The sequence below is a fragment of the Scyliorhinus torazame genome, chromosome 14 (genome assembly GCF_047496885.1).
Source record: "Scyliorhinus torazame isolate Kashiwa2021f chromosome 14, sScyTor2.1, whole genome shotgun sequence".
NCBI lineage: Eukaryota > Metazoa > Chordata > Chondrichthyes > Carcharhiniformes > Scyliorhinidae > Scyliorhinus > Scyliorhinus torazame.
Genome location: NC_092720.1, coordinates 49,512,927 through 49,801,284, shown reverse-complemented (window position 1 = coordinate 49,801,284; position 288,358 = coordinate 49,512,927). Strand labels below are relative to the sequence as shown.

Genomic DNA, 288,358 nt, shown 5'->3' with positions numbered 1-288,358 from the left:
TGTCCAAAATTGCCCTTAGTGTTGGGTGGGGTTAATGGGTTATGGGTATAGGGTGGAGGTGTGGACCTTGGGTAGGGTGCTCTTTCCAAGAGCCGGTGCAGACTCGATGGGCCGAATGGCCTACTTCTGCACTGTACATTCTATGATTCTCTGATTCTATGACTGATGCCTGCTTTTCTCTCTCTGCAGTTGATCCTGTTGTTGGGAAAGTTGTATTGACTGATATCTGGTTTTCTCTGTGTAGTTAATACTGTTGTTGGGGAAGTTGTATTGACTGATGTCTGGTTTTCTCTGTGTAGATGATACTGTTGTTGGGGAAGTTGTATTGACTGATGTCTGCTTTTCTCTCTGTGTAGTCGATACTGTTGTTGGGGAAGTTGTATTGACTGATGTCTGGTTTTCTCTCTGTGTAGTTGATACTGTTGTTCGGGAAGTTGTATTGACTGATGTCTGGTTTTCTCTCTGTGTAGTTGATACTGTTGTTGTTGGGGAAGTTGTATTGACTGATATCTGGTTTTCTCTGTGTAGTTAATACTGTTGTTGGGGAAGTTGTATTGACTGATGTCTGGTTTTCTCTGTGTAGTTGATACTGTTGTTGGGGTATACTGTTGTTGGGGAAGTTGTATTGACTGATGTCTGGTTTTCTCTCTGTGTAGTTGATACTGTTGTTGGGAAAGTTGTATTGACTGATATCTGGTTTTCTCTGTGTAGTTAATACTGTTGTTGGGGAAGTTGTATTGACTGATGTCTGGTTTTCTCTGTGTAGTTGATACTGTTGTTGGGGAAGTTGTATTGACTGATGTCTGGTTTTCTCTCTGTGTAGTTGATACTGTTGTTGGGAAAGTTGTATTGACTGATATCTGGTTTTCTCTGTGTATTTGATACTGTTGTTGGGGAAGTTGTATTGACTGATGTCTGCTTTTCTCTCTGTGTAGTTGATGCTGTTGTTGGGGAAGTTGGATGAACTGATGTCTGGTTTTCTCTGTGTAGTTGATACTGTTGGTCGGAAAGTTGTATTGACTGATGTCTGGCTTTCTCTGTCTGGTTGATACTGTTGTTGGGGAAGTTGTAGTGACTGATGTCTGGTTTTCTCTGTGTACTTGATACTGTTGGTGGGAAAGTTGTATTGACTGATGTCTGGCTTTCTCTCTGTGTAGTTGATACTGTTGGTGGGAAAGTTGTATTGACTTATGTCTGGTTTTCTCTGTCTGGTTGATACTCTTGTTGGGGAAGTTGTAGTGACTGATGTCTGGTTTTCTCTCTGTGTAGTTGATACTGTGGTTGGGATAGTTGTATTCACTGATGTCTGGTTTTCTCTCTGTGCAGTTGATACTGTTGTTGGGAAAGTTGTATTGACTGATGCCTGGTTTTCTCTCTGTGTCGTTGATACTGTGGTTGGGAAAGTTGTATTGACTGATGTCTGGTTTTCTCTCTGTGTAGTTGATACTGTTGTTGGGGAAGTTGTATTGACTGATGCCTGGTTTTCTCTCTGTGTAGTTCATACTGTGGTTGGGATAGTTGTATTCACTGATGTCTGATTTTCTCTCTGTATAGTTGATACTGAACGGGCAGCACGGTAGCATTGTGGATAGCACAATTGCTTCACAGCTCCAGGGTCCCAGGTTCGATTCCGGCTTGGGTCACTGTCTGTGCGGAGTCTGCACAGCCTCACCGTGTGTGCGTCGGTTTCCTGCGGGTGCTCCGGTTTCCTCCCACAGTCCAAAGATGTGCAGGTTAGGTGGGTTGGCCATGCTAAATTGCCCATCGTGTCCAAAATTGCCCTTAGTGTTGGGTGGGGTTACTGGGTTACGGGGATAGGGTGGAGGTGTGGACCTTGGGTAGGGTGCTCTTTCCAAGAGCCGGTGCAGACTCGATGGGCCGAATGGCCTCCTTCTGCACTGTACATTCTATGATTCTCTGATTCTATGACTGATGCCTGCTTTTCTCTCTGTGTAGTTGATCCTGTTGTTGGGAAAGTTGTATTGACTGATGTCTGGCTTTCTCTCTGTGTAGTTGATACTGTTGCTGGGAAGGTTGTATTGACTGATGCCTGCTGTTCTCTCTGTGTAGTTGATACTGTTGTTGTTGGGAAAGTTGTATTGACTGATGTCTGGCTTTTCTCTCTGTGTAGTTGATACTGTTGTTGGGAAAGTTGTATTGACTGATGTCTGGTTTTCTCTCTGTGTAGTTGATACTGTTGTTCGGGAAGTTGTATTGACTGATGTCTGGTTTTCTCTCTGTGTAGTTGATACTGTTGTTGGGAAAGTTGTACTGACTGATGTCTGGTTTTCTCTCTGTGTAGTTGATACTGTTGTTGGGAAAGTTGTATTGACTGATGTCTGGTTTTCTCTCTGTGTAGTTGATAATGTTGTTGGGAAAGTTGTATTGACTGATGACTGGTTTTCTCTCTGTGTAGTTGATACTAATGTTGGGAAAGTTGTATTGACTGATGGCTGGTTTTCTCTGTGTAGTTGATACTGTTGTTGGGGAAAGTTGTAGTGACTGATGTCTGGTTTTCTCTCTGTGTAGTTGATACTGTTGTTGGGGAAAGTTGTATTGACTGATGTCTGGTTTTCTCTCTGTGTAGTTGATACTGTTGTTGGGGAAAGTTGTAGTGACTGATGTCTGGCTTTTCTCTCTGTGTAGTTGATACTGTTGTTGGGGAAAGTTGTAGTGACTGATGTCTGGCTTTTCTCTCTGTGTAGTTGATACTGTTGTTGGGAAAGTTGTATTGACTGATGGCTGGTTTTCTCTGTGTAGTTGATACTGTTGTTGGGGAAAGTTGTATTGACTGATGTCTGGTTTTCTCTCTGTGTAGTTGATATTGTTGTTGGGGAAAGTTGTAGTGACTGATGTCTGGCTTTTCTCTCTGTGTGGTTCATACTGTGGTTGGGATAGTTGTATTCACTGATGTCTGATTTTCTCTCTGTGTAGTTGATACTGTTGTTGGGGAAGTTGTATTCACTGATGTCTGGTTTTCTCTCTGTGTAGCTGATCCTGTGTTGGGAAAGTTGTATTCACTGATGTCTGGTTTTCTCTCTGTGTCGTTGATCCTGTGGTTGGGAATGTTGCATTGATTGATGTCTGGTTTTCTCTCTGTGTAGTTGATACTGTTGTTGGGAAAGTTGTATTGGCTGATGTCTGGTTTTCTCTCTGTGTCGTTGATACTGAACGGGCAGCACGGTAGCATTGTGGATAGCACAATTGCTTCACAGCTCCAGGGTCCCAGGTTCGATTCCGGCTTGGGTCACTGTCTGTGCGGAGTCTGCACAGCCTCCCCGTGTGTGCGTCGGTTTCCTCCGGGTGCTGCGGTTTCCTCCCACAGTCCAAAGATGTGCAGGTTAGGTGGATTGGCCATGCTAAATTGCCCATAGTGTCCAAAATTGCCCTTAGTGTTGGGTGGGGTTAATGGGTTATGGGTATAGGGTGGAGGTGTGGACCTTGGGTAGGGTGCTCTTTCCAAGAGCCGGTGCAGACTCGATGGGCCGAATGGCCTACTTCTGCACTGTACATTCTATGATTCTCTGATTCTATGACTGATGCCTGCTTTTCTCTCTCTGCAGTTGATCCTGTTGTTGGGAAAGTTGTAGTGACTGATGTCTGGCTTTTCTCTCTGTGTAGTTCATACTGTGGTTGGGATAGTTGTATTCACTGATGTCTGATTTTCTCTCTGTGTAGTTGATACTGTTGTTGGGGAAGTTGTATTCACTGATGTCTGGTTTTCTCTCTGTGTAGCTGATCCTGTGTTGGGAAAGTTGTATTGACTGATGTCTGGTTTTCTCTCTGTGTCGTTGATACTGTGGTTGGGAATGTTGCATTGATTGATGTCTGGTTTTCTCTCTGTGTAGTTGATACTGTTGTTGGGAAAGTTGTATTGGCTGATGTCTGGTTTTCTCTCTGTGTCGTTGATACTGAACGGGCAGCACGGTAGCATTGTGGATAGCACAATTGCTTCACAGCTCCAGGGTCCCAGGTTCGATTCCGGCTTGGGTCACTGTCTGTGCGGAGTCTGCACAGCCTCCCCGTGTGTGCGTCGGTTTCCTCCGGGTGCTCCGGTTTCCTCCCACAGTCCAAAGATGTGCAGGTTAGGTGGATTGGCCATGCTAAATTGCCCATAGTGTCCAAAATTGCCCTTAGTGTTGGGTGGGGTTAATGGGTTATGGGTATAGGGTGGAGGTGTGGACCTTGGGTAGGGTGCTCTTTCCAAGAGCCGGTGCAGACTCGATGGGCCGAATGGCCTACTTCTGCACTGTACATTCTATGATTCTCTGATTCTATGACTGATGCCTGCTTTTCTCTCTCTGCAGTTGATCCTGTTGTTGGGAAAGTTGTATTGACTGATATCTGGTTTTCTCTGTGTAGTTAATACTGTTGTTGGGGAAGTTGTATTGACTGATGTCTGGTTTTCTCTGTGTAGATGATACTGTTGTTGGGGAAGTTGTATTGACTGATGTCTGCTTTTCTCTCTGTGTAGTCGATACTGTTGTTGGGGAAGTTGTATTGACTGATGTCTGGTTTTCTCTCTGTGTAGTTGATACTGTTGTTCGGGAAGTTGTATTGACTGATGTCTGGTTTTCTCTCTGTGTAGTTGATACTGTTGTTGTTGGGGAAGTTGTATTGACTGATATCTGGTTTTCTCTGTGTAGTTAATACTGTTGTTGGGGAAGTTGTATTGACTGATGTCTGGTTTTCTCTGTGTAGTTGATACTGTTGTTGGGGTATACTGTTGTTGGGGAAGTTGTATTGACTGATGTCTGGTTTTCTCTCTGTGTAGTTGATACTGTTGTTGGGAAAGTTGTATTGACTGATATCTGGTTTTCTCTGTGTAGTTAATACTGTTGTTGGGGAAGTTGTATTGACTGATGTCTGGTTTTCTCTGTGTAGTTGATACTGTTGTTGGGGAAGTTGTATTGACTGATGTCTGGTTTTCTCTCTGTGTAGTTGATACTGTTGTTGGGAAAGTTGTATTGACTGATATCTGGTTTTCTCTGTGTATTTGATACTGTTGTTGGGGAAGTTGTATTGACTGATGTCTGCTTTTCTCTCTGTGTAGTTGATGCTGTTGTTGGGGAAGTTGGATGAACTGATGTCTGGTTTTCTCTGTGTAGTTGATACTGTTGGTCGGAAAGTTGTATTGACTGATGTCTGGCTTTCTCTGTCTGGTTGATACTGTTGTTGGGGAAGTTGTAGTGACTGATGTCTGGTTTTCTCTGTGTACTTGATACTGTTGGTGGGAAAGTTGTATTGACTGATGTCTGGCTTTCTCTCTGTGTAGTTGATACTGTTGGTGGGAAAGTTGTATTGACTTATGTCTGGTTTTCTCTGTCTGGTTGATACTCTTGTTGGGGAAGTTGTAGTGACTGATGTCTGGTTTTCTCTCTGTGTAGTTGATACTGTGGTTGGGATAGTTGTATTCACTGATGTCTGGTTTTCTCTCTGTGCAGTTGATACTGTTGTTGGGAAAGTTGTATTGACTGATGCCTGGTTTTCTCTCTGTGTCGTTGATACTGTGGTTGGGAAAGTTGTATTGACTGATGTCTGGTTTTCTCTCTGTGTAGTTGATACTGTTGTTGGGGAAGTTGTATTGACTGATGCCTGGTTTTCTCTCTGTGTAGTTCATACTGTGGTTGGGATAGTTGTATTCACTGATGTCTGATTTTCTCTCTGTGTAGTTGATACTGAACGGGCAGCACGGTAGCATTGTGGATAGCACAATTGCTTCACAGCTCCAGGGTCCCAGGTTCGATTCCGGCTTGGGTCACTGTCTGTGCGGAGTCTGCACAGCCTCACCGTGTGTGCGTCGGTTTCCTGCGGGTGCTCCGGTTTCCTCCCACAGTCCAAAGATGTGCAGGTTAGGTGGGTTGGCCATGCTAAATTGCCCATCGTGTCCAAAATTGCCCTTAGTGTTGGGTGGGGTTACTGGGTTACGGGGATAGGGTGGAGGTGTGGACCTTGGGTAGGGTGCTCTTTCCAAGAGCCGGTGCAGACTCGATGGGCCGAATGGCCTCCTTCTGCACTGTACATTCTATGATTCTCTGATTCTATGACTGATGCCTGCTTTTCTCTCTGTGTAGTTGATCCTGTTGTTGGGAAAGTTGTATTGACTGATGTCTGGCTTTCTCTCTGTGTAGTTGATACTGTTGCTGGGAAGGTTGTATTGACTGATGCCTGCTGTTCTCTCTGTGTAGTTGATACTGTTGTTGTTGGGAAAGTTGTATTGACTGATGTCTGGCTTTTCTCTCTGTGTAGTTGATACTGTTGTTGGGAAAGTTGTATTGACTGATGTCTGGTTTTCTCTCTGTGTAGTTGATACTGTTGTTCGGGAAGTTGTATTGACTGATGTCTGGTTTTCTCTCTGTGTAGTTGATACTGTTGTTGGGAAAGTTGTACTGACTGATGTCTGGTTTTCTCTCTGTGTAGTTGATACTGTTGTTGGGAAAGTTGTATTGACTGATGTCTGGTTTTCTCTCTGTGTAGTTGATAATGTTGTTGGGAAAGTTGTATTGACTGATGACTGGTTTTCTCTCTGTGTAGTTGATACTAATGTTGGGAAAGTTGTATTGACTGATGGCTGGTTTTCTCTGTGTAGTTGATACTGTTGTTGGGGAAAGTTGTAGTGACTGATGTCTGGTTTTCTCTCTGTGTAGTTGATACTGTTGTTGGGGAAAGTTGTATTGACTGATGTCTGGTTTTCTCTCTGTGTAGTTGATACTGTTGTTGGGGAAAGTTGTAGTGACTGATGTCTGGCTTTTCTCTCTGTGTAGTTGATACTGTTGTTGGGGAAAGTTGTAGTGACTGATGTCTGGCTTTTCTCTCTGTGTAGTTGATACTGTTGTTGGGAAAGTTGTATTGACTGATGGCTGGTTTTCTCTGTGTAGTTGATACTGTTGTTGGGGAAAGTTGTATTGACTGATGTCTGGTTTTCTCTCTGTGTAGTTGATACTGTTGTTGGGGAAAGTTGTAGTGACTGATGTCTGGCTTTTCTCTCTGTGTAGTTCATACTGTGGTTGGGATAGTTGTATTCACTGATGTCTGATTTTCTCTCTGTGTAGTTGATACTGTTGTTGGGGAAGTTGTATTCACTGATGTCTGGTTTTCTCTCTGTGTAGCTGATCCTGTGTTGGGAAAGTTGTATTGACTGATGTCTGGTTTTCTCTCTGTGTCGTTGATACTGTGGTTGGGAATGTTGCATTGATTGATGTCTGGTTTTCTCTCTGTGTAGTTGATACTGTTGTTGGGAAAGTTGTATTGGCTGATGTCTGGTTTTCTCTCTGTGTCGTTGATACTGAACGGGCAGCACGGTAGCATTGTGGATAGCACAATTGCTTCACAGCTCCAGGGTCCCAGGTTCGATTCCGGCTTGGGTCACTGTCTGTGCGGAGTCTGCACAGCCTCCCCGTGTGTGCGTCGGTTTCCTCCGGGTGCTGCGGTTTCCTCCCACAGTCCAAAGATGTGCAGGTTAGGTGGATTGGCCATGCTAAATTGCCCATAGTGTCCAAAATTGCCCTTAGTGTTGGGTGGGGTTAATGGGTTATGGGTATAGGGTGGAGGTGTGGACCTTGGGTAGGGTGCTCTTTCCAAGAGCCGGTGCAGACTCGATGGGCCGAATGGCCTACTTCTGCACTGTACATTCTATGATTCTCTGATTCTATGACTGATGCCTGCTTTTCTCTCTCTGCAGTTGATCCTGTTGTTGGGAAAGTTGTAGTGACTGATGTCTGGCTTTTCTCTCTGTGTAGTTCATACTGTGGTTGGGATAGTTGTATTCACTGATGTCTGGTTTTCTCTCTGTGTAGTTGATACTGTTGTTGGGAAAGTTGTATTGGCTGATGTCTGGTTTTCTCTCTGTGTCGTTGATACTGAACGGGCAGCACGGTAGCATTGTGGATAGCACAATTGCTTCACAGCTCCAGGGTCCCAGGTTCGATTCCGGCTTGGGTCACTGTCTGTGCGGAGTCTGCACAGCCTCCCCGTGTGTGCGTCGGTTTCCTCCGGGTGCTCCGGTTTCCTCCCACAGTCCAAAGATGTGCAGGTTAGGTGGATTGGCCATGCTAAATTGCCCATAGTGTCCAAAATTGCCCTTAGTGTTGGGTGGGGTTAATGGGTTATGGGTATAGGGTGGAGGTGTGGACCTTGGGTAGGGTGCTCTTTCCAAGAGCCGGTGCAGACTCGATGGGCCGAATGGCCTACTTCTGCACTGTACATTCTATGATTCTCTGATTCTATGACTGATGCCTGCTTTTCTCTCTCTGCAGTTGATCCTGTTGTTGGGAAAGTTGTATTGACTGATATCTGGTTTTCTCTGTGTAGTTAATACTGTTGTTGGGGAAGTTGTATTGACTGATGTCTGGTTTTCTCTGTGTAGATGATACTGTTGTTGGGGAAGTTGTATTGACTGATGTCTGCTTTTCTCTCTGTGTAGTCGATACTGTTGTTGGGGAAGTTGTATTGACTGATGTCTGGTTTTCTCTCTGTGTAGTTGATACTGTTGTTCGGGAAGTTGTATTGACTGATGTCTGGTTTTCTCTCTGTGTAGTTGATACTGTTGTTGGGAAAGTTGTACTGACTGATGTCTGGTTTTCTCTCTGTGTAGTTGATACTGTTGTTGGGAAAGTTGTATTGACTGATGTCTGGTTTTCTCTCTGTGTAGTTGATACTGTTGTTGGGAAAGTTGTATTGACTGATGACTGGTTTTCTCTCTGTGTAGTTGATACTAATGTTGGGAAAGTTGTATTGACTGATGGCTGGTTTACTCTGTGTAGTTGATACTGTTGTTGGGGAAAGTTGTAGTGACTGATGTCTGGCTTTTCTCTCTGTGTAGTTGATACTGTTGTTGGGGAAAGTTGTAGTGACTGATGTCTGGCTTTTCTCTCTGTGTAGTTGATACTGTTGTTGGGAAAGTTGTATTGACTGATGGCTGGTTTTCTCTGTGTAGTTGATACTGTTGTTGGGGAAAGTTGTATTGACTGATGTCTGGTTTTCTCTCTGTGTAGTTGATACTGTTGTTGGGGAAAGTTGTAGTGACTGATGTCTGGCTTTTCTCTCTGTGTAGTTCATACTGTGGTTGGGATAGTTGTATTCACTGATGTCTGATTTTCTCTCTGTGTAGTTGATACTGTTGTTGGGGAAGTTGTATTCACTGATGTCTGGTTTTCTCTCTGTGTAGCTGATCCTGTGTTGGGAAAGTTGTATTGACTGATGTCTGGTTTTCTCTCTGTGTCGTTGATACTGTGGTTGGGAATGTTGTATTGATTGATGTCTGGTTTTCTCTCTGTGTAGTTGATACTGTTGTTGGGAAAGTTGTATTGGCTGATGTCTGGTTTTCTCTCTGTGTCGTTGATACTGAACGGGCAGCACGGTAGCATTGTGGATAGCACAATTGCTTCACAGCTCCAGGGTCCCAGGTTCGATTCCGGCTTGGGTCACTGTCTGTGCGGAGTCTGCACAGCCTCCCCGTGTGTGCGTCGGTTTCCTCCGGGTGCTCCGGTTTCATCCCACAGTCCAAAGATGTGCAGGTTAGGTGGATTGGCCATGCTAAATTGCCCATAGTGTCCAAAATTGCCCTTAGTGTTGGGTGGGGTTAATGGGTTATGGGTATAGGGTGGAGGTGTGGACCTTGGGTAGGGTGCTCTTTCCAAGAGCCGGTGCAGACTCGATGGGCCGAATGGCCTACTTCTGCACTGTACATTCTATGATTCTCTGATTCTATGACTGATGCCTGCTTTTCTCTCTCTGCAGTTGATCCTGTTGTTGGGAAAGTTGTATTGACTGATATCTGGTTTTCTCTGTGTAGTTAATACTGTTGTTGGGGAAGTTGTATTGACTGATGTCTGGTTTTCTCTGTGTAGATGATACTGTTGTTGGGGAAGTTGTATTGACTGATGTCTGCTTTTCTCTCTGTGTAGTCGATACTGTTGTTGGGGAAGTTGTATTGACTGATGTCTGGTTTTCTCTCTGTGTAGTTGATACTGTTGTTCGGGAAGTTGTATTGACTGATGTCTGGTTTTCTCTCTGTGTAGTTGATACTGTTGTTGGGAAAGTTGTACTGACTGATGTCTGGTTTTCTCTCTGTGTAGTTGATACTGTTGTTGGGAAAGTTGTATTGACTGATGTCTGGTTTTCTCTCTGTGTAGTTGATACTGTTGTTGGGAAAGTTGTATTGACTGATGACTGGTTTTCTCTCTGTGTAGTTGATACTAATGTTGGGAAAGTTGTATTGACTGATGGCTGGTTTACTCTGTGTAGTTGATACTGTTGTTGGGGAAAGTTGTAGTGACTGATGTCTGGTTTTCTCTCTGTGTAGTTGATACTGTTGTTGGGGAAAGTTGTATTGACTGATGTCTGGTTTTCTCTCTGTGTAGTTGATACTGTTGTTGGGGAAAGTTGTAGTGACTGATGTCTGGCTTTTCTCTCTGTGTAGTTGATACTGTTGTTGGGGAAAGTTGTAGTGACTGATGTCTGGCTTTTCTCTCTGTGTAGTTGATACTGTTGTTGGGAAAGTTGTATTGACTGATGGCTAGTTTTCTCTGTGTAGTTGATACTGTTGTTGGGGAAAGTTGTATTGACTGATGTCTGGTTTTCTCTCTGTGTAGTTGATACTGTTGTTGGGGAAAGTTGTAGTGACTGATGTCTGGCTTTTCTCTCTGTGTAGTTCATACTGTGGTTGGGATAGTTGTATTCACTGATGTCTGATTTTCTCTCTGTGTAGTTGATACTGTTGTTGGGGAAGTTGTATTCACTGATGTCTGGTTTTCTCTCTGTGTAGCTGATCCTGTGTTGGGAAAGTTGTATTGACTGATGTCTGGTTTTCTCTCTGTGTCGTTGATACTGTGGTTGGGAATGTTGTATTGATTGATGTCTGGTTTTCTCTCTGTGTAGTTGATACTGTTGTTGGGAAAGTTGTATTGGCTGATGTCTGGTTTTCTCTCTGTGTCGTTGATACTGAACGGGCAGCACGGTAGCATTGTGGATAGCACAATTGCTTCACAGCTCCAGGGTCCCAGGTTCGATTCCGGCTTGGGTCACTGTCTGTGCGGAGTCTGCACAGCCTCCCCGTGTGTGCGTCGGTTTCCTCCGGGTGCTGCGGTTTCCTCCCACAGTCCAAAGATGTGCAGGTTAGGTGGATTGGCCATGCTAAATTGCCCATAGTGTCCAAAATTGCCCTTAGTGTTGGGTGGGGTTAATGGGTTATGGGTATAGGGTGAAGGTGTGGACCTTGGGTAGGGTGCTCTTTCCAAGAGCCGGTGCAGACTCGATGGGCCGAATGGCCTACTTCTGCACTGTACATTCTATGATTCTCTGATTCTATGACTGATGCCTGCTTTTCTCTCTCTGCAGTTGATCCTGTTGTTGGGAAAGTTGTATTGACTGATATCTGGTTTTCTCTGTGTAGTTAATACTGTTGTTGGGGAAGTTGTATTGACTGATGTCTGGTTTTCTCTGTGTAGATGATACTGTTGTTGGGGAAGTTGTATTGACTGATGTCTGCTTTTCTCTCTGTGTAGTCGATACTGTTGTTGGGGAAGTTGTATTGACTGATGTCTCGTTTTCTCTCTGTGTAGTTGATACTGTTGTTGGGGAAGTTGTATTGACTGATATCTGCTTTTCTCTCTGTGTAGATGATACTGTTGTTGGGGAAGTTGTATTGACTGATGTCTGCTTTTCTCTCTGTGTAGTCGATACTGTTGTTGGGGAAGTTGTATTGACTGATGTCTGGTTTTCTCAGTGTAGATGATACTGTTGTTGGGGAAGTTGTATTGACTGATGTCTACTTTTCTCTCTGTGTAGATGATACTGTTGTTGGGGAAGTTGTATTGACTGATGTCTGCTTTTCTCCCTGTGTAGTCGATACTGTTGTTGGGGAAGTTGTATTGACTGATGCCTGGTTTTCTCTGTGTAGATGATACTGTTGTTGGGGAAGTTGTATTGACTGATGTCTGGTTTTCTCTCTGAGTAGTTGATACTGTTGGTGGGAAAGTTGTATTGACTGATGTCTGGCTTTCTCTCTGTGTAGATGATACTGTTGTTGGGGAAGTTGTATTGACTGATGTCTGGTTTTCTCTCTGTGTAGTTGATACTGTTGTTGGGAAAGTTGTATTGACTGATGTCTGGTTTTCTCTCTGTGTAGTTGATACTGTTGTTGGGAAAGTTGTATTGACTGATGACTGGTTTTCTCTCTGTGTAGTTGATACTAATGTTGGGAAAGTTGTATTGACTGATGGCTGGTTTACTCTGTGTAGTTGATACTGTTGTTGGGGAAAGTTGTAGTGACTGATGTCTGGCTTTTCTCTCTGTGTAGTTGATACTGTTGTTGGGAAAGTTGTATTGACTGATGGCTGGTTTTCTCTGTGTAGTTGATACTGTTGTTGGGGAAAGTTGTATTGACTGATGTCTGGTTTTCTCTCTGTGTAGTTGATACTGTTGTTGGGGAAAGTTGTAGTGACTGATGTCTGGCTTTTCTCTCTGTGTAGTTCATACTGTGGTTGGGATAGTTGTATTCACTGATGTCTGATTTTCTCTCTGTGTAGTTGATACTGTTGTTGGGGAAGTTGTATTCACTGATGTCTGGTTTTCTCTCTGTGTAGCTGATCCTGTGTTGGGAAAGTTGTATTGACTGATGTCTGGTTTTCTCTCTGTGTCGTTGATACTGTGGTTGGGAATGTTGTATTGATTGATGTCTGGTTTTCTCTCTGTGTAGTTGATACTGTTGTTGGGAAAGTTGTATTGGCTGATGTCTGGTTTTCTCTCTGTGTCGTTGATACTGAACGGGCAGCACGGTAGCATTGTGGATAGCACAATTGCTTCACAGCTCCAGGGTCCCAGGTTCGATTCCGGCTTGGGTCACTGTCTGTGCGGAGTCTGCACAGCCTCCCCGTGTGTGCGTCGGTTTCCTCCGGGTGCTGCGGTTTCCTCCCACAGTCCAAAGATGTGCAGGTTAGGTGGATTGGCCATGCTAAATTGCCCATAGTGTCCAAAATTGCCCTTAGTGTTGGGTGGGGTTAATGGGTTATGGGTATAGGGTGGAGGTGTGGACCTTGGGTAGGGTGCTCTTTCCAAGAGCCGGTGCAGACTCGATGGGCCGAATGGCCTACTTCTGCACTGTACATTCTATGATTCTCTGATTCTATGACTGATGCCTGCTTTTCTCTCTCTGCAGTTGATCCTGTTGTTGGGAAAGTTGTATTGACTGATATCTGGTTTTCTCTGTGTAGTTAATACTGTTGTTGGGGAAGTTGTATTGACTGATGTCTGGTTTTCTCTGTGTAGATGATACTGTTGTTGGGGAAGTTGTATTGACTGATGTCTGCTTTTCTCTCTGTGTAGTCGATACTGTTGTTGGGGAAGTTGTATTGACTGATGTCTGGTTTTCTCTCTGTGTAGTTGATACTGTTGTTCGGGAAGTTGTATTGACTGATGTCTGGTTTTCTCTCTGTGTAGTTGATACTGTTGTTGGGAAAGTTGTACTGACTGATGTCTGGTTTTCTCTCTGTGTAGTTGATACTGTTGTTGGGAAAGTTGTATTGACTGATGTCTGGTTTTCTCTCTGTGTAGTTGATACTGTTGTTGGGAAAGTTGTATTGACTGATGACTGGTTTTCTCTCTGTGTAGTTGATACTAATGTTGGGAAAGTTGTATTGACTGATGGCTGGTTTACTCTGTGTAGTTGATACTGTTGTTGGGGAAAGTTGTAGTGACTGATGTCTGGTTTTCTCTCTGTGTAGTTGATACTGTTGTTGGGGAAAGTTGTATTGACTGATGTCTGGTTTTCTCTCTGTGTAGTTGATACTGTTGTTGGGGAAAGTTGTAGTGACTGATGTCTGGCTTTTCTCTCTGTGTAGTTGATACTGTTGTTGGGGAAAGTTGTAGTGACTGATGTCTGGCTTTTCTCTCTGTGTAGTTGATACTGTTGTTGGGAAAGTTGTATTGACTGATGGCTGGTTTTCTCTGTGTAGTTGATACTGTTGTTGGGGAAAGTTGTATTGACTGATGTCTGGTTTTCTCTCTGTGTAGTTGATACTGTTGTTGGGGAAAGTTGTAGTGACTGATGTCTGGCTTTTCTCTCTGTGTAGTTCATACTGTGGTTGGGATAGTTGTATTCACTGATGTCTGATTTTCTCTCTGTGTAGTTGATACTGTTGTTGGGGAAGTTGTATTCACTGATGTCTGGTTTTCTCTCTGTGTAGCTGATCCTGTGTTGGGAAAGTTGTATTGACTGATGTCTGGTTTTCTCTCTGTGTCGTTGATACTGTGGTTGGGAATGTTGTATTGATTGATGTCTGGTTTTCTCTCTGTGTAGTTGATACTGTTGTTGGGAAAGTTGTATTGGCTGATGTCTGGTTTTCTCTCTGTGTCGTTGATACTGAACGGGCAGCACGGTAGCATTGTGGATAGCACAATTGCTTCACAGCTCCAGGGTCCCAGGTTCGATTCCGGCTTGGGTCACTGTCTGTGCGGAGTCTGCACAGCCTCCCCGTGTGTGCGTCGGTTTCCTCCGGGTGCTGCGGTTTCCTCCCACAGTCCAAAGATGTGCAGGTTAGGTGGATTGGCCATGCTAAATTGCCCATAGTGTCCAAAATTGCCCTTAGTGTTGGGTGGGGTTAATGGGTTATGGGTATAGGGTGGAGGTGTGGACCTTGGGTAGGGTGCTCTTTCCAAGAGCCGGTGCAGACTCGATGGGCCGAATGGCCTACTTCTGCACTGTACATTCTATGATTCTCTGATTCTATGACTGATGCCTGCTTTTCTCTCTCTGCAGTTGATCCTGTTGTTGGGAAAGTTGTATTGACTGATATCTGGTTTTCTCTGTGTAGTTAATACTGTTGTTGGGGAAGTTGTATTGACTGATGTCTGGTTTTCTCTGTGTAGATGATACTGTTGTTGGGGAAGTTGTATTGACTGATGTCTGCTTTTCTCTCTGTGTAGTCGATACTGTTGTTGGGGAAGTTGTATTGACTGATGTCTGGTTTTCTCTCTGTGTAGTTGATACTGTTGTTCGGGAAGTTGTATTGACTGATGTCTGGTTTTCTCTCTGTGTAGTTGATACTGTTGTTGGGAAAGTTGTACTGACTGATGTCTGGTTTTCTCTCTGTGTAGTTGATACTGTTGTTGGGAAAGTTGTATTGACTGATGTCTGGTTTTCTCTCTGTGTAGTTGATACTGTTGTTGGGAAAGTTGTATTGACTGATGACTGGTTTTCTCTCTGTGTAGTTGATACTAATGTTGGGAAAGTTGTATTGACTGATGGCTGGTTTACTCTGTGTAGTTGATACTGTTGTTGGGGAAAGTTGTAGTGACTGATGTCTGGTTTTCTCTCTGTGTAGTTGATACTGTTGTTGGGGAAAGTTGTATTGACTGATGTCTGGTTTTCTCTCTGTGTAGTTGATACTGTTGTTGGGGAAAGTTGTAGTGACTGATGTCTGGCTTTTCTCTCTGTGTAGTTGATACTGTTGTTGGGGAAAGTTGTAGTGACTGATGTCTGGCTTTTCTCTCTGTGTAGTTGATACTGTTGTTGGGAAAGTTGTATTGACTGATGGCTGGTTTTCTCTGTGTAGTTGATACTGTTGTTGGGGAAAGTTGTATTGACTGATGTCTGGTTTTCTCTCTGTGTAGTTGATACTGTTGTTGGGGAAAGTTGTAGTGACTGATGTCTGGCTTTTCTCTCTGTGTAGTTCATACTGTGGTTGGGATAGTTGTATTCACTGATGTCTGATTTTCTCTCTGTGTAGTTGATACTGTTGTTGGGGAAGTTGTATTCACTGATGTCTGGTTTTCTCTCTGTGTAGCTGATCCTGTGTTGGGAAAGTTGTATTGACTGATGTCTGGTTTTCTCTCTGTGTCGTTGATACTGTGGTTGGGAATGTTGTATTGATTGATGTCTGGTTTTCTCTCTGTGTAGTTGATACTGTTGTTGGGAAAGTTGTATTGGCTGATGTCTGGTTTTCTCTCTGTGTCGTTGATACTGAACGGGCAGCACGGTAGCATTGTGGATAGCACAATTGCTTCACAGCTCCAGGGTCCCAGGTTCGATTCCGGCTTGGGTCACTGTCTGTGCGGAGTCTGCACAGCCTCCCCGTGTGTGCGTCGGTTTCCTCCGGGTGCTGCGGTTTCCTCCCACAGTCCAAAGATGTGCAGGTTAGGTGGATTGGCCATGCTAAATTGCCCATAGTGTCCAAAATTGCCCTTAGTGTTGGGTGGGGTTAATGGGTTATGGGTATAGGGTGGAGGTGTGGACCTTGGGTAGGGTGCTCTTTCCAAGAGCCGGTGCAGACTCGATGGGCCGAATGGCCTACTTCTGCACTGTACATTCTATGATTCTCTGATTCTATGACTGATGCCTGCTTTTCTCTCTCTGCAGTTGATCCTGTTGTTGGGAAAGTTGTATTGACTGATATCTGGTTTTCTCTGTGTAGTTAATACTGTTGTTGGGGAAGTTGTATTGACTGATGTCTGGTTTTCTCTGTGTAGATGATACTGTTGTTGGGGAAGTTGTATTGACTGATGTCTGCTTTTCTCTCTGTGTAGTCGATACTGTTGTTGGGGAAGTTGTATTGACTGATGTCTGGTTTTCTCTCTGTGTAGTTGATACTGTTGTTGGGGAAGTTGTATTGACTGATGTCTGCTTTTCTCTCTGTGTAGATGATACTGTTGTTGGGGAAGTTGTATTGACTGATGTCTGCTTTTCTCTCTGTGTAGTTGATACTGTTGTTGGGGAAGTTGTATTGACTGATGTCTGCTTTTCTCTCTGTGTAGTCGATACTGTTGTTGGGGAAGTTGTATTGACTGATGTCTGGTTTTCTCTGTGTAGATGATACTGTTGTTGGGGAAGTTGTATTGACTGATGTCTACTTTTCTCTCTGTGTAGATGATACTGTTGTTGGGGAAGTTGTATTGACTGATGTCTGCTTTTCTCCCTGTGTAGTCGATACTGTTGTTGGGGAAGTTGTATTGACTGATGCCTGGTTTTCTCTGTGTAGATGATACTGTTGTTGGGGAAGTTGTATTGACTGATGTCTGGTTTTCTCTCTGAGTAGTTGATACTGTTGGTGGGAAAGTTGTATTGACTGATGTCTGGCTTTCTCTCTGTGTAGATGATACTGTTGTTGGGGAAGTTGTATTGACTGATGTCTGCTTTTCTCTCTGTGTAGTTGATACTGTTGTTGGGGAAGTTGTATTGACTGATGTCTGGTTTTCTCTCTGAGTAGTTGATACTGTTGGTGGGAAAGTTGTATTGACTGATGTCTGGCTTTCTCTCTGTGTAGTTGATACTGTTGTTGGGAAAGTTGTAGTGACTGATGTCTGGTTTTCTCTGTGTAGTTGATACTGTTGGTGGGAAAGTTGTATTGACTGATGTCTGGCTTTCTCTCTGTGTAGTTGATACTGTTGGTGGGAAAGTTGTATTGACTGATGTCTGGTTTTCTCTGTCTGGTTGATACTGTTGTTGGGGAAGTTGTAGTGACTGATGTCTGGTTTTCTCTCTGTGTAGTTGATACCGTTGTTGGGGAAGTTGTATTGACTGATGTCTGGTTTTCTCTGTGTAGTTGATACTGTGGTTGGGATAGTTGTATTCACTGATGTCTGGTTTTCTCTCTGTGCAGTTGATACTGTTGTTGGGGAAGTTGTATTCACTGATGCCTGGTTTTCTCTCTGTGTAGTTGATCCTGTTGTTGGGAAAGTTGTATTGACTGATGTCTGGTTTTCTCTCTGTGTCGTTGATACTGTAGTTGGGAATGTTGTATTGACTGATGTCTGGTTTTCTCTCTGTGTAGTTGATACTGTTGTTGGGAAAGTTGTATTGACTGATATCTGGCTTTCTCTCTGTGTAGTTGATACTGTTGTTGGGAAAGTTGTATTGACTGATGTCTGGTTTTCTCTGTGTAGTTGATACTGAACGGGCAGCACGGTAGCATTGTGGATAGCACAATTGCTTCACAGCTCCAGGGTCCCAGGTTCGATTCCGGCTTGGGTCGCTGTCTGTGCGGAGTCTGCATCGCCTCCCCGTGTGTGCGTCGGTTTCCTCCGGGTGCTCCGGTTTCCTCCCACAGTCCAAAGATGTGCAGGTTAGGTGGGTTGGCCATGCTAAATTGCCCATCGTGTCCAAAATTGCCCTTAGTGTTGGGTGGGGTTACTGGATTACGGGGATAGGGTGGAGGTGTGGACCTTGGGTAGGGTGCTCTTTCCAAGAGCCGGTGCAGACTCGATGGGCCGAATGGCCTCCTTCTGCACTGTACATTCTATGATTCTCTGATTCTATGACTGATGCCTGCTTTTCTCTCTGTGTAGTTGATCCTGTTGTTGGGAAAGTTGTATTGACTGATGTCTGGCTTTCTCTCTGTGTAGTTGATACTGTTGCTGGGAAGGTTGTATTGACTGATGCCTGCTGTTCTCTCTGTGTAGTTGATACTGTTGTTGTTGGGAAAGTTGTATTGACTGATGTCTGGCTTTTCTCTCTGTGTAGTTGATACTGTTGTTGGTAAAGTTGTATTGACTGATGTCTGGTTTTCTCTCTGTGTAGTTGAGACTGTTGTTCGGGAAGTTGTATTGACTGATGTCTGGTTTTCTCTCTGTGTAGTTGATACTGTTGTTGGGAAAGTTGTATTGACTGATGTCTGGTTTTCTCTCTGTGTAGTTGATACTGTTGTTGGGAAAGTTGTATTAACTGATGTCTGGCTTTCTCTCTGTGTAGTTGATACTGTTGGTGAGAAAGTTGTATTGACTGATGTCTCGTTTTCTCTCTGTGTAGTTGATACTGTTGTTGGGAAAGTTGTATTGACTGATGGCTGGTTTTCTCTGTGTAGTCGATACTGTTGTTGGGAAAGTTGTATTGACTGATGTCTGGTTTTATCTCTGTGTAGTTGATACTGTTGTTGGGAAAGTTGTATTGACTGATGTCTGGTTTTCTCTCTGTGTAGTTGATACTGTTGTTGGGAAAGTTTTATTGACTGATGTCTGGTTTTCTCTCTGTGTAGTTGATACTGTGGTTGGGAAAGTTGTATTGACTGATGTCTGGTTTTCTCTCTGTGTAGTTGATACTGTTGTTGGGAAAGTTGTATTGACTGATGCCTGGTTTTCTCTCTGTGTAGTTGATACTGTTGTTGGGGAAAGTTGTATTGACTGATGTCTGGCTTTTCTCTCTGTGTAGTTGATACTGTGGTTGGGATAGTTGTATTCACTGATGCCTGGTTTTCTCTCTGTGTAGTTGATACTGAACGGGCAGCACGGTAGCATTGTGGATCGCACAAATGCTTCACAGCTCCAGGGTCCCAGGTTAGATTCGGGCTTGTGTCACTGTCTGTGCGGAGTCTGCACAGCCTCCCCGTGTGTTCGTCGGTTTCCTCCGGGTGCTCCGGTTTCCTCCCACAGTCCAAAGATGTGCAGGTTAGGTGGATTGGCCATGCTAAATTACCCATAGTGTCCAATATTGCCCTTAGTGTTGGGTGGGGTTACTGGGTTATGGGTATAGGGTGGAGGTGTGGACCTTGGGTAGGGTGCTCTTTCCAAGAGCCGATGCAGACTCGATGGGCCGAATGGCCTCCTTCTGCACTGTACATTCTATTATTCTATGATTCTATGACTGATGCCTGCTTTTCTCTCTGTGTAGTTGATACTGTTGTTGTTGGGGAAGTTGTATTAACTGATGTCTGGCTTTCTCTCTGTGTAGTTGATACTGTGGTTGGGAAAGTTGTATTGACTGATGTCTGGTTTTGTCTCTGTGTAGTTGATACTGTTGTTGGGAAAGTTGTATTGACTGATGTCTGGTTTTCTCTCTGTGTAGTTGATACTGTTGTTGGGGAAGTTGTATTGACTGATGTCTGGTTTTCTCTCTGTGCAGTTGATACTGTGGTTGGGAAAGTTGTATTGACTGATGTCTGGTTGTCTCTCTGTGTAGTTGATACTGTGGTTGGGAAAGTTGTATTCACTGATGTCTGGTTTTCTCTCTGTGTAGTTGATACTGTTGTTGTTGGGGAAGTTGTATTGACTGATGTCTGGAACGTTTTCATAGCACAATCTGCGGCATCTGTTCACCCTTGAAAACGAGTCTTGAAAATGACAACAGCTGACTTCCAAGTGGGTAGGGCAATTACCACAAGTAGGCATAGCACTTTGAAAATGATACTTGAGAGCTGCAATACCAAAGTGGACAAAAATCGTGTAAAGCGAGTGCCATACATTCTCCGTTCATTTTTCCTGGGTCTACAGCAGCCTAAACAGAGGTCCTTAAATGCACGGCCAGGAGGCCATTGAAAATGGGGCATGGCTTGTCAGTTTGTCACATAACTGGTAATAAATTCACAAAAGAAAGTAATTGTTTATCTTTTGATCCTGGGTCATGCTCGAAGATAACTTTAAATTATTTTACAGTGCCACGCCAATTAAAATGAATTAATAAAAGTTAATCTTTGATAATTTTACCTGAACTATGCACTAACCAAAATATTTTTCATTTACTTGATCATTAACTATGTTTGGTTCTGGGTAAAATAATTAAAGAACTATTAGGTGTTGTCAATTTACTGGATTATTTAAAATCAGTTTATATAATATTGAATTTAACTATAGATACATGAATAACGGTGAAATGTATTTTTTTTGCCAATTTGAAGAATTCCATTTTTACTGCATACAGTTTATTGACTCCATTAAAAAGTTGTAATATATTATCCAACAGATATCACTATAAAGTACTGTCTCTACTCTATCCCCACCTATCACCTATCGCTCCACACTGGAATAAATCACATATTGACCCAGCGCAATGAAGTGCCTGTGTTCACAGTCATAAATCTCTAATGTTGTTAGTGCTTTTATGCCATTAACTGCACGTATTTGTGATGCACAATCAATGACCACTAAAGCGAGGTTGTAGTCCAACTGAAGGCTTTAATAAGCTAAATGTTTCCCCCAGCAGCTCTGGTACAGAATGAAGGCTGCAGGGGCAGCACGGGCTCTTATACCCCGCCTAGCAGGGCGGAGCTACCATGCATCCTAACCAATAGAAAGCATACAGTTTCCACCAATGATGCTCTAGCCTATCAGGTACCGTAATACCTCTAATACCACATTCACTCCCTGTTAAAAAGGTGTCCGGCGGGGGTGGTGGCCTGATACTACAAACATGGCAACGTGGTAGAATTAGTTATGGAGGTACCGTAATACTTCCGTACAGTGTTTTGTAACTATTTACAATTCTGATAGCTATGTACATTTGATGATTTACATTTACAGTTTGCAGTTTACAATTTAAAATGGAGCAATCAGTTTACAGTTTACAATTTAAAATAAAGCAATCAGTCGATCGGGGGCCTGGTCGTCCTCTATGATTGTCGGAGCTTCGGCGGTGACTCCGGTGGAGGCTCGGGCGTCTGTGACTCTGGGAGTGTGGCTTCAATCTCCATGGCAGCTTCGGCACCCCTAGACGGCACAGGTGGGGAAAACGGTTGACCTGGGAAGGGAGCGCCTGTGGGGAGCGTCGGTGGGTGGGGGGGCCTAGACTGAGCTGGCGGAAGGACAAAACGTCCTGTAAGGTGTCCCGGTGGCGGGGAGGGTGGGACTGGTGACTGGGGTGTGCGTGGGGCTCTGGCGGGCGCCAGGTCTCATAGGGAGACCGTATATTGTCGGCCTTAGGGGTACGCCACATAGGAGTACTGGGGGTTAGCATGGAGCAGATGGACCCTCTCGACCAACGGGTCGTACTTGTGCGCCCGCACGTGTTTTCGGAGCAGGATGGGTCCGGATGCTGCCAGCCAGGTCGGGAGTGAGGTCTCAGAGGAGGACATCCTGGAAAAGACAAGGAGACGTTCGTGAGGTGTCTGCTTGGTGGGCGTACAAAGCAGTGACCGGATGGAGTGGAGGGCATCTGGGAGGACTTCCTGCCAGCGGGAGACTGGGAGGTCCCTGGACCGTAGGGCCAGTAGGATGGTCTTCCAGGCGGTTCCGTTCTCCCTCTCCACCTGTCCGTTACCCTGGGGGTTGTAACTGGTCGTCCTGCTCGAGGCGATGCCCTTGCTGAGCAGGAATTGACGCAGTTCGTCGCTCATAAAAGAGGACCCCCTATCACTATGTATGTAAGCGGGGAACCCGAACAGTGCAAAGATGCTATAGAGGGCCTTGATGACGGTGGTTGCTGTCATGTCGGGGCAGGGCATGGCGAATGGGAACCGGGAGTACTCGTCAATCATGTTCAGGAAGTACGTGTTGCGGTCGGTGGAGGGGAGTCCATGCTGAGGCGTTCAAAGGGACGGGAAGCCTTTATCAGGTGCGCGTTCTCTGGTCGGTAGAAGTGCGGTTTGCACTCCGCGCAGATTTGGCAGTCCCTGGTGGCTGTCCTGACCTCTTCGATGGAGTAGGGCAGGTTGCGGGTCGTGACAAAATGGAAAAAGCGAGTGACCCCCGGTTGGCAGAGGTCCTCGTGGAGGGTTCGGAGGTGGTCCACTTGTGCGGTGGCACATGTGCCGCGGGACAGGGCGTCAGGAGGCTCATTTAGCTTCCCTGGATGATACAAGATCTCGTAGTTGTAGGTGGAGAGTTTGATCCTCCACCGCAAGATCTTGTCGTTTTTTATCTTGCCCCGCTGTGCATTATCAAACATGAAAGCAACCGACCGTTGGTCAGTGAGGAGAGTGAATCTCCTGCCGGCCAGGTAATGCCTCCAATGTCGCACAGCTTCTACTATGGCCAGGGCCTCCTTTTCGACTGAGGAGTGGCGGATTTCGGAAGCATGGAGGGTACGTGAGAAGAAGGCCACCGGTCTGCCTACTTGGTTGAGGGCCGCCAGAGCTACGTCAGACGCATCGCTCTCGACCTGGAAGGGGAGTGTGGTACCCTCAATAACGACGCTTAGAGTGTGAACAGTAAAGAAGGCTTTAATAAACTAAGAACTAGGCTAGAGCCGAGACTTGTGGTAACTGCTGCACTGCCCACACGGCGGCCCTTATATACGGCTCACAGATGGGCGGAACCAGAGGCGGAGTTCCCAGGGTTCCAAGCCCGGTCTTAAAGGAGACATCACCTTACATGATGACAAGGGTACAGTGTTACAGTAACCGTTCATCACAGGGAGGGACTCATCGATGGCGTGCATCGTGGCCTTTGCAATGTCTGCTTTGATGCGATGAAGGCCTGGAGGGCCTTTATCGACAGGGGAAAAGCTGTGGATTGGATCTGGGGACGTGCCTTGTCCGCATAGTTGGGGACCCACTGGGCGTAGAAGCTGAAAAACCCTAGGCAACACTTCAGGGTCTTGGAGCAGTGAGGGAGGGGAAACTCCATAAGGGGGCGCATGTGTTCAGTGTCGGGGCCTATAACTCCATTTCGCACTACGTAGCCGAGGATGGCTAGGCGGTCGTTGCTAAACACATTTATCCTTGTTGTATGTAAGGTTAAGGATTTTTGCGGTCTGGAGGAATTTTCGGAGGTTGGTGTCGTGGTCCTGCTGGTCGTGGCCGCAGATAGTGACATTAACGAGATACGGGAATGTTGCCCGTAAACCGTACCGGTTGTGGTGAATGTATAATTGCTGATAATTCACCAGTGCACTGTGTTATGTTATTAACCCTGTCGGTTCTACCTATGGGCCATTGTGTGGCTTCACCCACAGGGGATATGTTGGGGCATATACGGGCTCCGCCCATGGCTCCACCCCCTTTACAGGAAGTATAAGAGCTGCTGACCTACGGGGCCGCCTTCAGTGTTGTACCGGTCACAGGCAGGCTCAGTTCTAAGCTGATTAAAACCAAGGTTTACTTCTCCACGTGTCTTCGAGTGAATTGATGGTCGCATCACCGGTCAACCATTCGGTCCATCTTGCGCTGGTGGCCGAGACCCCGTTGGTGACACTGAAGGGAACCCTTAAGAAGTGGTAGAGCCGCCCATCTGCCTCGAAGGCAGTGTATTTGCGGTCACTAGTGCGGATGGGGAGCTGGTGGTAGGCAGACTTGAGATCCACCGTGGAGAAGACCTTATAATGCGCGATCCTGTTTACCAGCTCGGATATGCGGGGGAGAGGGTACGCATCCAGCTGCGTAAACCTGTTGATGGTCTGACTGTAGTCGATGACCATCCTATGCTTCTCCCCGGTCTTTACCACCACTACTTGACCTCTCCAGGGGCTGTTACTGGCTTCAATGATCCCTTCCCTCAGTAGCCTTTGGACCTCTGACCTAATAAAGACCCGGTCCTGGGCACTGTACCGTTTGCTCCTGGTGACGACGGGTTTGCAATCCGGGGTGAGGTTCGCAAACAGGGAAGGCGGGTCGACCTTAAGGGTCGCGAGTCCGCAGACAGTAAGGGGGGGTATAGGGCTGCCGAATTTGAAGGTTAGACTTTGGAGGTTACACTGGAAGTCTAAACCCAGGAGTGTAGCCGCGCAGAGGTGGAGAAGGACGTAGAGACAGAAATTTTTGAACTCCCTTCCCTGGACTGTGAGGTTTGCTGCACAAAACCCCTTTATCTCCACTGAGTGTGAACCAGAGGCCAGGGAGATTTTTTGATTATTGGGGTGGACGAGGAGAGAACAGCGCCTTACCGTGTCAGGGTGTATGAAGCTCTCCGTGCTCCCAGAGTCAATTAGGCAGGACGTCTTGTGCCCGTTAATGAACACGGTCGTTGTAGCAGTTGAGAGTGTTCGAGGTCGGGACTGATCCAGGGTCACCGAGGCTAATCACAGCAGTTGAGAGTTCTTTTCGGGCAGTGCGTGGTCAGCCAAGCTGGGGTCCTGGGGGCTCATACAAGATGGCGGCTCCCATTGGTCGCACATGGCTGGGGGTGCACAAAATGGCGGAGCCCATCCCTCCAACGTAGCGTCCGTGGAACAAAATGGCGAGCCTGGGGTCCGCACGTGGCCCTGGAATAGGAAGATGGCGGCAACCGCTGGCCGCACAGGGACCGTGGAGAGGTTTGTGGTTGCGGTCCGCATTTGCTGCCAGAGACCGCGGCAACCGCACGGGCCTGACATACCCCCACGAAATGGCCCTTTCTGCCGCATCCCTTGCAGGTGGATGCGCGGGCTGGGCAGCGCTGGCGGGGGTGCTTGGCCTGCCCACAAAAGTAGCAGCGGGGCCCCCCGAGGTTGCCAGGCTGCCTTGCAGTGCAGGCCCGGGGGGGGGATGGTGGAAGCCTCGGGGTCAGCCGCGGAGGCGTTCCACGCTGCCCAGGGGGCTGCCACGCGGTCGGGAACGTAAGCGCGGGCGTTCCTGGAGGCCACGTCCAGGAAGCCTGCAAGGACCCGTATTTTTCTAACAGTCGCTGGCGGATTTGTGAGGAGAGCATAGCTGCCACAAAAGTGTCCCGGACTAAGAGTTCAGTGTGTTTGCTCGCCGAAACTTGCGGGCAGTTGCAGTTTCTCCCCAACACCAGGAGTGCACGGTAGAATTCTTCCAGCGATTCCCCAGGGGTTTGTCGCCTTGTCGCAAGCAGGTGCCGGGCGTTGACCTGGTTTACCGAGCGAATATAGTGTCCTTTTAGCAGCTCTATTGCTGCATTGAAGTCTTCCGCTTCCTCGATGAGGGTGTAAATCTCCGGGCTCACCCTTGACTGCAGGACCTGCAGTTTCTGCTCTCCCGTGGGTGTGTTTTCGGCCGTCCCGAGATACCCTTTAAAGCACGCCAGCCAGTGCTTGAAGATTGCCGCTGAGTTCGCCATGTGGGGGCTGAGTTGCAGACACTCCGGCTTGATTCGGAGCTCCATCCTTTCTTCTTAAAAAAAAAACTAGCTTATTAAATTGATGCACGATCAATGACCACTAAAGCGTGGTTGTAGTCCAACTGAAGGCTTTAATAAGCTAGATGTTTCCCCCAGCAGCTCAGGTACAGAATGAAGGCTGCTGGGGCGGCACGGGCTCTTATACTCCGCCTAACAGGGCGGAGCTACCATACATCCTAACCAATAGAAAGCATACAGTTTCCACCAATGGTACTCCAGCCTATCAGGTACCGTAATACCTATAATACCACAATTTGTATTTTCATATTTCAATTACTCTGCTGACTAAGTCTGAAAGTGAAAGAGAAAGCATTTTTTTTCAAATCTATTGGCAGTGTAAACATCTTTGACATGAAGTAAAGCTATTCAGTTTGAAGAATACAATATTAAGCTCCTCAATATATTAGGGACTTCGACCAGTTGAAAGATGAGGGGCGGGATTCTCCTTCCCACTGCACCACCGGCGGAAGGATTCTCCGTAATGTAGCCACCTAAAATGGCTGACTCCTGATTAATTTGGCCAAAACCCGATATAAAATGGCTAACTGAAAAGGCTGATGGGAAAAGCAGCCAACAGGGCACAAACGGACAGCTGCAGACAGAATAGCGTATTCGGCTCTGGGGAAGTCGGCCCAGATCGATACCTGCGACCATTAGCAGCACATCAACCCAGACATCTGCAGTTTAATCGGCTATCCCCGGCAACAATTGCAACATATTAGCAATTGAATGCCGGGCCAGACCTCTCGGCGCCAGCAGTGGCCGAGACAAAGACAGGTGAATGACCGCCCCCCGATCAAGGAATCGCCCCATTATTGGAGCATATCGAACACAGTGATTGGGAACTAGTCCAATCACTTGGGACTCAGGGTCAAGGTCCGCCCTGAGAGGCGGGAAGGCCCTGGGCCGTATAAAAATAGGGGCCAAGTTCAGATTGGCCCTTCTCTCCCTTCTTCTCCTGCTCGCAACCTTCGCAAGAACCATCGACCAGCAACCGTAAGTTTGACTCCAGCGATCGCTACCTGATAGAGACTCCTAGCCATCAACCTGTATCAGACTTTGAATCCCGCAGGCCAGACCCAATTCGATAAACCATTTGTTTCCCTGACCTGGTGGGCCATTCCCAAAAGTTAAGTATTGGCCAGTAGTGGTAGGTAGTAGTCTAGAAAGTAGGATTATTGTATAAGTATTTATTGCTGTACATAATAAATGACCGTTGATTTTACTCTTACTCAGCGGTGTGCTGTCTTAGTAATCATAATGTGGAGATGCCGGCGTTGGACTGGGGTGAGCACAGTACGAAGTCTTACAACACCAGGTTAAAGTCCAACAGGTTTGTTTCGATGTCACTAGCTTTCGGAGCGCTGCTCCTTCCTCAGGTGAATGAAGCAGACAAGATCCTGAAAGGGCTACAGATCACAAACCCACTCAAGTTGACCTACAACACAGACTTCGCTGAGAGACTCTGCCGTCGCACCTCTCTCACACTCCTCAACCACCTCGTACACCAGCTCTACAGCAGACGACGCAACCTGGAAACCAAGATAGAGGCCATATTCTCAACTTGCGCTCAGGATGCAGCAGACCAGCTGCGGAACACCGCCAAACAGATGAGACAACAATACTATGCCACCTATATACATACCAAGAACAGAAAGCTTGAGAAACTTGGCATCACCACCGGCAGCAACCAAGCCACCCCCGGTGTCACAGTAGAAAACAATACAGGGAAATCTATTGTCAACTTGTCAGACTACACCCTTCAACCAGATGAAATCGAAGTCCTCAGCAGAGGGCTCAATTTCTGCACCACCACCAAAATGGACCCCATCAGTCTCGCGGCAGACACGGAGGAATTCATCACGCGAATGAGGCTCCGGGAATTCTTCCACAGATCCCAAGAGGCCAACAGCGAATCCAAGCAGACTACCAATGAACCGGAACAGCAGACCGAGAGATCTGCGGTGCGGCAACCGAAGAGGAAAGAGTCGAATTGGACCCCTCCGGAAGGCCGCTGCCTTAGACTCGACATGTATGCTCAAGCCGTCAGGAGTCGCGTCAATGCCAGATTCATCAGTCGCATTCACAAGACAGCCCCGAACGTCACCCAAGCACAACGCAATGCCATCCGCGCTCTCAAGACCAACCACAGCATCGTCATCAAACCAGCAGACAAAAAAGGGGGGGCCACTGTCGTACTGAACAGAACGGACTACTGCAAAGAAGTATACCGACAACTGAACAACCAAGAACATTACAGACAGTTACCCGCAGATCCGACCAAGGAACACATCCGCCAACTTAACAGACTGATCAAGACCTTGGATCCAGATCTTCAGAGCACCCTACGTGCTCTCATCCCACATACTCCCCGCATTGGAGATCTCTACTGCCTCCCGAAAATACATAAGGCCAACACACCAGGCCGCCCTATCGTTTCAGGCAATGGGACCCTGTGTGAGAACCTCTCTGGCTACATTGAGGGCATCTTGAAACCCATCGTACAAGGTACACCCAGCTTCTGTCGCGACACGACGGACTTCCTACAGAAACTCAGCACCCATGGACCAGTTGAACCAGGAACATTCCTCGTCACAATGGACGTCTCGGCACTCTACACCAGCATCCCCCATGACGACGGCATTGCTGCAACAGCCTCAGTACTCAACACCGACAACTGCCAATCTCCAGACGCAATTCTACAACTCATCCGCTTCATTCTGGATCACAACGTCTTCACCTTCGACAACAAGTTCTTCATCCAGACGCACGGAACAGCCATGGAGACCAAATTCGCACCCCAATACGCCAACATCTTCATGCACAAGTTTGAACAGGACCTACTCACCACACAGGACCTTCAACCGATGTTATACACCAGATACACCGATGACTTTTTTTCCTTTGGACCCACGGCGAAGAATCACTGAAACGACTACACGATGACATTAATAAGTTCCATCCAACCATCAGACTCACCATGGACTACTCTCCAAAATCAGTTGCATTCTTGGACACACTCGTCTCCATCAAGGACGGTCACCTCAGCACTTCGCTTAACCGCAAACCTACGGATAACCTCATGATGCTCCACTTATCCAGCTTCCACCCTAAACACATTAAAGAAGCCATCCCCTATGGACAAGCGCTCCGTATACACAGGATCTGCTCAGACGAGGAGGAGCGTAACAGACATCTACAGACGTTGAAAGATGCCCTCATACGAACGGGATATGGCACTCGACTCAACGATCGACAGTTTCAACGCGCCACAGCGAAAAACCGGACCGACCTCCTCAGAAGACAAACATGGGACACAACCGACAGAATACCCTTCGTCATCCAGTACTTCCCCGGAGCGGAGAAACTACGTCATCTTCTTCACAGCCTTCAACACGTCATTGATGACGATGAACATCTTGCCAAGGTCATCCCCACACCCCCACTACTTGCCTTCAAACAACCGCGCAACCTCAAACGAACCATTGTTTGCAGCAAACTACCCAGTCTTCAGAACAGTGACCACGACACCACACAACCCTGTCATGGCAATCTCTGCAAGACGTGCCAGATCATCGACATGGATACCACTATTACACGTGAGAACACCACCCACCAGGTACGCGGTACATACTCGTGCGACTCGGCCAACGTTGTCTACCTCATACGCTGCAGGAAAGGATGTCCCGAAGCGTGGTACATCGGCGAGACCATGCAGACGCTGCGACAACGAATGAACGGACATCGCGCAACAATCACCAGGCAGGAATGTTCCCTTCCAGTCGGGGAACACTTCAGCAGTCAAGGGCATTCAGCCTCTGATCTCCGGGTAAGCATTCTCCAAGGCGGCCTTCAGGACCCGCGACAACGCAGAATCGCCGAGCAGAAACTTATAGCCAAGTTCCGCACACATGAGTGCGGCCTCAACCGGGACCTGGGATTCATGTCGCATTACATTCATCCCCCACCATCTGGCCTGCAAAATCCTACCAACTGTCCTGGCTTGGTACAATTCACACCTCTTTAACCTGGGGTTACCCCATCTCTGGGTCTGTAAAGATTTAATCACCTGCTAATGCTCGCATTCCTAGCATTGTTTGGCATCTATGAATTTGTCTATATATGTGTTTCTGGAACAGACCTCTTCATTCACCTGAGGAAGGAGCAGCGCTCCGAAAGCTAGTGACATCGAAACAAACCTGTTGGACTTTAACCTGGTGTTGTAAGACTTCATACTGTTATTAATCATAACTAGAGCTTGAACCACGTGGCGGTATCAGAAAGATACCTGGCGACTCGTGAGCAAAGGTAACAGAATTAAAGCTAATAAAACTAAGGCTAATAAGAGCAACAAATTTGCGACTCCGCCGGGACCCGATATAGAAATGGAAAACCACTCCGGGAGAACCCCAGGAATTTGAATAGAATCCAATTGGAAACAAAAACAAAAAAAAAAACAAAACCACAAGTGTTCAAGCGGTTCTGGTTAATAATTCACAATTCGGAAGTGTGTGTATGCATGCGTAACTAACAGGGTTATAAGGTAAAACTGATAGATTTTGTTGCGTCAAAACTGTCGGAAGTCGGTATTTTCGGAAATTAGCGCAAGCCGTACCCGCATCTACGACACCACCTTAGCCCCCTGTTCCAAATTTGAACAAAGCAAGCAGATAAGAGAGATGGCCATGCAGGCAATGCAACGCCTCATGAATCCCGAAGAATTTGCGGTTGCAGCGATCAGCAGCATTAAAGTGGGACAGTGTCCCATTTGGGAAGTGGAAATACGGACATTTCTACAGGGCAAAGGATGGCCCGTGTGGAATGATTTCTGCAAAAATGACGACTCATGTCCCGGAAGTATAGGGCATACTTGGTGGGAGAACACGAGTGAAATCCATAAGAAGAGCTTAGCAAAAGCGCGCAAGACAATGGCAATTGTGTCCTGTCTGGCACAATTGCGAGGCACAGAGGAGGTCGTCAGGACGCTCCGGAAAGAAATAGAAGGCATACATCTTATGAGTAAAATCGATGTATGCGAGGTTGAGAAAGAGAACCTGGAACTAAAAAGGAAGTTAGCGGCCAAGGACGAAGAGGTGGCTGACGCCAAACGGGGTCACCAGTCTTGTCTGGCGCATTTGAGTAGTTTCCAGTCCCAGTATGAGAAGGCTTATCAGGACACGCAGCGTGCAGTCCTGGTAAAGAAAGAGACAGAGAAGCAGGTGGAGACGCTACAGAAGCAATGTAGTGATCTCAAGGCAGCCTTGAGAGCGCTCCACGCTGCAACCACAGAACAAAAGCAGAGCACCATAGACCATGCGAAGTGCCGAAAGCAAATTGCGGATCTGCAATCACTGCTTTCTGTCCAAAAAGGATTCCAAGAAACCTTTGGGGAAAGTTTAGAACAGGAAGACGGCCCTGATTGGGAAGAATTGCAGGAGACAGCGCAGAGATATGTTCAGGGAACATGTGCGCAGGGAAAGCCCCAAAGGAGGAAAGCACCCCCACCCTCCACACAGCAGGTAGTTCAGGCTCCCATGAACCCTGTAACAACCCACTGCACAGCCACGGCAGACGAGGCGGAATTCCTATATTCCACCCCCCTCACAGTGACCCAATTACGGGACGTGTGTGCGAAAATCACACCGTTCCTCCCCGCTTCAGGCCCACACCATTTCTTTGCCACTGTCAAACACCAGGCGACCTTGTACGGCCTGGACGAGAAAGAGCAGGTAAAGCTCATGGTCCTAAGCTTAGACCCATCGGTAGCAGCAGCCCTCCCCGACCCACAGAACGTAGGAGGAGGCACCCTTGCAGAAATGCATACCGTGACCCTGGATGCGATCAGGTATAACCGGGTTGACCCTGTAGATGGCCTAAATAAGTGCAGACAGAAGAAGTCTGAACACCCCACAGCGTTCGCAGGACGCTTGTGGATTCACTTTGAAGCCGTTTTCGGAAACGTAGACCGTGCCCATTTGTCCGCAGATAATATGGCCAAATGGACCCGCACCCTTATCTCCCACGCCACGGAAGCAGGACAGAATGCCTGTAGTAATTATGATGTGGAGATGCCGGCGTTGGACTGGGGTGAGCACAGTACGAAGTCTTACAACACCAGGTTAAAGTCCAACAGGTTTGTTTCGATGTCACGAGCTTTCGGAGCGCTGCTCCTTCCTCAGGTGAATGAAGAGGTATGTTCCAAGCATTATTTGGCATCTTTGAATTTGTTTATATATGTGTTTCTGGAACATACCTCTTCATTCACCTGAGGAAGGAGCAGCGCTCCGAAAGCTAGTGACATCGAAACAAACCTGTTGGACTTTAACCTGGTGTTGTAAGACTTCGTACTGTAGTAATTCTGACACCTCGGAGGAGGCTCATAATGAGAAGTGGGTGGTAAAAAGATTGTCCCGCGTTTGGGAACAGTCTGCTCACAATAAACCCGCCGCTAGAACCCCCGAGGAAAAACCAGCCGCCGCAGAAGTGCAGGCAGTGAGAACCACTCTTCACAACCCCGCCTGGGTAAACGAGGGAAAGAGCAGCCGCCCAGCAAAACCGCAAGAATGCTACAATTGCGGACAGTTGGGACATTTTGGCAAAGAATGCAATGCCCCTAAAAAACCACAGAGAGCCCAACAGACAGGCACTCTCATTAAGAAAAAGGCAGACCCCATACATAGCGTTAGCGCCCGGTCGGATCAGACAGACTTGACCGGAACGGACTGACGGTGTACAGGCTCCCCCAGTTGGGTCTGCAATACCCTTTGGGATAGGTCAGGACGACCCGTAGTCGCAGCGAAAATTCGGGGACAGCCGATCGAGCTTCTCTGGGACAAAGGAGGGTCTCGCACCACCTTAAATTCCTCCACCCTTGGTAAGGACACATGGCCCACTACAGCCACTATCACCCTCAGCGGCTTCACAGGCCACTCACAGCAGGGACACATCACAGCCCCTGTACCCATCCAAATCGGAACCATTAACACAAAACACCCCGTAGTCTTAGTCGACTTGCCCCAAACAGCAGAACACATTTTGGGAATCGACTTCATGAATTCCCACCACCTCTCTTTCGATCCAGTCAACCAGTGTCTCTGGAAGATGGTGAAATCCGCTAGAGCCCCCGCAACGCTCACCATTGGGGACTATATGAACAAAATTAGCGCAGTAGGCGAGTTTTGGTTCAACCACACCACACTCAGCACGGACCGACAGGTTAGGGCAGTCCTGCAAAAAAACAGGGCAGCATTCGCGACCCACAAGCACGACTGTGGACGGATGACTGGCTCCGTACAAATAACAGGACCGGACCCTAGACCCCAAAAGCAGTACGGATTCCCCCTAGAAGCAGAGGGAGAAATCCTAAAGGTTATAGAGAGCTTATTAGAGCAGGGTGTCCTAAGATCGGTAGCCTCAAATAATAATGCCCCGATTTGGCCAGTAAGGAAGCCCGATGGATCATGGCGCTTGACCATTGATTATCGGGAATTCAATAAAGTCACCCCCATAGCAGCCCCCACCGTAGCAACAAGTCCCGAGACCATGCTCAAACAGGGACTCCATGCCCAATATTTCATAGTTTTGGACGTCAGTAATGGATTCTGGTCCATTCCATTGGCAAAGGCGTACCAGTACAAATTTGCCTTCACTTTCAGAGCGCAGCAGTACACGTGGACATGCCTGCCACAAGGCTTCCACAACTCCCCCTCCATTTTCCACCGACAGCTGGCAAATGGACTAGTGAAATTTTCTCGCCCCGAATGTCTGGTACAGTATGTAGACGATCTACTACTGCAGACAGACACAAAGGAAGAGCACATTGAGCTTCTGTCCGAACTCCTGGAATTATTACATTCCATTGGATGTAAAGTAAACCCCAAAAAGACCCAGATATTGGAAGAAAAAGTGGTAGATTTGGGTACTATTATCACACACGGCAAACGCGAGATCGAGCACAAAAGAATTGACTCGATCGCTAAATTGCCCCTTCCCCAACACGTTTCTGCCCTCCGGTCGTTTTTAGGACTGGTTGGCTACTGCCGAAACCACATTGACGGTTTCGCCAGCAAGGCAGCGCCCCTCTCAGACCTCCTAAAGAAAGGAGCCCCCTGGGAGTGGCTTCCGCAGCATACGGATGCTGTGGAATCATTAAAACAGGCGCTCATAGCTGCCCCCGCACTACAAGTTCCCGACCCGCTTTCCCCTTACGCAATAGAGGTAGCGACCACAGACCGCACCCTTTCAGCCGTGCTCCTGCAGGAACGGCATGACCAGCTAAGACCCGTGGCTTATGCCTCCTGAATTTTAGATGCTGTGGAGCAGGGATTCTCAGCCTGTGAGAGGCACCTGCTCGCAGTTTTCTGGGCAGTCCAGTACTTTTCATACGTTACCGGACTGAACCCCATCACCATTTTGACCGAGCACACCCCCACCCAACTTTTACTAGACGGATGACTTAAAGATGGTACCGTCAGCCAGATACGCGCTGCTAGGTGGACCCTTCTCTTACAAGGGCGGGACATCAGTCAAACGGACCAAAACTCACACATACTTAGCGGACAATCTACAGTACCCCGGAAGCCCCCCATGAGTGTGAAATCATCTCGCCCCACCATAATACAGGCCCCTTTATAGCTAAAACAGCCCCCAGAAAACTAGCCACTCCGTCTCAGAGCCCCCCTCACCCGGACACGTGTGATCCCATTAGGATCTATGTGGATGGATCTTCCACAGTCCTGGATGGGAAACGCATAACAGGTTGTGGGATTTATGTGGAGGACGGGCCCTTGAGGAAATCGCATTAAAATTACCCGAACACTTAGGCGCGCAGGCAGCAGAGCTTGCGGCCATCGCTTACATTGTAGAGCACCCAGATTCCTTCCCCAGCCCAGCAGATATATATTCAGACAGCCTGTACGTCTGCAACAGCCTCACCGAATTTCTGCCCCTCTGGGAAACAAGAGGATTTGTTTCCACGGATGGGAAACCCCTCCCCTCAGCCCCATTACTCCGCCATATTCTGGAAAAAGCCAAGGACAGGACTTTTGGCATTATAAAAGTCCGCAGCCACCATCGCACCTCCCCCCCTGGAAATGTAAAAGCCGAGGCACTGGCCTAAGCAGGATCCAGACATGGGTACTTTTGGATGGCCCCCGAAAGCACCCCAGTGAGTGCGCCAGTGAGTGCAGTTCAGGTCATGCAGACTAGGATCGAAGATCTAGTAGAGGCCCAGAAGCAAGATAGTGCTCTCACTGAAATCGTGAAAGGGAAGTTTCCAGCCTCATACGAGAGGTACAGAAATACGATAACCACACATCACGGTGTGGTGTACAAAGACACCCTTTATGTAGTTCCTAAGCAGGATAGGAACCAATTAATCTGTTTATTCCATGATGGTCATGGACACCAGGGAATCGATCCCACCGCAGCCCACCTCAAACAGCTTTGTTGGTGGCCAAATCTCAAGGAGGATGTATCCCATTACATTGAGAATTGCCTCATCTGCGCTCAGGACAACTCAGATAGATATGCCAAAAAGGCACAACTCAGCCACACCCGACCCGTTAACGGCCCCTGGACTAACCTCCAGATCGATTTTATAGGTCTATTGCCCCCTTGCAGGAATGGCTATAAATATGTTCTGGTGGTCATAGACACTCTTACAAAGTGGGTGGAAGCATTTCCAGCCCGCACCAACACCGCGAAAACCACAGCCAAAATCCTAACCCACCACATCTTTACAAGATGGGGACTCCCCCGCAGTATTGAATCGGACCAAGGTTCTCACTTTACGGGATGGGTTATGCAGAACGTCCTCACGATATTTGGCATAACCCAAAAATTTCACATTGCGTACCACCCACAGTCAAGTGGTATAGTGGAGCGCAAGAATCGGACCCTAAAAACCACCCCCCGAAAAATGGTCCAGCAAAACAACACCACTTGGGATTCTGTCCTCCCCTTTGCGCTGATGTTTTTGCGTAACACTGTTTCCACCTCCACAGGTTACACCCCACACACCCTCATGACCGGACGCCCCATGAAAGGGACAGAGTACTTGTTAGGTTTAGACCTGACCAGCCCTGAAGGTACGGCACTCACCCACAAGAAAGCCGTTGAGCAATTAGTTGCGAATGTAAAAACGGCTCAGTTAGCAGCCGCTGTTAAACTGGGCACCAAAAGAAAACAGAGCAAGGCCTGTTTTGATAAGGCAGTACATGCAACGGAGTATGATATAGGACAACAAGTGATGTTGTCTGTGTATAACCCCAGCACATTTCTGTCTCCAAAATACTCAGGTACATACATTACGGGATAAAGTAAGCCCATCGGTATATAAAATCAAATACCCAAATGGTAAGACTGCGTGGTTTCACATAAACCAGTTAAAGGCTTGTGGAGCACAGTCAAACCACACCCACCACGTCATGCTTGACGCAGCAGCCCACACCCCGTCCACAGCCAACGTAACCAGACCAACCCCGCCACGTCCAGCCCAGACACGGACTCGCTCCCGACTCCACACCCAAAATCTACACTCTGCCCCGGAACGCCCACAGACTGCAGCAGCAGAGACAGCGACTGTGACTCTGACGATAGCCACAGCACACCTCCCTACTATCCCCATGCAACAGGACCCACATCCAGCGACTCCGATTTCAACTCCAGTGATCCCTTCATGATCACTTTCCTAAACAAACCACATCACCGACCACCGAACCACACGGACGACCCCGACTTTGGCCCCACACAACTCGACGAAACTCATTGGCACCGCGACAACTCCTACAGACTCGTCCGAAACGATGAAAGCAACCCCAACTCACACCACGCAGCCCTCTCAACATTAATTCACTCCGGTGTTTGGCACCCGGGAGAAGGGGACGACCTCGAGTCGGACCCCCAATCCGCCAACCCCTTTGCGACCCTGTTTGCAACAGAGAACTGAGGTGTCCACATGATGATTTAAAGGAGACACTTGGGAAAAGTGTTGTCCTTCCTGATGGAACCTGCAGGATGTTTTATGTTGTTCGTATGTTTTGTCTAAGTGTTGTTCGTCCGACAGGAAAATGTTTCTCACTGTCACACACCCATTCACCTGAAACTTTTGAGCTCTTTCCCACAGACACCCACCGCGGCCAGACGCTTGTTCAGCGGTACCAACTTGTCCACAGATACCTGGTCAACAGACCAGACGCTCGTTCAATGGAACTAATTTGTCCACAGATACCTGGTCAGCAGACCACATGCTCGTTCAGAGGAACTAGCTTTTCAGCTGGTACTGGTTCGAGTATCAGACACCCGTTCTGATTCGAGGGTAGAATCACAGCAGCAACCTCACCATGATGACTACATTTTTGCCCGTTCGTGTCGGTTGCTCAGGCAGCGGAGAAACAGCGTGAGACCCGCCCTGCCTGGGGACCCCCCCCATTGGTCAAACACGCTCGGGTAGGGGATATACGGCGTGGGTAGCCGTCCTACCCGGGGACTCCATCCAACTCTTACCCGTCGCGGCCCATACGCACCTCATTTTACATTTTCATTTCAAAAAGTTTTTTGTTTTTTTTTGGCGACCTTTAGGTTGCTGCCATATGCTATTTACATCCTAGAACATTGGGATAGTAAATCAGCACTGGTCCCTCACTGGGAAGGGTGCCGTGTCCTAAAATATGTTTTGAAAAAAAAAATGAGGGAGTCACACAAGGTGACCAATTATAAGGGTATAATTGGCCGCAGAAAGGACAGACACACTAACATACCGGATATTATACCAAGGTAGTTACAGATACTATGCTTGCTTCACAGAACTCCAGAAGCTCCAGGACCGGAGAAAACAGAGAACACAAAGAAAGACAAAGAAAGAGGACAGCCATGAGGACTTCGTTCATCGTGCTCAACATCTTCTTTATGGACCTTTGGTTGCGCGGGAACGCGGACCCCATTACTCCAAACCACCCTGCCGTTAATGTTCCACTGCCTCGCAGTACCCAAAGCCCAGTCACCAGCGACACTGCATCTTCCTGTGGTGACAGGTTCATAACCTGGTACTCCATGTCTTACGTGATTGAAGCATTGTTAGCGTTGGCGATACTCCGCTGTGCAGTGCAGACTATGCGCCTCCGCAAATGGAGAAGGAGAGCGTACCGCGCTTGAACCCTGGTATATCGGATCCGATCCCCTATATTCGGATATGACCAGACCCCCGACCCCCGCGACCTATAAAACAATAATTTTAAAAAAGCACTTGCGTTTTTCTGTAAATAAAAAAATGTACAAGTCCCCCATAAACAAAAAATGTATGATCCTGAGCTTGACTGCCAAGCCAGGAAAGAGTATATTGAATGTTATGATTGTTGTTGTATGTTTTAGAAAGATAGGATGGTGCAATGCTTGATGAGTATAGTATTTAGGTAAAATTAGAGGTTCCAAGTTTTTATTTTGTAGATGCATGCCCCTGCCTGACCTAGCGCCCTTAGAATTGTTTAGGTAAAATTTTTGTGCATAGCTAGGGTCAGAGTAGTGGCCATGTAGGAGGTGTCCCCCCCGGTCAGGGAACGGAAAGGACAAAATTTAGGTGATCCTTCACGCTTCGCGTTAGGATCACAAGTAGGGAATGTAACCACCTAAAATGGCTGATTCCCGATTAAGTTGGTCAAAACCCGATATAAAATGGCTAACTGAAAAGGCTGATGGGAAAGCAGCCTACAGGGCACAAACGGACAGCTGCAGACAGAATAGCGTATTCGGCTCTGGGAAGTCGACCCAGATCGATACCTGCGACCATTAGCAGCACATCAACCCAGACATCTGCAGTTTAATCGGCTATCCCCGGGAACAATTGCAACATATTAGCAATTGAATGCTGGGCCAGACCTCTCGGCGTCAGCAGTGGCCGAGACAAAGACAGGTGAACGACCACCCCCCGATCAAGGAATCGCCCCATTATTGGAGCATATCGAACACAGTGATTGGGAACAAGTCCAATCACTTGGGACTCAGGGTAAAGGTCCGCCCTGAGAGGCGGGAAGCCCCTGAGCCCGATAAAAATGGGGGCCAAGTTCAGATCGACCCTTCTCTCCCTTCTGCTCCTGCACGCAACCTTCGCAAGAACCATCGACCAGCAACCATAAGTTTGACTCCAGCGATCGCTACCCGATAAAGACTTCTAGCCATCAACCTGTATCAGCCTTTGAATCCCACAGGTCAGACCCAATTCGATAAACCATTTGTTTCCCTGACCTGGTGGGCCATTCCCAAAAGTTAAGTATTGGCCAGTAGTGGTAGGTAGTAGTCTAGAAAGTAGGATTATTGTATAAGTATTTATTGCTGTACATAATAAATGACCGTTGATTTTACTCTTACTAAGCAGTGTGCTGTCTTATTAATCATAACTAGAGCTTGAACCACGTGGCGGTATCAGAAAGATACCTGGCGACTCGTGAGCAAAGGTGACAGAATTAGAGCTAATAAAACTAAGGCTAATAAGAGCAACAGTCTCGCCGGCCAGCCAATGGGGTTTCACATTGTGGGCAGCCCCATGGCGTTGGGAAATCCCTGAGCATGCATGCGCTGCCAGCGTAATGGAGAATCCCAACAGCAGAGAATCCAGCCCCTGGTTTGTGATGCGGAGCAACGCCAACAGCGCAGGTTCAATTCACGAGCCGGCTGAGATTTCCATGAATCTCAGTGGCCTTCTCAATCTCGCCACTCACTTGAGGCGTGGTGTCCTTCAGGTTAAATCACCATCAGTCAGCTTTCAAAGGGACAGAGCAGCCTATGGTCCTCTGGGACTGTGGCAACATTTACATTTTATTTACTTCTACAATTAGAGAAATCTGTTTTTATTGCAGCCCTTCCACTTGCTGATTTCATTTTCTTCCAAATGCTCTTTTTTCTAAAACTATTTCCAAACTATTGTAGACACCTGAAAGGTCACAAGTGCCCTGTGTGAAACAAGAGGTAACCTTGAGGTTATTTTGATTTTAATGGGACACATCTTAGAAATGAACACAGAAATGTTTTATTATTAATGTCATAGTTAAATAAATAAGACAAGTTGTGCGAAAGGACATCAACTTGAAATGTTAATCCTATATTTCTCTCTCCATTCACACTGTTAACCCTATATTTCTCTCTCCATTCACACTGCTAACCCCATATTTCTCGCTCCATTCGCACCATTAACCCTATATTTCTCTCTCCATTCACTCTGCTAACCCTATATTTCTCTCTCCATTCACGCTGTTAACCCTATATTTCTCTCTCCATTCATGTTGCTCACCCTATATTTCTCTCTCCATTCACACTGTTAACCCTATATTTCTCTCTCCATTCACGCTGTTAACCCTATATTTCTCTCTCCATTCACGCTGTTAACCCTATATTTCTCTCTCCATTCACGCTGTTAACCCTATATTTCTCTCTCCATTCACGCTGTTAACCCTATATTTCTCTCTCCATTCACACTGTTAACCCTATATTTCTCTCTCCATTCACGCTGTTAACCCTATATTTCTCTCTCCATTCACGCTGTTAACCCTATATTTCTCTCTCCATTCACGCTGCTAACCCTATATTTATCTCTCCATTCATGCCGCCTGACCTGCTGATTGTACCCAGCAGTCTCTGTTAATATTACAGATTTCCAGCTGCAGGTGATTTTTTTCAAGGGTGACCAAAATTATTTTTAAAAGAGGAAAAGAACACTTAGTTCTAACATCCCCCTCTAAAACTGTCCTTAATTTTAAGAGTATATACTTTCTACATTACAACAGTGACTACACTTCTGAAGTATTTAATTGGCTGTTACATTTTTTGGAATGTCTTTAGGTCGTGAAAGATGCTATATAAATGTAGCGAGAGAATCGAAGCACTGACTACGTAGGAACTTTGCTTGGATTAACTGAGCAAACTGTAGTAATCCAGGAGAAATGAAGATGAAGGTTTGAACAGATTTATTCTAACCTCAAAAGTAAAGCCATACCCGTGGCGCACAACACAGGTGTCTCAGCCTAGAACACCCCGTTCGGGCCCGGGATAGCATTTAAAGAGCTCTGCTGGCTGGGCCTCCACCATTTACATTGGGAGCTCGTACTCCCCCCCCCCCCCCCCCCTGCCCCCCCCCCCCCCCCACTTCATTGTAAAGGAAAATTATTATAACATTGGTTGTGATATTTTCTTTAACCCTGGCCTTACAGGTGTAATTCTGACGAATAACTAGTAACTATCACTAACTTAATATCATATAATACAGTAATTTGTAAAGATTGTTACATCACTCAGATGAGTATAGGTTCATTATACAATCATAAGTTCAGTCTCTCTGGAGGCTGTCTTCTTCTTGTAGAACGTCTCAGTGGAATGTTCAAGGTTTTGGATTGCTCTGCCACATCTTCTAGCTGTGTCTGCACTGAGTGAGGATCTGGAAAGGCAATGTCCTTGAATATGTCATCACATGGTACAACATTTGCATGTTGAGTTTGAACCTTATGCTTGACATGCAGCAATGCACATCTCTTTCTCCTGAACAGTGATCCTTGTTGTGTTGGTACTAAGTAGGACTTAGTTGTTACCTGTTTCAGAATCTTTGCAACATTTCGCCAGCCTTCTTCTGGATTCTGAATTCTCATAAAGTCACCTTCTTGAAGTTCAACCAGAGGTTTGGTATGTCTATTGTAGATCTCTTGTTGCTTCTTTTTTGTTGTCCTGATTCTTTCACGTATCTTCTTATTATCAGTTTCTTGACTGATGATCTCTGGTAAAGTGGTTCTTAGTCTTCTCCCCATCAACATTTGAGCAGGTGAGAGAACCGTTGATAACGCTGTTGCTTGGTATGCTAACAACGCTAATGACCATCTTTACTTGCTTTGTGGAATAACTTCTCAATTATCGCTACTCCTTTCTCTGCTTTCCCGTTAGACTAAGGATAACATGGGCTAGATTTTACGAGAAACATGGACCATTGTCAGAGAAAACGTTAAGAGGTATCCCATGGCGTGCAAAAATCGATTTTGTTGCCTTTATCACTGATCTGGCAGTCGTATATCCCTCTGGAAAATTGGAGTAATAGTCTATGACTATCAAATAGTCATGACCCTGGAAATAGAATAGATCCATGCCCACTTTGTTCCATGGACTGGTCACGATTTCCATCTGTTGCATGGTTTCTTTGCTCTGTGCAGGCTGATGCACCTGACAAATTGGACATGCTTGTACATACTGGTCGATTTCTCTGTTTATTCCCGGCCGATACACCGATTGTCTGGCTCGCGTAGGACACTTTTCGATGCCTTGATCACCCTCGTGAATCTGCTTCAGAATCTCTAAATGCAAACTGGCAGGTACTACTATCCTGCCTCCCTTAAGCAGGACACCATCAATTGTAGCCAGATCACCTCTTCTATCTCGAAAGGGTGATTTACATGCAGCAGGCCATCCTTCTCTGAGGTATTGTTTTACCTTCTGGAGCATCAAGTCCTTTTCAGTTTCAGCTTTTATAGTCTGTAGTTTGCGGTCAGATACTGTTAGTATCTCTGAAATTAAACAAGCTTGAGGTTCCACTCTTCGGACTAACTCGGGTTCTGATGTTTCAGCATCAGTGGTTGCCCTGTTTTCTGATGTGTCAGAATCAGTTGTAGCTTTGGAGAGGTCGTTCACAACACCTAAGTCTTCTCTGGACTCTTCATCTTGGTCATCTGAAGTACTGGTTCAGTGAATCCTTTCAAATAGCTGCAATCTTTCACAAGCATCAAATCCAATCAATGACGAATACTCACCCCCTATCATCTGAAAGTCGGTGGGTATCTCAATTTTCCCATTCTTCACAACGAGACAGCGTGACCCCTTTTTTGGCTATTGTGTTACCGTTGTAATCTGTGAGCCTACAGATGAACTGCTTTATCAGAGGTTTTACAATTGCTTGCTTTAAAGATCGGTACGTGATAATATTTGCGTGTGCTCCTGTATCAATCTTAAATAGGATCAATTCTCCATTTATTTCTAATGAGACAGTCCATTCCTTTATTATCTTTGAGAGTGCTTTTACTGGTCTTTCCTTCCGATTGCAGTAAATCAGCCCTAGTGATAGGTTCTATCATGAAGGTATCCGAAAGTAAATATGGTGAGCAATCCTCTCTACCCGCTACGATGTTGGATTTTTTCTCTGCACTCTGCACACTTTGGATCCATCTGCAATCACTATAGGACTGTATAAATTTGGTTACTGGAACAGTTGCTGATAAACGACACTGTGCTTCCAAGTGGTTCAGTCTGCTACAATTGGAACAATGTTTCCCTCTTGCTGGACAATTTTATTTACTGTGGGCGTGTCCACAGCGCATGCATGTCATCACACTCATGACGTCACTTTTAAAATGGCCGGCGGCCATTGTACGCAGTTTTCTTTGCTGTGACACAGCATTAATGGCGTCAGCCACGTTTCCCGATTTCGCGCTCTTTTCCTTAGCCACGAATTCGGCATATTCGCTCGATGCCTGTTCGCTTGCCTTCCACATATTTATAGCATCTTCAATCGACAAAGCCAGTCTTCTTACCATTTTCTCACGTAACCGATCACTGTTTATTCCAAACACAACTTCATCTCGCAGCATAGACTCGGAGGCTGAGGAAAAATTGCCGGACTGCACTCGCAGCTTTACAGCTGTGATGACTCAATCTATAGACTCTCCTCTGAACTGCAGCCGTTTTTTTAACATGTAGCACTCATAGAATTTTTTCAGGATTGGTTATCTCTGTAGCACCATGCTATATTTAATTTGATCCTATTCTGCACTGAATTGAAACAAATTAATGCGGTCCAGCCAAGTTTAGTAACTGTGCTATTTGGTGTTGGTCTGATGCATTTTCAAGCGCAGAAGCAGAAATAAAAACTTCAAACTGTTGCTTAACGAAAGCACAGTTCTGGTATAGTTTACCATGTGTCTTGAAGTGGTCAAGCTTCCTGAGACCTTCCATCTTTACCGGAGACTTTTTCTGAGTTGTAGCTTCTGGATTGCTTCTTCGATGGTATTCTAACCTAATAGAATTGCTGTTTCTTTTAAGCAATAGACTCCTGGCACCATGTGGTGTTCTTGGTGTTGCTTATTTCAGGATGGTTGGTATAATGTTCACAAAGACTACAGAATAGCTTTTAACTTAAACAAAGCTATGATTTTATTTACACTACTAAACTGGGATTTGACACTTAGTCCTTGCTGATAGTTATGATAATACCACTGCCGGGGCATAATTTGTGGACTTTCATGACAGCAAAACTAGCATTGAAGCTTGACCAATTCAGCGACTGTGGAGGGGCTCGCACCAGTGCCACATGGAACACAATCGATTCCAATGGAAAAAGGTGTGGGATTCGGCGGGGCCGTGATTGACACTTGGGAGGCTGATAAGTTGCAGTTGCATATACACATTACACTCCCCACATGCACTCATTCCACCCAACAAGATGGCACTGGTTGGGCTGGAGCACGCCCATTCAGCTAATGGGTTGGCTGGGGCCGAGGGCACCCAGGGGGGTGGCTTGGGAGGACGCCTATATGACCTGTGGCCCGAAGTTCACGGTGGGCTGTTAGCGGTGTGCGCAGCTCAATGGCTGCCTTGCCAGCTGCGGCAATGATGTTCCATGCCCGACCACCCCTATCCCACAGCCCAGCCCCCACTACTCCCCTAGCCCTCGCGGAAGTCCCCTCGGCCAGCAGCACAACTGCCAGCAAACTATGGTGACGTTGGACACTTTCCGCACCCCCACTCTCTCCCTCAGCAGCCACAATGCTGGTTTCACGATTTTCAAAGGCCCAATGAGCCGTGCCATTGGGAACTCGGCCCATCGGAGGCGGAGAATCGCGGCTCCGGAGAATACCGGATCGGGCCCGCTAATGACATGTAAATGGTGTGCACTGTACGTGCATTCAGACCGCATTGGCACCGCTGTCGAGAATTGCGATTTGGTGTTAAACTGGCGCCCGCTGCGATTTTGGTGTCGGAACCTATTCTCCGCCCAATCGCATTTCGAGATTTTGGTGTCAGCCAATGGAGAATCTCTGCCTGCATGGAGCTGATGCTCTCCATGACCATTCCCAGTCCTATTGATACTTCCTGCTCCCTCCATCTATCCAGTCCATCGAGGAACCATATCATCCCTGAGTCCCCATGGAGGAGCTCAGAGGTGTACAGTCCCTGGTTGAAGGCCTCAAATCCTTGGTTGAGCTTTTTTGGTGGATAGCAGGTTAAATTCCATTTTCAGCTTTTCCCTCTCTGCAAGAAGCTCTACAGTTGGGGCCTCGGCATATTTTCTGGGTCAACCTCCAGGGTGGAGTCAATCAGTTGTTGCCCGGCCGCCCTCTCTTCCCTGTCTCTACGGGCCTTGTAGGCTATAATCTGTACCCTAATCACCACCTTCAGTGCCTCCCAGAATGTGGTAGGTGAGACTTCCCTGTTCTGGTTGTTACTCACGTACTCGCCTACGGCCCGCGATGTTTTCTGGCAGAAGACCTTGTCGGCCAAGAGGTCCGTGTCCAGCCTCCATGTGGGGTGTTGGGCACGACCTGTCTCCAACCTCACATCCATGTAATGTGGAGCATGGTTGGAGATGACTATCGCAGAGTATTCCGCTCTGGATATTTCTGGAAGCACCGATTTCCCCACAGCAAAGAAGTCGATACGGGTGTAAACCTTGTGTACTGGTGAGAAGAACGGGAATTCCAGGATGTAGGAACCGCCATGGGTCCACCGCCCGCATCTGCTCCATGAACGTTCCCAGTTCCCTAGCCATGCCTGTCTTTTTCCCCGTTTTGGGGTTTGATCGGTGGGTCAATGGATCCTGAACAAAGTTAAAGATCCCCCCGCCTCCATGATCAGTCAGTGTGTGTCGATGTTGGGATTTCCGCCATGGTCTTCGTTATAAAGTCCGTGTCATCCCAGTTGGGAGTGTACACATTTACCAGAACTATCGGAGCCCCGTCCAGGACACCGCCGACCATGACATACCGTCCCGTTGGGTCGTAATCGTCTTTGCCGCCATAAACACCGTCTGCTTGTTAATCAGGAAAGCTACCCCCTGGCACCCGTCCTGTAAAATGAATGAAACGACTGTCCCACCCAGCCCTTCCTTACCTGCAGTCGGTCCTTCTCTCTCAGGTGCGTCTCTTGGAGGAAGACTATGTTGGCTTTCAAACTCCTCAAATGGGTGAGGACACTGGATCTTTTAACTGGGCTGTTAATACCCCTGACATTCCAGGTGATAATCTTGGTGGAGGGGGTTTCTGTCCCTCCCGTTCCTGCAGGATCAACCATACTTACCTGGTGAATGCTCCCCTGCACTCCGGGGTTTCCCTTTGTTAGAGGTCCGCCCAAAATGGCCGCGGTCACTGTATTCACCATGAGGCCGGGCCCCTGCACTCCAGGGTTTCCCTTTGTCCAGGGGGCACCCAACATGGCCGCCAACTGTGTGTACACCACGTTGGTGTGCCCCTACACTCGGGGGTTTCCCTTTGTCCAAGGACCCTCCAAAGTGGCTGCTTGTGGCACCATCTTGTTCCCTCAACCTGCACCTTACCTGCTGAAGCCAATCGATAAACATCCCTTTCTTAATCTTGTATTTACCTGGTGTTCTCTCTTCCCCCTCTGTCCCGCCTGATACCCACTCAACCCCTCCCATGCCACCCCTTCCCTATCTCCCCCCTGGCAATCACCATCCCTGCCCCTGTTGTGGCGGTATCCACCTATATTAAAGGCTGATCAGAACTGATTTTATATTAAATCATATATTCACTTTACATTAAAAGTTGATCAGAGCTGATGCTATATTAAATCATGTATTTAACCTTATATTAAAAACTGATGATTGATGAGTCCATTATCAATGTAAACTATTACTTATCGCAATAATATTTTTAAAATATGTATTATCTTTGTAAGGGTCCAAATGCAGTGAACTCATTAAGTCTAGTGGCCTTGCCATTAAGGGAGGTTATTGCTTGTCTAGTGGCCTTGCCACTAAGGGATGCTACTGCTTGGCAAGAGACCTTGCCAAGAAGGGAGGCTGGTGTTTTTCTGGAGATAGCTACCAGAGGTATCAACCTCGTATCTTTAGAAACAGGTGCCTGATAGGCCTCCATTCTCCGCTTTGCCGTTGGATTGGGAGTACAGGGTACTGGAAGTCACATGGGCAAAATTGTACCGCCTGGCAAAGTTGGACCATTCCTGGCTGGCGAAGCAGGGGCCATTGTCCGGCATAACCGTGAGGGGATGCCGTGTCGAGCAACGGTTTCTTTACATGCACAAATGACGGCAGACGAGGTGATGTCGTGCAACCGTATCACCTCCGGGTAATTCAAAACGTAGTCCACGATCAGGACATAGTCTCTACCCAGTGCGTGGAACAGGTCGATGCCCACTTTGGTCCATGGTGACGTGACCAACTCATGGGGCTGCAGAGTCTCACGTGGTTGGGCCGGCTGGAAGCGCTGACAAGTGGGGCAGATGAGCACTGTGTTGGCTATGTCCTCATTAATGCCGGGCCAGTACACTGCCTCTCGGGACCATCGGTGGCACTTTTCCTTGCCAAGGTGGCTATCGTGTAGTTGTTCCAGGACAAGTTGGCGCATGCTATGTGGGATGACAATGCGGGCCAGTTTTAGCAGAATACCGTCTACTACCACCAGATCATCTCTGATATTATAGAACTGAGGGCATTGGCCCTTGAGCCACCCGTACGTTAGGTGGTGCATGACACGCTGTAGCAAGGGGTCAGCCGCCGTCTCGCGGCAAATTTGGATGAGGCGTTCATCCGTGGCAGGTAGATTGGAGGCCATGAATGCCACATGGGCGTCAACCTGGCAGATAAATCCCGCTGGGTCACATGGAGTGTTGACTGCCCTGGAGAGAGCGTCAGCAATGATGAGGTCTTTGCCTGAGGTGTATACCAGCTGGAAGTCATATCGCCGGAGCTTGAGAAGAATACGCTGGAGGCGAGGCGTCATATCGTTCAAGTCTTTCTGTATTATATTGACCAGCGGGCGATGGTCGGTCTCGACGGTGAATTGAAGAAGTCCGTAGACATAATTTGCCGTCATTTGTGCATGTAAAGAAACTTAACCACACCGGTCAGAAGGCTCAGGCACTCCTTTTCTATCTGCGCGTAGCGCTGCTCCGTGGGGGTCAACGCACGTGACGCATATGCAACGGGGGCCCATGATGAGGCCTCATCATGTTGAAGGAGCACCGCCCCAATGCCGGATTGACTGGCATCGGTCAAAATTTTGGTCTCCTTTGCTGGATCAAAGAAAGCTAAGACCGGGGCCGTGGTCAGTTTTGCTTTGAGTTCTCTCCATTCGCGCTCGTGGGCAGGGAGCCATTGGAAGTCTGTCGTCTTCCTGACCAGGTTCCTGAGAGCCGTGTATGAGAGGCGAGGTGAGGGATAAATTTCCCAAAAAAATTGACCATGCCCAGAAATCGGAGGACTGCCTTCTTGTCCTCTGATGTTTTCATAGCTGTGATGGCAGCTACCTTGTCTGCATTCGGCTGCACACTCAATTGGGAGATGTGGTCCCCGAGGAACTTGAGTTCCGTCTGACCAAAAGAGCATTTGGCCCTGTTGAGGCAGAGGCTATGCTCATGTATACGTCTGAATGTGCGCTGGAGGTGACTAACATGCTCCTGCGGAGTGGTGGACCAAATGATTATGTCATCGACATAGACGCAAACACCTTCAATGCCTTCCATCATTTGTTCCATAATCCTATGGAACACTTCTGATGCAGATATGATCCCGAACGGCATCCTGCTGTAACAATATCTGCCAAAGGGGGTATTAAATGTGCAAAGTTTCCTGCTGGATTTATCGAGCTGGATTTGCCAGAATCCTTTTGAGGCGTTGAGTTTGGTGAAGAGCTTGGCGCGAGCCATCTCACATGTGAGCTCTTCGCGCTTGGGAATTGGTAATGCTCCCTCATGATATTGCGATTCAGATCCTTGGGATCAATGCAAATTCTCAATTCGCCGGAAGGCTTTTTTACACATACCATGGAACTGACCCAGTCGGTCGGTTCCGTGACTTTGGAAATCACTCCTTGGTTCTGGAGGTCCTGCAGCTGCTGCTTGTGGCGGTCCTTAAGGGGTGCTGGGACCCTGCGAGGTGCGTGCACCACACGCGTGGCATTCGGTTTTAATAAAATCTTGTAGGTGTAAGGGAGCGTGCCCATGCCCTCGAAGAATTTGTGGTACTGGTTGATAATGGCGTCGAGCTGTGCCCTGAAGTCAGTGTCCTGAAAGGCAGACGCGTCAGCAGGAGAGAGAGAGTGAACTCTCTGGACTAGGTTCAACAGCTTGCATGCCTGCGCGCCAAGCAGGGAGGCTTTCGAGGAGCCCACGATTTCGAAGGGAAGGATGGCTTTGCGTGACTTGTGCGTCACTTCGAGCTGACAATTGTCGCTGTCTTCAATGGCATTGCCATTATAATCTAATAGCTGGCAGGCTGATGGGAGGATGGCTGGTTTGACACGAAGGCTTTCGAGGTCAGACCTCAATGAGATTGGCGGAGGCACCAGTGTCCAGGCGGAATCGTATTTAGGACCGGTTGACCGTAAGGGTGGCACACCACTCATCGTCTGGATCGATGCTGTATACCGATAGAGGCTGGATTCTTTGCTTCGGGGACACCCTGTTTTTTGTAACGATACCGATTCGAAAAGGTGCCTTCGGGTCCTCGGTGTCAATATCGGGTTGTAGGTCCGCATCGGACTCGGTGGATTGAATGGCCCGGACTTTCCTGCGAGTCTGGCAGAAGCGATATGAATTGGCAGGCCGAGCTGATCTGCATAAAGCAGGAGTGTCCAAGTTTGCCACATCTCAGGCATTGTTGGGATTTGGCAGGGCATTGCCGCTTTAAGTGGGCGGAGCCACAGTTGCCGCACGATGTAGCGTCAGTACGTTCGCTGCGCCACCGCGCATGCGCGGTGCGGCCATACGTGGTGCATGCCTGCGCAGTACGTTCATCGACGTCGCCGTCCCCTCGTTCGGTGCGCACAAGCGCGGGAGTCCGCGAAAAGCGGGCAAAATGGCCGCCCTCATCCAGGCTGAGGCCCTGGAGTTGCTTGATTGCTTGGACCTGTTCTGCCTCATGGGGACCTTGCCGCGCCGTTTTAGCCGCTTGGATGTGGGAATACCGACTAGTGGCGTGTTTGTGTAGCACGCAGGTCTCGATGGCGGTCGCTAGGGTGAGCTGCTTTACCTTGAGGAACTGCTGGTGTAGGGGGTCCGACTGAACACCGAAAACGATCTGGTCGCGTATCATGGAGTCGGAGGTGGGCCCGTAGCTACAGGACTGCGCAAGGGGCGGAGGTGGGTGACAAAGGACTGGAAAGGTTCATCCTTACCCTGCAAACGCTGTTGGAATACATAGCGCTCGAAACTTTCATTCACCTCTATGTTGCAGTGACTGTCAAACTTGAGGAAGACCGTCTTGAATTTTGATTTATCTTCATCATCAGCAAAGGTGAGAGAATTGAAAATGTGGATGGCATGTTCCCCGGCCATGGTTAGGAAGAGAGCGATCTTCTTGGTGTCCGAGGCATCTTCCTGGTCTGTGGCTTCCAGGTAGAGCTGGAAGCGTTGTTTGAATATCTTCCAATTGGCCCCCAGGTTGCCGGTGATGCGGAGCGGCGGCGGCGGGCGGACGCTGTCCATTTTGCAGGATGACTGTATGCTGGTAGGTATCACTTGCAGGTAGGTCTAAGAAGTTCTAATATTTTGCAACTCCTAGTATCATGATGTGTTGGGTGTTCTGGATCCGTGGAACACATACAGGCCACCAACACTTAAAATAGTGCAACACTATTTTATTAAGTTAGAAACTGTTGAACATACTTTCACTGTGGGTTAACACGATGTTAGATTAAACTAAAGACCTATGCCTGTCCCAACCAGTCTATGCACTCAGCACATGGTGAGGACCTGTGCTGTAAGCTGTAAGCTCTGTCCTTGTAGGAGGCTGCATCCCGAATGAGCGGGAACTCGGATGCCCCCTATATAGTGAGTGTGCTCTAACTGGTGATTGGCTGCGGTGTTGTGTGTGTTGATTGGTCTTGCTGTGTGTCCATCAGTGTGCGTGTATCTGCACCATGATATGCTGGTGTATATCATGACAACCGCCACCTGGATCTCCAGCTTTCTTGCCTCCCTCATCGGCAACAGTTCCTTGGTCAGGAACGTCTTCCATCCATCTCCAGGTGAGGGGGGGGGGGGAGGAGGTTGTTCGGTCGTTGGTCTCCCTCTCTGGGGTGGCCAGAGACCACATGGGTCCGCCGACTCATCCACCCGCTGCTCTTGGCCTTTCCCTCCGCTCCTGCCATCTCCACGGCCTCTCGATCTTTCTTTCGCGGGCATGTTGTTCTTCTCTTCCTTTCTTATTTATGGGTGAAATAAGTCCAAATTTGCAGGCTAAATTCGGCTAGAACTGCTTCTTTGGTTGTATTCTGGAGTAGAGCCACCTTATGCACGATTGCTCAGCACATCACCACCACTGGAACCACTGGATTGAAATTTAAGATGCATTTCCAAGATGGTTCTCCCTCTCGATAGATTTCTGCCTTTTTTGAATACGCCTGAAGCAATGATGGCCACGGTCATGATCTTCATGTCAGGCAATGCAACACCACAACTTCAAAACATACCAGAACTGCAACTTGGACTAAACTTGATTGACATTTTTTTCATGTTCATTGTAAACTAATCTTTGCTGAGAATTTTTTTCAGGTAATCCTAGAGTAATAGAGTGGAATAAACTGACCTTTCCTTTTTTAAATTAGAAGTCTTTGCTGCTGGGTTATTTCAAATTGAATTTCTCACCATGTGGTTAATACATACACAAATATATTGTTTATGGGTGATTTGGGGAAAGCATCCGTGACAGTTGATATAAAACTACTTGGAGGCCAAAGTCCAGTTTGCACTACAGGCACCAGACTTTGTTGAGGGGCTGCTGAGGTATCTCCTGCTGCTGCAGCACGAAGCGTCTCGCGACCAGAGAAGCGGCTGACCCGAGACTCTCTGCCCCTCTGTGCAGTAAAAGCGGGCAGCAACAGGGGGGTTGCAGCAGCCGCTGGTGTGAAGAGACAGAAGCCGAGGAAACTTGGCCTGTCTGAGGACTGAAGGTGGACTGAAAGGCCTTTCTCGGTCATCATTATTTTGGCATGCCGCTTTTACCCCTTAAACTATCGAGTCTTTTATTATTTATAATATTTGGTTAACATGGACAGGAGTTGACCGCACGCGCTTTTTAAGATGGAAATGTGGAGGCCGGGCGGGTGTGCATGTGGAATTACATAAGCGAGAGAAAGTTACACAATGTTTCAAAGTTAATTCTTGTCCAAGAGCAACATTGAGCAAAGAGACTCCTCCAGCTAGGCCGGCAGCTACCGCAGGGCACTGAGGGCGCCTGCTGCTAGTGTGCACAATGTATTTTGGAACAGAACAGAAATTAGCGGAGGGATAAATTAAAAGGGGCCTCTCCTAAAAAAGACAAATGGAGCACAGACCAAAAAGAACAACAAGGAACGGAAACTTAGCTACTGTGCAGGTAAGAAACAGGGAGGGACAACCAAAGATCAGGCAGATGTTTAGTCTGCAACATATAATGATTATATTGCCCAAACCTGATCATCAGAGATAAGAGAGTAGCGACTCAACAGCTCAACTAAAGCAATAGCAGTAGTTCTGAGTTTCGCTTCGGATAAACCAAAAAGCCTGATTTTCGAAGTGTAATTTATGACCAGCAAAACTGCAGCAGACCATGGAGTGTTTTTTGAGTCAAAAATCAAAATAGATAATTGAAAAAAAAGTGTTTGCCGAGGTTGCGCAGACTAGGGGCGAGATTCTCCGACCCCCCAGCGGGTCGGAGAATGGCCGTTGGCCGCCGTGAATTCTGCCCCCGCCGCCCGCCGAAGTCTCCGAAGGGAGAAAAGTCGGCAGGGCGTTAATGGCGCCGCAGACCTCGGAGAATGGCACGGGTGGGCGCAAGGCAATGGATTTTGGGGCTGCCGATATTCTCCCGTCCGGATGGGCTGAAGTCCTGCCGATGTGATGACGGGTCACGTCGGCGTAAATCAAACCACGTTTCAATCGGCGTCAACCTGTGCTCAAGATTCACGCCGACCAGCGTGGAGGTGGGTGACGGCCTGGGGGGTTGGCCGCTGGAGAGGCGATGGCGTGGCCGCAGTCTGAATGTGTGGGGGAGAGGTGTGTGTAGAGTTTTGTGTGTGTGTGTGCGGCGGGGGGGGGGGGGGTAGAGTGGGCTGGGCTCCGGGGGAGTGCCGGGGAGGAGGATGGGGTCCGTGCCGGGGAGGAGGATGGGGTCCGTGCCGGGGAGGAGGATGGGGTCCGTGCCGGGGAGGAGGATGGGGTCCGTGCCGGGGAGGGGGATTGGGGGGGGGGGTCCGTGCCGGGGAGGAGGATGGGGTCCGTGCCGGGGAGGAGGATGGGGTCCGTGCTGGGGAGGGGGATGGGGTCAGTGCCGGGGAGGAGGATGGGGTCCGTGCCGGGGAGGGGGATGGGTTCCATGCTGGGGAGGAGGATGGGGTCCGTGCCGGGGAGGGAGATGGGTTCCGTGCTGGGGAGGAGGATGGGGGGGGGGCGTCCGTGCCGGGGAGGGGGATGGGGGGGGGCGTCCGTGCCGGGGAGGAGGATGGGGTCCGTGCCGGGGAGGACGATGGGGTCCGTGCCGGGGAGGAGGATGGGGTCCGTGCCGGGGAGGGGGATGGAATCCGTGCCGTGGAGGGGGATGGGGGGGGGTTCCGTGCCGGGGAGGGGGATGGGATCCGTGCCGGGGAGGAGGATGGGGTCCGTGCCGGGGAGGAGGATGGGGTCCGTGCCGGGGAGGGGGATGGGATCCGTGCCGGGGAGGGGGATGGGGGGGGGTCCGTGCCGGGGAGGGGGATGGGGTCGGTGCCGGGGAGGAGGATGGGGTCCGTGCCGTGGAGGAGGATGGGGTCCGTGCCGGGGAGGAGGATGGGATCCGTGCCGGGGAGGGGGATGGGGGGGGGGTCCGTGCCGGGGAGGGGGATGGGGCCCGTGCCGGGGAGGAGGCTGGGGTCCGTGCCGGGGAGGAGGATGGGGTCCATGCAGGGGAGGGGAAGGGGTCCGTGCTGTGGAGGAGGATGGGGTCCGTGCCGGGGAGGAGGATGGGCTCCGTGCCGGGGAGGGGGATGGGGTCCGTGCCGGAGAGGGGGATGGGGGGACGGGGCCCATGCCGGGGAGGAGGATGGGGTCCGTGCCGGGGAGGGGGATGGGGTCCGTGCCAGGGAGGAGGATGGGGTCCGTGTCGGGGAGGGGAAGGGGTCCGTGCTGGGGAGGAGGATGGGGTCCGTGCCGGGGAGGGGGATGGGGTCCGTGCCGGGGAGTAGGAAGGGGTCCATGTCGGCGAGGGGAAGGGGTCCGTGCTGGGGAGGAGGATGGGGTCCGTGCCGGGGAGGGGGATGGGGGGACGGGGCCCGTGACGGGGAGGAGGAAGGGGTCCGTGCCGGGGAGGGGGATGGGGTCCGTGCCGGGGAGGAGGATGGGGTCCGTGCCGGGGAGGAGGATGGGGACCGTGCCGGGAAGGGGGATGGAATCCGTGCCGGGGATGGGGATGGGGTCCGTGTCGGGGAGGGGAATGGGGGGGGGGTCCGTGCCGGGGAGGAGGATGGGGTCCGTGCCGGGGAGGATGATGGGGTCTGTGTCAGGGAGGGGGATGGGGTCCGTGTCGGGGAGGGGGATGGGGTCCGTTCCGGGGAGGAGGATGGGGTCCGTGCCGGGGAGGGGAAGGTGTCCGTGCCGGGGAGGTGGATGGGGTTCGTGCCGGGGAGGGGATGGTGTCCGTGCCGGGGAGGGGGATGGGGGGGGGCGTCCGTGCCGGGGAGGAGGATGGGGTCCGTGCCGGGGAGGACGATGGGGTCCGTGCCGGGGAGGAGGATGGGGTCCGTGCCGGGGAGGGGGATGGAATCCGTGCCGTGGAGGGGGATGGGGGGGGGGTTCCGTGCCGGGGAGGGGGATGGGATCCGTGCCGGGGAGGAGGATGGGGTCCGTGCTGGGGAGGGGGATGGGGTCAGTGCCGGGGAGGAGGATGGGGTCCGTGCCGGGGAGGGGGATGGGTTCCATGCTGGGGAGGAGGATGGGGTCCGTGCCGGGGAGGGAGATGGGTTCCGTGCTGGGGAGGAGGATGGGGGGGGGGCGTCCGTGCCGGGGAGGGGGATGGGGGGGGGCGTCCGTGCCGGGGAGGAGGATGGGGTCCGTGCCGGGGAGGACGATGGGGTCCGTGCCGGGGAGGAGGATGGGGTCCGTGCCGGGGAGGGGGATGGAATCCGTGCCGTGGAGGGGGATGGGGGGGGGTTCCGTGCCGGGGAGGGGGATGGGATCCGTGCCGGGGAGGAGGATGGGGTCCGTGCCGGGGAGGAGGATGGGGTCCGTGCCGGGGAGGGGGATGGGATCCGTGCCGGGGAGGGGGATGGGGGGGGTCCGTGCCGGGGAGGGGGATGGGGTCGGTGCCGGGGAGGAGGATGGGGTCCGTGCCGTGGAGGAGGATGGGGTCCGTGCCGGGGAGGAGGATGGGATCCGTGCCGGGGAGGGGGATGGGGGGGGGGTCCGTGCCGGGGAGGGGGATGGGGTCCGTGCCGGGGAGGAGGCTGGGGTCCGTGACGGGGAGGAGGATGGGGTCCATGCAGGGGAGGGGAAGGGGTCCGTGCTGTGGAGGAGGATGGGGTCCGTGCCGGGGAGGAGGATGGGCTCCGTGCCGGGGAGGGGGATGGGGTCCGTGCCGGAGAGGGGGATGGGGGGACGGGGCCCATGCCGGGGAGGAGGATGGGGTCCGTGCCGGGGAGGGGGATGGGGTCCGTGCCAGGGAGGAGGATGGGGTCCGTGTCGGGGAGGGGAAGGGGTCCGTGCTGGGGAGGAGGATGGGGTCCGTGCCGGGGAGGGGGATGGGGTCCGTGCCGGGGAGTAGGAAGGGGTCCATGTCGGCGAGGGGAAGGGGTCCGTGCTGGGGAGGAGGATGGGGTCCGTGCCGGGGAGGGGGATGGGGGGACGGGGCCCGTGACGGGGAGGAGGAAGGGGTCCGTGCCGGGGAGGGGGATGGGGTCCGTGCCGGGGAGGAGGATGGGGTCCGTGCCGGGGAGGAGGATGGGGACCGTGCCGGGAAGGGGGATGGAATCCGTGCCGGGGATGGGGATGGGGTCCGTGTCGGGGAGGGGAATGGGGGGGGGTCCGTGCCGGGGAGGAGGATGGGGTCCGTGCCGGGGAGGATGATGGGGTCTGTGTCAGGGAGGGGGATGGGGTCCGTGTCGGGGAGGGGGATGGGGTCCGTTCCGGGGAGGAGGATGGGGTCCGTGCCGGGGAGGGGAAGGTGTCCGTGCCGGGGAGGTGGATGGGGTTCGTGCCGGGGAGGGGATGGTGTCCGTGCCGGGGAGGGGGATGGGGGGGGCGTCCGTGCCGGGGAGGAGGATGGGGTCCGTGCTGGGGAGGACGATGGGGTCCGTGCCGGGGAGGAGGATGGGGTCCGTGCCGGGGAGGGGGATGGAATCCGTGCCGTGGAGGGGGATGGGGGGGGGTTCCGTGCCGGGGAGGGGGATGGGATCCGTGCCGGGGAGGAGGATGGGGTCCGTGCCGGGGAGGAGGATGGGGTCCGTGCCGGGGAGGGGGATGGGATCCGTGCCGGGGAGGGGGATGGGGGGGGTCCGTGCCTGGGAGGGGGATGGGGTCGGTGCCGGGGAGGAGGATGTGGTCCGTGCCGGGGAGGAGGATGGGGTCCGTGCCGGGGAGGAGGATGGGATCCGTGCCGGGGAGGGGGATGGGGGGGGGGGGGTCCGTGCCGGGGAGGGGGATGGGGTCCGTGCCGGGGAGGAGGCTGGGGTCCGTGCCGGGGAGGAGGATGGGGTCCATGCAGGGGAGGGGAAGGGGTCCGTGCTGTGGAGGAGGATGGGGTCCGTGCCGGGGAGGAGGATGGGCTCCGTGCCGGGGAGGGGGATGGGGTCCGTGCCAGAGAGGGGGATGGGGGGACGGGGCCCATGCCGGGGAGGAGGATGGGGTCCGTGCCGGGGAGGGGGATGGGGTCCGTGCCAGGGAGGAGGATGGGGTCCGTGTCGGGGAGGGGAAGGGGTCCGTGCTGGGGAGGAGGATGGGGTCCGTGCCGGGGAGGGGGATGGGGTCCGTGCCGGGGAGTAGGAAGGGGTCCATGTCGGCGAGGGGAAGGGGTCCGTGCTGGGGAGGAGGATGGGGTCCGTGCCGGGGAGGGGGATGGGGGGACGGGGCCCGTGACGGGGAGGAGGAAGGGGTCCGTGCCGGGGAGGGGGATGGGGTCCGTGCCGGGGAGGAGGATGGGGTCCGTGCCGGGGAGGAGGATGGGGACCGTGCCGGGAAGGGGGATGGAATCCGTGCCGGGGATGGGGATGGGGTCCGTGTCGGGGAGGGGAATGGGGGGGGTCCGTGCCGGGGAGGAGGATGGGGTCCGTGCCGGGGAGGAGGATGGGGTCTGTGTCAGGGAGGGGGATGGGGTCCGTGTCGGGGAGGGGGATGGGGTCCGTTCCGGGGAGGAGGATGGGGTCCGTGCCGGGGAGGGGATGGTGTCCGTGCCGGGGAGGAGGATGGGGACCGTGCCGGGAAGGGGGATGGAATCCGTGCCGGGGATGGGGATGGGGTCCGTGTCGGGGAGGGGAATGGGGGGGGTCCGTGCCGGGGAGGAGGATGGGGTCCGTGCCGGGGAGGAGGATGGGGTCTGTGTCAGGGAGGGGGATGGGGTCCGTGTCGGGGAGGGGGATGGGGTCCGTTCCGGGGAGGTGGATGGGGTTCGTGCCGGGGAGGGGATGGTGTCCGTGCCGGGGAGGGGGATGGGGGGGGGGGGCGTCCGTGCCGTGGAGGAGGATGGGGTCCGTGCCGGGGAGGACGATGGGGTCCGTGCCGGGGAGGAGGATGGGGTCCGTGCCGGGGAGGGGGATGGAATCCGTGCAGTGGAGGGGGATGGGGGGGGGTTCCGTGCCGGGGAGGGGGATGGGATCCGTGCCGGGGAGGAGGATGGGGTCCGTGCCGGGGAGGAGGATGGGGTCCGTGCCGGGGAGGGGGATGGGATCCGTGCCGGGGAGGGGGATGGGGGGGGGGTCCGTGCCGGGGAGGGGGATGGGGTCGGTGCCGGGGAGGAGGATGGGGTCCGTGCCGGGGAGGAGGATGGGGTCCGTGCCGGGGAGGATGATGGGATCCGTGCCGGGGAGGGGGATGGGGGGGGGGGGGTCCGTGCCGGGGAGGGGGATGGGGTCCGTGCCGGGGAGGAGGCTGGGGTCCGTGCCGGGGAGGAGGATGGGGTCCATGCAGGGGAGGGGAAGGGGTCCGTGCTGGGGAGGAGGATGGGGTCCGTGCCGGGGAGGAGGATGGGCTCCGTGCCGGGGAGGGGGATGGGGTCCGTGCCGGAGAGGGGGATGGGGGGACGGGGCCCATGCCGGGGAGGAGGATGGGGTGCGTGCCGGGGAGGGGGATGGGGTCCGTGCCAGGGAGGAGGATGGGGTCCGTGTCGGGGAGGGGAAGGGGTCCGTGCTGGGGAGGAGGATGGGGTCCGTGCCGGGGAGGGGGATGGGGTCCGTGCCGGGGAGTAGGAAGGGGTCCGTGTCGGCGAGGGGAAGGGGTCCGTGCTGGGGAGGAGGATGGGGTCCGTGCCGGGGAGGGGGATGGGGGGACGGGGCCCGTGACGGGGAGGAGGAAGGGGTCCGTGCCGGGGAGGGGGATGGGGTCCGTGCCGGGGAGGAGGATGGGGTCCGTGCCGGGGAGGAGGATGGAGACCGTGCCGGGAAGGGGGATGGAATCCGTGCCGGGGATGGGGATGGGGTCCGTGTCGGGGAGGGGAATGGGGGGGGGGTCCGTGCCGGGGAGGAGGATGGGATCCGTGCCGGGGAGGAGGATGGGGTCTGTGTCACGGAGGGGGATGGGGTCCGTGTCGGGGAGGGGGATGGGGTCCGTTCCGGGGAGGGGATGGTGTCCGTGCCGGGGAGGGGGATGGGGGGGGGGCGTCCGTGCCGGGGAGGAGGATGGGTCCGTGCCAGGGAGGGGGATGGGTTCCGTACCGGGTTGGGGGATGGGGGGGGGTCCGTGCCGGGGAGGAGGATGGGGTCCGTGCCGGGGAGGAGGATGGGGTCCGTGCCGGGGAGGAGGATGGGGTCCGTGCCGGGAAGGGGGATTGAATCCGTGCCGGGGAGGGGGATGGGGTCCGTGTCAGGGAGGAGGATGGGGTCCGTGTCAGGGAGGGGAATGGGGTCCGTGCCGGGGAGGAGGATGGGGTCCATGCCGGGGAGGGGAAGGTGTCCGTGCCGGGGAGGGGGATGGGGGGGGGTCCGTGCCGTGGAGGAGAATGGGGTCCGTGCCGTGGAGGAAGATGGGATCCGTGCCGGGAAGGGGGATTGGGGGGGGGGGGGGTCCGTGCCGGGGAGGAGGATGGGGTCCGTGCCGGGGAGGGGAAGGGGTCCGTGCCGGGGAGGAGGATGGGCTCCGTGCTGGGAGGAAGATGGGGTCCGTGCCGGGGAGGAGGATGCGGTCTGTGCCGGGGAGGAGGATGCGGTCCGTGCCGGGGAGGGGGATGGAATCTGTGCCGGGGGGGGGGGATGGGGGGGGGGTCCGTGCCGTGGAGGAGGATGGGGTCCGTGCCAGGGAGGAGGATGGGCTCCGTGCTGGGGAGGAAGATGCGCTCCGTGCTGGGGAGGAAGATGGGGTCCGTGCTGGGGAGGAGGATGGGGTCCGTGCCGGGGAGGAGGATGCGGTCCATGCCGGGGAGGAGGATGCGGTCCATGCCGGGGAGGGGGGTGGGGTCCATGCCGGGGAGGGGGATGGGGTCTGTGCCGGGGAGGAGGATGGGGTCCGTGCCGGGGAGGAGGATGGGGTCCGTGCCGGGGAGGAGGATGGAATCTGTGCCGGGGGGGGGGGGGATGGGGGGGGTCCGTGCCGTGGAGGAGGATGGGGTCCGTGCCGGGGAGGAGGATGGGGTCCGTGCCGGGGAGGGGAAGGTGTCCGTGCCGGGGAGGTGGATGGGGTCCGTGCCGGGGAGGGGGATGGGGTCCGTGCCCCGGAGGTGGATGGGGTTCGTGCCGGGGAGGGGATGGTGTCCGTGCCGGGGAGGAGGATGGGTCCATGCCAGGGAGGGGGATGGGGTCCGTACCGGGTTGGGGGTTGGGGGGGGGTCCGTGCCGCGGAGGAGGATGGGGTCCGTGCCGGGGAGGAGGATGGGGTCCGTGCCGGGAAGGGGGATTGAATCCGTGCCGGGGATGGGGATGGGGTCCGTGTCGGGGAGGAGGATGGGGTCCGTCTCGGGGAGGAGGATGGGGTTCGTGCCGGGGAGGGGATGGTGTCCGTGCCGGGGAGGGGGATGGGGGGGGGGGTGTCCGTGCCGGGGAGGGGATGGTGTCCGTGCCGGGGAGGGGGATGGGGGGGGGCGTCCGTGCCGGGGAGGGGATGGTGTCCGTGCCGGGGAGGGTGATGGGGGGGGGTCCGTGCCGGGGAGGAGGATGGGGTCCGTGCCGGGGAGGAGGATGGGGTCCGTGCCGGGGAGGAGGATGGGGTCCGTGCCGGGGAGGGGAAGGTGTCCGTGCCGGGGAGGTGGATGGGGTCCGTGCCGGGGAGGGGGATGGGGTCCGTGCCCCGGAGGTGGATGGGGTTCGTGCCGGGGAGGGGATGGTGTCCGTGCCGGGGAGGAGGATGGGTCCATGCCAGGGAGGGGGATGGGGTCCGTACCGGGTTGGGGGATGGGGGGGGGTCCGTGCCGCGGAGGAGGATGGGGTCCGTGCCGGGGAGGAGGATGGGGTCCGTGCCGGGAAGGGGGATTGAATCCGTGCCGGGGATGGGGATGGGGTCCGTGTCGGGGAGGAGGATGGGGTCCGTCTCGGGGAGGAGGATGGGGTTCGTGCCGGGGAGGGGATGGTGTCCGTGCCGGGGAGGGGGATGGGGGGGGGGTGTCCGTGCCGGGGAGGGGATGGTGTCCGTGCCGGGGAGGGGGATGGGGGGGGGCGTCCGAGCCGGGGAGGGGATGGTGTCCGTGCCGGGGAGGGTGATGGGGGGGGGGTCCGTGCCGGGGAGGAGGATGGGGTCCGTGCCGGGGAGGAGGATGGGGTCCGTGCCGGGGAGGGGGATGGGGGACGGGTCCGTGCTCGGGAGGGGGATGGGGTCCGTGCCGGGGAGGAGGATGGGGTCCATGCCAGGGAGGGGGATGGGGGCCGTGCCGGGGAGGAGGATGGGGTCCGTGCCGGGGAGGGGAAGGTGTCCGTGCCGGGGAGGTGGATGGGGTCCGTGCCGGGGAGGAGGATGGGGTCCGTGCCGGGGAGGGGATGGTGTCCGTGCCGGGGAGGAGGATGGGTCCGTGCCAGGGAGGGGGATGGGGTCCGTACCGGGTTGGGGGATGGGGGGGGTCCGTGCCGGGGAGGAGGATGGGGTCCATGCCGGGGAGGAGGATGGGGTCCGTGCCGGGGAGGAGGATGGGGTCCGTGCCGGGGAGGAGGATGCGGTCCATGCCGGGGAGGAGGATGCGGTCCATGCCGGGGAGGGGGGTGGGGTCCATGCCGGGGAGGGGGATGGGGTCTGTGCCGGGGAGGAGGATGGGGTCCGTGCCGGGGAGGAGGATGGGGTCCGTGCCGGGGAGGAGGATGGAATCTGTGCCGGGGGGGGGGATGGGGGGGGTCCGTGCCGTGGAGGAGGATGGGGTCCGTGCCGGGGAGGAGGATGGGGTCCGTGCCGGGGAGGGGAAGGTGTCCGTGCCGGGGAGGTGGATGGGGTCCGTGCCGGGGAGGGGGATGGGGACCGTGCCCCGGAGGTGGATGGGGTTCGTGCCGGGGAGGGGATGGTGTCCGTGCCGGGGAGGAGGATGGGTCCATGCCAGGGAGGGGGATGGGGTCCGTACCGGGTTGGGGGATGGGGGGGGGTCCGTGCCGCGGAGGAGGATGGGGTCCGTGCCGGGGAGGAGGATGGGGTCCGTGCCGGGAAGGGCGATTGAATCCGTGCCGGGGATGGGGATGGGGTCCGTGTCGGGGAGGAGGATGGGGTCCGTGTCGGGGAGGAGGATGGGGTTTGTGCCGGGGAGGGGATGGTGTCCGTGCCGGGGAGGGGGATGGGGGGGGGGGTGTCCGTGCCGGGGAGGGGATGGTGTCCGTGCCGGGGAGGGGGATGGGGGGGGGCGTCCGTGCCGGGGAGGGGATGGTGTCCGTGCCGGGGAGGGTGATGGGGGGGGGTCCGTGCCGGGGAGGAGGATGGGGTCCGTGCCGGGGAGGAGGATGGGGTCCGTGCCGGGGAGGGGGATGGGGGAGGGGTCCGTGCTCGGGAGGGGGATGGGGTCCGTGCCGGGGAGGAGGATGGGGTCCATGCCAGGGAGGGGGATGGGGGCCGTGCCGGGGAGGAGGATGGGGTCCGTGCCGGGGAGGGGAAGGTGTCCGTGCCGGGGAGGTGGATGGGGTCCGTGCCGGGGAGGAGGATGGGGTCCGTGCCGGGGAGGGGATGGTGTCCGTGCCGGGGAGGAGGATGGGTCCGTGCCAGGGAGGGGGATGGGGTCCGTACCGGGTTGGGGGATGGGGGGGGGGTCCGTGCCGGGGAGGAGGATGCGGTCCATGCCGGGGAGGAGGATGGGGTCCGTGCCGGGAAGGGGGATGGGGTCCGTGTCGGGGAGGAGGATGGGGGCCGTGCCGGGGAGGGGGATGGGGTTCGTGCCGGGGAGGGGGATGGGGGGGGTGTCCGTGCCGGGGAGGGGATGGTGTCCGTGCCGGGGAGGGGGATGGGGGGGTCCGTGCCGGGGAGGAGGATGGGGTCTGTGCCGTGGAGGAGGATGGGATCCGTGCCGGGGGGGGGGATGGGGGGGTCCGTGCTCGGGAGGGGGATGGGGTCCGTGCCGGGGAGGAGGATGGGGTCCATGCCGGGGAGGAGGATGGGGTCCGTGCCGGGGAGGAGGATGGGCTCCGTGCTGGGGAGGAAGATGGGGTCCGTGCTGGGGAGGAGGATGGGGTCCGTGCCGGGGGGGAGTATGTGGTCCGTGCCGGGGAGGGGGATGGGGTCTGTGCCGGGGAGGAGGATGGGGTCCGTGCCGGGGAGGGGGATAGAATCTGTGCCGGGGAGGGGGATGGGGGGGGGGGGTCCGTGCCGTGGAGGAGGATGGGGCCCGTGCCGGGGAGGAGGATGGGGTCCGTGTCGGGGAGGGGGATGGGGTCCGTGCCGGGGAGGAAGATGGGGTCCGTGCCGGGGAGGGGGATGGGGTCCGTGCCGGGGAGGAGGATGGGGTTTGTGCCGGGGAGGGCGATGGGGTCCGTGCCGGGGAGGAGGATGGGGCTGGGGTCCGTGCCGGGGAGGAGGATGGGGTCCGTGCCGGGGAGGAGGATGGGGTCCGTGCCGGGGAGGGCGGTGGGGTCCATGCCGGGGAGGAGGATGGGGTCCGTGCCGGCGAGGGGGTTGGGGTCCATGCCGGGGAGGAGGATGGCGTCCGTGCCGGGGAGGGGGATGGGGAGGGTCCGTGCCGGGGAGGGGGATGGGGCCCGTGCCGGGGAGGAGGATGGGGTCCATGCCGGGGAGGAGGATGGCGTCCGTGCCGGGGAGGGGGATGGGGAGGGTCCGTGCCGGGGAGGAGGATGGGGTCCGTGCCGGGGAGGGGGATGGGTTCCGTGCCGGGTTGGGGGATGGGGGGGGGGTCCGTGCCGGGGAGGAGGATGGGGTCCGTGCCGGGGAGGAGGATGGGGTCCGTGCCGGGGAGGGGGATGGGGGAGGGGTCCGTGCTCGGGAGGGGGATGGGGTCCGTGCCGGGGAGGAGGATGGGGTCCATGCCAGGGAGGGGGATGGGGGCCGTGCCGGGGAGGAGGATGGGGTCCGTGCCGGGGAGGGGAAGGTGTCCGTGCCGGGGAGGTGGATGGGGTCCGTGCCGGGGAGGAGGATGGGGTCCGTGCCGGGGAGGGGATGGTGTCCGTGCCGGGGAGGAGGATGGGTCCGTGCCAGGGAGGGGGATGGGGTCCGTACCGGGTTGGGGGATGGGGGGGGGTCCGTGCCGGGGAGGAGGATGCGGTCCATGCCGGGGAGGAGGATGGGGTCCGTGCCGGGAAGGGGGATGGGGTCCGTGTCGGGGAGGAGGATGGGGGCCGTGCCGGGGAGGGGGATGGGGTTCGTGCCGGGGAGGGGGATGGGGGGGGTGTCCGTGCCGGGGAGGGGATGGTGTCCGTGCCGGGGAGGGGGATGGGGGGGTCCGTGCCGGGGAGGAGGATGGGGTCTGTGCCGTGGAGGAGGATGGGATCCGTGCCGGGGAGGGGGATGGGGGGGTCCGTGCTCGGGAGGGGGATGGGGTCCGTGCCGGGGAGGAGGATGGGGTCCATGCCGGGGAGGAGGATGGGGTCCGTGCCGGGGAGGAGGATGGGCTCCGTGCTGGGGAGGAAGATGGGGTCCGTGCTGGGGAGGAGGATGGGGTCCGTGCCGGGGGGGAGTATGGGGTCCGTGCCGGGGAGGGGGATGGGGTCTGTGCCGGGGAGGAGGATGGGGTCCGTGCCGGGGAGGGGGATAGAATCTGTGCCGGGGAGGGGGATGGGGGGGGGGGGGGTCCGTGCCGTGGAGGAGGATGGGGCCCGTGCCGGGGAGGAGGATGGGGTCCGTGTCGGGGAGGGGGATGGGGTCCGTGCCGGGGAGGAAGATGGGGTCCGTGCCGGGGAGGGGGATGGGGTCCGTGCCGGGGAGGAGGATGGGGTTTGTGCCGGGGAGGGCGATGGGGTCCGTGCCGGGGAGGAGGATGGGGCTGGGGTCCGTGCCGGGGAGGAGGATGGGGTCCGTGCCGGGGAGGAGGATGGGGTCCGTGCCGGGGAGGGGGGTGGGGTCCATGCCGGGGAGGAGGATGGGGTCCGTGCCGGCGAGGGGGTTGGGGTCCATGCCGGGGAGGAGGATGGCGTCCGTGCCGGGGAGGGGGATGGGGAGGGTCCGTGCCGGGGAGGGGGATGGGGCCCGTGCCGGGGAGGAGGATGGGGTCCATGCCGGGGAGGAGGATGGCGTCCGTGCCGGGGAGGGGGATGGGGAGGGTCCGTGCCGGGGAGGAGGATGGGGTCCGTGCCGGGGAGGGGGATGGGTTCCGTGCCGGGTTGGGGGATGGGGGGGTCCGTGCCGGGGAGGAGGATGGGGTCTGTGCCGGGGAGGAGGATGGGGTCCGTGCTGGGGAGGTGGATGGGGTCCGTGCCGGGGAGGGGGATGTGGGGGGTTCCGTGCCGGGGAGGAGAATTGGGTCCGTGCCGGGGAGGAGGATGGGGTCCGTGCTGGGGAGGGGGATGTGGGGGGTTCCGTGCCGGGGAGTAGGATGGGGTCCGTGCCGGGGAGGAGGATGGGGTCCGTGCCGGGGAGGAGGATGGGGTCCGTGCCGAGGAGGGACGTGGGGTGGGGGGGGCAAGTGAGTTGGTCCACCTGGCCAGGTGCCAGCCTCCAACTGTCGGACCCATGCGGTCCACGCCACCTGGCTGGGGAGAGGAGGGGGTATGGGCAATGATGACATGCCCTCGTATCCCCCCCCCCTCCCAGGCCGTCATGTTTTCCGATCAGCCAGCGATGTTGGCCGCCCTGGCGGCAGCCGCTAATGTTTATGTTGCCCTGGATGAGGAGGAGCGTGCCAGAGAGTCGGCACAGGCTGCCGCAGAGGGACAGGCAGCAGCAGTCCAGGCTGGAGGGACACTTGACCGACAGGATGAGGAGGGGGAGGAGGATGTCGCGGCCCCACGGCAACGGAGGCACCTGAGGGCGCCCCGTGTGTACCGGCCCCGGCAGTCATACCAGGACCTCACGGACCGAGAATGCAGGAGGAGACACCGGATGAGCCGGGAAACCGTGGCATACATCTGCCACCTGCTGGTGCACCTGTCACCGCGTGGCACTGGCCCTCTCCCCGTGTCCGTCAAGGTTACGGTGGTCCTGAACTTTTATGCAACAGGGTCATTCCAGGCACCGAGTGGGGACCTGTCCGGCATATCGCAGACATCGGTGCACCGGTGCATCCGGGCAGTGACAGACGCCCTATATGCCATGGCGCACCGCTACATCCGCTTCCCCGTGGACTGGGCCAGCCAAGATGCCCGGGCCGTGGGCTTCTCTGCCGTGGCCGGGTTCCCCACGGTCCAGGACGCGATTGATGGGATGCGGTCACCTGCAGATAACAGGGCCGTGTTCACCAATAGGAAGGGGACCTATTCGATGAACATATAGGTGGTCTGCGACCACCGCATGATGATCCTGCACGTCTGCGCCCGTTACCCCGGCAGTGTACACGACTCATACGTGTTGTCGCGGTCATACATCACTGGCATGTACGAGGTACGCCATCCCCGGCTGAGGGGCTGGTTGCTGGGCGACAGGGGCTACCCTGGCGATCGTGGTTGATGACGCCTATACGGAGGCCACGCAATGAGGCGGAGAACCGCTACAATGATGCCCATGTAGCGACAAGGGGAGTGATAGAGAGGTGCTTTGGCGTGCTGAAGATGCGTTTCAGGTGCCTGGACCTCTCTGGGGCGCCCTCCAGTATCGGTCAGATAGGGTCGGCTGCATCATTGTGGTGTGCTGCGTCCTGCACAACATAGCCCAGCAGAGGGGCGATGTGCCGCAGGCAGAGGAGGGCGGAGTGGAGGAGCAGCAGGAAGAGGCGCAGTCCTCCCCAGATGAGGGGGATGGGGGCAATGGTCAGGGCAGACGGGGTAGACACAGGCGGGTGGCTGTCCACCGTTACCGGCTGGGCCAGCGGGCACGGGACAGGTTGATAGCCGCCAGCTTCACTGACTAGATGGGCGTGGGAATCGGGTAGTATGGCCACAGACCGCACACCATGGCAACAGCCGACCACCCACACCCCCCCACCCATCCACCCACCCAGCACCCTCACACGCCTCCCCAACCCCACCCACCCCACCCGCATGCACACCACCCCCCCCCTTTGCCGATCCACCGGCGGCACAACGGGCCGGGCTCACACAGTTGCGGGTGGACGCGTGTCTATTGCAGGCCATGGAGGATGATGACAACCCGCCCTGCGGTGAGCTCCTGGCTCCACATCGTTGGACTATGTCTGACCCATGGCCACAGTACCACCATCCACCCGGACCATCCCTGCATGCGGCTGTGACACTGCAGCGCACGGTCCCGTCCTCTGCCCGGGGGGATGTTGATGGCGGCCCAGGGGGAAGGGGGCAGACTCACCTGGGGCTGAGGTAAGACCACCCCTCACACACACACTTGCGTTCAACGTACATGACACCCTCGCACGCTTTGGACAGAGCACAAAGGCAGCTTCTGTAGGGGTAACATTGACTTTAATAACGAAAGGAGTTCATGCACGTGCAGTAGCCCCTAAAACTCATCTGTGCCCTGCAACCGTGCCAACTTACTCAGTGTCTAATTGTTTGGCCTTACGGACCCTATGACTACGTCTACGTGGTTCGCCAGATGGTACAGCAGAACTGGAGGTGGACACCTGTGATTCCTGCCCTCTGACACGGGATCCCTTTGGCGGCCGTTTCCTGGGGCGTCCTGGCCTAGATGGGCCAGGCTGCGGCCCGGGCGACTGGGATGACGAGCTGCCAGCCTGTCCTGCCCATTGCCCACCTGATGCACCTGGGACGGAGGGGGGGGGGGGGTGTCCGAGGTGTCGCGGTGTTCCGGGACCTCCCCTACAGGGGGACCCGGGACGGACCACAGCACCTCCTCCTCCCTCGGGTGGGGGATGCGAACGGACTGGCCATCCGACGCCCCCCCCGACATCTGGCGCTGCCAGTCCTGGAGGCCCGTGCTGGTATCGACAGGGGTCTGCAGGTTTGCAGCCATGGTGCTCAGGGGATTGGCAAACCCTGTCTGTGACCGTGCGACGCCGGCTCGCTCATGGGCAATGGCGCCGATGCCCTCAGCGATGGCCTGCTGAGACTGGGCCATGGCCTGCAGAGACTGGGCTATGGACTGTTGAGACTGGGCCATGGCCTGCAGAGACTGGGCTATGGACTGTTGAGACTGGGCCATGGCCTGCAGAGACTGGGCCATGGCGTTGAGCGCCTCTGCCATCTGCCGCTGGCGCTGGCTCATGGCCTCCTGTGAGAGGGCAGCCATGTCCTGGGCCACAGACGCCGCCTGCATGGAAGGCCCCAGGCCTCGCAAACCGTTCCTCATGCCTGACACCGTCGCACCCATTGCCTCTACCGCGGACGCCACCCGTGCGGTGTCAGCCTGGGTGGCACGCATGACCGGGGACCACTCCCAGCTCCTGGACGTGGGTGGACTCCTCCACCTGCGACTGCAGCCGCCGCAAGCCGGCCGTCACCCTCTTCGCTCGTCTCCGGGTCGGTGGTTGCATCGGATCTATGTGTGGGTGTGGTAACTCCAGGAACCCGGGATCCATCTGGGCGGCAGATGTTCGCTTGGGCTGGGCCCTCTGCTGCTCCTACCTCCACCTGCTGTACCGGGACGGCTGTGTTGTGCGCACCAGTGAGTGTACCAGACGCCTCATCACTAAAGTGCCCAACCGAGGTGAGCGTCTCTGTAATGGTGGAGGGTGTTGGTGACAGCAGTGGCGTTGTGTTGTGCGCATCGTCCCACTCTGAGTCCATGGCACTTTGGGATGGGGGTTCGTCTCCGCCCATCCACTCTGTGTCACTGTCCGGTATTTCAGTTTCCTGGGTAGTGGTGCCCTGGGTAGTGGTGTCCTGGGTAGTGGTTGTTGCATAAGATAAAGATGCATGGCATTAAGGGGAAAGTTGTAGCATGGATAGAGGATTGGTTAATTAATAGAAAGCAAAGAGTGGGGATTAATGGGTGTTTCTCTGGTTGGCAATCAGTAGCTAGTAGTGTCCCTCAGGGATCAGTGTTGGGCCCACAACTGTTCACAATTTACATAGATGATTTGGAGTTGGGGACCAAGGGCAATGTGTCCAAGTTTGCAGATGACACTAAGATAAGTGGTAAAGCAAAAAGTGCAGAGGATACTGGAAGTCTGCAGAGGGATTTGGATAGGTTAAGTGAATGGGCTAGGGTCTGGCAGATGGAATACAATGTTGACAAATGTGAGGTTATCCATTTTGGTAGGAATAACAGCAAAAGGGATTATTATTTAAATGATAAAATATGAAAACATGCTGCTGTGCAGAGAGACCTGGGTGTGCTAGTGCATGAGTCGCAGAAAGTTGGTTTTCAGGTGCAACAGGTGATTAAGAAGGCAAATGGAATTTTGTCCTTCATTGCTAGAGGGATGGAGTTTAAGACTAGGGAGGTTATGCTGCAATCGTATAAGGTGTTAGTGAGGCCACACCTGGAGTATTGTGTTCAGTTTTGGTCTCCTTACTTGAGAAAGGACGTACTGGCACTGGAGGGTGTGCAGAGGAGATTCACTAGGTTAATCCCAGAGCTGAAGGGGTTGGATTACGAGGAGAGGTTGAGTAGACTGGGACTGTACTCGTTGGAATTTAGATGGATGAGGGGGGATCTTATAGAAACATATAAAATTATGAAGGGAATAGATAGGATAGATACGGGCAGGTTGTTTCCACTGGCGGGTGAAAGCAGAACTAGGGGGCATAGCCTCAAAATAAGGGGAAGTAGATTTAGGACTGAGTTTAGGAGGAACTTCTTCACCCAAAGGGTTGTGAATCTATGGAATTCCTTGCCCAGTGAAGCAGTAGATGCTCCTTCATTAACTGTTTTTAAGATAAAGATAGATAGTTTTTTGAAGAATAAAGGGATTAAGGGTTATGGTGTTCGGGCCGGAAAGTGGAGCTGAGTCCACAAAAGATCAGCCATGATCTCATTGAATGGTGGAGCAGCCTCGAGGGGCCAGATGGCCTACTCCTGCTCCTAGTTCTTATGTTATTATGTCCTGGGTAGTGGTTTCGTGGCTCGGCTGTGACGGGGGCCTGTGGCTGCCCATTCGTCGCTGGGTGGCACACGCCTGCGTCGTCGCACCCGCAAGAGACGGGGGCGTCGTCTCCCTGTTGCACCAATTCTCTCCATCTCCAGTGGTCTCCGAGGGACATCGTGCAGGCGTTGCATGCTAGAGGGTCCGGGTCTCTCCATCTCCAGTGGTCTCCAAGGGGCATCCTGCGGGCGTCGCATGCCAGAGGGTCCAGGTCTCTCCGTCCCCGTGGTCTCCGAGGGGCATCATGCGGGCGGTCTGCATCTGCGGGGATGGGGTGCCTCGATGTTTGCTCCTGCGATACACAATGAAGCATGCATGGTTAGACACGCAGGCAGTGATCAGGTGATATGGGGGAGGGGGATATGGGGGAGGGGGGATATGGGGGAGGGGGGATATGGGGGATATGGCTGAGGGGGGATATGGGGGATATGGGGAGGGGGGATATGGGGGATATGGGGGAGGGGGGATATGGGGAGGGGGGATATGGGGATCTGGGGGAGGGGGGATATGGGGGATATGTGGGAGGGGGATATGGGGGACGGGGGATATGGGGGAGGGGGCATATGGGGGATATGGGGGAGGGGGGATATGGGGGATATGGAGGAGGGGGGATAGGGGGGATATGGGGGAGGGGGGCTATGGGGGAGGGGGGATATGGGGGATATGGGGGAGGGGGGATATGTGGGATATGGGGGAGGGGGGATATGGGGGATATGGTGGAGGGGGGATATGGGGGATATGGGGGAGGGGGGATATGGGGATATGGGGGATATGGATATCGGGCAGGGGGGGAGGCTCACCCTGGCTGCTCTGACGAGGTTGTTCACCTTCTTGTGGCACTGGGTGCCTGTCCGTGGTGTCAGGGCCACAGCGGGTGACGGCCTCTGCCACCTCCCTCCACAGACGCCGGCTGTGGCGTGGGGCAACTCTGCGGCCGTGCCCGGGATACAGGGCCTCCCTCCTCTGCTCCACTGCGTCCAAGAGCGCCTCAATGCCATGAGACTGGAACCTCGGGGCTGAGCGGCGGGCGGCCATCCGGTCGGGTGTTCTGGTCGGATGGGGGGGAGCAGCGCGTCCTTCATGAGCCGTCACGCCGTGCGGCGTGTATGACACCGCACGGCGTGAACCACGTGAGCCAGCGCGGATAGCGTCACATCGCTGCTCGCCCATTCCGGGCCGGAGACTTTGCGACGTTTGGGGCGGCGTGATGCAGGTGGGATTTGCGCCGTTTTTGCCGCCGGCCGGCGGACTTTGCGCCGATAACGGAGAATTTCGCCCTAGGTTTGTAGGCCCTTAAGCGGAGAAGATTCGGGTGTACTATTTGAGGTGTTTAAGGCAATTAGAGGAATTAGATAGTGGAGCTATATTCCTCCAGTAGTGGACATTGGGATAATGGAATGATGTCAGAAAGGGCAATGGAAATCTCAAAATTCTTTCCCCAAAAAGCTGGTCAGTTGAAAAATTCAGCTCTGAGATGAATAGATTTTTATTGGGCAAGAATATTAAGGGTTATGGAACTACGGGAGGGAAATGGATTTAGGGAATAGATTAGCCATGATCTAATTGAATGGTAGAACAGGCTTGAGGGGCTGAAGAGCCAACTCCAGAGTCTATTACAGAAAAATCTGCTCCTAATATGGTGCTACACAGATTACTTTGATTCCCTGGGGACAGACATTGCTGTGACCTTCACAGACCTCCACTGAATGATTTTTTTTCTTCATTCTTTCATGGGATGTCGGTGTTGCCAGCAAAGCCAGCATTTGATACACATTCCTAAATTGTCCTTGAACTGAACATTTCAGTAACATTAGGTGTGAACCAGTTCATTGTGGGTCTGGACTCATGGGCGGAATTCTCCGATCGGCGCAAAAAACGGCGCAAATCCGACTTGCGTCATGTCGGAAAAATGGGTCGAAAGTCTCCGGCCCGAAATGGGCTAGCAGCGACGTAACGGGATCCGCGCTTGTGCACGTGGTTCACGCCGTGCAGCGTCATATGCGCCGCACGCGCACGGCATGACGGCTCATAAGGCCGCGCTGCTCCCCCCACCCGACCGGAACACCCGACCGGAACACCCGACTGGATGGCTGGCCGCCGCTCAGCCCCGAGGTTCCAGTCACGGGATGTGGAGGCGCTCCTGGATGCAGTGGAGCAGAGGAGGGACGCCCTGTATCCCGGGCACGCCCGCAGAGTTGCCCCATGCCACAGCCGGCGTCTGTGGAGGGAAGTGGCAGAGGCTGTCACCGCTGCGGCCCTGATACCACGGACAGACACCCAGTGCCACAAAAAGGTGAACGACCTCGTCAGAGCAGGCAGGGTGAGCCTCCCCATATCCCCCCTCCCCCATATCCCCCATATCCCCCCCTCCCCATATCCACCCTCCCCCATATCCCCCCTCCCCCATATCCCGCCCCTCCCCCATATCCCCCCTCTCCCATATCCCCCATATCCCCCCTCCCCCATATCCCCCCTCCCCATATCCCCCTCCCCCATATCCCCCTCCCCCATATCCCCCTCCCCATATCCCCCATATCCCCCCTCCCCCATATCCCCCCTCCCCATATCCCCCTCCCACATATCCCCCCTCCCCCATATCTCCCCTCCCCCATATCCCCCTCCCCCATATCCCCCCTCCCCCCATATCCCCCCTCCCCATATCCCCCTCCCCATATCCCCCTCCCCCATATCCCCCCTCCCCCATATCCCCCCTCCCCCATATCCCCCCTCCCCCATATCCCCCCCTCCCCATATCCCCCATATCCCCAAGTGAATCCAGCCCTAACCATAACCTCTGCAATGCACGCGCAACCGATGGCGTGCATTCATATACCTGCCTAACAGTGTTGCCTTTTACCCCTGCCACCAGCCCCACCCACCCAACCCCCCCCACAGGAGAAGCGCGCACACAACAATAGGGAGCATGTGAGGACTGGAGGAGGCCCCGCTGATGAGAGGCCACTGACCGAACACGAGGAAAGGACCCTGGAACTGGCTGGCGGACCTGAGGACCGGGAGGTTCCTGATGCAGAGGTCGGGGGCGTACTAGCAAGTGAGCCACCGACAGCCCGTTCCCATATCCCCCCTCCCCCTATATCCCCCTCCGCCATATCACCTGATCACTGTCTAGGTGTCGCAGGACCAAACGTCCCAGGCACCCATCCCCGCAGATGCAGACCGCCCGCAGGATGCCCCTCGGAGGCCACGGGAGACAGAGAGACCCGGACCCTCTAGCATGCGACGCCCGCAGGATGCCCCTCGGAGGCCGGAGGCCACGGGAGACAGAGAGACCCGGACCCTCTAGCATGCGACGCCCCGCAGGATGCCCCTCGGAGGCCACGGGAGACAGAGAGACCCGGACCCTCCAGCATGCGACGCCCGCAGGATGCCCCTCGCACACCACGGGAGACGGAGAGACCTGGAGCAACAGGGAGACAACACCCCCGTCACGTGCGGGAGCGACCACCCAGCGACGAGGGGGGCAGCCACAGGCCCCCGTCACATCCGAACCAGGACACCACTACCCAGGACACCACTATCCAGGACACCCCTACCCGGGACACCACTACCCAGGACACCACTACCCAGGTCACCACTACCCAGGACACCACTACCCGGGACAGCACTGCCCAGGACACACCTACCCAGGACAGCACTACCCAGGAAATACCTGACAGTGACTCAGAGTGGATGGGTGGAGACGAACCCCCACCCCAAAGTGCCATGGACTCAGAGTGGGACGAAGAGCACGACACAACGCCACTGCTGTCACCAACACCCTCCACCATCGCAGAAAACACTCACCTTGGTTGGGCAACTTTAGTGATGAGGCGTCTGGTACACTCACTGGTGCGCACAACACAGCCGTCCCGGTACAGCAGGAGGAGGTAGGAGCAGCAGAGGGGTCGGGCGGGTCGGAGGGCAGCCCAGCCCAAGCGAACATCTGCCGTCCAGATGGATCCCGGGTTCCTGGAGTTTCCACACCCACACATAGATCCGATGCAACCACCGACCCGGAGACGAGCGAATAGGGTGACGGCCGGCTTGCGGCGGCTGCAGTCGCAGGTGGAGGAGTCCACCCACGTCCAGGAGCTGGGAGTGGTGCCGGTCATAACGTGCCACCCAGGCCGACACCGCACGGGTGGCGTCCGCGGTGGAGGCAATGGGGTGCGACGGTGTCAGACATGGGGAACGGTTTGCGAGGCCTGGGGCTTTTCCGTGCAGGTGGCGTCTGTGGCCCAGGACATGGCTGCCTTCTCACAGGAGGCCATGAGCCAGCGCCAGCACCAGATGGCAGAGGCGCTCAACACCATAGCCCAGTCTCTGCAGGCCATGGCCCAGTCTCTGCAGGCCATGGCCCAGTCTCTGCAGGCCATCGCTGAGGGCATCGGCGCCAGTGGCTATGTGCGAGCCGGCGTCGCACTGTAACAGACAGGGTTTGCCAACCCCCTGGGCTGCATGGCTGCAAACCTGCAGACCCCTGTCGATACCAGCACGGGCCTCCAGGACTGGCAGCGCCAGATGTCGGGGGGGTGTCGGATGGCCAGTCCCGTTCGCATCCCCCACCCATGTAGAGGCCTGCGGGCCATCGGGCACCCCGAGGGAGGAGGAGGTGGTGTGGTCCGTCCCGGCTCCCCCTGTAGGGGAGGTCCCGGAACACCGCGACACCTCGCACTCCCCCCCTTCCGTCCCAGGTGCATCGGGTGGGCAACGGGCCAGGACAGGCTGGCAGCTCACCATCCCAGTCGCCCGGGCCGCAGCCTGGCCCATCGAGGCCAGGACGCCCCAGGAAACGGCCGCCAAAGGGATCCAGTGTCAGAGGGCAGGAATCACAGGAGTCCACCTCCAGTTCTGCTGTACCGTCTGGGGAACCACGTAGACGTAGTCAAAGGGCCCGTAAGGCCAAACAATTAGACACTGAGTAAGGTGGCACGGATGCAGGGCACAGATGAGTTTTAGGGGCTAGGGCACGTGCATGAACTCCTTTGGTTATTAAAGTCAATGTTACACCTACAGAAGCTGCCTTTGTGCTCTGTCCAAAGCGTGCGGGGGGTGTCATGTACGTTGAGCGCAAGTGTGTGTGTGAGGGGTGGTCTTACCTCAGCCCCAGGTGAGTCTGCCCTGTTCCCCCTGGGCCGCCATCAACATCCCCCCGGGCAGAGGACGGGACCGTGTGCTGCAGTGTCACAGCCGCATGCAGGGATGGTCCGGGTGGATGGTGGTACTGTGGCCATGGGTCAGGACATAGTCCAACGATGTGGAGCCAGGAGCTCATCGCAGGGCGGGTTGTCATCATCCTCCATGGCCTGCAATAGACACGCGTCCACCCGCAACTGTGTGAGCCCGGCCGTTGTGCCGCAGGTGGATGGGCAATGGGGGGGGGTGGTGTGCATGCGGGTGGGGTGGGTGGGGTTGGGGTGGGGGGTGAGGGTGCTGGGTGGGTGGATGGGTGTGGGGTGTGGGTGGTCGGCTGTTGCCATAGTGTGCGGTCTGTGGCCATACTACCCGATTCCCACGCCCATCTAGTCAGTGAAGCGGGCGGCTATCAGTCAGTCCCGTGCCCGCTGGGCCAGCCGGTAACGGTGGACAGCCACCCGCCTGTGTCTACCCCGTCTGCCCTGACCATTACCCCCCATCCCCCTCATCTGGGGAGGACTGCGCCTCTTGCTGCTGCTCCTCCACTCCGCCCTCCTCTGCCTGCGGCACATCGCCCCTCTGCTGGGCTATGTTGTGCAGGACGCAGCACACCACAATGATGCGGCCGACCCTATCTGACCGATACTGGAGGGCGCCCCCAGAGAGGTCCAGGCACCTGAAACGCATCTTCAACACGCCAAAGCATCTCACTATCACTCCCTTTGTCGCTACATGGGCATCATTGTAGCGGTTCTCCGCCTCATTGCGTGGCCTCCGTATAGGCGTCATCAGCCACGATCGCAATGGGTAACCCCTGTCGCCCAGCAACCAGCCCCTCAGCCAGGATGGCGTCCCTCGTATATGCTGGGGATGGATGACCGCGACAACACGTATGAGTCGTGTACACTGCCTGGGTAATGGGCGCAGGCTTGCAGGATCATCATGCGGTGGTCGCAGACCACCTGTATGTTCATCGAATAGGTCCCCTTCCTATTGGTGACACACGGCCCTGTTATCTGCAGGTGGCCGCATGGCGACGTGCATCCCATCAATCGCGCCCTGGACCATGGGGAACCCGGCCACGGCAGAGAAGCCCACTGCCCCGGCATCTTGGCTGGCCCGGTCCACAGGGAAGCGGATGTAGCGGTGCGCCATGGCATATAGGGCATCTGTCACTGCCCGGATGCACCGATGCACCGATGTCTGCCATATGCCGGACAGGTCCCCACTCGGTGCCTGGAATGACCCCGTTGCATAAAAGTTCAGGGCCACCCGTAACCTTGATGGACACGGGGAGAGGGTGTCCCCCGCCAGTGTCACGCGGTGACAGGTGTGCCAGCAGGCGGCAGATGTGTGCCACGGTTTCCCGCCTCATCCGGAGTCTCCTCCTGCATTCCCGGTCCGTGAGGTCCTGGTATGACTGACGGGGCTAGTACACATGGGGCGCCCTCGGGTGCCTCCGTTGCCGTGGGGTTGCGACGTCCTCCTCCCCCTCCTCGTCCTGTCGGTCAGGTGTCCCTCCAGCCTGGGCGGCTGCCGCCTGCCCCTCTGCGGCAGGCTGCGCCGCCTCTCTGGCACGCTCCTCCTCCACCTCATCATCCAGGGCAACATGGACATTAGCGGCTGCCGCCACGGCGGCCAACATCGCTGGATGATCGGAAAACATGACGGCCTGGTGGGGGGGGGGGGGACGACATGTCATCATTGCCCATATCCCCTCCTTCCCCCCAGCCAGGTGGCATGGACCGCATGGGTCCAACTGTTGGAGGCTGGCACCTGGCCAGGTGGACCAACTCACTTGCCCTCGCACACCCCCTCCCCGGCACGGACCCCCCATCCCCCTCCCCAGCACGGACCCCCCCAACCTCCTCCCCGGCACGGACCCCCCATTCCCCTCCCCGGCACGGACCCCCCCCATCCCCCTCCCCGGCACGGACCCCCCCCAACCTCCTCCCCAGCACGGACCCCGACCTCCTCCCCGGCACGGACCCCCATCCCCCTCCCCGGCACGGACCCCCCCAACCTCCTCCCCGGCACGGACCCCCCCCCATCCCCCTCCCCAGCACCTACCCCCCCAACCTCCTCCCCAGCACGGACCCCCCATTCCCCTCCCCGGCACGGACCCCCCCCATCCCCCTCCCCGGCACGGACCCCTCCAACCTCCTCCCCAGCACGGACCCCGACCTCCTCCCCGGCACGGACCCCCATCCCCCTCCCCGGCACGGACCCCCCCAACCTCCTCCCCGGCACGGACCCCCCCCATCCCCCTCCCCAGCACCTACCCCCCCAACCTCCTCCCCGGCACGGACCCCCCATTCCCCTCCCCGGCACGGACCCCCCCCATCCCCCTCCCCGGCACGGACCCCTCCAACCTCCTCCCCAGCACGGACCCCAACCTCCTCCCCGGCACGGACCCCCATCCCCCTCCCCGGCACGGACCCCCCCAACCTCCTCCCCGGCACGGACCCCCCATCCTCCTCCCCGGCACGGACCCCCCCTCCCGGCACTCCCCCGGAGCCCAGCACACTCTAACCACCCCCACCGCCGCACACACACACACACACAACCCGAGACACACCTCTCCCCACACATTCAGACTGCGGCCACGCCATCGCCTGCCCAGCGGCCAACCCCCCAGGCCGTCACTCACCTCCACGCTGGTCGGCGTGAACCTGGATCACAGGTTCACGCCGATGAAAAGGAGGTTTGATTTACGTCGGCGTGAACGGCCATCACGTCGACGGGACTTCGGCCCATCCGGAAGGGAGAATATCAGCAGACCGAAAATCGGCTGCCTTACGCAGACCCGTGCCATTCTCCGAAGTCAGCGGCGCCATTAACGGCCCGCCGACTTTTCTCCCTTCGGAGACTTCGGCAACTGGCGGGGGCGGGATTCACGGCGGCAAACGGCCATTCTCCGACCCGCTGGGGGTTCGGAGAATGACGCCCCATATGTCAGTCAGACTGGATAAGGATGGCAGATTCCCTTCCGGAAAGGATATTACTTACGCACACATTAATTAGGAGCAGGAGTAGACTACTCAGCCCCTCAAATTGCTCCATCATTCAATAGATCATGGCAGACCCTCATTTCAACTTACTGCCAATAACCTTACACCCCTTGTTAATCAAGAATCTAGGCTCTGCCTTAAAATATTCAAGTACTCTGCTTTTTGAGGAAGAGCGTTCCAGAGTCTCTCAACTCTTGGAGTGAAACAATCCACCTCATCTGTTTTAATTGAGCTAACCTTTAATTTTAAACAGTGACCCCTAGTTCTAGATTCTCCCACAACATGAAGCATCCTCTCCGCATCCACCCTGTCGAGGCCCCTCAGGATCTGAATGGCTTCAATCAATTTGCCTCTTACTCTTCTAAACTCTAATAGATACAAACACAAGCTGTCCAACCTTTCCCCATACCATTCCCGGTCTAAGTCTAGTAAACCTCTGAACTGTTTCTAACTCAACTTTTCTTAAATAAAGAGAGCAATATTGCACTCAATACTCCAGATGTGGTCACACTAATGGCTTGTACAAGTGAAGTATAACCTTCCTACTTTTGTAATCAAGTCCCCTTACAATAAATATTGTTTGTTAACTTTCCTAATTATTCCGGTAGCTGTACATTAGTCTTTTGTGATTCATGCACTCGGGCGGCCAGATCCCTCTGCACCACAGAGATCTGCAAGCTCTCACCATTTAGATAATAAGCAGCTTTAACTCTGTCAAAATGGACAATTTCACATTTGCCAACATTATACTCTATTCACCGTATCTTTGCCGACTTGATTAACCTATCTATGCCTCTTTGTAGCCTCCTTACATCCTCTTCACCATTTGCTTTCCGACCTATCTTTGTGTCATTGGAAAATTTAGCAATCATATAATCAATCCCTTCATCCAAGTTATTTATATAAAAGTTGAGGCCCCAGCATTGATCACCGTAGCACACCACCCATCACGTCCTGCCAACCAGGAAATGAACCATTTATGCCAACTCTCTGTTTCCTGTTAGCTAGCCAATCTTCTATCCAAGGCAATATGTTACCCCCTAAATCGTGAGCTTTTATTTTATGCAATAACCTTTGATGCAGCACCGAATCAAATGCCTTCTGTAAATCAAAGTACAGTACATCCACCAGTTCCCCTTTATTCACACCCCTGCCTATATAAATGAAGTCGAGGTGGAGATGGGTAGCACAGTAGCACAGTTGCTTCGCAGTTCCAGGGTCCCAGGTTCGATTTCTGGCTTGGGTCACTGTCTGCACGTTGTCCCCAAGTCTGCATGGGTTTCTTCCGGGTGCTCCGGTTTCCTCCCATAGCCCAAAGATGTGCCGGTTAGGTGGATTGGCCATGCTAAATTGCCCTTCATGTCCAAAAAAGGTTGGGTGGGGTTACTGGGTTGCGGGGATGGGGTGTAGGTGTGGGCTTGGGTGTGGTGCTCTTTCCAGGGGCCGGTGCAGACTCGATGGGCCGAGTGGCCTCCTTCTGCACTGTAAATTTTATGATTCTATGGTTGACTTTTTCAAATTCCTAGTTGTGAATATTACCAACAATTTCTTCTGCCCACTCATGTCGAAGTCCTCAGGAATTTAAGAAAATTTGGCATGTTCTCAATGACTCTTAGCAATTTCTATAGATGCACCATAGAAAGCATTCTATCTGGTTGCATCACAGATTGGTATGGCAACTGTTCTGCCCAAGATCGTAAGAAATTACAGAGAGTTGTGAACACAAGCCCATCTTTCATCCAATGACTCTGCTGGGAAAGCAGGCAATGTAATCAAAGACCCCCTCCTATCCTGGTTATTCTTTTTTCCGACTTCTTCCATCGGGCAGAAGATACAAAGGTTTGAGAACTCGTTCTAACAGATTCAAAAACAGCCTTTTTCCTGCTGCGACTAGATTCTTGAATGGCCCGTCAATATATTAAATTGATCTTTCTATGCAATTTTCCTTTTTTACAGTTGTAATTACTTTTTGTATGTTGTACTTATGTATATATGTATGGCGTGATCTGTCAGGTCTGTACACAGAATAATCATTTTCATTCTTAGTACATGTGACAGGTTTTATTAATAAACAATAAACATGTGACTCCTCCAAAGTACTCCAATAAATTGGTTAAACACGATTTTCCTCTCATAAAACCATGCTGACTGCATGATTGCTTTGGAATTTTCCAAGTGTCCAGCAATAACATCTTTTTTTAAATATAAATTTAGAGCACCCAATTCATTTCTTTTCCAATTAAGGGGCAATTTAGCATGGCCAATCCACCTACCCTGCTCTACTTTGGGCTATGGGGGCGAAATCCATGCAAACACGGGGAGAATGTGCAAACTCCACACGCACTGTGACCCAGAGCTGGGATCAAACCTGGGACCTTGGCATCGTGAGGCAGCAGGGCTAACCCACTGCGCCACTGTGCTGCCCTGCAATGACATCTTTAATAATAGTTTTTAACATTTTGCCTATGACAGATGTTAAGCTAACTGAAATTTAGTTTTCTGTTTCCTGTCTTGCTCTCTTTTTGAATAAAGGAGTTACATTTACCATCTTCTAATCTAACGTAACCTTCCCTGAATCTTGGGAATTTCATGATTTTGACACCTCTACCAAATCTCTTCTTGGCATTCTTCTCTCCAAAGAGAACAGCCCTAACCTCTGTAATCTATCCTCATAACTGAAGTTTCTCATCCCTGGAACCATTCTTCTCAACTTCGTTTGCCTTCTCTCGAATGCGTTCACATTCTTCCTATAGTCTGGCATGTAGAACTGTACACTATATTCCAGCGGAGGTCTAACTAGTGTCTTGTATAAGTTCAGCATAGTCTCCTTTCTCTTGTACTCTATGCCCGTATTAATAAACCCAGACTGCTATATGATTTATTAACTGCTGTCTCCACCTGTCCTGGCACCTTCAATGATCTATGTACATACACAGCCAGATCCCTCTGTTCCAGCACCCTTTTAACCATTTTACCCCTTTTTTAATATTGTCTGTCCATGTTCTTCCTACCAAAATGCACCACTTCACATTGCTCCTCATTGAACTTCATTGGCCACCTACCTGCCCACTCCAGCAACGTGTCCATATCCTTTTGAATTTCTAAACTGTCCTCTTCACAGTTTAAAATTCTTCCAAGTTTTGTCTCATCTACAAGCTTCGTAATTGTCCCCTGCACATCAAGATCTTGATCATTAATATATATCAAGAAAAACAAAGGTCCCAATACCGACCAAAGGGGAACACCACAATAAATCTTCTTCTGGCCCAAAAAATATCCATTGATCATTACTCTCTGTTTCCTATGACTCAGTTAATTTTGTATCCACTTTACTACTGTCTCTTTTATTCCATGGCTATAACACTTCTCACAAGTTTGTTATGTGGCACTGTATTGAATGCCTTCTTTTGAAAGCCCATGTATACAGCATTCCCCTCGTTGACTCTTTCTGTTACCTCCTAAAAAACTTTAGCTAGTTAAACATGATTTTTCCTTCAGAAATCCATGCCATCCATGTGACTACTAATTCTATCCCGTATAATTGTTTCCAAAAGCTTGCCCACTGTTGATGGGCCACTAACTGGCCTGTAATTTCTGTGGTTATTCTTAAAACATCTTTTGAACAAGGGCATAACATTTGCAATTCTCCAGTCCTCTGGCACCTCTCTTAAGTCTCGAGAAGACTCAAAGGTTATGGCCAGCGCCTTTGCAATTGTTATTCCCATTTCTTTCAATATCACAGAAAAATACAGTGTGGAAAAAGCCCTTTGGCCCATCGAGTCTGCAGCACCCTTGAATGCAACTCATCCAGTCCCGGTGCCTGGTCAACTTTCAGTACTGACAGCAAATTCCCTCCTAATGCATTTTGAAACATTCTAGGGGTCAGAATTTCCTTGTCTGTAATCATGTCCTGGGTAGCATCCATCTCCCTAGTAAAAACAAATGCAAAATATTAATTTAATGCCTCAGATACGCCTCAGCCTCCACGGTAGCATGGTGGTTAGCACAATTGCTTCACAGCTCCAGGGTCCCAGGTTCGATTCCCGGCTTGGGTCACTGTCTGTGCGTAATCTGCACATCCTCCCCGTGTGTGCGTGGGTTTCCTCCGGGTGCTCCGGTTTCCTCCCACAGTCCAAAGATGTGCAGGTTAGGTGGATTGGCCATGCTAAATTGCCCTTAGTGTCCAAAATTGCCCTTAGTGTTGGGTAGGGTTACTGGGTTATGGGGATAGGGTGGAGGTGTGGGCTTGGGTAGGGTGCTCTTTCAAAAGACTCGATGGGCCGAATGGCCTCCTTCTGCACTGTAAATTCTATGAATGTGTAAATTCTCTTTTACATCCCTAATAGGCCCTACTCCTCCTTTTACCTCCCTTTTACTATTTAAATATCTAGAGAACACTTTGGGTTTTCCTTTTAGTTTGGCTGCCAGTCTTTTCTCATGATCCTTCTTCACTTCTCTAATTTGCTTTTTCTTTTTTTTAAAACGCATTTTATTCAAACTTGTATCAAAGTAGGTTACAGCAAATAAACACCCCGGGAAACATTCTTCCCAACAATCAACTGTACAGTTTGTACAGATTGTTCTCCTGTTTCACCCCACCCTCCCCATCACCCTAATTTGATTTTTCACCTGCCCTCTGAACCTTCTATATTCCTCTTGGTTCTCAACTGTATTTCCTTTTTAAAAAAAATATATTTATTCAAATTTTCAGCGATTTTCAACAAAACACTCCAACCAGAAAAAAAGCATAAAGCACAAAACAAGCAAAAATTATACATGAGATTTCCAACAAAATACAGTAACCCCCATTTAACAAATAAATAAACACGCCAGTAAGGAAAATGCCCCACTCTAACCTAAACAAAATAGAAAAACCAAACGCCTCCCCCTCCCCCCCCACCCTGGGTTACTGCTGCTGTTGAGCTCCACCTAACGTTCCACGAGAAAGTCTAGGAACGGTTGCCAGCGCCTGTAGAACCCCTGCACAGACCCTCGCAAGGCAAACTTGATCCTTTCCAGCTTGATGAACCCTGCCATATCGTTAATCCAAACTTCCACGCTTCGCATCCCTCCACATTAGTAGGATCCTCCGCCGGGCTACCAGGGACGCAAAGGCCAGAACACTGGCCTCTTTCGGCTCCTGCACTCCCGGCTCGTCCGATACCCCAAATAATGCTATCCCCCAGCTCGGCTTGACCCGGGTGTTCACCTTTGGACATAGTCCTCGCAAAGCCCCTCTGATGCGCAATCAATTACTCTCAAGACAAAGTGATTCATAACTGAAGGCTTTAATCTGCGAGAACTCTTCTCCAGCAGCTTCGATACAGAAAGTAAAGGCTGCTGGGACGGCACCGTTTCTTATACTCTGCCTCTCAGGGCGGAGCTACGTACACCAGCCAATGGTAGACTCCTGGGTCCAACCAATTGTCATCCACCTCTCAGGTACTGCAATACCTGGTATTACCACATTCACCCCCTGTTAAAAAAGAGCCCGGCGGGGTGATGGTCAGTGTTAATAGTCGCCTTTCGCATGGTATGACCAGGTATGGAGGTACCGTGATGTCGAGGGAATTTACAAAGTGTTCATAGTGCAGCAACAGTCGATCGGGTGGCCTGGTCGTCCTTCTGGAGCGTCTGGGCTTCGGCGGTGATTCTGATGGGGGTCCCGGCGGTTGCGACTCCGGGAACGTGATGTCGTCCTCCCAGGAAGCTTCGTCACCCCTAGGCGGTGCTGTTGGGGCAAAAGGTGGACAGGGGGGGAAAGCGCCTGTAGGGGGCGTCGGTGTGTGTTCGGGCCTAGGCAGGAGCGGCGGGAGTACTGACCCTCCACTTAGGTGCTGTGGGGAGGGTGGGGGTGGTGGCAATGGTTCGGGTGCGTGTGGGGTTCCGGCGGGCGCCAGGTCCCGAAGGGAGACCGTGTCTTGGCGGCCGTCAGGGAACGCTACGTAGGCGTACTGGGGGTTGGCGTGCAGCAGGTGGACCCTCTCGACCAATGGGTCCGACTTGTGCACCTTCACATGTTTCCGAAGCAGGATGGGTCCTGGTGTCTCTAGCCAGGTTGGGAGCGAGGTCCCGGAGGAGGACTTCCTGGGGAAAACAAGGAGACGTTCATGGGGTGTCTGGTTTGTGGTTGTACAGAGCAGTGACCGGATGGAGTGGAGGGCCACCGGGAGGACTTTCTGCTAGCGGGAGACTGGGAGATTCCTGGACCGTAGGGCCAGCAGGACGGTCTTCCAGACCGTTCCGTTCTCCCTCTCTACCTGCCCGTTTCCCCGGGTGTTGTAACTTGTCGTCCTGCTCGAGGCGATGCCCTTGCTGAGCAGGAATTGACGCAGTTCGTCGCTCATAAAGGAGGGCCCCCTATCACTGTGAATGTATGCGGGGAAACCGAACAGTGTAAAGATATCCTGGAGGGCCTTGATGACGGTGGTTGTGGTCATGTCTGGGCAGGGAATGGCGAATGGGAACCGGGAGTACTCGTCAATCATGTTAAGAAAGTACGTGTTGCGGTCGGTGGAGGGCAGGGGGCCTTTGAAATCCATACTGAGGCGTTCAAAGGGACGGGAAGCCTTTATCAGGTGTGCCCTCTCTGGCCGGTAGAAGTGTGGTTTGCACTCCGCGCCGATTTGGCAGTCCCTGGTGACTGTCCTGACGTCCTCGATGGAGTAGGGCAGGTTGCGGGTCTTGATAAAATGAAAACAGCGAGTGACCCCTGGGTGGCAGAGGTCCTCGTGGAGGGCTTGGAGGCGGTCCACTTGTGCGGTGGCACAAGTGCCGCGGGACAGGGCATCAGGAGGCTCGTTCAGCTTCCCTGGACGGTACAAGATCTCGTAATTGTAGGTGGAGAGTTCTATCCTCCACCGCAAGATCTTGTCGTTCTTAATCTTGCCCCGCTGTGCATTATCGAACGTGAAGGCAACCGACCGTTGGTCCGTGAGGAGAGTGAATCTCCTGCCGGCCAGGTAATGCCTCCAGTGTCGCACAGCTTCTACTATGGCCTGGGCCTCCTTTTCGACCGAGGAGTGGCGAATTTCAGAAGCATGGAGAGTGCGGGAGAAGAAAGCCATGGGCCTGCCCGTTTGGTTGAGGGTGGCCGCCAGAGCTACGTCAGACGCGTCGCTCTCGACCTGGAAGGGGAGGGACTCGTCGATGGTGTGCATCGTGGCTTTTGCACTGTCTGCTTTGATGCGGCTGAAGGCCTGGCGAGCCTCCGTCGACATGGGGAAGGTTGTGGACTGGATCAGGGGTCGGGCTTTGTCTACGTAATTAGGGACCCATTGTGCATAATAACTGAAAAACCCGAGGCAGCGCTTTAGGGCCTTGGGGCAGTGACGGAGGGGGAACTCCATGAGGGGGCGCATGCGCTCAGGGTCGGGGCCTATGTCTCCACTTCGCACTACGTAGCCTAGAATGGCTAGACGGTCGGTGCTAAACACACATTTATCCTTATTGTATGTCAAATTAAGGATATTCGCAGTCTGGAGAAATTTGCGGAGGTTGGTGTTGTGGTCCTGCTGGTCATGGCTGCAGATGGTGACGTTATCCAGATACGGGAATGTTGCGCGTAAGTCGCACCGGTCAACCATTCGGTCCATCTCTCGCTGGAAGACTGTGACCCCGTTCGTGACACTGAAGGGAACTCTTAAAAAGTGATAGAGCTGCCAATCTGCTTCGAAGGCAGTGTACTTGTGGTCACCATTACGGAGGGATAGCTGGTGGTAGGCAGACTTGAGATCCACCGTGGAGAAAACCTTGTATTGCGCGATCCTGTTTACCAGGTCGGCTATACGGGGGAGAGGGTACGCATCCAGCTGCGTAAACCTGTTGATGGTCTGACTGTAGTCAGTGACCATCCTATGTTTCTCCCCGGTCTTTACCACCACTATTTGAGCTCTCCAGGGACTGTTGCTCGCTTCGATGACCCCTTCCCTCAGCAGCCTTTGGACCTCTGACCTGATGAAGGTCCGGTCCTGGGCACTGTACCGTCTGCTCCTGGTGGCGACGGGTTTGCAATCCGGGGTGAGGTTCGCAAACAGGGAAGGCGGGTCGACCTTAAGGGTCGCGAGGCCGCAGACAGTAAGGAGAGGTATAGGGCCGCCGAATTTAAAGGTCAGGCTTTGTAGGTGGCACTGCAAATCCAGCCCAAGGAGGATGGCTGCGCAGAGGTGCCGCAGGACGTACAGGCGGAAATTGTTGAATTCCCTGCCTTGGACAGTGAGGTTCGCTAGGCAGAACCCCTTTATCTCCACCGAGTGTGACCCGGAGGCCAGGGAGATCCTTTGATTTACGGGATGAGTGACAAGTGAACGGCGCCTTACCGTGTTGGGGTGAACAAAGCTTTCCGTTCTCCCAGAGTCAATCAAGCAAGACATCTCGTGGCCGTTGATGGAGATTGTCGTTGTAGCTGTTGCAAGCGTCCGGGGCCGACTCTGGTCCAGAGTCACCGAGGCCAGCTGAAGTAATTGAGGGTTCATGTCGGGCAGCGTGTAGTCGGCTGTGCTGGGGGCCTGGGGCCCCATCCAAGATGGCGTCACCCATGGGTCGCACATGGTGTCCGGGGATGAAGAAGATGGCGGCGGCGAGGGACAAAATGGCGGCGCCCACGCGTCCAGCGTGGTGTCCGGGGGGGCAAAATGGCCGCGCCCACGGGTCGCACGAGCCCTTAGGATAGGGGGGTGGCGGTGAGTGCTGGGCGGTCGAGGCCTGAAGGGGGGGTTGCCGATAGTCGCTGGAGACCGCGACCATGGCGCCGGCCTGGCAGACCCCCACATAGTGGCCCTTCTTGCCGCACCCAAGCGCGGGCCAGGATGATTCGCCTGCCCGAGAAGAAACAGCGGGGCCTGGTGGCATTAGCGGGCCGTCTAGCTGCGCAGGGTGAAGGACTGTGGGGCTGCCGCTGCGGGGTGCCACGCAGCCCAGGGAGCCATCGCGCGTTCGGGCGCAAAGGACTGCGCGTTTTTATAGGCAACGTCCATGGACCCTGCCAGGGCCCGTGCCTCAGTAAGTCCCATAGTGTCCCTTTCTAGGAGTCTTCGGTGGATGTCGTGGGATCTCATACCTGCCACGAAAGCATCCCTGATCAAAAGTTCCGTGTGCTCGCTCCCCGAAACTGGCGGGCAGCCACAGTTTCGGCCCAGCACCGGCAGCGCCCGGTAGAAATCTTCCAACGTTTCCTCGGGGCTTTGCCGCCTAGTCGCCAGCAGGTGACGAGTGTAGACCTGGTTCACAGGGCGGATATAATGTCCTTCTAGCAGCTCGATCGCGGCGGCATAATTCTCCGCCTCCTCGATAAGAGGGTAGATCCCAGGGCTGACCCGTGAGCGTAGGAAATGCATCTTTTGTCCTTCCGTGGGGGTGTCGTCAGCCGTGTCGAGGTAGCCCTTAAAGCACTTCAGCCAATGTTTAAAAATAGCAGCAGAGTTGTCCGCGTGGGGGCTGAGCTGAAGGCACTCCGCTTTGATACGGAGATCCATCCTTCCCACTGAAGTTGTAGCAGATCAAATTGATGCGCAATCAATTACTCTCAAGACAAAGTGATTCATAACTGAAGGCTTTAATCTGCTAGAACTCTTCCCCAGCAGCTTCCATACAGAAAGTGAAGGCTGCTGGGATGGCACCGGTTCTTATACTCCGCCTCTCAGGGCGGAGCTACGTACATCAGCCAATGGTAGACTTCTAGGTCTAACCAACGGTCATCCACCTCTCAGGTACCACAATATCTGGTATTACCACACCCTCCAGAACCCCTCCAGTGCCGGGCATGTCCAAAACATGTGGGCGTGATTTGCTGGGCTCCCCGAGCACCTCACACACCTGTCCTCCACCCCAAAAAACCTACTCATCCTCGCCCCTGTCATATGCACCCTATGGACAACTTTGAACTGTATTAGGTTGAGCCTGGAGCAAGAGGAGGAAGAATGAACCCTACTCAGGGCATCAGCCCACAGATCTTCATCCAGCTCCTCCTCCCACTTACCCTTTAACTCCTCCACCGAGGCCTCCTCCGCCTCCTGCAGTTCCTGATAGATCGCCGAGACCTTGCCTTCTCCAACCCATACACCCGAAATCACCCTATCCTGAATCCTTCGTGCTGGGAGCAGCGGAAATTCCCTCACAGGCCATCTCACAAACGCCCTCACTTGCATGTACCTAAAAGCATTCCCGGGAGGTAACACAAATTTCCCCTCTAGCGCCCCTAGGCTCGCAAAAGTCCCATCGATGAATAGGGCCCTCATTCTTTTAATCCCAGCCCGATGCCAGCTCAGAAACCCCCATCCATCCTACCCGGAACGAACCTGTGGTTCTCTCGTATCGGGGACCAGACCGAGGCCCCCACCTCGCCCCTATGTCGCCTCCACTGCCCCCAGATCTTCAGAGTCGCCGCCACCACTGGACTTGTGACGTACCTTGTCGGCAGAAGCGACAACGGTGCCGTCACCAGCGCCCCCAGACTCGTACCCACACAAGACGCCACTTCTAGCCTCTTCCATGCTGCCCCCTCTCCCTCCATTACCCACTTACGGATCATTGCCACATTAGCTGCCCAATATTAGCCACATAGATTCGGCAGCGCCAGCCCCCCCCCCCCCCCCCCCCCCCCCCCGTCCCTGCTACGCTCCAAAAACACCCTCTTCACCCTCGGGGTCTTATTCGCTCATACAGATCCCATAATACTCCTGCTTACCCGTTTAAAAAAAGCCTTGGGGATTAGGATGGGCAGGCACTGGAACACAAACAGGAACCTCGGGAGGACCGTCATTTTGACCGACTGCACCCTACCCGCTAATGAGAGTGGCAGCATATCCCATCTCTTGAAGTCCTCCTCCATCTGCTCCACCAACCGTGTCAAATTGAGCTTGTGCAGGGCCCCCCAGCTCCTAGCTACCTGGATCCCCAGGTATCGGAAGCTCCTCTCCGCCCTCTTCAGCGGTAGCTCGTCTATCCCCCTTCCCTGGTCCCCCGCATGCCCCACAAAGAGCTCACTCTTCTCCACGTTGAACTTATAGCCCGAGAAGTCCCCAAACTCCCTAAGGATCCGCATAACCTCCGTCAGCCCCTCCACTGGGTCTGCAACATATAACAACAGGTCATCAGCATATAACGACACCCGGTGTTCCTCCACCCCCGGACCAATCCCCTCCAGTTCTTAGACTGCCTCAGTGCCATGGCCAGCGGCTCAATTGCCAGTGCAAACAACAAAGGGGATAAGGGACACCCCTGCCCCGTCCGGCGGTACAACCTAAAGTACTCCGACCTCCGCCGGTTCGTAGCCACATTCGCCACTGGGGCCCTATATAACAGCCTGACCCATCTTATGAACCCTTCCCCGAACCCAAACCTCCCAAACACTTCCCAGAGATACTCCCACTCCACCCGGTCAAAGGCCTTCTCTGCGTCCATAGCCGCCACTACCTCCACTTCCCCCTCCACCGAGGGCATCATGATCACATTTAAGAGCCTCCACACATTTGTGTTTTACTGCCTGCCCTTCACAAACCCCGTCTGGTCCTCATGGATCACCCCGGGGACACAGTCCTCAATCCTCGTAGCCGGCACATTCGCCAACAACTTAGCGTCTACATTGAGGAGCGAAATCGGCCTACACGATCCACATTGCAATGGATCCTTATCCCGCTTCAAAATCAACGAGATCAGCGCCCAGGACATTGTCGGGGACAGGGTCCCCTCCTCCCTCGCATCATCAAAAGTTCTCTCCAGCCCGTTACGGGCCCAGCAGGTCCACATACTTTCTGTAAAATTCAACCGGGAACCGGTCCGGTCCCGGGGCCTTCCCCGCCTGCATGCTCCCCAATCCTTTAACCAGCTCCTCCAGCCCAATCGGCGCCCCCAAACCAGCCACCTGCTCCTCCTCCACTCTCGGGAACCTCAGTTGGTCCAAGAATCGCCGCATCCCCTTCCCCCTCTCCGGGGGCTCAGACCTGTACAGATCCCCATAGAAGTCCCTAAATACCTTGTTTATTCTCATCGCACTCCGCACCGTATTCCCCCCGCTATCCTTAACTCCACCAATCTCCCTCGCTGCCTCCCTCTTCCGAAGCTGATGTGCCAGCATCCAGCTCGCCTTCTCCCCATACTCATATACCGCCCCCTACATTTTCCTCCACTGCGCCTCTGCTTTTCCCATGGTCAATAGATCAAATTCAATTTGGAGGTTTCATCGCTTCCTAAGCAGCCCCTCCTCGGGGGCCTCTGCATAGCTCCTGTCCACCCTTAATATCTCCCCCATCAATCTCTCCCTCTCCCTCCTCACTCTCTTCTCCTTATGGGCTCTAATGGAAATTAGCTCTCCCCTAACCACCGCCTTCAGAGCCTCCCAGACTAACCCCACCTGCACCTCCCCATTGTCATTGGCCTCCATGTATCTTTGAATACACCCCCAGATCCGCCTGCACACCTCCTCATCTGCCAACAGTCCCACATCGAGGCGCTACAATGGGCGCTGGTCTCTCTCCTCCCCAAACTCCAGCTCCAACCAATGCGGGGCGTGATCCGAGATGGCTATAGCCGAATATTCCGCTCCCTCCGCTTTCGGGATTAGTGCTCCACCCATTATAAAGAAATCTATCTGGGAATAGGCTTTATGGACATGGGAGAAAAAAGAAAATTCCCTGGCCACCGGCCTGGCAAACCTCCATGGATCCACTCCACCCATCTGGTCCATAAACCCCCTGAGCACCTTGGCCGCAGCCGGCCTCTTACCCGTCATGGACCTGGAACAGTCCAGTGCTGGGTCCAGCACCATGTTGAAGTCCCCCCCCACCATTATCAAGCTCCCTGCCTCCAGATCCGGGATCCGACCCAACATATGTAAATCCGGCATCATCCCAATTCGGGGCATATACGTTCACAGTACCACCCGCGTCCCTTGCAACCTACCACTCACCATCACGTATCGACATCCGTTAACCGCCACAATATTCATCGCCTCAAACGACACCCGCTTCCCCACCAGTATTACAACCCCTCTATTCTTCGCATCCAGCCCCGAGTGAAAGACCTGCCCTACCCATCCTTTTCTCAGCCTGACCTGATCTGCCACCTTCAAGTGTGTCTCCTGGAGCATGACCACGTCTGCCTTCAGTCCCTTTAAGTGCGCGAACACCCGGGCCCTCTTGACCGGCCAATTCAGGTCGCTCACATTCCATGTTATCAGCCGGATCAGGGGGCTACTCGCCCCCCCCCCGCCCCTGCCGACTAGCCATTCCCTTATCTAGGCCAGCCACGTGCCCGCGCCTCCCACACCCTCCAGTCCCCCAGGCGGTGGACCCCCGCCCCGACTCCCTCTTCTACCTCCAGCTCCCCTTTGGCCAATACAGCAGCAACCCAGTTCCCCCACCGCCCCCCCAAACCATGTCACCGTCCAGCCATTTTGCTCCCCCCATTACACTCCCGTAAGTCAGCTGACTCCTGCTGACCCCGCCATTCCAACGACCCCCCCAGTGTGGGAATCGCCCCACCTCCCCCTGTCGATCAATGTGCACTCTCCTCCAGCACCACCCTTCTCCCCAGGCCCCACCCCTCCCTACCTTAGCGCGGGAAAAAGCCCATGCTTTCCATCCAAGCCGGCCCCGCCCCCTATGGCGCAGCTCCTTTTTCTGCGACCTCGCCCCAGCTCCCCAACCCCGGGCTTCCAACCCCCCCTTCATCAGCGGGGACCTGCCCCTACAGTACCGGCACCCACACTCTCACACAGCCCCCACATCATATCCACTGACCCCTTCCCATTTCCCCTCTTCCCAACCTGAAACCAGAAGAAGAACACCCCCAAAATACAGTAAACACCCCCCCACAACAAACCCTCAGTTCGAGTCCAGCTTTTCAGTCTGAATAAAGGTCCACGCCTCATCTGGCGTCTCAAAATAGTGGTGACGGTCCTGAAACGTGACCCACAATCGCGCTGGTTGCAGCATTCTAAACTTCACCCTCTTCCGATGGAGAACCACCTTGTCCCGATTAAAACCAGCCCTCTTCTTGGCCACCTCCGCACTCCAGTCCTGGTAGTCACGGATCTCTGTTTTCTCCCACCTGCTGCTCCGTTCTTTCTTCGCCCATCTCAGGACGCACACTCTGTCCATAAAGCGGTGGAACCTCACCACTACAGCCCTTGGCGGCTCGTTGGCTTTAGGACTCCTTGCCAGGACTCGATGAGCCGCATCCATCTCCAGGGGCCTCAGGAAAGCTCCCGCACCCATCAGCGTGTTGAGCATTGTAGCTACATATGCCCCAGCGTCGGACCCCTCCACTCTTTCAGGGAGACCCAGAATCCGAAGATTCTTCCTCCTCGACCTGTTCTCCAGGTCCTCAAACTTCTCCTGCCACTTCTTGTGTAGCGCCTCATGCGCCTCCACCTTCACCGCCAGGCCCAAAATCTCGTCCTCGTTCTTTGAGGCTTTCTGCCGCACCTCTCGAATCGCTGCCCCTTGGGCCTTCTGGGTCTCCATCAGTTTTTCGATCAACGCCTTCATTGGCGCCAGCATTTCTGCTCTCAGCTCCGCAAAGCAGTTTTTAAGGAACTCTTGCTGCTCCCGCGCCCACTACGCCCAAGCTGCTTGATCTCCACCCGCCGCCATCTTGCTTTTCCTCCCCCGCTCTCTTCGCTGCTCCAAAACCACTTTTCTGATCGCTCCACTCCTGGTCCACTCCATACTGTGCTGGGGGAACCTTACTAACACCTTCCCACACTGGGAACCGTCGTACAAGTGCCGCTGGGGCTCCTCAAAAGGGCCTAAAAGTCCGTTCTTGACGGGAGCTGCCGAACGTGCGACCTACCTAGGCATAGCCGCAAGTCCTCAACTGTATTTCCTACGTGACACCTGTCCTAAACACATTCTTTTCCTGATCTTAATTTTTATCTCCTTTTTCATCTCGGAAACTCTGTGTTTGTTTTACCTTTGTTTGCCTTTTAAGGGAATATACCTTGACTGTGACTGGACCATTTCTGTTTTGAAGGTAACCCATTGCTCAGCTGAACTTTTTATTCCTGTCTAATCGGCCCAGCTCTGTTCTTGCCCCATTGAAGATGGCTTCCCCTACTCAATTATTTTTACTCTGGATTATTTAGTGTCCTTTTCTATCAACATCCTAAACCTAACAATACAATGATCACTGTCTCCTAAGTGTTCCACCACTGACATTTTATCTACTTGATTCACCTCATTTCCAAGGACTAGGTCCAACAATGCATCCTCTCTTGTTGGAGTGGGCACATACTGCTGCAGAAAATTTCCTGAACATAATCTAGGACCCGCTCCACCTTTTACACTACCACCGTCCCAGTCTACATTTGAGTAATTAAAGTCCCCCATTGGAACTACTCTATAATGTTTTCATCTCTCTGTATTTTCCCTGCAGATTTGTTCTTCTACATCATTCTCACTGGTTGGCTGTCTATAGGCTACACCAAACAGTGTGATTGCACCCCTTTTCATAGAATCCCTACACTGCAGAAGGTGGCCATTCGGCCCATAAAGTCTGCCCCGGCCCTCTCTGTACCTAGGCCCACTGCCCGGCCCCATCATCGTAACCTTACCCAACCTTTTGAGACACTAAGGTGCAATTTAGCTTGGCCAATCCACCTAATCTGCACATCTTTGGACTGTGGGAGGAAACCGGAGCACCCTGAGGAAACCCACACAGACACAGGGAGAAAGTGCAAACTCCACACATTCACCCAAGGCCGGAATTGAACCCAGGTCCTGCGTGCTGTGAGGTAGCAGTGCTAACGACTGTGCCACTGTGGTATGTTCTTTGGCTCGAGCCAAATGATTCTGTCCCGAAGTATGGTACATTGGCGAAACCATGCAGCCGTTGCGACAACGGATGAACGGACATCGCACGACAATCGTCAGGCAGGAATGTTCCCTTCCAGTCGGGGAACACTTCAGCAGTCAAGGGCATTCAGTCTCTGATCTTTGGACAAGTGTTCGCCAAGGCGGCCTTCAGGACGCGCGGCAATGCAAAATCGCCGAGCAGAAACTTATAGCCAAGTTCCGCAAACATGAGTACTTCCTCAACCAGGATCTGGGATTTATGTTGCATTACATCCACCCCCCACCATCTGGCCTGGGCTTGCAAAATCCTACCAACTGTCCTGGCTTGAGACAATTCACACCTCTTTAACCTGCTCCATCTGGACCTGTAATGACTTAATTACCTGCAAAGACTCGCATTCAATGTATCGTATTGCATCTTTGACATTGTCTATATACATGTTTCTGGAATCCACCTCTTCATTCACCTGAGGAAGGAGCTGCGCTCCGAAAGCTAGTGATTCGAAACAAACCTGTTGGACTTTAACCTGATGTTGTAAGACTTCTTGCTGTGCTCATCCCAGTCCAACGCCGGCATCTCCACATCATAATCTATAGGGGTATGGACTGGGCTGGAAAGTAGGATTAGACTGGATAGTGAAGCCAGTGCAGGTGAGATGGTCTGAATTACATTCTTGTAAGCATTACATTTGATAATTCTATGATTTTATGAATTTCTTGAATTCTCGAACAGTCCTCGTGGATTGGAAAGTAAAAGAATGTTGGTCCAAGTAATTAGGAAGGCAAGTGGTATGTATGTTAGTCTTTATTGCGAAGTGGCTGGAGGATAAGACCATGCAAATATTGCTGTGATTGTGTAATGCTTTTAGTCTATACTTGGAGTACTATGTATGGTTTTAGTTTCCTCGCCTAAGGAAGGATATTCTTGCCTCAGAGGGGTACAATGAAAATTCCCTTGATTGATCCCTGAGAAGATAGCATCGTCCTATGTGGAAAGATTGAGCAGAATGGAACCATATTCCAGGTGTATATAATTTTTAGTCATTTTAAAATAGAACTTAACATTTAAAGTTACCATCAATTATTCTTATTGTAAATTGCAAACATTTCAAAAGAGTCAACACGTTTCCATGAATTCAATCACATTATTCACTGATCAAATAACATGACATATAAACTAAAAGTCTGCTTTCAAAATATATCAGATGATTCACTTTAATTTGTTTAGATTTTATATCATTTTAAAACAATATAAACATTGCAGAGTTACATTTTATTCTAAGTTAACCACACATTATTCGGTACCTTCTGTAATCAAGCTTAAGCATTGCACCATCACCTTTTCATTCAGACGGTTTGGAGAAGTTGTTGAGAAAATGTACTCTTCAAGTGCACAAAATTCTTTCATACCCTCTAGTTCTTCAGTTTTAGAAACTATTTTGAGAGATTTGCAAACCTTAATTTAAGGCCGCAAACACCTCCCAACAGGATCCCATTTGGGATAAGCAAGAGCAGGAACCCAGGCCAATTTTCACTTTCTAACCCAGGCAATGAAGAGATATTGAGATCAGAAAGGTCAGCACATACCATGAATTAAACTTCGGTCTTTCCTCAAGTACCCATACGGTGAACTTGCTGACACGATTATCAAAGAATATCAATGGATTTCATGCCTTCACACAGTAGCAATGATTATACAATTTTTAAATTTCCAATTTTTTCACATATATTTTCCACTGTAATTCCTATGAAAACGTAAATCATTATAATAGAGGACAGAAAAAGTGCATTATTGAGCCTTTTATGTTTTCAGCCCCACAATCTGGAGATCATTCTTTTTCTTCTTCAGGTCCTCTAGAGTTTTGTATCCATTTACAGAAAACCGATTCTTCTCCATCCTTCATTAGAGATGCAAAATATGGTTAGTTAATACTTGTATCTGTAAATAGAAGCCACTTCACTATGCAACAGTTATAACATCTTGGGGAAGAAATTTCATGGTGCTTCCCAATTGCCTCCCAATTTTAGTGGAATAAGGCCATTTTGTTAAGTAGATCTGGTTCATAGCCCCAGTCATAAGTGGGGAATCAAAAAGAAAATCACCTGTTCCTGGAATTCTTTCATTGGCAAGCTTTGAAATGCAAACAAAACATATTTGTTTCTCCATTTCCAATAATTAAATGCCATATTGTAAGTTAGGTGTGTTTTTACTGCAGTGATTGACTATAGGGCTCTGTCCGTCTTACAAAGGCAACTTGACCCAAACAGGTGCCGGAATGTGACGACTATGGGCTTTTCACAGTAACTTCATTGCAGATTTAATGTAAGCCTACTTGTGACAATAAAGATTATTATATACATTAAGATGCGTTTGAGTACTTTGGGGAAAAGTGCTCTTAAGCATTCAAAACTGAAGAAAATACTGCTTGGGTTCTCCAGTGTAATGATCTGAAGTGATTTAAATGCCCCAAATCTTCAGCGCATTCACCTAGAGAGAAAAAGCCCCCATTTGGCCCTAAACTGCTCTGATTGACATGACATCTGGTGTACCTTAGGAAAAATAAAGCTGTCAGGTTTTTCATTTTTGATAGATTCCATTCTTTACATTTTCCTGTCAATTCAACCTTCCCACCTCCTTCACAAAAATCTAGCCATAGTCTCATTTCTGGGAGTTTCTTCTTTCATTTCCAAAGAAAATGACTGACAAGGTTGAAACCAGGGAAGGGATTCCCTAAACTATAAACTTCCACTGCCAAAGTGGAAGTGAATGGGTGCAGGTATGGAGCTTGTAATTGAGTGAAAGGAAGCAAGCTTCCCTTCACAATGGGTGTATGTGAATAATCCTAACTTGTGGAATCCATGAAAAGCAAGTGGCCTTGTTTCCCAAATAACTTTAAATTAAAAAAAACCCTGATTGTTTCAGTCTCTCAAGGATTGATAGCTTGTGTGGAATAGAGGATCCACACAATTGAGGAAGGGGAGTGGGGGTGGCAGGCGCTGAAATTTTCAATCGGCAAGGATGGCTGAGAGTTCAAAGTGATGATTCTGTCCATCTGATCCATGTCAATAAAGTTCTCTCTTCTGTAACCCTGTGAAATGTGTTGGATTGACGCTGGGAGGCACTGGTGGACAGAAAAGTCCATTATACTATGATCTTTAGTTGTTAATTTGTTTACGTTTAATCTAATTACTACAAAATGAAGTGGAAGTTTACATTCTGTAATTTATTCGAGCATCCTATTGGATTCTACGTGACAAGAAGACCGAGGGTGCGATTTTCCATTGCCCGACGGCTGTAGCAGGTCTCCTGATCTGGTGAAGAATGGAGCGTCGGCCGAAAAACGAGATTGATGCCGGGTGCCAATCTTGTTCCAATGTTCCGGTACCCCGCCAGCGGCGGCAGCGAGCTACATGCCCTGCGCCAGTGGGAGAATGTAGTTCAGTGATTAGCATCCATCTGCATCTGATTACCGGACAGGAATCCCGATTCTCTAACCCACAATAAGCACCAATCCCATCAGCAGGTAATCTCCCCAGTAGGGTTTGGTGCAAGCTTTCCCAAGCACGAGCCTGATGTGGTGGACCCCTTGGTCAGTCAAGGCGGTCAGTGCATAACTGATGTGCGCCCCCTCAAAGCTCCTCGGAAGTCTCCCTCACAACACAACTCTGCTCAGAATCGCAGCCCGATACCGACGGAATCCGGCGAGCTCTACTCCATGCATAAATTAGCATGGTAAAGGAGAGGAACCGCACCTGTGCGCCACTCCTACCATGACGAAGACCAGTAGTAAGTCTCCACTGGCCAGTAGTAAGTCTCCAGAATGGAGAACTAGCCCAGAATATTTTTCCTCTCGTAACTTTAAATTTTAGGTCAAATTATATTTAGCACCCAACTTACATATTTGTGTGTGCTACTTGACCACATTCAAAACTAGGGGCTCTTAATTTTGCATGGAACCAACTTTAACAAGTGATTGTTGGAATTTCTAGAGGATGGAGTACACTGCTTTTTTCAGATGTTTATGCTGCATCTCCACATTTTTCATTGGTCTTACCACTAGAGACAAATGAAAGCCTGATAAAATTTCAGGGCCTAGGGTCTCAGTGTGAAAATAACTGCTCCTAATACATTGGCAGGGCACCCAGTATGAACTGGATTTTCCTCTGTGGAAGGTTTAACACAGGAAGGGCACCTCAGCTAGAATTCTGTCTTTTGATGTGACATTATTGTGATCTTATATCTTTCTCTCGAATTAGCTAAATTTCAAGATGAGGGAGGTTCTCAACATGATTTGCGTGATGCTCGCCTTTGAAGTGAGAATCCAGAACTTTTGCTGTAGCTTAAAATGGAAACCCTGGATCTCAAAAATTGAAAGATCCTCATGGAAAGAAGGATACCAAAAGGTGATACATCAAATAACCTAGCTACCAAATTTTCCAACTTGTCCACTGAAATTTTGCTGGTTGAAATAAAGCTGGATGCAAGAAATCTTAGGCGTTGAGGGAAAAAGGTCAATCAAGAAAGATGGTACAGAGTCCACTGCTTGGGGTTGAGAGCTGAACTTGGCTGAGTGCCGCCACCATTAATGCCAGTATTCATTTGCAGACACAAATTCTTTTTCTTTTTCTTTTTCCAATTAAGGGGCGATTTAGCGTGGCCAATCCACCTACACTGCACATCTTTTGGGTTGTGGGGGTGAGACCCATGCAGACATGGGGAGAATGTGCAAACTCCACATGGTCGGTGACCTGGGGCCTGGATTGATTTCGGGTCCTCAGTGCCGTGAGGCAGCACTGCAAACCACTGCACCACCGTGCCACCCTGCAGACACAAATTCAATGACCCACCACATTACCCACCACATTAATCAGAACAATAGAAGCATGTCCAATGTTCATAATGCAATTTGGTAAGCAAAGTTCATATTTTTGTCCACCTTGCCATTCCAGTATGAATACCATTGGATTCATATTGTACGTTATTTTGACTATTGGTGATTCCATATTCTCAAAAATTGCATCATTTAATCATGTCAAAGGTAAAAGAGAAGGTGTTCTTCTAAGTAGGTACTTTATGTAATAGAGTTCTTAAGCACCACTGGATTCTGTCTGCAGAAATACACCTCAACTGAAAAATATTTGGCAGCAGCAACCCTTAATTTTGTCTTTGAAATAATAACAAGGTGACACCTTACCTTATGGATTTTAGACTGGCACAATCCAAAATGAAGTCACAAAAGCTTGGAGCAGCTTTGTCTGTAAATCTGTTGTGACTTACATCAAGATGTATCAGTGTCTGGGATGTTGCAAATGCAGCTTGGAATTCTTTGGAGCAAGCATCTGTGAGACCAGTTTTTGATAGTCTAAAAGATCCAAGAATATTTAAAAAAGGAGAATTCGCAAGATTAACTTTAGATTGGGTTGTCATAGGTTTTAAGATATTGAGCCTTCAATATGACAGAAACATGTTCAAATTACTCTTGGAAAAGGAGAATTAATGGGCAGAATGATATTTAGGGGCTGAAATTGTAGTGTTTGAACAATAAAATTCTCACATGAAATTATTATGCCCATCGTTTTAACAAAAGTATGAACTCATTTATTTTAAATGGGTTAAAATGGTCTTTTATGCCAAGGAAATTTTATATGAACATATTTAATATACCCATTAATAGCATTGCATAAAGTGAAATTGACCCTTAATTGCCCAGAAAGCAGAAAGTAAATAAGCGTCATCTGTTAACACTGAATTATTTGAAAGTTACAAATCTTATCGAGGACTTAGTTTCAGAACCAACCAAGGCTGAGATGAAAATCTCCTATGTTGTAGGGTGTTATGTGAAATTAATTTGGACAGTCATAACTGACTTCCCAATGAGCATAGCTGCACAGCATAAAACTACACTCAATCCAGCACAAATTACAACTTCCTTTCAGAGATTGGTTGATGTAAACTATGATAATTGTAATGATGATACAGGATATTATTGGTCATCTTTTGTTCTTAAATTCCGGATCTCTGTGGTATACTATATGGAGTATTAGGACAATGAGCAACATTTTAACACGTGCCATATTATTTGCACTGCTGTGAAATTTAATAGTAAGAGGTACAAACATTGAATGCAGGTTATTGTATTAGGACCAGTGGGTTTATTTCCTGAATAGAAACGATCCAACATACATGAGCATCACCATGTCTGTGTGAATTATTAGGGCATTGACAGAGGGTTGATGAGGGTAATGATGTTGATGTCGTGTACATGGACTTCCAAAAGGCATTTGATACAGTGCCTCACAGTAGACTTATGATAAAGTTATAGGCCATGGAATAAAAGTGGCAATAGCAACATGGATACAAAATTTACTTGATAGGAAACAGAGAGTAATGGCTAATTGATATTTTTTGGGCTGGAAGAAGGTTTGACGTGGTTTTCCCCAGGGAAAGGTATTGGAACCCTTGCATTTCCGGATAAATATTAATGATCTAGCTCTTGATGTGCAGGGGACAATTTCAAAGTTTGCAGATTATACAAAAAGTAGAAGCTTGGAAACTGTGAGGAGGATGGTGTATAACTTCAAAAGGACTTAGACAAATTGGTGGAGTGGGCAGATGGTGGCAGATGAAGTTCAATGCGGAGAAGTGGGAGGTAATGCATGGAGAAATAATATAAATAAGGAGTACCATTCTAAAGAGTGTGCAGGTAGGACCTGGGTGTATCTGTGTACAGATCATTAAAGGTGGCGAGACAGCTTGAGAGAGCAGTTAATAAAGCATATGTGTTCTGGGCTTTATTATTAGGAGCATAGAGTACAAGAGCAAGAAGGTTATGCTGAACGTGTAAAAAAATACCATTTGAATGAGAAGGTACAGATTTAGTGATTTGCAAAAGAAACATATGCAATGTGACACAAAGGCTTTCCACACAGCGTGATTCCTGTCTGGAATGCACTGGCTAGTAGTGTGGTGGAGGCAGATTTAATTGAGGCAAGAGGGCATTAGATGATTATTTTAATAGAAATGATGTGCAGTGTACATGGAAAGGGCAGGAGAATGCACTAAGCCATGGTGCTCATTCAAAGAGCCGGTGCAGGCAACCTCAGAATTCTGTGATTCTGTTCTGATGTGTTAGAGTAATCAAACTCTGTAGTTATATACCTTAGCTTTTCTAATTTGCAATGTGAAGTCTTAAATGGAGAAAACAACGTGTTTATTCCGTTATTGCCCAATTCGTTCATGCTCACATCCAGTTCTGTCAGTGTTTGGTTAGTGCTGAACACAGAAGCAAGTGCCCCACAACAATCACTTGTTAGTTTAGTATTCGCAACCCTGTGGAAATAAAGAATTAGAAATAGAAGATTGTGAAAATAACCAATAGATATAAAAAATCTCAGGTCATTGTACTTTGTAGCTCCTGTTTAGCAAATGACTCCATCACCACTTTTCACTAATTAGTCAAAATTCCTACTGTTGATAATTCAAAATCCAGTGGTTCTTATGTACGATGGCATTTTATTAAAACTATCAACAGGAGGCCTTTGCTGTTATTTTCAACCGAAGGGTGGGGATAGTGGGAATGTGACATCTGCAGACTCCATGACTCCAACTCATTTTCTCAGCTTGGAGTTTTACTGCGCAAAGCTTTGTTTCTGCCAGCAAGGGGGGGGGAGGCTGCGAGGGACGGGCTGATGTGGCAAAGCTGCAGTGGCAACTAACCTCAACTTTTCTATTTTGGCCTTAGAGAGAGCTGATACTTCCACCGTGATGAATGGCTGGGGCCTGAAGAGGGAATTTTAACTCCAAAAGGAATTTCGGTGGGGCCTCCCACTGCTGGCCTAACATATATTTCCACCTCTCTCCTGACAGTGCCAGCATTAGACCACAGTAGTTATGGAAGGCAAAGTTATCATGAAGATTCCTGAACTGTTCAGTTACAAGAGTGGAGTGGTGTTGGATCAGGCAGCCATCTCTCTTACAATGTGGAAACCTCACCCCTCAACTTTCTTTAGCTTTGTCAAAAAAAATGTCCAATATCAGGCAGTATAAAAATAGCCTCACACCATGATGCATTTACTTACTTTAAGGATTGAATTTTACAGTCTGGCCCTTTCAGAATTTCACACAATGCTGTAATTCCCTCATTCTGTAAATTGTTAGAGCTGAGGTCTATGTCTGTCAGCGTGTGGTTGTTTGTCAGGGATGAGATAAGATTGGTGCAACATTTTTGTGTGAATGAATTTTTCGCCAACCTGTAAGATGCAAAAGAAATGTTTGTATTGAAATACATACAAGAAGGAAATAAACTAGAAGGTATTTTAACAAGTTCGAAACTCAAGTTTTAAAACTAAGGCATAGCTGGTAAAACAAAATGTGAATTGCCAGACTGCACCAATAATGATGCACACGGAGACTCAAGTGGGCCAGGAGTTTTAAGAGGGCGGGTTTTCCTTTCCACCATCTGAGGAGTCATGGAGATATGGGCTGCTGCTGCTACTGGCTACTCCAAGGAATGTTAATTGACTGTGGCAAGAACTTCCACCCCTCCCTTGGGAGGATGTCGAACCTCCGAGAGGTGCTGGCCAGTCTGACTGGCTGGCATTTCTCTACTCCCATCAGTGCCAGAGGCTGCAGTGGATAGGACTGCAATTGAAAGCAGTTTCGAGAGTCCAGAAACAGGCAAATATGGTGGAAATATTAGAGGGAGGGGGAGGAGGGTGCAGTGTTCGGGAGACAAGCCTATGCAGGGGTCAGATCATTTTGGGAGTGCCCCCCACCCACTTCCCCACCTTCCACCTGAAACCTGAGCAGGGTCACTTTTAGGGCTGGGTGGGAAACAACCCTTAAGGTTAATTAAAATTAATTGGGACAAAGATGCAGAGCCAGCCTAGGGCCTCATCTGTCCCATGCATGGTAAAACCGAGGACAAGTCGGTGCAGGCAAGAGCCCAGTGGGACTGCCATCTAAAGAATTTTGCAGAAACTGCCTGCAAACCTGCTGGCAGGATTATGTTCTATGCTGTGGCAATGGTAAAGATGCACACAGAACATCTAGTTCTTGACTGGTAAGATAGTTTATTAACAAATGAACACATGGAGATAACTGAATAAACTATAATGCAAACGTTAACGATTAGTGAATTCTCCTGGAGCTACTTCTAATGCAACTCCCCTCTGATACGACTTACTACAACTGTCGGATCTTTGGAGTCACATGGTGGATCTCTATCACCACCTGCTGGTCGGATGTCGTATAAATAATTATATACATTATGTGCGCCTGCATATCATCGCAGCAGGGAATGTAAAATTCTGCCCATAACATATCTGCATGTTTGTTTGAGCAGGAGAATGTGGATAGTTAGAAAATAAACTTACCCTAGACTTTGTAACACACAATTTTTGCTTTTCAGTGCGTCACACAATATTTCAGCTCCAGAAGCATCCTCATAAGTGCCCATTATTCCAAACTCAAAGGCAAATATAGAATTTAACCTAAATAGAACACAAATAAGTTTGAAAACAAAACACATTGCTTCAACTCATTTCTTCTGTGATTGATTTCTACTTTGTTTCAAAACATTTGTTTACTGCTGTGAAGAAAATGACTGGATTTGGATGAATTGTAAGCATTCATACACCAAACATATGTTGGTGTGATGTTTAGTTTTTCTGTTACCTTACTTGTAAATCTGTGAATAATCTTCTGTTAACAATCTTTCAAAGGGCCCAAGATGGAGTCATGACCTGATGGTAGCACAGTGGTTAGCACAGTTGCTTCACAGCTCCAGGGACCCAGGTTCGATTCCCAGCTTGGGTCATTGTCTGTGCAGAGTCTGCACATTCTCCCCATGTGCTGGGTGCTCCGGTTTCCTCCCGCAGTCCAAAGATGTGCAGGTTAGATGGGTTGGCCATGCTAAATTGCCCTTTGTGTCCAAAAAGGTTAGGTGGGGTTACTGGGTTACCGGGATAGGGTAGAGGTGTGGGCTTGGGTGGGGTGCTCTTTCCAAGGGCAGGTGCAGACTCGATGGGCCCACCGGGTCGGAGAATCGCCGGGGGCTGGCGTGAATCCCGCCCCCGCCATGTCCCGAATTCTCCGCCACCAGAGATTCGGCGGGGGCGGGAATCGGCCCATCCCCAGTGATTCTCCGGCTCGCGATGGGCCGAAGTCCCGCCGCTGTCAACCCTCGCCCGCCGGCATGGATTAAACCTCCTTTTGAACGTCGGGACAAGGCGCTGCGGGCAGACGCCGGGGTCCTGGGGGGGGGTCGCGGGCGATCTGGCCCCGGGGGATGCCCCCACAGTGGCCTGGCCCACGATCGGGGCCCACCGATCCGTGGGCGGGCCTGTGCCGTGGGGGCACTCTTTTTCTTCCGCCTTCGCCATGGTCTTCACTATGGCAGAGGCGGAAGAGACCCCCTCCCCTGCGCATGCGCGGGGATGCCGTGAGCGGCCGCTGACGCTCCCGCGCATGCGTCGCCCGGCGAAGACCTTTCGCCGCCGGCTGGCGTGGCGCCAAAGGCCTTTCCCGCCAGCCGGCGGAGCGTAAACCACTCCGGCGCGGGCCTAGCTCCTCAAGGTGAGGGCTTGACCCCTAAAGGTGCGGAGAATCCCGACGCCGGAGTGGTTCCCGCCACTCCATTACTCTGGAACCCCCTGCCCGCCGGGTAGGGGAGAATCCCGCCCATTGTTTATAAGTTTGGTTTAACTTGATGGGAGCAGGGTACTGACATTTGCAAGTTATCAGTGGATCAACAAACTGTTGAAAGAATGCCAATGTGTACAGAGTTGTGAGCTTTGACCTTTTCCCCACCCAGATCGGTTCAGGTAAATTTTCTGATAAATAAGTTGAAGTGGATTATGTACATTATGTTTGCTAACAAAAATATTTAATACAATAAAATAAATGCAAACAATGTCACAAAAGAGAAACAAAGATGCAAGCACCACTGATAGCAAACGTTAAGAGTCATTACTTACCCCAGTTTCAGTAATGCACAATTCTCATTCTTCAGTGCTTCAGTTAGTTGACGTAGTCCCTCCTCACCTATCCTATTATTACTCAGATCCAGCTCCACCAGGGTCTTGTTTTGCTTAAGCACAGTAGCCAATCGCTCACAACAACCAGTTGTTAATTTATTACCACCCACACTGTGGAGATAAGACCATAAGACCATAAGACATAGGAGCGGAAGTAAGGCCATTCGGCCCATCGAGTCCACTCCACCATTCAATCATGGCTGATTTCAACTCCATTTACCCGCTCTCGCTCCATAGCCCTTAATTCCTCGAGAAATCAAGAATTTATCAACTTCTGTCTTAAAGACACAACATCCCGGCCTCCACCGCCTCTGTGGCAATGAATTCCACAGACCCACCACTCTCTGGCTGAAGAGATTTCTCCTCATCTCTGTTCTAAAGTGACTCCCTTTTATTCTAAGGCTGTGCCCCCGGGTCCTAGTCTCCCCTGCTAATGGAAACAACTTCCCTACGTCCACCCTATCTAAGATAAGAAAGGTAAATTACAAAACAAAATACAAGAATGACCGAATGATTGAAAAATATCTTAACCGCTTACACAAAATTCACTTTAATGCACTTCTCCAGAAGTTTCCTCCTCATCCAGACACCTTGGCAAACACTTTGTTGAAATAATACTTTGCTTCTGGTGACTTTATGAAGATGTAAATAGGGTTTTTTCCCTGGCTGTTCAGTCTAGAAGAAGGGGACACAGAATAAGGAGCAGGCCATTGAAGACTGAGATGAGGAGGGGTTTCTTCACTCAGAGGTTTCGGAGATCTGTGGTTGCTCAACCATTGAACATGTTCAAGGCAGAGATGAATGATTTCTGGATATCAATGACATAAAGGGATTCAGGTATAACATGGGATAATGGTGTTGTGGTAGACGATCAACCATGATCGATTTGAAAGGCAGAGCAGGCTCGATGGGCAGAATGGCCTACTCCTGCTCCTATACTCCAATGAAATGACCAGCTCCATAACAGTCAAACTTGGAACATCGGAACTCCATTGCGTAATTAATTTTCTGGTTTCAGTGTAGCCCTAAAATTGAGGATTTCTCGGGAAGCAGATGATTACGAAATATGGATAAAAGCGAAAGAAAAGGAAACGAGAGGAAAAGCACTCAGTGCTTGGATGTGAAAATACTTTCTCCTATAATTGCCTCAACTAAAAAATGCAACTCAGTTCAAAAGAACATAAGAACTAGGAGCAGGAGTAGGCCATCTGGCCCCTCGAACCTGCTCCACCATTCAATGAGATCATGGCTGATCTTTTGTGGACTCAGCTCCACTTTCCGGCCCGAAAACTTTAATCCTTAATCCCTTTATTCTTCAAAGAACTATCTCTCTCTCCCTTAAAAACATTTAATAAAGGAGCCTCAACTGCTTCACTGGGTAAGGAATTCCATAGATTCACAACGCTTTGGGTGAAGAAGTTCCTCCTAAGCTCAGTCCTAAACCTACTTCCTTTTTTGAGGCTATGCCCCCTAGTTTTGCTTTCACCCACCAGTGGAAACAACCTGCTCGCATCTACCCTGTCTATTCCCTTCATAATTGTATATGTTTCTACAAGATCCCCCCCCCCCCCCGCATCCTTCTAAATTCCAACTAAAGTACAGTCCCAGTCTACTCAACCTCTCCTCGTAATCCAACCGCCTCAACTCTTGGATTAACCTAATGAATCTCCTCTGCACACCTTCCAGCGCCAGTATGTCCTTTCTCAGGTAAGGAGACCAAAACTGAACACAATACTCCAGGTGTGGCCTCACTAAAACCTTATACAATTGCAACATAACCTCCCTAGTCTTAAACTCCATCCCGCTAGCAATGAAGGACAAAACTCCATTTGCCTTCTTAACCTGTTGCATCTGTAAACCAATTTATTGCGACTCACGCACTAGCACACTCAGGTCTCTCTGCACAGCAGCATGTTTTAATATTTTATCATTTAAATAATAATCCCTTTTGCTGTTATTCCTACCAAAATGGGTAACCTCACATTTGTCAACATTGTATTCCATCTGCCAGACCCTAGCCCATTCACTTAACCTATCCAAATATCTCTGCAGACTTCCGGTATCCTCTGCACTTTTTGTTTTACCACTCATCTTAATGTTGTCTGCAAACTTGGACACATTGCACTTGATCCCCTACTCCAAATTATCTATGTAACTTGTGAACAATTGTGGGCTCAACACCGATCCCTGAGGGACACCACTAGCTACTGATTGCCAACCAGAGAAACACCCATTATCCCCACTCTTTGCTTTCTATTAGTTAACCAATCCTTTATCCATGCTACTACTTTACCCTTAATGCCATGCATCTTGTGCAATGTGGATAGCACAATTTGCTTCACAGCTCCAGGGTCCCAGGTTTGATTCCGGCTTGGGTCACTGTCTGTGGGGAGTCTGCACATCCTCCCCGTGTGTGCGTGGGTTTCCTCCGGGTGCTCCGGTTTCCTCCCACAGTCCAAAGATGTGCAGGTTAGGTGGATTGGCCATGATAAATTGCCCTTAGTGTCCAAAATTGCCCTTAGTGTTGGATGGGGTTACTGGGTTATGGGGATAGGGTGGAGGTGTTGACCTTGGGTAGGGTGCTCTTTCTAAGAGCTGGTGCAGACTTGCTGGGCCGAATGGCCTCCTTCTGCACTGTAAATTCTATGATAATCTATGATAATCTTTATCTTATGCAGCAACCTTTTGTGTGGCACCTTGTCAAAAGCTTTCTAGAAATCCAGATATACCACATCCATTGGCTCCCCGTTATCTACCGCACTGGTAATGTCCTCAAAAAATTCCACTAAATTAGTTAGGCGCGACCTGCCCTTTATAAACCCAATAAAGAAAAACCTACTAGCTGCAAACCAAAAAGAAATCATGGGTTTTTAATACCCAAGTAATATTTGTGGTGTAAATACAGCCTGTAGCGCACAAAGACTCCGTGAGACGAATAGAGTGAAGTCGATGAGGCTTTATTAAGCGTGTCTGTTCCCCCGCAGCTCGATAGTAGAATGGCCTGCGGGGGAGGACTCCGGCTTCTTATACTCCGCCTTCAGGGCGGAGCTAGAGGTCAACGGCCAACCAGGACCCGGGATCTGTCAGCCAATGACATTAGGGCTTCCAGTCCCACATGACCCCTAATACATACTACCACATTCACCCGTTGTCAAAAATGAACCCGGCGGGGTGATGCTTCGCATGGTGGTAAGGGTTTACAGGGCTGGTCCTGGGAGGAAAACATTCACATGGCAATACAGTATTGTACAATTTTGTCCTGTTTCAACTATTTACAGAAGGTATCTGGAGAAAAGCAAAATGTTCTTGTGAAAAGTCCATATATTGATTTAGATCGACGCCACGAGTCGGTCGGGCGTGCTGGTCGTCCGTGTCGATCGCCTCGGCCCCGGTGGTGGTGGTGGTGCTTGTACTGGTGTTGTCGTCTCCGGGAGCCTTACGGTTTCAGCTTGGGCTTTATTCTTGGTCGGGCCTGAGGGGAGGGGAACCGATCCTCCTGGGAAGGGGGCGGTCGCGGGGTGCGGCGGTGGCAGGAAGGGGGGGGTTGGGTGAATGGTGTCGGGGGGGTGTGTGTGTTGCCGGCGGGCGCCAGATCCTGCAGGGAGACCGTGTCCTGTCGGCCGTCGGGGTACTCCACGTAAGCGTACTGCGGGTTCGCGTGGAGGAGGTGAACCCTTTCGACCAACGGGTCCGCCTTGTGTGCCCGCACATGCTTTCGGAGCAAGATGGGTCCTGGGGCCGCCAGCCAGGTCGGCAGCGACGTTCCAGAGGAGGACCTCCTAGGGAAGACAAGGAGACGCTCATGAGGCGTTTGATTAGTGCTCGTACATAATAGCGACCGGATGGAGTGGAGAGCGTCTGGGAGGACCTCCTGCCACCGTGAAACTGGGAGGTCCCTGGACCGTAGGGCCAGTAGGACGGTCTTCCAGACCGTGCCGTTCTCCCTCTCTACTTGCCCGTTCCCCCGGGGGTTGTAGCTGGTCGTCCTGCTTGAGGCTATGCCCTTGCTGAGCAGGAACTGGCGTAGCTCGTCACTCATGAAAGAGGACCCCCTGTCGCTGTGGACGTATGCGGGGCAACCGAACAGTGTGAAGATGGTGTTCAGGGCTTTAATGACTGTGGCCGCGGTCATGTCAGAGCAGGGAATGGCGAATGGGAAGCGGGAGTATTCGTCCACCACATTAAGAAAGTATGTGTTGCGGTCGGTGGAGGGGAGGGGCCCTTTGAAATCGAGACTAAGGTGTTCAAAGGGGCGGGAAGCCTTAATCAGGTGCGCACCATCCGGCCTGAAAAAATGCGGTTTGCATTCCGCGCAGATGTGGCAGTCCCTGGTGACTGTACGGACCTCCTCTAAAGAGTATGGGAGATTGCGGGACTTGATAAAGTGGAAAAACCGAGTGACCCCTGGGTGGCAGACGTCCTCGTGGAGGGTTTGGAGGCGGTTAATTTGTGCGTTGGAACATGTGCCGTGGGATAGGGCATCGGACGGCTCGTTCAGCTTTCCGGGACGATACAAAATCTCGTAGTTGAAGGTGGAGAGCTCGATCCTCCTCCACCTTAAGATCTTGTCGTTTTTGATTTTGCCCCGCAGTGCATTATCGAACATGAAGGCTACCGACCATTGGTCGGTGAGGAGAGTGAATCTCCTGCCGGCCAGGTAATGCCTCCAATGTCGCACAGCTTCCACTATGGCTTGGGCTTCCTTTTCCACTGAGGAGTGGCGGATTTCTGAAGCGTGGAGGGTTCGAGAGAAAAAGGCCACGGGTCTGCCCGCTTGGTTAAGGGTGGCCGCTAGAGCTACGTCGGAGGCGTCGCTCTCGACCTGGAAGGGGAGGGACTCGTCGATGGCGCGCATCGTGGCCTTTGCGATATCCGCTTTGATGCGGCTGAAGGCCTGGCAAGCCTCTGTCGACAGAGGGAAGGTCGTGGTCTGTATTAGGGGGCGGGCCTTGTCTGCGTACTGGGGGACCCACTGGGCGTAGTATGAAAAAAACCCAGGCAGCGTTTCAGGGCTTTTGAGCAGTGCGGGAGAGGAAATTCCATGAGGGCGCGCATTCGTTCGGGGTCGGGGCCTATTATCCCATTGCGCACTACGTAGCCCAGAATGGCTAGCCGGTTGGTGCTAAAAACGCACTTGTCCTCGTTGTACGTGAGGTTCAAGGCTTTGGCGGTCTGGAGGAATTTTTGGAGGTTGGCGTCGTGGTCCTGCTGGTCGTGGCCGCAGATGGTTACATTGTCGAGATACGGGAACGTGGCCCGCAACCCATGTTGATCAACCATTCGGTCCATCTCCCGTTGGAAGACCGAGACCCCGTTTGTGACGCCAAATGGGACCCTTAGGAAATGGTATAATCGCCTGTCTGCCTCGAAGGCTGTGTACTTGCGGTCACTTGGGCGGATGGGGAGCTGATGGTAGGCGGACTTGAGGTCCACGGTGGAGAAGACTTTATATTGGGCAATCCGATTGACCATGTCGGATATGCGGGGGAGAGGGTACGCGTCTAGTTGTGTGTACCTGTTGATGGTCTGGCTATAGTCTATGACCATCCTTTGTTTCTCCCCTGTCTTCACTACTACCACCTGTGCTCTCCAGGGACTATTGCTGGCCTGGATTATGCCTTCCTTTAGTAGCCGCTGGACTTCGGACCGAATGAAGGTCCGGTCCTGGGCGCTGTACCGTCTGCTCCTAGTGGCGACGGGTTTGCAATCCGGGGTGAGGTTCGCAAACAAGGACGGGGGTTGCACCTTGAGGGTTGCGAGGCCGCAGATAGTGAGTGGGGGTATTGGGCCGCCGAATTTGAACGTAAGGCTCTGTAGATTGCACTAGAAATCTAATCCCAGTAAAGTGGGGGCGCAGAGTTGGGGAAGGACGTGTAGTTTGTAGTTTTTGAACTCCCTCCCCTGCACCGTTAGGGTAACTATGCAGAAACCTTGGATCTGTACGGAGTGGGATCCTGCAGCTAGGGAAATCTTTTGTGCGCTGGGATAGGTGGTCAAGGAACAGCGTCTTACTGTGTCGGGGTGGATAAAGCTCTCCGTGCTCCCGGAGTCGACTAGGCATGGTGTCTCGTGGCCGTTTATTAGCACCGTTGTCGTCGTCGTCTGGAGTGTCCGGGGCCGAGCTTGATCGAGCGTAATTGAAGCGAGACGTGGTTGTAGTAGTGGAGCGTCTTCCTCGAACCCCGTGGAGCCGTCGACACTGGGGTCCGTTGTTGCCGTCCAAGATGGCGTTGGGGATGAACAAAATGGCTGCCCCCATACATCGCACATGGCTGGGGGGTCACAAGATGGCGGCGGGGGTGGACAAAGTGGCCGCCCCCACGCGTCGTACAGGTCTGGGGTGGTCCAAGATGGCGGCGCCCTTCCTCCCCTCGTGGTGGCCGGGACCCAAAATGGCGGCGTCTGCGGGTCGCACATGGGGCGCAGGGGGGTTGGGGAGCGTTAGGACCGCGCGGGGCTCCCTCATCTCTGGGGACAGCGGTGGTTGGGACCCAAGTTGGTAGCGCCGGCGGGTCAGACGTGGGGCGCGGGGGGGGGGGGGGGGGGTTTGGGGGCGTTAGAGATGCGCAGAACTCCCTCTTCTCCGGGGAGAGCGGTGGTCGGGACCCAAAGTGGTAGCGCCGGCGGGTCCTACATGGGGTGCGGGGGGGGGGGGGGTTGGGGAGCGTAAGCGGCGTGCAGGGCTCCCTGTTCTCCCAGGACCGCGGTGGTCGGGACCCAGAGCGGCTGCGCCTGCGGGTCGTACATGGGGCGCTGGGGGAGTTGGGGAGCGTAAACGGCTTGCAGGGCTCCCTGTTCTCCCGGGACAGCAGCGACCTCGCGGGACCGGCACACAACCGCGAAATGGCCCTTTTTCCCGCAGCTCTTGCAGATTGCTGCGCGGGCCGGGCAGCGCTGCCGGGGGTGTTTCGCCTGGCCGCAGAAATAGCAGCGGGCGCCCCCGGTGCGACTTGGCGTTTGGACCGCGCAAGCCTGTGGGGTGTCCGGGGGGGGGGGGTGGGTTTGTCGCGACGGGTATGTACGGAGCCCAATGGGCTGCCGCGCGGTCGGGGCCGTAGGCGCGGGTATTACGCGCGGCCACGTCTAGGAGGCTGCTAGGGCCTGGGCCTCTGAGAGTCCTAGCGACTCTCTTTCTAGAAGTCTTTGGCGGATTTGGGAGGAATTCATACCTGCCACAAAAGCAACGCGCATTAACATGTCCGTGTGTTCATTTGCGTTCACCGAAGGGCAGCTGCAGGCTCGTCCCAAAATCAGCAGCGCGGCGTAGAATTCGTCCATCGATTCTCCGGGACCTTGCCGCCTCGTCGCGAGCTGGTAGCGAGCGTAGATTTGGTTAACTGGGCGGACATAGAGACTTTTCAGTGCTGCGAACGCCGTCTGGAAATCCTCCGCGTCTTCGATGAGGGAGAAAATCTCCGTGCTCACACTCGAGTGCAGGACCTGTAGTTTTTGGGCTTCTGTGACCCGGCCGGTGGCCGTTCTGAGGTAGGCCTCGAAACAAGTCTGCCAGTGCTTGAAGGCTGCTGCCGCGTTCACTGCGTGGGGGCTGATCCTCAGGCATTCCGGGATGATCCTGAGCTCCATAGTCCTTTTTAGGCACGCTTAATAAATTGTAGCGCACAAAGACTCCGTGAGACGAATAGAGTGAAGTCGATGAGGCTTTATTAAGCGTGTCTGTTCCCCCGCAGCTCGATAGTAGAATGGCCTGCGGGGGAGGACTCCGGCTTCTTATACTCCGCCTTCAGGGCGGAGCTAGAGGTCAACGGCCAACCAGGACCCGGGATCTGTCAGCCAATGACATTAGGGCTTCCAGTCCCACATGACCCCTAATACATACTACCACACAGCCTTAAAGCATTTTCTTACCTTAGCATACGTAGTGAACATTTTGCATCTTCTAGGGCATTGCAAAGTGAACTAACACCTTTATCTTGTATATTATTGTCAGTCAAGTCCAAAAGTATTATGTTGTGGTTGTCTTTCAGAACAGCAACAAGTTTCTCACAACTTTTATAAGTAAGATTGTTTCCATCCAACCTAAATATTGCAAAAACATCAGTTAATAATGCATGCAAAATGTAATGTAGAAGAGAGCATGCAGAATCATTTTGAATAGAGGCGCTGTTTTTATATGTGAAACACTAATCTCCGCCTACCAAAATAACTTGACTTGCATTTCATGAAAATGTGCTGGTATTTAATCATGGTGAGAGTATCTTTGTGGTATATGTTAGCGGGTGAGTGAAAAACTCACATAATGGAATTTTGCTGAATATTATACACGCAAGGGCGGCATGAGGTGCAGTGATTAGCAATAGGACTGCTGATGCTGAGGACTCGGGTTCGAATCCCGGCCCTGGGCCTATGTCTGTGTGAAGTTTGCACATTCTCCCCATGTCTACGCGGGTTTCACCCCCACAACCCAAAGATGTGTAGGTTAGGTGGATTGGCCACACTAAATTGCTCCTTAATTGGCGAAAAAAATAATTGGACACTCTAAATTTATTTTTAAAAATATTATACATGCAACACATGCTAGCTTACTTCAGATTTTGCAATTTGCAATCCTGCTTTTGCATCTCATCAGTGAGTATTTTCAGTCCAGAGTCTTTGATGTTGGCCCCAGATAATCTAAATATGAAAATATTTCAAATAAAACCAGCAGTGTGAACAAAATAAAATCATTTATTCATTGTTCCTGGATGGGGGTCAGTTAGCACAGTTGACTGGATGGTTGGTTCATGCTGCGGAGCGTTGCCGACAATATGAGTTCAATTCCCATACCGGCTGAGGTTATTCATGAAGGTCCTGCCTTCTCAGCCTTGCCACTCGCCTGAGGTGTGGTGACCCTCAGGTTAAATCACCACCAGTCCGCTCTCTCCTAAAAGGGGAGAGCAATCTATGGCCCTCGGGGGCTACAGCAACTTTCATTTTATGCTACCTAGGATTTAGGATATTTAAAGTAAGACTTGCCTTTATATATCACCTATCCTTCCCTCAGCATGTTCCAAAGTTCTTTACAGCCCATTAAAGTAGATTTAGGCTGTAGTGACATTGGGTTTTTGATCTGAAACCTGTGGGTGTAGAATGTGATTTTCCATTGAGGTATGTCTTGTTAAATGTCCTTGCTGCGAACTATACTCCTGCTGTTAATAGATAGTGTTGCAATAATGTGAATGAACATGTCTGTGGAGTATTCCTCCTGTTCAGTACTTTTTGAAAATGTTTTGAAAGACGTTTAAACATTTCTGTTGGTTATACCTGTCTGGTGACCAGCAGAAGAAATCCTAGTGGATGCCATGGAACCATCTTTGTCATATAATTGTGCTCCAGGGAGGTACTGGTCTGAAGCTTCTTTTGAATACACCTTCCATGGTTATAACTAATTTTATTAAGGCGGCACTGTGGTGCAGTGGTTTACACTGCTGCCTCACACGCCAAGATCCTGGGTTCGATCCTGGCTCCAAGTCACTGTCTATGTCGAATTTGCACATTTTGTGCGTGTCTGCGTGGGGCTCACCCCACAACCCACAAATATACAGGGTAGGTGGATTGGCCAGGCTAAATTGCCCCTTAATAAAAAAAATAACTAGCTTTCTACAAGCTGATAGGATGGTTTGTCTTTTATGGGCTCCCGTGATTCATAGGATAAGGAGCACCCAAACCCATTGGACTTGTACCCTGCTGGATGTCTACTCTGATCTCAGAGCTGGGCTTCAGTCTCAAGCACTGTCTGAGCAGTTTTCAATCCCTACACCTTTTAAACCAGAGGCAGGAATTCTAACCATTAAGCCAAAGGCAAGTACTTGCCGCATGATGATGCCAATGTTAGGGTTATTAACTCTCCAGGATTGTACAAGAGCTTCTAATAATTACAAATGAATCTCATAGGCACTGCTAGACACAACCCAGGAGAAAAATAATTGGGCATTAAACATGTTTTTGGTTTCATTTTCTTTGAACATTTTTGTATGTTAGTTATAAAGGAATTGAAGAAGGAGGGTTGCCCAGAAGCAGGAATATGCAGATTCAAAAACAGCTTCTTCCCAGCTGCTCCCAGACTCCTAAACGACCCTCTTATGGACTGATCTGATCTCTTCACACATCTTCTCTACTGAGTAGTACTACACTCCTGTATGCTTCACCAGATGCCTGTCTCTGTGTATTTACATTATGCATTTACGTTTACTCTATGGTTTATTTCATGTATGGAATGATCTGTCTGGACTGTACGCAGAACAATACGTTTGGTACACGTGATAATAAACAATCCCAATCCAATGTACAGCCAGAGTTGGCAATCTTACCAGTAACACGTTTCAAATTAGTTATTTGGCGCTTTGGTACATGATGTTAAAGTGCTTGGTAGAGATGTTGATGGAACAAGTTCCAGTGAAGGAACTGGGGTTCAAACATCGACAGCATAGATAACAGAAAAGAACTGGTTGGAACCCCAGGGAACGACCTAATGTTGAATAAATATAAGAACTGGGCACAGATCGAGTCTGAATGTGGGGAAATAATGTTAGTTGCAGGAAAACAAATACTCACTTTATCCCCGTAAAATAGTTGGCAATTAGCAGCAATCTCTGTATGCCAACAGATGGCAGTTTGTACAATGACAGGTCCAGCTCTTTGTAATTCTGTTCTGACATTTTCAAGACAAAAGCCAAGGCTGCGCACTGGACTGGTGAGAGGCTCCCAGAAGAAAAGGTCCCAGTCTTGAAGGCTGTTTTTACTTCATCAAGGGCAGAGATATCATTTAATTCATTGAGGCAGTGTAAAATGTTAATTGCTTGTTCTGGGGGAATATTTGTCTGCAAGGTTTTTTTCAAGAATTTGGCGATTTTCTTTGAGTCGTCCTTTTCCTTGATGTTCTCGCCGTGTACCAGAAGACCTTTCAGAAAATGCTGGCTTTTAATTGTCCCCAATCCACACAGGAACCTGAGAAAGAACTCCTGGCGGCTCTTTCCATCTTTGGACGCAGACTCGCAGGCTTCCTTGCACACCTGGGAATAGCTGGGTTTTTCAAACAGTTGAAAACTTTTCCCAATAGGATTCTTCTTCTGGTTGTGGAAGGAAAGGAAAACATAGAGAGCTGCAAAATATTCCTGTACCGCCAAATGGACAAAAGAATAGCTCTTTTTGTTGTCCTTGGTAATATCTTTGCAAAGCCCACCACAAACTAACGAGAGTTTGATCTGGTGTTGGTTCAATTCTGCCTCATTGAATGAGACTGTTTGGGAACCTTGGTGCCAGCTCCGTTCAAACACCAGCTTCCCCAGGCGGAAGATTGAATCATGATTTGACTGCAGCAATGCCACCTGTAACTCATTTCCTACATATTCCAACTTTTCCTCTTGAAACAAAATCAAGTCGACCAGGAAGTGAGAATACACCTCTGTCAATGTCTGAGGTATTTCATCCTCCACATCTGCAGAATTCAATACAGTTTTCAAAACTGAAAACAGGATGCAGCAAAAAGCAGGAACTGAGCACATGAAAAACAGGTTCCTCTGTTTCTTCACAACCTGGATCATTTTTTCAGCCAATTGCTGGTTTTCGCATCGCCTGCGGAAATAATCTTCTATTCCCTGGTCCTGGAATCCTTTGATTCCAGTCCTCCTGCTAATGTATTGAGGGGGGATGATGTTCTTTGCCCCGTGTCGGGTAGTTATCCAAATGGAAGCCGACGGAATAAGTTCCTTTTTGACGAGATTGACCAGTATGTTTCCAAGTGTGACCGCCCTACTCACGTCTCGACAGACAATGTGTTTGTTAAAATCGACTTCCAGGTTGCCATCTGACAGTCCATCAAAGATAAATAGTGTCCGCATCGCTTCGTTTGCCAGCAAGCTCCCGCAGTTTTCAATGTGTGGGTAGTATTGCTTGACAAGTTCAGCTACAGCAATTTCCTTTTTGTCTTGGGACAATAAACTAAGTTCACGGAAAGGGAAACAGAATATGAAATCATACTCAGACAGTGCAACACCACTGGCCCAGTCATAAATGAGTTTTTGTACAAGGACTGATTTTCCAATCCCAGCTATCCCCTCTGTAACTACAGTCAGAGTCGGTCTGTCCTGTCCCGACAGAGGCTTGAATATGTCTCCAAGTTCAATTGAGGTCGCATTTGAATCCTCGCTATTTTCACCCTCTGTTATGCTGACATCAATAAATCGCTCATTGAGCAAAACTTGGCTTCTTCCCTTTTCCCCCGATTCCGTCATGTACTTAAATGCTTCTCTTGATTTATTTTTGTGGGTCGCTTTGAGGTTTTCCAAATCAGCCTCTATGATGAGTAAAAGGCAAAGGTTAAAATCACCTGGATGAATCTGATAGCTGCAAGTATTCCAGACTTCCTCATGGTGGCACAGTAGTTAGCACTGCTGCCTCACAGCACCAGAGACCCGGGTTCCATTCCGGCCTTGGGTCACTGTCTGTGTAGAGTTTGTACGTTCTCCCCGTGTCTGCGTGAGTTTCCTCCGGGTGCTCCGGTTTTCTCCCACAGTCCACAGATGTACGGGGTAGGTGGATTGGCCATGATAAATTGCTCCTCAGTGTCCTGGGATTTTAGGTTAGGCTATGAGGTTGCAGGGATAGGGCGGGGTGGGGCGGGTGGACATGGGTGGAGTGCTCATTTGAAGGGTCGGTGCAGACTCGTTGGGCCGAATGGCTTCCTTCTGCACTGTAGGGACTCTATGATTCATTTTTACAATCAATAAGCCAGATTCAACTTGATCACAACAGTTTACATTAATGCAGATCATTAATGCACACACCCAGAAGCAGCTCAGAGGTGTTAGGACATCAAGTGGAAGTTTAGAAGGAAGCCAGTGCAAGTTACCAGCTAAATGGATACCGGCTGAAGGAGGTTACGAGGATTGAGTGGGTCAGGACAAGGAGTTTATTTATTTAAAAAATAAATGTACAGTATGCAGCTATTTTTTTTCAAATTAAGGTGCAATTTATCATGGCCAATCCATCTAACCTGCACATATTTGGGTTGTGGGGGTGAAACCCACATAGACACGAGGAGAACGTGCAAACTCCCAGACCAGTGACCTGGGGCCGGGATTGAACCTGGGTCCTCAGCGCCGTAGGCAGCAGTGCTAACCAGTACTCCACTGCGCTGCCCAAGGGCAAGGGATTTATATAGCAGGGCCAAGGTTATGAAATTTATATGCTGGGGAATGAGCAGCCAATGGAAGAGTAATAGTTAATAATAACATAAAGTTGGATGCAGGAAGTGGAATTCTGGTTGTGATACAGTTGGTGAGGTGTGAGGTTTGGGAGGGGTTGAGATTTGGGCCAGTGGATGTTGATTTTGCTGTCAATGGCTGTGCAGTAGGGGTACCAGCCAATGGGAGCTGATAGACGTGAGCTCCGAGATGGCTGATGTGAGATATGCACAAAATGAAACAGGACCCACAGGATGTACACTGTTATGGTTAGCCTGATAATGCAGGTTAGATATGGAAACGAGTTTGGGGCTAATGTGTAAAGTTCCTAATCAAATGATCCTGGAAAAAATTACTATAATTATAACTTGAGCTCGACATCTAGCAACTTGCTTGCCTTGGGAGAGGGGGGGAAGCAAAATCAAAACATTACAATGACTGTGAGCTGAGTGTTTAACATCTGAAACATACGATATGAAGGAGATTTTTAGAAAATAATGGAAAAATAAACACGATTCTGACTTGTAATAGATATTCATTCATTAATCATAGGTCTGACCTGATCCTCTTAATACTTACCCGAAAGTTCTTTTTCATATGTTCCTGAAAATTAAAAATAAATCGTAAACAATATATCCAGAAAGACTGAAAAGTATCCAAATTTTTAGACAAACATAAAAATAGAGATTACCGCCATAGTGGTTAACAATGGTCTGGTTGCCCATGGAGACGGTCACAGGTCCAGAGCAATGGTCGCTTTGAATATTGGGTGCAAACAGTTTCCCACCACCTGTGACGGACTGATGATTTTCAATTCTGTGGCCTTAATTATATAACCAATTTAAAAAAATAAATCAGTGAATAAAAACATGCTCAATTCTCAAACAAACTTGTTACAAATAAATAAAAATGAACATATTTTGACTTGTTTTCAGTAGTATTGCTAGTTAACAATAGCCTGCTTCGACAGACACCTTTTCCAATTGTTTCCAGTTATATTCTGCAAATTTATCTCTATGTAGATTTACATTAAGTTGGTCCTCAGTAAATCTATTGTTAGTTCATTTGTACAACTCTTTGTTTTGCTATTTCTTTCCTTACCTGTTGCCATGGTGCTGATCTGTGGATCAATATAATTAAGAACGTGGATTGGGAATATCTGCAAGGAAAATTATCCACAAAATAAAAAGTGTTGTCCTTGGCTGCATTTCAATCTTACCTATTGCACAATCACAGTAGGAAAAAGTAACAATCTCCTATCATGAAATAACAACTATTTTTTCTATGTGGTAGCTGTTATATTTTTGGTTTCCTTCTACTGACTTTTACTTCTGGATCTTTGGTTTCTGGATGTTTGGTGAGTCCCAATTTCCTACACCCATGAGGGTGTCTTCACTAGGGCTTTGAAGTAAATTGGTGAATTTTATATGAAGGATTCCATGGAATTATACAAAATGTAAAGCACACAAACAGACCATTTGGCCCAATCAGCCTGTTTGTGTTTCTACCCCGCTCAAGCCTCCACTCATCATTCCTCATCTAACACCATCTGCACAATTCTCTATTCCCTCTCCCTCATGTACTTTTCTAGCCTTCTCTTAAATGCAGTTTTTCTATTCACCTCAACCATTCTGTATTGATAGCGAGCTCCACAACTTCACCAATCCCTGTGTAAAGGAATTTATTTTGAATTCCAAATTTGATTTCTTGGTGAGTGTGTTACATGGATGACTTCCAATAGGTGAATTGGACATTCCGAATTCTCCCCCAGTGTACCCGAACAGGCGCCGTAGTGTGGCAACTAGGGGATTTTCACAGTAACTTCACTGCAGTGTTAATGTAAGCCTACTTGTGACAATAATAAAGATTATTATTATTTTACTCTCCCCACAGTAGAAATCATCTAATTCAGGTGGAATATTTTAATGGCATCAGCAAGACATTTGCCACAATAATGTCCTGCATTTAAAAAACTTTGTCACAAGTGTGGCAGAAAGGATAATTTAGCCAGACGATGCATCTTGGGTCCGACAGTTGTCCAAACAGAAGCAAAGAGTGCGAATAAGAATAAATGCATCAACAACTGGGCCAATGTGAGCGTGATTGTGGATAGGGACACAATCTGCTCGGCGGCCAAAACAAAGAAGTTTTTCTAGAAATCTGCAGCCACAGTGAGGTGAATGCGGGGACCATTGAGGACAGGTGGACAATCCCGTTAATAGTTAATGGGACGCCATTAACCATTACAGGAGAAAGGACCAATCTGATCCCATTATCGGCGGTGCAACGACTAAAAGCCAAGCCAAAAATCATCCCCAGAGTTGTGCTCCTGAAGGATCACAACAGTCATCAGATCACGACCTTAGGAGCATGCGAGCTCGAAGTTACCGTCAAGGATACAACACGTGGTATAGTATTCTCTATAGCAGAGACAGAGCGCAAATCGCTCATTGGAGTGGCGGCGTGTGAAGAACTTGGGCTCGTCAAGAAGGTACACTGCGACACACGTGACGCCCCGCCAACATATCTCATTAAAGCACTTTAAGTAGAGGGCAGGCTCAAGTGTGATGCTGATAAGAGGGAACAATCGGTTTGAGCCAGGGAGGATGGATGTGAGGTTCCGGGGACAGGAGGAGAGAGGGGTGAAGGAGATGAAGGATTTATTTTTGAAGGGGCGGTCACTAGCTTGGAGGAGTTGGGGGTGAAGTTTGGGTTCCAGCGGGAGGAGGGCTTCAGATATATGCAGGTGCAGAACTTTGCGAGAAAGGTCTTCCCAAAATTTCCGGTGGCAACAGCCTCTTCGTTGCTGGAGGAGATACCGTCGGTGGAGGGTGGGGTCTTTTTGTCGATTTACGATAGGATCATGGAGGAGGATAAGGTATCCATGGAACGGATTAAGGCCAAGTGGGAGGAGGATTGGGGATGGCTTTGGAGGAGGGAATATGCTGCGAGATGCTCTGGTTAATGCCACAACCTGGCAAGTAATTTTATCGGAAAGGATGAAGAAAGCTTGGGCTTTTGTAACACCAAATGGTCTGTACCAGTTTGAGGTTATGACATTTGGAATGAAGAATGCACCAGCAACATGCTGGTGTGGCACAGTGGCACATTGGTTAGTACTGCTGCCTCACAATGCCAGGGTACCGAGTTCAATTCCGGCCTTGGTGACCGTCTGTGTGGAGCTTGTACATTCTCCCCGTGTCTGAGTGTGTTTCCTCCGGGTGCTCCGGTTTCCTCCCACAGTCTAAAGATGTGCAGGTTAGGTAGATTGTCCTTCCTAAATTGTCCGTTCGTGCCCAAAGGTTAGGTGGGGTTACAGGGTTTGGGTGGGGATGTGGGCCTAGGTACAGTGCTCTTTCAGAGGGTCAGTGCAGACCTGATGGGCTGAATGGCCCCTTTCTACACTATAGGGATTCTATTCTATGATTCCAAAGTCTAACGAACAAGGTTATTCTGGACTAAAGAATTGTGCAGTGTACACAGATGATCTGGTGGTGTTCAGTGTGGAAGGAGCATTTAAAGGAATTGAGGACTTGGCTAGAGTTTGTGAAAGCCAAAGTCACATTCTTCGGCCTTACTATAGGACACGTTCTGATGGCCCTATGGAACATGAAAACAAAAGTTATGGAGGAATTCCCAATACCATCAACGAGAAGAGAAGTTCTGAGATTTCTGGACATGAATAGTTTCTACATAAAATTCATGCCAAGTTTCAGCAGTGTGGTTGCTCCACTGACTGAACTTATGAAAAAGAACCGGAAATTTAATTGGACGTCATAATATCAGGAGGTATGTGACAATCTGAAAACTGTATTAACCACCACGCCAGTTTAGGCCATTAATGCGAGCGATGTGGGCATTGGTGCTGTACTATTACAAGATGACGAGGAAGATATAGAAAGACCTGTTGGTTATTTTTCTAGAAAACAAAATATTCATTAAAAGTATTCGACCATCAAGACAGAGACGTTGTGTTTGGTATTGGCATTGCAACATTTTGACATTGATATTAGAACATAGAACATACTGTGCAGAAGGAGGCCATTCGGCCCATCGAGTGTGCACCGACCCATTTAAGCCCTCACTTCCACCCTAACCCCATAACCCAATAACCCCTCCTAACCTTTTTTGGACACTAAGGGCAATTTAGCAATGCCAATCCACCTAATCTTTGGACTGTGGGACAAAACCGGAGCACCCGGAGGAAACCCACGGGGAGAACGTGCAGACTCCGCATAGACAGTGACCCAGCACGGAATCGAACCTGGGACCCTGGCGCTGTGAAGCCACAGTGCTAGCCACGTGGGCTAACAATTCATTAGAAACAATTGCTTATGCAGGCCATAATCCATTGAAGTTTCTGGGGAAGACCGTATAGATCGAATTTATTGCTACAACCATTTAACTTGGCAATTACGCATGTAGCAGAACGAGAGACCTTGATTGTCAATGCTTTATCACAACTTTGAGATATAAGAAGAATGGAACGTAAGACTGAAGTGGACTATACTGATGTTTAAATTTGCATGCATAAATGAAATGCAGTATGTATCATAAAGTGTAATGAGTAGTGTTTAAAGTTGAAATGGCGTTGGAAAATGAAGCCATCTTTTCATCACGCTGGCTATTTTTTTAAAGGGAGGAAGTGTGATGAATCTAAAAGTTATTATATATTATATTTCATATTTGTGGTAATGTTATTAAAATCTGGGTTTAAAATATTTAGTATCTACTAAAGCTGTAATTAAGGAGTTGTAATGATTGATTTTAGCTATTTACTTGTTTACAGAGACATGATGAATGGAATATTGTTTTGATTGCTGGAGATTGGGCCTGCATGGTGGCGCAGTGTTTAGCACTGCTACCTACTGCGTGGCAGACCCGGGTTCAATCCCAGCCCCGGGTCTCTGTCTGTGTGGAGTTTGCACATTCGCTCCATGTCTGTGTGGGTTTCACCCCACAACCCAAAGATGTGCAGGGTAGGTGAATTGACCACACTAAATTGCCCCTTAATTGGAAAGAAATAATTGGGTGCTCTTAAAAAAAATTGATTGTTGGAGGTTCCCTGGAGAGTAGATAATTTATTAAGGAGTGCATTTAGTCCTGGTTAAGTATGTCATAGGACATCTAAATTGGATGCAGATTTTATAATTAATGGGAGGAGCCAGTGCTGTTTGTAGTTTGCAGTTTTGCCAAATGCTGTTTGGTTGAGCTGAAGATTCTGAGAAGATTGCAGGATTTTCAGGTTGTTCCTGAAGAGGATCTCTCTCTCCAAAAGTCTGCACAGATAAGCACTTATCTGTTTTGCTAACTTTATCTATAAGTGGCATTTCAACTGTATTTAGTTGGTTAATTGAAATTAGTGGCAGGTGTAGATAGTTAATGTTTTCCCTTTTATTTAAGAACTGTTTAACTGCTAAATTACATTTATTTGATGTTAATGTGGCTAATTCTGTGTCTAAATTAAAGTTTGTTTTAAAATAAAAATACCTATTGGTCACAGTCACTACTCCTGAGGTGAAGTATTCTTTTGTCACAATTTTACAAATTGGAAAATTGTTTGGTTTTCTCATCCAGTATTCTAACAACAGTTGGGATCTGGATTCGGTGTCCTAACAATGCCCAATCCAAGTAGCTGTCGATCTAGGAGATTGGGGCCACGACCTTGGTGGCTACAGTGGATGCCTTATGCCGCGTATTCACCATACATAGACCGCCAGAATCCATTGCACCCCTTTGACAGGGGACTACTTCCAAAATTTAGTTCAAGCAAACGGCATTGGCCACTTCAGGACAGCCCCATACCCCCCTGCGTCCAATGGGTTGGCCGAGAGAGCCATACAGACTTTTAAAAACGTAATGAGGAAAGAATCATACAGACCACTGCTCCATTAAATTGCTAATTTTATGTTTTCCTACAACATGACCCCCCACACTACCACGGGAGGTCACACCTGTCGAGTTGCTGTTGAACCGTTGCCTCAGAACTGGTTTGGATTTGGTATTTCCAAATTTGGCAGAGAGTGTGCAGGCACGTCTGTCCTTCCAGAAAAATCAATGGACTACGCAAAGGGGTGACAAACCATTCCAGGGTGGGAGACCTGGTCTTAGTTTGAAATTTCGCTGCGGACTCACTATGGTTAGCTGGGCGGATTGTGTTCTAGTCTTGTCCTGTGTCATATGTGGTGAATGTAAATGGTTGGACTGTCAAAGAACATATGGTCATTTGAGGTGCCAAGGGGCGGTGACCCCCATTCCAGAACAGATGGGTCTCTCTGGTGAATGTTCCTGAGCAGAGGGAGCTGAGAATTCACGAGTCAACTCAGTCACCTGTGCTGATGGGGGCCGGTGAGACCGGTTGTCCTGCTGAGGAGATAGCACCTCCTGAACTATCTGCCGCTGACAACATGACTAACTTGGAGGCTGTTGAGCCAGTGGAAGGATTAAAGAGGTCCGGGAGGACGCAAAGGTCCCTGGACCAACTGACTTTTTGCTGAACTCTCCTGTGATGTCTATAATACGGAACCTTTACACGGTTATTGTGTAAAATGTAATAAGGGAGTTAAGTGAGGGAGGGGGGGGGATATGGATTTGCACCACTTTTAAGGGGGTAGGCTTGATGGCTCATCTGATCAGCTCGGGCCCAATTGTACAGGAGCTTGCAAACACTGGCCAGTAGCGAGTAAGCGCGGGGCCCTGGGAGCAAGGGCCTGGCCAGTATGGACCATGGAGCCAGGTAGCTAGAACCTATCTTTTGGTGTTCTGTGCCTGTATATATACCAGCCTTTGCATTTCATAAATAAACCACTTTGTTACTACTGGAAACCTCTCGAGTGTCATCTCGAGCCACCACTGTTTTCTTTACCAATCTGTCCCTATCCCATTCCCAAGCTAAAATAATCACCAGGAGGGATTGTAATTGTATGATAATATTCCTGTCATCACCTGAAGAAAGGTCAACACAATGTTGTGGGGTTAACGCCAAGGTGGGGAGTTAGGAAGAGATGATAGTGTTCCCATCTGGGATTATGCAGGAGAGATCGTGGTTGATTGTAATCAGTAGCTTCATTTACATTTTGACAGTTGGCTGCTTGTTTGAAACTTTGGAAAGAGGCAGCTGGTTGGCTCTGTGGCAGGTCAAGAATGTGGGGGCCTGGGGGTCCCCTGCCAGAATCAAGGTAAGCTGGGTGGTGGGGGGTGTGTGGTGTGCAGAATCCCAGGGCAGCAATGGGACTTTGCAAAACACTCATATTCTTGACCCCACTAAGGTAAATGGTAATTTTTGAAACCGTACATGACCCCCTCGTCTTCCGCACCATCAGCACCCTCCACCCCCCCACCCCACCCCACAGTAGGTAAGCCAATAAAATGCTGGCAGGGTTCCCTTTGGACATTGAGTAGCATATACTAATGAGGCAACCATGTATGAGTCTTTGCATATCTAGCTTAGTTGTCTGCATACCCTGTTCTTGCAGGATAGACAAGTTAGCCCCCCCCCCCACCAAAGAAACAAAGATAATTGTTTAATGAACTGTATTCCTCCATTTAAATTACATTAAAATGTAAAGTCCTGCAGAAAATTGCATTTATGAATACGAGTATTCCTTTCTAAATACACAGTCAATGAAACATTAACTTAAAGATTTGACTTACCTTAAATAATACAGTTCCGTATGTGGAACTTAAATCTTTTGCAGCTTTAACTTCAAATTGATCAACAATTAATTTGTCAAAGCTTTTCAAATGCCTGCATGAGTTAAGTTTGTTACTGATGTTGTGAAAGGTACGGACATAGCAGCTCTGGTTAGATTTGTAAAGTTTGATTCTGTTTTTCACATTGGATGCTGTAAACATTATATATTAACTCTGATACAGCTGCAATGATATTCATTATCACTGCTTTATTGCATTTCTAGATTTTGCACATTTTTCATTGCTTTATTATTTTGTGTACCTTTGCAAATTTGCCCCTCTCATAAAGAACAGTGCGAAAGTCCAATACTTCTATTTTAACATAAATAAAATAAACTGATGGCTCATAATTTTAATTACATAATTTATAATCAATAAACTGTGCTTCTTGCTGCCAAATGTAAAGAGCACCTGTGCATGTGTGAGGTTTGCGCATGCAGAGATTGGCCCTGATGACATCAAGGGCGTACCTGCTCGTTTCTTGCAGTTTTTCGGTGTACCAAATGACATCATGCAAGGCGACATCATCACATTGAGTGAATCAGATTTGCGGATGTACAGAGACTAGTGAAATGTTGGCTGTGAAAAAACCATGGGCGGGATTCTCCATTGCCCGATGTCGAAATCGGGAATGGCGATCGGGCAGAGAATGGCGCCTGACGCTGAAATTGCAACAGGCGGCAGTTTGACGCTGGGTCACGATGCTCCAAATCGGCATCATCAAGACCTGCGCCTCGCGCAGTCGAAGCCCTGTTGGAATCTCATTAGCTGGTCCACTCGCGATGCTCCGCCTCTGATGGTGCGGGCCACGTGTGGTCTCAGTGGTCATGAGCCTGACGTGGCGGCTTGGAGAGAGAGAGAGGGCGTGCGGACAGTGTCCAGCACCGCCACACTCGGCCGATATACGTGCCGCTGGCCGGGGGTGCTTCTGTCAGGGCTGGGGGGAGGGAGGAGAGGTGGCCAGGAGGTGGGTTGTGGGTCGGGGTAGGCGCGTACACGGTCGAGTACAGCCGGCGCCATCTTTTCCGGCGTGATTGGCGTGTGTTTGGCGGATGTAGGCTTACGAGCGGCTGCAGCTTGTCAGCCCTGCACATGTGCAGCACGGACCCGCCGATTCTCCAACCTTTTCCCACCGGTTCCGTGGGTATTTCACGCGCGCCGGTGCTAGCCCCTCACCGATTGCGGATTTGGTGCAGGTTTTGCGCCGATTTTCCCGTCGTGAATCATCACAGATCCTCCGTTGGCTTCGGCACTTAGCCGCAGGAACGGAGAATCCTGCCCCATGTCTATGCATTGTTGCAGTCATAGGAACAGAGGTGCAGGAGAAAGTCATTCAGCCCCTCGAGTCTGCTCCTCCATTCAACTAGATCATGGCTGATCATCTACCTCATTGCCATTTTGCTCCACTATCCCCAAATCCCTTGATGTCATTAGTCTCCATAAATTTATAGATCTCTATCTTGAACATGATCAATGATTGAGTTTCCACAGCCCTCCGGTGATGAGAATTCCAATGATTCACTGCTCTCTGAGTGAAGAAATTTCTCCGTATCTCAATCCTAAATGGTCGGCCGCTTATTTATAGAATCCCTACAGTGCAGGAGGTGGTAATTCGGCCCTTCCAGTCTGCACTGACCCTTGGAAAGAGTACCCTAACTAGGCCCAGAACCCCACCTTATCCCTGTAACTAAGTAACCCTACCTAACCTTTTGGACACTAAGGGGCAATTTAGCATGGCCAATCCACATAACCTGCACATCTTTGGGCTGTGGGAGGAAACTGGAGCACTCGGAGGAAACCCACACAGACACAGGGTGAAACTGCAAACTCCACACAGCACCAGGGCCCCGGTTCAATTCGGAATTGAACCAGGTCCCTGGTGCTGTGAGGCAGCAGTGCTAACCACTGTGCCATCGTGCTGCCCTGAGACTCTGCCCTGTAGTTCTGGAGCCCTAGCCAGGGAAAATGGCCTTTCTGCATCCGTCGTCTTGTCCTTTAAGAATTTTGCCAGTTTCAATGAGATCACCTCTCATTCAACTAAATTCTAGACAACACAGGCCCAGCCTCCTCTATCTTTGCCTGTATGACAATCCTGCCATCCAAGGAATCAGTCTGGTGAACATTCGCTGAATTCCTTCTATGGCAAATGTATCCTTCCTTAGGTAATGGAACAGAAACTGTACACAATATTCCAGGTGTAGTCTAACCAAGTTCTATACAATTGAAGCAAGTCTCTAGTACTCAAATACTCTTATCATAAAGGCAAACATTCCATTTGCCTTCTTAATTGCTTACTGTATCTTCAGGTTAGCCCTCTGTGACTAACATTGAACAAGGACTCTTTGAACATCAACACTTCCCAATCTCTCATAATTTTGGAAATACTGTGCACCTCTGTTTCTCTTACCAAAGTGGATAATCTAACACATATCAACATTATATTCCCTCTACAGTGTTCTTGCCTAAGTCTGTCCAAATTCATTTGAAGCCTCTTTGCATCCTCCTCACAACACACACTCCCACATAGTTTTGTGTCATCTACAAACTTGGAAATATTACGTTTAATCTTCACACCCAAATCATTGATGTAGATTATGAACAGCTGGGCCCCAAGTACTGATCCGTGTGGTATCCGGTAACCCATCATCAATCCGTGCCTGTATATAACACCTGTGCTCTAATTTTGTTTACTAACCTTCTAAAAATACACCATATCTGTAGTTCCCCTTATCTACACTGCTAGTAACATATTCAAAAAGCTCCAAAAGGTTTGCCAAACATCCAGATGAAAGCAAAATACAGCAGATGCTTGAGATCTGAAATAAATGCAGAGTGCTGGAGAAATCCGGCAGGTCCAGCAACATGTGTGAAGAGAGTAACAGTGGCCAGGATTTTCCGGATGGGGGTGTCCCTCCCTGCCATCCAAAGAGTCGATGGGCAAAACATCTCGGCCTGTCCCGCAACGATTTCACTTCAGATATCTTCGGCTTCTCAGTTGCCAACCTCTTCTCAGTTCTGTCTGTGACTTGAGTAAACAGCATTGTGTTCTAGTTCCACGTCCCCTTTTCGTTTAACTTAAAGCTTCCTGGAAACTTCTATTTATCCTCTAGTTTTCTTAACTAGCTGTTCTTTAGGTTTCTTCTGTTTTTTGGTTGAAGGCTGCTTTTTGCAGCTCCCTTGGCCTGCTTCTGCTTCTGGCTGTTCTCTCTCTAGCTTCCTAACTCCATCTGCCTGGATCCAGTTAAACACTAAAAGGTCGTCTCCCTAAAAGTGGCCCCTGGTTGCTAAGCAACATCTCATTTTTTTCTCCAAGCCCGTGTTTACTTTTTTGTCATAAACACTCTCTCAGCACAATAGAAACACAGTTTGAATTGAAACCAAGAACCCTCCATACATACAAACATCTTTCTCTAACACAAATCTAACTAGAGCTTTGCCCTTTCCTACATAAAAACAGTAAATTAAACCCACTGAAATCTATACCTTATTTCGAACATTCAACAATACAAACACCACTGAGATTCAAGGTCTATTGCTCCCGTCACTGAGATTCAGCCTCCACTGCCCCGACCCTCCCTGTCAAAACTGGGGCTCCACTCCCAACCACCACATCATGGTTAAAGCCCCATTGCTCAGCCTGCCCTGCCTGCCACCTCCATCTCCTATCCCCACCAGACCTCATTTGCCCCACTGCTGAGCATGGGTCCATACGAAACTCACCACACCCAGCACTAACTCCAGCCTTTCCTCTGCTAACAACTCTGCTATCTCTGCTGACCGATCAAATCTAGGATGAGCTCCAACACCTTTATCAGCAATATCAAATGTGGTCTTCAGCACATGTCATTGACTTTTCACAGGCCTTGTGGGCCCTTTTCTCCTGTGAGGCCAATGACAGAATGCTGAATTCCATATTTGAATGGATCAACTCTTCATGAGCTATCTATTACTTCTGGTGGTTCCACACTGTGTACCACAGCTATTCTCCCATAGTAGTTAAGCTTCCCAGCCATCATGCTCCAGCCCCCGAGAGCCAGGATTTCAGTTCCATTGTGGGCACGTGGAGACCATACGTCCACATCCTGTGGCTGGTTTAGCTCAGTGGGCTAGACAGCTGGTTTGTGATGCAAAACAAGACCAGCAGTGCGGGTTCAATTCGCGTACCAGCTTATCCGAACAGGCACCGGAATGTGGCGACTAGGGGCTTTTCACAAAAACTTCATACTTGTGACAATAAAAGGTTATTATTATTACATCCCTGATGTGTATTTCCCATGCATCGTAACCATACCCTCCCATAACTGTGTGAAGACATTGACAATTGGAGTCCTCACTCACCCTTGTAGAATGTAGAAGACCATTCACCCTTTTGCTGCATTTCAGTCAGGTCCTATGCATGGCTCCATGGGTACTGACCACCTCTGTTGTCTCCACCCAGACTTTCTTTGTCAGATGGGGAAATCTCCTCTTGCCAGCCCGTGAGAGGAGACTCTCTTGTTGTCCACTGCAGGGAGTTATCATTAAACTGTGGCATTGTCTGTCCACGTTCCGCTGGCATTTCTAATGGATAAAGGTTCTGGCTGACTCTCTGCAATTCCTTACGGTGTGTAAGCTTCTGTCCAGAGTCTCCAGTGGCTCAGAATGAATCGGGTGCAATGGGCTGACTGTTTGATGGCAGTCTGTTTGCTTGCAGCCGTCCCCTACTGCCTGTCTCTGCACCACCCTCTGATTGTCCCCTCTGGACAGAGACAGATTTACAATTCATGGGGCCCTGTGCGCATTTTCATTTTTGGGGCCCCCACCCTGAAATCTGAAAGTCAAAACCCAAACCTCACACATACGTTCTCTACCCCCCCATCCTTCGCACAAACTCTCTTTTCCTCCCCACCCCTCCCATACATGCTCTCTTCCTTCCACCTCTTGCATGCACACTCTCTACCCCAAACCCTCGCGCACACTCTCTCTTCACCCATCCCTCCACACTTGCTCTCTCCCCCCTCCTTCTCACCTCACATCACCACCACTGGTTCGAAGAAAATGTGGAATCAATATCTAAAGCATTTAAACCTACTGCTGTATAATCTGCAATAGTGAAAATGAATACAAAACATTTTAATTTAAATTTCAGCCATATCCTACTTCTCAATACTAATGAACATGCAAAACCTTTCAAAGGACCTATAAGGTTTATCTGGCCACTAACAGACCTTATAAAACTTTATCATGGGAATGACACCTGATCAGTTATTCCCAATGAGGTTTTGGCACTCAATTGTGGTTTTAGCTAACCTCAGCTGTATCTGATACTTATACACGCAATCTTGCCAATGTTTTATGCTTGGTGAAATATTTAGTTTTCAGGCTACTTTCTGACTATTTATGGAAATAACTTTGTTTCTTACCTGTAACTTATTTCCATCAACCAGCACACCACAATATCTGTTTTTGAAACCTTTATACCTGAAAATTGAACCAATTCTTCCAGCAAGTACAGTACATTCTCTGCAGCAATAGGTTTCTCAACATATGATACAATGATATTGATAGGATTGAGGGATTGTTCGGATATGGAATGTTCCCACCAGAAACAGTGGCAGGAATAGATTCTGTCATGTGTTTCACAACTGAAATTAAAAAAAAGAGGAGTGGATGGTTCTTCCTGAGAACTGTGTGATGACAATGATTGTTCAAACAGTTTCCATCTGTGCTGTGAAATTCTACAGTTACTTCCATTACTTCCCAACATGCTAAGTCGGGAAGAAAATTCTTGTCAGCCCCCTTAACTATCTTTTCCCTGCCATACGATCTATTGAATGAGGTAACATGCCCTAATTTCTGACCAATTCTCATAGTTTCAGCACTGCAGGGATTCCATGATTCTATGATTTCCCATTCACTAATCCATTGATTCTGCATTAAAGGCCATTGAAATTAGTCCTCCAAACTCTAAATCAGTGGCATTCTGACAATGCTGACTAAAAAGCTACAACAAAAAGTAACTGTTGACCAGAGTGCCAAATGAAAAAAAAGATGAGTTAGTTGCAAATGAGTTTAACCTCCCTCACCTGTCAGACGCAGGGTGGATGAATGGTTAAAACTAGGTTTGGAATCATTCCGCATTCTTCAGAAAGCATTCATACCATGTGCCCCTTTATCTTCAGACTGCTACTCACCCCACACAAGTGTAGGCATAATTAACATACAAAGTCATGGCTCAATAATATAATTCGATACACACACAATTTTAATTGAAGACAGCTTCTAAATTCATAATCACTTATCTTGCAACACTTAGATGTTGTCCAAGCAGTTACACCACTGCCATTCCCACTGCCACTCCCAGTGTACCACTGCCACTTCCACTGCCGCTGACATCCTGCTGCCACTCCCAGTGAACAACTGCCCCTCCTTCTGCATCATTGTCATTGCCAGTGCATTACTGCCATTCCCAGTGCACCACAGCCACTTCCAGTGTCATTTCCAGTGCACCACTACCACTCCCACTGCCACTCCCGGTGCCACTCCTCTACAGCACTGCAACTCTCATTACACTACTGGCACTTCCCTGCACTGCTGCCACTCCCTCTACACCTCTGCCACTGCCATGCTCCCTGCACCACTGCCACTCCTTCTGCATCACTGAAGGCATCACTCAGTGTCCACAGTTTACTGCTCTGAAGATCATAGAACATGACAAACCACAGTCCCATCAGGGAGACAGTGATGGAGAGGGAAGCTACATCCGTGCGATCCACCAATCTCTAAAGGGTGGACCTTTAACTCTCCGACTTGAGCTTAGTCTTTGGCAGTGTTTGGGCTATTATCAAGGTTTCTTCTTGAAGCGCTGCAGTTCACGTGGTGAAAGAGTGAGGCAACATTGCTGTTAGCTAGTGAGTTCCAAGATTCTGGGCCAGCAAGAATGCAAGAACAGCAACATATATCCTCCTGGATGATGTGTGATTTGGAGGAGACCATGGAGTGACAGTATCCCCAAACCATAGAATCCCTACAGTGCAGCAGGAGGTCATTCGGCTCATCTAGTCTGCACCAACCCTCCAAAAGGGCACCCTACCTAGGCCCACTCATCCATCTCCGTAACCGCACCCAACCTGCACATCCTTGGACACTGAGTAATTTAGCATGGCCATTCCACCTAACCTGCACATCATTGGATTGTGGGAGGAAACTGCAGCACCTTGAAGAAACACACACAGGCACTGGGAGAATGTGCAAACTCCACACAGACAGTCACCCAAGGCCGGAATTGACCCTGGGTCCCTGGCGCTGTGAGGCAGTAGTGCTAACTGCTGTGCCACGTGCTGCCCGCCCATGCAGTAGCTGTCTTTGCTTCTGTGGGTGGTGGTTGCAAATCTTGGGAGGTGCATTAGAAGAGGTCTTGGTGAGTGTCTACAGTAAAATCTATAGGTACACACTGGGGGCCTAGTGTGTTAGTGGTGGAGGGAATGAATGGTTAAGGTGGTGGATGGACTGCTGATTAAGTAGGCTGTTTTGTAGTGAATGCTGTTTGAGTTTCTTTAATGTCATTGGAGCTGCCCTCGTCCAACCAAGTGGAGAGCATCCCTTCATAATCTGTCTTGTGTGTCGTAGATCATGGAAATGCTTGGGTGTCGTGAAGTGAGATACTCGCCACAGTAAGATCTACTCATGCACAACAGTATTACAAATTAAACTACCTCTAACGCTAACGCCTATACTTAACTTCGGGGTGCCCACTTAGTCAGAGGAACAATGGTCGTTGTTCGGTTCTGAGGCTTTTGGGTTCGAAGAGATACAGGAGAACAGCTAAGGTCGTCCGTCTGGTAGCGAGCGTTGGCCTTGAACTTACTTGCTTCTGGTGATGCTGGTGGATGGGTCTCTCCGCCTGAGAGCCAAATCCAAGAGAGCAAGAGGGTTCCTTCTTGTACTTGGAGGGTGCTTTTAGACGGGCCTTAAACTTGGTCCCAATTAATTGGGCCGCTTCTCGATCCTTGTTATTGATCTTAACCAATAAAGGGGTGGGTGCCCTGAAGGCTGGGCATGTCCTAGGTGGCCATTGGCCTTGCTTTGTTTGTGTCTTTCAGTTGGGGTACTGGCACCGGGATGTCTGCGACAGTATCGGCTACCTGAGTATTAGTCCTTTGAACCTCGGAGATGGGCCATCAATATGCTAATCGACCCAGAGTTTCGATTCCGTCTGGTAACTGCTTCCCAAATATACATTCAGGCTGTGTGCCTGCTTGTTGTCTAGCATTGTCCACATTTCCCTACATTCTTTGTGAGCGTCCATTTTGTATTCTGGAAGTGGCCATCCCAGATGGCTATACCATGGCTGAATTTCATGTCAATGATGGCCCAGGGTATTAATGGTGGGGTATTTGGCAATTATTGCATCATCCAGTATCAAAAGGAGGGCGGCACGGTTTGCCCTGTGGGTAGCACGGCTGCCTCACGGCGCCAAGGACCCGTGTTCGATCCCGTGTTCGATCCCAACCCCAGGTTACTGTCCTTGTGGAGTTTGCACATTCTCCCCGTGTCTGCCTGGGTTTCACCCCCACAACCCAAAGATGTTCAGGGTAGGTGGATTGGCCATGCCAAATTGCCCCTTATTTGGAAAATAAAAATATATCAAAAGGAGGTTGTCGGACTGTCTTTTTGTAGGTTCTCATTACCTGGCACTATTACTTGCCACTTAGCAACCCAAGCTTGAATGTGTCAAGGTCTTATGGCATGTGGGCACAGATTACTTCAGTATCTGAGGAGCTGCGGTACTGAACATTGTGCAAACATTAATGAATAGTGCAAACATTCGTGAATATCCCACTCTGTCCATATTATGGAGCGTAGTTCATTTATGAAACAGGTGAAGATGGATGGGCCGAGGACACAGCCCTGTGGAATTCCTACAATGCTGTACTAGGTCTGAGATGACTGACCTCCAACAACCGCAACCATCTTTCTTTGTGCTGGGTTTGACTCCAACCAGTGGAGAGTTTTTTTGACCTGATTTCCATTGTCTTGGGTTTTACAAGCCTCTTTGGTGTCTAACTCAATCAAATGCTCCTTTGGCAGACACTGTCACCTCATCTCAGGAACTCCCTTTGTCTATGTTTGTGAATTGGCTGTGATGAGGTCTAGAGCTGAATGGTCCTGGGAGAACCAAGTCTGATTATTAGGTTATTGGTGATTAAGTGCTACAATAGCACTTTTGCCAACTCTTTCCATCACTTTGTTGATGTTTAGGAGCAGGTTGATTGGATTTGTTTATTGTCACGTGTACCGAGGTATAGTGAAAAGTATTTTTCTGCGAGCAGCTCAACAGATCATTAAATACATGGGAAGAAAAAGGAAGAAAAGAAAATACATAATAGGGCAACACATGGGGAAGAAGCTGTTTTTGAGTCTGTTCGTGCATGTTCTCAGACTTCTGTATCTCCTGCCCGATGGAAGAAGTTGGAAGAGTGAGTAAGCCGGGTGGGAGGGATCTTTGATTATGCTGCCCGCTTTCCCAAGGCAATGTAGGAGAGTAATTAACTGGAATGAATTTGACCTGCTTTTTGAGGACAGGATATAACTGGATGATTTTCTACATTGATGGGTAGATGCCAATGTTGAAGGTGTACTGGAACAGTTTGGCTCGGGGTCAGTTAATTAACTTAGAAAAGTATTATAAATCATTTTATAACAGCAATTTACCTTAGGTTGAACTCAGTGGACAAACAGGTAAGGACTCAGGTCCTCCAATTGTTTAATTTTGATGCAATCATATCAAAACAGAAAAGCACCATTTATTGACAAATAGATATGTTGGCAGCACCCAAAGTCTATAAGCACCTCAGCAAACAGTATCACCTTGAACCTGTACTCCCATGAAAAGTTCATTCCTAACTTTACTTTAGATGACCTGAGTTTTTACTCATTGATGGTTTATTGTCTCTATCTTTATTTCCCCCACCTGCCATCTCTGGCTTTATTATTTGTTTGTTAAACAGAACTTCAATGCAACAATTATTTATTTGTGCATAATCTACTGTCATGTGCACTTATTTGATCCTTGTTACTGTAATATTTTGCAATGATGAGGTTCATTAAATATCTTAATAGCATGGAAACTGAAACATGGTCAGTAGAAGCCAAACACAATATTGGTGCAAAAGGTTACAGCATTGATGACTGGTCGCACATCAAAATGTTTCTGAACACAAATGTCCCAGTCATTGACTATTGTACTCAATATTACTGGCTGTGAGGAGTCAATTATATACTCTATAGAATGCCTTTTGGATAATATCTCATTGAGAAAATAGGAGAAACCCATATTACTGATCTTGTCATACCACCCATTTTCTTTGAACATTGATGCACAATAATAGTGAGTATCGAAATCCATTTGACTTTTTGAATCATGTTTGTTCTGGAGATACGCCACAATATAATTTGTACACAGTGTTGCCATGGCATAGAGCTCAGTCCAGAAGACTGTGATGCCTGATGTGCTTTGGAAAAACCTGTATTTTCTTTTTGTGCAACATCCATTTTAATTCCAAAGTGAAACTGAGGAGCATTTTGAAAAAGGATTAAAACATCATGGCCCGTAACTTCCTGCTTGCGTGGAAGACAAGGACCACCGATTTTAAAAGTGAAATCTGCACACTTACCTGCGCTCCGATGTAACGCGGGACTACCCTTTCTCTTCAGAAGCCTGGGGCCTCTAGCGACACAGTCTGCATAGGCTTTAGCGGGGCGCAGACAAAGTGCCCTTATGATGCGGCCAGCTTGGAAACGGTCATTGAGGGCAGTCATTTAAACAGATAGAAAACAACAAGCAATTTATTTCAACAAGTGTTTCAAAGGTATGTAGACATTTTTTCAAAAACTTTTTTCGCTCGACAGGCATTACTATTGTTGTTGATTCTTTTAAAGTAATCTTTTAAAAATAAATTGAGAGCACCCAATTTTTTTTCTCTCCAATTATGGGGCAATTTAGCATGTCTAATCCACCTGCCCTGCACATCTTTTTGGTTGTGGGAGTGAGACGCACGCAGACACAGGGAGAATGTACAAACTTCATGCAGACAGTGACCCGGGGCTGGGATCGAACCTGGGTCCTCGCCGTTGTGAAGCAGCAGTACTAACCACTGCACCACCGTGTTGCCCCTGTTTTCACGTCATTTTTTATTTTATTTTTTAATGATTAATGGTGATTATTTACATGTGAACATAGGTTTGGGTATTTATTTTAAATCTGTGAAACTATTTAAATCTGCACTATATTATTATTTCACATTACGTGTGTCATGCATAAAAATGTTTGTATGTTTTAATTTAGGTTATGGTCATAAGATTTCAAAGGCGCCCCAGAGCTTTTTGCTGTCACTGTCCTTGTAACATCTGATTTGTTTTTTGATTAGTCTTTATAGAATTACTGCAGTGCAAAAGAAAGCCATTTGATCCAGCAACTCTGCACTGACACTCCGAAAGAGCACCCTACCCAAGCCCACGGCCCCGACCTATTGCCATAACCCCACCTAACCATTGGACACTAAGGAGCAATTTAGCAAGATTAGTCCACCTAACCTGCACATCTTTGGACTATGGAAGGAAACCGGAGCCCTGCCTGTCCCACAGTAAAACCATATCCAGGCCAGGGCTGTCAGGCCCACGGAGAGAATCCCGTCTCTGCAATTTAATGTTCCCCACCTCAAAACTCACCCGGGGTGAGCGTAAAATTCAGGCCTACATTTTGTTCTTTCATTTCAGAAACTTTTGTCACATTTCAAGATTGAAGAATGGGGTTATTTTGTCCTCCACTGGAGATTTGAGTGTCTGTTCGGTGTATCTGGACGGTCAGCAGTTCCCATTGTCCTTACTGTCAATTAAAATTCAGAAATTTTGAATTTTTAATCGCTCCTCAAGAGCGAGTCTGTTATTAAAGATGAGATTGCGACGTACTTGGAAGTACATGGTAAAATAGGATTGAGTCAGCACGGCTTTGTCAAAGGGAGGTCATGCGTGGCAAATCTGTTAGAGTTCTTTGTGGAGGTAACAAGGAAGTTAGACAAAGGAGAACCGGTGGATTTGATTTATTTAGATTTCCAGAAGGCCTTTGACAAGGTGCCGCATAGGAGATTGTTAAATAGGTTAAGCGCCCATGGTGTTAAGGGTAAGATCCTGGCATGGATAGAGGATTGGCTAACTGGCAGAAGGCAGAGAGTGGTGATAAAGGGGTCTTTTTCAGGATGGCAGCCGGTGACTAGTGGTGTGCCTCAGGGGTCCATGCTGGGACCACAACTTTTCACAATATACATTAATGATCTAGAAGAAGGAACTGAAGGCACTGTTGCTAATTTTGCCTCAAGATTTGATTAAAATGAGACTAAAGAATCCAGAAGTAGAATGGCGAAACATTAAATCGCCAAATTAAAAAAGATTTGCCTTTGTGGAAGCTATGGTGCAGTAAAAAATTTATCACACTGACTTCCGGGTGCGGCGATGACCAGCTGAGTCGCACGTTTCGGCAGCTCCCTGTGAAACGGACTTTTGGGCTCTTGATAGGAGCCCCAACGGCAATTTTAACGGCTGAAAACACCGTGCGGTAAACCAGAAGGGTGTTCCCCCTGGACACGGATGGAAAAAGGAGAGGAAAGTGGCCGGATTGCAGCGGATCCTTTGGAACAACGGCAAGGAAGGCAAGCAGAAACCAAGATGGCGTCGGAAGGTGGCAGTTTCATATGGGGCCCTGAACAACAAGAGTTTTTGAAACGCTGCGTGGAGGAGATAAAAAAGGAAATGAAGAAAGAGTTGTTGGCCCCGATACTACAGGCGATTGAAGGGCTGAAAGAGGAACAAAAGACCCAGGAGCAGGAGCTTCGGGTCGTGAAGGCGAAAGCAGCAGAGAATGAAAACGACATACAGGGCCTGGTGGTGAAGTCGGAGATACAGGAGGCACACCAGAAACGATCTGTGGAGAGGTTGGAGGCACTGGAAAATAACGCAAGGAGGAACAACTTGAGGATTCTTGGCCTTCCTGAAGGTGTGGAGGGGGCGGACGTCGGGGCATATGTGAGCACGATGCTGCACTCGTTAATGGGAGTGGAGGCCCCGACGGGTCCGTTGGAGGTGGAGGGAGCATACCGAGTTATGGTGCGAGGACCGAGAGCAGGAGAAGCTCCCAGAGCCATAGTGGTGAGATTTCTCCGTTTTAAGGATAGAGAAATGGTCCTTAGATGGGCGAAGAAAACTCGGTGTAGTAAATGGGAGAACGCGGTGATCCGCGTCTATCAAGATTGGAGTGCGGAGGTGGCGAGAAGGAGGGCGAGCTTTAATCGGGCCAAAGCGGTACTTCACAAAAAAAAGATAAAGTTTGGAATGCTGCAACCGGCAAGACTGTGGGTCACATATCAAGGGAGGCACCACTACTTTGAGACGGCGGATGAAGCGTGGACTTTTATTGTAGAAGAAAAATTGGAATGATTGGACTACGAAAATGAACGTTTGGACAAAGTGGTGGGACGAGTGGGGGGGGGGAGGGCGAAGAGGGATTGTATGATTAATCCTGCGGTATGGTAACTTTTCTTTCTCCCACAGGTGGTGATGGGGGGAGGTGGGGAGGGAGAGGAGATGGGGCGTTGGCCATGGGAGGCGGGGCCGAGGGAGAGGCGCGGGCTTGGTTCCCGCGCTATGATAATTATGGCGGGAATAGAGAAGCAGGAAGGAGGGGGCGCCGCACGGGGCGAGCCGTGATCACGGGGGGAAGCCGAGGTCAGCCAGAGTTTGCTGACTTCTGGGAGCAACATGGGGGGAGTAATTACGCTAGCGGGGGGTCTAGCGGGGGGGGGGGGAGGGGGGAATTACTGGGTTGCTGCTGCTGGGGAAAGGGGGGAGTGGGTGCGGGAAAGGATGGGCGGGGGGGCACCGTCTGGGAGAAATACAGCCGCGTGGGAACTGGGCGAGAAGCTGGAAAAAGATGATGGCTAACCGGCAAGGGGGGGGGTGGGAAGCCCCCCAACCCGGCTGATCACGTGGAACGTGAGGGGGCTTAACGGGCCGATAAAGAGGGCACGAGTACTCGCACACCTTAAGAAACTTAAAGCAGATGTGGTCATGTTACAGGAAACGCACCTGAAACTGATAGATCAGGTTAGGTTGCGCAAAGGATGGGTAGGGCAGGTGTTCCATTCGGGGCTGGATGCGAAAAACAGGGGGGTGGCTATATTAGTGGGGAAGCGGGTAATGTTCGAGGCAAAGACTATAGTGGCGGATAACGGGGGCAGATACGTGATGGTGAGTGGCAAATTACAGGGAGAGATGGTGGTGTTGGTAAACGTGTATGCCCCGAATTGGGACGATGCCAATTTTATGAGGCGAATGCTAGGACGCATCCCAGACCTAGAGACCGGAAAGCTGATAATGGGGGGAGACTTTAACACGGTGTTGGAACCAAGGCTGGATAGGTCGAAGTCCAGGACTGGTAGGAGGCCGGCAGCAGCCAAGGTGCTCAAGGATTTTATGGAGCAGATGGGAGGGGTGGACCCGTGGAGATTCAGTAGACCTAGGAGTAAGGAGTTCTCGTTTTTCTCCTATGTCCATAAAGTCTATTCACGCATAGACTTTTTTGTGTTGGGTAGGGCATTGATCCCGAGGGTGAGGGGAACGGAATATACGGCTATAGCCATTTCGGATCATGCCCCACACTGGGTAGACTTGGAGATAGGGGAGGAAACAAGAGGGCGTCCACCCTGGAGAATGGATATGGGACTAATGGCGGATGAGGGGGTGTGCTTAAGGGTGAGGGGATGCATTGAAAAGTACTTGGAACTCAATGACAATGGGGAGGTTCAGGTGGGAGTGGTCTGGGAGGCGTTGAAGGCGGTGGTTAGGGGGGAGCTGATATCAATAAGGACACATAAAGGAAAGCAGGAGAGTAAGGAACGGGAGCGGTTGTTGCAAGAACTTTTGAGGGTGGACAGACAGTATGCGGAAGCACCGGAGGAGGGACTGTATAGGGAAAGGCAAAGGCTGCATGTGGAATTTGACTTGCTGACCACAGGCACTGCAGAGGCACAATGGAGGAAGGCGCAGGGTGTACAGTATGAATATGGAGAGTAGGCGAGCAGATTGCTGGCACACCAATTGAGGAAAAGGGGAGCAGCGAGGGAAATAGGGGGGGTGAGAGACGAAGATGGAGAGACGGAGCGGGGAGCGGAGAGAGTGAATGAAGTGTTTAAGACATTTTATAAAAAATTCCCAAGGTGGAAGAGCAGGAAAGGATGGGATTGGGAGCACAGATCACGGTAGAAGAAGTGGTGAAAGGAATTAGGAACATGCAGACGGGAAAGGCCCCGGGACCGGACGGATTCCCAGTTGAATTTTACAGAAAATATTTGGACTTGCTCGCCCCGCTACTGACGAGGACCTTCAACGAGGCAAAGGAAAGGGGACAACTGCCCCCGACTATGTCAGAAGCAACGATATCGCTTCTTTTAAAGAAGGAAAAGGATCCGCTACAATGCGGGTCCTACAGACCAATCTACCTCCTCAATGTAGATGCCAAGGTCTTGGCCAAGGTAATGGCAATGAGAATAGAGGAATGTGTCCCGGGGGTGGTTCATGAGGACCAAACTGGGTTTGTGAAGGGGAGACAGCTGAACACGAACATACGGAGGTTGTTAGGGGTAATGATGATGGCCCCACCAGAGGGTGAAACGGAGATAGTAGTGGCGATGGACGCCGAGAAAGCATTTGATAGAGTGGAGTGGGATTATCTGTGGGAGGTGTTGAGGAGATTTGGGTTCGGAGAGGGGTATGTTAGATGGGTGCAGCTGTTGTATCGGGCCCCAGTGGCGAGTGTGGTCACGAATGGACGGGGATCGGCATATTTTCGGCTCCATAGAGGGACAAGGCAGGGATGTCCTCTGTCCCCATTACTGTTTGCACTGGCGATTGAGCCCCTGGCGATAGCGCTGAGAGGTTCCAAGGGATGGAGAGGAATACTTAGGGGAGGAGAAGAACACCGGGTATCTTTATATGCGGATGATCTGCTACTATATGTGGCGGATCCAGCGGAGGGGATGCCAGAAATAATGCGGATACTTGGGGAGTTTGGGGATTTTTCAGGGTATAAATTGAATATGGGAAAGAGTGAGCTGTTTGTGGTGCATCCAGGGGAGCAGAGTAGAGAAATAGAAGACCTACCGTTGAGGAAGGTAACAAGAGACTTTCGTTACCTGGGGATCCAGATAGCTAAGAATTGGGGCACATTGCACAGGCTAAATTTGACGCGGTTGGTGGAACAGATGGAGGAAGATTTCAAGAGATGGGACATGGTAGCATTGTCAATGGCAGGGAGGGTGCAGGCAGTTAAGATGGTGGTCCTCCCGAGATTCCTTTTTGTGTTTCAGTGTCTCCCGGTGGTGATCACGAAGGCTTTTTTCAAAAGGATAGAAAAGAGTATTATGGGTTTTGTTTGGGCCGGGAAGACTCCGAGAGTGAGGAAGGGATTCTTACAGCGTAGTAGGGATAGGGGGGGGCTGGCACTACCGAGCCTAAGTGAGTATTATTGGGCCGCTAATATTTCAATGGTGAGTAAGTGGATGGGAGAGGAGGAAGGAGCGGCGTGGAAGAGATTAGAGAGGGCGTCCTGTAGGGGGACCAGCCTGCAGGCTATGGTGACAGCCCCATTGCCGTTCTCACCAAGGAACTATACCACGAGTCCGGTGGTGGTAGCTACACTGAAGATTTGGGGACAGTGGAGACGACATAGGGGAGAGACCGGAGCACTGGGGGGGTCCCCGATAAGAAACAACCATAGGTTTGCCCCGGGGGGAATGGATGGGGGATATGGAATGTGGCAAAGAGCAGGTATAACGCAATTGAAAGATCTATTTGTGGATGGGAAGTTTGCGAGTCTGGGAGCGCTGACCGAGAAATATGGGTTGCCCCAAGGGAATGCATTCAGGTACATGCAATTGAGGGCTTTTGCGAGGCAGCAGGTGAGGGAATTCCCGCAGCTCCCGACACAAGAGGTGCAGGACAGAGTCATCTCAAAGAAATGGGTGGGGGACGGTAAGGTGTCGGATATATATAGGGAAATGAGAGACGAAGGGGAGACTATGATGGACGAACTAAAAGGGAAATGGGAAGAAGAGCTAGGGGAGGAGATTGAGGAGGGGATGTGGGCAGATGCCCTAAACAGGGTAAACTCGTCGTCCTCGTGCGCCAGGCTAAGCCTGATTCAGTTTAAGGTATTACACAGGGCACATATGACTGGAACACGGCTCAGTAAATTTTTTGGGGTGGAGGATAGGTGTGCGAGGTGCTCGAGAAGCCCAGCGAATCATACCCATATGTTTTGGTCATGCCCGGCACTACAGGGGTTTTGGATGGGGGTGACAAAGGTGCTTTCGAAAGTAGTAGGAGTCCGGGTCGAACCAAGCTGGGGGTTGGCTATATTTGGGGTTGCACAAGAGCCGGGAGTGCAGGAGGCGAAAGAGGCCGATGTTTTGGCCTTTGCGTCCCTAGTAGCCCAGCGCAGAATATTGCTAATGTGGAAAGAAGCCAAGCCCCCGGGGGTGGAGACCTGGATAAATGATATGGCGGGGTTCATAAAGTTAGAGCGGATTAAGTTCGTCCTAAGGGGGTCGGCTCAAGGGTTTACTAGGCGGTGGCAACCGTTCGTCGAATATCTTGCGGAAAGATAGATAGGGGAGAACAAAGAAGGCAGCAGCAGCGGCCCAGGACTTGGGGGGGGGGGGGGAGGGATGGGGGGGGGGGGGGTGGCCTGAGACAAGGCAGTTGCCAATTAGGTCTAGTTTTTATTTATTTTTATTTTTTTTTGTTATTTAATATTTATTTATTTGTTGTTGTTTTTGTTTAAATTTAAAAAAGGTAATTATTATCTGTATTGTTACAATGTTGTGTAAAGGATGCACAATGTACTGTGTTGGTTGACCAAAAATTTTCAATAAAATATTATTTAAAAAAAAAAAAAAAAATTTATCACACTGGAAAAGACCAATGTGTGAAAGCGCACCCGAGAAAAACGGGCAATTCAGATTCCGAATGTTCTGCGCATGTGCGGGACCAGTTCGCACAGCGCACATTGAAAAATGACGCATTAGAAAAATACCGTTCTGCGCATGCGCGAAAAGTTGCACATGCGCACATGAAAAAAAGTGCACCCAGGACCAGGATCGATTTGCGCATGCACAATGCATGTTTGCGCATGACGTCACTGACATGATGACATCAGAATATTATGACACGCCCACTTAAAGGGAAACTACCCGGAAATCGAAAAAACTAATTTTAAAGGCACAAAACAAAAGTATTTTACCTCGCAAGGCAGAACATTTCCTGAATTTGAACAAACTACACTCTAACTCAACTGTACTCTACATTTCTACATCAAATTTTCCATGGAACAAAATGTTTGCAACAAAAGCAAGTCAACAAATCTAAAACTAAAGAAGATAAATCCTACATTGAAGAATATTACTCAGATATGGGAGAGATATTAGGGTTCGATGATTATTCTGTCAGTAACAAGATTGAACATCTAAATAGCACTCTACTAATGGTATATGAATCCAATACATTGATGGAATTGCATACCGTTGCTACCTTGGATAGCAGTCACCTGACAAATGAACAACCAGAAATGAAAGACTCCAGAGATATAGCGTTGAAAGGCTCCAGAATGGAATCAATGAAGGACTCCAGAGAGGGAGCAATGCAAGAAGAAGACTACGAAGGTCTATCCAGCTTATTTGATCAACAAAAAGAAGACTATGAATGTCTACCCACTGTATTTGCGAATAGTGACAAAGTGATCACCAGTAGCATACAAGATGTCCAGGACAAAAGCGAGACTGACAGATCTCAGCTCGACTGTACAAAAGAACATGACAATCAGAGTACAACAATGAATGACTCAATTGAGAACACATCAATTGTGAACAACCTACAAGAAAATGAGATCTTGGAAAAGTTGACTCCAGAAGAAGAGCACAAAGAGATCAAAGAGAAATGAAATCATCCAGAAAGGACTGTTTTCACAAAGCTCAACGATGCATCAGATCATCCACAGGAACCTGAGATCATAAAGTGCAGCAAACCATCAGATAATAAAAAGGACACTGATACTAAAAAGTTTGAAAATGAATCAAACAATGCCAGGAAGAACAGTACACTGTTCAGACAAAAAAGAAGTCATGCCAATGAATTTAATTTGCTTAAAAAGCAAACCAGTTTTTAAGGAAAAGGACACACAATATTGACACCACAAGGACAGAAAAAAGACCAGGTCAGACATCAAAAGTGATTCAACCAGTCGAACACCTGATCGATTTGAGCAGATGACTTGTTGGTACTTCAACACACCATGAGTGCAGACTGAGTACAGACTGAATTTGTGAAGTACAACAAACTGTTGTACAATGAACTGTTTAAACTTTTTTTTTTAACTCACTTATTAACTTTAGTATACATATCAATGTATCATACACTAATGTTATTCATATTTTCCTTTTTGTAATGTACAAAAAACACCTAAAAAAGGGGATGTAATGATATGTATAGTCCAAGTATAGTAAAGGGTTAACAAGAGAGATTACATGTATATCAACACTAGATGGCATCACTGAGTAGTCTTTTAAAAGGCTGCGTCTCTAGGCATGCAGGGAGAAGCTGATGGAGAATTTGATGTAGACGGATAGTATAAAGTTGAATTAGAGTGTAGTTTATATATTAGAGAGATTATTAATTACTGTATAACAGATTCAGTACTATTATTTTGTTAACTGTTACTCAGTGGAGTGTGCAAACCTAATCAAGTTAAGTAGTGTAAAATAAATTAGTTTTGATTTAAACATATAGTTTTATGTTCTTTGTCAATACTACATCTTTGGCTATCTTGGAGATCAAAACAAAGAACATAACAGGTGCCAGCCAGGGCCTCAGCATGGTTGAATGGCCTGGCAGACTTCCTGCGATTGGAAAAGATTCAATATTCCGAGAGGGTTGGAAAAAAGGTTCTATTCCAGGTGGATGCCATTCATCACTTTCTTTAAGGATCTGTTTGTGGCCAGCAGTTAGGGGATGGGAGGGAGGGTGATGGGGTGGGAGAGTTAGGAGGGGAGGGGATAAAGGCGGGAGGATGATGGGACGGGAGGGTTAGGAGGGGAGTGGATAAGGGAGGGAGGGGGTTGGGGCGGTGGGTTAGGAGGGGAGTGAGTAAGGGAGGGAGGGGGATGGGCGGGAGGGTTAGGAGGGGAGGGGGTGAAGGAGGGAGGGTGATGAGGCGTGAGGGTTAGGAGGGGAGTGGATAAGGGAGGGAGGGGGTTTGGGCGGGAGGGTTAGGAGGGGAGGGGATAAAGGAGGGAGGGGGATGGAGTGGGTGGGTTAGGAGGGGAGGGGATAAAGGCGGGAGGATGATGGGACGGGAGGGTTAGGAGGGGAGTGGTAAGGGAGGGAGGGGGTTGGGGTGGTGGGTTAGGAGGGGAGTGAGTAAGGGAGGGGAGGGAGGGTTAGGAGGGGAGGGGGTGAAGGAGGGAGGGTGATGAGGCGTGAGGGTTAGGAGGGGAGTGGATAAGGGAGGGAGGGGGTTTGGGCGGGAGGGTTAGGAGGGGAGGGGATAAAGGAGGGAGGGGGATGGAGTGGGTGGGTTAGGAGGGGAGGGGATAAAGGCGGGAGGATGATGGGATGGGAGGGTTAGGAGGGGAGGGGATAAAGGCGGGAGGATGATGGGACGGGAGGGTTAGGAGGGGAGTGGATAAGGGAGGGAGGGGGTTGGGGTGGTGGGTTAGGAGGGGAGTGAGTAAGGGAGGGGAGGGAGGGTTAGGAGGGGAGGGGGTGAAGGAGGGGGATGGAGTGGGTGGGTTAGGGGAGTGGATAAGGGAGGGAGGGAGTTGGGGCGGTGGGTTAGGAGGGGAGTGAGTAAGGGAGGGAGGGGGTTGTGGTGGTGGGTTAGGAGGGGAGTGAGTAAGGGAGGGAGGGGGATGGGCGGGAGGGTTAGGAGGGGAGGGGTGTGGGAGAGGGATGGAGTGGGTGGGTTAGGAGGGGAGTGGTTAAGGAAGGGAGAATATTGGGGCGGAGGGGAGATAGGGGATTTAGGGTTGTTGCTGTTACTTTGTTAAAATAAAAATGAAAAACTGTTTGTATGATATAGTTAAGCCTTTGTATGTAAGAATTTGATAATGGCTGGAATAAAGTATATTTTTTAAAAAAAAATGTGATACCTTTTGTATCGGCACAAAAAAATGCTATAAAAATGCATGTATTTAAATTTTACAAGAATTAAGCAAAGTAAATGAATTTTTAAGTTAAAGAGTAGGCAAAGTGAATCCACATTAATTGTCCAGGCAGGTTGGCCCTGAAATTCTTTGGGAGTACTCTGACTTCCTGTGGTAACTCGGGCGGGGAACCAGTAAATTACCCAGGTCAACAGTGGACAATTCTACATGTTTCCTAGTTTACAGGATTGTCACCTCATAACCTTCAGGGGCTGTTCCCCTTGAAACAAATACCAGTTACCAGAAACTATGGAGCAAAGGTGATTTGGTAAATCCATCCAAACAATACATCATTATATTTTCTGTTAGAGTTTCAGGAAGTTAGATAACTAAATAGGTAATAAAGATAAAATGGAATGATAAAACAGTTTATTGATTTTTAAAATGTTTAAATGTAGAATGGCAAATAAAATTAGTAACAAATGTCTTTTATGTAAGATTAAATCAAAATTTTGGCAAATAGTAATTGCTTATACCGTTGAAGATCGTTATTCTATGTAAGCATGAAATGCTGGAGAAATTCAGCATCTGTGGAGAGAGAAACCACAGTAACATTTCAGCTCGATGACCTTTAATCAGAACTGGCAAACTGAGACTCTGAGACTTTGACATCTGGTGAAAGGCCTGAAAGATTGATTACATTTTGTTCTCCACAGAATCTGCCAGACATATTTCCAGCATTTTCTGTTTTTACTCAGATCTCCAGCATTCGCAGAATTTTGCTTTTGTGACGATAGTTACTCAAAGAGCGGACTGTGGTAAGTGATGATCGACAGGGATCCATGCTGTGACCATTGTTTATCATTTACATGAATGATTTGGACATAGTAATCCGAGGTATGGTGTAAAAAATTGTGGATCATCATAGAATTGATCATAGAATTTACAGTGCAGAAGGAGGCCATTCGGCCCATCGAGTCTGCACCGGCTCTTGGAAAGAGCACCCTACCCAAGGTCAACACCTCCACCCTATCCCTATAACCCAGCAACCCCACCCAACACCAAGGGCAATTTTGGACACTAAGGGCAATTTATCATGGCCAATCCACCTAACCTGCACATCTTTGGACTGTGGGAGGAAACCGGAGCACCCGGAGGAAACTCACGCACATGGGGAGGATATGCAGACTCCCGCACAGACAGTGACCCAAGCCGGAATCGAACCTGGAACCCTGGAGCTGTGAAGCAATTGTGCTATCCACAATGCTACCGTGCTGGATGGCCCCCAAATTGGATTGCAGTTGATAACGAGGGGGAAACTGCAACAATTGTTTGCAAAATTGCAGAATGGGCCTGTAAATTTTAAGCAAGTGTCAACATAGAGAACCATGAAGTTGAGAATTTTAGTAGGAGGAAGAAGGAGGCCACTTATGCCTTGGCATGCAAAAGCCTAAATGCAACAGAGGCACAAAGGGATCTCGAGGTACAGATACACAAATCGTTAAATGTAGCAACATAGGTTAATTTCTGGAGAAAAAGGGCAGCACTGTGGCGCAGTGGTTAGCACTGCTGCCTCACGGCGCCGAGGACCCGGGTTCGATCCCAGCCCCGGGTCACTGTCCACGTGGAGTTAGCACATTCTTCCCGTGCCTGTGTGGGTCTCACCCACACAACCTAAAAAAATGTGCAGGTTAGGGGAATTGGCCACGCTAAATTGCCCCTTAATTGGAAAAAAAAAAGAATTGAGTAATCTCAATTTAGTTTTAAAAATTCTGGAGGAAAGTCATTTAAAACAGTGAAATTATGCTGTACGGTATGAACTGTGGCCAGACCACACTTGGAGTATTCTGCACATTGTGCCCATATTACAGAAAGGATCAAGAAACACTGGAGAAAGCACCAGGATGGTACCAGAACTGAGAGGCTATAACTGACAAAAAAGACAGAACTGCTCTGGATCCTTTTTTTCAAGAAAATGAGAAGATTGAGAGCTGACTTGATGGAGGTTTTTTTAAAATTATGAAGGGGTTCAACAGGTTACATGTGGAGAAGATATTTCCACTTGTACTGGAATTGAAAACCAGGGCCCATAAATATAAGAAAGTCACGAATAAGTCCAATGAGAAATTTATGGAAAATACCTTTGCTGAGAGTGGTGAGAATGTGTAATTATCTACCAATTGGAGTGGTTAAGGTGAATAATATGATCCAGTTAAAGTAAAGCTAGATAAACGTGAGGGAGAAAGGAATAGAAGGATATGTTGATAGGGGGAGAAAGGAAACAGAGTGGGAGGAGGCTCATGAGGAAGGAGCATGTAAATTGATTAAATGACCTGTTTCTGTGCAGTATATTCTGTGCAATTCTACATAAATAATTAGAAGTGTAGTCATTTAGTTAAAATATCCAAGCTGTCTTTAATGCAGGAAGTAGATGCATGCTAAGAGGTTTTTTAAGGATATGTTTACAAATAAGACGTTGAATGAAGTAGAAAGGTTTATAAGCTATTCTGCCACTCAAATACGAAAAAGAAAAGCAATTTTCAATGGTAACATTGGCGATGAATGTACTTATGTTCATCTTGAAACTAGCTCTTTATAATTTTCTGTATCTAATCAGGAATACAATTGGAATACTATTAAATGCAACTTGCACATAAATGCAGCTGAATAATTGAACAAGCTACCTGGTTTTATTGCATACTACAGAATTACTGCAATAGAACTTTTAGTTGAAGGGGCAAAGAAGATTACAACGTCAGGATATTAGTAAACCAAAGACTAGGGGCAGGATTCTCTGGTTCCCCAGCCAAGTGTTTCTCGGCTGCACGCCATTCACTGGCAGCGGGATTCACTCTTTTCACGGCTTGTCCATGGGATTTCCCATGAAGCCACCCCAGACTGCTGGGAAACCCATGGCCGGATGTCCGCTGTCAGTGGGAAAAGAGAATCTCAATGGTTGTAGAGTTCTGGCATGGATTTCCCAACAAATACCAATTTGAAAGTTGCTGGGATTTGGGAGTAATTTTTGTTTGGAAAGAGTTATTGATCCCCAGTAGTTAAGTTGGAATTGAGGTTTTAATTGCTTTATCGACTGCACTTATTGTTTAATAGACTGCATCAAATATAAAGGGAATACAGGTGGCACTGTGGTGTTGTTGGAGAAGTGATTGCTGAACACAATAAAGAGTTGAAGTCAATACTTGTTTTCTAGTTCTTATTATAGAGTTACCATCAGAGCTTAACAATTTTGAATGATTGCTGTGCATTTTTCCCTTGATCAAATTTTCCGCTGTACCTTCTATCTGTTGTCTAGTTTCAACAGGGGCACTGGAATGAATATCATAGTGTTGCTATTTTATCTTTATTAATAATAACCACAAGACATGAGTACGTTCCGTGTATTGGACAAATGACTATACAGCCAGTATATTAGTTCAATTACTGTTTATTATTAAACATAGGCTTGGTTCTATGCGTAATAATCTACACGCGGCTACACATTAAACTATACCTAACAGCTTAAATGACCTTTATTTAACTTTCAAGTGACCGGCTCTGTGCAGTTTAGACAATGCCCTTATATGATTCCCACGTGTGTCGGCTGGAAGTTGTCAGGTACGTCCAGGCTGTGGATCGTCCTACAGGTAGCGATCGCGGGTCCTTGAACTTGGCTGGTCGATATGCTGCAGTTGGTGGGGCAGCGGCTGGTCCCAAAAGAGACAGAATGTTGGTCGCACAGTTCCTCTTATCCTCTGATCTTTCACGCTCTTTTGGGCGGTCCCAACTCGGGATCCAATAGAGCGATAGGATTTTGATCACCCTAATCAATTCTGTCCAATTAGGGGTGGGTTCCTTGATAGCTGGGCGGTTCCTAGTTGTTATTGTCCAAGGCACGTATGCACTCCCAAATAAGGTGAATAGGCGCCCCCGAGTCTGTTACCACTGCTATGTTTCAATCTGAGTCCCATTGTCCTAGGGTGCTCGGTGATTGACCTTTAGCAGGTGCAAGTATCTGTGTAGGTCTGGTTTCCTCTGCACAATACCCAGGGGCTGTGTATCATCTGTGTCCCAACCTGACCACAATTCCCATTATCCTTTGCGGGTGGCCACTTTAGATGGCCACATTAGCAAGCCTGAATTTTCATACTAAGGAGCCAGTCCTGCTACCACTGGGGATATTAATAACATCCCAATCAGGTGTGCACAGGCGCACAATGCAAGTCACAGATTCATTGCTTACTCATGTAAGCCCATTCCTCCACATTCCCACAGTGGTAGCATGTCAGTGTGCTGCACTTTTACCTAGTGTCAGAATTCCCCAAGGTCCAGGAACTTACACACTTCACCCACATGGCCACATGGCCATATGTGTTTACTTGATCAATGCCACGACACATATTACTCAAGTTTCTTTCTCTTAAATTCTAGTTTTTTTGTGACTATCAGCCCTTCATCATATATAATGATTCTTGGCATCTGCTGTGTTAAGGCATTCTGTGATATTCTTTGACCCTCCAATGTCACGTCTCTCTGTGTCTACAGAGACATTAGAAGTAAACTTGACAGTTTCAGCTCAAAATGGTGGGTAATTCCTAAATCACCTGTTGAGATTCTTTAAAACAAGCTCCATTTCCAACAAGAGTCATCCTGGAGAACACTGGGGAGCAAGTGCCATTCGGATATCTATGGCCAATGGTGCTACAATCTTCAGGTTAAACAACACTGTTGGGAAGCCATTTCTCAGGGTATTGCAGATAACCCCTACCAAGAGATGTGAGAATATATTTTAATTATGTCTCCTTCCTTCCAATTATTGTTGTTGATTCACTTCCTGTTCCTAGTGGTGCACAAAAAGTACCTTTGTCTGTTCCCATAGCAGCTTTTTTTCTGAAACAGGTCGCTAAGCTGATTGTTAGAGGCTTATAGTTTGAGGAACGCCATGCCGTGTCAAGCCTGGCTGACCAGGAATCATAGAATTCCTACAGTACAAAAGGAGGTCATTCGGCCCATCGAGTCTCCACTGACCCTCTGAAAGAGTACCGTACCTAGACCACTCCTCCGCCCCATCCCCGTAACCACACCTAACCGGCACATCTTTGGGCTGGAGTCTCTCCCGCTCTTACCGCCTGTCATTGACATTTTGGAAGGGTTTTGCAGGGTGATACCAACCTGCCCACCCACATGAGCACACCTTCCTTGGTCAACAAGTCTTGGGGTGGGACCTGGCCTCTGAATCAGAGGCAGGGATGCTACCCACTGCTCCACAAGCCCTCGGGTGGGATTTTCTGGTCCTGCCCGCTGCAGTGATTGTCCATTCCTGCCAAATGTCAATGGATTTTGGCTGGGCTGCCAAGTTTCCCATGGTGGGTCCTGACCCCAACGGAGCAGGCAAACTGCGGCCCTCCTCTTCCGACCTGCACCTCTGACATATTCCACATTTACATAAATGCACCTTATGATCTAATTGACTGTCTCTGCGACAACTCTTGCTCACTCATTTGAAAAGGGGTCGGCAGATCCAGTGCTGAACAGCACCACTGGGGAGGATGTGGCTGCTGCTGGACATATAAACACTGCAGTCCCAGGATGACGGAGTGACCCAGGCCACCAGTAAGTAAGGTGGAGGAGGGGTGGGGGTTTCACAGGGTGGGTGCCACAGGGAGAGGAGTGTAGTGGTATTACTAACAATGGCAGATGCTGGCTCTCAGCAGGCTCGCCCTTTCCGATATCGAGTCACACGAACTGTGTGCCTTTCACCAAAGGAATCCGCCCCACCCACCGCCGGGGTGACACGTTGCCTGCAGGATTACACGCCACATGTCAACAAGCCTGCCTGCAGCTGAGTTAATACCATTGGCAGTGGGATGAGGCCCTTAAATTGTCCTTGACCACTCGAGCACCTCAATTGGCAAAGGGGCAAGATGGCCTTCCTGCCCAGAACTTAATTTGGGCAGAGATAGGAAGGTGGTGGGACTTGGGTACATCACCCCCCCTGCCTAGGTACATGCCCTTCTCATCTCTAAGCTCTGCACCAGTGAGAGTAAAAGATTCTGCCCTACGTGCATAACTAAAATGGAGAATCTTTACCGAGCGATCATGGACGCGATTTTGTGGCTCCGTTAGCCGTGGGCGCAAATCCCATAATGGCTGCAAAATATCGCAAGAGACCTAAAGCAGGGTTTGCGCTGGTGAGATTCCTGAACGCGATATTCCTGGGCCGATCCTGATGATGCGACCAGGTTCACGCACCGGAAGGATGAGAACCTGATTTGAATGAATTTAAATGAATTTGAATGTAATTAGTGAGGGTAAAGTCGAATCGTCAGACCTCATTGAATCTTCCCATGCACCAGTGTGAAGTCACGTGGCGTGAATTACTACTGTGTTTTAAAAGCAGGAAGCTGGTGCCATGATCTCCGAGAAGGAGAAAGGAGGTGAGCACCCTCTCCACCTTGTACCAGGGTGTACAAGGGGACAGTTCCTGCTGGCCAGCTCTGGGGTCGGGGGTATATGTGTGGTTCAAAGGTGTTGGGGCTGCGGGATTGGTGGTAATCCTCCGGGCTGGAGCATTTATAAAGCGTGAAGTGGCTGTCCGGGAGTTTTAAATGTAAAGGCATGAAAGGAATGAGATGTCAGGATGATGCAATCTGAATAAGAATGATACCTCTTACTCTTGCCATCCATAACTAGGAGAGTAATTGTGTCCTCTAACATTCCTGAAACTCATGCTCACCAAACTGATTGGCCGTCATGAGTTAACCCTTAGCAATGCCAGCTGCCCACATTCTCTAGTCAAGGATATGGGTGAAAACTCATGTTTCAAGGATAAACAGTTGGGTTCAGGGGATTGAAAGGGAATATGTAATTATAATTGGCCCTCAATGCCTGCCATGGGGATCCATTAACCCTTATGGAATATATAAGCGTCCAGTTGACCCAGCCCATAAAGGATGGAGGACCATTCTTTGCCAGAACCCAAAGTGATGTATACATTACGGGAACCCTGAAGGGGAAAGGGCATTGCCAGGGCCGGTCAAGCGATGAAGTGAAAAGGACAACAGATATGTGAGTGAGCGCTAGCTACCGGATAAGGTGTAGCAATGGCTGCTTCCAGACCTGGAGGATAAAAGTGAAGGGAGGGTCTGAAGGTAACTGATGCAGGACAAGCCGACTGGGGGCTCGAAGGTGAAATAGGAGACAGAGGGTTTACAGGACCCGGGTGCGCTTCATGGAGCTGTCGGTCAACATGTGTCGCAGGAGACTCCACCTCAACGGGGAAGCAGTGCTGCCCTTGTGTGGCATTCTAGCCAACTTGGCACCACGTGGAGGAGGCGGGCACCCGCTTCCTGTGGCTATGAAGGTGACGGAAGCCCTAAACGTCTATGCCATGGGACTGTTCCGAGGCTCAATGGGTAACCTGTGTGACATACGGAGGCAACCTCATCAAACAATTGCACCCATGAAGTTAAGGATGCACTCTACGCCAGGGCATCAGACTTCATTCATTTCGACCTGGACCAGGCCCATCAAGCCGCGAGGACTGCGAGATTTGGGACCATTGCTGGTATGCCACAGGGGACCATCGGTGGCACTCATATGGCTCTACAGACCCCATGGCAACAGAAAGTCTTGTTTATTAGCAGGAAGGGGTTCCACTTTTTAATTTGGGAATTATTTTAATTACATTTTTAACATGCCATGAACTACAACAAACATTTTTAACAAAATTCCATAAACAAACACTTTTTACAAAGACACTCACCCCCTACACCCCCTTCTACTCCCAGCTGGTGTACCCCTCCTATAAACAAATAAACCCCCTCCTCCCCCTTACACTCCAGCAGTGACCAATTCTTCAAAATAGTCACCATCTTCAATAGAATCCTCTCGAGGTGTATTTGAACTTTTTGAGGCAAACAAACTCCATGAAAATCATTTAGCAATGCCAAATTCTCCCTCAGTGTATCCAAACAGGTGCCAGAGTGTGGCAAGCAGGGTATTTTCGCAGTAACTTCATTGCAGTGCTACTTGTAACGCTGTAAAGATTATTATTAGATTATTTTTCTTATAACAAGGCTCACAATGCCACCTGTCTGTGATTGAATGGTGCATTGGGCTGCTTAAGATGTGCTTTGACTGACTCAATGGTCCAGTGGGGCCCTGTAATACAAATTAGAGGGTCTCCCCCACAGTCGTTATTTGCTGTCCCGATATAACTTAGCACAGCAGTGGGAAAATGTCCTTGATGATGACCAGGAGGAGTGGGACAGCTTCTCTGATGAAGAGGAAGTCCAGAAGGGAGTGGAGGGAGAAGCTGAAGAGGAGCCAGAGGATGGGGGCCAGGAGGGGGTGAGGGCTCACATGTGCAGCAGGACCAGAGATGCCCTCAACGCTCTCTGCTTAGCACAAGAGCACCGACATGTTGTTAGGCAGCTCTACTGCCACCCCACCTCCCGACTTCCCCCAAGAGCCTTGTGACCCCTCCATGGCCAAGGGAGGAGGTCCACACAAAAAAACAAGTCTTCGGGGTGCAGGACCTGGGGAGTCCTTGTGCCTGTTTAGCCTGTCAATGCAGGAGGGTCATGACAACTCGTAGTGAGAAAAGCTTGATACTCTTCAGATTTTGCTTATGTCTGCCTCCTGTTTGTCTGCACACTGACACCTGGCTCATGTGTGAGTGTGGGTCGGGTCTACATCCCTTAATCCTGTAGCATTAAAGGCGGATTAGGGCGAAGGTCTAGGGCTCGCTGATTAATGCCAGAGGCTTCCCAAGATGTATGTTACTCTTGGTTTGTGTGGGCCTAACCATTTTCCTTACATTGATGGTCTGTGAGAAAATCTGTGTCCAGATGGGGTGGAGACCTATCCCAGTGGGAGGGGAGCCAAAGAGAGTGAGGCCGTAAAGTTATGAACAACAAGAGGTTTAAATAACGCGACAAGGGAAATTGTGACATTTAATAATAATTATCTTTATTAGTGTTACAAGTAGGCTTACATGAACACTGCAATTATGTTACTGTGAAAATCCCCTAGTCGCCACACTCTGGCGCCTGTTCGGGTTCACTGTGGGAGAATTCAGAATGTCCAATTCACCTCACAAGCACATCTTTTGGGACTTGTGGGATGAAACCAGAGCGCCCAGAGGAAACCCACGCAGACACGGGGAGAATGTACAGACTCCGCACAGACAGTGAACCGAGCCGGGAATCGAACCCGGATTCCTGGGGCTGTGAAGCAACAGTGCTAACCACTGTGTTATGACCCCTACCTATCTGTACCTAACTTCACTTCTGCCCACCGCGTGCCCCTACAATTCCTTACTCTTGTGAATCCTCCCACTATGTCTCGGTGCATTTCCAGGATGCTTATCAGAAGCGGAGGTGGCCTGCTGCCTTCCATGCCCTTTTGCCTAAGATGCCCTTGACGGGCGCCCTGTAGAGGGCCAGGAACTGGTGGGCCCCAGCCAACTTTAGGGTGGCATTTATGTTGCTATGTCACCTGTTCTGTCCGCTGCTCCTGAGATTCGCTGTATCAACAAGTGGGGGGTTCAGAAGGTTTGGTTACTCCCAGGCTCACCTGGGTGAAAGGTCCCAGGAGATGTTCAAGTCCTTTGCCTCCCTCCGGGTCCTCGTGGGCTCCTGGGTTACTCCATGGGACAGAGGGTCAGCTGAATTGAACTACAGAAGCTTCAATATCATCTGGCGCTGCCGGTCCTGGAGGCCCATCATTGTCTGCACCATGGTGTTGAACCCCTCAGCCATGACCCTCAGGACTGAGCCTTGCTTCGGAGTTCTCCAGTCATGGCTCTGATGTCTTGACCCAGATTTTCCACTGCAGCGCCACCTTTACAGTATTGGCCTGGATGCCACACAATTCTGGCAACATCTCCTGGCTCTGCCTATGCATCTCCAGCAGCTGAGGGATAAATCATGACACCTAGCTGGGGCACAGCTGCGTGCTGGGATCCAACAGACCTCCAATCTCTGGGATGCTCCTATCTCCATCTGATGTGCATTAGGAGCAGTGTGGTGCTCACCAGATTGTGACCCAGAAACCTGTCTGTTAAGTTTGCCAAAGTGTTTGTCTCTGTGATGGTGAATGGTGTGGGTGATAGCTGTAATGTGTCAGTCATTGCCCTTCTTGGAGGTTTGTCGAGAGTGGCCGAGGCTCATTAAGAACATAAGAACTAGAAGCAGGAGTAGGCCATCTGGCCCCTCGAGCCTGCTCCACCATTCAATGAGATCATGGCTGATCTTTTGTGGACTCAGCTCCACTTTCCGGCCCGAACACCATAACCCTTGATCCCTTTATTCTTCAAAAAACTATCTATCTTTATCTTAAAAACATTTAATGAAGGAGCCTCAACTGCTTCACTGGGCAAGGAAGTCCATAGATTCACAACCCTTTGGGTGAAGACGTTCCTCCTAAACTCAGTCCTAAATCTACTTCCCCTTATTTTGAGGCTATGCCCCCTAGTTCTGCTTTCACCTGCCAGTGGAAACAACCTGCCCGCATCTATCCTATCTATTCCCTTCATAATTTTATATGTTTCTATAAGATCCCCCCTCATCCTTCTAAATTCCAACGAGTACAGTCCCAGTCTACTCAACCTCTCCTCGTAATCCAACCCCTTCAGCTCTGGGATTAACCTAGTGAATCTCCTCTGCACACCCTCCAGTACCAGTACGTCCTTTCTCAGGTAAGGAGACCAAAACTGAACACAATACTCCAGGTGTGGCCTCACTAATACCTTATACAATTGCAGCATAACCTCCCTAGTCTTAAACTCCATCCCTCTAGCAATGAAGGGCAAAATTCCATTTGCCTTCTTAATCACCTGTTGCACCCGTAAACCAACTTTTTGCGGCTCATGCACTAGCACACCCAGGTCTCTCTGCACAGCGGCATGTTTTAATATTTCATCATTTAAATAATAATCCCTTTTGCTGTTATTCCTATCAAAATGGATAACCTCACATTTGTCAACATTGTATTCCACCTGCCAGACCCTAGCCCATTCACTTAACCTATCCAAATCCCTCTGCAGACATCCAGTATCCTCTGCACGTTTTGCTTTACCACTCATCCTAGTGTCATCTGCAAACTTGGGCACATTGCCCTTGGTCCCCAACTCCAAATCATCTATGTAAATTGTGAACAATTGTAGGCCCAACACTGATCCCTGAGGGACACCACTAGCTACTGATTGCCAAACAGAGAAACACCCATTAATCCCCACTTTTTGCTTTCTATTAATTAACCAATCCTCTATCTATGCTACTACTTTCCCCTTAATGCCATGCATCTTTATCTTATGCAGCAACCTTTTGTGTGGCACCTTGTCAATGGCTTTCTGGAAATCCAGATATACCACACCCATTGGCTCCCCGTTATCTACCGCACTGGTAATGTCCTCAAAAAATTCCACTAAATTAGTTAGGCACGACCTGCCCTTTATGAACCCATGCTGTGTCTGCCCAATGGGACAATTTCCATCCAGATGCCTCGCTATTTCTTCCTTGATGATAGATTCCAGCATCTTCCCTACTACTGAAGTTAAGCTCACTGGCCTATAATTACCCGCTTTCTGCCTACCTCCTTTTTTAAACAGTGGTGTCACGTTTGCTAATTTCCAATCCGCCGGGCCCACCCCAGAGTCTAATGAATTTTGGTAAATTATCACTAGATAATTTCCCTAACCATCTCTTTTAGCACTCTGGGATGCATTCCATCAGGGCCAGGAGACTTGTCTACCTTTAGCCCCAATAGCTTGCCCATCACTACCTCCTTAGTGATAACAATCATCTCAAGGTCCTCATCAGTCATAGCCTCATTTCTATCAGTCACTGGCATGTTATTTGTGTCTTCCACTGTGAAGACCGACCCAAAAAACCTGTTCAGTTCGTCAGCCATTTCCTCATCTCCCATTATTAAATCTCCCTTCTCATCTTCTGAAGGACCAATATTTACTTTAGCCACTCTTTTTTGTTTTATATGTTTGTAGAAACTTTTACCATCTGTTTTTATATTCTGAGTAAGTTTACTCTCATAATCTATCTTACTCTTCTTTATAGCTTTTTTAGTAGCTTTCTGTTGCCCCCTAAAGATTTCCCAGTTCTCTAGTCTCCCACTAAACTTTGCCACTTTGTATGCTTTTTCCTTCAATTTGATACTCTCCCTTATTTCCTTAGATATCCACGGTCGATTTTCCCTCTTTCTACCGTCCTTCCTTTTTGTTGGTATAAACCTTTGCTGAGCACTGTGAAAAATTGCTTGGAAGGTTCTCCACTGTTCCTCAACTGTTTTACCATAAAGTCTTTGCTCCTAGTCTACCTTAGCTAGTTCTTCTCTCATCCCATTGTAATCTCCTTTGTTTAAGCACAAAACACTAGTGTTTGATTTTACCTTCTCACCCTCCATCTGTATTTTAAATTCCACCATATTGTGATCGCTCCTTCCGAGAGAATCCCTAACTATGAGATCATTAATCAATCCTGTCTCATTACACAGGACCAGGTCTAGGACCGTTTGTTCCCTCGTAGGTTCCATTACATACTGTTCTCGGAAACTATCGCGGATACATTCTGTAAACTCCTCCTCAAGGCTGCCTTGACCGACCTGGTTAAACCAATTGACATGTAGATTAAAATCCCCCATGATAATCCATTTCTACATGCATCAGTTATTTTTTTGTTTATTGCCTGCCCCACCATAATGTTACTATTTGGTGGCCTATAGACTACTCCTATCAGTGACTTTTTCTCCTTACTATTCCTGATTTCCACCCAAATGGATTCAACCTTATCCTCCATAGCATTGGTTGATGTTCCTGTAAGGCAAAGGACATGGCATTTGTCAAGGGTTTGGACAAAAATCTCACTTCAGACTGGTCATTGTGGTGTTCTTTGTGTTGCATATTAAGGATGGTTAGTGTAGTGTTCCACAAAGACCACAGTATTGCTTTTAATTAAACAAAGCTATGATTTTATTTACACTACTAAACTGGGTTTCGACACTTAGTCCTTTTAGAATACAGAATTGATCAATAACATGTAACTACACTCATCACTGCTAATCTCACTACTTGTATAAAATATAATCTAACCTTCTCACACTAACTGCTCTTATGACCTTCACTAGCTGTCTCCTGCATACACTCCTCCCCTAAGGTCTAGCATCACTGCTTTATATAGTAGTATCTGCAGCTCCCTCCAGTGGCTATTCACGATACTACATTAACCCTTGTAATGCTGATGGTTATGATAATATCACAGTCATCGGGATGAAGATGGCCCCTCACTATTCTGTCATAGGCCAACCTCGGTATCTGTGCAGGCCTACTCCTGGTCATCCCCCTGTGAACTCCGTGGTCCTCTCCTTGAAGGGAGTCAAGATCTTTCGTCCAGACATGCCAGCTCCTGTCTCCTCTCTCTCTCTGCAGTTATCTTCTCCTGTACGGACACAAAAAGGGAGAATGTGAGCCAGACACCTGGTGGGTCAGAGGTTGATGTCACCTGGCATATGTTAGCACTGTGCTTAAGTAGGGAGGAGTTCTGATGAGGAGTTCTGGGGGTGGCTTAAGGATGATGCTGGGAGGTCAGGTGATGGGAACCTGCAAGGTGGCAGCATCTGGGTTCAAGTTAACATTCCACGGGTTGACGGAACGGTGGAGTGCGAAGGGGAGACAGGGGAAACCTACCCTTGCAGATCACAGCAGGTCATTAATTTTTTTCCCAAGTTGAACCCCTGTCCTCTTGGCCAGCCTGCTGACATTGGCGAGTGTTGCCCCCATCTCCCAGGTGGATTGATGGCCTTCATAGAGGGTCTTCTGCTAAGCTGCGGGTAAATTTTGGTCCGCCTCTCCTCCACAGCATCTGGCAAATCGAGTGAGGGCCCCCTCTGAAAATCTGGAGCTGCGCTTCCAGCTGCCATTCTCTGGGCTTCAATGAAATCCAATGCTGTGGAGCCCCATTGATTGAGGTGCTCAGATGACCCCCGGGGTGGGTGAATCAAATGGTTCATACCCCAGGCATGGCATTTTTCACGTGGGGAAACCATTTTTTTCGAAGTGACTAAAGATTGTCATCTGGTTCCCGCTGTGAAGAGGTCACAAAGATGATTGATGCAGGTAGGGCAGTGGATGTTGTCCATATGGACCTCAGTAAGGCCTTTGACAAGGTCCCTCATGGCAGACTGGTACAAAAGGTGAAGTCACACGAGATCAGAGGTGAGCTGGCAAGATGGATACAGAACCTGCTAGGTCATAGAAGGCAGAGAGTAGCAATGGAAGGGTGCTTTTCTGAATGGAGGGCTGTGACTAGTGGTGTTCCACAGGGATCAGTGCTGGGACCTTTGCTGTTCGTAGTACATATAAATGATTTGGAGGAAAATGTAACTGGTCTGATTAGTAAGTTTGCAGACGATAAAATGGTTGGTGGAATTGCGGATAGCGATGAGGACTGTCAGAGGATACAGTAGGATTTAGATTGTTTGGAGACTTGGGGCGGAGAGATGGCAGATGGAGTTTAATCCGGACAAATGTGAGGTAATGCATTTTTGAAGATCTAATGCAAGTAGGGAATATACAGTGAATGATAGAACCCTCAAGAGTATTGACAGTCAGAGAGATCTAGGTGTACAGGTCCACAGGTAACTGAAAGGGGCAACACAGGTAGAGAAGGTGGTCAAGAAGGCATACGGCATGCTTGCCTTCATTGACCGGGGCATTGAGTATAAGAATTGGCAAGTCATGTTGCAGCTGTATAGAACCTTAGTTAGGCCACACTTGGAGTATAGTGTTCAATTCTGGTCGCCACACTACCAGAAGGATGTGGAGACTTTAGAGAGGGCGCAGAAGAGATTTACCAGAATGTTGCCTGGTATGGAGGGCATTAGCTATGAGGAGTGGTTGAATAAACTCGGTTTGTTCTCACTGGAACGACGGAGGTTGAGGGGTGACCTGATAGAGGTCTACAAAATTATGAGGGGCATAGACAGAGTGGATAGTCAGAGGCTTTTTCCCAGGGTAGAGGGGTCAATTACTAGGGGGAAAAGGTTTAAGGTGTGAGGGGCAAGGTTTAGAGGAGATGTATGAGGCAGGTTTTTTACACAGAGGGTAGTGGGTGCCTGGAACTCGCTGCCGGAGGAGGTTGTGGAAGCAGGGACGATAGTGACATTTAAGGGGCATCTTGACAAATACATGAATAGGATGGGAATAGAGGGATACGGACCCAGGAAGTGTAGAAAATGTTAGTTCAGACGGGCATCATTTTCACTTTCACTTTCAGCATGGCCGGCACAGGTTTGGAGGGCCGAAGGGCCTGTTCCTGTGCTGTACTTTTCTTTGTTCTTTGTTGTTCTTTGGTGGGGTCTGTACCGATGTTCATTTTGGCATTTTCTCGGAGAAGTCGGTTCATAGATTTTCTGATCACCAATAGTTTATATCTCGGCAAACTGCAAAACCATTCTTCGGGGTGTCATCTTCTTGGCTGGAATGAGGGTGTGTGGGGAGCAGAGTGCTTAAATCAGCTGTAATTGTCAGGGGTTTGAGTACCTATCCCGACCCCAGCAAATCACATGCTGCTGTGCATTGGTATTGCACTACGTCTATGTGGCACGGTGCTGACCCATTACCGTGTCCTGAATTGTTCTGGGGCAGGCACTCCCATTGTGACCGTGGAACCCCCGCGATTCAACATTTAGGGCGCGATTCTCAGGCCTCTTTAGCTCTCGCCCGAGCGAAACGAGGCTGGTGAATAGCGGGGGAGGCTGAAAGCGAGAACCATGACAAGCGCCAAAGAGTTTGCAATGCATTCGGCCAATTCCCGTAGGCGAAATCGGGATCTTACCATAGCGTGGCAAGAAACCAATTATCACCAACTTAAGCTCTATTTCCATACAATTAATGGGAACAACCCCATATCCAAGGGCCTCCTGTAATTCATCGGTCTCCCCAGCAAGTGGTCACGCTGGCGCCGACAGTACTCCTTTTGAAAAATGTTGACCTGGCAGAAGGGCTTCTGCGGGTAGCCAAGGAGGTGAGTAGCCATCTCTGCTCAGAGATGGGGGGCAAAGAGCCTGGGGGCACTGGGCTTGCCACCCCAATGCTCGACGGGGGGGGGGGGGGCGGGGGGGATGAGGGACCCTCGGATGGAGGGGGGGGCCCGTCTGCAGTGGGGGGACCCTCGCAGGGGTGTGCCACCATGGGAGGATGGGTGGGAGGCGCTGGGGGGCAACTGCACGTGGCACCACCATGCCAACCCCTGTATCGTATGTATCCATTCCGGGGGCAACCCATGTCCTTGCCCGTCTGCCTCACCGATCACCCAATACTCCCCACGACTGGCGAGGCCTCTGGCTGTGTGTGCTGAAAGCTGTTGCTAATAGGGAATTGGCAATGATGGTTAAGTGAGCACTTCACACAACCCAAGTGGATTCCCGTGGGTGGGCGGGCCATGTAGCATGTGGGAGTCATTGCCTTGCATTCCAATCAGACCATGATACATGGACACTGTGCCTGAACACTGCAGGAGGCAACACCACACACGTAGCAGGCAACTTCCGAACATCCAGGGGATGGGACACAGCTCCGGGGACATGTCCACGGCCGGAGGGGTTGAGTGCCTCGGGGAGTGGACCAGGTGACATTATGAGCAGGTATCCGGGGTACAGGGTCTGGGGTACGGTGAGGGCAGCCTATTGCAGCCAGGAGTGGTGTGCATCGCGTTCCAGGGAGGGAAGTGGGTAGGGGATCAATGGGGGAATGGAGGCTCGCGGGGTGGGAGCTGCTGCTTTGTCAGTCTAACACCTTCTCCCAATTCCTTACAGATATTGAACGGTATGGACAGTATTTTTGACTCCGCAGAACAGCAATGGTGCTGCTGCTAGGCCGAATGACCAGACACCGGACACGGCAGCAGCAGCGTCTGCAGATGCTCGAGCCCGTGGTCCATGTGCTGGACTCCGCCCCATCAGGTCAGTAAGGGACCCAAAGGGGGAGTCCCACGACAGCCCAGGGTGTACAGGCCACGCTGGTCATTTGGACAAATGACGGACCGCGCGTGCCGCAGGAGGCTCCACCTCAACAAGGAGACGGTGCAGCTCCTGTGCCATATCCTCGCAGACTAGGCACCATGTGGAGGAGGAGGACACCCGCTCCCGATGGCTGACAAGGTCACTGCAGCCCTGAACTTTTATGCTTCAGGATCCTTCCAGGGCTCGAGCGGGGACCTGTACGGTCTCGCAGGCCGCTGCCCACAGGTACATCTGACTGGTCACGGGTGCCCTCGTTGCCCGGGCGGAGAACTACATAAACTTTGACATCGACCAGACCCAACAAGTTGCCCGGGCAGCTGAATTCTCCGCCATCGCCGGGATGCCTCAAATCCAGGGGCATGTCCACGAAGCCATCTGGGAGTGCCCTACGCTAACAGGAAGGGGTTCCACTCCCAGAACTTCAGCTCATGTGTGTGAGACCACCTCATGAAGATCATGCACGTATGTTCATGATCCCCAGAGAGTGTGCGCGACACCCACACCCTGCGGCAGTTGGTCACCCCGGCCTCTTTGAGGACCACCCCAAGATGAGTGGTTGGCTCTTGGGGGGGATGAGGGATACCTGCTGAGGACCTGGCTAATGACTCCAGTATGGAGGCCGGAGACCGACGCGGAAACCCAACACAGCGAGGCCCATGTGGCCTCTCAGGCTGCCATTGAGCGGTGCTTGGACTGCTCAAAATGAGGTTCCGATGCCCCTACCGCTCCGGTGGTGCCCTGCAGTACAGTCGCCCCCTGAGGGTCACAAGCTTTGTGGTGGTCTGCTGTGCCCTCGACAACCTGGCACAGCAACGGGGCGACAAGCTGGAGGTTGGGATGAGGAACATGTGGCCACCTCGGAGCAGGAGGATGAGGATGATGAGGCGGCGCTGGACCAGTGAGGGCTGGAGGACGATTCCAGGGAGGAACCGGAAGACCAGCCGAAGGCTGTTGGACTCGTGGGAGCGGCGAGGGTCTGGCAAACCCGGAAGGGCCAGGGAGGCCTTCATACTCACCTGCTTCACTTAAGAAGGGCTGGTGCGTCATCGCTATCTTACCCACCCCCATCCTAATCTCCCACCAAGGAACATCATTCCAGGGTGCTGGGACTGTGTCGGCACCGTCAGTGGGTCATTGTCGAGGGCAGGGGAGTGATGATAACCCGCAGTGATCTGAGCACCAGTGCTCCTCAATCTATGTCATAGTCTGACCCCTGCCTGTCTGCTGAATGCCCGCTCACACCCATCACCTGCACGTGGTGTGCCCGGGGGGGGTGCTGCCTGGAGAGATGGGCCAAGGGTTCGGAGATCGGCCCGCATTGCAGAATAAAGTTACAGAGGCGTCGTACTGGTTGTGCTCAAGAGTTTTTAATGAGTCACAGGTGTTATACAGTTCCCTACTCTATTTTCCAAAACGAAATGCAATTTGCTTATGACATAAATATACTGAGCCTATGTATTTTGTAGTTAATATCTAATCTTTACAGCATGAACAATTATAGAGAGTCAGCACTCTACATCAAACCATAATTGATTCTTGCATTTCTCAAAGTATCAGAAGCACGGAGAAATAGTTTTGAATTTGATGTACCCTGTTTGATGTACCCAACTTCAGGATATTTGTCCTGCTACATCGGTTAAGGTAAATTATTATTTCCTTAAGATGTGTGACAAACATGCTTCTTGCTAAAAGACAAATTAAGATTGGCATTTGCCATACTTCTTATTGTGTGTACAACTAACTAATAGAATTGAATGAAATACAGATTGGTGACCATGAGGAAACTTTTTCATTCATTCGTGAGGTGTGAGTACTGCTGCAAGACCAGCATTTATTGCTCATCCTTAGTTACCCCTGAGGAAGTGATGATGAGCCATCTTCTTGAACCACTGCAGTCCATTTGGCGTATGTACACCCATAGCGCTGTTAGGGAACATGTTCCAGGATTTTGATGCAGTGACAGTGAAGGAGTGGCAAACTAGTCAGGATGGTGTGTGATTTGGAGAGGAATGTTGCAGGTGGTGGTGTTGCCATGCTTGTTCTCCTAAGTGGTAGAGGTCACAGATGAGGAAAGTGCTGTCAAAGGAAGCTTGGTACAGTGAATCTTGTATATGGTACACACTGCTGTCACTGTGTGTAGGTGGTGGAGGAAATTAAACCTTAAGGTGATGGATGGGTTGCTGATCAAGTGGATTGCTTGCTCTGGATAGTGTCGTGCTCCTTGAGCACTCATCCAGGCAACTGTATGGTATTCATCACATTCCTACTGTACTTTTTAGATTGTGGACAGACTTTAGGAAGTCTGGAGATGGGTTACTCATTGCAGAATTCCCAGTCTCTGACCTGCTTTTGTAGCCACAAGGTATTAGTAGAGTTTGAAACAAAACCATGTGAAGATAAATCGGTGAATACTTAATAATCCTGAAATTTCACAGGGATTCTACTGTCTTTGGCGATTGAGAGAGAAATGGCATAAATGACTATTTATCTGAGTCTCCTGCCACAAGTTATGTCAGTGGATTCCCCCACAGGAATTTGGGCTAATGTGTTTGAAGGATTTTAACCAACCTAGAAAACTAGCAAATACTGACAAACAGCTTCAAACAACCTAATATAATGTGGCCATGATATCCTTCATTCCTTGCCCAAGATACATCACTCTGACCCACAGTCCCTAACACTGAGCTCCTGAGGAACTTCCTGCCAATGAATGGGATTTTGAGTTATTCAAAATGTGCTAAGGATAGACAGGGGGGTTACTTGGACTGAGGTCTTCACCTTCTTGAAATGAGACATTTGAAAACCACCAGTGGAAAATGTCATTGGAAGCTTCCTGCTGTGCCAGACTGGATAAGGACTGAGAGGCCCGGTCAATTGTGGGACCTTTAGGAGCCCACCCTCCATTAGTATCAAGTGTTACTGGGTCTGCCAGCCTTTCTTTGGGGGCCTGTGAAGAGTCAAGACTGCAGTTTGGGTGGGGGCAGTCATGGGAGGCTGAGTGCTCTTGTCTTCATAATCAACCATGGATTGCGGGAGACACGTGGCTCCTGGCTGGAGCTGGCTGCCCAGTAATAGAGTCTAAGATTGGGAAAGGTGAGCCTGTTCTGCTATTTGGTGAACTGCAGGATTTTAAAATGCATTGAAGGTTTCTGCTTGTAACTCTGCCAACAGAAAGTTTTTATTCGCTCCTCTCTTAAATGGACTTTGCTTATATATCCCCTATGTAGGGTATGTAATGGTGAAGACATTTTTTCTGATCTTTCTCCTCACACTTGGGGAAAAGTTTGTGTTGATGACTGTTCATTATTGACTTTAATCAGAGGTAATAATCTTTCTCTTTTCACCTTGTCATAATCATTCAAGATCAAATTTCTCCTTGGCCTTCTCCACTTCAGTGGCAGTGGTCCCATTATCTCAAGATTATTTGGTTGAGATAAATGGCAGAATAACAGCATTTATGGCATGTTTCCCAGAACATCAATACTTTTACTTTCTGGCCACCAAATGGCAAATCTCGAAATAATGGAAATGTTGCAATTAATATATCAACATGTTAACAATCGTTGTCAAAATCCATGCTTTCTGATTTGAGAATTGTGGTATCATCATACCTATCAGCATTACAAGGGTTAATGTAGTACCATGAATAGCCACTAGCGGGTGCTGCGGATACTACTATATAAAGCAGTGATGCTAGACCTTAGGGTAGGAGCGTATGCAGGAGACAGCTAGTGAAGGTCATCAGAGTAGTTAATGTGAGAGGTTAGATTATAGTTTATACCAGTTAGTGAGATTAGCAGTAGGTGAGTGTAGTTAAATGTTATTGATCAATTCTGTATTCTAAAAGGACAAAGTGTCGAAGCCCAGTTTAGTAGTGTAAATAAAATCATAGCTTTGTTTAAGTAAAAGCTATACTGTGGTCTTTGTAGAACACTAATCTTACAATTCTAAATGAGCTTCATAAAGAACATCACAAGAATGACCAACCTTTGTTATTTTCTAGAAATAAGCATGGCAGAAACAAACCATGTCAAATGCTTAGGATGTCCCATTGAACTTGGCACAAAGAGTGACAAGTACATGGAATGGACTTGAAGATGAAAACCCTTGAATCATTTACAAAAAAAAAGGATGTAGCAATGTGGGGACTTCAGAGTATTTTTGTTTTACATTGATTAAGATGATGGGAACTACCTCATCAACCTGTAAGAGTGTTCTCAATTGAATTTAATGAAAAGTAAAATTGGGCAAGGCGTACAACTGGTGACCAATCTGATCCTACCAGTTTTATGCCTCTGGCGCAGTTGAAAAATATTTGAAAATCTTTGAATATTTGCTGTGATTCGTGAAGACAATCTTGGAATAAGTTGTTGAGTGGAAACTTCAGGGGCTGACATGGCGTTTCTGAATATTGCAGGTCCATTGAAAAAGTGTTGGCAGTGGTCCAGCTGCACTACCAGCAAGAGTTACTTGGTAGATGAACCCATGTATTTCTTATCTTCTGGACAACAAGGACGACCCCAGTGAAAAGATTCTTGAAGTCAACTGTTGGGTTTGGCGTCCAGATCTAGATGAAGGACCTGAAGAAGGAACAGCGCTCCGAAAGCTGGTGATTTCAAATAAACCTGTTGGACTTTAAACTGGTGTTATGAGACTTCTTACTAGTTTTAAACATCATGGAGAAAGGTAAATGTAAAAAGTTACATCATGCTAAAGGTAACTGAACAGTAAGTAAAGATGTGAAACTATACAGTGAATTGGACTTGTACAAAGTTGTTATCTTCATTGTTGCACGGAAATGTTTCTGATGGAGTTTCCGTAGACAGGTTCAAATGACCTCCTGAAGGGTTGTATGGGAATTTCAACGGAGAAATTGTGTAGCTCTGGAAACTGATACAAAGCAAATGCCATACCTGAATCACCATCCAACGCTTGCTGGAAATTGGGCCTTGGGATTCATTCACTCAAAATAGGTGAGGTAGTCTGTCATCTCAATATCGGTCACTGATTGTGACTTTGAGAAACTCTGCTCTTTCCAACACTGAATTGACTTATGTGTAAGCCCTGGAAAGACAGCCATTGTGTGGTGAGCAACCAATTGGACATGATACAAGGTCATGGACGGTGGGTAGGGCAAGGTCACAATCAAAGTGGGGGCAAGCAGTGACTGACAGCAGCTAATGGTCGATCGTCCTTATTCCAATCGGAAGGTTCCATGTTCTCGTAAATGTTTGACTCTCTAGATACCTATTATTCACTGTAGGCACAATTGTACATAGTAGAATATCATTACTTGATTCAGGATTTTGTGCTTTTGAAACCTTTTTTTCACCATCACAGAAGTGGTCCAGGAAGTGGGAGGAAAGTGACAATACTGGGCTGCCCCCACAGGCCAGAAGAAAAAGCCTGGGAGCATATCAGCCACATGATCAATTTTTCATTCATTACCCTTTCATTCATTACCCATAAAATGTGACGAAGGTTCAGGAAATATGGGAATACATGGGAAAACGGAACCAAAAATTGTGTTTTCAACATCAAGAACTAAACACCATGGGTCAGGTGCACAAAAATTCCTGAAAGGATTATGTGAATGAATTTGTTGACACCGGTTCAGAGAAGGTTGACTGATTTATGATATTATAATAAGTTATATTTTTTCTTTTGTCAATGGCTCAATGTTAATTTGAACAAGATACAAGAGATGCTAGGTGCTTGTAATGTCTGTTACTGATACTTCAAAGGTCTGGTTGATTAACACTTCTGTAGGATTGTAGAAACAGCGGTCTTTTAAAGGAAATTATGAATGCATTTTTTAAGCACTTCACACATGCCATTGTTACGAGAGGTTTTCTTAACACAGAGTGTATTCAGGTGAATTGTCATGGAATTGACATGAATTGCTATAGATGGTATGAGGGGCCATTGTGTTGGGGGTATGAGTTGGAGTGGATGACATCAAGAGCCATTGGGGGTGGATGGCATCATGAGCTGGCATGAAGGTGGCATGGAAAATGGATTGGGGGCGGGGGGGGGGGGGGCGTTTGGAGGGTCCAAAATACAAGCAAACAGCTGGGTTGAAGGCTGAAAGAACCAAGGGGCGTTTTATACATAGCCTGTCTCAGCATCCAGCTGCCCCTGTGGCAGTGTCCGATTTGCTTTTGGGGACCCAACTCTACCCTGCATCCGCTCCCCCCAGAGTGAATATTAGGTCTGACGGGACACTTCCTACCCAAGTGGGTCTGCTGTGTGGGAAAGTTTCCCAACTCGAATTAACCACCTCAGTCGAGAAAATCTGGTCAGTTAATTCTTTTTCTTTCTTCAGAGATGCTGTTTGACCTGCTGACCATTTCCAGCATTTTCTGTTTTTATTTCAGATGTCCAGCAACTGCAGTATTTTACTTCAGCATTAATTGGTTTAAATGTTTTACGTTTGCCCTCACGTAAACAGTGCAACATTTGAAATCTTTCACCTTATTCTATTTATTAAGGTTATGAGGTTCAACACATTGCGACACCTACTGAAGAGGATGAAAGTGTTTTAGTGACATCTCCTGGAGAGACTATAAACAGCCTTCCAGGTGATAACCTGGGTTCAAACAGCAATGTAACCAATGCGATAAATGGGGGTAAGATTATTATGTATATTTATATTATGCTATAATTATGTCTAGAAATTGAGTGTAATAATGAGAGAATGGAATGTATATTTGGATACAAGGAATACAAGGAAATTTGGAATCATGCACAGTAATGATGATATCCACATGACCTTTCCAGGATGCCATCCGGCAGTGCTTGTTTGTGACCTCACCTTCCGGTATTTTCAGCATGTTCTGCTCTATTTCAGATTTGCAGCATCCCCAATATTGTCCTTGAATTAATTGATTGAAATGTTTTACTTTAATTTGTCCTCACCGCTAAAGTGTAATTTTAAAAAGTTTTTTTTTGCGCCTTTATTTTCTTAATGTGATCAAAGTTCCACATGGTGGAAACCTGGATGTCATCTGGAAGATTGTTTATAAACTCTTCAGGGAGTGTCACTAAAACACTTTCATCCTCTTCAATAGGCACCACAATGTGTGGAACTTCATCACCTTAAAAATTAAGATAAAGATGCACTTCATTCGTGAGGGTGAAAGTGCACTGGTGTAGTGATTGATTGAGTGATGCTCTGAATAGCTGGAGGTATGTGGAGGATTCAGGAGGAGTCTGGAAACATTACAAGGTGTATATGGATGAGGTAGAGTATCTGTGAGTTAACTGTGAGTCCTTAGTGCCAGGCACTGGTACTAGGACATCAATGGGGTTGTGGAATATCGATCAGTGTGAGAGGTCAGTGCGGTGGTGGATTAACAAAATAAAAATGGAACCTTTAATCTCATACAGGTTCCTTTAGGGTCAAGTGATGCTAGAAAGGTGCATTCACTAACCTTGAGCAGCTGCATGAGCTCATTAGATTTCTCCTGGTCATGTTGATAGATGTTTGCAATCCACAGGTATTAAGGAATATGTGGCAAACACTGGTAAATGGAACTAGTTACAGCTCAGCCAACATCTCTTGAACAGCGGAACAAGTTTGAGGGGCTAAATGGGTGACTCAATTTCCTACGTTTCCCCTGCCCCACCCTAACCGTCCCTCCCTGCTTTTATACTTGTAGATTTTCAAGAACAACAGTCTCACCAGGCACAGTATATCCAGGAGGAAGAGAGAGAGCAACGTCACACCAGTGATGAGGAAACCCTGTTGATAGATCTGACACTTGCAGCCTCCAGCTTAGAAGCAGACACTGCATGTACCCTAGACGCTCGTACAGAGTCAGGAACTGCAATTGGTAAGTCACTGGACATGAACGGGCTACAGCTGGGTCAGGAGGAAAAGGTAGTTCTTGTGCCAGTTCACTGGAGGGTCAGATTGCAGAAATATCCTGTTGATTGGGACTCAGACGTGGACTGCGCTACAGCAGCACAAGGGAGAATTATAACGACAATGCATGCTTGGTACATTAGCCATGCCTGCCAGCTTGTCACTGTCAAAGTAGCATGGAGAAGTGCAGCTCCACTGTGGCACAGGGCACCGCATAGAGCTTGGAGCCCATCCTTTCCACTATGAGAATGGTGGCCAACTGCATGGCAGCATTAACAGACCCAACTGTGCTGCAGCATCTGGTGGCCACTGTCTCTGTTTCCACTGCAGCATAGGCAGAATCTACCCAATGTCTCAGTGCTACAGTGGAAAATCAGACCAAGGTCATAAGGCCCATGCTTGCTGCCATGAAGGCTCAGACTGCTGCCATTTTGGCTGTGGATCTGAGTGTTCCAATAGGCTATCACAGCAATCCAACAATCTGTCGCCCAACAGATGACTAGATAGGCAGAAATGTTGCCCTATGGGAGTGGCAGGAGCTCCATAGAGCACTAACCTGTTGCCTTGTTTCAGAATTACAGTAACTTTATTCTCACCAACGCCTTATACAGCTGTAGAAAAACATCACTATTCCTATACCGAAATCCCCTCGTTATGAAGGCCAACATACCATTCACCTTCTTTACTGCCTGTTGTACCTGCGTGCTTACTTTTAGTGATTGACGCACGAGGCCACCAAGGTCTCACTGAGTATCCACCTCTCTCAATTTACACCTATTCCAATAATAATCTGCCTTCCTATTTTTGCTACCAAAGTGGGTAACCTCATATTTATCCACATAATACTGAACCTGTCGTGCATATGCCCACTCACTCAGCCTGTCCGAATCCCGCAGAGGCACCTCTGCATCCTCCTCACTGTTCACCCTCCCACCCAATTTGTATCATCTGTAAATTTGAGATGCTACATTTAGTTCTCTCATCCAAATCATTAATATATAATGTGGACAGTTGGGGTCCCAGCACACATCCCTGTGGTACCCCACTAGTCACTGCCTGCCAATCTGAAAAAGGCCCATTTATTCTAACTTTTTGCTTCCCGTCTGCAAACCAGCTTTCTATCCATCTCAAGCCACTACCCATAACCCCATGCGTTTTAACTTTACATCATCATCTGCTATATGGGACCTTGTTGAAAGCTTTCTGAAAGTCTAAATAAACCACAACCACCGGGTCTCACCGGGTCAACTCTACTAGTTTCTTCAAAGAATCCAAGTCGATTTGTCAAGCATGATTTCGCTTTCGTAATCCATGCTGACTTTGTCTGATTGTTACCACTGCTTTCCGAAAGCTGTGCTATGAAATGCTCGATAATGGACTCTAGCAATTTCCCTAATACTGACGTTACTGGCTCACCGGTATGGTGAAAACAGCAGCCCTCCACAAACTTTGGACCCTATGCTGGTGTATAGTGTGGGGCTACCCCCACTGCTCCACTCATGATCATCCCATCCTCTTCCCCCCAACCCCTCCGCACAGGTAGTAGAACCAACTTGAGCAAGATGATTATCTGTTCCCCAATGATTCTTTCTTTCCGTGGAGTTGATTATATGGCTGCTGTCTTCACATGGTCAGGAGGTGGAGGGGGGCATCATGAATGGGTACAGTGTTAGTCTTTGTCCCCAGGCAGAAAGAAGTGGTTTGGCTGCCGTGAAAGTTCAAAGAAAGTTGGTAGAGTTTAAAAAAAAAAAAAAAATTTTATTAAAGGTTTTCATAAAATATCAATAACAAAATGAGAAAGAAAAAAGAACCCAACAGGGTTAAGTACAAAACACAATCTAAAAAAGCAACCCCCCAAAGCCCTCCCCCCCGTACCTAAATAATAAATTAACATTAACACCCCGACTTAAGACAACAGGTGTATACACCCCCTCAGACCCTTCCAGTGTAAATAACATAAACAAAAATAAAGTAAACCCGCCCCGCCCCCCCCACCCCCCGAGCTGCTGCTGCCATTGACCAATGTCTAGCGTTCTGCCAGAAAGTCTAAGAATGGTTGCCACCGCCGAAAGAACCCTTGTACCGACCATCTCAAGGCGAATTTCACCCTCTCCAATTTAATGAACCCTGCCATATCGCTGATCCAGGATTCCACGCTTGGGGGCCTCGTATCTTTCCACTGAAGGAGAATCCTTCGCCGGGTTACCAGGGACGCAAAGGCCAGAGTTCCGGCCTCTTTCGCCTCCTGCACTCCCGGCTCCTCTGCCACCCCAAATATTGCGAGCCCCCAGCCTGGTTTGACCCTGGATCCTACCACCCTCGACACCGTCCTCGCTACGCCCTTCCAAAATTCCTCCAGCGCTGGGCATGCCCAGAACATATGGGTGTGATTTGCTGGGCTCCCTGAGCACCTAACACACCTGTCCTCACCCCCAAAGAACCTGCTCATCCTTGTCCCGGTCATGTGTGCCCTGTGCAGCACCTTAAACTGTATGAGGCTGAGCCTTGCGCATGAAGAGGAAGAGTTCACCCTCCCTAGGGCATCTGCCCACGTCCCCTCTTCGATCTCCTCTCCCAACTCCTCTTCCCACTTACCTTTCAACTCCACCACCGAGGCCTCCTCCTCCTCCTGCATCACCTGGTAAGTTTCCGAGATCTCCCCCCCCCCCCCCCCCCCCCCCCCCCCCCCCCCCGAGAGCACCCTGTCCTGTACTGTGTGTGGCAGTAGCCGTGGGAATTCCACCACCTGCCGCCTGGCAAACGCCCTTACCTGTAAGTACCTGAAGGTGTTCCCCGGGGGGAGCCCGTACTTCTCCTCCAGCTCACCCAAGCTCGCGAACTTCCCATCCACAAACAGGTCCCCCAACTTTCGTATGCCTGCCCTGTGCCACCCCGAAAACCCTCCACCTGTTCTTCCTGGGTGGTTCCCCCGTAATGGGGTCCACGCCGAGGCCCTAACTTCGCCCCTATGCCGCCTCCACTGCCCCAAAATTTTGAGGGCCGCCAGCACCACCGGGCTCGTGGTATACCTCCTTGGAGGGAGTGGCAGCGGTGCCGTTGCCAGCGCCCCCAGACTCGTACCCACACAGGACGCTGTCTCCAGCCTCTTCCATGCAGCCCCCTCCCCCTCCATCACCCACTTACGCACCATTGTCGCATTGGCGGCCCAGTAGTACCCACAGAGGTTGGGCAGTGCCAGCCCCCCCCTATCTCTACTCCGCTCCAGGAACACCCTTCTCACCCTTGGAGTCCCTCGCGCCCACACAAACCCCATTATACTCCTGTTAACCCGCCTGAAAAAAGCCTTCGGGATAAACACGGGGAGGCACTGGAACAGGAACAAAAACCTTGGGAGCACCGTCATTTTGATTGACTGCACCCTACCCGCCAGGGACAGCGGCAACGCGTCCCACCTCTTGAACTCCTCCTCCATTTGCTCCACCAGCCTTGTAAAGTTAAGCCTATGCAGGGCCCCCCAGCTCCTGGCCACCTGGACCCCCAAATATCTGAAACTCCTCTCCGCCCTTTTTAGTGGGAGCTCGCCAATCCCCCTCTCCTGGTCCCCTAGCTGAACTACGAACAGCTCGCTCTTCCCCATATTGAGCTTGTACCCCGAAAAGTCCCCGAATTCCCGAAGCATCCTCATTACCTCTGGCATTCCTCCCACCGGGTCCGCCACATACAGCAGCAGGTCGTCCGCATAAAGCGACACCCTATGCTCCTCCCCACCCCGCACCAACCCCCTCCAGTTCCTCAACTCTCTCAGTGTCATAGCCAGGGGTTCAACCGCTAGTGCGAAGAGCAGGGGGGACCCCTGTCTCGTCCCTCGGTGCAACCGCAAGTACTCGGACCTGCTCCTATTTGTGGCCACACTCGCCATCGGGACCTCGTACAACAGCCTAACCCACCTGACAAACCCCTACCCAAACCCGAACCTCTTCAGCACCTCCCACAGGTACCCCCACTCTACCCTATCGAAGGCTTTCTCAGCGTCCATCGCCACCACTATCTCCGCCTCTCCTTCCCTCGCCGGCATCATGATAACGTTCAAAAGCCTCCGCACATTCGCGTTCAACTGTCTCCCCTTCACAAACCCCGTCTGGTCTTCATGGATGATCTGCGGCACACAATCCTCAATCCTCGTGGCTAAAACCTTCGCCAGCACCTTGGCATCTACATTTAGCAAGGAAATCGGTCTGCAAGACCCCCATTGCAGGGGATCCTTGTCCCGCTTCAGGATCAAGGAGACCAGTGCCCGGGACATCGTCGGGGGTAAAGCCCCCCCCTCTCTTGCCTCATTGAAGGTCCTAACTAACAGCGGGCCCAACAGGTCCATATATTTTTTATAGAACTCGACTGGGAAACCGTCCGGCCCCGGTGCCTTCCCCGCCTGCATGCTTCCTATCCCTTTGATCAGCTCCTCCAGCCCAATCGGGGCCCCCAGTCCCGCCACCAGTCCCTCTTCCACCTTTGGAAACCTCAATTGGTCCAGGAAACGGCCCATCCCTCCCTCCTCCCGTGGGGGCTCGGATCGGTACAATTCCTCGTAGAAGTCCCTGAAGACCCCATTGATGCCAACCCCACTCCGCACCACGCTCCCTCCCCTGTCCTTAACTCCCCCGATCTCCCTAGCTGCGTCCCGCTTCCGAAGCTGATGCGCCAGCATCCGGCTTGCCTTTTCCCCATACTCATCAATCGCCCCCTGGGCCTTCCTCCACTGCACCTCCGCCTTCCTGGTGGTCACCAGGTCGAATTCGGCCTGGAGGCTGCGCCTCTTCCTCAACAATCCTTCCTCAGGCTCTTCCGCATACCTCCTGCCTACCCTCACCATCTCCCCCACCAGCCTCTCCCTCTCCCCCCGCTCCCTCCGCTCCTTGTGGGCCCTGATGGAGATCAGCTCTCCCCTCACCACCGCCTTCAGTGCCTCCCATACCATCCCCACTCGGACCTCCCCGTTGTCGTTGGTCTCCAAGTACCTCTCTATACTTCCTCGGACCCGCTTGCTCACCTCCTCGTCCGCCAACAGCCCCACTTCCAAGCGCCACAGCGGGCGCTGGTCCCTCTCCTCCCCCATCTCCAAGTCCACCCAATGCGGGGCGTGGTCCGAAATGGCTATTGCCGAATACTCGGTATCCTCTACTCTCGCTATCAGCGCCCTACTCAAAATGAAAAAGTCAATTTGAGAATAAACCTTATGGACATGTGAGAAGAATGAAAATTCCCTAGCTCCCGGCCTTGCAAATCTCCAAGGGTCCACCCCTCCCATTTGGTCCATAAATCCCCTCAACACTCTAGCCGCCACCGGCTTCCTACCCGTCCTAGACCTGGAGCGATCCAGTGCAGGATCCAACACCGTGTTAAAGTCTCCCCCCATTATCAGGCCCCCCACTTCCAAGTCTGGGATCCGACCCAACATACGCCGCATAAAACCCGCATCGTCCCAGTTCGGAGCATACACATTGACCAGTACCACCCTCTCTCCCTGCAACTTACCACTTACCATTATGTACCTACCGCCATTATCTGCCACAATGCTCGACGCCTCGAATAACACCTTCCTAGCTGGTTTACTCCCCCCATTGCACTTCCGCAAGTCAGCTGACTCCTGCTGACCCCGGCCACTCCCGCCTCCCCTTCGACTCCTCCCATTGTGTGGCACACCCTCCTCTCCCGCTCCCCATTCACAGGCTCTCCCCCTCCGTTCTAAGCGCGGGAAACAATCCTCGCTTCCCCGCCCCGGTCCTGCCCCCCCCCCCCCCAGTCTTCGGCGCGGGAAAAAAATCCCGCGCTCTCCACCTACCAGGCCCCGCCACCAACCAAAACAGTGCCCAACCCGCCCCATCCACCCTCCTCAACCCGAAAGAGAAAAACACAGAGAAAAAGAAACCCACAACAATGCAAAGGCCACCCCCCCCCGAACCAAAAATAGGCATAACATATCCACCGCAGTCCCCAATCGCCCATCCCGACCCTCAGTCTGTGTCCAGCTTCTCGGCCTGAACAAAGGCCCACGCCTCCTCCGGAGACTCAAAATAATGGTGCCGGTCCTTGTAGGTAACCCACAATCGCGCTGGCTGCAACATGCCAAACTTCACCCCCTTCCTGTGCAGCACTGCCTTCGCTCGATTGTACCCGGCCCTCCTCTTCGCCACCTCCGCACTCCAGTCCTGGTATATTCGAACCTCCGTGTTCTCCCACCTGCTGCTCCTCGCCTTCTTGGCCCACCTGAGCACATACTCCCGATCGACGAACCGATGGAACCGCACCAGCACCGTCCGCGGAGGCTCGTTAGCCTTGGGCCTCCTTGCCAACACTCTATGGGCCCCTTCCAGCTCCAGGGGCCCCTGCAAGGACCCCGCTCCCATCAGCGAGTTTAACATGGTGACCACATAGGACCCCACGTCCGGCCCCTCCAGCCCCTCCGGGAGGCCCAGAATCCGCAGATTCTTCCGCCTCGACCGATTCTCCATCTCCTCGAACTGCTCCTGCCATTTCTTGTGGAGCGCCTCGTGCGCCTCCACCTTTACCACCAGGGCTAAGATCTCGTCCTCATTGTCAGAGATCTTTTGTCGAGCCTCTCGGATCGCCACCCCCTGGGCCGTCTGTGTCTCCAGCAGCTTATCAATAGAAGCCTTCATCGGCTCTAGCAGGTTCTTTTTAATCTCTCTGAGGCAGCGCTGGATACCCTCCTGTTGCTCCTCCGCCCACTGCCTCCACGCTGCCTGGTCTCCGCCCGCCGCCATTTTGTCCTTCTTCCCTCCCTTCTTCTGGTCCACCACCACCTTTTTTGTCACCCCGCTCCTAGTTAAAGCCATATACTGACAGGGAACTATTATTAACTCCTTCCCACACCGTGAAACGTCGAAAAAGTGCCCTTGGGGACCCTGAAAAGAGCCCAAAAGTCTCGAGAGGGAGTCCTTTTGTCAGTGTTCTCTTCACCAATCTGCCCCAAAATGTCCGTGGAAACTCCTGAAAAAGGTCTAAGTCCGTTCCAGACGGGAGCTGCCGAATGCGTGACCTACTCCTCCATGGCCGCCACCGGAAGCCTCGTCCCCGCTTCTTCAGTGGCCCTGGTGAGATCTTTTCACAGTTGTTCCCTCTGCTGTTAGAATTCACTTTTGATAAAGGTCCTCAGGTCAGTTTGCAGCTTTAAGCTTGCCCTTCCCCCGCTTGCATGCTGGAAGGGGCCCTGTTTATCCTGATTGCAGTCAAATCTTCCACTGCTTCTGCCGGACCTGGCAGCCAAAAGATACAACACTCCTGGGGGACACCGTCAGGGGAGTGTTGCAGTCCTCTTCCCACACCGGGAAATGTCAAACAAATGCTGTGGGGGCCCTGCAAAAGAGCCCAAAAGTCTGTTCCAAGCGGGAGCTACCGAATATGCGACCTAGCTCTGCATAGCTGCACCCGGAAGTCGAAAGTTGGTAGAGTTGACGAGTACAAAATCAATGCATCATGGCTGCTGCCCAGATAGCAGGCATTCATTGATATGATGTTGTTGGCATAGTAGACCAGCAACTGCATGTTTATAGAATTGTAGCCCATGCAGTTCCTGTACCTCTCCCTGTCATGAGGGGGTTGTGCAGAGATCCACATACTTGCGGTCACCAAGTATTTGTGATTTTCACCATCTGAATTTCTGCTATCTTGGCAAAGCAATGTGTCCTTTCAGTCTCTTTGTCTCTCTGAGATAGAAGATTATAGACTTTTCTCTTCTGAAGTGGCCTTGGTGACTTTCCAGACGCTCCAATGCCGGGAACAGCAGCCAATTCTCTGCCTCTCGTGTCATTTCAAATGGTTGATTATTTGTAGGACTTTTGGTTGGAAAGGATGCTGCATGATATAAGCAAAGTAGATGACATCTGGGGTTACAGTTTGATGTTCAAGAAGCCAACTTGAGGCAGATAAGTGACAATGATTATTCATCTGGGATTATACATTTTGCTTCTTATTTCCACTGTAGGGGATGTTTTTCATGATCTCCGAAAAACCCACATCAAGATTTTGAAAGAAAGTTGCGTGTACATAAGCGAATATGCAGACCCTACATCCAGCAAGTTTGCAGATCTATGGATTGTTGAATGCAATGCATCCCCGCTGCAGCATGAAGGTTCACAACGTGGGACCACAAGTCAGAATGTTACATCTTCCGTGCATCCCCTCAGCTACACAGAGATTTGGACACCTGCAGCTGGAGAGGGAAAACCTCACAGGACCATTGTAACGAAAGGAATAGCTGGGATTGGAAAAACAGTTTGTGTAGAAAAATTCATTCACGACTGGGCTGCTGGTTCCATACTGTCAGAATTCGATTTCATATTCATGTTCTCCTTCTGTAAGCTGAACAATTTGCCAGGAAAGTCAATAAGCCTGGCGCAACTTCTCCAGCAATACTACCCACACATGCAGCGTTGTGAAGAGATTCTGAGAAGCGTGTCAATCAAATCCTTGTATATATTTGATGGACTAGATGAAAACATTCAAGGTCTAGACTTTGAAAACCAATTTGCTTGCTATGATGAGAATGAATTCATATCACTCGGATCGTTGCTCACAAACCTCATCAGAGGCAACATTCATCCTGCAGCTTCAGTTTGGATAACTACCCGACCATCAGCCATGAGCCAAATACCTCTCCACTATATTGACAGACTGACTGAAATACAAGGATTTCGTGAGGAGCAAAAGAAAGAATTCCTTCACAAGAAATATGAAAACAGGCACCTGGCAGAAAAAGTGATGACAGTCATGAACAAAGAAAGGAGCTTATCCCCTCTCTGCTACATACCCATTTTCTGCTGCGTCTCATCAACCATTTTGGAGGATGCACTCAAATCATTTCAACACTATGGGTTCGGTGATTACATACCAACAGCAATCACATCGATCTACACCAAGTTCTTAGAGCAAATCCTTTCCCACCAACAGCAAAAACTGGAGTATTTAGGAGGCACGAAGCAGACTACTATTGCATTGTTGCAGTCAAAGCAAAAGGCTATCATGAATTTGGGAAAACTGGCTTTTGAACTGCTGAGAGGTCAGACACTGATATTCTCTGAGAAAGATTTACGAATGTACAACGTTGATGTTTCCCTGGTTGAGAGTGGTCTTTGCAAAGAGCTGACTGTGGGAAATGCAAATACTTCAAAGAAAGCCTTCTGTTTTGTTGGTGAGGCACTGCAGGAATACTTTGCTGCTTTGTATGTTTTTCTTTCCTTTAACAACAACAAATATAACCCTTTAAAGACTGTGTCTCATGTAAAGTCATTACGGCGATATGAAAAGCCCAGCTATTTCCAAGTCTGTAAACAGGCCTGTAAAGAAACAATCAAAAGTTCTCAGGGTCACTTGGATTTATTTCTCAGATTCCTTTGCGGCTTGGGGACAAAGAAACCTCAGGAAATCTTGAAAGGACTGATGACAAGTTGTGAAATAAATTGTGACGATGTAATGAAGATTATTCAAATTTTGAAAAAGAGATTGCAGGAAGATATTGCTCCAGAAAAATGCATTACTCTCCTGCAGTGTTTAAATGAATTAGGTGATAATTCACTTGTGGAGGAGACCAGAAAGATCATGATTGCTGGTGCTGCCGCTTCTCGGACACTTACACCAGCAGAATACTCGGCGTTGGCATTTGTTTTGCAAATGCCAGGTGGAGAAATGGAGACATTAGATTTATCACAGCACAAAACATCTTCAGTTGGGCTCCAGAGATTGGTGCCAGTTCTACATCATTTTACAAGTTTAAAGTAAGGACTTCTGCTTCCCTTAATTCAACAAGTCATTTATGAAGTGATAATTTATAATTAAATGAGTGAACCTATTTGGGCAGTTGAAAAATTGAACAGTTGCCAGAAATCGGCACAGGCCTGGAGATGCATGACTATTCTGTGCTCATTCAGTGTGAAACAGGCAGCATCCTAACTTTGTGTTGCCTCCTCAATTCCGTGAGTGTTGTGTGCCGCCAGTGCTAACAACATTGTTGAGTAACTGCATGCCTCAGTGAGGGGCCCAGAATTGAGAGAGAGGCTAAAATGAGTTAAAGTTATCCTGCGCCGGGGTGCTGGGTTGGGGCTGGAGCAGGTAGTGAAGCTTCTTGTACAAGTTACCCTGACATGGAAAAAGACGAAATGATGGCGCAACAAGGAGAGAGAATGGGATCTCCCAGGTTCTCAGACCTTGCACTGAAGGCCTTGTTGGAGTAGTTAGAAAGGTAGAGTGCGCAGGGAGGTCCTCCAGGCAAATGCTTCGAAAACAGTGAGGTTGTATGACTGTGGCCATCAATGCCAGGCGCCAAGCTGCAAAGCCTGAATGCAGTGCCGCAAACATTTGAATGAACTCACAGCAGTGGTGTGCCAGGAGCGCCCATTGGCACAGACACAACAGGCTGAATGGTCTTCTCTGCTGTGATGATTCTATAGTTCTATGGTCAAGGTCTTCGAATAGGGTTGGCAACTGTGATTAAATGTATTTCTGGAAGTTTTGTCACATGACCAGTCCCCAATTCCAGCTGTTAGTCAGCCAAGACACCCATACTTGCGACACTGCCTTCCTAACACCAACCGGAAAGCAAAAAGACATGTTACTCACACGGATGATGCTTAATTCTCAGCCAAAGAAAATGATAAAAAGAAACAATCTTCTTTTAATGTCCCGCATTATTTTTCTCCAGGGTTGCAACAGGACACGGCAATGTATTGGAGATTGATGGCGCCAACTTCTACTGTGCAATGTCCTGACGACACCAGGCCAATTCTGGAGGGTTGGCAACCCCATCTGTGAACTCATCCTCACATGCCATATCCCTACCATCTGCATCATTAGTCTCTGCTCATTGCTACACCCTCATCACTCACCTACCAACACCCTGCATCAATCCGGGCTCTTAACGCAATGCTCAAAGCTGCAGCTCACCCTCACAAACGTAGCGCCTGCTGCAGCCTCACAACACATCTCCTAGCCGGCTGGCGCACACTGTCAGTTATTGAACATGACATTACATTACCCAGACAAATTGACCCATACTCGCTAATATGCTTCTGTCTCTCTTGCAGGACAAGGCAATCAGCAGCAGTAAGAGCCAACGGTCAGGGAATAGACACGGCTGCATGTCCTCCCCCCCCCCCCATGGCACAGTCAGTTCTTGTTAGCATTGGAGTGGCCATTGCTGAGGTCGTACTAGAAGCGGTGTTGAAACATAGTAGCAGTTGGCATCATCACACCTAATCTTTCTCGTCACATCCGACATCCTCGGCATCCCGCACTTGCATTTTCAAAATACTTTCATGGGATGTGGGCGTCCACAGCTAGGCCAGCATTTGTATTGGTCATCCCTAATTGCCCTTAAGAAGGTGGCGATAAACCGGCTTCTTGAACCACTGCAGGCCATGTGGTGTAGGTACACCCACAGCGCTGTTAGGGAGGGAATTGCAGCATTTTGCCCCCTTCCTGATTTAAAGCTGTAGATGGTGTAAGAATGTGCTTGCTGCTTTGCCCCGCCCTCCTCACCTTTGTGCCTTTCCTCCTTTTAGGCATGTAAGAATTGCCACCCGGCCAGACATTGGTAGAAAAGCCACAAGGCACTGATGATAAAACACCATCACTCAATTTCACATTGCAGCCATCAGTTAACTTACCGGCAATCCTGAGGGAGGTATAGAGGTGGGATTTGCACAGGTTGAGACATTGAGTATGACTGGCCTGCAGCCAGACCAGGGACAAAGGTTTTCACAGGTGTCAGCTGCCGAAGTTAACTCATGAGTTCTGCTGCAGGGGTCTCATATACTCAGTTCAATTGGGCGTGCCACAGAAGAAGGCTGATGGGAATACACAATGAAATGCATTGGCAGGATTACCAGAAAACCTGAGAATGAACATGGAGGAGTTCAGTACCAATCAGGCTTTGCACACAGGTTGGAAGTGGTGGTCAATTCAAATAGCACAAGTAGATCCAACCATGATACAGCGTCTGATGGCCCATATCTCACCTTCCATTGCAGCACAAACAGAGATCACTAAACATGCAGTGGCTGCAGTGGAAACCTTGGCCTCGGTCATGCAAGTTTAAGAAGTTGCCATCATTGCTGAAAATACCAGTGTTGAAAGAAGGTTGCAGGGTTACAGCAATCCAGCAATCTGTCCTCCAGCAGATGACTAGGTTTGCTGAGATGCTGCACCAGGGACTGGCAGTGGATCCATTGTGCATAAATGTGCTGCTCTCCCTCATGGTGACAGCATTCGTCCCCTAGCCACTGCCACTTGGCGAGTGTCAAAATTATTCGCTGTCAGCCAGCCAGCCTAGACTGTGGGCACCCCCATGCTGGGAAGGTTCTGACTGCAGCTGGACCCAGAGCACCTTGCGTTGCCCTCCAAGGCCATTTACAATCGCCTGCACTGAAAGTCAGCAGCTTTGCATCAGCCTTGCTGCAGCCTCTGGGGGTAGCACTGTGTAGGTGCATTTGGACAGACAAAGGCACATGGAAGACAAGAAATATAGCAAGATTTGATTCATAGGTTTGGATTGGAATGTTTATTTTTATGGTAGCTGTAATTTTTGTGTTGTGACCAAGCAGACACTTTGATGGTTGGTCTCAGACAGAAGGCAGAATGTGGGACGTTTAGCGAATAGCGAATTGGTTGCAGGTTCACTGGTATCATAGCTGACAGAGCTGTTCAGGGACAGCCATGCCAGAAAGGTATTGTCTAGGCTACCTGCCCCCTTTAGCAGCTTCCTCCTACTCAGATGTCTGGTGTGGTTCTGGTGGCAAGGGCTGTCATCTAACGATGGCGAGGTTGTGCAGACCATGACAGATCTTGACACTTGCTCTGTTGAATATCCCAGGGTTCCTTCAATGATTGAGGCAGAGGTTTGTTTCAGCTCACCAGTGGTCTTTTCTTTCACACTTTGTGTGACGTCCCTGGCTTCCTTTGTATACATGCTGCTACTCATGTGTGGTCAGTGGATAGCCCTTATCGGCCAGAAACCACCATTTGGTTTGTTGCGGTGGCCCAAGCACAGATAGTCTAACACACCTTCTCAGAATGAAAACATCACGACTATTGCCAGGATACTGGGCACTGACTTGCATGATTATGCTCACAAACCACCAGGACCTTGAGGGAATGTGGTCCCATTCAGTTGAAGTACATCCCAGAATTGACATGTGCTGCCTGTAAAGCACTCTGGAATTCTCTTTCAAAACCTTTTATGCTTGATGCCCTTCTCTCCACTGTCCTCAAAAGCCACCAACATTTTAACTTTTCTACTTTTGTTTGAGTCTCTGTACATATTTCTGCATGGTGTGCTGTCTACCAGCAACATCTAATGTATGTTTAAATGTGTATTTAGAAAAAAATGGCATAAAGTTTATGTCTGCTTAGTTGCTTTTATCACAATTCATGAGCAACAGAGGAACTTCTGCCAGTTATTCAACCATGAGATATGGATCACATTCCATAGATCCCTTCCAGACATGTGCCAAGTAAATCAGAATCAAATTATTGATTAATCACAGAATCACACAGTGTAGAAGAGGTCCTTTGACCCATTAAGTCTGCATCAACACATGAAAAACATCTGACTTACCTACCTATCTAACCCAATTTGCCAGCACTTGACCCATAGCCTTGAATGTTATGACTTGCCAAGTGCTCATCCAGGTTTTTGTCAAAGCATGTGAGGCAACCTGCCTCTACCACCCTCCCAGGGTCGCCACTCTCTGGTAAAAAAGGTTTTTCTTGAATCCCCCCTAAACCTCATGCCCCTCACCTTGAACTTGTGTCCCCTTGTGACTGACACTTCAACTAAGGGGAACAGCTGCTCCATATCCATCCTATCCATGCCTCTTGTAATCTTGTACACCTCAATCAGGTCACCCATGTGTCTTCTCTGCTCCAGTAAAAACAACCCAAGCCTGTCCAACCTCTCTTTATAACTTAAATGTTCCATCCCACAAAGCATTCTGGTGAATCTCCTCTGCAGCCCTTCCAATGCAATCACATCCTTCCTATAATATGACGACCAGAAGTGCACATATTACTCTAGCTGTGGCCTCACCAAGGTTCTATACAACTCCAACCTCCCTGCTTTTTGTTATCTATGCCTCGATTGATAAGGCAAGTATCCCATATGCCTTTTTCACTACCCTATTAACCTGCCTTTTTGCCTTCAGAAATCTATGGATAAACACACCAAGGCCCTTTGGTCCTCAGAACTTCTCAGTGTGGTTCTATTCATTGAATACTTCCTTGTCAAATTACTCCTTCCAAATCCTTTTCAGGGTTAAATTCCATCTACCACTTATCTGCCCATTTAATCATCCCATCTATATCATCCTCTAACCCAAGACACTCAGCCTCAATGTTCACCACCCAGACAATCTTTGTGTCATCCACAAACTTACAAATCCTACCCCCCACATCATTAATTATGTCATTTATATAATTGACAAATAATAGGGCACACACCACAGATCCCTGTGGTACCCCACTGGCCACTGGCTTCCAGTTACTAAAGCAGCCGTCTGTCATCATCCTCTGTCTCCTGCAACTAAACCAATTTTGAATCGACCTTATCAAATTACCCTGTATCCCATGTGCATTTGCCTTATTTATAAATCTCCCATGTGGGACCATGTCAAAGGCTTTGCTGAAAACCATAAAAACGACATCAACTGCACTGCCCTCATCTACACACCTGATGACCTCCTCAAAAAATTCAATCACATTTTTGTTGGGCAGGACCTCCCTCTGACAAAGCCATGCTGACTAAACCTGATCAAACCTTGTCTCTCCTCTCATTAATGAGAATATAATTCTCAGAAGCTCGATAATAAGTTCAATATTATTATTCACACAGGATGTGTTTATAGAAATAAAATCCTTGCTGAAAAGAGACATGTTATCGAAGATTGCTGTTCAGAAATAGATCTGTTGAAACCAGCTTAGGACTCTCTTTTCAGCAATATTGAAGTTTTTTACGTCCAAGCTACTTTTTGAAATAATAATCCTTCTTTACAGAATCAAACAACTATTGTTTTTCTGATAGAGCAGCATTGTCCAATAAAATTTTGATACTCATCAAACTTGTGGGGATCCAGTCTCCAATTTGTCAAATGATGCATAATATATAATAATAATCTTTACTATTGACACAAGTATGCTTACATTAACAATACAATGAAGTTACTGTGAAAAACCCCTAGTTGCCACACTCCGGCGCCTATTTGGGTACATTTGAGGGTGAACTCAGAATGCCCAATTCACCTAAGAACACGTCTTTCGGGACTTGTGGGATGAAACCGGAGCATTAATAAGACAAATGGGCAAACGTTTAAAAATAGGTTTGAAATTTTAAACCATCAGCAATCAAGATACACTGGCAGAGTCAGGAGAACAGATTCAAATGTATTCTCTAATCCAACTGTTCCTTAAAGCAGTGCACTCTCAAAGGGTGGTGGCAATCTATTAACTAAAGGGTTCTGTCTCTGACAGTGTGCTCCAGTCTATATCCAAGACAAAAAATTCAAGATTTTACTCTGTCTATTTTATCATAAGTGACATATTTGGACCTCAGGGAGGGAAAAAAATCAACAGATCATTGTCTACTGTGCTCCGTTGCTTGCCATTTCCTGACTCAGCGTTTTTGGCATTTATGCCAATAGCGTCTTATCCTTTTCAATAGTTCATTTCAACAGATGTATTAAGATCAAAGTGAAACACATTTGGATCTTGCTGCACCAACTCAGCTTGCACAAAATTGTACATTGGACCTTCAGCTTCCAGGTCACATGAAACCAATAACTGGACTATATTCTGATAAACATAGTCATGGGCTGAGTGATATTTAACTCCTATCTGACTGCAAAGTGGCGATTTTTCCTTGCTCAATTAGGGACGGATGACTGAAAGTGGTCTATCAGCCAATATGCACCTCTGTAACTTTAACACATGCGGCATTGTGTGACTCTAAAAATGTTGTGTGCGTATTGGACAATATTGTATTGAGGCATATATATTGTGTATAGATAGCATCAATAAATGTAGCAATTTAATTCCAAATGTATTTGTAATCTATTTTCATTTAGAATGATTGGATCAAATTTGGGAGATTCTGGAGTTAATGCACTGTCTCAAATGATGAAAAATCCAAACTGTAAATTGCAAAATCTGGAGTAAGTAGAAAAATACCTTAATACCTTTTACGACTTGTCCATTATCCAGCTCATAGTGGTGCATTAAATTAGTAATTTACTGGAGTTAAAATATGCCAGTGGTGTTACCTGGGCAGTGAGCTCAGAAAGTGGAAAGCAAGTTATGAAATAGGAAGGAAGTTTGTTTAGAAATGCTTAATTTTCAGGCTTATAGCCCAATGGCAAGCTGTTTCTGAACTTCGAGGGACACTCGGCAAAGATAAATATCAATCTGCTGAGTTCTTGTATTCGGTAACTAATTAAATGAGGTCTAGCCAGTATCACTCCCCATTACAAGTGCAAACAAAATAAAAATGTCCTATTGACCAATCCACTATACAGATTTGCAATATGGTATTTACACTTGCAGCAAAGAACTATTTTGTGGGCGTTAATAAATAGGAAATGAATCTCCAAATACTTTCAGTGGTCCAGTGACCTTCCAAATGCCATAACAGAAAGCAATTTCTTGACTATATTTGGGGGGGATATATAAGTTAAGAATGTTTGTCCTTTCTGAACTGTGCAGGTTGGAAAGAAATGATCTGACACATAGATGCTGTGAGGCACTTGCCTTGATTCTGACCAATAATAGAATGCTATCAAGCCTGAACCTGAGTAATAACAATCTCGGAGATAGAGGCATACGTTTATTGTCTGTTGGTCTGAAGAATCCTCAAAGCAGAATGCAGAAACTGAAGTAAGTGAAATATTTTTGTATGTAGAAATTGTTAATAGCGTTTATGGAGCTCTGTACTGTAACATTCTTTTATCCTGCCCTTTTGTTCAAATCTGACAGTTCATGTTGTTCATTTCTGTCCCATGAGCTAAACCAACCTGTCCCTGACTCCATTCATATGACTTTTAATATCAGTATCGTTGCACTACTCTTTTAAAAATCTGGTTGATTTGATTTGATTTATTGTCACATGTACCGAAGTACTTGTGAAAAGTATTTTTCTGCGGCCAAGGGAGCGTACATTGTATGTACATAGTAGACAAAAAAAGAATAATTGACAGAGAACATTGACAAATGGTACATCGACAAACAGTGATTGGTTACAGTGCGGAACAAGGGGCCAAAGAAACTAAATACATGAGCAAGAGCAGTATAGGGCGTCGTGAAAAGTGTTCTTACAGGGAACAGATCAGTCCGAGGGGGAATCGTTGAGGAGTCTAGTAGCCGTGGGGAGAAGCTGTTCCTATGTCTGGATGTGTGGGTCTTCAGACTTCTGTATCTTCTGCCTGATGGAAGGGTCTGGAAGAAGGAAAAGCCTGGGTGGGAGGGGTCTCTGATAAGCTGCCTGCCTTCCTGAGGCAGTGGGAGGTGTAGATAGAATCAATGGGAGGGTGACAAGCTTGTGTGATGCTTTGGGCTGAGTTCACCACACTCCGTAGTTTCTTGCGATCTTGGGCCGAGCAGTTGCCATACCAAGCTATGATGCAGCAGGATAGGATGCCCTCTATGGCACATCTGTAGATGTTTGAGAGAGTTGACCCCTCCCGCCTGGCTTACTCACTCTTCCAATTTCTTCCATTGGGCAGGAGATACAGAAGTCTGAGAACACGCACAAACAGACTCAAAAACAGCTTCTTCCCCACTGTTTCCAGATTCCTAAATGACCCTCTTATGGACTGACCTGATTAACATTCCACCCCTGGATGCTTCACGCGATGCCAGTGTTTATGTAGATACATTGTGTACCGTGTGTTTCCCTATTATGTATTTATTTTATTTTATCTTATTTTCATGTACTTAATGATCTGCTTGCAGAAAAATACTTTACACTGTACCTCGGTACATGTGACAATAAACAGAATCCAATCCAATCCAATCCAAATTCTATTTGCCTTTTTTATTACCTGCTGCACCTGAAAACCAACTTTTTTGCGATTCATGTACAAGGATACCCAGGCCCCTCTGCACAGCAGCATGCAGTAATTTTTTTCCCATTAAAATAATAGTCCATTTTACTGTTATTCCTACCAAAATGGATGACCTCACATTTACCAACATTGTACTCCATCTGCCAGACCCTTGCCCACTCACTTAAACTATCTATATCCCTCTGCAGACATTCAGTGTCCTCTGCGCACTTTGTTCTACCACTCATCTTATTGTCATTTGTCATCACAAGTGTCTTATACTCTAATTGCCATCGAGAAGGTGGTGGTGAGTCACTTTCGTGAACTGTTCCAGTCCACGTGGTGTAGGTAATCCCAAAATGTTGTTCGGAAGCGAGTTCCAGGATTTTGACCCAGTGACAGTGAAGGAACAGTAAAATAGTTCCAAGTCAGGATGATGTGTGGCTTGTCCTTATAGGCAGTAGAGATCACGGCTGGGATTCTCCAAAATCCCGGCCAAGTGTTGACGCCGGAGTAAACACCGAAGTGTTTCACGCTGGCATCAACGGGCCTCTTGGCCCAGTGATTCAGTGGGCCACAGGGGGTCAGCACAGCGCCGGAGTGCTCCGTGCTGTTCCGGCGCAGATACGCATGCACGTGGTGGCCGTTTCCATGCCGGCGCATGCGCGTGGTGATGTTTCTGCACCGGCGCATGTGCGTGGTGGTCGTTTCTGCGCCATGCAACATGGCGTAGCGACACAGCGGGCCCATGCGGAAAGAGGTAGACCGCCTCCAGATCGCGGGCGCCCGCTGATCAGTAGCCCCCGATCGCGGGCCTGGCCGTCATGCAGGCCCCCCCCCCCGAGTCTGATCGTCCGCGCCCCCACCAGGGTGGCCACCGTGGCCGCAGGTTCGAGCTCCAGCTGGGTGGTACCAGGTTGGAACCACGCCGGCAGAACTTGGCGGGCCGACCATGGAGAATCGACCTGCGCCGCGTCGACCACGCGCGCGCGACTGCTGCCGATACTCTGGTCGGCGGAGAATCGCGTCCCTGCATCGGAGTGGCATGGGTAGAATTTCCGGCGTCACCTGCAATTCTCCGACCCATCACGGGCTTGGAGAATCCCGGCCCACATGTTTGGAAGGTGCTGTCGAAGAAGCCTGGCTGAATTGTTGCGTGCAACTTATATTTGGTACATACTGCTGCCACTGTGTGTCAGTGATGGAGTAAGTGAAATTTTAAGGTGGTAGATGGTATGCCAAACAAGTGGATTGCTTTGTCTTGGATGACCTTGAGCTGCTTGATTTGTGTTGGAGCTGCATTCATCTAAACAACTGGAGAGTAAATAATAATTTTTATTGTCACAAGTAGGCTTACATTAACACTGCAATGAAGTTGCTCTGAAAACCCCTAGTCATCACATTCCGGCGCCTGTTCGGGTACACAGAGGGAGAATTCAGAATGTCCAAATGACCTAATAGCACGTCTTTCGGGACTAGTCGGAGGAAACCGGAGCACCCGGAGGAAACCCACGCAGACACGAGGAGAACGCGCAGACTCCGCACAGACAGTGACCCAAGCTGGGAATCAAACCTGGGACCATGGCGCTGTGAAGCCATAGTGCTAACCACTATGCTACCGTGCTGCCTCAGTTCCATCATGCACCTTGTCATGATCTGTATAGTAAAGAGTTAACAACAGAGACTAAGTTAAACTCAACACTAGATGACATTACTAAGTTATTGTATATAAGGCAGCACCTCTAGGAATTCTGGGAGAAGATGATGAGAAAGAGAGAGAAAGCTGAGGGAGATTTCATTGTAGAAATATAGCACGAGGCTGAGTTATAGTGTAATTTAATAGTCAGACAGAATATTGATTACTGCATTACAGATTCAGTATTAGTTTACTATCTGTTACTTAGTAAAATGTGCAAACCTAATCTAGTTTAGTAGTGTAAACTAAATTTGTTTAGATTTAAACTTCTTGGGCGGGATTCTCCGCTGGCAGGATGCTCCGTTTTGCCGGTAGCCCAGGGGTTTCCCAACGGAGTGGGGCTGCCCCACAATGGGAAATCCCATTGACCGGCCGGTGTAACGGAGCATCCCGCCGGCGGGTCGGGGCAGAAATGTGGCGGGGCGGGGCGGAGAATCCCGCTGCTTATTTTTATATTCTTTGTCAACATGACATATCTGGCTATCTTGGAGGAAAAGGCAAGGAATATAATACTCCTGACTTGTGCCTTGTAAATGCTGGACAGGCTGGCTGATGCAGCTCAGTTTTTGGTCAATGGTAACCCCCAGGGTGTTGATGTTGGGGATTCAGTGATGGAATGCCATTGAATGTAAAGTGCCGGTAGTTAATTGTTTCTTGTTGGAGATGATCATTTTCTGGCACTTGTGTGGCGCAAATGTTACTTGCCACTTATCAACCCAAGCCTGGGCACTGTCCTGGTCTTGCTGCACTCTAGACACAGATTGCTTTAGTATCTGAGGAGTTGTGAATGGTGCATTGAACATTGTGCAACCATCAACGAACTCCCTGACCTCTGACCTTATGATGGAAGGAAAGTCATTAATGAAGCAGCTGAAAATGGTTGCCCCTAGGACCGACCTGAGGAACTCCTGCAGTGATGTCCTTGAACTGAGATGATTGATTTCCAATACCCACAACCATCTTCCTTCATGTTAGGTATGACTGCAATCAGTGGAGATTTTGCCCCACGCTGACTTCAGGGGCGGGAATCGCGCCGCGCCGGTTGGCGCCCCCCCCCCCCCCGCGCGATTCTCCGGCCCGGATGGGCCGAAGTCCCGCCACAAAAATGCCTGTCCCGCCGGCGTAGATTAAACCACCTACGTTACCGGCGGGACAAGGCGTCGCGGGCGGGTTCCGGGGTCCTGTGGGGGGCGCGGGGTGATCTGGCCCCGGGGCGTGCCCCCAAGGTGGCCTGGCCCGCGATCGGGGCCCACCGATCCGCGGGCGGGCCTGTGCCGTGGGGGCACTCTTTCCCTTCCGCCTTCGCCACGGTCTCCACCATGGCGGAGGCGGAAGAGACTCCCTCCACTGCGCATGCGCGGGAAACTGTCAGCGGCCGCTGACGCTCCCGCGCACGCGCCGCCCGGAGATGTCATTTCCACGCCAGCTGGCGGGGCACCAAAGGCCTTTTCCGCCAGCTGGCGGGCGGAAATTTGTCCGGCATGGGCCTAGCCCCTTAAGGTTGGGGCTCGGTCCCCAAAGATGCGGAGCATTCCGCACCTTTGGGGCGGCGCGATGCCCGACTGATTTGCGCCGGTTTGGGCGCCAGTTGGCGGATATCGCGCCGTTTCCGGAGAATTTCGCCCCGAGAGTTGCTAAGGTCGTTGTCACATTCAGTCAAATGCTGCCATGATGTGAAAGAGAGTCACTTGTAATTTAACCTCTTGAGTTCAGCTCTTTTGTCCATATCTGAAGCAAAGCTGTTATGTGGTCAGGAGTTGAATGGTTCTGTAAGAATCAAAAATGTGCATCAGTGAACAGGTTATTGCTGTGTAAGTGCCACTTGATAGCAGTCGTTGATGCCTTACATCACTTTCCTGATGATCGAGAGTAGGTTGGATTTGTCCTGTGATGCTCGATCAATAACTCCAGAAGCGAAATTGGAGACAATTGAAGGCTTTATTACACTAGATGTTTCCCCCAGCAGCGCAGGTACAGAAGGCAGCTGCTGGGGCGACACGGGCTTGTATACCCCGCCTTGCTGGGCGGAGCCAGCAGACAGGCTTAACCAATGAGAACAGAGTACCTTCTACACCAATGGTCTTCAAGCATTACAGAGTACCGTAATATCCCTAATACTGACTACCACATTCATCCCCTGTTAAAAAAAAGTCCGGCGGGGGTGGTGGATCCGGCGGGGGTGGTGGCCTCGCATTACAGAGTGGTAGAAGTTCAGGTTATGAAGGTACCTGGTATACCTCCGTACAGTGTTTCGCGTCGTTACATCGCAAGTATTTACAAAATTTATTTACATTTCAGAATGAAGCATTTAGTCGATCGAGGGCCCTTGTCGTCCTCTGCGATCATCGTAGCTTTGGTGGTGATGCAGGCGGCGGCTTGGGCGTCTGTGGCTCCAGGCTTCGGCTTCTTTGGCAGCTGCTTCATCACCCCTCGACGGGACCAGTGGGAGAACCGATCCACCTGGGAAGGGGGTGGCTGTGGGGTGCGCCAGTGGGAGGGAGGATGGGACTGGTGGTGGGGGTGTGTTGGGGGATCCAGCGGGCGCCAGGTCCCTTAGGGAGACCGTATCCTGTCGGCCGTCGGGGTACGCCACGTAGGCGTACTGAGGGTTAGCGTGGAGGAGATGGACCCTCTCGACCAATGGGACCGATTTGTGCGCCCGCATGTGTTTGCGGAGCAGGATGGGTCCAGGAGCTTCCAGCCAGGTCGGGAGTGAGGTCCCAGAGGAGGACTTCCTAGGGAAGACAAGGAGACATTTGTGAGGTGTTTGGTTGGTCGTGGTACACAGCAGTGACCGGATAGAGTGGAGGGCATCCGGCAGGACCCCCTGCCAGCGGGAGACTGGGAGATTCCTGGAACGTAGGGCCAGTAGGATGGACTTCCAGACCGTTCCGTTCTCCCTCTCTACCTGTCCGTTTCCCCGGGGGCTGTAACTGGTCGTCCTGCTCGTGGCAATACCCTTGTTGAGCAGGAATTGACGCAGTTCGTCGCTCATAAAGGAGGACCCCCTATCGCTGTGTATGTAGGCGGGGAAACTAAACAGCGTAAAGATACTGTGGAGGGCTTTTATGATGTTGGCTGCGGTCATGTCGGGGCAGGGGATGGCGAATGGGAACCGGGAGTACTCGTCAATCACGTTTAGGAAGTACGTGTTGCGGTCGGTGGAGGGGAGGGGGCCTTTAAAGTACATACTGAGGCTTTCAAAGGGACGGGAAGCCTTTATAAGGTGCGCTTTCTCTGGCCTGTAAAAGTGCGGCTTGCAGCCCGCGCAGATTTGGCAGTTCCTGGTGGCTGTCATGACCTCCTCGATGGAGTAGGGCAGGTTGCAGGTCTTGATGAAATGGAAGAATCGAGTGACCCCTGGGTGGCAGAGATCCTCGTGGCGGGCTCGGAGGCGGTCCACTTGTGCGTTGGCACATGTGCCGCGGGATAGGGCATCAGGAGGCTCGTTTAGCTTCCTGGGACGATACAAGATCTCATAGTTATAGGTGGATAATTCGATCCTCCACCGTAAGATCTTGTCGTTTTTTATCTTGCCCCGCTGTGCATTATCGAACATGAAAGCAACCGACCGTTGGTCAGCGAGGAGAGTGAATCTCCTGCCGGCCAGGAAATGACTCCAATGCCGCACAGCTTCTACTATGGCCTGAGCCTCCTTTTCAACTGAGGAATGGCAGATTTCTGACACGTGGAGGGTGCGTGAGAAGAAGGCCACGGGTCTGCCCGCTTGGTTGAGGGTGGCCGCCAGAGCTACGTCGGACACGTCGCTCTTGACATGGAAGGGGAGGGACTCGTCGATGGCGTGCATCGTGGCCTTTGCAATGTCTGCTTTGATGCAGCTGAGGGCCTGGCGGGCCTCTGTCGACGGGGGGAAAATCCTGGATTGGATCAGCGGGTGGGCCTTGTCTGCATAGTTGAGGACCCAAATGCATAATAAGAGAAAAACCCTAGGCAGCGTATCAGGGCTTTGGAGCAGTGAGGGAGGGGAAACTCCATAAGGGGGCGCATGCGTTTAGGGTCTGGGCCTATAACTCCTTTATGCACTACGTAGCTGAGGATGGCTAGGCGGTCGGTGCTGAACACGCATTTATCCTTGTTATATGTGAGGGTAAGGATTTTTGCGCTATGGAGGAATTTTCGGAGGTTGGTGTCGTGGTCCTGCTGGTCGTGGCTGCAGATGGTGACATTATCAAGGTACGGGAATGTGGCCCGCAAACCGTACCAGTCAACCATTCGGTCCATCTCTCGCTGGAAGACCGAGACTCCATTAGGGGAGCATTTCGGGAACAGTGACCACAATTCAGTAAGTTTTAAAGTGCTGGTGGACAAGGATAAGAGTGGTCCTAGGGTGAATGTGCTAAATTGGGGGAAGGCTAATTATAACAATTAGGCGGGAACTGAAAAACCTAGATTGGGGCGGATGTTTGAGGGCAAATCAACATCTGACATGTGGGAGGCTTTCAAGTGTCAGTTGAAAGGAATTTAGGACCGGCATGTTCCTGCGAGGAAGAAGGATAAATACGGCAATTTTCAGGAACCTTGGATAACGAGAGATATTGTAGGCCTCGTCAAAAAGAAAAAGGAGGCATTTGTCAGGGCTAAAAGGCTGGGAACAGACGAAGCCTGTGTGGAATATAAGGAAAGTAGGAAGGAACTTAAGCAAGGAGTCAGGAGGGCTAGAAGGGGTCACGAAAAGTCATTGGCAAATAGGGTTAAGGAAAATCCCAAGGCTTCTTACACGTACATAAAAAGCAAGAGGGTAGCCAGGGAAAGGGTTGGCCCACTGAAGGATAGTCAAGGGAATCTATGTGTGGAGCCAGAGGAAATGGGCGAGGTACTAAATGAATACTTTGCATCAGTATTCACCAAAGAGAAGGAATTGGTAGATGTTGAGTCTGGAGAAGGGTGTGTAGATAGCCTGGGTCACATTGAGATCCAAAAAGACGAGGTGTTGGGCGTGTTAACAAATATTAAGGTAGCTAAGTCCCCAGGGCCTGATGGGATCTACCCCAGAATACTGAAGGAGGCTGGAGAGGAAATTGCTGAGGCCTTGACAGAAATCTTTGGATCCTCACTGTCTTCAGGTGATGTCCCGGAGGACTGGAGAATAGCCAATGTTGTTCCTCTGTTTAAGAAGGGTAGCAAGGATAATCCAGGGAACTACAGGCCGGTGAGCCTTACTTCAGTGGTAGGGAAATTACTGGAGAGAATTCTTCGAGACAGGATCTACTCCCATTTGGAAGAAAAGTACAGCATAGGAACAGGCCCTTCGGCCCTCCAAGCCCGTGCTGACCATGCTGCCTGACTAAACTACAACGTTCTACACTTACCGGGTCCCTATCCCTCTATTCCCATCATATTCATGTATTTGTCAAGATGCCCCTTCAATGTCGCTATCGTCCCTGCTTCCACCACCTCCTCTGGCAGCGGGTTCCAGGCACCCACTACCCTCTGTGTAAAAAACTTGCCTCGTACATCTCCTCTAAACCTTGCCCCTCGCACCTTAAACTATGCCCCCTAGTAATTGACCCCTCTACACTGGGGAAAAGCCTCTGACTATCCACTCTGTCTATACCCCTCATACTTTTGTAGACCTCTATCAGGTCTCCCCTCAACCTCCTTCGTTCCAGTGAGAACAAACCGAGTTTATTCAACCGCTCCTCATAGCTAATGCCCTCCATACCAGGCAACATTCTGGTAAATCTCTTCTGCACCCTCTCGAAAGCCTCCACATCCTTCTGGTACTGTGGCGACCAGAATTGAACACTATACTCCAAGTGTGGCCTAACTAAGGTTCTACACAGCTGCAACATTATTTGCCAATTCTTATACTCAATGCCCTGGCCAAAGAAGGCAAGCATGCCGAATGCCTTCTTGACTAACTTCTCCACCTGTGTTGCCCCTTTCAGTGACCTGTGGACCTGTACACCCAGATCTCTCTGACTTTCAATACTCTTGAGGGTTCTACCATTCACTGTATATTCCCTACGAAAGTGTCCCGGCTCAAACGTTCTGTGTGGTTGCTCGCTGAAACTTGCGGGCAGCTGCAGTTTCTCCCCAATACCAGGAGCGTACGGTAGAATTCCTCCAGCGATTCCCCGGGGATTTGGCGCCTCGTCGCTGGTAGATGTCGGGCGTAGATCTGGTTTACAGGGCGAAAATAATGTCCTTTCAGCAGATCCATTGCGACCTCAAAGTCGTCCGCATCCTCGATGAGGGTGTAGATCTCTGGGCTCACCCGCGAGTGCAGAATTTGTAGTTTCTGGTCTTCCGTGGGTGTGTTTTCGGCCGTCCCGAGATATCCGTTGAAGCATGCCAGCCAGTGCTTGAAGATTGCCGCTGTGTTTGCCGCATGGGGGCTGAGTTGCAGATACTCCGGCTTGATTCGGAGCTCCATTCTTTAAAATCTAGTGTAATAAATTGATGTTCGATCAATAACTCAAGAAGTGAGATTGGAGACAATTGAAGGCTTTATTACACTAGATGTTTCCCCCAGCAGCGCAGGTACAGAAGGCAGCTGCTGGGGCGACACGGGCTCTTATACCCCGCCTTGCTGGGCAGAGCCAGCAGACAGGCTTAACCAATGAGAACAGAGTACCTTCTGCACCAATGATCTTCAAGCATTACAGAGTACCGTAATACCTCTAATACTGACTACCACATCCTGTTTTTGTGAACAATTTCCAACATTGTCAGGCAGGTGCCAGTGTTGTAGCTGTACTGGAACAGCTTGGCTACGCATGCGGTTACTTCCTGAGCATGTCTTCAGTACTACTGCTGAGATGACCCAGAGACTTTGCAGTGTCCAGTGCCTTCAGTTCTTTCTTGATATCACATGGAGAGGATCAAATTGGCTGCAGATGGCATCTGAGGAAGCTGAGGTGGATCATCCACTGGGCATGTCTGGCCAAAGATTGTTGCAAATGCTTCAGCTTTATCTTTTTCACTGATGTATTGGGCTCCCCAATACTGAGGATGGTATATTGGAGCCTCCACCTCTCGTTAGTTGTTGATTGTGCACCATTGTTCACTACTAAATGTGCAGGACTGTAGAGCTTTGATCTGACTTGCTGTCGCCTCCCAAATCTGTGTCCATCTTTCCTGGGACTCCCATGTTCGAATCCCTCCAATCAGGTTTATATCCTGCCACAGTACTGAAATGGCTCTTATCAGAGTCACAAATGACATCCTACAGGGCTGCGGCAAAGGTAAACATTCCCCCACCTTCTTCTTGACTTGTCTGCCACCTTTGACATGGTTGACTATACCATCTTCCTCCAATGTAGTTGAAAACCTAATTCATGCCTTTTTTACCTTTAGACCAAATTATTCCAATGCACATGCAGTTTATCGCCCATATTATCAACCTTGGTTCCAAATTCCCCCCATGGCCTCCCCATCTGTGATAACTGCTTATCATAAATAAATCCTCTTTAGAATATCTTTTTGTCTCTTTTACCTCTCTCACTCTTAATCCCAACATTATTTCCATCTCTTTTGTCACTTTACAGTGTAATATTATATTCATTTTACTTCCAGCTGACACTTCTTGGTTGTGCTTCAATCAGGATTATGCACATTGATTGATGAAGGAAACATGCTATTGTTTGCCTTACTCACACTAGGTCTAGATTCTTGGGAGGATGCCGTGCTATTTTTGATTTTGATTTTAAACATTCTCAACTTCACTGCAAAAGGCCGTATAAAGTCTGTGGGCAATTGTAAATGTAAATAAAACCTGCTGCCATTTGATTGGGTGAGTGTAAAATCCAGTCCATACAATTTTCAGGCAGAGTTGATGGGGCTGAGACAATCTGAGTAACTGATTGCTATTCAATTTAGGAGCCAGGTGTTTTTTTTCATTCATTCGTGGGATGGCTAGGTCAGCATCCCTAATTGTCCTTGAGAAGGTCGTACTGAGCTGCCTTCTTGAACTGCTGTAATCCATGTGGTGTAGGTGCACTCACAGTGCTGTTAGGGAGGGAGTTACAGGATTTTGACTCAGTGACAGTGAAGGAACGGCGATATATTTCCAAGTCAGGATGGTGAGTGACTTGGAGAGGAACTTCCATGTGGCGGTGTTCCCATGTATCTGTTACCTTGTTCTTCTAGATAGTAGTAGTCATGGGTTTGGAAGGTGTAGTGTAAGGATTATTATATGGGGCCGGTTTAGTTCAGTTGGCTGGACAGCTGGTTTGTGACACAGCAAGACCAATAGCGCGAGTTTAATTCCTGTACCGGCCTTCTCAACCTTGCCCCTTGCCTGAGGTGTAGTGACCCTCAGATTAAATCGCCACCAGTCAGCGTTCTCCCTCAAAGGGGAAAGCAGCCTATGGGCATCTGGGACAATGGTGGCTCTATTATATAAGCATCAAAATGATTAACTATGTGACATGAGAAACTATTAATGAAGTAATTTGCATAATTTCATGTTCAAATATATTAACTATTTTTGGTTTCCTCAGCTTGAGCAATAATAATCTCTCCATTGGAAGTTGGGAAGAAATTGTTTCTGTGCTCATCATAAACCAAACATTGAGAGAGCTAAATGTGAGCAATAATAGAATGGGTGAAGCAGGCCTGAGAACACTGTCTACAGCACTGAAAGATCCACGTTGCAAATTGCAGAAACTAGGGTATGTCATTATTGTGAATGATCATACATATTCAATTATTACTCTGTATTATTCTGGTGTTATTCTTTCATTCAAACAAACATCTATGCACACGTACAAAGTAGTTCATCTCTCATACCATGGCACTTCGGCCTGGCCAGAAGTATACTGGTGCTGCAAGAGCAGAATAGGAAGCAGGGGTTGGAGCTGTAAAGTGCATACGGGATTCACTCACATGGAAGTCCAATGTCCAAATTTTATGAGCGACCGGAATTATGGAGGGTGACCCTCTCGCTGCAAGGCAGCAGGACATTAATTCACTGAGCGTTTTACAAAGTAATTAACCTGAATTCAAATGCAATTGACTGGAATTTTACCTCGCAGTTTGTATTCAATGAGCGGCCTGTGGGAATCGTGGGCCACCAGAACCCTGATCGGTTCCAGTGGCAACAAGGCAAGTGTTGCCTCTGCCAGGCATTCTGAAAGGAACAAAAATAGAAAGTGCTCAAAGTACTCAGCCGGTCTGGCAGCAGCTTTGGAGAGAGAAACAGAGTTAACGTGTTGAGATGAATATGACTCCTTCCCAGAACAGGAGGGAGATAGAAATGTGATGGGTTTATGCTGTTGAAAGTGGAGTGGGATTGCAAGGGCACAATGGAAGGTTTGGGATAGGGAAGAGGAGAGGTTAAATGATAAAGTGCCATTCGCAGGCTGTAAATCCTTGCTCTACGGAATACAAAATTCGTGAGGCACAGGTTACGGGTCCTAAGCGGTCATGTCTTTCCTGGAGGAGTACTGCTAATTGGGTTTGGTCGGTGGTTGCTACTTATATGGCATAGGAAGAGTGTGGGTCTGGAACTTGCAAAGCGGGGGCTGTGCCTAGGGCGCGTTTTAATTCATCGATGGCGTCTGTGTGCTGCGGAAGCCATTCCCATGGGGCGTTCTTTTTAAGGAGCTCTGAGAGTGCGGCTGCTTTTGTTGCAAAACCATCGATATGGTTCCTACAATATCCAACTAATCCTAAGAATGACCAGAGTGCAGTGAAATTGTGGGGCAAGGGCAGTTTAACTATTCACTCAATTCGCTTCTGTTCGATCTCTCTCTTCCCGTGGGTGATAATGGTGCCGAAATAAAGGACCATTTCTTTTAAGACCTGGGCTTTTTTGGGTTGACCTTGCATCCAAAGGATTGCAAAAGACCTAGTAATTCCGAAAAAAGCTTTACATGCTCTTTCTTTTGTATAAGGCATTCAGGGTGGGAAAATTTGGAAAGTCCGTTGGCCAATTGTCGGTGGAAAATGGAGGGGGAGTTGTGGAATCCTTGCGGGAGGCATGTCCATGTATATTGCTGCCCTTGAAATGTAAACGCGAACTTACATTGACAGGTCTTGTCTGGCAGGATGGACCAAAAGCAGGTCTTGTCTGGCGGGATGGACCAAAAGCCATTGCTGATATCCAGCACTGTGAAGTACTTTGCCTGTACTCCCTGCTTGAGCATGGTCTCGGGACTAATGGAAACGGTGGGGGCTGCTAAAGGGGTGACCTTGTTAAGTTCTTGGTAGTCGATTGTCAGTCGCCAAGAACCATTTGGTTTTTTCACGGGTCAAATTGGGGCATTATTTGTTGAGACTACCGGCCGAGTTACTCCTTGATCTAATAAGTTATTGATGACTTTTGAAATCTCACCCTCGGCTTGCTGTGGGAAACCGTATTGCTCTGTGGCTTAGGATCGGGACCTGAAATTGTGACCATTCCTGGGATCTTTCCACAATCATGTTTGTGTTGGACGAAGGAAGCTTTATGTTTTCCGAGGACCTCTCTAATTGTCTGGTCTGTACTAATTGTTTGCGGATCAAACCAATAGTCTCCTACTGAGCAAATCCTATGTTCATAGTCCCCTACTGTGAGCGTAGCGGGGGCTCTCGCTGTTTTGGCCATTTTCCATACATATCTATTCACGGGATCAAAGGAAAAGTTGTGGGAGCTCATAAAATCGATTCCTAGAATGTACTTGGCTATTTGGGGCAAGTCGACTAAAACAATGGGGTGTCTGGTGCTTACGGTTCCTATCTGAATATCTACGGGGGCTGTGATGTATCCCTGCTGTACATGTCCGGTAAATCCACTCAGGTGATGGTGTCTGTGGTGGGCCATTTGTCACGCTGGAACATTGTGGAGGAGTTTAAAATGGTGCGGGACCCTCCTGTGTCCCAAAGAAATTCTACTGGATGTTCCCGGACTGTGCCTGCGTATACTGGTCTGCCTGATTTGTCCCAGAGTGTGTCGCAGACCCGAGTTGGGGAGTCCGAACACCGTCAATCTGTGGTGTTGATTGCTGAATTATCTGAATGGGCGCTAACACTATGTATGGGCCTAACATTGTTCCTAGGTAGGGGCCTGGTTGTTGGTGGTGTTGCTGGTTCAGGGGTTTTTATTGGCATTCGTGGGCGTAATGTCCCATGTGTCCACAATTATAGCAACCTCGTGGTGCCTGTGCTCTGGGATGCTGTCCTTCATGTCTACCCTCATTTATCCATGCTGGGTCCTGGTTAGTCCTGCCTGGGTGCATATTTGCTTCTATCTGTTCCTGATCTGCCTTCCTGTGTCGGGATTGTTCCCAAGCTCTGGAGAGTCTCTTTAACACCCATTGTGTGTGTAGTCTGCAGGGTCATAATTCACACAAGCCCTTTGACCTGCTTCTGTGGCGTGGGAGACTAAAGTGGACCATTCAGTGGTGTTGTCCTCATTTAAGTGTGCGCGGTTCAAATCCCCAAACACTGCCTTAAAATGGATCCAAAGGCGACCTGCAAATGCGGTCGGATGCTCTCCCTTCTTTTGCCTACAGCGGTTTAAACCTTCTACTGGGTCTCCCTTGTTGTACCCGATTGCATCTAAAATGGCCGTTTTAATCTCCTGTAGGGTTCTTCCTCCTACATTCTGGGATTCTGGCAAAGCTGAGCTGACGGACTGGTCAAGGCTCATGACTATAAGCTTAGCTTCCTCCCTTTCGTCTAGACCGTACATAACCTTTTGTTGTACTCTCTCAAAGAAATTATGCGGGTCTGCGGTGGGTTCGAATGGATCACTTTTAGCGCAGGCATCTCTCAACTGGGTGATGGATAATGGGGTGGTGTAAACGCAATCGGGCTCCTCCCGATCCGATGACTTGCGCAGTGTGGTGACCGGATTCATGGGGATGCGTGCTGCCTGTGCAGTCGGTGGTGCGGGTGATTTCCTTTTCAGGGCATGGGGGGCTCTATTGTGATTTTCTATGTTCTCCACATGTCTCTGGGCGGTTTCATTTAGTTCTTGCCAATTGGGGGCACCTTCCTCATCCATATTTTGTCCAAAAGTATCCCTAAATCCATTTTGCACTGAAAGTAGTGACTGCAACTTCTCTATTTGTTGTCTACATTTCGCATGATCTACTGTGCCCTGCTTTTGTTCTGTAGTGGAGCTATGGGTAAAGTTGCCTTTAAAACCACGCATTGACTCGTAAACTGTGCTACCTGCTGTTCTGTCTCTTCTCGTACCAAGACTGCGCGCTGTGTATCGTGGTAGGCTTTATCGTACTGGGTCTGAAAGCTGCTAAGGTGAACTAAACAAGATTGGTGTGCCCGTTTGACACCAGCCATCTCTTTATCTTTAGCTGCCAACTGATCCCGGAGTTGTTCAATAATCTTTTCGTTTTCACTATTGTTTCCCTCATTCTTCTCTTCTTTCTCAACTAGCTGCCTGCGGAGCGTCCTCACGACCTCCTCTATGCCTCGCAACTGTGCCAAACAGGCCACTATTGCCATCGGCTTTCACACTTACGCTGCATTTTTCTTGTGCACCTCGGTTAGGTTGTCCCACCAAGTTTGTCCTACGCTTCCTGGACCTGACTCTTCATTTGAACAAAAATCAGACCAAAGACCATCCTTTCCCCTTCAAATACTTCCTCAACTCTTCTTCCCATATGGAGCACTGCTCTGCTCTGTTGGCCGCTGCGACCTCGGGTTCCTGTGGGTTCATTATACATTCCATCGCTTTTGTGGCCATTGCTTCAAATATCTCTTTTCCTACCGTTAATCTCTGTTTCCTATTGTTAATTTATGACAGGGGGATAAGGTGGCGATTTGAACTGCGAGTATGGCCTAAGCTATTTTCTGGTTCACAATTCCCTCGATAGTTTTGACACAATCTAACGAGTTTACCTTATATCCCTGTTAGTACGCATGCTGGTTAGTGCACACTTCCGAAATTCAGGGATTTGGTCGATATGGGCTTGCACTTGTGGTTCTTTCTCTTTCACGCAATTGAATTTCAAAGTTTGTGGGTTCTCTCGGAGTGACAAAATCACTTCTAATTCGAGTCCTGTCAGAGTCGCCAATAATGTTGCCAATTAGTAATGATGCTCTTTAGAGTCGCCAGGTATCAAATGATACCACCACAAGGCTTTACCAGATATCGATCAAAGGACCACACAACCAGTTAGTCAGTTCAAGTTCAAAGGTGGTTTTATTTACACACAAGGGTTACTTCAACATGCAACACAAAAGACTACAAGTTAAACTACACCTAACAACTACAATAACCTATACTTAACATCAGGGCAACCGGCTCTATGCAGATGGACAAGGCCTTTGTCCAGATCTTGCGTGGCTGGGTGGAGGAAGTGGCTCTGTTTCTGCTGGGCTCATCCGTCTGGTAGCGATCGTTGGTTTTGAACTTGTCTGTCTGGTCGTTACGCTGCATTTGGGTTGGCAGAGGCCGGATCCAAGAGAGCCCGAGCACATGGCTGTATCTCTTCTTATCCCTCTGGGATTTTGCGCGCTTTGGTGCGGTCCTTAACTTTGACCCAATAATTCGACAGGCTTCGATCACTGCCTTCGATTTTGGCCAATAAAGGGGCGGGTGCCTTGATGGCTGGGCATGTCCTTAGCAGTCATTGACCTTGGCTGTTTGGGCTCCCTGAGTAAAGGCAGTGGCACCGATTAGTCTGCATCTGTATCGGTTACCTGAGTACAGTTCTTTTGTTCTGGGGGAATGGGCCATTGGAATGCAAACGAGCGGGGTTTCGACCGCGTCTAGCTATCTGGGTTGCAAATACACACACAAGCTCTGAGTCTGTCTGAGTCCTGAGTTGGCCATAATTCCCATGGTCCTTTGCAGGTGGCCATCTAAGATGGCTACAGGGTGCAAGGGCACAATGGAAGGTTTGGGATAGGGAAGAGGAGAGGAGAGGTTAAATTACAAAGATGACATTTATTTTTATTTTAGATTTCCAGCTATTTCAATATTTTGCTTTTATTCTGAGGGCGCATCACCAATGGGTAGAGGCTCTAAGGGTGTATCACCAATCGTTGGGGGAATCAGAGGGTTAGGGGCTCAAGGGGCTTGAGCAACAGTGGGTCATTCTGAAAGGGACACAGAGGAGCAGTGGCATTTGCTTGTAGGTCGACTGGTTGGCACACACAAGGAAGATAGAGGCCAATTAGCATGGAACTGGTTCCCTCAGTCTTCAAGGCCCCCATGAGGAGGGGCAATGCAGAGGGAGAGTGGACTGGGAACCAGCTCCTCCACAGGATCAGGAGGACCAGGAAGAGAGCATAAATATGTGGGGAGTGTATTCTAGGGCTTGGGGCTTCTCAGGAGTATTATAAAGCAGAACTTGATATCGAACAGCAAAAGGAGATGTTGGCCGGAATTCTCGGGTCATTTACGGCAGCGGGATTTTCCAGTCCTGCTGATGACACACCCCTGCTGCAGGTTTCCCAGCAGTGGGAGGTGCGTTCAATGGGAAACCCCATTGATATGGCTGAACCAGAAGACCCTGCTGCAGGCCAATGGCGGACCACCTCTGCCATTGCGAAACACACAGCGGGTGGCGTGGAAATTCCTGCCCGTTATGGAAGATGATCAAAAACGGGGTCAAAGGAGTGAATTTTAAGGAGTGTCTTAAAGCAGAAAATTGAGGAGGATAGACAGAAATGTGTAGGGAGGGTATTACTGAGCTTAGGGCCCAGGCAATTGAAGGCATGGTCACCAATGCTGAGGCAATTCAATTGGGAATTCACAAGAGGGCAGAATTAGGGGAAGACAAATATCTTGCAGGATCGTGGGACTGGCAGAGGATACCGAGGTGGGGAGGAACCCGACTGATGCTATTCAAGCATGAAATGGCTATGGGGACTCTTTGGATGAGGGAAGAGGAATATCACCATCCGAAATATTCAGGCCATGGAGCCAGTGGCTCTGCAATGGAGATTTGAGTGGGAATCACAAGCATTGGGTGGAATTGTCCAACCTCGCCTGTGGCTGGTATTCTCCGGTCCCGCTGAGCGCCAAATTCTCCGCGCTTTCTGGCAGTGGTTGTGGGGCGAACAAGGTTGGTGAATCCCGGCCATTGGCTTCAGTCTTCTCATGATTTAATTGAAGGGAATTTCTGCTCATCCAGTACTGGATGTCAAATAAGCATGCTGATAATTTAGTAGCAGTGAAGGAGTTGGGAGAGGTGTTGGTGAGGTGGAGCTGTCGTCAGTGTACATGTGAAAGCGTTCAGATAATATCGTTGAGGGGCAGTTTGCAAATGAGAAATGAAAGGCAAATAGCAGCCTCAGGCATTGTTGCATGTGCCTAGTTGCCCCCGCCCCCCTTACCTCATCACTTACTGAGGCTTCGCAGCCGCTCGATATTCTATGCCTCTTTATCTGTTATTGTTGCAACGTGATGGTGACAAGGCCTGAGGCCTAATGCCAAATCCACCTCGGATGTCATCATTCAGGTAGAATGATTGTTTCATGGGAGCCTAGTGTTCCCAAAGATGGACACAACCAAATTTCTCGGCAGTATTGTTTGCTCAGCATTGCCATATTTCTACTTTGCTCCTTTGGAATATGTTAACTATGTCGCGAGTATAAGGAATACAACTGTCAACAGTTAATGTTTTATTTAAATTAGAATTAATATATTTTTTCTTGTGTTTAGGCTGAATAATACTTCTACACTTGATTTTGGGATGATGGGCTCTTATCTGGAGGAAACTGGAATTGTAATACTCAGTGATGTGCTAAAAGATTCTAATTGCACATTAAAAGCTTTAGAGTAAGTTGAAAATATATATTATTTATCCACAATACACAAACCCACTCATTCCCTCCATCTGCTTTGATAGCACTGAAACCCCATTAAGTCCATGCCAGGCTTTTCTTAACATATATATTTGTAACAATTGCATATTTACTTTCAAATAGGAAAGAATTACGAGCATAGTGCATCTTTGCTTCGTGTCACATTAAGACATTCTTATAACACACTCCAATGCTGTCATTTCTAGATTTTACAGAGTGAGACAACCTTTATTTTAACTATGTATTTATCAAACCTGTTCAATTTGTTGAATTTTGTTTCCCTCAAAGCAAGCAAATTATCAAAAATGTGCACGGGACAATATATTGGAGTGGAAATTAATGTTTGTTTCACACAATATCCATGTTCCAAATGAATGCCATAAAGTAAAATTTTGTTGTGTAATGTCATACACTCGAAAAAACCATGGAAGTGCACCTGATGCCATTTTGGGCGTGGTGATTGTCCCTTTAAGGACAACACAGCAGATTAAGGCATAGGGGAATAATTTGGGACTCAGAACGGGGAATTACTCCAAAGGGTGGAGCCCTCAGGCAAGGGACATGTAGGGAGCAAGGTGCAGCCATGTAGCTGCTGAACAATTCTTATTAATAAATCCTTTTTGTGTTCATTAATGAGTGCCGGTGTGCACCTGGAATATCACCGCCTGAAGTTGCCCAGGAAAACGTGGTGGAAATAGTTGTCAAAGAAACCTCACAAAAAGGCCTTTAAAGTGTCTATTTATACTTCCAGGGTCCTTGAGGCCAAAGTTTTGAATATTTTGGCAAGTGTACGAGATACCTTTGCAGAGGAGTTTGTGGAGGTCATGAATTGCTTCAATGGATTGGATTGTTAATTGCAGACTCCCTGATCAGGTGGAAGTAGAGTGCCAAATAAGGCAGCAAAGATCAACACAAACTGGCAATCTTCCCAAAGAAACCATTTTTCTCATCATTCCTTTGATGATTATGCCAGTGCAGCTTTTCCCACCTGTTGGAATTGTCAGCTGCATCCCCCTAACCCCTCCCTCAACGGTTGATATTTGTTTAGCAGGTAAAGTAAAATGGGGAATAATGGAGAGCCAAATCCACTCTGCCTGACTTTTTCACTTCATCGATGATGAATTTCATTCCCGGTGAGAGTTGATCAACACTCTTTAGCTTCGTGTTTTTGGCTCAGTATGCAAAATCGTTGCCAGATGTTTTGTAACTTCTTTCTTCTGCTTCCGTTTTCATAATCATCAATCTCAGTGTGGATACCAGTAACATGCTGTTACAAAATAACATTATTAAATCAATGCCACTTCATCAGCTTCACAAACACAAGCAAACATTGTGGGTCAAATAGTTTCTAACACGTTCCTACCAAATAATTCTATCACCATCCAAATTCTGAAGCATTCCATCTTAGTATGGAGAGTTCTCGTCTTAATTCTCTTGCAAGTGCACTTAGAATTTTTTTTTCTCTAAAGGTTGGCCAAGAATTGTCTGACACAGAAGAACTATGAAGAAATTGCCTCTGCCATCAGAATCAATCACACTCTGACCCATCTGGATCTAAGTTCCAATGTTATTCAAGACTCTGGAATGAATGCATTATCTCTGGCATTGATGGACAAAAGTTGCTCAATACAATCATTGCTGTAAGCAAAGATTTATAAAGTATAGCTTTACATATTAGTATAGTTATACATTTCACTTCACAGTATTTGAAGGGGCATTCTTACAGTAAGTGCCATGTTATTGTGTGTTATATTAATGTTGCATACGGTGGTATTTTTGTTGGTATGTGATCCCCTGGTGAAAACACAGAGGTAGAACAGTAACAATAACATGCATTTATGTAGCACCCATAATGTCAGCCGTCTGCAGCACAGAAAAGGCCCTTCGGCCCATCGCGCCTGCGCAGGTTAAAAACAACCACCTAACGATTCTAACCCCATTTTCCAGCACTTCGCCCATAGCCTTGTATGCCTTGTCATTGCAAGTGCACATCTAAATACTTCTTAAATGTTATGAGGGTCTCTGCCTCCATCATCCTTTCAGGCAGTGACTTCCAGACTCCCACCACACTCTGGGTGAAAAAGCTTTTCCTTACATCCCCTCTATACCTCCTGTCCCTCACCTTAAATCAATGCTCCCTGGTCATTGACCCCTCCACTAAGGGGAAAAGTTTTTTCATCTCTACTCTATCTATGCCCCTCATAATTTTATACATCTCAATCACGCCCCCCCCCCCCCCCTCAGTCACCTTTGCTCCAAGGAAAACAATCCAAGTTTATCCAATCTCACTTCATAATTAAAACTATCTAGCCCAGGCAACATCCTGGTAAATCTCCTCTGCACCCTTTCAAGTGCTTTCTCTTCCCTGCCATATTGTGCATTCCAGAATTGCACACAGTACTCGAGCTGTGTCCGAACCAACATTTTACACATCTCCAGCCTAACCTCCATGTTCTTAAACTCTATGCCTCAGCTAATAAAGGCAAGTATGCCTATGCCTTCTTAACCACTGTATCCACCTGCTCTGCTACCTTAAGAGACCAGTGTACAGGCACACCAAGATCCCGCTGATCCTCAGTGCTTCCCAGGATGCTGCCATTTATCATGTATTCCATTGCCCTGTTGTCCTGCCCAAGTGTATCTCCTCACACTTATCCAGATTGAATTCCATTTGCCACTGATCAGCCATCTATATTCTCCTGTAATCTAAGGTTATCCTCCTCACTATTTACCACCCCACCAATTTCCGTATCATCCACAAACTTACTGATCAACTCTCTTACATTCATATCTAAATTATTTATATAAACCACAAACAGCAAGGGCCCCAACACATCCCGGCAGGAATCCACTGGACACACAGTTCCAGTAAGAAAAACATCCCACACCCATCACCCTCTGCTTCCTGCCACTCAGCCAATTCAGGATCCAATTTGCCAAAATTCCTTGGATCCCATTGTCTCTTATCTTTGCAATGAGTCTCCCATGTGGGACTGTTATGGGCCAGGGTTTAGAGAACCCCAAAGTGTATCATGGAGTTCACCTGACCCACAACTTTTCATAGATTGTGGTATGGGGAGCACACGGCCAACTCTACAGGTGTGGTACAGCAGAAAATGGAAAAGTATTTTTTAAAAGCAAAACAATGTTTATTCTATGAACTCAAGTTAACCTTTTTAAAACATACAGTGAACATCTTAGCAACCATTAATTCAAATAAAACCCCAAAGACTACAACACTAAGTAATCCTTTAAGCTTTCCTTTGAACATCCATACGAATTAAAAACAAAACCTTTAACAGAAGCACATCAGATTAAATTCACTACTGAAAACATTTATAATTCTGAATTCACCAAATGATCGAGAGATAGTCTTTTCATGGCAGAGAGATTAACAGTACACCTGCTCTGTCCGGCTTCAGCTCCAACATTGTAAATGAAACTAAAACACACCCTGCAGCAAACAGCTTAAAACAAAAGTAAAAAGCTGACAGACAGCCCAGCTCCACCACTCTCTGACATCACTGCAGTAGTAAACACCCATTTCTTAAAGGTATTCTCACTACAGATATTTATGTACATACCCATTTATAAACACCCATTTCTAAAAGGTACTCCCACATGACACCTCCCCCCAAGAAAAAAAAACCCATCAACTTCAAGATGGTTTCATTTTTCACCTTTTCACTATCCTTTAAGAAATACACACAGTAAATATACTTTTTTGTTTAAAAAAAAACAACACGCGCAAACAGGTACAATAATATAGTCCATTTCTGTTCTTCCTCCAACTGAAATCCTTCCTGATTGACAGTCTCTTTGAACAAGAAGGTCTCTGCACGATCCGTCCATTTCTCTACGCCTCGACATTTCTCTTTAAAGTCAGATACTTTAGTTCAATTTGATTGCAGAGTCCCTTGTAATTCTCCAACACAGGAGCATTGGTTATCACACCTTCCAGGCAGTCAAGTGCCTGTTGAAAGTTCGCTGTCCACTGAAATTATCGATGTTTCTTTAGTGAGTCTATCAGTGGAGCAAACATGTGACAAAAACTTTTCACAAATGTTCGATCAAATCCACTCATGCCAAGAAATCACATTATGTCTCTTCATTTTGAAGGTATCGGAAACTCCTCAATAACTGTTGGTTTCACATCCTGTGTGACCATTCGATCCTGTCCGATTGTATGGCCAATGAAAGTGACTTGGGCTTTTCCAAATTCACTTTTGGCTAGGTTTATCACCAAACCCACCTCCTGAAGTCGATCGAATAACTCCATCAGATGTTTTAAATGTTCTTTCCATGTCTGGCTGAAAATTACCAGATCGTCGATGTATACCGCACAATTCGTAATCCTGAAGCAACTTTGTTAGTTAACCGTTGAAATGTGGCTGGGGCGTTTTTCATGCCAAATGGCATAACTTTGAATTGGTATATACCATCTGGAGTCACAAAAGCTGAAATCTCCTTCGCCCTTTTGGATAAAGGTACCTGCCAGTAACCTTTAAGTAAATCCAGTTTGGAAATAAAAGCTGATTGTCCCACTTTCTCAATGCAATCCTCCAAACGTGGGATAGGATAAGAGTCCATTCTTCTAACTGCATTAACCTTTCTATAGTCCACACACAACCGTTGGGTACCATCTGGTTTAGGTACCATCACTATGGGTGAGCTCCATTAGCTGCAACCCACTTCAATTATGCCATTTTTAAGTATACTCTCAATCTTTTTGTTAACCTGCGCCAATTTTAAAGGGTTAAGTCTATATGGATGTTGTTTGATTGGAACAGCATTTCCCACATTTACATCATGTATAGGCATTTTAGTACTTCCCAATTTATCTCCACAAACTTGCCCACGTGATATCAATAACTCTTTCAGGTCAGTCCGTTTTTCCTCTGGAAGGTAATTCGACAATTTATCCCAATTTTTAAGAACATCCTCATTTTCCAGTTTAATTTGAGGTATGTCAAATTCACAGTCATCTGGATTTGGTTCGTCACTTTGAGTTAGAATCATTAAAAGCTCCTTCTTTTTCTCTCCTTCCCTTTCAAAGTATCTTTTAAGCATAGTCACATGACACACTCGGTGAGTCTTCCTTCTATCTGGTGTTTTTACCACATTATTCACCTCACTTAATTTCCTTTCAATCTTATACGGTCCACAAAACCTTGCTTTTAAAGGTTCACATACCATTGGTAACAATACTAAAACTTTATCTCCACTGGCAAAACTACGAACTTTGGATTTCTTGTCCGCTACCCGTTTCATCACATTTTGTGCAACTTTTAAATGATGTCTCGCCAATTCACCTGCTCTATTTAATCGTTCCCTAAAATTTGACATGTAATCCAATAATGTAATTTCCGATTTCTCACTCACCAATCTTTCCTTAATCAATTTAAGTGGTCCTCTTACCTCATGACCAAAAATTAGTTCAAAAGGACTAAATTTGGTTGACTCATTAGGTGCACCCCTAATTGCAAACAGTACGAATGGAATTCCTTTATCCCAATCCGCTGGAGAATCGTGACAATAAGCCCTCAACATTGTCATTAATGTCTGATGCCACCTTTCTAACGCTCCCTGCGATTCTGGACGATACTCAGTTGATTTAAATTGTTTTATTCCTAAGTTATCCATAACTTCTTTGAATAATCGTGAGGTAAAATTTGATCCTTGATCCGATTGTATTTCTGTGGGTAGTCCATATCTAGTGAAGAATTTAAGTAGCTCCTCCACAATCTTTTTAGCTGTCATGTTACGTACTGGAATGCCTCTGGAATCCTAGTAGACATATCCATTATCGTCAAACGATATTGATTCCCACTTTTTGTTTCAGGAAGTGGTCTTACGCAATCAATTAAGACCCTTATAAAAGGTTCCTCAAATGCTGGAATGGGTATTAAGGTTTTATCACTGCTCACGTTTTCCCTATCACTTGACATGTGTGACATGATTGACAAACTTTAACGACATCTTTACGTAATCCAGGCCAATAAAAATGTTTCTGGATTTTAGCTTGAGTTTTCCTTATTCCCAAATGACCTCCCACTGGTACCTCATGTGCAACTTGCAACACCTCCTTTCTATACCCTAACGGCAATACTACTTGATGAACTTCTGCCCACTTTTCATCCGCCTGCATATGTAAAGGTCTCTATTTTCTCATCAAGACATCACTTTTACGGTAATAACACTCTGGTATACACGCAGAATCATCTTCCATGTATGTTTTCTGATACATCCTTTTTATTTCTACATCTTTCTGTTGTAACTCCGCCAATTTTCCTGAACTAAAAATATCCGCCTCATCCTCCACCTGTTCTTGTTCTTTTTCAACCATCTGATCAAAAATCGTTTCTGATAATTGCATTTCAACTTCATCATCCCTCTTTGATTTCTCCTCTTGTCTTAACCTGTGACTTTGCGACCTTGTTACTACACAATTCGGAAAAATCCCAGGATATTTGTCCTTCAACACTTCAGTTGTCTGATTCTCCCCTGGCTTATCAACCACAGTAGGCATCACTCCCACCTGCGATCCAGCTATATCATTACCCAAGATAAACTGTATTCCTGGACAAGATAGTTTCTCTATTATTCCTACTACTTCACCACTCTTCACTGGACTTTCCAACCTTACCATATATAATTGAACACTACTCCTCTCACCCTGAATTCCACATATTACCACCTTTTCTGGCAACATTCTTCCCAAACTACATAACTCCTCATCTCTTACCATTAAAGATTGACTAGCTCCCGTATTTCTTAAAATTGTGATCTTTACCTGCTCCTCCTGATACATATGAGTAAACTTTACCCACACAAGTAAATTCTTCAAAGAGATCTGGCACCTTCTTATCAATCACCTCTTGATCAGGCTGTACAATCTTTTGCACCTCCTTCACTTCACTTAGGCTTTCCTTTCTAACTTTAACAAACCCTACTGTCTTATCCTGTTTTACCACATCAGCCTTCCCAGCCTTTTCTTCAACCACCAACACTGACTTTACATGGCCTAGTTTATTACAGTGAAAGCATTTGCAACTTTTCATTTCTTTTCCACCCTCCTGGATATCTTTTTAAATCTGAGATACACTCTCCTTATTATCTCCCATCAGATCCCCTTTACCTTTATCACTTGAGTATTTCTCACGTCCCCAGTTTCTATCCCTCACAGGCTGAAACTGATGTCGGAAACCAAGCTTTGATTTATGAACTAATTCATAATCATCTGCCATTTCTGCTGCTAACCTCGCACTAGGCTTCAGGCACTAGTTCATATGCACCTAAGATGAATTTTTTCACCTCCTCATACGTCCCAGATACCTCCTCCGGCAGTGATGCAAACATCTCACTTGCCCTACTTACCAGCTTTGTTTGAATCACTAGTACCCACATGTCATGTGGCCATTTCATTTGTTTAGCTACCTTCTCAAATGAAATGAAAAAGGCTTCCACTTCCTTCTCGTCAAACCTTGGCAATGCTTGGACATATTTAAATAGATCCTCACCAAGCCTTCGGCTATGACGCTCTTTCTCACTATCCTCATCACTATCATCCAACTGTACGTTTCCCTTTATGCCTGCCAATTTAAACAGACTGTCATGTTTCATGGCCAATTTCAGAAGTTCAAACTCTCTCTCTTTATCTTTTTCCCTGATCTGTGTCTCCCTTTCCCTTTCTTTTTCCTCTCTATCTCTTTCGTAGTCAAGCTGCTTTAATTCTTTCTCATGTTCCATTTGTTTAATTTGCAACTGATTTTTTGCCATTTCCAATGAGTCAAACTGTATCTCAGGCAACTTTAGATGCTTAGCCACTGCCATAATTACCTCATCTTTTCGCATTTTGTCAGGTAATGTTAACTGCAATGTTTAAGCCAAATTTAACAGTCTCCTTTTAGTCTCTGTCCGTAACGTACTGCGTGTGACCGTCTCCAGCCCCCAAAACTTGGAGCCTCTGAAAGAGTCATTATCCACAACATACTCCCCACTTAAACTAGAATACCACACCTGAAAAGCACCCACAATATGCTCACCCCTCACTGTCTTTAAGTTCACTAAACTAATCCAATAGATTTGTTATGGGCCAGGTTTTAGAGAACCCCAAAGTGTATCATGGAGTTCATCTGACCCACAACTTTTAATAGATTGTGGTATGGGGAGCACACGGCCCACTCTACAGGTGTGGTACAGCAAAAATGGAAAAGTACTTTTTAAAAGCAAAACAATGTTTATTCTATGAACTCAAGTTAAACTTTTTAAAGCATACAGTGAACATCTTAGCAACCATTAATTCAAATACAACCCCCGAAGACTACAACACTAAGTAATCCTTTAAGCTTTCCTTTGAACATCCATACGTCTTAAAAACAAAACCTTTCACAGAAGCACATCAGGTTAAAGTCACTATTGAAAACATTTATAATTCTGAATTCACCAAATGACCAAGAGATAGTCTCTTCATGGCAGAGAAATCAACAGTAAACCTGCTCTGTCTGGCTTCAGCTCCAACACTGAAAACGAAACTAAAACACACCCTGCAGCAAACAGCCTAAAACGAAAGTAAAAATCTGATAGGCAGCCCAGCTGCACCCACTCTCTGATATCACTGCAGTAGTAAACACCCATTTCTTAAAGGTACTCTCACTGCAGAGATTTATATACATACCCATTCATAAACACCCATTTCTTAAAGGTACTCCCACATGACATGGACCTTATCAAGAGCCTTGCTGAAGTCCAAGTCCACTACGTCAAATACGATTCACTCACCTACACGCGTGGTCACCTCTTTGAAAAGTTCAACCAAATTGCTCAGACATGACCTCCCCTTAACAAAACCATGCTGACTGTTCTTGATTAATCCCTGCTTCTCCAAATGCAAATTAATTCTGTCTCTCAGAATTGCTTCCAATAGGGCAGCATGGCGGCACAGTGGCTAGCACTGCTGCCTCACGGCGCCGAGGTCCCAGGTTCGATAAGGGCTCTGGGTCACTGTCCTTGTGGAGTTTGCACATTCTCCCCGCGTTTGCGGGGGTTTCACTCCCACAACTCAAAGATGTGCAGGGTAGGTGGATTGGCCTCGCTAAATTGCCCCTTAAGTGGAAAAAATGAATTGGGCACTCTAAATTTTAAAAAATGAATTGCTTCCAATAGTTTCCCCACCACCGAGGTTCAGCTGACTGGTCTGTGGTTTCCTGGCTTATCCCTTCCTCCCTTCTTGAATAATGACACCACATTGGCTATCCTCAAGTCCTCCAGCACCTCTACTGTGGCCAGAGAGGAATTGAAAATTATTGCCAGCGCCCTGCAATTTCCTCCCTTGTCTCACAGAACAGCCTGGGATACATTTCATCTGGCTCTGGAAATTTGTCTATTTTTAAGCCTGCCAAACCACTCAGAACCTCCTTCCTGTGTTAATCTCTTAAATTTTATCACAGTCCTTCTCCCTGATTTCTATACCCACATCTTCCTTCTCACGAGTGAGCACCAACACAAAGTATTCATTTAGAATCCCACAGACATCCTCTGGCTCCACACACAAATTACCACTGTGGTCCTTAATGGGGCTCTACTCTTTCCCTAGTTACCCTGTTACCTTTAATGTACTTGTAAAACAACTTAGAGTTTTCCTTTATTTTACCTGCCAGTATCCTTTCATGTTCCTTTTTTCATAGAATCATAGAAACCCTACAGTGCAGAAGGAGGCCAGGAGGGGCAGCACGGTAGCACAGTGGTTAGCACAGTTGCTTCACAGCTCCAGGGTTCCAGGTTTGATTCCGGCTTGGTCCACTGTCTGTGCGGAGTCTGCACGTTCTCCCCGTGTCTGCGTGGGTTTCCTCTCGGATCTCCGGTTTCCTCCCACAGTCCAAAGATGTACAGGTTCATAGAATCATAGAATTTACAGTGCAGAAGGAGGCCATTCGGCCCATCGAGTCTGCACCGGCTCTTGGAAAGAGCACCCTACCCAAGGTCCACACCTCCACCCTATCCCCATAACCCAGTAACCCCACCCAACACTAAGGGCAATTTTGGACACTACGGGCAATTTAGCATGGCCAATCCACCTAACCCGCACATCTTTGGACTGTGGGAGGAAACTGGAGCACCCGAAGGAAACCCACGCACACACGGGGAGAATGTGCAGACTCTGCACAGACAGTGACCCAAGCCGGGAATCGAACCTGGGACCCTGGAGCTAAGAAGCAATTGTGCTATCCACAATGCTACCGTGCTGCCCAAAGGTTGGGTGGATTGGCCATTATAAATTGCCCTTAGTGTCCAAAAGGATTAGGAGGGGTTACTGGGTTATGGGTGAAAGTGGGGGCTTAAGTGGGGTGCTCTTTCCAAGGGCATGTGCTGACGATGGGCCGATTGGCCTCCTTCTGCACTATAAATTCTATGACATTCAGCCTATCGAGCCTGCACTGACCCTCTGAAAGAGCCCCATCCTATCCCCATATTCCAGTAACCCCATCTAACCTTTCTTGATACTAAGAGCAATTTAGCTCGGCCAATCCACCTAACCTGCACATCTTTGGACTGTGGGAGGAGACCGGAACACCCGGAGGAAAACCACGTAGACACGGGGAGAAAGTGCAAACGCCACACAGACAGTCACCCGAGGCCGGAATTGAACTCAGGTCCCTGGTAATCACTGTGACACCATGCTCTCCTAATTTCCTTTTTAAGTTCCTTCTTGCACATTCTATGTGCCTCTAGGGCTTCTGCTGTTTTGAGCCCTCAATATCTGCCTCTCTTTTTCTCCTTATCCAATGCTGGCTATCACTCAACACCCAGTGTTCACTGGATTTGTTGGTCCCATCCTTTTTCTTGATTGGAACATGTTGGCCCTGTACTCTCCCCATTTCCTTCTTGAATGCGTCCCACTGTTCTGTCACAGATGCAGCCATACATTCATCTGGACTAACCTCCTATTTAATAATAATAATCATGATCTTTATTGTCACAAGTAGGCTTACATTGACACTGCAATGAAGTTACTGTGAAAAGCCCCGAGTCGCCACATTCCGGCGCCTGTTCGTGTACACAGAGGGAGAATTCAGAATGTCCAAATGACCGAACAACACGTCTTTCAGGATTTGTGGGAGGAAACTGGAGCATCCAGAGGAAACCCACGCCGACACGGGGAGAACGTGCAGACTCCGCATGCACAGTGACCAAGCCGGGAATCGAACCTGGGCCCCTGGCGCTGTGAAGCAACAGTGCTAACCACTGTGCTACCGTGCCACCCATATTTGTATACTCACTGGCATGTAAAACATGGGAGCAATTCAGAGATTACTTCCTTCTGGGTCCTGTTGTTTAATCTAATTGCATCTCCTTAAATTCTGCTTGCAGAAACTCATCCCTTTTACTGCCTCTTTCATAGGTACCATGTGTATCACGTAATGTGTACCACAGTATCTGTCTATTTGCCCTCCCCCTTCAGTGTGCCCTGCAGCCGTTCAGTGACATCCCTGACCCTGGAACCAGGGAGGCAACATACCATCCTGGAGTCTCTTTTGCAGCCACAGAAATGCAAGGCTTTTCCCCTTATAATTTAAACCTTTACCACTATAGCCCTGATGTTCTTCTTCCTTCCCTCTTGTGCAGCAAACCTTTCGTGATGCCATGACGTTGACTGCCACTGCTTTCCCCTGTACAGTCATCTCCCCCAACAGTATCCAAAACGGTATATCTGTTAGAAAAGGGGATGACCACAGGGGACCCCTGCAATATCTGCCTCCCTCTACACTGCCTGGTGATCACCCATGCCCTTACTGCGTGTTCAATGCTCACCTGCAATGTGACCACCTCACTGAACTTGCTATTCCGACTTGCTCAGCATCGTGGATGTTCCACAGCGAATCCACCCTCAGCCTCAGCTCTGAAATTTGGTTAACCAGTAGTTGGACAGACTTCCTGCCCACGTGGTCACCAGGGACAACTGAGGCCTCCATGATTTGCCATCTAGCACAGGAGGTGCATATCACAGGTGCAAGCTCTCCTGCCATACTACCATTAGGCCCCTTATTTACTTCCTTTTTAACAAAACATTATGCTATGTAAGAATCCTATTTACTTATTCCACTTACATTGACTTTACTTCCCTTACCCGACTTTGTTTACTTATATTATTTTATTATATTGGATTGAATTGGATTGGTTTATTGTCACGTGTGCCGAGGTACAATGCAAAGTATTGTTCTGCATGCAGCTCAGACAGATCATTCTGTACATAAAAAGAAAATACATAATAGGGCAAACATAAAATACACAATGTAAATACATCGACACAGGCATCGGGTGAAGCATACAGGAGTGTAGTACTACTCGGTAGAGAAGATGTGTGAAGAGATCTGATCAGTCCATAAGAGGGTCGTTTAAGAATCTTGGAACAGCGGGGAAGGAGCTATTTTTGAATCTGTTAGTGCGTGTTCTCAGACTCAGATCCCCTGCCCGATGAAAGAAGTTGGAAGAGTGAGTAAGCCGGGTGGGAAAAGTCTTTGATTACGCTGCCCGCTTTCCCAAGGCAGTGGGAGGTGCAGACAGAGTCAATGGATGGGAGACGGGTTAATGTGATGGACTAGGCTGTGTTCATGACTCTCTGTAGTTTATTACAGTCTTGGTCCAAGCAGTTGCCATATCAATGTGTGATTCAGGCAATTAGGATACTTTCTATGGTGACCTGTAAAAGTTGGTAAGAGTCAATGTGGACATGCCAAATTTCCTTATTTTCCTGAAGAAGTATAGGTGCTGACCCGACTTTCAATTATTTGTGCTATTTGTCAGTTAAGCACTTCTTCCAAAAAAATCCCAACTTTTTAAACTCACTGTGACGCTGACTGCAAAGTCAGTGAGAACAAGAATCTGCCCTTGGTGTTTATGAAGCTCAGCTACACATTGTATAGAATAGTTACAGAAGGCAAACATTTGGTCCATAGGCAAAATCAATTTAGCTAGTATTATGGGCGAGGTGTTTTCAGAACCCCAAAATGTATCATGGAGTTCAAACAACCTCCCCCTTTAATGGATTGTTGCTTTTGAAGCACACGGCTTGTTCCCCAGGTGTGATATTACAATTATGGACACGTGGTTTTTAACATAAAACAATGTTTGTTCCATACACTCAGCTTTACCTTTTAAATAAACATTGGATCCCTTAGCACCCCTTACTTCAAAGATAACCCCAAAAATAATACAACACGAAATAATCCCTCAAAATGTTCCTTCAAACATCCAAAAGGCTTCAAACCTTCAAAACATACATAGACTTTTTACATAGAATTTACAGTGCAGAAGGAGGCCATTCAGCCCATCGAGTCTGCATCGGCTCTTGGAAAGAGCACACTACCCAAGTCCACACCTCCACCCTATCCCCATAACCCAGTGATCCCACCCAGCACTAAGGGCAATTTTGGACACTAAGAGCAATTTAGCTTGGCCAATCCACCTAACCTGCACATCTTTGGACTGTGGGAGGAAACCAAAGCACCCGGAGTAAACCCACGCAGACCCGGGGAGAACGTGCAGACTCTGCACAGACAGTGCCCCAGCGGGGAATCCTGGGACCCTGGAGCTGTGAAGCAATTGTGCTAACCACCATGCTACCGTGCTGCCCTCAGTAACACAACAGGTCACAGAATATATATATTTTCTGTTGGATGGCAGAGAGATATCAGCTTGGTTGACTTCAGCTCCAGCACCTTGCTTTTCTTCCTGTAGCTCTCTGGAAACACACAGACACACACAAGCTGCTTTCTCAAACTGAAACCAAAAGCAGAAGTGAGCTCAGCTCCCCCCCCCCCCTGTGACATCACTTCAGTGATATGATCAGCTTCATCTGTTAAAGGTACATTTCTTCAGCATCCAATTCTTAAAGGCACTCTCACATGACACCTCCCCCCAAGAAAAAAAAATATCCATCAACTTCAAGATGGTTTCATTTTTCACCTTTGCACCATCAATTAAGAAATGTACACAGTAAATAGACCTTTTCATTTAAAAAAAAACATCACACGCAAACAGGTATAATAATATAGACCATTTTTCTTTGTTCTTCTTCCTCCAACCGAAAACCTTCTCTTTGAACAAGGAAGTCTCTGCACGATCCATCCATTCCTCTACTCCTCAGCATTTCCCTTTAGAATCAGATACTTCAGTTCAATCTGACCACAGAGCCCCTTGCAATTCTCCAATACAGGAGCATTGGTTACCACAGCTTTCGGGCAGTCAAATGCCTGTTGAAAGTCCGCTGTTCATTGAAATTTTTTACGTTTCATTAGCAAGTCCATCAGTGGACTAATCACGCCACAAAACCTTTGCACAAATGTTCGATCAAACCCACTCATGCTAAGAAATTGCATTATTTCCCTACGTCTTGAGGATATCGGAAACTCCTCAAGGAAAGTGATTCGGGCTTCTCCAAATTCACTTTCGGCTAGGTTCATCACCAAACCCGCCTCCTGAAGTCGATCGAAGAACTCCATACGATGTTTTAAAGCTTCTTTCCATGTCTGGAAGTTGGAAATAAAAGCAGATTGTCCCACTTTCGCAATGCAATCCTTCAAGCGTTGGATAGGGTAAGATTCCGTTCTTATAACTACATTCATCTTTCTATAGTCCACACACAACCATTGGGTACCATCTGGTTTAGGCACCATCATTATGGGTGAGCTCCATTGACTGCAACCCACTTCAATTATGCCATTTTTAAGCATACTCTCAATCTCTCTGTTAACCTGTGCCAATTTTAAAGGATTAAGTTTTTTTGGATGTTGTTTGATAGGAACAGCATGTCCCACATCTACATCATGTCTAGCCATTTTAGTACTTCCCAATTTATCTCTACAAACGTGCCCATGCGATATCAATAACTCTTTCAGGTCAGTTTGTTTTTCCTCTGGAAGGTAACTTAACCATTCATCCCAATTTTTAAGAACATCCTCATTTTCCAATTTAATTTGAGGTATGTCAACAAAGTAATCTGGATTTGGTCCATAGGCAAAGTCAATTTAGCTAGTGTTATGGGCGAGGTGTTTTCAGAACCCCAAAATGTATCATGGAGTTCAAACAACCTCCCCCTTTAATGGATTGTTGCTTTTGAAGCACACGGCTTGTTCCCCAGGTGTGATATTACAATTATGGACACGTGGTTTTTAACATAAAACAATGTTTGTTCCATAAACTCAGCGTTACCTTTTAAATAAACATTGGATCCCTTAACACCCCTTACTTCAAAGATAACCCCGAAAATAATACTACACTAAACAATCCCTCAAAATGTTCCTTCAAACATCCAAAAGGCTTCAAACCTTCAAAACAGTAACACACCGGGTCACAGAATATATATATTTTCTGTTGGATGGCAGAGATATATCAGCTTGGTTGACTTCAGCTCCAGCACCTTGCTTTTCTTCCTGCAGCTCTCTGGAAACACACAGACACACACAAGCTGCTTTCTCAAACTGAAACCAAAAGCAGAAGTGAGCTCAGCTCCCCCCCTGTGACATCACTTCAGTAATATGATCAGCTTCATCTGTTAAAGGTACATTTCTTCAGCATCCAATTCTTAAAGGCACTCTCACATGACACTAGTTTCACTCCCCTGACCAGTCTCCGTGGTCACTGCAGTGTTTTGTTTCTCTTCAGGTGATTAGCCAACTCTTTTTTGGAAGCCACCATTTAATATGCCTCCACCACACTCTTAGGCAGTGCATTCAAGGTCCTAGCCAATCACATTTGTAGTGATCTCTGTATCTGATAATACATGATCAGAGTATGTTAAGCTAGTACAGGCAATTGAACACTAGATGACCACACTATCAGGACCTATATAACTGTTTCCCCGCTCTTTCTTACAAGAGTGTGTGTGTGTCAGGATTGCAGAGAGAACAGAAGTGAGAAAGCTAGAGAGAAAAAGTTATTAGTTATCAGAGTATTGTATCATATGTTTTAATAAGTTTGTTCTACAGTTGTTTGTTTGTTTTACTAGTTCAGTATTAAGTAAAAAGAACTCACGAGATTAATTTATATTACTCAATAAATTACTTTATCATTACTGGAAGACTACGGCTATATTTCAACAACTCGGCTACATAAAAAGAGTAATATATATATTTCACATCGTAATATAAAAACATTGAATAGTATTCTCAGGTTCACCACCCTTGGCCAATGGGAACAGTCTTACTATCTGTCCAGATGATTTTGAACACTTCATTAATTCTCCTTTCAACTGTTTCCTCTCTAAGAAAATCAACGGTAGCTTCACCAAGCTATTTATAGAACTGAAGTCTGTTGTCCCTGGAGCTTCACATCCTTCCTAAATTGCGGAGCTCAGAACGGGACACAATACTCCAGTTGAAGCAAAACCAGTGTTCTATAAAGGTTCATCAAACTTCCCAGTTTTTGAACCCTAAGCTTGGACTTATAAATTCCAGGATCCTGTATTTCTTAAGATAATTTAATGGTTGAATTCTGCCCGAACGAGTGTCCAGGAAGGGGGTTAAAGTCACTGACAAGGGAGTTTATGGCAGAGGACAAAAATGGCTTGTCTTGTATAATAGACATTAATGAATCAATAGTTGATGTTAAAAGTGTGACGATTTCCAATGTTTGTATCTGTGCTGACATTTATTTTTGCAGGCTGACTGATACAAAGCTAACACCTACTTGTTGCGAGAAACTTGCCTCTGTGCTAGTCACAAACCAGACACTGAGAGAGCTGGATCTGAGCATGAACAAATTGGGTGACTCAGGAGTATGTGCACTGTCGACTGCATTGAAGGAACCATCCTGCAAACTGGAAACTCTAGGGTATGTGCTTAACTAGGCTGTCTGACATTCAAACATCATTTATATGATATTTTATTCTTATTAAATCATTGAGTTTAAATTTGGAAATGTCATGAATAGTGCACATTGTTCAATTTGTTCTATTTTATTGAGTTCTTTATATGACAAAAATGCCGGATTTTATGGATTCAGTAGGAGAGTTTTACTATAACTCAGTTACTGAAGGTACAATATTTTCCCAAGATGCTTTCTACCATTGGTTAGCAATATAAAATGATTTTGGCAAGCTTTATAGTTCTTTCCCAGATTGATTTGGAATGATTCTGAGTGATATTCCTTAAGTCTCTTTCTTGACTCTTCTTGTGAAATAATTCAGTTAGTCACTTGGGCCTGACTTTAGCTTCAGAGCAGCCATTGTCAGGTGAGTAATGGTGTGGGTTAGGCACTGCTCCAAAAAGGACCCCAGAGTATTTCAAATCCTGGGCCTCAGTTAAATCCTGCTCACTGCTTTCCATCTATTCTGGCAGGGAATTTGGTCGGATGCAATGGAAAAATCACATGACCCAGTGTCAACGTGCTGAGATCAGGTAGTTGGAAAGATCAATGGCTAGGGCTGATCGGTGCAGGTTTCACGATCGATATAGGAGTGTGATTTTGCAGTTCGGAAACCTGGCTCTGCAAGGAAAGCCAAACAAAACCTTTTAAAAACTCACCTTTTAGGGTCTCTTCTGTCCTAAGGCATTGGTTCATAATGGTAGGAAACACATTGTGGCTTTCTGTTCATGTAACTGAGTTAAATTGTCATCAGGTTCTGTTATAACCTGCATAAGACCTACAGGGATGGACCAATAAGCCTCCCATGAGCCTCGTTGGATACGAGCTTCCCCGCTGAGGGGTGAGGACCCACCAGCGGAGAAAATGGACTCTAGCATACAGGTTGGCCCAGATGGGATCTGCCCAAATGGGTTCTGAGTATGTTTAGTCCCAACTGGGACCTGAAGGGTACTGTGTATATAGTTTATTTTGTAACAAAATAAGTTTCTTTACGCCTCTCACTTTGGACTCTTCTGTGGCCACTAAAAGTCTCAATGCATTCTTTGGAAGCTTACAGGCATCTATAAAAAAGGCCCCAACTGGCTTTGTATGGGTCTCCTTGCTCCCTACTTAGTTCAGAAGTTAGTTCTAGGGTGCATAAAGTACCACAAGGATCTGTTCTGGGGCCGTTGCTGTTTGTCATTTTTATCAATGACCTAGAGGAAGGCACAGAAGGGTGGGTGAGTAAATTTGCAGACGACACTAAAGTCGGTGGTGTTGTCAACAGTGTGGAAGGATGTAGCAGGTTACAGAGGGACATAGATAAGCTGCAGAGCTGGGCTGAGAGGTGGCAAATGGAGTTTAATGTATAGAAGTGTGAGGTGATTCACTTTGGAAGGAATAACAGGAATGCGGAATATTTGGCTAATGGTAAAGTTCTTGGAAGTGTGGATGAGCAGAGGGATCTAGGTGTCCATGTACATAGATCCCTGAAAGTTGCCACCCAGGTTGATAGGGTTGTGAAGAAGGCCTATGGAGTGTTGGCCTTTATTGGTAGAGGGATTGAGTTCCGGAGTCAGGAGGTCATGTTGCAGCTGTACAAAACTCTGGTACGGCCGCATTTGGAGTATTGCGTACAGTTCTGGTCACCGCATTATAGGAAGGACGTGGAGGCTTTGGAGCGGGTGCAGAGGCGATTTACCAGGATGTTGCCTGGTATGGAGGGAAAATCTTATGAGGAAAGGCTGATGGACTTGAGGTTGTTTTCGTTGGAGAGAAGAAGGTTAAGAGGAGACTTAATAGAGGCATACAAAATGATCAGGGGGTTAGATAGGGTGGACAGTGAGAGCCTTCTCCTGCGGATGGAAATGGCTGGCACGAGGGGACATAGATTTAAACTGAGGGGTAATAGATATAGGACAGAGGTCAGAGGTAGGTTCTTTACGCAAAGAGTGGTGAGGCCGTGGAATGCCCTACCTGCAACAGTAGTGAACTCGCCAACATTGAGGGCATTTAAAAGTTTATTGGATAAGCATATGGATGATAAGGGCATAGTGTAGGTTAGATGGCTTTTGCTTCGGTGCAACATCGTGGGCCGAAGGGCCTGTACTGCGCTGTATCGTTCTATGTTCTATAAGTAACTTCAGTGATTTTAGCTGCATATCCAACCGGTTTTCTTTTGGAATACTCCATCTATTGGTCCCCTTTATCCACCCGACATGTTATTTCCTCAATTAACTCTAATAAATTTCCCAAACATAATTTCCCTTTCACAAAACCATGTTGTTTCTACATGATTGTATTATGATTTTCTACATGTCCCCTTATATTACCTTTTTAATAATGGTTTCTACCATTTCCCCAATGGCAGATATTAGGCTAACTGACTTAGAGTTTCCTGCTTTTTGTCTCCTTCCTTTCTTGAGCAGATGTGTTGCATTTGCAGTTTTCAAATTGCTGGGACCAGAGTACCAGAGTACAGGGAATTTTGGATGATTAGAACCAATGCATCCACTATCTCTGCAGCCACTTATTTTAACCTTAGGATGCAGGTAATCAGGTCCAGGGGACAGGTCAACCTTATGTCCCATTAGTATTGCCATTACTTTTTCTCCAGTGATAATGATTGTCCTAAATTCCTCCTCCCCTTTGTCTCTTGTTTTTTAACTACCCTTGAGACTTTTTTGGGTCGGACACTGTGAAGATGTGTATAAAATAATTGTTCAAAGCCTTCACCATTTCCTCGTTTCCCATGATTAATTTTCCAGTCTCACCCTCAAAGGGACCTCTGCTCAGTCTAGCTACTCTATTTCTAATTCTATACCTGGAGAAGCTTTGTTGGTGTTTTTCCCACCAGAGACGCCAATAATGTTGCTCTGTTTTGGTCCCAACAGCGTCGCCAATACTGTGGATATTTCTATTTATCTCAGTGAACCACAGGCCTTCCCTTATATTGATCAAATGACCACACAACCAGTTAGTTAATTCAAAAGATGGTTTATTTACATACACAAGAGTTATCTCAACATGCAAACACAATATCTACTACGTGTTAAACTACACCTATCAGCTACAATAACCTATACTTAACTTCAGGGCGACCGGCACTGTGAAAATGGATAAGGCCTTTATCTGGATTTCACTTGGCTGGTTAGAAGAAAGTGGCTCTGTCTCTGCTGGGCTCATCCATCAGGTAGCGATCGTTAATCTTGAACTTAGCTGCTGTTCCTGTTGCAATTGGGTTGGCACAGGCCGGATCCAAGAGAGACAGAACACATGGCTGTGCTCTCTTTTATCCCCCTGGGATTTTGCGCTCTTTCAGGCGGTCCTTAACCTTGGACACAATAGTTCGACAGGGCTCTGATCACTCTCTTCGATTTCAACCAATAAAGGGGCGGGTGCCTTGGTAGCTGGCCGGGTCCTTAGCGGTCATTGACCTTGGCAGCTGTGCTTTCTGAGTAAGGGGAGTGGTGCCGATCAGTCTGTGGCTGTACCGGGTGTTTGATAGGAGTTCTATTGTCCTGGGAAAGTGGGCCATTAAAATGCAAATGAGCGGGGGTTTCGATCAGGTCTGGTTACCTGTGTTTTGGATACACATAGGCTGTGTATCTGCCAGAGTCCATATGGTTGGCCATAATTCCCATGGTCCTTTGCAGGTGGCCATCTTAGATGGCTACAGCTTTTACTGTCCATTTTTAGATTTTTTGCTACTTTTCTTCCGATCTACAATTTCTTTATTTTTTGTTAGTCGTCCTTTGCTGGTTTCTAAAACTTCCCCAATCTTCTGGGATAGCACTAATCATTGTAACATTGTACATTCTTTCTTTCAAATTGATACCATCCTTAACTTCCAGAGCCATGGATGGTGCATCCTCCTGGTAGACTTGTCCTTCCTTAAATTAATATATCTTTGAGCATTACAAAATATTCCCTTAAATATCTGTCACTGCTTCTTCACCTTTTGGACACTAAGGGGCAATTTAGCATGGCCAATCCACCTAACCTACACATCTTTGGACTGTGGGAAGAAACCAGAGCACCCGGAAGGAACCCACGCAGACATGGGGAGAATGTGCATACTCCACACAGGCAGTCACCCGAGGCCGGAATTGAACCCGGTTTGCTGGAGCTGTGAGGCAGCACTGCTAACCATCATGCCACCATAGTAGATGGCCCTAGTAACTTACAAAAAATCTTTATGTGTCATGATAGTTAGCTTTTGTTGGATCTCTCAGGCTTCCTCCTCCCAACACATGTCCTTCATCTGGAATTGTCTTTGGGTATCAGCGTCGAGCTGTTCGAATGTTGCCTTCTTGAGTTGAGACCTTGGATTATTTTTCCAGGCAACGAAGGCTACTCATTTTGGTTGTAAGAGGTGACATGCTTCAGCATTGGTTTCAAGAATCAGACCTGCCGATGATGATGTTGGAATTCAGTGATCCGGTCACAGGAGTCCAGTACAGCGGACCTTATTTGACCTCACTGTTCTGGAATTAAGATGGATGTGTGAAGATTTTCCAGATTGTTCATGAGCTCTATTTGGAATTTATCTTTTTGGTCTGGCTGCTTTCGGGCTGAGACAGTAATCTTCATTTTTGAATTTTGGGTCTTGCAATGTTTTGGTGCTGGGTGGACGCTCATCACCAATTGAACAAGTCAGTGGTTTGTCCAGCAGCCGTCAGTTCCTTAGATGTATTGAATGATAAAGTTATCACTTGGTTCTTTGGCTTGAACAATGATATAATCCAGGAGGTGCCAATGCTTTGAGGAAAATGCCACCATGTGGTTTTCCACTTGCACTTTTGATAGACGAGGCTGTTTGTTATAATGAGGACATGCTGGATACACTTTGTCAGCAGAAGGCTGCCATTTCATTGCCTTTTTCCACACAGATTTTCCCAATGGTTCTGTTGAGACAGGGGAATTACGACCAGGCAATTGAGCCTCTAAAAGGATGATCTCTTTTTCTTTTGAGATGTTTGTGAGGATTTCAACAAGGTCAGGATACAACTTTTCCATAACATCTTCATCAACATTGACATGGTAGAGCAGCTTGTGAACTCTGCTGATCCCTTGATTGATGCCAATGGAAGCTCCTGGCTCCTTGTAAGGCTGACCATGGTAGCAAGGTCGGGGGCAGAGTGCCAGAGTCAGTGCAGTCTTAAAAGTCATCAACAGCAGAATAGGCAAAGGAAAGTGTGCGTCTCATCGGTTGTAAAGACAAAATAAGTCTGTCGCAGCAAGGTAGTCCAAGTCATCCCGGTCTGGCATGTCAGCAAAATCTGAACACCAACCCATCACAGCTCCCCAAGGCCCCTATGTTAAAAAAGTCTTGTACATGCTTTTACAGCATTTGTCAAGCCCTGTGACGATTGAGAATTGGTGACAGGGGTAGGGCTGTGAACCTGGGAGTCCCTAGTCAAGGGTCTGCACAAAAGCAACAGCTGCACCAAGGTCCTTGAATATCTTTGTTGGGACAAAGGTGTTGGGCAGCAGCATCTGTGATTGAGCTGTCCTCTTGAGGATCCTCTCTGCTCACACCAAGTGATGAAGGGGCTAGAAAAGGTGCCCTTAAAAGGAGGCTGTCCCACTCTCTCCAGGCTGGGGAACCACACCCTGCGGGTCAACCATCTTTGTGGTTAAATAAAGATAACTTTATATTTTGCAACTCGGAATGTTAGAATATTGGTAGATAATCTCAAGAGTGACGGTTCAGAAAGAAGAACTGCAACCGTATCATGTAAGCTCTCAAGACTACAAATTGATCTTGCTGCCCTCAGTGATGCCCCCTCCTGGAAGAAACTGGGGGATACACCTTGTCCTGGAAAGGGAAGACTGACAGTGACCCTCATATCCATTGAGTTGATTTTGCCACCCAAAATAGGATCTTGGATTCATTACCAATATTTCCCTGTTGTATAATTGAAAAACACATAACATTTCACCTGCAACTCAGCCGTAATTCACTCAATATGCTATCATCATCAGCACTTAGACTCCAGCTCGGGAGTCCAGCCCTAAACCCTCCTCTATTTCCAGCATCTAGAGTATCCCTGATCTTTATCACTCCACCAGCTGCCAGGATGGGATTCAAACCCATATCCCCAGAGCCTGGGCCTGGGCCTCTGGATTGCTCACCCAATAACACTCCTTAAAACCTACTATCCATTTAACCAAGTTTTTCATATGCCTGAGTATCCCCTTATGTGACTCAATGTCAAATTCTCCTTTATAATACTTCTGTAAAGCAAATTGGGAGTGCTTAATTACACTAAAGGTGTCATATTGGGCAGCATGATAGCACAGTGATTAGCACTGTTGCTTCACAGCTCCAGGGTCCCAGGTTCGAATCCCGGCTTGGGTGGCTGTCTGTGTGGAGTCTGTACGTTCGCCCTGTGTCTGCGTGGGTTTCCTCCGGGGCTCCGGTTTCCTCCCACAAGTCCCGAAAGACGTGCTGTTAGGTGAATTGGACATTCTGAACTCACCCTCTGTGTACCCAAACAGGCGCCGGAATGTGGCGACTAGGGGATTTTCACATTAACTTCATTGCAGTGTTAATGTAAGCCTACTTATGACAACAATAAAGATTATTATTATATAAACATAAACTATTGTTGTTGTATCCAAGGCTCTGCCAGGGAATAATTCACATTAAGATTCATCTTCAGTTACATCTTGCACCTTTTAAATAGGCCACACTGGGGTGCCAGAGTTCAACATCTAAGCCCAGTTCTATGATATGGGTTTTGAAATGAAACTGTTGGATAATAGCTCCTGTACACTTAGGCATTTATATGGAATTACTTTCAATGGACGTATTTTATTCGAGGCATTATTTATTTTGAAATAAATTTCTTACTTCTTTCATTAAAATAGTAGAGGAATTTAATTGACCCCCCCCCCCCCCCCACTGCTGACATCTTACCTATTTTCGAACAAGCCGATGAACGGCTGCCATCTCTGGGCAAACACCTCCACAGAACGCCTCAAGGTGAACTTTTTCTTCTCCAGCATGAGGAACTCTGCAAGGCCACTCACCCAAACCCCCGGTTTTGGCGGGCCCGAGTCCTGCCATTCCAATAAGATCCGTCTCCGGGCTACCAGGGAGGCAAAGGCTAAGACATCGGCCTCTTTCGCCCCCAGGACTCCTGGGTCTTCTGACACTCCAAAGATCGCCACTTCTGGACTCGGGACCATCTTTAACCCCCAAGACCTCTGACATAACGTCGGCAAACCCCCCGCCAGAATCCCCCGAGCTTCGGACAGACCCAAAACATGTGGACATGATTCGTGGGCCCACCCACGCAGCGCCCACACCTATCCTCCACCCCTTCAAAAAAAGCGCTCATCCTAGCCAGTCATATGTGCCCAGTGCACATAAATAACCAAATAAGGTTAAGCCCAGCACACGAAGAGGATGCATTCACCCTCCTCGAAGCCTCCTCCCACTGCCCAGCCTCCATATCCCTCACCAGCTCTCCTTCCCACTTACGTTTCACTACCCCTTTCGGGGCTCCCTCCCAGTCCATTAAGTCTTTATAAATTTCCGACACTCTATCCTGCCCTACCCCTGTTTTAGACACCACCTTGTCCTGTAGCACCTGGGGCGGCAGGTGGGGAAAGGTCGGCACCTGCTTCCTGTCAAAATCCCTCACCTGTAAATACCGGAACCCATTCCCGGCAGGCAACTCAAATTTGGATCCTGCATTCTTGACAGAAATGGGCAGGAGACTAAAATATATTTAAATTATTGTCCGGGGCGACACGATTAGGATCCAGACACTATTTGTGTCAGGCTCACTGCTGCTCCCAATGTTTTCTAACTTCATCCGTAAATCTTGAGCATCTATGTGTAGCGCGATCCAGAGATGATTGTCTACGGATTAGAAAATAACCAAACAAGATTTAAAGTGACCCTCATAAGCTCTCATTCAAATCATGCTAACTTGTATGGCAGACACCTTGTTGGTATTTCTCTGTCATTTTTAGATTAAGAATCTCAATCTGTTTCTCCTGTCGTGGCTGGAGAAAGCCTGATTTGTGTTTCCCCACTGTTTTCTTTGTGTTTGGGCAGTTTTTGAATCCATTCCCCATTGCAGCTGGTGTAAAAGAAGGGAGAGCCAATAGGATAAAGACATTGGCGAAATTTCTACCAGTGTTGCCAATGTATACAATGACTGTATGGAGCAGGCGTACAATACAGCATGGTGATAGAAACTTGAAGTTGGCTTCTTTTTGGAAAAAGGTCTAAATCTTTGTAAGATTGCAGAGGGTGCAGAGGAGGTTTATTAGAATGGTACCAAGGATTTTCTGTTCCTCAATTTGAGCATGACATCTACTTCGGGTCATTACTTTCTGTCTTGGATACTCATGGAGCTGAACAGGCTGTTCTCAACCCATTGATCTTTGGCACATGGAATGAAACACCGACGTATATTGGGATTCTGAGTGCCAGATTTGCTCTCTTTTCTTTCCTTCTCTGCCACCTCTCTGTCACATCATTAAGACATTTGGAGTCAAAGCACGATGCACCTTTTCAGACACATTGTTGCCATTTTGAACAAGCTTTTCCTTTAAAGGCACCTTCCTCCCTGTTCCCCATAATCCTTTAACATGTTTTTTTTAATCAGAAAAATATGTATCTCCTTCTTGAACCCATTTAATGACTCAGATTCCACCACACTATGCGGCAGTGTGTTCCACAAATTCACCACCCTCTGTGAGAAGTAGTGCCTCCTCATCTCAGTTTTAAATCTATTGCTTCTCAACCTATATCTGTGACCACAAGGGGGAGCATTTGGTCTACATTTACTTTATCAATCCCTTTTAGAATTTTATATATCTCGATCAGATCTCCTCTCATCCTTCTAAACTTCAGCAAGTATAAGCCCAAACTGTTTAATCTTTCCTCATACGTCAACTCCTTCATCCCCGGAATCAATCTGATGAACCTCTTCTGAACTCCTTCCAATGCCACCACATTCTTCCTCAAATAAAGAGACCAAAACTGGACGCACTACTCAAGATGTGGTCTCACCAAACCCTGTACAACTGCAACAATAATTCTCTACTTTTATATTCCACTTCTTTTGCAATAAATGCTAACATTCCATTCACCTTTCTTATTGCATTTTGTACCTGCATACAGACTTTCTGCGATTCGTGAACAAAGACACCCAGATCCCTCTGCCCAGACACATTTTGAATCTGCTTTCCATTTAGATAATAATTTGCCTGACTATTTTTTCAGCCAAAATAGATAATCTCACACTTATCTACATTAACTCCATCTGCCAGATTTTGGCCCAACCTCCTAGCCTATCTATATCAGTCTGTAAAATTTGTATCTCCTCTTCACTGCCTGCTTTCCCACCTATTTTAGTATTATCTGCAAATTTTGCTATGTTACCCTCTGACCCTGCTTGCAGATCATTCATGCAGATTGTAAACAGTTGAAGTCCCAGGACTGAACCCTGCGGCGCCCCACTAGTTATGATTTGCCAGCCAGAGAAGGACCAATTTAACCCGACCCTCTGCTTTCTGTCAGTCAGCCAATTCTCAATCTAATCTAGTATTCTACTCCCAACCTCCTGTGATCTCACCTTCTGGATCAATCTTTTATGCGGCACCTTGTCAGACGCCTTCTGGAAGACTAGATATATCACATCCACAAGTTCCCCATTATCCACCTTGCAGTTACATCCTCAAAGAACTCAAGCCAGTTTGTCAAGTATGACTTACCCTTCATAAAACCATGCTGACAATGGTGGATTGAGCTTTGTCTTTCCAAATTTTCAGTCATCTCCTCTTTAATGGTCAATCTAACCGTTCTATGGTTTCCTACTTTTTGCCTCTCTCCATTTTTGAATAGGGGAGTCACATTGGTGTGTTTCCAATCCACTGGGACGTTTCCAGAATCCAGAGAATTTTGAAATATCACAACGAATGAATCCATTATCTCTGCTGTCATCTCTTTTAATATCCGAGGGTGCAGGCCATTCCAGTCCTGGATATTTATCTGCCTTTAGTCCCATTAGTTTATTCAATACCTTCTCCCTAGTGATGGTTATTGCACTAAGTTCCTCTGCATTAACTGCAGTTCTTGGAAATTTTTTATTACCCTCTACCGTGAAGACAGAAGCAAAATAATGGTTCCATGCCTCCGCCATCTCTGTGTTCCCCATTATTATCTCACCAGTATCGTCCTCTAGCTATTCTCTTCCTCTTTATATACTTATAGAAGCTCTTGGTATCAGTGTTTATGTTTCCTGCCAGTTTCCTTTTGTAGTTCATCTTAGCTATTTTTAATAGCCTTTTGCTGACCTCTAATGTATCCCAATCCTCCAGCTTACCACTAGCTTTTGCAACATGATATGCCCTGGTTTTTGCCTTCATGCCCTCCTTGACTTCCTGTTTTAGCCATGGAACATTTCCTCACAGGAATGTACTTTAATTGAGAGGTGTTTAATATCTCCCTGAACATCCACCATTGTTCCTCATCTGTTCTCCCTTCAATTATTTGTGCCAGGTCTATTTGGACCAACTCTTTCCTCGGACGGTATAATAACCTCTACCCAACACTAAAACTCTAGTACGGCACTCAGTCCTTTCTCGCTCAATCTGAATTTGAAATTCTAGCATGCTGTGATCACTCCTTCCAATAGGATCCTTAATGACAAGACAATTTATCAACCCTTCTTCGTTACCTAATACTAAATCTAAAATAACCTGCTCCCTGGTGGCTCCATAGCACATTGCTCTAAGAAACAATCCCTCATGCACTGTATGAAATCTCCCTCGAGGCTACCCTTGCCAATTTGATTAATCCAGTCAATACAAATGTTTAAATCATCCATGATTACCATTGTGCCCTTCTCACAAGCCCTCAGTATCCAGGACTGGAATGGCCTGCACCCTCGGATATTAAAAGAGGTGACAGCAGAGATAGTGGATTCATTCGTTGTGATATTTCAAAATTCCCTGGATTCTGGAAATGTCCCAGTGGATTGGAAACACACCAATGTGACTCCCCTATTCAATCTGTGCCATCCACTCATTGACCTTATTCCGAATACCGCGTGTATTTAGGTACAACGTTTTAAAATATTGGCAGAGAGGCAACTGATGTTAAACAGTTTTCCATGTAGGTAGTGTTTAATACATCGCACAAGGATGGAATTCTCCATCTTTTTATGGCAGCGGGATTCTCCAGTCTTGCTGCAACAAATGGGAGATTTGGCTGAGCTCCAAATTCTCTGTCCTCGCTAGGAGCTGACAGGGCTCTAACAGGGCTGACTCGCAATAGAGAATCCTGGCCAATGGTCTTTGAATAGCTGAATAGCCACTGTCAGGGAGATGATAAAGAGTATGGGGCTATCACCTAGCCTTGCTTGACACCGATCTGGATATTGAAGGGGGCTGTTTATATCTCTCACTTACGATTTACAGTCATCGCATCATGAAGTAATTGCATGATTGTGATGATTGTGATGAAGCATCTTAAACATATAATCCCCAGAGTCTCATGATTTGCTGAGTCAATGCTTTGGTCAGCTTGATGAATGTAATGATGAGTTCCTGGTGTTCTCGACTGTGATGAATTTAGGAATTTCAAATGTATTGTAGTATAGATATTTGGTGCAGTAAGGGTAAAAAGCCTGGGTTAGTGTGTGTGTGACTGCTACAGACATGTTTTGAAAGAAATCCTAGTTTGAAAGACAACAAGCTTTTGGGAGCCAGGGGTGCAATTAAAGCATCATTAAAAGCTTGAGTTAATGGAATGTTGTTTTGGTAAAGGGGATTCCCTGTGGAGTTAATTAGATTTCACCTTGGTAAGATAATGTAATTACTGGGTGGAGCTAAGTTATCAGGCATTTTGCAGGTGAAGCAGGTCAGTGGAGGTCTAGCTGAAACTGTGACCACAAGTCAAGTAATTTTCTCTCTGCAGTTCAGTTAAAAGATGTGTCTGCAGACAGAAGAGTAGTGTGGTTGGAAAGATGAACAAACCAGCTGAAACAGCTTCTGAAGAAATACGACCAGAGTTTCTGCATGGGTCTAACAGGAGTCAGATATTTTCTTTAAAGCAGTGATCAAGAGATCTCTCTTTCTCCAAAGAACATAGCTGTAAAGCAAGTATTCCTCAATGTCAGTGGTATCTAACACTAGAGTGAGAGCTGAGATGGTTATTTTTTCCTGCTGTTTGAGTGGGAGTAAAGATAGCAGTTAAAGGTATTGTATTCATGATATTGTGTTGCATTGTTTAAGAGGTAATTGTAAGATATTTTCTGGTGTGATGTTAAAGATTTTAATCCTGTGTTAGTGATAAAGTTTGTTTTAATGTACCATTTATACCATATCTCAATTTTTTTGTGTAATCACTCCTGGAGCGGAGTATCCTTTCCTCAGTCTTACAAAATTAAAATAAAATATTTCTGTCAAGTATCCTAGCGACTGTTGGGGTCTGGCCTGGGATTGTAATATCAACATTTTTCTTGAATTTCTCTAGCAACAAAGACCATTTCAGAGGTTCTTCTGGAATGTATTGCTCCTAAATCCATAAGATCGATGTATGGAGTCTTGATTTGAATAAATGCGTACCTTCTTTGAGGAGCTCAACTGGAATACCATCTGGGCCACGAGCTTTGACGTTCATCAACCATTTGATTGCTTGTTGCAGCTCTCCCATTGAGGATTCTTTTGCAGCCAGTCTGGATGAAATGATCAGTCGAACACCTCGTAACTTTAACAGCTGTTTATTTCTCGGCGCCGGGGCTAGGACCACTGTGTCTCTCAAGAGTCACAATAGCAAGCCAAAGTCAATACATCTAACAGCAGTTCTTATACAGTTTTTGGCTCATTTCTGAGGGCAGCTTCCTCGCATTCCTATCTGTGCTCTCAGCTCAATTATAATTCAGCCCCCCTCAATTATAATTATCTTTAAGCCTAGTGCACCCATTCCCAAGGCCGTTACTGCAATTTGTCTGGTTCAAAAACAAGTAACCTCAGCCTGTCTTGGCATTCCTTCACACAAAGCTTTATCTAACATTTTGTTTTCCCCCTAAAGTTTGATTCTAGCGCCAGACTACGTCATTCTATAGCTTGAGCCTGCTTGAGCCATATTCTCATTTATCGATCATCAGCCAAACTCTCACCATCACTGGTGGTTCACCCATAGATTCTACCAGAGGGTACTGGAGAATAACTTGGACAGTATCAGTTCTCACTGTGGATTCACGTTTGAGGAGCTGTTGGATTTGTTCTTTCCAGTGTTGATGGATGATACTAAAATCCTTAAGAAGTGAAACACTATCTGTGAGCGAAGGGGATTTTGTCTATTTAACTTGGTCTATTTAACCTGGTCCCGTACTGGCCTCCCCAAACAGCCGCTGGAATGTGGCGACTAGAGGTCGTTCACATTAACTTAATTGAAGCCTACTTGTGACAATAAGCTATTATTACTATTACTGTAGATGGCCCTGGTGGCTTTGAAAAAGCTTCATGTCATGATGGTCATGTCATGACGGTCAGCATATTGTTGGATTTTTCAGGCTTTCTCCTTCCACCACTTGTCTTTTATTTTCTGGGTTTATCTTTAGGTGTCAGCCTTGATCTTCTGGAATATCGACTTCTTGATGTGCGACCTCTGTTTGATCTGCTAGACAATGAAGACTGCTTGTTTTCAGTCCAGTCGGTCACATATTTTATCAATCCAGGCCTGGTGATGACAAAGCTCAAACCCAGTGGTCTGGACGCAGGGGTTTAGTACAGCTGACCTTTATTTGCTTCCATTGTCCTGAAATTGAGATGGAAGTGTGAAGAATTTCTGTATTGGTTGTGAATCCCTTTCTTCTTGGAATTCATCTCTTCGGTCAGGCTGAAGCACTGATCTTCTTTCGCTTGGGACTTTTGATTCTTGCAATGTCTTGGTGCTAGGTAGATGCTCATTATTGATCGAACAATTGATGGTCTGTCCACTAGGCAACAGACCCCTAATGAATGAGTGATACAGATATTAATTGGAACTTTGATTTGAAAAACAACATAATCCAGAGGTCCCAGTGCTTTGATATGGGATGCCTTCATGTGGTTTTGCATATGTACTTCTGTCAGAAGAGGGTTTATAGGCAGCATGGTGGCACAGTAGTTAGCACTGCTGCCTCACAGCACCAGGGTCCCAGGTTTGATTCCAACCTTGGGTGACTGTGTGAGTTTGCACATTCTCCCCGTGTCTGTCTGGGTTTCCTCCGGGTGCTCTGGTTTCCTCCCACAGTCCAAAGATGAGCAGTTAGGTGGATTGGCCATGCTAAAATTGCCCCTTAGTATCCAAAGATGTGCGGATTAGTTGAAGTTACGGGGATGAGGCGGGGGCAGGGCCTGGGAGTGGTGCTCCTTCAGAGGGCCGGTGCAGACCTGATGGGCTGAACGGCCTCCTTCTGCACTGTAGCTATTCTATGAAATTCTTTATTATAATGCGGCCATGCTGAGTTCACTTTGTCAGCAGGAGGACACCCTTTACATTGACTTTTCCCACATCAATTTGTTAGGCTTCTCCTATCTTTAATCACCCTCTACACCCACAACCACCCCCTCTCACCCCTAAGCAAGGTAAATTTATCCAGTCAAATTTATGGCTAGCCTAAATCCTCAACTTTAAGAAATTTATCTTATCATAAGAATTTAAACCAGCAATGCTAGTTGTTAATGGGTTTTAAGGTAAAATACCCTAGACTAACCAAAAATATCTTCGGGCAAACATACACGATACATTATAGAAGAATGATCGTTCCTTATGAGCGAGTAACCTCTCTCGAACCTAGAATCTTAGAATTAAAAATTATAGAGTAAGAGTCCATAAGATTTGCAGACTGAATCTACAACCTTTTATAATGGTTACTTTATGATACTTTACTATATGCTTAAATTTTGATTACAGTATATCAATATACTGAATATTACAGAATGTAAATGTAAGATAAACTAATTCATGCAAATATAGTAAATGTCAAATTCAAATTCACTCAGAGAATAAGAGTAGGTAGGACATTGAAACAGGTAACAAACACGTTTCATGCTTACAGTCAAAAGTATAAAACGTAGTTTCTGCTGTCTTGTCTCAGCTATGAGGAAACAGTTCTTAAGGTTTCGACTTAATAACGTTCCTGCAAAATCTGACTGAATTGTTGACTGAAGTGTCTGTAGAAAACCAGCTCGTGATTGAATAACATGAATGTGTCTGTTTTACTGTTAGGCCTCTTTGTCTGAACAATTTTTCAGGAGCAAAACAAGCAGGTGCAATGTTATCAGCTTAAGCATGGTTCCCCATCTGGTAAAGCCTGTTCTCAAAGCCTTTGTTTCCAGATATGTGTGTGCGTGCGTGAAATTATCTCTCTGCTTTTCTCCAAAGGATTTCCAGCTATGCTTTTAGCTCAATTAAATTTTTAACCTTTCCATAGACTGAGTTACATCCTTAACAATTTTCCCTTTCTGACCCTTCTCTGATCTTTCCACCACGCCCCTTAGTGTCCAAAAATGTGTCGGTTAGGTTACGGGGTTATTGGGATAGGGTGGGTGAGTGGATCCAGGTAGGGTGCTCTTTCAGAGGGTCGGTACAGGCTTGATGGACCGAATGGCCTCCCTTTGCACTGTAGTGATTCTACGGATTCTTCTATGGCTTCAAGCCAGTTGACCCTGATAATATGCTGGCCACACCATAAAATATTTGGGGCGGGACGCTCAGCCTGGTCTCTTTGAAAAAGATCTTAAAAGAGCGCTTTGCTCTTCAGGGATTGGCCTGTGCTGATTGTGTGATTCCCCTTAAGATTCAAACCCAGGGATCATGTGATGTGAGTGCAGGAGCGGCTGCATTTTCTTTTTAAAAATTTTCAACAATTTTCAGAACACTCCAGAAAGAAAGAAAGAAAAACAAAATTGTACATAGGAAATCAAACAAGGATACATTAACCCCATCTAACCAATAAACACAAAAGTGGGGAAAATGCCCCCTTTTAACAAAAACATAAACCAACCCCCCCCCCCCCCCCCCCCTCCCCCCAGGGTTGCTGCTGTTTCGACCTCCACCTAGCGTTCCGCGAGAAAGTCTAGGAACGGTTGCCACCGCCTGGAGAACCCCTGCACAGACCCTCGCAAGGCAAACTTTATCCTCTCCAACTTAATGAACCCTGCCATGTCATTGATCCAAGCTTCCACGCTCGGGGGCTTTGCATCCCTCCACATTAGTAGGATCCTCCGCCGGCCTACCAGGGACGCAAAGGCCAGAACTCCGGCCTCTTTCGGCTCCTGCACTCCCGGCTCGTCCGATACCCCAAATAGTGCTATCCCCCAGCTTGGCTTGACCCGGGTGTTCACCACTTTGGACATAGCCCTCGCAAAGCCCCTCCAGAACCCCTCCAGCGCCGGGCATGTCCAGAACATATGGGCGTGATTTGCTGGGCTCCACGAACATCTCACACATCTATCCTCCACCCCAAAAAACCTACTCATCCTCGCCCCTGTCATATTCGCCCTATGTACTACTTTGAACTGGATTAGACTGAGCCTGGCGCATGAGGAGGAGGAATTGACTGCCCAGGGCATCAGCCCACAGACCCTCATCCAGCTCCTCTCCGAGCTCCTCCTCCCACTTGCCCTTCAACTCCTCCACCGAGGCCTCCTCCGCTTCCTGCAGCTCCTGATAAATCGCCGAGACCTTGCCTTCTCCAACCCATACACCCAAAATCACCCTGTCCTAAATCCTTCGTGCTGGAAGTAGCGGAATTCCCTCACCTGCCGTCTCACAAATGCCCTCACTTGCATATATCTAAAAGCATTTCCAGGAGGCAACCCAAATTTCTCCTCCAGTGCCCCCAGGCTAACAAAAGTCCCATCTATAAACAGGTCCCCCATCCTTTTAATTCCTGCCCGATGCCAACTTAGGAACCTCCCATCCATCCTGCCCAGCACAAATCTATGATTATCCCGTATCGGGGACCAAATTGAGGCCCCCACCTCACCCCTACGTCGCCTCCACTGCCCCCAGATCTTCAATGTCGCCGCCACCACCGGGCTTGTGGTGTACCGCGTCGGCGGTAGCGGCAACGGTGCCGTCACCAGCGCCCCCAAGCTAGTACCCACACAAGACACCGCCTCTAGCCTCTTCCATGCCACCCCCTTTCCCTCCATTACCTATTTACGGATCATCGCCACATTAGCTGCCCAATAATAACCACACAGATTTGGCAGCGCCAGCCCGCCCCTGTCCCGACTGCGCTCCAGAAACACCCTCTTCACCCTTGGGGTCTTGCTCGCCCATACAAACCCCATAATACTCTTGCTTACCCGCTTGAAAAAAGCCTTGGGGAGGCACTGGAACACGAACAAGAACCTCAGGAGGACCGTCATCTTGACCGACTGCACCCTACCCACCAGGGAAAGTGGCAACACATCCCATCTCCTAAAGTCTTCCTCCATCTGGTCCACCAACCGTGTCAAATTAAGCTTCTGCAGGGCCCCCCAGCTCCTAGCTACCTGGATACCCAGGTATCGAAAGCCCCTCTCCGCCCTCTTCAACGGCAGCTCCTCTTTGGCCCCCCGCATGCACTACAAAGAGCTCACTCTTCCCCACATTGAGTTGTAGCCCGAGAAGTCCCCAAACTCCCTAAGGATCCGTATGACATCCGCCACCCCCTCCACTGGATCTGCAATATATAACAACAGGTCATCAGCATACAACGACACACGGTGTTCCTCCCCTCCACGGACCAACCCCCTCCAGTTCCTAGACTCCCTTAATGCTATGGTCAGCGGCTCAATTGCCAGCGTGAACAGCAAAGGGGACAGGGGACACACCTGTCTCGTCCCCCGGTACAATCTGAAATATTCCGATCTCCGCCGGTTCGTAGCCACGCTCACCACCGGGGCCCTGTATAACAACCTGACCCACCCTATGAACCCTTCCCCCAACCCAAACCTGCTGAGCACTTCCCATAGGTACTCCCACTCCACCCGATCAAAGGCCTTCTCCGCATCCATAGCCGCCACCACCTCGGCTCCCCCCCCCCCCCCCCCCCCCACTGAGGGCATCATAATCACGTTCAGGAGCCTCCCCACATTCACATTTAACTGCCTACCCTTCACGAACCAGGTCTGGTCCTCATGTATCACTCCCGGGACACAATCCTCAATCCTCGTAGCGAGGACCTTCGCCAGCAACTTGGCACCTACGTTAAGGAGCGAGATCGGCCTATACGAAGCGCACTGCAGTGGGTCCTTATCCCGCTTGAGAATCTGCGAGATCAGCGCCTGAGACATTGACAGGGGCAGAGTCCCTTCCTCCCTCGCCTCATTGAAGGTTCTCACCAGCAACGGGCCCAACAGATATACACACTTCCTATAAAATTCAACCGGGAACCCATCCGGTCCCGGGGCCTTGCCCGCCTGCATGCTCCCCAATCCCTTAACCAGCTCCTCCAGCCCCATCGGGGCCCCCAGGCCAGCCACCTGCTCTTCCTCCACCCTCGGGAACCTCAGTTGATCTAAGAACCGCCGCATCCCCCCTCCCCCCTCCGGGGGCTCTGACTTGTACAGGTCCCCATAGAAATCCCCAAATACCTCATTTATTTTAACTACACTCCGCACCGTATTCCCCCCCATCCCTGATTCCTCCAATCTCACTCATCGCCTCCCTCTTACGTAGCTGATGCGCCAGCATCCGACTCGCCTTCTCCCCATACTCATACACTGCCCCCTTCATTTTCCTCCACTGAGCCTCTGCCTTCCCTGTGGTCAATAAATCAAATTCCGTTTGGAGGTTCCGTCGCTCCCTCAACAGCCCCTCTTCGGGGGCCTCTGCATAGCTCCTGTGCACCCTTACTATCTCCCCCACCAACTTCTCCGTCTCCATCCTCTCTCTCTTCTCCCTGTGAGCACTAATTGAAATTAGCTCTCCCCTAACCACCACCTTCAGAGCCTCCCAAACCACACCCACCTGCACCTCCCCATTATCACTGGCTTTTATGTATCTCTGAATGCACTCCCGGACCCGCCCACAAACCTCCTCATCCGCCTACAGTCCCACATCCAGGCGCCACAGCGTGCGCTGGTCCCTCTCCGCCCCCAACCCCAACTCCACCCAATGCGGGGCGTGGTCCAAAATCGCTATAGCCGAATATTCCGTTCCCTCCACTCTTGGGATCAGTGCCCTACTCATCACAAAGAAGTCTATCCATGAATAGGCCTTGTGTACATGGGAAAAAAAAGAGAACTCTCTGGCCCCCGGCCTGGCAAACCTCCATGGATCCACTCCCCCCATCTGGTCCACAAAACCCCTTAGCACCTTGGCCGCAACTGGCCCCTTACCCGTCCTTGACCTGGATCGGTCCAATGCTGGGTCCAGTACTGTATTAAAGTCCCGTCCCCCCCCCCCCCCCATTATCAAGCTCCCTGCTTCCAGATCCGGGATCCGACTCATCATGCGCTTCATAAACACTGCATCGTCCCAATTCAGGGCATACACATTCACCAGTACCACCTGGGTCCCCTGCAACCTACCACTCACCATCTTGCATCGACCTCCATTATCCGCCACAATATTCATCGCCTCGAACGACATCCGCTTCCCCACCAGTATTGCAACCCCTCTGTTGTTCGCATCCAGCCCTGAATGAAAGACCTGCCCTACCTATCCCTTTCTCAGCCTGATCTAATCTGCCAACTTCAAGTGCGTCTCCTGAAGCATAATAACATCTGCCTTCAGTCCCTTTAAGTGTTTAAGTGCGTGAACACCCGGGCCCTCTTGGCTGGCCCATTTAGGCTGCTCACATTCCATGTTATCAGCCGGATCAGGGGGTTACTCATGTGGAATCCCCATCCCATCCCCCCCTTCAGGTCGATGTGGGCAACGCTCCAGCACCGCCCCCCCCCTCAGGCCCCACCCCTTCCGCGGGGAAAAGCCCGCGTTTTCCACCTGGGCCGGCCCCACCCCCAATGGCACAGCTCCTTTCTCCTACAACCTCACCCCAGTTCCCCACGACCCAGGGCCACCTGCCCCCCCCCTCCCCTTCGAACACGGGAACCGGCCTCTGCAAAACAGTACCGATGCCCACAGACCCACAAAACCCATGTGTCACATCCACTCGCCCCTTCCCACTCCCCAGCTTTCCCACACAGCAACGAAAAAACAAACCCAACCCCACATCAAACCCTTAGTTCGAGTCCAACTTCTAATTTTGTATAAAGGTCCACGCCTCATCCGGCATATCAAAATAATGGTGGCGATTTTGAAAAGTGACCCACAGTCGCGCTGGCTGCAACAGCCCGAACTTCACCCCCTTTCGGTGGAGCACCGCCTTGGCCCGGTTGAATCCAGCTCTCTTCTTAGCCAGCTCTGCACTCCAGTCTTGATAAATACGGATCTCCGTATTCTCCCGCCTGCTACTCCGTTCCTTCTTCACCCATCTCAGGACGCACTCCTGAGATGACAGGAAGCGGTGAAACCTCACCACTACAGCCCTTGGTGGCTCATTGGCTTTAGGCCTCCTTACCAGGACTCTGTGAGCCCCATCCAGCTCCAAGGGCTGCGGGAAGGCTCCCGCGCCCATTAACGTGTTCAGCATTGTGGCTACTTATGCCCCCACGTTGGATCACTTCACCCCTTCAGGGAGACCCAGAATCCGGAGATTCTTCCTCCTCGACCTATTCTCCAGGTCCTCAAACTTTTCCTGCCACTTCTTGTGCAGCGCCTCGTGCGCCTCCACATTCACCGCCAGGCCCAGAATCTCACCCTCGCTTCCAGAGGCTTTCTGCTGCACCTCTCGGATCGCCGCCCCTTGGGCCTTCTGGGTCTCCAGCAGCTTTTCTATCGACGCCTTCATTGGCGCCGGCATTTCTGCTTTCAGCTCCGCAAAGCAGCTTTTCAGGAACTCCTGCTGCTCCCGTGACCATTGCGCCCACGCTGCCTGGTCTCCACCCGCCGCCATCTTACTTTTCCTCACCCGCTCTCCTCTCTGCTCCAAAACCATCGCTCCACTCCTGGTCCACTCCATACAATGCTGGGGGAACCTAACTGCTGCCTTCCCACACCGGGAATCGTCGTCCAAGTGCCGCTGGGGCTCCTCAAAAGGGGCCAAAAGTCCATTCTTGGCGGGAGCTGCCGAACGTGCGACCTACCCAGGCATAGCCGCAACCGGAAGTCCGCGGCTGCATTTTCTGAGCTCTGGCTCTGGTCATCTTTTAATCCGACTTTTTACCTTTATGCACATTTCTTTTTTGACTTTCTTTGGTTGACTTGGTTCCCTGTCCCGAGAATTGCTGGTCAGAATTTCGACATGATATATCCGAATCCATGTTTGATCATGGGAGCTGGAGGGAATTGGGGCCTGCTCTGCCATTGGTGATGCAGTTGCTTCTGTGCAGACCCCCGGCCGGGGGGATGATGGCTGGCAGCAAGAGTGCTGTTCTGTCTGAAGGTTTTGATTCTGTGGTGCAGGTTGTCAAGGCCCAATTCCAAGAATTGTGAGATGTTTTTTTGGAGGTGCACGAGGAGGACTTTGTGATGGAGACAGCACTATTCCTGGTGGGTGCCTGCCTCTGTACAGTAGAGTTTTTGTTACATAGCCTGTCGTTCATCCTGACAGAGTCGGGAAAGAGAGAGGAGGAGCAGGAGAGGGGTGATATGGAGCCTGGTTCCCAGTTGAGTTCAAGAATTGGATGCCATGTTTCAGGAATCTCGATTTGGAGGCTGGACAACTTAAGATGTGGAGGAATTTCTTCAGCCAGAGGGTTGTGAATCTGCGGAACTCTTTGCCGCAGAAGACGGTTGAGGCCAAATCACTGAGTGTCTTTAAGACAGAGATAGATAGGTTCTTGATTAATAAGGGGATCAGGGATATGGGGAGAAGGCAGGAGAATGGGGATGAGAAAAATGTCAGCTATGATTGAATGGCGGAGAAGATTCGATGGGCCGAGTGGCCTAATTCTGCTTCCATGTCTTATGGTCTAAGCTCGATGGAGCACATGTAACCTGGCCGGAATCCTCCGGTCATTGCGATTTCATTTTCCCGCCAGCAGTGCACCCTCACCAGCAGGTTTCCTGGCAATGTGGGGTGGTTACAATGGAACATCCCATTGACAATCGGTGGAAAGATAGTATGCTACCACCAGCAAGCGGCGCACAGCCGAGAAACGCGCGGCTGGTGGATTAGAGAATGCAGCCCCCGACCTGGAGTTGGGTTGGCCTTCTGATCACTGGTCCTGTATTCAGTCAAGAGGGGTTGGAGTTGGCCAAGCCGGTCGAGTCATCCCCTCCAGCAGGAGCCCAGGCTGTTGAGACGTTCAGCTTTCTGGTGAGATGGCATGCTACAGTTTATCATGCCTCATGTTCCGATCTTTAGAATCCTTGAGAGATCGTGAAGAGGGCTCACTGATCCTGATCCTGCCTTTTCCTTGATTTTTTTGAAGTCTTTATCCTGACGACTGCTTTGCAACTCAGTTATTATCCTGAACGTTGTTCCCTGATGATTATGCTGTTGTCAGCTTTATGTTCCCCTCCTCAAGCTCCCACGAGCTGGATGTCTTGACGCTTTGTCTTCCTCAGAGCTGGGGTTTCCCCTTGGCTGGGGCTCAGTTGTATATCCTTTCTTGTGGGGTGGGTGGTAGGAGTGCTTTGCCCTGTATGGGACTGGGTTGGTGCAATCTTGGAGGGTCATACGGGTCGAGGCGGTGCGAAAATCCTTGGAGTCAGGTTCTCCTGAGTTGTTTTTCTTCTGTGGTGACGGTGGTGCTGGGCTAGGTCATGCCTGACACTGTGGTCTGTATCCTGCTTCTCCTAGGGTTTGGGGCACTCATTTTGGGGGCTCATGGGGAGTGTGAAGTGTTGTTGGATCTGCATCTGGGTGGGTGGTGATTCCAGGATGGACTGAGAGTTGTGGCGAATATTTTCCTCGGAATAGATGCCCTCCCCATGGCTTAGTCAGCTGACTCTTGTTTAATTGTAATACTCCAGGTGGTAGCCTGGGAAGTCTTGTTATCTGAATGATTAGTTCCCTCCTGTGGTGCCCCCCCCCCACTTTGAGGGCGGCCCTGATGCCCCGCTCTCTGTGTGTGGTGGGGTTCTCCCTCTCCAATTGGAACCCAATGGTATCCTGCTTGACCTTGGGTTTCATTGCATCCTGCTGTCCCCTTTTAGGGACATATTGCTGCTGATGTTCTGGTGACCTGCTCCCTTTCCTTGATCTGGAATCCAGTGGAGGGTGTTTGGCAGCTCGGGTCTTTGTTCTTTGCACTTGATTTTCTCTTATTTTTCAAAGGTGGTCCTTGGATTGAGGTTCGAGTTCTGAGATTTTCTTGGACTTGTGGCGCCTGCTCCTCCTTTTGTCGTCTTGCAGTCTGCTCTTCCCTGGGAGATTGTTCGTTTTTGTGTAATTTCCCCTTTGCTCTGAGGTTCTCAGAATGTTTTTCTTCTCCTCTATTTTTTTCTTGTCATGCGAGAGTGCCTTTAAGAACTGGATGTTTAAGCAATGTACCTTTAAGAAAACAGTGATGTCATAGAGTGGGTGGAGCTGAGCTTAGGTCAGCCATTTTGCAGGTTTTTAGTTTCAGCTTAAAAGCAATAGGTGTGTGTCTGTGTGTGGCCAGAGGGCTGCAAGAAGAAAGCAAGGTGCTGGAGCTGAAGTCACCCAAGCTAATATATCTCTGCCATTCTACAGAAAATATATATATCCTTTAACCTGATGTGATACTGTTTAAAGGTGTTAAGTCTCTTGGAAGTTTGAAGGAACGTTTTAAGGAGTTATTTACTGTTGCAATATTTTCTGAGTTACCTTTGAAGTAAGGGGTGTTAAGAGATCCAATGTTTATTTAAGATGTTGAGTTGAGTTCATGGAATAAACAGTGTTTTGTGTTTAAAAACCCACGTGTCCATAATTGTAATTCCACACCTAGGGAAAAAACTGAGTGCTAGGAAAAGCAACAAATACATTAAAGGGTGAGGTTGGTTGAACTCCATGATACATTTTGTGGTTCTGAAAACCCCTCGCCCATAACATTCCCATGAAGCTATGGCTATGATGTATGTTTGTATCCTGTTTTTGTGTGCAGAATTTTCTTGTATCTGCGGAAGGAATGTGCACCCATCTGACCATATTTCTTCCAATGCTTGCAATTACATTTGCTTTGTGTTGTACTTGTTGTGCATTAATGCATATGAATTTGCTTTTCTCTTATGTTAGTTTTGATGTGATTTTTGTGAAAATTTGAAAATCTTAATAAAAGTATAACATTGGAACCCCTTCGCCAGTGAGGCGGTGGAAGTCCCATTGGGCCTTTCTTCAGCCGCCCCACAGTGCTTTATGGCTCTGCAGGACAGAGTTGGCGTGGAGCATGTCGGCACCTTCCATCCTCCATATAATTTCAGTCCTATTTTGCAATACTGAATGAATTTGCTGTATTTCCTGAATCTATCAGAATTCAGAGCCCAAATTACACAAGTCAAGTACTTGTATAGATTCTGCTCAGTGGCATGACGTGTAGTTAATAAGAGATCAAGCACAAATGGGAGGGAGAAACATGTTAGAGCACTGTCATAGATTATCATAGAATTTACAGTGCAGAAGGAGGCCATTCGGCCCATCGAGTCTGCACCGGCTCTTGGAAAGAGCACCCTACCCAAGGGCAACACCTCCCCCCTATCCCCATAACCCAGTAACCCCACCCAACACTAAGGGCTATTTTGGACACTAAGGGCAATTTATCACGGCCAATCCACCTAATCTGTTTTAAAACCTTTGTTTGCTCTGTGTTTCCTTTTTAATTCCTGTCCTGCTGACTGTCTTTAATCTACAGTTCTTGTTGGCTGCTGCAACAATAGTCTTTTTGCTTAAACTACAGACTTTAGGCAAACCCGAAACACCCCTGGTCTAATGAACTATCCAGGTCTTCCCCTTTAGTTTATGTGGCAGAGCCCGTTCTGTAAGTTTGATAGACTTGGCAAGCAGCCAATCTGGAATCCTAAGCCATCTCCTGTTTTTGCTTGTGATTGGTGGAGCCATTCAGAATCTTCCAGAAGAAAGGCGGGTTATGTGAAGAACTCCATTTTCTCCTGAGTTGTGTGAAAAAGACACAGGCAAGAAGCAGCTGGAAGAGGCTGTCTCTCTGCCAGGCAATTTAAAAGACTCCTAGTCATACCTGTGAAGGCACTCCTATCTGGTGCCTGTAACTCATTGGAGAACTTAAGGAATACAGATCTCAGGAAAATACATAAATCATTAGTTACAATCACTTATAGAACAGAACATAGAACATACAGTGCAGAAGGAGGCCATTCGGCCCATCGAGTCTGCACCGACCCATTAAGCCCTCACTTCCACCCTCTCCCCCTAACCCAATAACCCCTCCTAACCTTTTTGACACTAAGGGCAATTTATCATGGCCAATCCACCTAACCTGCACGTCTTTGGACTGTGGGAGGAAACCAGAGCACCCGGAGGAAACCCACGCAGACACGGGGAGAAAGTGCAGACTCCGCACTGACAGTGACCCAGCGGGGAATCGAACCTGGGACCCTAGCGCTGTGAAGCCACAGTGCTATCCACTTGTGCTACCATGCTGCCCAACTTATGTTGGGACTCCAGGGTCTGTGGGGCTGGGACTGACTGCGCACTCACACAGGGTGTCGTAACAACACCCAGACTCCATCATAAATATTGTAACAAAATCTCTTTTTATAATAACCCTTATACCCACCCTTTTTCTGTTTCTGATCTTGTTAGGTTAAAGCAAACATCTCTCACTGATGCATGCTGTAAGAAACTTTTGACTGCACTTAACACAACACAGAAAATAACACATCTTGACTTAAGTGCAAACTTATTTACAAACAGCTCCTTACAGAACTTCTGCAGCTTCATTCTGACCTGTAGCAAGCTGCAAGTTCTAAGGTGAGTTTATCGTCCATTTATTTTTCATTAAAATTGCCTGTGTAGTTTGTTTGCACCAATTCCGTCACACGGTCTGAGATACCAATGCTACAGAAGAAAAGGACAAAAAAATACTGCATGTGGAGTGAATTTCTGTTAGATAAAACAGTGCCTGGGGGCAGTGTCCGGGCATTGGCGGACGAGCTTCCATTGGGGAGATCTGTGGCAGAGGGTTCCTGGGGGTCTTCCCATGATTGTGTGTGATGGGGTGGGGGGGGGGGGGGTTCTTTTTTTAATTTTAATTTGTTTGATCGGGGCGCCCTTTATTTCTCAGCAGTCGAGTTGCTGGAGAGCGTCTTCATCCAGAGCTCGCCCCACTAGCATTAGATTGTGAGACCCACCCCTTAAGTTCTTCTGTAAATGTTTGAAAATAAAGTTGGGAAACCAGACAAAGCAGTTGGCAGACAGCCCGCCCGAGCCAACACATAAAAACATCGCTAAATTCCACCCAATGTGTTATTTACAACTGTGAAGCATCTCTGTTAACACGGTGGACAAATGAATTTTGTACAGATTTATTAAGACTTTTGTTTTGCAGAATGCTATTTCTCTCTGAAGAATTCAAAGGGAATTCCGTGTTATTTGGTGAATTTCAATGAATGTATTAAGGAAGACTTTCCAATACACAGGGCAAGAATCCCTCCTGAGGTGGGAAACAGAGGTTGGGAAAGTTTCCTGATCCCAAATTTGCCGTGGGCGGGTTGGGGCGGTGGGAAAACATTTGCTCACCTGTGACTTTCTCTGAGACAGCCATGGAAGCCAGAATGGTTTACAATTCTCTGAGGGCAATCTAACTCAGGTTCCGTACAAGCCTAACATGAATTCCCTGCTTTTTAGTCCTATCCCTCTGGAAATCAAGGCAGGTGCATGATTTGCATTTTTTATGACCTTATCAATCTGATTTGACTACTTTTAGTGGTTTGTATATCTGTACTCTGAGATTCATTTACACCCATTTAGATTTAATATCCAAGCAGTATGTGGCTTCCTCAATCTTCCAAAATGCACCACCTCATACTTATCAATGTTGAAATTAATTTGCCAGTTAAATACCCATGTTGCAAGTTTATTAACAGTTTCACGTATTTTGTCATCACCTTCCTTTGTATTAACAATACTCCCAATTTGGTGTTGTCCATATTTTTAGAAATTGCACTTCTGGGGCGAAATTCTCCGTTATCGGCGCAAAGTCCGCCAATCGGCGCAATAAACGGCGCAAATCCGACTTGCGTCATGTCGGAAAAATGGGTCGAAAGTCTCCGGCCCGAAATGGGCTAGCAGCGACGTAACGGGATCCGCGCTTGCGCACATGGTTGACGCCGTGCAGCGTCATACGCGCTGCACGGCGTGACGGCTCATAAGGCCGCGCTGCTCCCCCCCACCCGACCGGAACACCCGACCGGAACACCCGACTGGATGGCTGGCCGCCACTCAGCCCCGAGGTTCGAGTCACGGGATGTGGAGGCGCTCCTGGACGCGGTGGGCAGAGGAGGGACGCCCTGTATCCCGGGCACGGCCGCAGAGTTGCCCCACGCCACAGCCGGCGTCTGTGGAGGGAAGTGGCAGAGGCCGTCACCGCTGCGGCCCTGACACCACGGACAGGCACCCAGTGCCACAAGAAGGTGAACGACCTCGTCAGAGCAGCCAGGGTGAGCCTCCCCATATCACCCCTCCCCCATATCCCCCCCTCCCCATATCCCCTCTCCCCCATATCCCCCCTCCCCATATCCCCCCTCCCCCATATCCCCCCTCCCCATATCCCCCCTCCCCCATATCCCCCCTCCCCCATATCCCCCCTCCCCCATATCCCCCCTCCCCATATCCCCCCTCCCCCATATCCTCCATATCCCCCCTCCCCATATCCCCCTATCCCCCCCTCCCCCATATCCCCCCTCCCCCATATCCCCCCTCCCCATATCCCCCTCCCCATATCCCCCCTCCCCCATATCCCCCTCCCCCATATCCCCCCATATCCCCCCTCCCCCATATCCCCCCTCCCCCATATCCTCCTCCCCCATATCCCCCCTCCCCATATCCCCCCTCCCCATATCCGCATATCCCCCTCCCCCATATCCCCCCTCCCCCATATCCCCCATATCCCCCCTCCCCCATATCCCCCCTCCCACATATCCCCCATATCCCCCATATCCCCAAGTGAATCCAGCCCTAACCTTAACCTCTGCAATGCACGCGCAACCGATGGCGTTCATTCATATACCTGCCTAACAGTGTTGCCTTTTACCCCTGCCACCACCCCCCACCCCCACCCCCCACAGGAGAAGCGCGCACACAACAATAGGGAGCATGTGAGGACTGGAGGAGGCCCCGCTGATGAGAGGCCACTGACCGAACACGAGGAAAGGGCCCTGGAACTGGCTGGCGGACCTGAGGATCGGGAGGTTGCTGATGCAGAGGTCGGGGGCATACTAGCAAGTGAGCCACCGACAGCCCGTCCCCATATCCCCCCTCCCCTATATCCCCCTCCCCCATATCACCTGATCACTGCCTGATGTCTAACCATGCATGCTTCATTGTGTATCGCAGGAGCAAACGTCCAGGCACCCATCCCCGCAGATGCAGACCGCCCGCAGGATGCCCCTCGGAGGCCAAGGGAGACGGAGAGACCCGGAACCTCCAGCATGTGATGCCCGCAGGATGCCCCTCGGAGGCCACGGGAGACAGAGAGACCCGGTCCCTCCAGCATGCGACGCCCGCAGGATGCCCCTCGGAGGCCACAGGAGACAGAGAGACCCGGACCCTCCAGCATGCGACGCCCGCAGGATGCCCCTCGGAGGCCACGGGAGACAGAGAGACCCGGAGCATCCAGCATGCGACGCCCGCAGGATGCCCCTCGCACACCACGGGAGACGGAGAGACCTGGAGCAACAGGGAGACGACACCCCCGTCACGTGCGGGAGCGACCACCCAGCGACGAGGGGGGCAGCCACAGGCCCCCGTCACATCCGAGCCAGGACACCACTACCCAGGACACCACTACCCAGGACACCACTACCCAGGACACCACAACCCAGGACACCACTACCCGGGACAGCACTGCCCAGGACACCCCTACCCGGGACAGCACTACCCAGGAAGACGAAATACCGGACAGTGACTCAGAGTAGATGGGTGGAGACGAACCCCCACCCCAAAGTGCCATGGACTCAGAGTGGGACGAAGAGCACGACACAACGCCACTGCTGTCACCAACACCCTCCACCATCGCAGAAACACTCACCTCGGTTGGGCACTTTAGTGATGAGGCGTCTGGTACACTCACTGGTGCGCACAACACAGCAGTCCCGGTACAGCAGGTGGAGGTAGCAGCAGCAGAGGGGCCGGGCGGTCGGAGGGCAGCCCAGCCCAAGCGAACATCTGCCGCCCAGATGGATCCCGGGTTCCTGGAGTTACCACACCCACACATAGATCCGATGCAACCACCGACCCGGAGACGAGCAAAGAGGGTGACGGCCGGCTTGCGGCGGCTGCAGTCGCAGGTGGAGGAGTCCACCCACGTCCAGGAGCTGGGAGTGGTGCCGGTCATGTGTGCCACCCAGGCCGACACCGCATGGGTGGTGTCCGCGGTGGAGGCAATGGGTGCGACGGTGTCAGACATGGGGAACGGTTTGCGAGGCCTGGGGCTTTCCGTGCAGGCGGCGTCTGTGGCCCCGGACATGGCTGCCCTCTCACAGGAGGCCATGAGCCAGTGCCAGCGCCAGGTGTCAGTGGCGCTCAACACCATAGCCCAGTCTCAGCAGGCCATAGCCCAGTCTCAGCAGGCCATGGCCCAGTCTCTGCAGGCCATGGCCCAGTCTCTGCAGGCCATCGCTGAGGGCATCGGCGCCAGTGGCCATGTGCGAGCCAGCGTCGCACAGTCACAGACAGGGTTTGCCAACCCCCTGGGCTCCATGGCTGCAAACCTGCAGACCCCTGTCGATACCAGCACGGGCCTCCAGGACTGGCAGCGCCAGATGCCGGGTGGGCGTCGGATGGCCAGTCCGTTCGCATCCTCCACCCATGTAGAGGCCTGGGGGCCATCGGGCACCACGAGGGAGGAGGAGGTGGTGTGGTCCGTCCCGGGTCCCCCTGTAGGGGAGGTCTGGGAACACCGCGACACCTCGGACTCCCCCCCCTTCCGTCCCAGGTGCATCGGGTGGGCAACGGGCAGGACAGGCTGGCAGCTCGCCATCCCAGTCGCCCGGGCCGCAGCCTGGCCCATCTAGGCCAGGACGCCCCAGGAAACGGCCGCCAAAGGGATCCAGTGTCAGAGGGCAGGAATCACAGGAGTCCACCTCCAGTTCTGCTGTACCGTCTGGGGAACCACGTAGACGTAGTCAAAGGGCCCGTAAGGCCAAACAATTAGACACTGAGTAAGTTGGCACGGGTGCAGGGCACAGATGAGTTTTAGGGGCTAGGGCACGTGCATGAACTTGTTTGGTTATTAAAGTCAATGTTACACCTACAGAAGCTGCCTTTGTGCTCTGTCCAAAGCGTGCGTGGGTGTCATGTACGTTGAGCGCAAGTGTGTGTGTGAGGGGTGGTCTTACCTCAGCCCCAGGTGAGTCTGCCCCCTTCCCCCTGGGCCGCCATCAACATCCCCCCGGGCAGGGGACGGGACCGTGCGCTGCAGTGTCACAGCCGCATGCAGGGATGGTCCGGGTGGATGGTGGTACTGTGGCCATGATCAAACATAGTCCAACGATGTGGAGCCAGGAGCTCACCGCAGGGCGGGTTGTCGTAATCCTCCATGGCCTGCAATAGACACGAGTCCACCCGCAACTGTGTGAGCCCGGCCCGTTGTGCCGCAGGTGGATCGGCAATGGAGGGGGGTGGTGTGCATGCGGGTGGGGTGGGTGGGGTTGGGGAGGGGGGTGAGGGTGCTGGGTGGGTGGATGGGTGGGGGGGTGTGGGTGGTCGGCTGTTGCCATGGTGTGCGGTCTGTGGCCATACTACCCGATTCCCACGCCCATCTAGTCAGTGAAGCGGGCGGCTATCAGTCTGTCCCGTGCCCGCTGGGCCAGCCGGTAACGGTGGACAGCCACTCGCCTGTGTCTACCCCGTCTGCCCTGACCATTACCCCCATCCCCCTCATCTTGGGAGGACTGCGCCTCTTCCTGCTGCTCCTCCACTCCGCCCTCCTCTGCCTGCGGCACATCGCCCCTCTGCTGGGCTATGTTGTGCAGGACGCAGCACACCACAATGATGCGGCCGACCCTATCTGACCGATACTGGAGGGCGCCCCCAGAGAGGTCCAGGCACCTGAAACACATCTTCAGCACGCCAAAGCACCTCTCTATCCCTCCCCTTGTCGCTACATGGGCATCATTGTAGCGGTTCTCCGCCTCATTGCGTGGCCTCCGTATAGGCGTCATCAGCCACGATCGCAATGGGTAGCCCCTGTCGCCCAGCAACCAGCACCTCAGCCGGGGATGGCGTCTCTCGTACATGCTGGGGATGGATGACCGCGACAACACGTATGAGTTGTGTACACTGCCTGGGTAATGGGCGCAGACTTGCAGGATCATCATGCGGTGGTCGCAGACTACCTATATGTTCATCGAATAGGTCCCCATCCTATTGGTGAACACGGCCCTGTTATCTGCAGGTGGCCGCACGGTGACGTGCATCCCATCAATCGCGCTCTGGACCATGGGGAACCCGGCCACGGCAGAGAAGCCCACGGCCCGGGCATCTTGGCTGGCCCGGTCCACAGGGAAGCGGATGTAACGGTGCGCCATGGCATATAGGGCATCTGTCACTGCCCGGATGCACCGATGCACCGATGTCTGCGATATGCCGGACATGTCCCCACTCGGTGCCTGGAATGACCCCGTTGCATAAAAGTTCAGGGCCACCGTAACCTTGACGGACACGGGGAGAGGGTGTCCCCCACCAGTGCCACGCGGTGACAGGTGTGGCAGATGTGTGCCACGGTTTCCCGCCTCATCCGGAGTCTCCTCCTGCATTCCCGGTCCGTGAGGTCCTGGTATGACTGCCGGGGCCGTTACACACGGGGCGCCCTCGGGTGCCTCCGTTGCCGTGGGGCTGCGACATCCTCCTCCCCCTCCTTGTCCTGTCGGTCAGGTGTCCCTCCAGCCTGGGCGGCTGCCGCCTGTCCCTCTGCGGCAGCCTGCGCCGCCTCTCTGGCACGCTCCTCCTCCTCCTCCTCATCCAGGGCAACATAGACATTAGCGGCTGCCGCCACGGCGGCCAACATCGCTGGATGATCGGAAAACATGACGGCCTGGTGGTGGGGGGTTGAGGGGAACGACGACATGTCCTCATTGCCCATATCCCCTCCTCCCCCCAGCCAGGTGGCACGGACCGCATGGGTCCAACTGTTGGAGGCTGGCACCTGGCCAGGTGGACCAACTCACTTGCCCTCGCATCCCCCTCCCCGGCACGGACCCCAACCTCCTCCCCGGCACGGACCCCCCATCCCCCTCCCCGGCACGGACCCCCCCATCCCCCTCCCCGGCACGGACCTCCCCAACCTCCTCCCCGGCACCGACCCCCAATTCCCCTCCCCTGCACGGACCCCAACCTCCTCCCCGGCACGGACCCCCCATCCCCCTCCCCGGCACGGACCCCCCCATCCATCTCCCTGGCACGGATCCCCCCCCCAACCTCCTCCCCGGCACGGACCCCCCATCTCCTTCCCCGGCACGGACCCCCCCATCCCCCTCCCTGGCACGGACCCCTCCAACCTCCTCCCCGGCACGGACCCCCCATCCCCCTCCCCGGCACGGACCCCCCCATCCCCCTCCCCGGCACGGACCCCCCCATCCCCCTCCCCGGCACGGACCCCCCCAACCTCCTCCCCGGCACGGACCCCCCCCACCTCCCTCCCCGGCACGGACCCCCCCAATCTGCTCCCCGGCACGGACCCCAACCTCCTCCCCGGCACGGACCCCCCATCCCCCTCCCCGGCACGGACACCCCCAACTTCCTCCCCGGCACGGACCCCAACCTCCTCCCCGGCACGGACCCCCCATCCCCCTCCCCGGCACGGACCACCCCAACCTCCTCCCCGGCACGGACCCCAACCTCCTCCCCGGCATGGACCCCCCATCCCCCTCCCCGGCACGGACCCCCCCAACCTCCTCCCCGGCACGGACCCCCCTCCCGGCACTCCCCCGGAGCGCAGCCCACTCTAACCACCCCCCCCCCCCCCCCCGCCGCACATACACACACACACAACCCGAGACACACCTCTCCCCACACATTCAGACTGCGGCCACGCCATCGCCTGCCCAGCGGCCAACCCCCCAGGCCGTCACTCACCTCCTCGCTGGTCGGCGTGAGCCTGGAGCACAGGGTCACGCCGATGAAAAGGAGGTTTGATTTACGTCGACGTGAACGGTCATCCCGTCGACGGGACTTCGGCCCATCCGGAAGGGAGAATATCGGCAGGCCGAAAATCGGCTGCCTTGCGCAAACCCGTGCCATTCTCCGACGGCAGCGGCGCCATTAACGCCCCGCCAACTTTTCTCCCTTCAGAGACTTCGGCAACCGGCGGGGGCGGGATTCACGGCGGCCAACGGCCATTCTCCGACCCTCTGGGGGGTCGGAGAATGACGCCCCTGATTTCTGAATCCAAATTATTAATTTAAATTGTAAGCAGTGGTCCTTGAGGAACACCACTTCACACCTTTTGCTGGCCTTAACCCCAATAGGGTTTCCTGAGTTGTAGGCAGCTTGCTATCCATTCTGCTATTTTTACTGTAGCTCAACATTCTCTGACGTTAGTCATGAGACTAATGTGGTGCCTTAGCAACAAAGATGGGAAATTCAAATAGCTCAAATTCAAATAATTCCTGTAATTGTGCAACTATTACATTAATCTTGTCTATTCTTACTGTTTCCTCTTTGCTAAGGTCGGTCAAGCAAGGCTTTTGTTTTGAAATCCATGCTGACATCTCTTTATTGTATTTTCGCTTTCTTTACCTTCGCACCTGGATCTTTGAGTATACCTTTCCTATCAGTGATATTCTGAAAACCGGCCAAGACTTTCCTGGACTTCTTCCATCTCCCTTTGTAAACGCATGAGTAATATTGGCTGTCCTCCAGTCTACCTGCACAATTCCCTTTTCCAATCAATTGTTTGGCAGGGCTTTTAATGGTTAAGGAACAAACCTGGGTAAATGGAGTTATGATACAGCTCAGCCTCTGAACTAGTTGAATAGTTGACAGGCATTTAGGACATGGATGACCTATTTAACACCCATACAGGTTAAAGGTATTTCAAATAGAAAGAAAAGGAGATGTAGAATGTAGCAATAAAGATTAGATATAGATTAGCTATCCTATTTCCAGTATGCACGGTTATCAGTTTCTAATAATATTTCTTTCTGGTATAGGTTAGAGCAGAATCATTTTACAACAAATGGACAGATGGCAATAAAGAAGCTGAAGCTGGAGAAACCAGGAGTTCAGATTATTGTAGAAAGAAGATAAACTATTTTTGGGTGCCCTTTGTAATTGATTTGATAATTCCACTGTTAACAAAATATTTTAATGTATATTGCAATGTATACTAATAAATAGATAAAAAGAACTAAGCTGGCATTCTCTGCTTTCTGGTTGGATTACATGCCAGTGTCTTGTTCATTTGTGATTAATGATGTTTATTGCTTTTCAAATTTTCTACATTTCATTCTTTGAAATAAATTACATTGAAATATTTATCATATGAAGGTATTAAGATTGAACCGCCATAAAATAGGCCTTCAAATTATCTTTATGCCTCAGCTAGTTGTTGCAGATGCCTCTGGCACATGTCGCGATGCTGCAGTCTGATGTCAGTCCCTCACGGGCTAGAGCTGCTCATGGTCACCCATCTCAAGTAAGCAACCTTTCACCTCCCAAGCTGTAGCCATGCAAGAATGTAAAATTCCACACGGGTCACTAAAACTTCATATCACTCTCTCTATGACAAAGCCTCGGCCAATCAGAGTTGGCTTGCCAAATAATCAGGACCTTTTCCTCCTGTATTATAAATTGTCATGATTGTTTGAAATTTGCCATTCTTGCACTTGTCCTGATGAGTGCAAGACAAAAAACTTCAGCAACATGTATCTCTTTTCGACAATAATAAGTATCTGCATCCTTCTGGTCCAAGCACTTGGTGCCCAAGGGATGTCATTTCAATCGGTGCACTTCAGGCATGCCACCCACTATATTGGACCACTAGTTGTCCATTTTGCACCTGAGAAACAAATGCAATGCAATCCAATTTCAAGGCCACTATCCCTAACCTGTAAAGTTAAATAACCTTTATGGTTTGTTAACAATTATCGACTGCTTGTACTTGTCATTGGCCTGAATTTTGTGGCCAGAGTGAAGTGATGGCATTCATCACATATGTCTAATGTAATTGTTCAGAAAGATCTAGCAAGTTCTGTGTTGTGAATCTTGTATTTTCCATATTCATTTACTTCTGGTGCCAGCATATTGGTGACCATCAATAGTCATGTTGCCTAGCAGGCTAGGCAGCCAATCCTATTGAAGGATTCTCACAGACAGCAATCCAGGGAGTAACAAGTAGGTTTTATCATTCACATTTTATAATTTTACAGCCAGTAAAATAAAGATTGCGGTATGGTTAAGGTAGAAGCTGAAATATTATAAATAAACTTCAAAAGAAAATAATTCATTCAAGAATATGCAGAATGTTTATTATGGAATGGAGAAATTTGACATTCCACAAATACAAAATTATTTTTTAGGGCCAGTGAGGCTGTTGATTTGTAATCATGACAACGTGGCATTAAAAATCCAGTTATTCTTCATACAACAGGAGTCCTTTCAAATATTTTTAATAGACCACAAAAAGTGGAAGTTTATGTTTATTCAGTGATTTCTAATTGTTATGAGGAACAACATGTTAACATGCCATCGCTGACTCCACATTCTGGGATCTCTGTTTAGTTGCAGACTACCAGAGATTGCTGTCAGTTTGACAGAGTAAATGCTGACCATTGCACCATCATTTCAACCACAAAACCCAAACCCTTAATCTAAAAAGAACTCAGATGCATATTTGCAATATTTTTTTGGTTGCTGAAACACTGTTTAAAAAGCGATCAATGCAAATCATACAATAAATTGAGGTGGTGATTTTATGTACAATGCAATCTATATAGCTATGATATTTATAATGCTATTTACAATAAGGTTTCAGTTGTTTCAGCACATTTCTACTTTATTATGACATGCTGTACTGTTGAAAACAACCCTTTGATTTCTGGACAATTGGAATTTTATGAATGGATGTATTTTACTGTGAACTCTATTCAAATATAATTAAATTCATGCATTCCATTTGTTTAGTTGTCACTTCTTCGCATAGTAATACAGCATTTTTGCTCCCAAGGCCCCATCCTATGTTGTAAAGAAATCAATGTATCCCATGTAATAGAAACATTTCTGTATAAAATCTGTGGGCTGAGTATTTATCTGGGTGTTGGGAACCCGATGTTGGGACCATTTCAGGCTCCACAATCCACTTGGCAGTAACATGGCTGCTGGTCTAATTTTACAGGAAACGGGCCCCTTCATCATTTCAAGATCGTTCATCCATTATGCAGCTTCCATCTGCCAGTGCGCAGCCACCTCCTTTCACTTGCTAGGCTGTGGGGGCAATGTGGAGCCCAGGAGCCAATGCGACTCAATCATCCCGGCTATTCAAGCTCATCCAGATATTGGACACAGGCACCACAGTACAGAGGGGGAGCTACAGACAGAAATAATACGATGAAAAGTCTGTTGGCAGACCTGGATACTACTGCAGAAGACAGGATTGGAGAAGCAAGAGTAGTGAATGGACCAAACAAATGCCTGGGGACAAGGTAGCATGTACTTCGGGCATGACTCAAAAAATCATAATGTGAAGAACTTCCAAAAGCAAAACATAATGGGCAGGATTCTCCGTTTCGCCGCGGTGTAGTGTTCTGCTCCTGCTGCTGTTTCCGGAATTTTCCATTGGCTGTTCTCCGCGCCGCCTTTGGGTCGGTGGCAGGGGTGTTTCGTTGGTGTGGGCGGCTGGGGAGTTCCGGCCTTTGGTTGGGGTTCTCTGGCTGTTCGTGCCAGTGTGTTCTGCTGGTCCTGCTGGCAGCAGTCTTTCGCTGTATTCTTCCGTAGCAATTGATGAGTCTTAAAAAAGATTTCAGTTGTGATACATTCTGCGGTCGAAGCGCATATAAAATCACACTCATTTTCTTTGATTCCTTTTGGAGTATGTGAGCAGTTTTGAGCCCCATATCTAAGGAAGGATGTGCAGGCCTTGGAAAGGGTCCAAAGGAAGTTCACAAGAATGATCCCTGGAATGAACAGCTTGTCGTATGAGGAATGGTTGAGGACTCTGGGTCTGTACTCGTTGGAGTTTAGAAGGAAGAGGAGGGATCTTATTGAAACTTACAGGATACTGCGACTGGATAGAGTGGTTGAAGGAGGGGGCAGGACACTTGTAGGAAAAACGCGAACCAGAGGACACAATCTAAGACTAAAGGGACGATCCTTTAAAACAGAGATGGGGAGGAATTTCTTCAGCCAGAGGGTGGTGAATCTGTGGAACTCTTTGCCGCAGAAGGCTGTGGAGGCCAATTCACTGAGTGTCTTTAAGACAGAGATTGATAGGTTCTTGATTAATAAGCAGATCAGGGATTATGGAGAGGCAGGAGAATGGGGATGAGAAAAATATCAGCCATGATTGAATGGAGAGCAGACTCGGTGGGCCGAGTGGCCTAATTCTGCTCCTATGTCTTATGGTCTTGTGGAGCCCGTCCTTTCCAATGGCAGAGCCAAGATGGCTTATTGACGACTGCAAAAATCGCATTTCTCTCTCTTGGCGTGAAGATTGCCTCTTTCAGTATGCTCCAATGGGTCTTATAAATTCTTTATGTACTCCTGTTCAGTCCTTCCAGTAATTAAGATGTCATCCAAATAGCATTGAATACCGCTGATGCCATAAAAGGATTTGGTCCATGGACTTTTGAAATGGGGCCGGCACTGACATTATTCTGAATGGTCAGTGGTTGTACCTGAACAGTCCTTTGTGTGTTACAATAGTTAGAAGAGGTTGCAACTCAGCTGCTACCTTCATCTGGAGGTAGGCTTGGGACAAATGTATCTTACTGAGCTTTCGTCCACCTGATAATACAGCAAATAGGTCCTATATAAATGATAAGGAATATTTGTCAGCACACAATGCTGGGGTAATCATCATTTTAAAGTAACCACAGATTCGTACTGAGCCATCTGGCTTGATAATTGGAACAATTGGGCTTGCCCACTCGCTCGTCCTCACAGACTCAATCACTCTGTCCTTGATCAACTTCCCCAGTTCCATTTCAACTTTAGGGTTGAAAGTGTATGGCAGGGTTTTGCAAACTCAGGGTCACGGCCCGCGGGCGGGAGGGTCGTGGAGCGATCGGTTGTGGCGTTCCCGATCGCAGGAGAAGCGCCCAATGGCCGCAACCAGTTTTTCAGAATGCTGCCGTGACCGGCCGTTAAGTTGAGACTGCCGCCCGCGACCGGGCTGTAAATGCAAACGCTGGAGTCTTGCTGTCAGAAGTGGTGTCAGAAAGCAGTTCACATGGCCAGCACGTACACTGACATCAAGCGTCCTTTAGCTCCATTATTGGGCACAAACTCACAGATGAGAGATCCCTTCATTTTGTAGCTGCCAGCAAGTAAGCAAATGGACCTTTTTTTTAATTAGTTCATGGGATGTGGGCATCGCTGACTGGGCCAGCATTTATTGTCCATCACTGAGGACATGTAAAAGTCAATGTGGTCGCCACAGGAATGTTGGTGTCGCGAATTGTTGCAAAATTGGTCACAAAACAAGGAAATGCTGCGCCAGACAATATTCTCAAATCTCAAAGCTGGGTAAACGCAAGAACACACCCAAATCTCAAGATTGACCGGAGACAATGAAAGTTCACAGGAAGACATGATGTCGAGTAAGATCAATGAACTCGACAAGGTATTCATGAAAGGGATTAAAGCCAAGTGAGAAGAAGAGTTGGGGGAATTAATAGAAGGTCTGTGGTGTGAGGTTGAAGGGAACTGGCTATTTCTGATAGGTAAAAGGGTAATTGATTTAGCCATTTTAATGTAAATACTAAAGCCCAGTTTAAAATCCATTTTAAAATGGATTTCATCATTACAAAAACACACAGCTTGCAGAATTTGCAGTGGCAAAGCACAGAATTTGAAACATTCAAAAGCTAGCGAAAGCTTATGCAACATTTTACTGATATAAACTGACCATTGTTCTAATGAACAGAATTGCAAAGGTTATGCAGCCATACCACAATCTGATCAAGGTCACCATGACTAAATTAACCCACCATGGTTCAGAATACAGATAATAGCGCAGTCAGCAATAAAACCAGTGAAAGCTAGAATTGATTAAAAGAACATATCACATTCCAACACACACAAACATCTAAAAATGCAACACATCCAAATATATGTTGCACATTGATGATTGTGTAGCCATCTGGGATGGCCACTTCCAGGACACAAAATGGACGCTCACAGAGAATGTAGGGAAATGTGGACAATACTAGACAACAAGCAGGCACAGAGCCTGAATGTATATTTGGCAAGCAGTTACCAGACGGAATCGAAACTCTGGGTTGATTAATATATTGATGGCCCATCTCCGAGGAACAAAGGACTAACACTCAGGTAGTTGATACTGTCGCAGACATCCCGGCGCCAGTACCCCAACCGAAAGACACAAACAAAGCAAGGCCAACGGCCACCTAGGACACGCCCAGCTTTCAGGGCACCCACCCCTTTATTTGTTAAGATCGATAACAATGATCGAGAAGCTGCACAATTAATTGGGACCAAGTTTAAGGCCCGCCTAAAAGCGTGCAAAGCCCTCCAAGTATAAGAAGGAACCCCCACGCGAGATTCGCTCTCTTGGATTTGGCTCTCAAGCAGAGAGACCCATCCACCAGCATCACCAGAAGCAAGTAAGTCCAAGGTCAACGCTCGCTACCAGACGAATGACCTTAGCTGTTCTCCTTTATCTCTTCGAACCCAACAGCCTCAGATTCGAACAATGGCCATTGTTCCTCTGACTAAGTGGGCACCCGAAGTTAAGTATAGGCGTAAGCGTTAGAGATAGTTTACTTTGTAGTACTGTTGTGCATGAGTAGATCTTACTGTGTGTGTAAATAAATAGTATTGACTTTGAACTAACTAACTGGTGTATTGGCTCTTTGATCGGTATTCGGGTTTGAACTTTGTGGCGGTATCGAGAGATACCTGCCGTCTCTGAAAGTAAGCATAATTAGGATTAAGGAAGGCAACCATATTGACCGCCATATTTATAACCAAATAAATATAGCAACATTACTGGCGACTCTGGTGGGACTCGACCTAGAAGTGGCTTTGTCACTCCAAGAGAACCCAAATTTGAATTAAAAACCCAATTGGAAAAAGTAAAATCCACAAGCGTAAGACCAATACCGATCAAACAACCAAGATTCGAAAGTGTGTTATTTGCATGTGTACTAACAAGAGATATAAGGTAAACCTGAGAGATTTTGTTGCGAAAAAACTGTCGGGAGTTTTGTAGACCGGAAAATAGCGTAAGCCGTATCGTGTTTACATCACCACTTTATTCCACCCTGTTCCAAATTCGGTAGAAACCTAGAGATAGCAATAGAAATGGCAATGAAGGCAATGGAACGCCTTATGAACCCCCAGGAATTCGAGGTCGCAGCGACCAGTAGAGCAAGGCAGTGTCCCATATGGGAAGAGGAAATTAGAAAATATTTCAAAGGGAAAGGATGGCCCCTTTGGAGCGAATTTTGTGCAAACGATGAAACAGGTCCCTGAAGTATAGGGCATACTTGGTGGGAGAACCTGACCGAGATTCATAACAAAAGCTTAGGAAAAGCTCGTAAGCCGATGGCAATCGTGTCCTGCTTGGCACAATTGCGAGGCACAGAGGAGGTTGTGAGGACGCTCCGCAGAAAGATTGAAGAGAGAGATAAGAATAGTGAGGGAGACGTTAGTGAGCACGAAGAAGTTAACAGACAACTCAGAGAGCAGTTAGCGGCGAAGGACAAGGAGGTGGCTGATGTCAAACGGACACACCAATCTTGTCTCGCCCATTTAAGCAGCTTTCAATCGCAATAGGATAAGGCCTACCAAGACACGCAACGCGCGGTGTTGGTAAGAGAAGAAACAGAACACCAAGTCGAACAATTACAGAAACAATGTAACGATTTAAAAGCATCCCTACGAGCACTCCACAGTTCCACGACGGAACAAAGGAAGAGCTCGGTAGACTATGCCAAATGCCGAAAGCAAATTGCAGACCTGCAACCCCTGCTTTCTATACAAAATGGATTCCAGAATACATTTAGACCCTAGTTAGATCAGGAAAATGGCCCCGATTGGCAGGACTTAAATGAGATTGTCCATCAATATGTACATGGAACATGTACTCAGGACAAACCTCAGAAAAGAAAAGCACCCCAACCCCCGACTGCACAGGCAGAGCACAACCCTATGAACCCTGTCACTACACAGCGCAGGGCCACAACAGACGGAGACCCCGATGTTCTGTACACTACCCCACTAACCGTCACCCAATTAAGGGACGCTTGTGACAAAATAACACCGTTCCAACCCACATCGGACCCCCACCATTATTTTGCAAAGGTTAATCAACAGGCGACCATGTACGGCCAGGGTGAAAAAGAGCAAGTTAAGCTCACAGTTTTGGGCCTTGACCCCTCAGTCGTGGCAGGCCTTCCCGACCCACAAAGTGTAGGAGGAGGCACCCTCCAAGAAATGCATGCAGCGATCCTAGATGCAATTGGCTACAATAAGGGAGACCCCATAGAAGGCCTAAACAAATGTACGCAGAAAAAGACCGAGCACCCCATAGCGTTTGCTGGACGCATGTGGATTAATTTCACAGCGGTATTCGGAGAGTTAACCCGCGCCCATTTGACCCCAGACAATATGGCCAAATGGACTCGAATCCTAGTCTCTCACGCGACTGAAGCAGGACAGAGAGCTTGCGCAAATTACGACCCCCTCAGACGAGGCCCACAATGAGAAATGGGTACTAGAGAGATTGTCCCGAGCTTGGGAACAGTCCATTCAGGGAAAATCAGCCTACTGTAAAGTAGAGGAAGAGCAGACAGATGCTAACATGCATCCAGTTAGGACGCACCAGAACCCCGCATGGGTAAATGAGGGAAGAAACAGTCCACAGCAGCCTAAATCCCAAGTATGTTACAATTGCGGTCAATTAGGACACTACGCATGAGAGTGCAATGCGTCCCAGAAACAGCAGCGAAACCAGCAGACAGGCACCTTGAATAAGAATAGGGTCAAGCCAATTCACAGTATTAGCGCCCATTCCGAGAACACAGACATGAAAGGCCCCGATTGACGGTGTTCCGACTCCCCAACTTGGGTCTGCAACACCCTTTGGGATAAGTCCGGAAGACCGGTAGTGGCCGGCACAGTCCGGGGACACCCCATAGAATTTCCATAGGGTCCCGCACCACGCTAAACTCCTCCACAATGTTTCAATGAGACACATGGCCCACCACAGACACCATTACTCTCAGCGGTTTTATAGGGTACTTACTGCAGGGACACATCACAGCCCCTGTAGCGATTCAGATAGGGAACATTAAAACCAAACACCCCGTAGTTCTAGTCGATCTACCCCAGACAGCCGAACACATTTTAGGTATAGATTTTATGAGCTCCCACAATCTATCGTTCGATCCCGTAAACAAAAATGTGTGGAGAATGGCAAAGGCAGCACGAGCCCCCGCCACGCTCACAGTTGGAGACTACGCACACAGAATTAGCGCAGTTGGAGACTTCTGGTTCGACCCTCGAGCCATTAGTCAGGACAGAGAAGTTAGACCATAAGACCATAAGACATAGGAGCGGAAGTAAGGCCATTCGGCCCATCGAGTCCACTCCACCATTCAATCATGGCTGATTTCAACTCTATTTACCCGCTCTCTCTCCATAGCCCTTAATTCCTCGAGAAATCAAGAATTTATCAACTTCTGTCTTAAAGACACTCAACATCCCGGCCTCCACCACCCTCTGTGGCAATGAATTCCACAGACCCACCACTCTCTGGCTGAAGAAATTTCCCCTCATCTCTGTTCTAAAGTGACTCCCTTTTATTCTAAGGCTGTGCCCCCGGGTCCTAGTCTCCCCTGCTAATGGAAACAACTTCCCTACGTCCACCCTATCTAAGCCATTCATTATCTTGTAAGTTTCTATTAGATCTCCCCTCAACCTCCTAAACTCCATTGAATATAATCCCAGGATCCTCAGACGTTCATCGTATGTTAGGCCTACCATTCCTGGGATCATCCGTGTGAATCTCCGCTGGACCCGCTCCAGTGCCAGTATGTCCTTCCTGAGGTGTGGGGCCCAAAATTGCTCACAGTATTCTAAATGAGGCCTAACTAATGCTTTATAAAGCTTCAGAAGTACATCCCTGCTTTTATATTCCAAGCCTCTTGAGATAAATGACAACATTGCATTTGCTTTCTTAATTACGGACTCAACCTGCAAGTTTACCTTTAGAGAATCCTGGACTAGGACTCCCAAGTCCCTTTGCACTTCAGCATTATGAATTTTGTCACTGTTTAGAAAATAGTCCATGCCTCTATTCTTTTTTCCAAAGTGCAAGACCTCGCACTTGCCCACCTTGAATTTCATCAGCCATTTCTTGGACCACTCTCCTAAACTGTCTAAATCTTTCTGAGCCTCCCCACCTCCTCAATACTACCTGTCCCTCCACCTATCTTTGTATCATCGGCAAACTTAGCCAGAATGCCCCCAGTCCCGTCATCTGGATCGTTAATATATAAAGAGAACAGCTGTGGCCCCATCACTGAGCCCTGCGGGAAACCACTCGTCACCATTTGCCATTCCGAAAAAGAACATTTTATCCCAACTCTCTGCCTTCTGCCTGACAGCCAATCGTCAATCCATGTTAGTACCTTGCCTCGAATACCATGGGCCCTTATTTTACTCAGCAGTCTCCCGTGAGGCACCTTATCAAAGGCCTTTTGGAAGTCAAGATAGATAACATCCATTGGCTCTCCTTGGTCTAACCTATTTGTTATCGCTTCAAAGAACTCTAACAGGTTTGTCAGGCATGACCTCCCCTTACTAAATCCATGCTGACTTGTCCTAATCCGACCCTGCACTTCCAAGAATTTAGAAATCTCATCCTTAACAATGGATTCTAGAATCTTGCCAACTACAGAGGTTAGGCTAATTGGCCTATAATTTTCCATCTTTTTCCTTGTTCCCTTCTTGAACAGGGGGGTTACAACAGCGATTTTCCAATCCTCTGGGACTTTCCCTGACTCCAGTGACTTTTGAAAGATCATAACTAACGCCTCCACTATTTCTTCAGCTATCTCCTTTAGAACTCTAGGATGTAGCCCATCTGGGCCCGGAGATTTATCAATTTTTAGACCTCTTAGTTTCTCTAGCACTTTCTCCTTTGTGATGGCTACCATATTCAACTCTGCCCCCTGACTCTCCTGAATTGTTGGGATATTACTCATGTCTTCTACTGTGAAGACTGACGCAAAGTACTTATTTAGTTCCTCAGCTATTTCCTTGTCTCCCATCACTAGATTACCAGCGTCATTTTGGAGCGGCCCAATGTCTACTTTTGCCTCCCATTTGTTTTTAATGTATTTAAAGAAACTTTTACTCTCATTCCTAATGTTACTGGCTAGCCTACCTTCATAATTGATCCTCTCTTTCCTTATTTCTCTCTTTGTTATCCTCTGTTTGTTTTTGTAGCCTTCCCAATCTTCTGACTTCCCACTACTCTTTTGCCACATTATAGGCTTTCTCTTTTGCTTTGATGCATTCCCTAACTTCCTTTGTCAGCCATGGCTGCCTAATTCTCCCTCTGATAACCTTTCTTTTCTTTGGGATGAACCTCTGTACTGTGTCCTCAATTACTCCCAGAAACTCCTGCCATTGCTGTTCTACTGTCTTTCCCATTAGGCTCTGCTCCCAGTCGATTTTCATCAGTTCCTCCCTCATGCCCCTGTAGTTACCTTTATTTAACTGTAACACCTTTACATCTGATTCTACCTTCTTTCTTTCAAATTGGAGATTGAATTCTACCATATTATGATCACTGCCTCCTAAGTGTTCCCTTACTTTAAGATCTTTAATCAAGTCTGGCTCATTACATAACACTAAGTCCAGAATGGCCTGTTCCCTCGTGGGCTCCATCACAAGCGGTTCCAAAAAGCCCTCCTTTAAGCATTCAATGAATTCCCTTTCCTTGGGTCCACTGGCAGCATTATTTACCCAGTCCACCTGCATATTGAAGTCCCCCATGATCACTGTGACCTTGCCTTTCTGACATGCACTTTCTATTTCGTGGTGCATTTTGTGCCCCTGGTCCTGACCACTGTTAGGAGGCCTGTACATAACTCCCATTATGTTTTTTTTGCCTTTGTGGTTCCTCAACTCTACCCACACAGACTCCACATCATCTGACCCTATGTCGTTTAGTGCTATTGATTTAATTTCATTCCTAACTAACAAGGCAACCCCGCCCCCTCTGCCCACCTCTCTGTCTTTTCGATAGGTTGTGAATCCCTGGATGTTTAAATGCCAGTCCCGAACCCCCTGCAACCACGTCTCTGTGATGCTTACCACATCATACCTGCCAGTCACAATCTGGGCCACAAGCTCATCTACCTTGTTCCGTACACTGCGCGCATTTAAATATAGCACCTTTAATTCTCTATTGACCGTCCCTTTTTGTTTTCTTAGTGTGATGGACCTTGGTTTACTGAGCCTTTCCATACACTGTGTCATATTTTGTGGGATGGGGACTATCGTAACCTCTCCTGAGTTCTGTCTTTTCGTGCTTTTTTGTATTCCTAAGCAGCTACGCTTCCCACTGATTACTTCACCTCTTGGTTCCCTGACTTTCCCTTCACCCCCCAATCTCTAGTTTAAAGTCCTATTGACCACCCTATTTACTCTTTTCGCCAGAACACTGGTCCCAGCTCGGTTCAGGTGGAGACCATCCCAACGGTATAGGTCCCCCCTGTCCCAAAACTGATGCCAGTGTCCCATGAAAAGGAACCCCTCTTTCCCACACCACTCTTTCAGCCACGTGTTAACTTCCCTTATTCTTGCCTCCCTATGCCAATTTGCACATGGCTCGGGCAGTAATCCGGAGATTATGACCCTTGAGGACCTGTTTTTTAATTTGAATCCTAGCTCTTTATAATCTCTAAACAGGTCCTCTTTTCTAGACTTGCCTATGTTGTTGGCACCGACATGGACCACAACAACTAGATCCTCCCCCTCCCTCTCCAGTATCCTTTCAAGCCGGTCAGAGATGTTAGGGACGTTTTGCAGCGACACAAAGCAGCTGTTGCCCAGCACAAGCACGACTGTGGCAAGATCGCTGGCTTAGTAAACATTACAGGTCCCGACCCCAAAAGCAGTACGGCTTTCCCCAAATCACAAAGGTTATCCAGAGTTTTCTTGACCAAGGCGTACTCTGTTCAGTAGCCTCAACGAACAATGCCCCAATTTGGCCCGGCAGGAAACCCGATGGCTCATAGCGACTGACCAATGATTATAGGGAACTAAACAAAGTAACCCCATTAGCAGCCCCCACCGTAGCCACGAGTCCCGAGACAATGCTAAAACAGGGACTCCAGTCAAATCTATTTCGGTTTTGGACATCAGCAACGGCTTTTGGTCCATTCCATTGGATAAAGCGTGCCAATATAAATTTGCTTTCATCTTCCAGGACAGCAATACACGTGGACGTACCTACTGCAAGGCTTCCACAACTCCCCCTCCATTTTCCACCGACAGCTAGCGAATGGATTAGCCAAATTTTCACGACCTGATTGCCTTGTCCAGTATGTAGACGACTTGCTTCTACAGACAGACACTAAGGGAGAGCACATTTCGCTTCTCACCAAATTATTAGGACTCCTTCATGAAATTGGATGTAAAATAAACCCCAAAAAGGCCCAGATTCTCCAGGAAAAAGTAATTTACTTAGGCACAGTGATCACCCATGGCAAACGCGAGATCGAGCAGAAACGCATTGACTCCATTGTCAAATTACCCCTGCCCCATAATGTCACAGCCCTCCGGTCATTTCTAGGACTGGTTGGCTACTGTAGGAATCACATAGACGGTTTTGGAACAAAGGCAGCCCCTCTTTCCGAACTCCTAAATAAACAAGCCCCATGGGAATGGCTTCCACAGCACACGGATGCCGTGGATGCATTAAAACGAGCCCTCAGCACAGCTCCCGCATTACAGGTCCCAGATCCACTCTCCCCATATGCAATTGAGGTTGCAACCACCGACCAAACCCTTTCGGCCGTGCTCCTCCAAGAAAGCTACGATCGTTTAGGCCCCGTAGCATACGCCTCACGAGTACTTGATCCAGTAGAGCAAGGATTTTCTGCCTGCGAGAGGCACTTGCTCGCAGTTTTTGGGGCTGTTCAGTACTTCGCCTTGTAGAGGGTGCCGTCTCTGCTACTCCACTACTGGGCCGATATCTGGGGTTTGAGTATCTGTGTGTGTCTCTCTCCAGCTGGCACTGAAACTTCAGAGGCCAGGGGATGCCGCACTGGGACACCTCCACGGAAGAGAGCACTGAATCAAGCCTGCCGTTTATCCCTAACCGGAAGCCTGAGGCTTATATCACACAGATATCCAGACCCCCACCAATACCCAGGTGATTCTCTCTCTTGCCGGTGGTGCAACACCCACCCGGTTCCTACTTCGCTGGAGTAGCTTTCCCAAGAGAGAGAATAGGACACTGCTGTTTATTACCTAACCAGCAGCCTGTCCTGAGTGAATCGCTCAAGATGACCCTAGATTCTTGAACCCGGAATTAAGGTGAGGAATATCTTAACCATGACTTGGTCAGAGATCGCTGGTGAGAGATTGAAGAATTTAAACGACTCCAATTATCAGCAAATCAAGGTTTATTGCAAAACCCAGGTCAAAATCATCAAACAGAAGAAATTATAATAAAATCTTAAACTCTAACACAAACTAAGTCTATTCAGAAAGTACTATAACGGACACAACGAAAAATCTTATTGTTACACAGTTTTAGCAATGACACAGAACACAAATCAAGTCCCCTTCCCCAAAGCCTCAACCACTATCGAGGTCAAGGGAGTTTCGCAAGCTGCTGCAGGGTACTTACAGTCACAGGCTGCAGGAGGTCAAGTCAAAGGTGGAGAGGTCAAGCCAAGAGACCCTCAATCGAAACACAGCCCCTTTTATATCCGTTTTACCTGGCCTTTTCCTGTGTTCGGCCAGCCCCTTTTGCATTGAATTGGTAAGGTTTAAAGTTCCCGCTGGTCCCGCCCCCTTTGAGCCGGTCAGAGCTGTCGACTTCCGGGTTTTCCTCCCCCTTTGCGTTGTATCGGTCCAAGTTTAAAGTTCCCGCTGGTCCCGCCCCCTTTGAGCCGGTCAGAGCTGTTCGCTTCCGGGTTCTCCTCGCAGGTCCGCTCCTTCCAGCCAGGCAGACCTGCCGCGATTTGAATTTGGCGCCGACTCCGCCCCCTCCACCCAGTGAGTTCCTGCCGGTGGCTTCTGTCAGGATTGGAGTACCTCCCCCAGGTCCGCCTCCAACTTGGTTTTTTCTACCGTTTATCTTCAAGGGGCTTTTCCAGCGCAATATACTGAGCCCAGACAGTCTGCTTTTTGGGATAACAAGGTTAAGCTCTCTTGTGAAGATTTTCAAAGTCTTCCAGCTGCTCCGGAGATGGCTGCTATTCTCACCTTGCTATGTTGATGGGGTGTTAATTGGATTCTGCTCTGGTGGAGGCCAAGTCATTTACATCTGCATGGGGCTATGACCATCCCATTGTCCTGCTTGCAGGCAGGCCCCCTGTGTATTCCCGTGCCCCTTTGTCTGTGTTTTAATCTTATCTCGTTGTCTGGCTCCTTCTTCCTTGTAGCTCCTAGGGGGGGGGTTTGTAAATACCTATGCCCCTACTCAGCTCAGCGGATCAAGCCTGCTGGGAAATCTGGTTCCGTTCTCTTGGCTGAAAAGTCAGTTTACAGTCTCTGGGTTTTATCCTTGGGCAGTCCAAAAAGGGCCGAATTGCCCGAAAACCTTACAGCCTACATAACAGGACTCAACCCCATCACCATTTTAACAGAGCACACCCCAACCCAACTTCTCCTAGATGGTAGACTAAAGGACGGCACAGTCAGCCAAATTTGCGCCGCCCGATGGACCCTTCTCTTACAAGGACGGGACATTACAGTAAAGAGGACAAAAACACACACTTTCCTCGCAGACAATTTACATTACGCATGCACGCTACATGAATGTGAAATAATCTCACCAGGCACAATACAGGACCCTTTGTACTCAAGTCAGCTCCCCCGAAAGCAGGCACTACACCCCAGAGACCCCAGCCCACAGACATAGGCGCACCCCTAAAGATTTATGTGGAAGGCGCCTCCACAGTTTTGAACGGTTTTGTGAGGGCCACGGAGAATCCAGCACGAGTTTCAAGGATATAAAGAAATAACATTTATTTACAATAACATATATATACACAACGGCAGCAACCTCGCTTGCTGCTTACTCTTTCCTGCTGGTTCCAAACTGGCCTGCTTTATTTATACAGGGAGTCTGCTCATGATTTCTCTGCCCCCCTCATTGGGGAAGCTCATACTCCCACAGGATTGTGGGATTGTCATTAGTCCCCAGCCAATGGGATGCAGGCAGGTTATAACAAATGGTAAAAGAATTACCGGTTGTGGGATATGTGTAGAGGACGCGCAGGGACACGTGTTCGTGGAGATATCTTTGAAATTGCCTGGACATCTAGTCTCACAGGCAGCAGAACTAGCAGCCGTAGCGTATATTGTAGAGCATCCCGACTCGTTCCCGACCCCAGCAGACATATATTCCGACAGTCTATATGTCTGTAATAGTTTAACAGAATTCCTACCCCTGTTGGAATCTAAAGGTTTTGTTTCCGCAGATGGAAAACCCCTACCCTCAGCCCCATTACTCCAGCATATTCGAAGGACAGCTAAAAATCGGAAATATGGTATTATGAAAGTTCGTAGCCACCGTTTACCCCCCCGGTAGCATTAAGGCAGACGCCCTGGCAAAGGCAGGTTCCAGACATGGCCACTTTTGGATTCCCCCTGAGAGTGCCCCAGTACATGCCGTCCGGGTCTCACAGACCAATATTCAAGATTTGGCTCAAACCCAAAAGGAAGACTAAAAACTCAGGGAAGTTTTAAAAGTCAACTTCCCAGCCCCCTACGATAAATACAGAAACACTTTGACGACACATGACGGCATAATTTTAAAGGATGGTATTTATGTGGTCCCCACCCAAGACAGAAACCAAATAATCTGCCAATTCCATGACAACCATGGACATCAAGGGATAGAAGCATATAGATAGAAGGGATAGAGCCCTTGCCCACCTCAGGCCTCTCTGCTGGTGGCCCGATTTAAAACCCAATGTAACGCATGACATTGAAAATTGTTTAATCTGCGCCCAGAACAATCCGGACAGATATGCAAGGAAAGGTCAGCTCAGTCTCACCTGCCCTGTTAATGGCCCCTGGACGAATTTGCAGATTGATTATATAGGACACCTACCCCCCTGCAAGAATGGTTTTAAGTATGTGTTGGTGGTCATCGACACCTTCACAAAATGGGGGGAAGCTTTTGCATCCAGAACGAACACGGCTAAAGCGACAGCCAAGATCCTCACGCAGCACATTTTTACAAGATGGGGACTTCCACGCAGCATAGAGTCAGACCAAGGCTCACATTTTACAGGACGAGTGATGAAAAACGTCCTCACAATTTTTGGAATCAGACAAAAATTCCACATTGCATATCACCCCCAATCAAACAGAATAGTAGGGAGAATGAATAGGACTCTCAAGGCAACCCTGAGGAAAATGGTGCAACAGCACAATAGCACCTGGGACACAGTTCTCCCCTTTGCACTAATGTTCATAGGGAACACGGTATCCACATCGACAGGATACACCCCCCCACACACTCATGACCGGACGACCCATGAAGGGGACAGAATATTTGTTGGGACTCGATTTGGCCAGCCCCACAGTCACCACCCTCACCCATGAGAAAGCAGTTCAGCAGATTCTCGATAATGTAAAAGCAGTCCAGCTCGCCGCAGCTGTTAGGCTTGGGACACAAAAGAAGCAAAGTCAAGTTTGTTTCAACAAAACAGTCCACGCCACAGAATGTGTAGTAGGGCAGCAGGTCATGCTATCCCTATACAACCCCAGCTCATTCCTCTCCCTAAAATTTGCAGGACCTACTCCATTTCAGATAATGTCAGCCCATCCGTGCATAAGATCACGTATCCCAATGGCAAGTCTGGATGGTTTCACATAAACCAGCTTAAGGCTTATGGCACACAGAACAACCACTCATACCACTTCTCACTCGCAGCAGCAGACGAACACGCCCCGCCCACAGACGACCTATTCCTATCCTCCCCCAACCAGTCCAGCCCAACCTCAGACACTACTGCAATTCCACCCCCAGAGGCACGACTCCGCCTCTCTCTTCATTCAACCAGCACCAACAGCGATAGCGAGAGCGACAGCCCAATAGCACCGCGACACGACTACACTCCTGCACCAGGCCCCATCCCCAGCGACTCCGAAAAAGATTCCAGCGATCCCTTTGAGACCACGTATATCAAAGCCCCTGATCCGGACCCACCGCCTGACGACTATGGATTGCCCCCTACCACCGCCAACCTCGACACAAAACATTGGCACCATGTCAATTCTTATAGACTCATCCGGAATGATGAGATAGACCCCAGTTCGCCCCAGGCAGCTTTGGCACGACTACTCCAGTCACGAGTATGGCAACCGGGAGAAGATGATGACTTGGAGTCTGACTCCCACCAGATGAGCCCTTTTGCGACTCTGTTCGTTATAGAGCAATGAGGTGTCCAGATGATGGTAAAAAGGAACCAATGGAGATTTCTGATGGAGCCTGCATGATTTTGTTGTGTTAGTTCGTCACTTTAAATGTTTGTTACTGTAAATGTTAAATGTTGTTTGTTCACCTGAAGTTTATTCATGGCCCCACGTCACCACTCTTTTGACGCCCACTGGCAGTTAAAGGAACTAGTTTGTCGGCAGACAACTAATCATAGCTACTCTTCTGATTCGAAGGTAATCACAAGAGGCAACATCCACAGCGAACACAAATTCTTTCCGTTCTTGTTCCGTCGCTCAGGCAGTGGAGTAACGGCACTGGTCCCCGCCCTGTCTGAGGACTGCCATCTGGTCAGCTACGCTCGGGTAGTGCACCTATGGCACTGGTCACCATCCTACTCGGGGACTCCACCCATTCTTGCCCCGCCTCAGCCCATACGCACCCCATTCGGAACTTTTGGTTCAAAACTCTTTTGTTTGTTTTCCGGCGACCTTTAGGTTGCTCTCCATCTGCTATTTGCACCCTCAAACACTGGGATGCAAGTCTGGATGGTTTCACATCGCTCACACAGGCTGCGAGACTGCTCGCGCTGTGACAGTATTTTCTTTCGCATGACTTGTCCCCAAAATATTTGGTTTAAAAAAAAAATGAGGGAGTCATAGATGGTAACCAATTATAATGGGCAATTGGTAATAAAGGACAGACAGACAGACATACGAGATCTTAAGCAAGATAATAACAGATACTATGCTTGTGTCCACAGAAACCCAGAACCACGGAAGGCACAGGAAGACCAAGAAGGAAGAAGAGAACATGAAGACAGACATCATGGTCTACATTTGGATCTTCGCGGGATCCCTACAGTTGCGCGCGGACGCGACCCCCCTGACCTCCTACACCACAGGCCGTGAATGTTTCCCATCCCTGCCATACACCACACCCAGAGACAGCAACTGATACACCAACCTGGTGTGACAAATTTATCACCTGGTATTCCCTATCCTACATTGTAGAAGCACTGTTAGTCATTGCAATACTCTGCAGTGTCATCCAGACACTGAGACTTAGGAAATGGCGAAGGAAAGCCTCCTACACTCCGGTATATCTTCAGACCCCCTGTTTTCGGACTTCAGCAAACCTCCCACTTGCTTTAAATGAATAAAATGCATCGCCTAATTTTTTTTTTTGTTTGTTTTTTTAAAAGAAAGATGTAAAATTCTGTACTTGACCGTCAAGATACAGAGACATGTATTGCTGCTGTTGTATAGTTTATACTGTTGTAAATTCTTTTAAGTGACTAAGGTTGGTTTAGATAAGAATAGTTTGAGGTTTCTCTGTTTTAATTGTAATGCATGCCTGAATGTCATAGCGCCTGTAGAATTTTATAATAATGTGTGTATATAAAACAATTTAGGTAAAGTTTCAATCCATAGGACAGAGTAGAGTAGAGCCTGTCCTTGATTACGGGTGCTCGACTTAGGCAGAGAACAAAGAAGACTCTGTAATATGATCCTTCATGCTTCGTGTTGAGGATCACAAGGAGGGGGTGCAGACATCTGGGATGGCCACTTCCAGAACACAAAATGGACGCTCACAGAGAATGTAGGGAAATGTGGACAATACTGGACAACAAGCAGGCACAGAGCCTGAATGTATATTTGGCAAACAGTTACCAGACGGAATCGAAACTATTGATGGCCCATCTCTGAGGAACAAAGGGCTAACACTCAGGTAGTTGATACTGTCGCAGACATCCCGGCGCCAGTACCCCAACCGAAAGACACGTCCAGCCATCAGGGCACCCACCCCTTTATTGGTTAAGATCGATAACAATGATCGAGAAGCTGCCCAATTAATTGGGACCAAGTCGAAGGCCCGCCTAAAAGCGCGCAAAGCCCCTCCAAGTATAAGAAGGAACCCCCATGAGAGATTTGCTCTCTTGGATTTGGCTCTAAGAGCGGTGAAGGAAGGGTTCCACAATTCATGGGGATTGTGTAGTATGGCTACAAATTGTTGAATATTTTCAGCCTCTTGGCTACGTCGATGAAATCTGAATCTCTCTGCAAAACTCAATAGTTTGGACGAAAGTCTTCACCAATTCTTCATAGGTTTTTGTTCCAGACTTGACAGGATGGACTAGACTTTGTAATAGGGTAAAAACTTTCAATCCTATTCCACTCAAGAATTACTACTCACATCCGGTGGTGGCCATGAGCTGAGCGGTCGCACGAAAGGCGGCTCTCTCCTAGGTACATCTGATTAGACCTTCTAACCCCACCGAATGGGCACCAAAAGTGCAAAACATTCCCCAGCTTAACCCTCCATCCACTGCTAAATCAACCAGGATGCCGGTGAGCCAGCAATCAGGCCGCAAAAGCATAAGAAGAGGGAGAGGAAAACATTGACCTCCAAACAGGGAGACCCACGAGGCGGCCCAGAACCAAACAAGGCGGACCCAATGGGATTGCCAAAGCTGACACAGGCGATGACTGAGAATCTGATGGAGTTCATCACAATGGAACTCAAATGGTGATAGCCACATTCGGGACCTGGAATCAGCTCGGGCACCATTTCAAACTCAGTGGCATGTCTGTTGCAGCCTCCATCTGCAGGAACCGTAAATTTATTCTGGAAAAAATAGAAGCCAGCTTCAGAACATGGAGAGTGGACAGAGGGGTACTGACAGTAAGAGATATATACGTAGACGATAGATTAGCAACCCTGGGGGAGCTAACAGAGAAGCTCCAGCTCCCGAAAGGGAATGAGATTAGGTATTTCAATTCTGAGACTTCCTCTGCAACGAGCCCACAACGTTCCCCCAGATACTCAAGCACATCTACTGAACAGACTACTGGTACCTCATTGCCAGGGGACGGTAATTATGGCGACATATATGGACAACTGTTAGAAGAGGTTAGGGCCCCAGTGGATGAGACGTGAGAAAAATGGGAGGGGGAGCTGGGCATGGAGATATGGGGAGGATTTTGAACAGGGTCAACTCCACCTCCTCATGCACAAGTCTGAGTCTAATGCAATAAAGGTGGTGAACAGGGTCAACTAATTAGGATACACAGGTGTGAGCAGTGTCAGGTGCCCGGCCAACCACACCCACATGGTCTGACCCTACCCCATACTAAGCGGGTTCTGTACTGTCTTTTTTGAGGCCATGTTCAGAGTGGTGGAGTAAAGGTGGAGCCATTTCCTTCAGGGAAATGGGCCGGTTTAGCTCAGTGGGCTAGGCAGCTAGTTTGTAATGCAGAACAAGGCCAGCAGCGCGGGTTCAATTCCCGTACCGGCTTACCCGAACAGGTGCTGGAATGTGGTGACAAGGGGCTTTTCACAGTAACTTCATACTTATGACAGTAAAAGATTATTATTATTAGGGGAGGACTTTGAGGTATTGAGGCACCCAGAGCTCTTTATGGTGAGAGGGGCTGATGCCCTGGCCTTTGCCTCCCTGATTGCCCGGCAGAGACTGGATGGAGGTCAGCAGCACCATCCAGAGACTCAGACTGGCTCTCCAACCTAGTGGAGTTCCTGAAGTGAGAAAAAATAAATATTACAATTAGGGGATGAGATGAAGGATTCTACCATACGTGGAAACAATTAACCAGCCTCTTTGAAGCCCTGTTCGTTACCAGCAACTAGGGGGAGAGGGGAGCAAGGGAGGGAGAAGGTGGGGGGGGGGGGGGGGGGGAATCGACCAGAGAAGGGGATTGAGGGGTGGGGGGGGGAGACAATACAGGCCGGAGGAAAGGAAGCACCCAAACCACAGCGAGGAAAAGGGAAACTCTGACCTACGCAGCGAGGGATGCAGGAGCCCTGCACTCAGATGCGCTGAATAAAATGTGAACCGTATGCAGTCTCAAGAAATGCACGGAACTAAAGGGGGGCTCAGAAAATGAGGCCATCCTCCGGTATTTATACTAACGCTCGTCAATGAAATGCAAATAGAGCACCAGCAAGTAGGCTGTCACTGCCTGAAGAACCCTTGCACAGATCCCCTTAAGGCAAATTTCACCTTCTCCAATTTAATAAACCCTGCCATGTCGTTGATCCAGGATTCCACGCTTGGGGGCCTCGCATCCTTCCACTGAAGCAGAATCCTTCGCTGGGCTACCAGGGACGCAAAGGCCAGAATACCGGCCTCTTTCGCCTCCTCCACTCCCAGCTCGTCCAAAACCCCAAATATTGCGAGCCCCCCGCTAGGCCTAACCCTGGAATTCACTACCCTTGACACCATCCTCGCTACGCCCCTCCAGAACTCCTCCAACGTTGGACATGCCCAGGACATGTGGGTGTGGTTTGCTGGGCTCCCCGAACACCTCGCACATCAGTCCTCACTCCCAAAAAACCGGCTCAGCTTTGCCCCGGGCATGTGCAGCACCTTAAATTGTATCAGGCTGAGCCTCGCGCAAGAGGAGGAAGAGTTTACCCTTCCCAGGGCATCCACCCACATACCTTCGTTGATCTCCTCCTCCAGCTCCTCCTCCCACTACCCTTTTAACTCCTCCGCTGAGGCTTCCTCCTCCTCCTGCATCACCTGATAAGTTGCCGAGATCCGACCCTCTCCAACCCATACCCCCGAAAGCACCCTGTCCTGTACCCTGCGCACTGGCAGCAGCGGAAACTCCACCACCTGTCGCCTAACGAACGCCCTTACCTGCATATATCTGAAAGCATTTCCAGGGCGGAGCCCGTATTTCTCCTCCAGCTACCCAAGGCTCGCAAACTTCCCATCTATGAACAGGTCCCCCATCCTCCTAATACCTGCCCTGTGCCAACTCACGAACCCCCCATCCGTTTCCTGGAGCATGACCACATCTGCCTTCAGCCCCTTCAGGTGCGCGAACACACGAGCCCATTTGACCGGCCCGTTCAGGCCTCTTACATTCCAGGTTATCAGCCGATCAGGGGCTGCTGCCCCCCCCCCCCCCCCCCCGATTAGCCATAACCCTTTCTAGGCCAGCCACGTGCCCGCACCCCCCCGCACTTCCCGCTCCCCCCAGTGGCAGACCCCCGCCCCGACTTCCTCTACAGACTCCAGCTCCCCCTTGGCCATTCCAGCAGCAACCCAGTTCCCGCCCCCCCCCAGCTAGGTCTGCCCCTAGCAGCATTGCTTCCCCCATTGCACTCCCGTGAGTCAGCCGACTCCTGTTGACCCCGGCCACTCCCGCCGCTCCATCGACCCCCCAGTGTCGGAGTCTCCCCTCCCCCTCCTGTCTATCAATGGGCTCTCCCCTCCCCCCCCCCCCCCCCCCCGCCGACCTCACCCCCTTCCACTCTCAGCGCAGGAAAAAGCTCGCGCTTTCCAGCACCGGCCCCGCCCCTTTCCACCCTTAGCGCGGGAAAAAGCCCGTACTTTCCACCCACTCAACCCCGCCTCCTCTGGCGCAGCTCCCTTTCCAGGCCCAGTCCCAATTCCCCCGGCTCGGGCCTCCCCCCCCGCGGGGCCCCATCTCCATTTCCAGCCACCGACGCCCACAGGCTTTTACCTGCCCCCCTACAAACCCACCCGACAGACAGAGAAGAAACATTGCCCAACCAACCGCACAATCCCCCCAAAACACGACACAACAGTCCCAACCATTCCCCCTCAGCATCCCCTCGTCCCCAGCACTCAATCCAAGTCCAGCTTTTCGGCCTGAATAAAGGTCCATGCCTCCTCCGGCGTCTCAAAGTAATGGTGACGGTCCCTGTAGGTGACCCACAGTCGCGCCGGCTGCAACATGCCGAACTTCACCCCTCTCCGATGCAGCCCCGTCTTAGCCCGATTGTACTCAGCACTCTTCTTAGCCACCTCCGCGCTCCAGTCCTGATAAATCCGGACCTCTGTGTTCTCCCACCTGCTGCTCCGCTCTTTCTTGGCCCACCTTAAGACACATTCTCTGTCCACGAAACGGTGGAACCGCACCAGCACCGCCCGCGGCGGCTCGCTGGGCTTGGGCCTCCTCGCCAGCACTCGATGGGCCCCCTCCAGCTCCAGGGGCCCCTGGAAGGCCCCCGCGCCCATCAGCGTGTTGAACATAGTGACCACGTAGGTTCCGACATCTGATCCTTCCAATCCCTCCGGGAGACCCAGAATCCGCAGATGCTTTCTTCTCGACTGGTTCTCCACGTCCTCGAACATCGCCTGCCATTCCTTATGGAGCGCCTCGTGCGCCTCCACCTTCACCACCAGGCCCAAGATCTCGTCCTCATTCTCCGAGACCTTTTGCCGGACCTCCCGGATCGCCGCCCCTTGGGCCGTCTGAGTCTCAAGCAGCTTGTCAATTGACGCCTTCATCGGCTCCAGCAGCTCTGCCTTCAGCTCCGTGAAGCAGCGCTGGAGAAACTCTTGCTGCTCCTGTGACCACTGCGCCCACGCTGCCTGCTCTCCACCCGCCGCCATCTTGGTCTTCCTCACTCGCACCTTTCTCTGCTCCAATTCCACTTTTTTTACCGCTCCATTCCTGGTCCAATCCAGACAGTGCCGGGGGAATATTGCTGTCTCCTTCCCACACTGGGAATCATCGAAAAAGTACCGTTGGGGCCCAAAAGTCAGTTTCTAGCGGGAGCTGCCGAACGTGCGACTTAGCTCCGCATAACCGCAACTGGAAGTTCGATGTAAATTATTTATAACCTCAATTAGGAGCGACACAATTGTAAGATGGAATGACGTGAAGCAAAAATCCATCTGTAATAAATGAAAAACTTCAGTGAAAACATTAAAGAAAAGAAAATTGCTGCTTTAATTTCATCCGGTATCCCGTTTGCAACAAGGTAATATTGAAATCTCTCTTTATGGGCGCTCCAAGCTACTGCATTCTCATAGAATATTTCCACAGCGCTACCTTTCTCACCATCACAGTTACCTGTTCTTAGGTTGTATATTTTAACTCTTCTTCCTCTCCAATTTCTTTTCTTGGTCGGGCTGTGGCTTTCATTTTTTCGGAAGTTGCTTTTCTAAAAGAAGGCCTTGTAGTGATATCATGGTTGTGTTGTAATTCACCGACTGGCCACTAGGAGTCTCATTAGTATATAAGTGAATGTTAGAGTCAGGTGACCTCAGACTGACTCGAGAGCTGGGAGAGAGGTTGCTTGTGCATGTTCATACTATTATTCATCTGTTGTTTTATATGCATTTGACCCACAGTTAATGTTAATAGATCATTTATAGCTTTACCTATAAGTGTTCTTGTAATATAAATCAGGCCATCCAACAAGAATATTATAGGCCTCTGTCTCTCACTGACTTTAACGATCTGGCGCTGCAGCCCGCCACGTGCAAAGGTGCGCAGGTGGAAAAAAGTCTCCAGATTTGCATGCACCAGGCCAGCTGGGAGTGCTCTACATCAACAGGAACCACTCCCTGAACATACAGCTGATGTGCGACCATGTGCAGATCATGTGTGCAAGCTCTCCAGGGAGTGTGCACGACAGTTACATCCTGGGGCAGTCAGACATTCCGGACTCTTTGAGGACCACCCCGGGATGGCCATCTGGCTCCTGGCGTGTAAGGGATAACCGTTGAGGTGGCCAATGACACCAGTACGGAGGCTGGAGACTGAAGCAGAGACCTGATACAACAAGGCCCATGTAGCCACCCGAGCTGCCATTGAGCATAAGAAAGTGACAAAGATGTCATACTGATTGTCGTGAAGGTTCTTAACGTTTCACAGGTGTCAAACAATGCCCCATTCTCCTGATGGTGCCGCCATATTCTCCCCTCCAGCCACTCACCCCACCCCCACCACATACCTCCCCCAAAATGCCCTCTCAGTGATCCTCAATGGGCTTCGCCTTCCTTGCTCTTATGCTACGTCTAACTGTGTCCCCAGGATGCACATCAGCGGTAGAGGCAGCCAGCTGCTTACCATGTCCCATGGCCTTTGATTCCCCTGGCGAGTGGCCTCTGAGGGTTCTGGGGCCGGTGGGCCCCGGTTCACTTATTGGCAACAGGCACAGCCGTGCCACCCTGTGTGCTGACTGAGAGACGAGGCCTCATCAGAGGGGTGGAACATTGGGAAGCTGTTGCCCACCAACCCCACTCCATGGGACAGGTCCGGGTTGGCACCCAGTGCCCCCTCCTCCCGGTCATGCCCACAGGATCCTGGGGTTCATGTTGGGTCAGAGGGGCAGCAGAATCCAGCTGCGGCAGCCCCTGCGTCATCTGACTCTACCAGCCCTGGCGGCTTCCCAATGTCTGCACCATGGTGTTGACGCCCACAGCGATGCTCCTCTGCACTCTCTGCAGCGCCACTCTCTGCAGCGCCTCCGCAAGGCCCACCTGCGACTGGGCAAGCTCCATTGCGCATCGGCCATTCCCATCCGAGAGCGGAACATGTCACACAGCACATCATCTTGGTCAGCCTCGTGTTGGGGTCACGTCCCCCAGCAAGACGGACATTCTGCCATGGCCCTCAGCCATGGCCGTTACCGCCTGAGCCACACCTTGGGCACCTTCACTAATGGTGCCGAAGTCGTGCGTCAGGCTCTCGACTGCGGTCGCCAACCTAGCAGTGTTGATGCCATGCATTGCCGGCGATATCTCCTGCACCCATAACCGCTGGCATTCCTCCAATTCCTCCATCAACGCGGAGCTGATGGAGCATCGCTGACATCTCCCTCGAAATGTCCCGGCTGCTCCCTAATATCAGCTCCATCAGCTCCGCAATAGCCTGGTCCATATGCTCAGCATCTAACTGGGACCCAGCTGGGATCCTAGTCTCCAGCAGACCTCTGACTGCTGTCTCGCCTGGGCATTCCTGCCTCCACCTGATGTGCATCAGCGACTGTGTAGTTCTCACCAGATTGTGCCCCAGAGGCCAGACCACTAACAGCGTCCACCGAGGCGTGTGCCTCTGCGTTGGTGAAGGGTGGGGGTGAAAGCCGTGACACGTCGATTGTGGCATCCTGGGAGCTCTCCTCCGAGGTGGTCTCATAGGAGGCAGGGGAGGGGGCCACCCCGGATGGGCCGGCGCCGTTGGATGGAGGTCCTGCGAGATAATTGACATGTGGTCAGTAGGAAGGATGGGTCAGTCTGTATTAAAAACTCACGTGTGACAGGTCCTCAGGGTGGGGCCCAGTGGATCCTCACCTCTGCAGCATGTGCCGCTCTCCGCATTGGTGAACGCTCTGCCCTCGGCAACCCCCGTCACCTCCAGAGCCCGTTCCTCGGCGGTCCTGAGAATTCTTATGTCCGGCACCCCTCCGCTAACCTGGGCCCCCTCCTGGCGATTGTGAGAGAGCTTCCCCTGTGGAGACACAGAGAGGCCATCGTTAGCCGCACATGCAGGTTCACAGTGATTGGGAGGGGGGAGGAGAGAGTGGTGGTGAAGGAAGGGTTGGAGGGGCTGTGAAGGGAAGATTGGGGGGGGGCACATGTTGAATGGCCCGGACATTCCTGTGAGGCTGGCCGGAGCGATATGAAATGGCAGGCCGAGCAGATCTGCATAAAGCAGCATAGTGGCGAAGTTTGCCACATCTCAGGCATTGTTGGGATTTGGCAGGGCACTGCCACTTTAAGTGGGCGGGGCCACAGTTGCCGCACATTGTAGCGTCAGTACGTTCGCTGCGCCACCGTGCATGCGCGGTGTGGCCGTACGTGGTGCGTGCCTGCGCAGTACGTTTGTCGACGTCGGCGTCCCCTCGTTCGGTGCACATAAGATCGGGAGTCCGTGAAAAGCGCTCAAAATGGCCGCCCTCATCCAGGCTGAGGTCCTGGAGTTGCTCGATTGCTTGGATCCGTTCTGCCTCGTGGGGACCCTGCCTCACCGTTTCAGCCACTTGGATGTGGGAATACTGACTAGTGGCATGTTCGTGTAGCACGCAGATCTCGATGGCGGTTGCTAGGGTGAGCTGCTTTACCTTGAGGAGCTGCTGGCGTAGGGGGTCCGACTGAACACCAAAAACGATCTGGTCGCGTATCATGGAGTCGGAGTGAGCTCGTAATTACAGGACTGCGCAAGGATGCGGAGGTGGGTGAGAAAGGACTGGAAAGGTTCATCCTTACCCTGCAAACGCTGTTGGAATACATAGCGCTCGAAACTTTCATTCACCTCTATGTTGCAGTGAGTGTCAAACTTGAAGAGGACCGTCTTGAATTTTGATTTATCTTCATCATCAGCAAAGGTGAGAGAATTGAAAATGTGGATGGCATGTTCCGCGGCCGTGGATAGGAAGAAAGCGATCTTCCTGGTGTCCGAGGCATCTTCCCGGTCTGTGGCTTCCAGGTAAAGCTGGAAGCGTTGTTTTAATATCTTTCAGTTGGCCCCTGGGTTACCGGAGATGAGGAGCGGCAGTGGCGGGCAGACGCTGTCCATTTTGCAGGATGACTGTATGCTGGTGGAAGGCAGATCTCTTGCAGGTAGGTCTAAGAAGTTCTAACTTCCCTCAACTCCTGGTATCATGATGTGTTGGGTGCTCTGGATCCGTGGAACACATACAGGCCACCAACACTTAAAATAGTGCAACACTATTTTATTAAGCTAGAAATTGTGGAACATACTTTCACTGTGGGTTAACACGATATTAGATTGAACTAAAGACCTGTGCCTGTCCGAACCAGTCTATGCACTCAGCACATGGTGAAGATCTGTGCTGTAAGCTGTAAGCTCTGTCCTTGTAGGGGGCTGCATCCCGAATGAGCGGGAACTCTGATGCCCCCTGTCTTTATAGTGAGTGTGCTCTAACTGGTGATTGGTTGCGGTGGTGTGTGTGTTGATTGGTCCCACTGTGTGTCCATCAATGTGTGTGTATCTGCACCATGATATACTGGTGTATATTATGACAGGGGTCTCAGCGCCATGGCTGTGAACTGAGTGGGGTCGGCTATGCAAGTGCTGTTTAAGTGCTGCTCAACCTTGTTAGCGGGAGGGCTGGCGAGTGTGGTCCCGGCAAATTGGCTGGCGAGCCATCATTTGCGGCATGAAGCCCGTGGGACCTCGTTAAGTGTACCAATTAACTTTGCATTGTGCTGCCAGGCTCGCCAGGCCGAGCAGCGGGAAGCTCACGGCAGTTCCCGCTCACTGCCACACTTCAAAATCGTTCCGGAGATTCGCGCCCACAGGATGAAAATGTTGCCACACCATAGGTTACTTAACCACATCGCCAGTGGTTAGTGTGCTTGCTCACAGTCTAAAGTGGAAGGGGGGAAATCACGCATCTGCCTCTGATATTGTCACCTGTAATTATGGACACACTGCACAGAGATGTATTGGTTTACAATACGTACCACTGACTGAGTAGGCTGCTTTATTATTTTGTATTTGTTGGTGTCTAGGGTCATGTTAGTTTACAATAGATAAAATGGGGTCATATTGGAAAATATTTTGAGAAGCATTGGTATAGAATATATCAATAGAAGGAAGTAAGTACATTTTTAAATTAATAATACGGAAAGATAAGTTGATGCCTGCAAGGCGCAGGCATGGCATTGTTCAAAATGTTTAAATTTACATACTGACATGTTTTTGTTTGCAGGATTTGAATTTAATATCACTGGTTCCTTTAATACAATGATCAATGAGGTAAGGTAATGTCACCATCGTATTTGAATTTATCCCAAGCAAAATGCTGACTGTTAATCGTCTGCTGACAAAAAAAACCTTTGTTGGCTTCTGTGGATTGAACAGGTTCCCAGGTCAATCGTGGTCACAGCACCTGCTGTTTACTATTAGAAGGCTCTGTGTTGCTTCCTGTAACTTATGCATCTGGAGCAGATAAACAGAGTGAGAAATCCTTTCTTGGGGTGACCATGCTGGCAAGAACATTTAGGGCAGCATTTTCCCTCAATTGCACTAAGTGCAGTAGCTGCAGTGAAATTCAGCCTTTTCCCAGCCAGTCATAATGGCGGGCTTCCGCACCTTACCATCTGCTCCCCGCTTCATTCGTTCTGCAGGCATGAGAAACACGCGGTCTCGCTGGTGAACGGCCTCTGATTTGCCCACCGCGCTTCCTCACTCGGGGCGCCAAATGTAAACTGCAGTTACACGCACAGTTCTCGATGCTTCCAGTCCAGGAATTCTCCAGTGAAAACATAGCCCTGAAAGCCAAGAAGGGTGCAGCTCCTGGAATGCCTTTATGGACACTGTGGAGGCCCATTGTGATGTCCTCTACCCCTGAACAGGCTGCAAGAGGGGCAGAAACATACCAAATTTGGCAGGGGAGGTGGTGGCAGCAGTTGTCAGTGTCAATGTTGCACCAATAGGGCAGTCACCAAGGGTAGAAAGAGGATGAATGATCTTATCTGTATTGCCAGGGTAAGTCAACCGTCAGTGCCAAGTACCCAAGTGAGGATCCTGCACCAGATCATCCCTCTGGCAAATCAAATGGGAGTCCACTGTTCCGTGGTGGCCATGTACTAATATAGAATCATAGAATTTACAGTGCAGAGGAGGCCAGTCGGCCCATCGAGTCCGCACCAGCCCTTGGAAAGAGCACCCCAGTTAATCCCAAGCCTCCACCCTATCCCCGTAACCCCACCTAACCTTTTTGTGGACT

General features: G+C 49.1%; 2 protein-coding genes across 4 annotated transcripts; one reads left to right on the top strand and one right to left on the bottom strand.

Annotated features, from left to right (window-relative positions):
* Nucleotides 1-94,719: 94,719 nt before the first annotated feature.
* Nucleotides 94,720-125,463, bottom strand: LOC140389293 (NACHT, LRR and PYD domains-containing protein 3-like). The gene is made up of 13 exons (XM_072473474.1): nt 125,390-125,463; nt 118,838-118,895; nt 118,428-118,559; nt 118,316-118,339; nt 115,107-116,847; nt 113,100-113,186; nt 112,422-112,592; nt 104,496-104,666; nt 102,894-103,010; nt 101,598-101,768; nt 100,678-100,848; nt 98,714-98,881; nt 94,720-95,416 (listed from the first exon to the last, which is right to left on the bottom strand). Exons 2-13 carry the CDS (start codon nt 118,845-118,847, stop codon nt 95,320-95,322), a joined length of 3,060 nt encoding a protein of 1,019 aa, XP_072329575.1. The 5' UTR covers nt 118,848-118,895; nt 125,390-125,463; the 3' UTR covers nt 94,720-95,319.
* Nucleotides 125,464-135,973: 10,510 nt separating this feature from the next.
* LOC140389713 (NACHT, LRR and PYD domains-containing protein 3-like) lies at nt 135,974-260,141 on the top strand. 3 transcript variants are annotated; one of them, XM_072474150.1, is made up of 14 exons: nt 135,974-136,278; nt 147,372-147,473; nt 168,107-168,375; nt 170,181-170,318; nt 171,351-171,524; nt 179,520-181,308; nt 187,645-187,731; nt 188,279-188,449; nt 199,777-199,947; nt 206,895-207,011; nt 208,507-208,677; nt 223,697-223,867; nt 249,640-249,807; nt 258,207-260,141. In XM_072474150.1, the coding sequence occupies exons 3-14, from the start codon at nt 168,366-168,368 to the stop codon at nt 258,301-258,303; spliced, it is 3,264 nt and encodes a 1,087-aa protein (XP_072330251.1). In that variant the 5' UTR covers nt 135,974-136,278; nt 147,372-147,473; nt 168,107-168,365; the 3' UTR covers nt 258,304-260,141. The 3 variants fall into 3 exon arrangements, with proteins under 3 accessions (XP_072330251.1, XP_072330252.1, XP_072330253.1); XM_072474151.1 differs by lacking the exon at nt 170,181-170,318; XM_072474152.1 differs by lacking the exon at nt 199,777-199,947.
* The last annotated feature ends 28,217 nt before the right edge of the window (nt 260,142-288,358 follow it).

Coding starts and splice junctions, on each gene's coding strand:
- LOC140389293 (XM_072473474.1), bottom strand. Junction 112,593..113,099: donor TGCAAATTGCAAAATCTGAA/GTAAGCTAGCAT, acceptor TGCAATATTTAG/GTTGGATGGAAACAATCTTA. Junction 101,769..102,893: donor TGTGTGTTACAAAGTCTAGG/GTAAGTTTATTT, acceptor TGCATCTTACAG/GTTGGCGAAAAATTCATTCA.
- LOC140389713 (XM_072474150.1), top strand. Junction 171,525..179,519: donor AGAGTCAGGAACTGCAATTG/GTAAGTCACTGG, acceptor TTTCCACTGTAG/GGGATGTTTTTCATGATCTC. Junction 199,948..206,894: donor TGCAAATTGCAGAAACTAGG/GTATGTCATTAT, acceptor TCTTGTGTTTAG/GCTGAATAATACTTCTACAC.